Genomic DNA, 276,786 nt, shown 5'->3' on the forward strand with positions numbered 1-276,786 from the left:
TCCTACGCCCTCTTATCAGTGACTTTTTTTACAGCTGGATTATTTGCCTACAGAATATTAATTTAACCTCAAAGTAATTCATTGTAATTGCTTTGAGGTTTTGTTGTTCAGACGCAAGGCATTGAATAAGTACGAATCGTATTTTGCAATACAATTGGGAGCAGTAGTTACTGATGTCTCTCAGTAATGGCAGCAGTCGAGTTAATATTCAGTAATTTGAAAAGCTTGAAGTGCTGTAAACACGATTATATAGCCACCTGAAATTTGAGACTTGCAGAAATGTCTGTAATCAAACTTGTGGAACAAGACTATTTCAAATAACCCATTTCCTTGCTTTGAAAGGGAATCGTCCACTTATCTCTTAGATTGTGAGATGTATGAAACATGTCTCTCCAACCAGAGTGACATCAGTGGTGTCAAATAAGGATTTGGCTGTTGTGGTGTGTAAAGACGTACTGCAAGTGACCATAACTAACACATGAATGCTTTTATTTTGGGTAATGTTGCTCATTAGCTAACACTCTGCCCACAATTCATGGCTTCCCTTTTCCAACTTGTGACACTAGCTCACTTGAAAACTTTCTGCCTGCTTTCAGGTTGAATGTTATTTATTTTTAACTGTAATCGGTTTGTTTCCTAGCTTGCTGTATCTGATGTAAGCCTCTGAGGAAGTATCCACATGAGTTAAGAGCAGTGGTCTTAAATGAGAGTCTTAACATTTTCTCCAGTGAGATGGTGATGTGATTAATCTCAAGAGGAAGAATGAGGAGAGGTGACTGCCTGGTTAGGCCTCTGTCATTATGTTCAGTTCAGCTCACCACACCTCAAAGATTGTCAGAGGTTTAGCATTAAGTGCAGAGAAATTTGTTGCAACTGCATTGGAAATGAGGAACTTCAGTTATGTTGGAAAGTTGCTCACCTTGGAGTAGAGGGTTAAGAGGAAGATTTGATAGAGGTATTCAGATCATCAACATTTTTGCTAGAGTAAATAAGGAGGAATTGTTTTTAGTGGCAGAATGGTTGATAACCAAAGGAGACAAATTTAAGGTAATTGGCAAAAGAACCTGAGGCAACATGTAGAAACTATTCTTTACACAGTGAGTTGTATGATCAGGAATGCAGTGCCTGAAGGGCTAATGTGTGCAAATTAAGCAAAACTTTTAAATGAGAATTGGGTAAGTACTTGAAGAAAAACATTTGCAGGGAGGGGGTGGGGGGGTGGGCGGGGGTAGGGATGGAGTGGGACAGTGACACTTGTTGAAGAGCACTACCAAAGTGCTAACATTGGCCCAAATGACCACCTTTACTCATTATTGTATGATTCAATAGAAGAACATTTGATTTGGAAGCTAAAGTTCTAAAGACATTTTGATGTGGATAAATTGATGTGAATTTATAAACTTAGGTTTTCTCTCTAGCAAGCCCAGAGTTGCAATCCATTGATTGTTCTTTATTTTTAATTATAATTATTTCCTTACCTGCTGTATTTGATGCTAAGCCTCTGTAAGGATATATCTAGAATTAATTAAGAACAGTGGTTTAAAATTAGAATTTTGAAACATTTTTTCCAGTGAGGTGGTGATGTGATTAATCTCTGGAGGAACATTTCCAGGCATGTTATCCAATTATCATTTGTCACTCAACCCTGAAGAAACTCGAATTATAGCACAACAGTTTTCTTGTCTCTCAACAAGAATGTGAGGGAGGGTGGGAGAGAGGGGAGGAAAGGAAGTGAGAGGGAAAGGAGAACAGGTACAACACCTAAAAAAAAATCTTCTCTTGATTGTTGTATTAAAACAACTTTCTTTTTAAGTTGTTTTTTCCACCCCAATTTGATACACAAGTAACAATCCAACTGCCAGCTTCAAAACCAAGCATGAAAAGATTACTGGGCTTTTCACTTGAGTAGATGGGTATAATGTCAAAACGCGAACTAGGCATTGATAATGTGCCAAATCATACAGCACAGATACCTCGGTGCTTCACATACAATGAATAACTGAAATAATTGGCCAGTCTGTCTGTTTAGAAAATTGACTTAGCACTATTCAATTCAGAGTGTACGTATGTTTTGCATATTACAGATCAGCGTGCTAATGTGCAACTTGTGCTGGGTTAATGTGTCATGGAGCATCAGGGGAATTGTATACTGCATGGTGCAGTGGAACTCACTACCGTAGGCTAAGCAGATAATATAGATGTACTTAAGGGAAAGTTTGGCAAACGTATGAGGGAGAAAGGAATTAAGGGCTGGGATGATAGGTTTAGGTGGGGAAAGATGGGAGGAGGCTGAGTAGAGCATAAACTCCAGCATGGACTGGTTGGACGAAATGGCCTGTTTAGTGCTGCGTGCTATATATCCAACTTAATTCTATGGATTCCATTGTATATTGTTTAGTAATAAATAGTTCTAAGTCACCTCATGATTTAAATATTGTTTTAGTGGTAAATTGGGGATGTTTGGAAAGTGATTGTAGGTGGTACAGTGTGAACTTGCAGTTACCTATTCCTAGCCATACTGGATATTACAGCCTTAGCTTGTGATGTGCAGTGTTGAAGCTGTGGAACTGTTGTGTTCTCAAGCTATGAGGTTTGCTTCCTCATGCATCAACTTGGAACAATTTTGTTGGGTGAGTCAGTTCCTGACTTGAATTAACCTGACTGGTTCCCTGTGTTTGTATCCATACATACCAGAACACCATGGCCCATCTTTTTCAGGATAAATTACTGATGAAATTATAAGAGTAGTTTTAGATAGTCACTATTCGAAGGAATCTTGGCCAAAGAAATGTTTGATTGTTTGCGAGAGTCAGCAAAATAGCTGTGTTTGTTTCTGGACTAGTAATTTTAATTTCTGGTAGAAATGTGTATTTTTGGATGTGGAAATGTGGTCAGATATTAAAACTCATAATAATTCGATGTCTAAAATGCACCTGGCAGTATCATCCACGTGAAATTGAGTTGTTTAATTTTGGTCAGACATCATAACCTGTCTGTTCACTTGAGCATTCTGATTATCTGAATTTCTCTGGAAAAGTTGAATTAATTCAATCTTTAAGAACTCAAGCGACTGGATGTTGCTACTGAAAATGTTTGGATGAGCATCAGAATGGTGGCTTTGAATGTAATATCCTTACAATGCAGACGTGATACAGTTGTCTGGATATTTAGAGCAATAATTCATGAATCTCAGCAAAAATGTATCCCAATAAGGAGGAAAGACTCAGGGGAAGAAGAGTCTACTGTAAAAAGACAAGGAAGTTAAGGAAAGTATTATGATGAAAGCAGAAACATATAATTTGGCAAAGGTCACTAGTACACCAGAAATGTGGGCTAGGTTCAGATTGTAGCAAAGATGGACTAAAAAAAAATCAGGAAGGAGAAAATAAACTGAGGGCAAACTAGTAAGAAATAAGAGACAATAAGAGCTTTTTTAAGTACTTTAAAAGGAAGAGAAGTGAAAGAAAGAATTGGCCTCTTAGAAAGCGAAACTGGGGAAGCAGTTATTGGGAACAAGGGAATGGCAGTGGAGTTATAGATACTTTGCATCAGTCTTTACTGTATTGGACACTATAAGGATTGCAGAAAAAGTAAAATAAATACAGGAGACGAATTAAATCACCAGATAATTAGTTTTAGGCAAGTTAATGGGGTTAAAAGATAAGTCTCCTGGACGTGATGGTTTGCACTGCAGCGTCTTAAAGGAGGTAGCTAGAGATCATGGATGCATTGATGGTCATTTTCCAAAAATCCTTGGATTCTGGAATTATGCCGAAGGATTAGAAAACTGCCAATATGGTATTCTTGTTCAAAAAGGGAAGGAAGCAAAATGCAGGAAACTACAGGACAGATAGTCAAACTTCAGTTTTTGGAAAAATATTAGGTTTGATTATTAAGGAGAGAGTAGCAGTACATTGGGAAAGTCATAATCTGATCAAGTAGAGCTAGCATGGTGTCATGAAGGAGAAATCATATCTGTCAAATTTACTGTTCTTTGAGGTGTTGTCAGCCAGAATAGATAGAGGAGAATCAGCTGATGTTGTATTTTTGGACTTCAAAAGGCATTTAATAAGGCTTCACACCAAAGGTTACTACACAAGATAGGAATTCATGATATGGAGGAAATCTGGCATGGGTAGAGGATTGGTTAAGTAACAGGAAGCAGCGAGTAGCGATAGGGGAGCAGTAACTGGTGGAGTGCAACAGGGATCAGTGTTGGGACTGCAGCTCTTCACGGTATAGATTAACGATTTGGAGGAAGGAATAGTGTACCGTGGCCAAATTTGCAGATGATACAAAGGTGGGAGGGAAGACAGGATGTAAAGAGGATAGATATAGTTTACAGCAAGATGTTGACAGGTTGAGTGAGTGGGCAGAAAATTGACAAATAGAATTCAATGTAGAAAAATGTGAAATTGTTCATTTTGAAAGAATGAATGAGAAGGTGGATTGTTACATAAATGTAGAGAGACTGTAGAATGTGTATGGGTACAGAAGATAATAGGGAAGGCAAATGGAACACTGGCTTCTATTTCAAGGGGATGGTGTATAAAACTAAAGAGGTATTGCTGCAACTGTATGAGCTATTAGTGAGGCCACATTTACAATATTGTACAGGTTTGGCCCCCTTAAGGCAAAATAGAAGTGATTTACTAGGATGATCTTGGTATAGACACATGAGGAAAGATTAAACAGGCTGGGTCTGAACTCCTTGAAGTCCAGAAGAGTGAGAGGTGACACGATTGAAACATAAGATTCTTAGGGAGTTAAATAAGGTAAATGTTGGGAGGATATGTCCGCTTATTGGAAAGCTTAGGACCGGAGGACATAGTCAAAGAATAAAGGAGATGCTCATTTAAGACGGATTTGACAAAGAATTTCCTTGAGTACTGAATCTTTGGAATCCTTTCCTGGCAAGTGTATTCCACTGATCTCGGGATAGGATCAGCAGCAACCTGACACATCTACCTGTTCTCTGTCACTCTGGCCATGTCAGCCTTGATGGTGTAGCTTTGCAGAGTTCCTTTTCAATAACACCCAGGTCACAATCTGGTTCTCTGAAGCAAGCTCTCAGCTCTTTTGTATGCCTGAGTTATTCACAACATTTTTTAGGAAATGAGTCCCTTTTAGCTTGCTCATACATTGCTTTCCCAAAAGCTTCTGGAATTCTATTTTCCTCCTTACTGCCAAACAGAAAACTGACTTTTTCATACAGCTTTCCTAGCTTCTGTCATGAATTCTGTGTTACTCTTGTGGTCTCTTTCTCTTTGTGGCTGCATCTGTGTGCTGATTGCAACTGCCTCCAATTTGTGTAGTTCCCCCTTGTCTGTTGGGCCACACACCTTCTGTCTTAATCTCCTTCCTGTTGACTTCCAAGTCGAGGGTTACCAAGTCACATGGACCAGTAATTCTTATCCAGGAAAATTACAATTGATCCCTTTACAATTGATTGAAACCCTTAAAAACCATTTTGAATATGGACATTTTAAAAACTTCCTTGCTGTACTGCTTCTGGATCAAAGGTCCCTCAAAGTGCTCTGAGGTGCCTTGCCAAGGCAAATTTATGGCCCCTTGTTTATTGGAAACAGTATTTTAATAAATTTGCTGTGTCTTTTCTCAATCAATTTCCCTTGCACAGTATTACAATCTGGCACCAAATATTGGTCATAGCTGATGAATATTGAAGGTTGGTTAGTTGAGAGATATTTTCAACTTCAACGTTGCAGGTGAGCATGGTTTTGGATCTGTTGGTGATGTGGTGTATTAGTATCTGTAGATAGTAAGAGCCTGTCACTTTCTATTGTGTTGTGCGTGAGCTTGACCCTGTAGACAGCATCGTTCTCTGATCGAAAGATTGAGTTCAAGTCCCACTCCGAGATGTTGATGCAAAAGTCCAGACTAACACTCAACTGTTGAGGGAGTGTCAGCACAATCCCAGAGGTGCCAACTTTTGAAGGAAACATCAAACTAAGGTTGCCCTCTCAGTAGACATAAGATCTCATAGCACCATGTCAATAAGAAGGTGAATAATCTTCTGTGTCCTGTATTCTCATAGTCAAAAATGAAATCTGTTATCCTTAATATCCCTGCACAGGAAATCTGAATGCAGCCCTTCAAGCAGCACTGAAAAATCCCCCAATTAATACAAAGAACCAAGCTGTTAAGGTAAGGCTGAGGGAGGTGAGTTATTGAGGGCGAGGTGGTGAGGAAGGAAGCAGAGTAAGGCCCTGTTGAAAGTATTCCATATAACTTTTCACTTTACTGATTTGCTTAGGTTTACTAAATCTAGGGATAACTTAGTTTGTCAATCAGTACAAGCTATTTTGTGCAGTGGTAGTGACTTGATGCCCCTGCTCAATTCTTGTCCAAACCAAAGAAATACAAGTGTTATTCAGTTGATAACCATTGTAAATATAATATTACCACTGATGAAGTTTATTTTTCTTTTTAACAGGATCGGGCAGAAACTACTGTTGTTAAAGTTTTGACTTCATTTAAAAGTAATGATATTGAAAAGGCTGTTCAATCTCTTGACAAAAATAGCATTGACCTCCTGATGAAGTACATCTACAAAGGTTTTGAAAAGCCATCAGAAAATAGCAGTGCAATTTTACTACAGTGGCATGAAAAGGTTGGTGGAGCACATACTTAATCAATGTACGAATAATACCATTGCATTTTCTACACCAGAGTATAGCCTAACTTGGAACGTTCTGGGGAAACTGGCTGCAACATTATACGATGGCAGTTCCTGGGTAGGGAGTTGGGTTTGCATGGGAGAAAGCTGGCAGTTAATAAGCAGCTTTATTCAACTGATTTATTTTGCTTTCAGCGTTTTGTGTCTCTAAGTTGTGCAGTGGCTGTGAAGCACATTGTCATGTCTCTGTATTTAAAACGAACATGTACAAACAGAAATTGAAGGGGTTCAGGGTGAATGATGAGAAACCGTATTTGGCAGGAGTCTTTAGCTAAATCCAGAGGGCATTGAAAGACATCAAAAACATCTCAGCAGGCAGGAACCAGAACAACCTATCTCTACCTCAAAGAATGAACAGCACACAATGAAATGATAAGAAGCAAAAGTTCAAGAAATTATAATTCGCCAAGAGTGTGATCATGGATGTTTGACAAACTAAGAAGTTTCCATTTGAATGATGCCGCAAAATATATTGATCAGTATTGCTTCCATGTCTTCTCCATATATATCAGCATCTAAGTGTTAAGTTATTCTTCCCCTTGTTTCATACTGAATGTTGGTATATGATGAGACCCTCTGGGTGCCTATGTAGTGAGTTGATGTGGATTAAAAGATTGTTCAGTGCATGTGGATGGGTGGGGTGACCCTGCTGGTAAGAGCAGACTCCAGGATTTTGTTTCTTGTGTTTTTCACTAGGTGAATCTTTGCACCATGAACAGCAATGTGTAAGTGGCTAGTCTGGTGCTAGGCGCTCAATTTTCATCATCCTCTCTTTTCCTCTGCCATGTTTCCCTCATCTATAAATGGGTAATGAGCTCATTCATCTTTCTCTGCCTTCAGTCCTTCTGTCCCAGAAGGATCCAGGGGCAGGAAAAAATTGAAGGTGGTAGTCATTATTTATAAGTACTTGTAATGTGTAACTACCATGTCCAGCAGGGTGCATGTCTTCCTCCAGGAAACTGAAGATATCTGCCATCACCTAATGTGACGATTACAGCCTATGGAAGTGCTTCTGTTTTGAAAGGTCAAGGAAATGGAGCCTCTCTTTGTAAAAGGTGTGATATGAGTCATGCCTCCTGCAGCCTTTCCTGTGCCTGTGTTGATCACCACTGTAGATTGTGGCTGTCATGAATGATTGCTTTCCTCTAATGTGCTGTCAAATACATCCAACCTGCCTCCTGTTCCATCATTACACCCCACGGGGGAATTTATTGATTTGAAGAGGGTTCATTACCAGTTCTATTCCCCGCACCTCCGTCCCATGACCAGTTTCCTCATTCCCTCATCCAACTCCACAAAAGCTTAAAGTCTAAAATTCAGAGCAAAATTATTGTAGAAACAGCCATTACCGCTTTGTATATCTTGTTCCTTAGGTGTTAGCAGCTGGAGGAGTGGGATCTGTAGTGCGAGTTCTAACAGCACGGAAAACTGTTTGAGTGATGGAACCAAGAGCAGCTGTCTGGTACAGAGGAATTGCTGGTGCCGAGACCAAAAGAACCAGTTTGTGCAACACTGGAGTCATATAATCTCCTTTCATTAAAAAAAATTGGCTTGCTTTTTATGACCAGTCTGTATATGTAATTATCTCTGTTCATGTGTCTGTTAACCAGAATCAAAGATACGATTTTAATTTGGTTTTATAAACTCAGTATTTAGTACATTTTTGTATCCAAACAAGAACATCTCTGAAGCTGTTTTATTTAAAAAAAATACTTGCCAGAAAATTGGAGATTTTTCTTTGCAGAAAACAATCCTTTTTTACTTTAAATGTTTAATTGAATAAAGGTACAGTATATGAATGTGTGATGTGTTGACTAAAATTTGATGCATTCAGATGCACTTGGCCACACACACAGCTAGCTGTTCATGAACATTTTGAATTTGAAGCTGGGATGTATAACTGAGTGATAATAGCTGAAGCATATAAATTCACCCAGAATATTTCTGTTTGAAATCATGTCTTGCTGACAATGGCAGTAGAAAATATTGAAGTTTCAATATATTGGAGATTAATTAATGTACTGCTACTCTAACTGGCATGAGAAGTGTGATATAAACAGACCTTGGAGATGATTGCTTTCTGTTAACCCATAAGGAAAATATTAAACCTTTCAATTTTTTTAAGATGGATTTTAAGTTTTAAAAAAAATTGCCTGAGAAGTACAGAGCGAACAAAAATTGTATCTGTTATTGCATTAACATGCCAGGAGTTTGCAGTGCAGTGGTCAGTCTCAGTTTTTCTGTCAGATCAGCAATGATCTCACCTAGGTATTGCAGACTTGTCTGGCACAATGTCAATGCAGAATATCTAAATAATGCTTCAAATTATTATGTTAAGAATGAAACTTAAATGCAGTGCTTTTACTGATTTTAAAATATTCAGTGGAAAATTGGATTTTCAGTCCACTAACTCCTGCAATTATTTCAAAATAATGTATCAAACTGATGGTGAATTTTAATGTTTAATTGAAAGTAAATCACTACTTTAAAAAAAAGTTGGTTTCACAGTGAAAATGCAAATTGGATCAGCTGTTTTGTGCATCCCTTAGGCTCAGGCCTTTCGTTAGGAGGTAGTTTTCCACTCCCGTGCCCAGCACCACAAACAACCCCATCCCTCCCTCCTTATTCCTGAACCTTGTTAACCCCAAGGTTCAACATCTAGTTATTCCCAATTACAACAGACTCACTAAGGAGCACAGTTTAGTGTTATATTTAAACATTATTGTCACTACCATTTTGTTTCAGAATTTAAGTGATTTAGAATCTGACCATTGTGATGATGTCTATTGTAGCACAGTGAACAGGCGCTAAGCAGAAGTTAAAATATAAACTCTGGTTCAGGGATATCTGAAAAATCATTGAATTATGAGGCACCCTATTATTGGTCATGAAATGTGTGTTTTGATAGATCCAAACAAAATGCGGGAACCAATATCTTAAAATTGTAATTACTATTACAGTTGGAATTTTAATCAAATTGCCACAGATGAAATATTAAGATACTGGTGCAATTTCTTATTACATGGTCAAGTTCTTTTTCATAGGGGCAGTGTCAGGAACAAACTGGGCTTGATTTAAAGTCTTTATCAGTGCAGGGTGTCACTCAATACTTTAATTTCTTCCTCCTTGTGGGAAGAGTGACATTGTTTGGCCTTCCGTCATCCCAACCTGTCTCAAATTTTTGTAGGTGGCATCAAGCAACCCACCCATCGTTGTGCCTATTGAGGCCCTTCAGTAGCCAATTAAGGGCTTCTTCCTGCTCTCTACTATTTTATCAACAGCAAGTGGAGATGCAGGCAAGGTGGAAAAAATGGCTGCTTGAACTGCAATGGAATGTTGTTGGGCAGAGGGTTATTTCCTTTATGGATCCACTCAGCCTATCAGAGGCTCACCAACCACCCCACTGCTCCCCCAAAAACCCTGATGAGAAATTTGTGCTTTTTGATGGAATTCTGACTTTGTTTGTGGAACTCATTTCTGACCTCTGCTGCCCTCTCTGCAGTCCATTGCTTCACTCAATGCACATGTTATTCTGCTGGTGTCCAATCCTGACAATTGTCACTGCTAATTGGGCAGGGAATTATAGGCTGGTTAGTTTAATGTCTGTTGCAGGTAAAATGTTAGAATCCGTGATCAAGGAGAAAATAGCGAGGCATCTTGAGGAGAATTGTTTGATAGAGCAGACGCAGCACGGTTTCGTTAAGGGGAAGTCGTGTCTGACGAATTTATTGGAGTTCCATGAGGATGTGTCTAGGGCTGTGGATAGAGGAGAGCCGGTGGATGTGGTGTGTGTTGATTTTCAGAAGGCGTTTGATAAGGTGCCGCATAAGAGGTTATTACAGAAGGTTAGGGGGCATGGAGTTGGGGGTAGGGTGTTAGCGTGGATAGGGGATTGGCTGTCAAATAGGAGGCAGAGAGTGGGGTTAAATGGGTGCTATTCGGATTGGCGGTTGGTGACTAGTGGAGTGCCCCAGGGGTCGGTGCTGGGGCCTCAGCTATTTACCATTTATATAGATGATCTGGAGGAGGGAACCGAGTGTATGGTGTCAAAATTTGCTGATGACACCAAGATTGGTGGAACAGCAAATTGTGCGGAGGGTGTGGAGAGTCTGCAGAAGGATCTAGATAGGCTGGGCGAATGGGCCAGGAACTGGCAAATGGAATTTAATGTTGGCAAGTGTGAAGTTGTCCACTTTGGTAGGAATAATGGTAGGAAGGACTATTACTTACGTGGCGAAAAACTGCAGCATGCGACGGTGCAGAGGGACCTCGGGGTCCTTGTGCATGAGTTGCAAAAACCCAGCCAGCAGGTGGTCAAGAAGGCGAATGGGATGCTGGCCTTCATAGCGAGGGGGATTGAATATAAAAGTAGGGAGGTCTTGCTGCAAATGTACAGGGCACTGGTGAGGCCGCAGATGGAGTACTGTGTGCAGTTTTGGTCGCCGCACTTACACAAGGATATTTTGGCCTTGGAGGGAGTGCAGAGGAGGTTTACTCGGCTGATACCGGAGTTGAGGGGGTTGAACTATGAGGAGAGGCTGAATAAACTGGGCTTGTACTCGTTAGAGTTTAGAAGAATGAGGGGAGATGTCATTGAGACATATAAGATGATGAATGGGATGGATAGGATAGAGGTGGAGAGGCTCTTCTCGATCAGAAAGGACAGTAGGACTAGAGGGCACAGCCTCAAGATAAAGGGGGGGGTGGTTTCGAACAGAGTTGAGGAGGAACTTCTTCACTCAAAGGGTGGTGAATCTCTGGAATTCTCTGCCCGTTGAAGTGGTGGAGGCTACCTCGCTAAATATATTTAAGATGCGGGTTGATAGGTTTTTGATAGGCAAGGGGATTAAGGGTTATGGGGAGAGGGCGGGAAAGTGGAACTGAGCCACGACAGATCAGCCATGATCTTATTGAATGGCGGGGCAGGATCGAAGGGCTAGATGGCCTACTCCTGCTCCTATTTCTTATGTTCTTATGTTTTTAATTGGTGGCCTTAAATGTTTCTGTTAACAAATGTTTTTTTAAAAAATAATATACTGCAGATATTCAAAATCCAAGCAAAGTGTTGGATAAACTCTTTGGCAGCATCTACAGGGTGAGAAACAGTTAACCTTTTGAATTCGATGAGACTCTTAAGAACTTCAAATTCCTCTGAAGAAGTTTAATATTGGACTAAAAAGAAAAGCTCATCTCTCCACAGATGCTGCCAGACCTGAGTGTATCCAGTGATTTGTTTTTGTAATAGCAATCATTGGTTGAGTAAAAGGTGTTAGATTTCCCCAGTCTGTACTTTCTTGTCTTGTGTGAGTTCTGTTTGGACATTTGTAGTGGGTTACGTTGTTGGGGAGGCAGAGGATGCAGCAGGTACTTTCTTCAGACCTGTTGCACAAGGTAAACAAGATAAGGGATGGCATAGTGGTTAGCACTGCTGCCTCATGCCACCAAGAACCTGCATTTGATTCTGGCCTTGGGTCATGTATGGAGTTTGCACATTTTCCCCGTGTCTGCATGGATTGGGTGCTCCAGTTTCTTCCCATAGTCCAAAGATGTGTAAGTGTTGTCCAGGGTATTTCTAATATCCTGCGGACTCAGTCAATCAGCACTGTGTGTAACGAATTTTACTCAAACACCTCTGCATGTATCAAGCAAAAGGACTATGCACACAAATAAATAAATAGCCAAGTCGCAACATTATTCCAAACAGTAAAAGTTTTACAACTTTAACAATTCTCTCTGATCATTTAGAAATTTGTATACTACCCCAGATTCTCATGGTCCCATTGTATGTTGAACTCTCAAGTCTCTCCCCCTCTTTCTGGTCTGGAGGTGAGCTGCCATGTCTGGATGCGCTTCTGGAATGACTGGAGAGGTGGTTTCTCTCAAACGCTGCTAGCGTAGATTTCTTATACCTGTCTACCTTCTGGAATCTTCTGAGGATTTGGCCTATCAGGTGCTTGGGTCTGATTAGTTTCACTTTATTGTTAATGAGTCTCAACAGTGGACCATTGTGTTTATGTGCTGCATATCTAGATGTCTAGTTTCAGCTTCTAATATGCATCGAGTCTTTTTCACTGATGCATATCTGATCCATGTATAAAGTGGTGATTTGTTTTTTCAGGAAATGTATAACTGTCCTTTTACACGTGCTAATATGTCCTGATGCATCTTCGGTTTTCAATTGTCTAAGCTCAAATCTTGCAAAGGACCTGTCTCCAGGCAGACTGCTTTTGGACTAAGGTATTTCCAGCATATCTTGCTTTTAGGGCAATTTCTATGTCAGTTTGTGTCATCTTGCTGTGCTTGTATTTCAGGCCTGATGTTTGTCTGCAGGTGGTTTCCTTTTGATTATTGTATTTTACACAGGCAGCTCCGTAGGTTAGATGGATTAGCCATGGTAACTGTGTGGGGTTATGGGGATTGGGGGCCTGGGAAAGATGCTATTTGGCAAATTGGTGCAAACTCAAAGGGCTGAATGGTCTCCTACACCAGGGATTCTGTGGATTTTACAGGTAAAGCCTCTGCATTAAGTTACTGGTCAGAAGAACTGACCATTTTAAATAACTTCCAGTTCAGAAGCTCTCGAGCATGGGCTTTAAGAAGCTGCAGAAGTAAAATACCACCATTGTACTGAGATATTGTATGGATACAGCATGAAAATTAGCCCATAGAGCTAGACAGGAGCATCAGAGTCCACTAGAATTTAGCCTCCACATACTTGCACCATCTTTCCAGCAATGGATGAACAGGTCAGTTTCATGATCAGTTAATTCTTCCCACCCTCCTGAGACTTGGTGCAAAGGACTAACGCATCCGTGTAACATGTCAAACTGGATGCGGTTCAGAGGAGATTTACTAGACTGATACCTTGAATGAGCAGGTTGTCCTATGAGGATAGGTTAGACAGGCTGGGCTTCTTGCAATTGGAGTTTAGAATATTGAGTGATTTGGTGGAAGTATACCATAGGAGCATCAGTCTTGACAAGATGAATGCTGAAAGGATGTTTCCTGTTGTGAGTCCAGAGTTAGGGGGCAAAATTTCAAAATTGGGGATCACCCTTATAGGACGGAGATTAAGAAAATTACTTTTTGCCAGAGGGTTGTATGACTTTGCAACTCCCTGCCTCTCTGGAGGCAGGTCATTTAATATTTTTAAGGTGGAGGTACATAGATTGTTGTTAGGTCAGATAACTTATTTGGTGGTGGGGGGGGGTGGTAGTGGGGGGGTAAATGGAAATGTGGAATTCAATATAAACCACTCAGTCATGATCTTATTGAGCAGACTCGAGGGACCCAATGTCTATTCCGATTTTGTACGTTTGTATAAAACCTCTGGAATCAGCCTCTGCGCAAGTTAAAAATTAGGGACCTCTTAAGCCAGGTGGCTCAGTTAGATATTGCCAATATTAGCTAGGCTATCTGAGGATGGTTATGTTGTACTGTGCTACAGTCCACAATTATCAAATCATTGCCTTACCGAATGTACAGGCATAAAGTTTTCTTGCTGTTGATTTAGCCCAGAAGCTCCCAAGTGGTGGGCGGTTGTTGAACTGTTAGCAGGAGGTAGTTTGCACTATGATCTGTTCAATATTCTACTCTTTTTAATATTGAAACAGTGCTGATTTTAATTACCAGTTTGTGCAGCCTAATTGATAGTTGAATATCCAGTCTGTGTGGATCCATATGAGAAGCTAATTAAATTGTCAATCAACCCCAATTGTGCCCTCCTCTTTTTCCCCAATCCCAAACTCATGAGTGGGTTTGAATAAAAGATCTCAGCCCACACTGAACACCAAACTGCTGAACTGGAAAGGACCCACTGCATTCCATGGTCCTGAGTGAGTCACATGATGTCCTGAAACAAATGTTTGTTTATTGTGGCTGTCACATAAATGAGGCAAAACCCATTCTCATCACCTGGGTAGGACTGATACTTTTGAATTCATGTTCTGTTTATTATAATGAGGTAACTGGAAAGGCAGCATCTTGACCCAAGCAGATTTAAAGTCCAAAAATGAGTCCAAATGCATTCATCTCATGGTAATTCTTGGTCTGTCAGATGATATTCAAAGCTTTGATCCAAAGATTACATTTTACATAATTAATGGACAAATAATTCTCAGTAGTCATTAAATAGTTGCTACCAGTACAGAGCGCAGACCACCCAGTTACCCTTCCACAGAATGTGGTCAGATATGAATATTTCTCATGACTCTGTTGATTTCTGTTTAGAACTGAAATTGTTTGTAAAATGCTTTATCCTATGCATCATATTGTTTATGTGTTCGGTCATTTTGCTGTTTTGATACAAGTACGTTAGTCCACTGACTTGACAGTAATAGATGGTAAAGTGAACTATTTATGTCTACTCAAAATCTAATAACTCCACTTTTTTAAAGTGGCCTAGAAGTATTTGCATTCACTATAGATTATAAGAAATGTTATAATGGCATGATTCCTTGTCACAAAAACATACTTTTTTTTTATCTTCAGCCATTTTCATTCTTACTCCCCCCTTTACCCTCCTTTCACTGGACCTGCGAGCATGGACCTAGTGATAACCTGGACTTTAAGACCAGATTCCTCTTTGTTAGGAATGCCAGCAGCCCTAGTGATGGCCACCAATCCTTCCAGCCATCACTTAGTCGGTGGGCTCATTGACTTCTTAGTGGCTTGAGCCCACTGCACCCAGTAAAATCCAATCATCAGTGGGAGTATTGAAACTATATTCCACCTCTCCTGGCATAAGAAGACAGCAACAAGAGTAGGCCTATCTGGGATTCATTTCATTCATGACTGAACTGGTCTGTACCTCAACAATCCAATTCACTGAGTTACGCATTATTGAGTATGTCCTACTGAGGTTAAATTTATTTCACAACAAAACACAATTGGTGATCATAATATGTTTTTAAACATAGGTTGCCTGGACATTTAGACTTCATTATTCTTTACATACAAACATAAAGTAAGCACATGAAGTAAGGTTGCTCCTTTAATTTTGGCATATTGTGAAATGGAGCAGCTTCTTTTGCACAATTGTTGTTATCTGTTACTGCATTTCTTGTTGATGCTTGACATACCTGTAATAATTTCTCCTCTACAAACAACTAAATAGCCACTTAGCTGGTAGAGCTAATACAGCTGTGCATGTTTACCCACAATACTCAGTCATTATGAAGAGCAAATCCCAGGTTGAGAACATTTTGAGCAAAGTTGTGGGATTTCAAAGACTTCTGAAAAGTAAGCGAGATAACCCATTTATTTTCAGATCTGAATGATGGAGTTTTGAATGTGGGCAATCTCAACTGAGACCCACCATTATGATGGGAAATGCTAGGGCTAGTTGAACTTGTACTTGTTAAAATATAAGTTGTTGATGTTGGTGACATATTCCTCATGTCTAATATTTATAGGCATGAATATCAAACTGCTTCTAAAAGTCAAACTAGAAATGAGAAACCGAATCTGACTTGTTTATTTAATGCAACATCTAGATCAAGACCCCACAGAATCAGATCATTAATGAGTCAGTCCCATTTCCTTGCAGAAAGCACTCAGTCACACTGTGTGTAAAGGAGTTTCCTTTGTGTATCCTCAAACATTCACACAAATGTAAATGTGATAATCATTGATTGATTATCTAATTCAGTTAAAGAGCTACCGAGGCCTTAATCTCTGGAATTTTCTTTCCAAACCCCTCATTCCTCCTTCAAGACAACTCTTCTGAAAAAATCTGTTTGACTCAAGATTTTAAGTAATGGGTGCCAGCCTTCCCATAGTGGCCTCAAAGCACTTGCATTTTGAAGTGCTTCAATACAATTTGATACATGTAATAGTCACTGAGAGTCATACTGCTCAAGGGGTTCGAAACAATTTCCAGCCCTCAATGAACTATGGCTGAAAGCACAGTGACATTTCTCCATTGTGTCTCTGTGGTGGCTGCCCCAGGTATTAGTCCATCTCTCAGCACATAGTCCTGGACTTTGTAATATGCCAGTCTGCAACACTTGGTCAGGGGCAACTCTTTGCACTGGAAGACAAATATGTTTCTGACAGACCAAAGAACATCTTTCATTGAACTGATGATCCTCCAGTTTGTCTCAGTGTGTGTCTCTGGGAACAGCCCATAGAGAACTGAGTCTTGCATCATAGCAATGCTTGGGATGAACCTTGACAAAAATCTCATCTCTCTCCAGACCTGCTTTGCAAAAGCACATTCCGCAAGGAAGTAGACAAGAGTTTCTTCCCCACCACAGTTGCCTCATAGGTACTGTGCAGATGGGGTGAGATTCTGGGCATATATGAAGGATCTGACTGGGAGGGCCTTTCTCACCACCAGCTAAGCTAGGTCGTGGCGCTTGTTTGAAAGTTCTGGTGATAAGGCATTCTGACAATATGCTCAGGGAACCATCCGACAGGATTCACCAAACCCATCCCTGCAGGGCCTCTAGGACATTATGTGCAGACCACTGCCTGATGGATTTGTTGTCAAAGGTTTTTCTCTGCATATGTTTTTCCATGAGGGTCAGGTGGTACAACACTGTCCAACTACCTAGAGCTTTCCACAGTAGTGTGGCCAGACCAATCTTTCACAACACTGGGGCAGATAGAGCACAGTGACACTTGGATCCACACGCAGTTTGATGCAGCCACAAACAAGCGTGGCCGATAGGATTAGGGTGATGTTGGGTTCATTCTTTCCTCCTTCATCCAGAAGTTTGTACATCATGTCCCTGTGAATGTGGTCCATTGTTGACTTCCAGATAAAACAGAAGATGGCTTATGTGATTGCCACAGTGTAGGAGTGAGAAACAGGCCAGGCCTGTGCCACGTACAGCAACACTGAAAATGCCTCATACCTGATGACCATGTTTTTATGCACAATGGAGAGGTGTCATCGCTCCTACATTCCCAGTTTTTGCTCAACCATAGCTACATAGTCCTTCCAATGTCTAGCTCATGCCCTGGTCCCTCCAAACTATATCCCCAGCACCTTCAGGCAATCCGACCCAATGGCATAGGGGACGAAAGGTTGGTTAGCCCTGTTCCCAAAGAATATGGATTCACTCTTGCCACGATTTACCTTGGCTCCTGAGGCTAGTTTAAAACTGGTTGCAGAGATTCATCAGTATGCACACCAACAGTGGAACTGAGCAGAAGACTGCGACATCATCCACGATGGCACGGTGGTTAGCACTGCTGCCTCATAGCGACAGTAAACCATGCTTGATTCCTGGGCTTGGGTAAGTGTGTGGAGTTTGCACATTCTCCCCACATCTGCTCCGGTTTCCTCCCACACTCCAAAGATGTGCGTGTTTGGTGGATTGGCTATGCTGAATTGCCCATAGTTTCAGGGGGACTAGCTTGGGTAAATGCATGGGGTTATGGGGATAGGGCCTGGGTGAGATTATTGTTGGTGCAGACTCAATGGGCTGAATGGCCTCCTTCTGCACTGTATGATAGCTTACCAAATATTAAAGATAGAGGGATGGTAGGAGATGAGGTCCTTAATACAATTACTGTCACTAGAGAGGTAGTGCTTGGTAGACTAACGGGACTGAAGGTAGACAAGACCCCGGGACCGGATGGAATGCATCCCAAGGTTCTGAAAGAAATGGCAGAAGTGACAGTAGCTGCCTTGGTAATTATTTATCAAAATTCGCTGGACTCTGGGAAAGTAAAAAGTCTGACAACACCAGGTTTTAGTCCAACCTATTTATTTGATAATATACTCACAAGCTTTCGGGGTTAGCCCCTTCGTCAGGTGAATGGAGAGTTCTGGCCTCAGACAGAGCATATAAAGTACAGACAGTTTAGAGATTACTGATTAGAATGCGAATCCTTACACCTAACCTGCTATTCAAGACCTGAAGTGAAAGTGCCAGAGGATTGGAAAACAGCTAATATTATGCTGCTGTTTAAAAAAGGTAGCAGACAAAAGGCAGGGGATTATAGGCCAGTTAGCTTAACATCCGTAGTGGAAAAATGCTAGAATCCATCATCAAAGAAGAAATAGCAGGACACCTAGAAGAGGACGGTTTGATCAAGCAGACACAGCATGGATTTGTGAAGGGGAAATCGTGTTTAACGAATTTATTGGCTTTCTATGCGGATGTGACTAGTGTGGTAGACAGAGGGGAATCGGTGGATGTGGTGTTTTTAGATTTCCAGAAGGCATTTGATAAGGTGCCTCACAAAAGGTTGCAGCAGAAGGTTAGAGTGCATGGAGTTGGGGATAAAGTGTTAGCGTGGATTGAGGATTGGTTATCTAACAGGAAGCAGAAAGTTGGAATCAATGGGTGCTTTTCTGGTTGGCAGTTGGTGACTAGTGGAGTGCCGCAGGGATCGGTGCTGGGGCCTCAGCTGTTTACCATTTACATAGACGATCTGAATGTAGGGTAACAAAATTTGCTGATGACACAAAGATGAGTGGAAAAGTGAATTGCGTGGAGGGCGCGAAAAGTCTGCAGAGAGATCTGGATAGGCTGAATGAGTGGGCGAGGACCTGGCAGATGGAATATAACGTTAGCAAAGGTGAGGTTATTCAGTTTGGTAGAAATAATAGTAGGAGGGATCATTATTTAAAGGGTGAAAAGCTATAGCATGCTACAGTGCAAAGGGACCTGGGGGTCCTTGTGCACGAATCGCAAAAATTCAGTCTGCAGGTGCAGCAGGTGATCAAGAAGGGGAATGGAATGTGGGCCTTTATAGCGAGGGGGATAGAATATAAAAGCAGGGAGGTCTTGCTGCAAATGTACAAGGCACTGGTGAGGCCACAACTGGAGTACTGTGTGCAGTTTTGGTCCCTTTATTTGCAGAAGGATATATAGGCCTTGGAGGGAGTACAGAGAAGGTTCACCAGGCTGATACCAGAGATGAGGGAGTTAGCTTATGAAGAGAGATTGAATATAAGAACATAAGAACATAAGAAATAGGAGCAGGAGTAGGCCATCTGGCCCTTCGAGCCTGCCCCGCCATTCAATAAGATCATGGCTGATCTGTCGTGGCTCAGTTCCACTTTCCCGCCCTCTCCCCATAACCCTTAATCCCCTCTCTTATCAAAAACCCATCAACCCGCTTCTTAAAAATATTTAGCGAGGCAGCCTCCACCACTTCAACGGGCAGAGAATTCCAGAGATTCACCACCCTTTGAGTGAAGAAGTTCCTCCTCAACTCCGTTCTGAACTGCCCCCCCTTTATCTTGAGGCTGTGCCCCCTAGTCCTACTGTCTTTTTTGAGCGGGAAGAGTCTTTCCACCTCTATCCTATCCATCCCATTCATCATCTTATACGTCTCAATGAGATCTCCCCTCATTCTTCTAAACTCTAACGAGTACAAGCCTAGTTTATTCAGCCTCTCCTCATAGCTCAACCCCCTCAACTCCGGTATCAGCCTAGTAAACCTCCTCTGCACTCCCTCCAAGGCCAAAATATCCTTGTGCAGGTGCGGCGCCCAAAACTGCACACAGTACTCCAGCTGCGGCCTCACCAATGCCCTATACAGCTGCAGCAAGACCTCCCTACTTTTATATTCAATCCCCCTCGCTATGAAGGCCAGCATCCCATTCGCCTTCCTGACCACCTGCTGCACCTGCAGGCTGGGTTTTTGCGACTCATGCACAAGGACCCCGAGGTCCCTCTGCACCGTCGCCTGCTGCAGTTTTTCGCCACGTAAGTAATAGTCCTTCCTACCATTCTTCCTACCAAAGTGGACCACCTCACACTTGCCAACATTAAATTCCATTTGCCATTTCCTGGCCCATTCGCCCAGCCTATCTAGATCCTTCTGCAGACTCTCCACACCCTCCGCACAATTTGCCTTTCCCCCAATCTTGGTGTCATCAGCAAATTTCGACACCCTACACTCGGTTCCCTCCTCCAGATCATCTATATAAATGGTAAATAGCTGAGGCCCCAGCACCGACCCCTGGGGCACCCCACTAGTCACCAACCGCCAATCCGAATAGCACCCATTGACCCCCACTCTCTGCCTCCTATTTGACAACCAATCCTCTATCCACGCTAACACCCTACCCCCAACTCCATGTCCTCTGACCTTCTGCAGTAACCTCTTGTGAGGTACCTTATCAAACGCCTTCTGAAAATCCAGAAAGACCACATCCACCGGCTCTCCTCTATCCACCGCCCTAGACACATCCTCATAGAACTCCAGTAAATTGGTCAGACACGACTTCCCTTTAATGAAACCGTGTTGCGTCTGCCCTATCAAGCAATTGCCTTCAAGATGCCTCGCAATTTCCTCCTTAATGACGGATTCTAACATTTTACCTACCACAGACGTTAAACTAACCGGCCTGTAATTCCCCGCCTTTTGCCTGGCACCCTTCTTAAACAACGGCGTAACATTAGCCGTTTTCCAATCCTCCGGCACTTCCCCGGAATCCAGCGACGTCTGGAAAATAACCACCAAGGCATCCACTATCACCTCCGCCATTTCTTTCAGAACCCTCGGATGCATTCCATCCGGTCCTGGGGACTTGTCCACAATCAGCCCCTCCAGTCTGTCGCGCACCACCTCTCTAGTAACAGTAATGTCATTAAGACCCTCCAGTCCTACCACCTTTCCATCGCTAACACCCGGCAAATTATTCACGTCCTCCTCCGTGAAGACAGAAACAAAAAAGTTATTCAAGACCTTAGCCATATCCCCATCCCCTACCACTAGGTCCCCTTTCTCATCCTCTAAGGGACCAACGTTCACCCTAGCCAGCCTCTTCCTTTTTATATATTTATAAAAACTCTTGCTATCCTTTTTTATATTAAGTGCTAGCCCAGCTTCATAGCTTCTTCTACCCTCCTTTATCAACTTTTTTGTCAATCTTTGTTGACATTTAAACCTTTCCCAATCCTCTTCTCGCCCACTGCTCTTAGCTACTCTAAATTCCTCCGCTTTTAATTTAACACTTTCCTTCACCTCCTTCGTTATCCACGGCTTATTACCTCTCTTCCTACTGTCCTTTTTAACCATCGGAATAAATTTCTGCTGAGCACCAAGAAAGATCTCCTTAAAGATCCTCCACTGCTCCTCAGCAGACCTACCTTCCAACGCGCTCCCCCAGTCCACATTCGCCAATTCTTCTCTCATCCTACCATACTCCCCTCTATTCAAACAAAGGACACGTGTCCGGGAACCCACTTTCTCCTCCTCCATCTGCAACAGAAACTCCACCATACAATGATCACTCTCTCCAAGAGGATCCTTCACCTCAAGGTCCCTAATTCTACCCGCCTCATTACATAGCACCAGATCCAAGATAGCTCGCTCCCTCGTCGGCTCCAACACACACTGTTCCAGGAAACTATCCCGGCAGCATTCCAAGAACTCCTCCTCGAGCCCACCTCGTCCAACATGGGTCGACCAATCAATATGCAGATTGAAATCCCCCATAACTACTGCCGTCCCATTCCTGCACGCCGCACTTATTTGCGCGTTAACAGCCCGCCCCACCTCCAGATCATTATTCGGGGGCCTATAGACGACACCCACCAGCGTCTTCCTCCCTTTGCTGTTCCTAATCTCCACCCACAACGATTCCACTTTCTGCTCTTTGGCTCCGATATCATCCCTTGCTACCACCTTGATGCTGTCCTTAATCAGCAGAGCTACGCCACCCCCTCTTTCCTCCTGCCTATCCTTCCTAAACACTTGATAGCCCTGTACATTCATCTCCCAGTCCCTGTCACCTTGCAGCCACGTCTCTGTAATGGCCACCAGATCGTATCCATTTGTGTCGATCTGCGCCACCAGCTCATCCACTTTATTCCGAATGCTTCGTGCATTCAGATAAAGCGCTTTCATCCCAGCCTTCTTCTGGACCCTATTTGCCATAACGCCACCACTTGGGACATCCTCAGCCTCTTCCCTTACCTGTACCCTATCCTTAACTGTAGACCTCCTAACATCACCTACCCTCGCACCCTCCCCCCCCCTAATTAGTTTAAAGCCCTGTCTACAGTTCTCTTTACTCGATTCGCCAGCACTCTGGTCCCAGCACGATTCAGACCAACCCCATCCCGCCCGAACAAGTCCCACCTACCCCAATACTGGTGCCAATGCCCCATAAATTCGATCCCATTCCTCCCACACCAATCTCTGAGCCACCCATTCACTTCCTTTATCCTGTCAACCCTACGCCCGTCTGCACTCGGTTCAGGCAGTAGCCCAGAGAAGACCACCTTGTCGGTTCTACTTTTTAATTCCATTCCCAGCTTCTCATACTCCCTCCCCAGATCCTCAGTCCGCACTTTGCCTACGTCGCTGGCACCCACGTGTACCACCACAACTGGGTTCTCACCCTCCCACTCCAGATTCCTCTGCAGCCCAGCTGCGACATCCTGTACCCGAGCACCAGGCAGACAACACACCCTTCTGTGCACTTTGTCATTGTGACAAAGGACAGTGTCAATACCCTTCACCCCACTATCTCCAATCACTACTACGTTCCTTTTCCCCTTCTCTTTGCCTATGTCCTGCTGCATCACTGTACCGTGTGCAGTTTGCTCACCAACCTCACCTGCCTCGTCCTCTTCCAGACTGGAAGCAAGAACCTCAAACCTGTTATGCAGATTAAGAGGCTGAGGCCTCCGCTCCTCACCCCCCTTCCTCCTCCCAGCAGCCCCCTTTTGTTCCTGACCCTTAGATTTAGACAGTCTAGGGGGGGTGGATGTCACTTGCACCCCATTGACAATGACACCCTCTCTCCCCCTGATGAGCCTCAGTGTCTGTAGACACGGCCTGTACTCGTTAGAGTTTAGAGGGCTGAGTGGAGGATCTTATAGAGACATATAAGATAATGAAGGGACTAGATAGGGTAGAGGTAGAGAGATTCTTCCCGCTTAGAAAGGAAAACACAGAACTAGAGGGCCAGTCTCAAAATAAGGGGGGGGGGAATGCACTTTAGAGCGGAGTTGAGGAGGAACTTCTTCACTCAAAGGGTGGTGAATCTCTGGAATTCTCTACCCATTGAAGTGGTGGAGGCTACCTTGTTGAATATATTTAAGTCACGGGTAGATGGATTTCTGATAGACAAGGGAATTAAGGGTTATGGGGAGAAAGCGGGAAAGTGGAACTGATCCACTTCAGATCAGCCATGATCTTATAGAATGGTGGGGCAGGCTCGAAGGGCTAGATGGCCAACTCCTGCTCCTATTTCTTATATTCTTATGTTCTTATTATGATTCCGTGTACAGGGAAGCTTTTCCCTGAAAGTGTGTCCACTGCCTGGGATCATCACTACTCTTTTCCCTGCCGTTTTCTCTCAAGGTTAAATATGACTAACTTACAGTGAGACTGCTGAATGTGACAGCAATCAGTCCTTCTATATGGTAAAGCTTCAAATAAAAACTTTAGTCAACAATTCTGACTTAAGTGTGGAGTAAGACTCCAATAATATGTAATTAAAAAATGCCTCACTAATTGCTCTCCTGTTTTCTCACGCCTGCTTTTTCGTCAAAGTAACCTGAGGAAAAGATCATGCAAAGCTTTATTTCAAATGTGGTTTTTTGATGACCATATATGGCTACACACTGGTGCTTTCAGCACCAACTGCCTTATAGAGGAGGTTCCACTTATAATAATGCTGTGTTTTTATTTTAAGAGGAACTGCGTTCATCATTGACAGATCAGGAACAACACTGGACAAAGTTTACAAATGGGAGGCAGTGTTCTTAATATTTGGTTGTGTGATCTTGCAGTATTGTCCCACTGATTCCATGTTCATTACAGCATTAAACAAATGAGACCACAGGAGTAAAGTGGAAGGAATAGCAACATTGTGAGCATTAATTAAGTAACAAGCAGAATTTCCGCAGAGCTGAGCAAAGGCAGGATGTGGTCAAAGTAACCTGGCAGAAAATGAGTAAACTTGAAATCATTTACAAAATCTAGTGTTCATTTCAAGGTCTGCCTTTGCTATAAAGGAGCTGCTGATTCTTGTGATGTGTCTGTGATTCTGCCATCAGGATAACCAAGGAGGTTTTGGTTATATAAATGTGATAAGCTACACCCCTCATTTTGTATTTCTGTGGGCTGTGTTAAATTAGCAACAAACAGAGCAGGAGCCATTCAGTTCAGCACAGACAGCAACGTTCTGCAGCTGATGTGGTGTCAGCACATGTACAAAATCAGCATTTAAACCTGCAATTGTGTCAGCACATGTGTAAAATCAATGTTTAAACCTGCATTTGAATCATAGAATCTCTACAGTGGAGAAGGAGGCCAATCAGCCCATCGAGTCTGCACCGACCAAAACCCCACCCTGGCCCTATTCCCGTAACCCCACATATTTACCCTGCTAATCCCCTGACACAAGGGGGTAATTTAACATAGCCAATCCACCTAACCAGCATGTCTTTGGCCTGTGGGAGGAAACTGGAGAACCCGGAGAAACCCAAGCAGACATGGGGAGAATTTTGAAACTCCACCAGATAGTCACCCAAGGCCAGAATGGAACTCAGATCCCTGGCACTGTGAGACAGCAGTCATAACCATTGTCAGTTGTGTTGGCACATGTTCCAAATCAGCATTTAAAGCTGCATTTGGAAAAGAAGAGTGGTTCCACTGAAGTTGGTATCCAAAAAAATGTGCACCACTTGTAATCGAATAGTATAAAATAATCCTCAAACTTTCATTTTATTGAGCAGCATTCTATATAACATCCATGTTCTTTGAAAGGTGATTCTCCCAAAATAGTAGTCATGTTGTAAAGGTTGGGTGGCCCAGGACAGAGACAGGATATCTAAGCTTTTCAACTATAGGTTAGCTGGTAACATCGTTATTGCAAGGCAGGTTAACCTGTACAGGTCAACAAAGGAGCTTGTTTGGAGTGAGATCTTATGCTAAATTTAACATGGGACTACCCTGGTCTGCTTACAAGGTTTTTTCCTGATTAACAATATTTTCTGTGATGCTGAAATTTTAATGCATTTATTTCCAATCTGTTTATATTGTGGAAATAGATGTTGGTTTCTGAACCAAAGGAAAAGTTTCAATTAAATGCCGGTCACTTACGCCCTGTCAAAATTAAGAAGGAATAACAGATTGAGAAGAACGACATTCCTGGTCTGTAATAAGTTAATTAGTCATTGGCTTCTGTGTCACTCTGGAAATGAGAGGAATTCATTCAGGTACCCATACCTATTCTCTGTCCAGTTGCTGGAACAAGTGGGGTGTGGACACTAAGAAGAGAATTATATCCCTTATGTAATCAGATAACTGACTGACAGTATTCAGGCTGTCTGTCTAATCCCTTTACAACCTACCGACCTACCTAGCCACCTATCAACAATCTGCTGACAGTATCCGGTCTATCTACCTATCTACAGTCAGTATCCGGTCTATCTATCTATCTACAATCTACTGACAGTATCCAATCTATTTACAATCTACTGACAGTATCCAGTCTATCAATCTATTTACAATCTACTGTCAGTATCCGGTCTATCTATTTACAATCTACCTACAGTATCCAGTCCTCCTATTTATCTACAATCTACTGACAGTATCTGGTCTACCTATTTATCTACAATCTACTGTCAGTATCCGGTCTATCTATCTATTTACAATCTACTGACAGTATCCGGTCTATCTACCTATCTACAATCCACTGACAGTATCCGGTCTATCTACCTATCTACAATCTACTGACAGTATCCGGCCTATCTACCCATCTACAATCTACTGACTGTATCCAGGTTATCTCTCTATCTATAGTTTCCTAATGTATCCGGATTATCTATCTATCTACAACCTAGTGACAGTATCCGGTCTATCTACCTACCTACAATCTACTAATTGTAGCTAGATAACCTGGATATAATCAGTAGATTGTGGATAGGTAGATAGACTGGATACTGTTGTTAGATTGTAGATAAATAGATAGACAGGATACTGTCAGTAGATTGTAGATAGATAGATATTCTGGGTACTGTCAGTAGATTATAGCTAGATAACCCGATACAATCTACTGACAGTACCCAGATTATCTATCTATCTACAATCTACTGACAGTATCCAGTACCGGGCGAGGTGGGGTGGGGGGGGAGGCAGTTTCCACCCTATTTTCAGCAGGCAGGAGATGTGGAGACTCCAGCAGGAATCCCAAAACAGCTTTTACCCGCAATCAATGTCCCCATTTAATTGACCCTGTCTCCTGGCCAATGACATAATGGGATTCCCAACTTTTAAAGTTGAAATCTCCATTTACTTCTTGAATTTGCAGATCAGACTGTTCCCCAACTTTGGAATATCCATTCATACTGGCAAGCCCTCACATCAACATGAATCATGACAGATCCCCCACAAATAGGGCCAATCGGACCCGCTGGGGGCACTGAGTACGGCCCCCAGGGAGGGCAGGGGGGAGGGGGAGGTGCAGATTGGACACTGCCCACTACCAAGAGGCAATGTCAGGAGCAGCTCCAGGGGGAGTGCCAGATGTGTTCAGTTCCATTTCCATGGGCTTGACAATGGATTTCTTGGTGCTAGGGGGGGAATTCTGTGATACAGTGGGGGTTGGTTCCATGTGGGGGTTCCGAGCTTGGGGGATGGGGGGATTTCTTTTATTCTCAGATGCCTCAATCTTTCAGGAAGCGAAGTTGCTGGTGAGGGGTAATCAATCATAGTTCACCCCGATTCCGTGGAAATCACCTCTTTTTTTTGAGCCAAGTGTCGAAAGATATAGCAGGAAAAGCTGTCAGTACAGCTGGCAGGTTGCACCCCACCTTTCCCACTCGAACTGACACCCCATGTTTGTAAGGCCCCAAAGACAAACTCCTATGTGGTTAAGATTGTGTGTCTGTTAGGGATAGAGAAAGGGGGGGCCAGCCAAACTTTGCTGCCTTTAATACTGTAGTTCTGATATAATAATTCAATTATATTAGTGATCTTTCATGAGGCCTGCAGCAGACTAGCTAGGCTACCTCCTCTGAGCTTCCTTTAAAATCCTTCCCAGGTTTGGAATACTGACAGTTGGAAAATGATGCTGTTTTGGCCAGCATCCATCGAGCAAATGAGAGTTCCATTGAAATTATAGCATCTATAAAGTTAATAGAAGTGTTATGATCTGGTCAGAAACTCCAAAGTGTTTTACGGATTCCATCTGGATCATAAGTTTTGCATCTTGAATTTGGCTTGGATAAGCATGAGATGTTTCATTTTAGATATGATTCGAGTGACCCACTAGGGAGTTTTTAATCAAACAAAGTTTATTTTAGAATATAGTTAACATGTATAGTAAGAAAATTAGCACAGATTTTTTGTTACAAACAATCATAGTAATATATAACGGTTAATAAAGATTTCTACAGTGTTCCATTCAAACCAATCCCATTGACAAAAAAGACCCTTGTTGCAGGTTTAACACAGCACAGACTAATGCTCACGAGAAATTAAGTCCCTTGGTTGGAGAATTGAAAACTCTCAGTCTTCATACACTCAGAACAGCGTCCCAGAACATCAGTGACTTTAGGCAAACTACTAACAACAGATTTTCACCCTTCAGAAAAGCAAGATTTTACTTTCAGTTATCCAACAGAATTTCCAAAGAAAGAAAAAGAGAGGGGCTTGATGCTGCTAACACTCCAACTTCCAAAACCGAAACTAAAAATGAACTACTGTCATCTGACCTGTCCACAGTTTTTTCTCCTCCTATCAATGACATCACCTAAGGCTGTGAGCATGAATTTAAAAAAAACTCTTAAAGGTACACTAACATCACAGAAGTAATCTTCCTATAATTTTCTTCATCTTGTTTCTAGGAATTCCTTGGTTTCCATTTGGCAACCATTCACAGTGACACTACTGAAATTAGGAACAGAGTGTTTGGGGAGTTCTGGTTACAGCCTGCATTCAATGATCTAGCAAGTTAGTGCATTCACTTTGCTTAAGATACTGCTCAACAACAATGAGCACTTAATACTGGTTTAAGAACCCATGGAATAAACAACAATCTTCATACTCACTCCCAACCATTGAGGATTCTACATCTTAATAATATAAGAGCATAGGCAACCAGAGCAGCAGTGGACCATTTGGCACTCCAGCCTGCTCTGCCATTCAATAAGATCATGGCTGACCGGATGGTGGCCACTTTCCTGCCTAGCCCCTATCATCTTTGACTCCCCTTCTTTATAGATCAAAAATCTGTCGCCCTCAGCCTTGAATATATTCAATGATCCAGCCTCCACTGCTCTCTAGTGCAGAGATTAATGACCCTTTGAAAGAAACAACCCCCTTATCTCCAACCTGAATGAGAAAGCTTTTATTCTGAAACTGGGCCCCTTAGTTCTGGATCATCTGTCAAATACAGTACATTCCAAATGTACCAATGCAATGTTTCTTTTCAGAAGTGTTGCATTTCTGAGAGAAATACACAATATTAACACTAACAAAGTCACATGAAGTGCTCTTTTCCACCAGAAATGACAGTTTCCTCCTGTACAGTAGCAATGAGGGATTTGTGTTTAAAACATTGAAGAAAGAGCGCTGTGAATTGAAGTGTAGGATAGTGGTAGTGTTAAATGCAGCTTCCAGGCTATATATCATCAACAAGTAGGATAAAGGTTTAAATTTAGGGGGAAAAAGAAATATCATCTTGATTCACTCTCAAATAAATTCTAGTACTAATCACAAGGCAGTGTCTTGTGATTTTGATGATTGATGACATCAATCTTGTGATTGATGACATCAATTTCCACATATTCACTTCCAACAACTTATCAACACATGGAACATTAGAGAGAGGAGGAAATAATTTTAAAAATTTACAGGAACAAAATTATACAATAATCCAGGAGATTGAAAATGGTGTGGCATCATGAAATAGAAACACCTAAAACATATTTATGCACCAAAATCAGACAATACAAGCAATGTGCAGGAAATGAAGTGTCTCCAGCTGAAACATTGGTTTTTAGAATACTGATTGGCCTGCGCATTTCCAATCTGTCTTTTTCCATTCATTCTATTACATGGTGATAGACAATTCTGTACTAAGTCAGGAGGATGAACATCTTATTTTGGAAAGTAAGGTTTCCAGATGCTGGGAAAGTGCAATGAGTACGTGCATTAACTTATGCTACACAAGTAGGATAGGTTAGGCATGCCAGTATGCCCACTTGATCAGCTATTCCTGCTCTACAGAGTGAGACACTCAAAGAGGAAGGCAGTGCACCAAAGGAAAGTGAACACAAATCTGATATGAATTGACCTGTCCCAGTTCTATCCTCTTGCATCAGTGCAACATTGCCAGAAGTTGGGAGAGTCCAGCTGCACGGGCTCACAGTCTGAGGTTTCCTTGTGTTTATGTTGCAGGATGACCAACACCATTATTGTAAGCTAACTTTAATAATAACAGTCCATGAACACAGAGCTGCAAGGCATCTGCAGTCTGGTTAAAATCCCCTCTTATTTGTGCCATCTGATCTTTGACCTCTAGGTCAGGTGACCCCATGAAGTAATACATTATATCTAATACTGGAGTCTACTACCACAATCACCCTGCTATCAGGACACAGGTGTGCACATGGTATGAGTAAAACATAGAGCAGTACAACACAGTACTTGGTCCTCAATCTTGTGTTGAGCTATGTCCAAACCCACGATCAAGCTATCCTACTCCCTAACATTCTGGTGTGCTCCATGTGCCTATCCAATAACTGCTTGAAAGTTCCTAAAGTGTCCGACGCCACTATCACAGCAGGCAGTGTATTCCACACCCCAACCACTCTCTGAGTAAAGAATCTATCTCGGACATCCCTCCTATATCTTCCATCATGATCCTTATAGTTATGCCCCTTAGTAACAGCTACATCCACCCAAGAAAACAGTCTCTGCGCGTCCACTCTATCTGTCCCCCTCATCATCTTATAAACCTCTATTAAGTCGCTTCTCATCCTCCTCCGATCTAAAGAGAAAAGCCCCAGCTCCCTCAACCTTTCCTCATAAGACCTACCCTCCAAACCAGGCAACATCCTAGTAAATCTCCTCTGCACTCTCTCCAATGTTTCCACATCCTTCTTATAGTGAGGTGACCAGAACTGAACACAATATTCCAAATGTGGTCTCACCAAGGTCCTGTACAGTCACAGCATAACCCCACAGCTCTTAAACTCAAACCCCCTGTTAATAACCACTAACACACTATAAGCCTTCTTCATGGCTCTATCCACTTGTGTGGCAACCTTCAGAGATCTATGGATGTGAACCCCAAGATCTTCCTGTTCCTCCACATTCCTGCCATTGACCCTGTAATCCACATTCAAGTTTGTCCTACCAAAATGAATCACTTCGCACTTATCAGGGTTAAACTCCATCTGCCACTTTTCAGCCCAGCTCTGCAGCCTATCAATGTCTCTTTGCAGTTTGCAACAGCCCTCCACCTCATCCACTACTCCACCAATCTTGGTGTCATTAGCAAATTTACTAACCCACCCTTCAGCCCTGTCTTCCAAGTCATTGATAAAAATCACAAATAGCAGAGGACCCAGCACTGATCCCTGTGATACACCACTGGTAATTGGCCTCCAGTCTGAAAATTTTCCTTCCACCACAACCCTCTGTCTTCTATGAGAAAGCCAGTTACTTATCCAATCGGCCAAATTTTCTTCTATCCCACACCTCCTCCATGAGCGTAACATGGGAAACCTTATCAAACACCTTAGTAAAATCTATGTATATGACATCAACTGCTCTATCTTCGTCTACACACTTAGTTACCTCCTCAAAGAATGAGTTCATCAAAGTTCAAATGAACCTACAAACATTGAATAGAAACTTCAGTTTCAAAACAGGAAGTGACATTCCAACTGCCCATCATCATGATGCAGGGGAATTACTGGAAAATTAAATATATATTGTCAATGTTCATCAACTTACTGGGGAAATAGTGCTGATAAACAAATACTCGTTAACTGGTTAATTGTTAATGGTTAAAACTAACTTAAATTAACTTTTCTTAGTGGCTGAAAATTAAAGCAGTTTTATATTTGTTACAGTATACTTCCCATTTCTATCAATTACTAATGACTTTCTCAGTAATGTGTGACTTCACCAACTATGCGGCTGAGGTTTGATTCTCACATCCACAAAATAACCAGCAGCTGTGCTGCAGTCATGAATATGAAGATTAACTCATTAATGTGTGGAAATTTAATTTGCCTTACTGGATCACTGGGGGCAACGTGTGGAACAAATGTGCTGTTGTATGGTTAAGGGGACCACAGTTTGATCTGGCCTGGTGCTGGGTTCTCAATATTAATTCTGAAACCACGAAATGGGAGGAGATTGTGGAGGCGTGTCACTTCCAGACAACGGCACTGGCAAAGGCCTTGTAAGCAAATTGCCTTAGCAAATAAGCCTCAGGTAAAGTTTAACCCAGTGAAAGGAAATTTATACACACAAACCCAAAAGTATAAATGTTAATTTGGAGTACCACCTTTAGCTAAACAAAGTTAGTGGTGTATTCTCCAATGACCTCCCCGTCTAATCTCTTCACCTTTCTATAAAAGATTTAGAAACAGGTATTTCTCGCCACCTATACATCTTCAAATGGCCATCAATGCTATCTGTTAATTATCCAAAGCAGTCCTGAGTAAGGTGCTGTTAGCTGAAACCCATTGTTGGAATTGTTGTAACTCCGGATACAGTTCCAGAGTCAAAGCGCAGTTCATTTTCTGTCCACCTCGCTTCCAAAATTCAAACATATTCCCGAGGTCCTGAGCTCCTGGCCCTCCAAAACGCTCCACAAACTCTCGGACTGAAATCTGTCACAAAGAAAACATAAATGGGAAAGTGTCATAGAACACAGAACAGTACAGCACAGGAACAGGCCCTTTGGTCCACACTCTTGTGTCTGAACAAGATGCCAAATTAAACTAATCCCTTCTGCCTGCCCTTGGACCCTATCCCTCTATTTCTTGCATATTCATGTACTTATCTGAAAGCCCTTTTAAATGCTCCTATCATATCTACCTCTACCACCATTCCTGGCAACATATTCCAGACACCTACCACTCTCTGTGTAAAAAACTTACCGCTCACATCTCCTTTGAACTTTCTCCACTCACTTTAAGTGCATGCCTTTAGTTTTAGACATTTCAACTCTGTCATTCAGATTATTTTGGAGACTATATAAAATATCCTGAGGGTCAGAGTGGGGTGTTCTGTTCATAATTTCTTCCTCAGACAGATTTGGTTTAGAATATATAACAGCTGCAACTGTGATCAAGAGGGTTTGTATAGGGTTATGAACAGGAGGAATTGTCTCTGCACTTGGGCGGCATGGGGATACAGTGATTAGCACTGCTGCTGCACAGGGATCTGGGTTTGATCCCCAGCTTGTATCACTGTCTGCGTGGAAACTGCACGTTCTTACCATGTCTGCGTGAGTTTCCGCTGGGTGCTCAGGTTTGCTCCCACATTCCCTAAGATGTGCTGATTAGATGCATTGACCATGCTAAATTCTCCCTCTGTGTACCCAAACAGACGCCGGAATGTGGCAGTTAGGGGGTTTTCACAGTAACTTCATTGCCTACTTGTGACACTAATAAACTTTAAACTCATCCCAGGTACATGCCACATAGCATTAGATGACATTCCAAGGATTGTAAAAGAGCAGATGATGAGCTGAATAAAGAGATTATATTGGTGATGCCAGGTCTAGGCTTTAAAAGGAAGAAGGAAATCTGGAAGGAAATGAGAGGTTTACCAGCTTTGAGCCCCAGTCTTGGGGTGATGTGTTGAGTCTTGTTTTAAACAGAGTGAGGGTACAGAGGAATAACTGGAGCTTAGAAAGATCAAGGGAGAATGTTTTCAAAGCACAATGACCGTGAGAAGAGATTAGGCAAGAGAAAGTTGAGGAAAGAACCACACATCAAGCAATAAACTTTTCTTATTCAGTATAGGAGAACACAACAGGTGCTAGAAAAGTCTTAGAGATGGGAACAGTGTTCAAAAATTGGACAGAGTGGCAATGTCTGCTTTGCGCAGACACTTCTTACAATGGCACTCACAATTTTTATTTTCTCAGAACTGCAAGAGCAACTGTCTTTCATCTTTTGTTATATCCATTCGTAGGATATGGGAGTTGCTCAGTGTGACTTTATATAGCATATTTCACATCTTAAAACATCCCCAAGCACTCCTGTTTTAGGGGATGTTCTGTGCCAAAGATTTAATCCAGAACAAATTGGTTGGTGATTGTCTAAATTCATTTCACTTTGGATCTTTATAGCCCATATGGAGGACACATTCATCTGTGTTGTCTACATTTCCCTTCAAAGTCCCCGAAATGAAAAGACAGCATGCTGACCCGTCGCAGCATGCTTGCTCAACAGAAACTGTTTCATTTTCACTGGCAAGATGCTTATGAGAATCATGTAATTTAACAGCAGTCATACCCGGGAATCTTTAAACTGTTTGGGATATAGGTGATGCGTGAGGATTTGTGCATATTCCTGGATCCTTAGACTGCCTGCTGACAGAAAGCAGCTCTTTCCTACCCAGCGCTGTGGGTTTTTAAACAGGGCTGTTACGATCGGACCGATCTGTTTGATACTTATTCCATCCATGGCTGCTTCTCCCATAGGAATGGCTGAAAGCAACAACACAAAAGTTCTGAAAAAGAAACGACAATATCTGGAATATTTCCACCCACTAAAAGTATTGCACACTCATTATCCAGTTCATAAAGTTTATGTATTATTTATAGTGAGCCAACATATTGTTTAGACTTTAACATTTATCTTTCCTTCAACCCTGTACCAAGAAAAGGAAGGAACAACTTGACTTTATAGAGCATATGTCATGTCTTAAAACATTCCCAAGCACTCCTGTCAAGTAATTATTTCTGAAGCATAGTCATATAGGCGAATGCAACAGCCAATTTGCTAATGGCAAGAGCCAAGCACCTACAAATTACAACGGACCAGTTAATCTGTTTTGTTGGTTGAGGAATGAATGCTGGCCAGGACACTGGTAGAACATCACCCTTCTTCATCAACTCCTGTATCTCCTGAAGGGTCTCATTATAAACTGCCTTCCAAAAGATTACACTGTTAGTAATGCAAAATTCCCTCAGTACTAAATGATCAGCTTCAGATTGTACATTGAAGTCCTGGAATGGAACTTGTCCTCTCTACCTTTTGTCCTTTTGATCAACAGTTGGTGTCAGAGGTGGCAATGTCACTACCAATCAAACTGAATCACAGAACTGTTACAACACATGAGGCCATTCAGCCCATTGTGTCTGCACCAGCTCTTATGAGCAATTCGCTCAATGCCATTCACCTGCCTTCTCCCAGTATCCCTGCACATTCTTTCTTTTCAACAGTCTAATTCCCTTTTGAATGCTTCAAATGAACTGCCCTCATCACATTCTTGTGCAGTGAATTCCGAACCATAACCGCAAATTATAAGGTTCCCTCATGTCACTTTTACTTCTTTTATCAATAACTTTCAACCCTCTCATTCTTGATCCTTTCATTCCTTATCTACTCTGTCCAGACCCCTCATAATTTAAATATCTCTGTCAAATCTCCTCTCAGCATTCTTTTCTCCAAGAAAAACAGTCTTAACTTCTCCAATCTATCTTCATAACTGAAATTCCTCATCCCTGGAACTATCCTCAAAAATCTTTTCTGCACCCTGTCTAATGCCTCCACATCCTTCCTAAAGTGCAGTGCCAGAACTGGACTCAATACTTCAGCTAAGACAGAACTAACAAAACATCCTTGCTCTTGTGCTCTCTGTCTCTATTAATAAAGCTGAGGATATTATTGGAGATCCATAGAGTCATATAGCACAGAAACAGACCCTTCTGTACTGACAATCAAATACCAGTATATACTAATCCCATCTGCCAGCTTTTGGACCATGGCCTACTGTGTCTTGGAAATTAAAATGCTCGTCCAGATACTTCTTAAATGTTGTGAGAGGGCCTGCCTCCATCACCCTCTCAGGCAGCATATTTCCACTACACCCTGGGTGAAAAATATTTGCCTCAGATCCCCTAAAATGACTTACTCCTCACTTTAAACCTATGCTCTCTGGTCTTAAACATCTCTGTCATGATGTGGAGATGCCGGCGGTGGACTGGGGTAAACACAGTTAGATGTCTCACAACGCCAGGTTAAAGTCCAACAGGTTTATTTGGTAGGAAAAGCCACTAGCTTTTGGGCCTCTGACCCTTCGTCAGGTGAGTGGAGAGTTCACAATTGGCGTTGTGAGACTTCTTACTATGCTTAAACATCTCTGCCATGGAGAAAAGATTCTTACAATCTAACCTGCCTGTGCCTCTCATAATTTTGTATACCTCCATCGTATCACCCCCACCCCCTCCTCCTCAGCCTCCTCTGCTCTAGGAAAACAAGTCCAGCCTATCCAGTCTCTCCTTATAGCTGAAACTTTCCATGCCAGGCAACATTCTGGTGAATCTCCTCTGCACCCTCTCCAGTGCAATCATATTCTACCAATAGTGTGGCAACCAAAACTGAGCTCAATACTCCATCTGTAGTCTAACCAGTGTTTTATAAAGTTGTATCAAAGCCACCCTTCTCCTATATTTTATGTCCAGCTGATGAAGGCAAGCATTCTGTATGCCTCCTTCAACACCCTATCTACCTTGTTGCTACCTGCAGGGATCTATGGACTTGTACATCAAGGTCCCCTTGTTTCTCAATATTCCCTAGAGACCTACTGTTCATTGTGTATATCCTACCCTTATTAGACCTCCCAAAATGCATCACCTCACACTTATCAGGACTAAATTCCATCTGCCATCCTCTGCCCAATTTCCAAACTGATCAATATCAGTCTGTAGCCTCAGACTATCATCCTCAATATCAACAACACCACCAACTTTTGTGTCATCTGCAAACTTACTAATTATACCTTCTACATTCACGTTTAAGTCGTTAATGTATATTACAAACAGTAAAGGTCCCAGCACCGATTCCTGTGGCACACCACTGGTCACAGTTTTACAGTAAAAAGTCTGACAACACCAGGTTTTAGTCCAACCGATTTATTTGATAATATACTCGCAAGCTTTCGGGGTTAGCCCCTTCGTCAGGTGAATGGAGAGTTCTGGCCTCAGACAGAGCATAAAAAGCACAGACAGTTTAGAGATTACTGATTAGAATGCGAATCCTTACACCTAACCTGCTGTTCAAGACCTGAAGTGGCTGATAATGTGAGTGGAAGGAGCACTGATCACAGTTTAAAGAGATGTGTATTGTCTCCAGACAGTACAGTAAGTGAGGTTTTGCAAACCCAGGCAAGTCACGGGGGTTACAGATAGTGTGACATGAACCCAAGATCCCTGTTGAGACCGTCCTCATGTGTGCGGAACTTGGCTATCAGTCTCTGTTCAGCGACTCTGCGCTGTCGTGTGTCGTGAAGGCCGCCATGGAGAATGCTTACCCGAAGGTCAGAGGCTGAATGCCCGTGACCACTGAAGTGTTCGCCAACAGGAAGGGAACAGTCTTGCCTGGTGACTGTCGAGCGATGTTCATTCATCCGTTGTCGTAGCGTCTGCATGGTCTCCCCAATGTACCATGCTTCGGGACATCCTTTCTTGCAACGGATGTCCCGAAGCATGGTACATTGGGGAGACCATGCAGACGCTACGACAACGGATGAATGAACATCGCTCGACAGTCACCAGGCAAGACTGTTCCCTTCCTGTTGGCGAACACGTCAGTGGTCACGGGCATTCAGCCTCTGACCTTCGGGTAAGCATTCTCCAAGGCGGCCTTCACGACACACGACAGCGCAGAGTCGCTGAACAGAGACTGATAGCCAAGTTCCGCACACATGAGGACGGTCTCAACAGGGATCTTGGGTTCATGTCACACTATCTGTAACCCCCGTGACTTGCCTGGGTTTGCAAAACCTCACTTACTGTACTGTCTGGAGACAATACACATCTCTTTAAACTGTGATCAGTGCTCCTTCCACTCACATTATCAGCCACTTCAGGTCTTGAATAGCAGGTTAGGTGTAAGGATTCGCATTCTAATCAGTAATCTCTAAACTGTCTGTGCTTTATATGCTCTGTCTGAGGCCAGAACTCTCCATTCACCTGACGAAGGGGCTAACCCCGAAAGCTTGCGAGTATATTATCAAATAAATCGGTTGGACTAAAACCTGGTGTTGTCAGACTTTTTACTGTGTTTACGCCAGTCCAACGCCGGCATACCCACATCACAGTTTTACAATCAGAAAAGCAACCCTCCACCATCACCCTTTGCCTCCTATTAACAAGATCACTTTGGATCCAATTTGCCAACTTGCCCTGAATCCCATTGGCTCTAACTTTTTGGATCAGCCATGATCCATGTGGGACCTTGTCAAAAATCTTCCTGAATCACATCAACTGCGCTACCCTCATTAATATATTTAGTTACCATTTCAAACAACTTAATTAAATTAATTAAACAGGATCCCCCACCAACAAATCAGTACTGAATATCCCTGATCAATCCCTTCCTTTCCAGGTGTTGACTAATCCTGACCTTTAGAATTTTTTCCAATAACTTCTCAACCACTGACGCACAGACTAACTAGCCTGTTATTACCTATCTTATTCCTGCTGCCCTTTTTGAATAAAGGTACGCTTTATTAACCATTTTCTGGACCTCTCCTACTACCTTCAACAGCTTATGCAGATATATACCCAGGTCCCCCTAAAGGTTTACAGATTATAAAGTTTATATACTCTTTACAGAGAGCCAAAAACTAGAGAAACAAAATGGGGACTACTGCCTCCTTTGCAAACACAATGTATCTAAACAGCAAGAGTTCTAATTGAATTCAATTATTGAATGTGCAAACCAATCTCATCCCATCTTTCCTCTGCTCGCCATCAAAGTGTGGGGCAATATTTTGATGCCCAAGCAGTTGGTAATGTAATTGGATGACCATGAATGAAAAGTACCAATAAGCAGAATCATTCTAAAATCACTTTTTTAAATGGCTGTTAGGGACATTTTCAGGAAGCCCGCTAATCCCTGTGGCATGCAGGTCCCAGGTTTCCAATCATAAAAGCAACCCTCCACTCTCCAAGTCTCTTTGCCTCCTATTCTTCATCTCCCATACACCAGGCACTCAGACTGGGTCCACAGAGTATGTAACTGTGAGCCAGTCAAGCCCCTATGGCTTTAGTCTTTTCAATGGCAATTTTTTTTAAAAATCACTCATGGGACATGAGTGTCGCTGGCTGGCTATCATTTATTGCCCATCCCTAGTTGCCTGAGGACAGTTGAGAGTCAACCACATTGCTGTGGCTCTTGAGTCATATGTAAGCCAAAGTGGGTAAGAACAGCAGATTTCTTTCCCTAACGGGCACTAGTGAGCCAAATGGATTTTTCTGACAACCAACAATGGTTTCATGGTCATCAATAGATTCTTAATTACAGGTAATTTTTTTTATTTAAGTCAAATTCCACCATCTGTTGTGGTGGGATTCGAGTTCAGGTCCCCAGAACATGAGCTAAATTTCTGGATTAATAGTCTAATGATAATACCACTAGGCCATTGCCTGCCCCTATGAATGCAAGAATTCTCAGCATAGTTGATTTGTGAACAATTGTCTAAGCACCATTCCACACCCAGCCATTCAGTGCGGCTTCAACTCACTCAAGCACTGTTGTTAATGATCTTTGGGGATACATTGCAGTGGATTGTTTGCAACATTTGCCCTTCAAATGATAGTAAATAGAATGTATATTTGTAATTCAGCAAAATTGAAATGCAATCCTTACCAATTTTGTAAATATTATTTCCAGCTGGGCTTGGTTTGAATGTTGTCAGAAAACTTTCAAAGTAAAATGGAACTATAATCTCAGTCTTGGGCAAAGCTATTTCATTCATATAATCATTGATGCAGGCCTTTGCATCCATGTGCCTTGCTGGGAGGCTGTATTTCCTGTGGACATGATGAGCTCCACTTAGAACGACCTGTCTGATATTGTGCTGTTTACATAAGTCAGCTATCTTGTACCCCTGCTGAATTTCAGCCTGGAAAAGATGCAAATGTGTTTGGTCAGAAAAGGCAACTGTTTCTAAATGGTAACACCTCATGTAATCGACATATTTCTTTCAGCAGTTTAGTATCTCATCAACTGCACTGGGCTAGCTGTTATACTCCTGACACAGCCTGTGTCCAAATGGTGTTGATGGTTCTTGTTCAAGTATAAATACTAAGAGGCAGCATGGTGGCACAGTGGTTAGCACCACTGTCTCATAGCTCCAGGGACCTGGGTTCGATTCCTAGCTTGACTTTCCGTGCAGAGTCTGCACATTCTCCCCGTGTCTGCATGAGTTTCCTGCAGGTGCTCAGGCTCCCTCCCACAGTCCAAAAGATGTGCTGGTTAGGTGGATTGGCCATGTTAAATTGTCCCTCAGTGCACTTGAACAGGCACTGGAATGTGATGACCAGGGGATTTTCACAGTAATTTCATTGCAGTGTTAAGCCAAGCCTATTTATGACACTAATAATTAAACTTGAAAACTAAAACAAAACTGGTAGAAATTATGCTATTATGCTCATTGCATTCCTAGACTTTCATGATACTTGGCTATTGTAAACTGTCCATTATTTTCTTTCTTGAAAATACAGGAAATATAACCTTTGAACATACTCTATTCAAAATTAATTGGATGGCAAATGTTTCTTCTATCACCAATTGGTCAATTTGGGAAAATTCACTGCCAAGTCACTGTTCCTGGCAGTGCAGGACCCCTAACTGACCTCACATTAGCGTCTCAACCCAAAACACGAACCCCTCCCCTGGAGTTTAGCCTCAGTTCTATTCCCTGCACTGTCTGTGAGTCAGTGATGCTATATCCCATTCAGCTTTTGTCAAAGAGTACTTCCATTACCAGCTAAAATACTAATACATCATTTCCTTTTCTGTCTATGTACTTTGGAGCATCAGTACCTGGCTGTGGGAGCATCTATAGCAAAAGCTTCTCCTACATTTAGGTGTTTGTAAATTGCGATGTGACTGACCCTCAGAGGATCCTTGTTGTTGAAGTCTGTGTGGGTGATGACAAAGCACTTGTGAGCACCACACAGAGCAGAGTCGATGCTTGCAGGGTTGTTATAGTCTACCAGCATGATGTGTGCTCCGTCTGTCTGTAGCTGCTGAGTACTGGGAGAGGTTAACTCTTGCACTACAGCACGCACTGTGAAATGACCATCCTGGAGCAAGGCTGTGGCTACTGCATTCCCTTGACACTTCTCAGCACCAAAAACAGTCACCGTCTCAGACATTCTCTGGAAATGAAAGGATTATTGAGGATTAACAGGGAATATTGAGAGTCAAGTCCCTCCTGTTAACAGGTTCAGAAAGAAAGAAATGCTGTTTTGAAATTATTCAAATGTTTTCACTGGAATGATCCACATGGTGAATTTCCTCATTAGTCAGGGGATGGGAAATTGAGCTCATACCCCTTTGTAATTAGCAACAAATCTGCTAGTTGATGTTTGGCTGCTTTAGATGTGAGCAGGCTTTTGGGCTTCAACTGGTGTTGACAGAACTGAAGGACGTGGGGATAAAATGAGCAAATTTGATCACAGCTGGTGAGCAGGAGGAAGCCTCTTTCCTTCAGAAACTCAGATGTTCCATCAGTGAAGGAACTGAATCAATCTTTTGGATTAGAGTTAGAGGAATAGGAGACTGAGATGTATTCTGCATGGGGGATACTATCTTGTGGGTTGGAGGGTTGCAAGTCAGCAACAAGTAATGAATATGGGAAAATGATTTGGTGCCTTTTAATTACATTGGGGAATTTGTACTAATTTCAAATCAGTTGAACAGGATAGGGGATAGGTGATCGTCATCTAGCCTTTCTTTCCGTGTATTTATATAGGTCACAAAAAGATGTAAAATATATCAACAGAAGATTAGACTGCAGTGGCAATGGAGCAGAGATTGAGACCAGGATCTACAGTGTGAACAAAGATTGAGACCAAGACCTACAGTGTGAGCAGAGATTGAGACCACGGATCTCCAGTGTGAGCAGAAATTGAGACCAGGGATCTCGAGTGTGAGCAGAGATTGAGACCAGAATCTCCAGTGTGAGCAGAGATTGAGACCAGAATCTCCAGTGTGAGCAGAGATTGAGACCAGAATCTCCAGTGTGAGCAGAGATTGAGACCAGAATCTCCAGTGTGAGCAGAGATTGAGACCAGAATCTCCAGTGTGAGCAGAGATTGAGACCAGAATCTCCAGTGTGAGCAGAGATTGAGACCAGAATCTCCAGTGTGAGCAGAGATTGAGACCAGAATCTCCAGTGTGAGCAGAGATTGAGACCAGAATCTCCAGTGTGAGCAGAGATTGAGACCAGAATCTCCAGTGTGAGCAGAGACTGAGACCAGGATCCAGAGTGTGAGCAGAGATTGAGACCAGAATCTCCAGTGTGAGCAGAGATTGAGACCAGAATCTCCAGTGTGAGCAGAGATTGAGACCAGGGATCTCCAGTGTGAGCAGAGATTAAGACCAGGATCTAGAGTGTGAGCAGAAATTGAGACCAGATTCTAGCATGTAAGCAGAGATTGAGATCAGGACCTGTAGTGTGAGCAGAGAGAAGAGATCAAGATCAGGATCTCGGGTGTGACCAGAGATTGAGATCAGGATCTACAGTGTGAGAACTTGCACAGAACTTGATCAGAAACAGTGAAAGTCATTGAGTGTTATCTTTGGATATGTAACACACTCTACAATGGAGCAGTAGAATGTGCTTGTGTGCTCTTTTCCACTGGAAAGTTTATTTAGCTTCAGCTGAAGTTGCTGACTTGATTTCCTCTGTCCATTACAGCATGATGGACAGTATCAGTAATTTTGGGGAGAATCAGAATCCTTTGAGGTGCCTTGGGGTGAAACAAGATTGTTTTCTGACACAGTCATTCTCTCTTTGCTGTTGTCAGATGTTCATGTTATCCAAAGGGGCATCTAGTTACACATCATGACTGACAGAAAGCTAGTGAAAGCTAACTCACCTGAAATCCAAGATGAAGTTATGACAAGTTCTCGTCAGAGAGTTACTCAACACTAATGATGCACTGGATACTGAGGAACGCCTTCAGCAGCAAATGGACTGGCTCTTTCACACCTGTAAATGGTTTGGTTTGACCATTAGAATCAAGAAGATAGATATCAGGCTGTTGCCAGATGACTATTTAACAGCATTGTGGTAGTGGAGGCTATTGATAGCATGATGTCCATAACTGTCAGCAATCTGTCAGTTGAAACCAACACTGAAATCTACACACATACTAAAAGTTACAGCTGTTAAGTCCAAGCTGAACAACAGTGTGGGACAACAGCAACCTGACTGAGAATACCAAACTGCAAATCTATCTAAATCTGCTTTCTCTGCACACTCCCCCATGATGGTGAGACCTGGATAATATATGCTAGGCACGAGAAAAGGCTGAACTGTTCCCACCTTCATTATTTCAGATGTATCATTAGCACCTCTTAGCAGGACAAGGAAATCATCCCAGAGACCCTAAAGAGGGCTAAATCTGTCAGCATATACTAATTTCCCAGCCAGCAACTTCTTCACTGGCTGGGCCACATTCATCAAAGAAATGATATCTATACAACTAAAAACCTTCTGAAGGTGAACTGGCCACTGGGCCATGACCTCCTAGGCATCCATACTTCCACTATAAGGACACCTATAAGTGAGGTAGGAAGAAGATGTGGACATTGACACTGTCAGCCCAGAACCTCTGGCTGCAGGCTGACTGTCTGGAAGGATATAGGAAGAGGTGAGGCGAAAAGGAAAGCTCAGTTGTCCGAGAAGAAAGTCAAGAGATTACAGAGGTCAGCAAATCGTGCATATTCTCGGCTCATTGTGTCACCTGCAGCAAATACGGCAGAGATGGCCTGGAGCTCCTGATATGCAACTGGCAATGTTAAACTCAAGAGTTACCCACTGCAGCACAAACAATTGTCTCCTGTGATAAAGACGGCCAAAGATTATTGGGAGATAAAGTAGAGAATAATACAAACAAAATGTAATCCTTAACCGTTTTGGAAAAGAACAATCCCCTGTCTAGTGGGCAGTACGATAGCACAGTGATTAGCATTGCTGCCTCATAGCTCCAGGGACCTGGATTCGATTCCTGGGTTTGATCACTGTCAGTGTGGAGTTTGCATATTCTCCTCATGTCTGTGTGGGTTTCCTCCAGGTGCTCCAGTTTCTTCCCCCAGTCCAAAGATGTGTGGGTTAAATGTACTGGCCATGCTAAATTGCCCCTTAGCATCCCGGGAAGCATAGATTAGAGGGATTAGCAGGGTAAATGTGTGGGGTTATGGGGATAGGCCCCAGGTAGGATTGTTGTTAGTGTAGGCTTGATAGGCCGAATGGCCTCCTTCTGCATTGTAGCGATTCTATACTGCAATACCTGCTAGCTGAGTGGTAATGAAATGGAATATCTTAATACATTTGAATCAATTACCTGGTGCTAAACATCATTCCTAATGCATTGACCTAAAATGAAATTGAATTCACAAAATTACTCACCAAATGTTGGTGTTTTTTGCCTTTTTTTTCTTAATTTGGAAAAGATAGTCCTTCAGCAGTTTGTTGGCCTCTGGAGGTGGATGGCCGAACTGTTGTTTGTTGATCATTCCCTTGTTGCCAAAGAAACATCAAGGCGGAGCTGTTTCAGTAAGGCAACAGCTGGACTGTTGATGCCCACAGCTTGATCCTTTATTACATTTAGTGAATTAATTCCAGCATCAGATGTACTTGATTCGTAAGTTTGCAACAGAAAATGAAAAGACAAAATATACATAAGTGTTTGCAGGGGGGTGGAATTAGGTAAATAAAATACTTTGCACCATACTTTTCTAATCCTTCTTAATACCATCAATTTAAGGATCAGATTTTTCAGTCTGTTTGCATTTCTCAGCTCAGCAAGTGAATCAAATGGCACTCACTGTCACTGCATTAACTTCCTGTGAAACTGGCCCAGTCAGAGCTGAGTTTAGTCACTTGGGTCACATTTCCTGAAGTATTTTAGTAGTGTACTCAGTCAGTGGAGGAAGCAGATGGTAAAAGAGGTAGCTTCTGGAATGTAATTAATAGTTTACTAGGTGAACCAGTGCACAGGGCACACAACATTTCACACTTTACAGCCTGTGTGTAAGCACACACACCAAACGTCAGGACCCGGCATGTCTTTGACAGATACTATAAGACAGTGGGATGAAGGAATCAGTGCAGCAGACCGACAAGAATGGGGAACTGCACTGGACTGCTTCACTGCTATTCTAGAGCCCACCTCCAAAATCTGCTTCAACATTGGCTGCCTGCATCTCTTACTGGAAGAATTAAACCAGGCTGAAACGGTAAGTGATGAGTAACTCAATTCCACCTTTGGAAGGAGTAGACAGATATTCCTGTGTCCATTCCAGGACAGATTAAAAGAACAATTATAATGAACAGATTAACATTGTACACCCTTGAACAGATTTTTAAAATAATAGATATATCATTAGAGGAAGTTCAGTTCATTAAGAACTGTAGGAAATGTAGGTTGTTTTGTAGTTTATATTAAGGGAAGCAGTGGATTTTTTAAATAGATGCCAGTAATTTAATAAAAAAGTGGAAATGAAACTGCTCATGACACAACTGTAAATTGGTTTCAAAATGTACTGGATATTAATCTAATTGGTGAGTGCTAAAGTGGTGCAGTTGTGGAGTTCAGTTCTAACATTCAACAAAACAAAGGCTACTAAAAATTCTTTTGGGCTAACAAGCAGCAGGTATCATTCATGTGTAAGGCAATGATTGGCAACACCAAATAGCTCAAGTACCTCCCCCTAATTCTCAACATCAACACCCTAGAAGATAAGTCACACTCTAATTTGACTTTCAGCATTGCCATTTGTTCAATATCCTACAATTTCCCACCCAATTCTATCATAGGAGCATCATCATCTCAACAATTTCTGCCCCATAATGAGGCTTGGCTGAGAGCCCAGATATCTATTAGCCTGTTGAAACTCCTGTGTCCAAGACAAACCATTGCTTGATTGACAGCTTTTTCTGCACTCCAATTTCCATTTTTTGTCAACATTGAAGTGAAGTACTTGTTAAGTATCCCCATTAATTTCTACTTATCCTCTACTATCTCACTACCTTATCCTCTCAGGTCCCACTTCACATTTAACAACTGCCATTATGGAGATTTGTACAATCCTGTACAAGCAGCGGCATGCTGACATAGTGGGCAGCACTTCTGCCTCACAGCACCAAAGACCTGGGTTTAATTCCGGCCTTGAGTGACTGTGTGGAGTTTGCATGTTCTCCCTGTGTCTACATGGGTTTCCTCCGGGTGTTCTGGATTCCTCCCACAGTCCAAAGATGTGCAGCTTAAGTGAATTGGCCATGCTAAATTGCCCCTTAGCATTAGGGGATTAGAAGGATAAATATGTGGAGTTGCGGGGAAAGGATTGAACATAGAACATAGCACATAGAACACTACAGCACAAACAGGCCCTTTGACCCACAAGTTGCACCGATCACATCTATACCTACTAAGCCATGGACCTATCAATAACCCCCAATCCCATTAAACCCCATATACTCATCCAGAAGTCTTTTAAAAGACCCCAGCGAGTTCGCCTCCACCACCACTGACGGCAGCCGATTCCATTCACTCACCACCCTCTGAGTGAAAAACTTACCCCTAACATCACTTCTGTACTTATTTCCCTGCACCTTAAATCTGTGTCCTCTCGTAGCGACCATTTCAGCCTGGGGAAATAGGGTGGATTCTCAGAGGCTGTCTATTCCTCTCAACATCTTATAAACCTCTATCAGGTCGCCTCTCAACCTTCGTCTCTCCAGGGAGAAGAGTCCCAGCTCCCTCAACCTATCTTCATAAGGCATGCCTCCCAATCCAGGCAACATCCTTGTAAATCTCCTCTGCACCCTTTCAATAGCTTCCACGTCTTTCCTATAGTGAGGCGACCAGAACTGCGCACAGTACTCCAAGTGGGGTCTGACAAGGGTCTTATAAAGTTGCAGCATTACCTCCCTACTCCTAAACTCAATCCCTCGATTAATGAAGGCCAGTACACCATACGCCTTCTTGACCACATCCTCCACCTGCGAGGCTGATTTAAGAGTCCTATGGACTCAGACCCCAAGATCCTTCTGCTCTTCGACACAGCTAAGACTCCTACCCTTGATATTGTATTCCTTCATCCTATTGGTCCTGCCAAAATGGACCACTACACATTTATCTGCGTTGAAGTCCATCTGCCACTTCTCTGCCCAGTCTTGCATCCTATCTATGTCCCGCTGCAACTTCTGACATCCCTCCAGACCATCCACAACACCACGAACCTTCGTATCGTCAGCGAACTTACTAATCCATCCCTCCACTTCCTCATCCAGGTCATTTATGAAAATGACAAACAGCAAGGGTCCTAGAATAGATCCCTGGGGCACTGCACTGGTGACCGACCTCCATGCAGAAAAAGACCCAACCACAACTACTCTCTGCCTTCTGCAGGCAAGCCAGTTCTGGATCCACAAGGCCAAAGCCCCCTGGATCCGATGCCCTCTCACCTTCTCAAGAAGTCTTGCATGGGAGACCTTATCAAACGCCTTGCTGAAGTCCATGTAAACCACGTCTACCGCTCTTCCTTCGTCAATGTGTTCAGTCACATTCTCAAAAACCTGCCCTTGACAAAACCATGTTGACTATTTCTGATCATTCTAAACTTCTCCAAATGCTCATAAATCTTGTCCCTCAGAAGCCTCTCCATCAGCTTACCAACCACTGAGGTCAGACTCACCGGTTGGTAATTTCCTAGGCTATCCCTGTTCCCTTTCTTGAAAATAGGAACCACATCCGCAATCCTCCAATCCTCCGGAACCTCTCCCGTCTCCATCGACGACGCAAAGATCATCGTCGGGGCTCTGCAATCCCTTCCCTCACCTCCCACAGTAACCTGGGGTACATCCCATCTGGTCCCAGCGACTTGTCTATCTTGATAGAGTTTAAAAGTTCTAACACATCCTCTTCCTTAACATCCACATACTCAATCTTTTCAGACTGCTGCAAACCTGTAGTACAACCTCCCAGATCACTTTCCACCGTGAATACCGAGGCAAAGTACTCATTAAGCACCTCTGCCATTTCTTCCAGTTCCACACAGACCTTTCCCCCTTCACCTTTTATAGGTCCTATCCCTTCTCTTCTCATCCTTTTACTCTTCACATATTTGTAGAAGGCCTTGGGATTCTCCTTAATCTTACCTGCCAAGGCCTTCTCATGACCCCGTCTGGCTCTCCTAATTTCCTTCTTAAGCTCCTTTCTACAAGCTTTATACTCCTCTAGATCCTTAACATCTCCTAGCTCTCTGAATCTTTTATACACCTTTTCTTTTCTTCCTGACTAGGTTCACCACAACCTTCGTGCACCATGGTTCCTGCACCCTACCAAAACCTCCTTGTCTCATCAGAACGTTATCGTGCAGAGCTCCAGTCAAACATTCCTTGAATATCCGCCACTTTCCTTCTGTACTTTTTCCCAAGAATGCCTCCTTCCAGTTTACTCGTCCAATTTTCTGCCTGTGTCTTCATATTTCCCCTTACTCCAGATAGACACCTTTCTAGCCTGCCTGATCCTATCTCTTTCCAATGCTATCGTGAAGGAGAGAATTATGATCGCCATCCCCAAGATGCTCTCCCACCGAGAGATCCGACACCTGTCCTGGTTCATTAGCCAGCACCAGGTCAAGTACAGCCTCTCCTGACGTCCTGTGTCAGGAAACCCTCCTGAACACACCTAACAAACTCCTCCCCATCCAAACCCCTTACCCTAGGGATATTCCAGTCGATGTTTTGGAAATTAAAATCTGTTATTTCTACATTGTGGTTGGTGCAGACTCAAATGGCCGAATGGCCTCCTTCTGCACTGTAGGGATTCAATGACTCTGTTCTTTTTAATATTTTATGAGCTTCCCTCCTCATTTTTCCTCCTTTATCAGTCTTGCAAATGCTGCCTTACAGCAGCAGGGACCCGGTCTGTGTGGAGACTGCATGTTCTCCCCATGTCTGCATGAGTTTACTCCGGGTACTCCAGTTTCCTTCTACAGTCCAATAGAGGTGCTGGTTTGGTGCATTGGCCATGCTAAATTCTCCCTCATTGTGCCCAAATAGGCGCCAGAGTGTGGCGACTTGAGGATTTTCACAGTAACTTCATTGCAGTGTTAATGAAAGCCTGCTTGTGACCAATAAATAAACTTTTAACTTTTGCCCCTTATTTTCTGGTATAGATCAGTATTGACCCCATATGCCCTTTTTAATTTTGGTTTGTTTCTAACGTCTTTGTTCATTCACAGTACCCAGAAACTCGAGGTAGCTTCCATTTTTAATGGTATATGTTTACCCTGTTAACTTTTGTAAAAATAATCATGGAACAATCAGACAAAAGGATAGACCCAGGAGCAGAGTAATAGTGCCATATGACTTTTGGTGTGAATTGAAAAGGAGTGAAGCAAAAAATTGCAAAGTAACAATGTGGATCAAAGAGTGAGTATACCGGTAAGTTTTTATTTTAATTTAAATGAATCAACTATAATGTAAGAAAAGATCAATTAATTGATATGAGAACTAAAGTCAGATTGTTAATTTATCATATAATTACAATCAGTGTTCAATTAATTCATCAGATCTAGGGTAGAAAGTAAAGGTTAAAGGAAAGTAACACGAAAGGGTTCCAAATCTTACAACAAATTACAATCGGTGATGTATAGGTAATAAACATTTAAGTTGAGCTCCCCATAAAATGAAATGACAGCAAGACAAAGGAAACAGCTGATTAGTGACCTAGCTGGTAATTCTTCAGTTTTAAGTCTATTTCTGTCAAGTGAGTTAAGAGTCTAATTATTGGAGACATGACAGGGCATCACAGTCATGCTGAAGTCGTATCCTATAATCGCTGGGAACTCCAAGATGCTTCTTGTGTTATGCCAGTGCCCACAACCCCCGCTTAGCGTTTTGGAGTTTAAGCAGCAGTTGGCATCACTGCAGTGCATCTGTGAGATTGAGAGTTTGTGGATGGCATGCTTCTGGACGTGAACAGCCTGCAGCAGAAGGATATGAAGATAGAGAGAGAATGGGTGATGACCAAGCAGTTAGTGCAGGAATCCCCCAACTGCATCACACCCTCCAACCAGTATTCAATTCTGAATGCTAGTGAGAGTGATCATCCCTCTGGTGTTGTTCGTCCATCGTCAACGAGGACCTTGACACCATTAGTCATTTTGAGGCTGGATGCAGTGTGTTTGAAGATGACTGATCAGGCCAATTCGGGCACGGAATGTCCTGGCACATATTGGACAGACTTGTGTAGGCACTGTAGTTATTGCGCTGGTGGCTCTGGACCTGCGCAGCTTGCGCTTAAGTTGTGCTTCAGCAATGCACCTTGCTTTGTAAGCTGTCGAATGAGGCAGCGCCAGGTAGGGCGGTTTTGTGCCAGTGTTTCCCAGGTGGTTGTGTCAATGTCAAGTGACTTCAGGGGGGCCTTGAGTGTGTCTTTGTAACGTTTCTTCTGCCCTCCATGCGAGCATCATCCAGCAGAGAGTTCCCCAAAAAGGAACTGTTTGGGTATGCGCTCGTCTGACATATGGATAACATGATCTGCCCACTGGGTCTGCGCTCTCATCAGCAGTGTGTGGACTGATGGTAGACTTGCTCTAGAGAGAACTTCAGTGTCTGGTACTTTGTCTTACCAACAGATGCGTAATATTCTGCGAGGACAAGTCATGTGGAAACGATTGAGTTGTCTTCCATGCCTTTGATACACAGTCCACGTTTCACAGGCATACAGGAGGATAGTGAGTACCGCGGTGCTGTAGACCTTCAGTTTTGTTGCTGGGCTGATTCCTCGACGTTCCCATACAGTGGAGTGCAGTCTACCAAAAGCAGAACTTGCCTTTACTATTCTGCAGTTAACTTCTGCATCAATAGTCACTGCTTGGGAGAGGGTGCTGCCAAGATAAGTGAACTGGTCCACTGCCTGTAGTTTCTGCCCTTTGATTGTGATTATGGGTTCTGTGTACGGTGCATGAGGAGCAGGCTGGTGCGTGACTTCGGTCTTTTTAATGTTGATGGTGAGTCCAAAGTTGTCACATGCTGTGGAAAATTTGTCCATACTGACTTGCATCTCTGGCTCTGAGCCAGTAAAAAGTCTGACAACACCAGGTTTTAGTCCAACCGATTTATTTGATAATACTCACAAGCTTTCGAGGGGACTGCCTCTTCATCAGGTGAATGGAGAGTTCTGGCCTCAGACAGAGCATATAAAGCACAGACAGTTTAGAGATTACTGATTAAAATGCGAATCCTTACACCTAACCTGCTGTTCAAGACCTGAAGTGGCTGACAATGTGAGTGGAAGGAGCACTGATCACAGGTTACAGAGATGTGTATTGTCTCCGGACAGTACAGTAAGTGAGGTTTTGCAAACCCAGGCAAGTCACGGGGGTTACAGATAGTGCGACATGAACCCAATGTGAGTATTATCAAATAAATCGGTTGGACTAAAACCTGGTGTTGTCAGACTTTTTACTGTGTTTACGCCAGTCCAACGCCGGCATTCCCACATTCTGAGCCAGTATACAGGGCGCAGTCATCGGCAAAGAGGAAATCTCTCAGAACAGTCTCCTTCACTTTGGTAATAGCTTGAAGTCTTTACAGGTTGAAGAGCTTCCCATCCACTCTGTACTTGAGGCTGATTCCAGTAACACTATCCTGGAAGGCATCATTCAGCATGGCAGTAAACATCATGCTGAACAGTGTGGGTGCGAGCACACAGCCATGTTTGATGCCATTGGTGACTGGGAATGCCTCAGAGGATTCTCCGCCACCCAGTGCTCTGGCCATCTTGGAACTGGCGTATCATCTGAATGAATTTGGGAGGGCAGCCGAACTTTGACATGATCCTCCACAGGCCTTTTTGGCTTACAGTGTTGAAGGCTTTCGTGAGGTCAACAAAGGTTGTGTAGAGCTCACGATTCTGCTCCTGACACTTCTCCTGAAGTTGGTGCGCAGCAAAAATCATGTCAGTAGTCCCACGACCTTTGCAGAAGCCACACTGTGACTCTGGAAGCAGGCCCAGCTCCAGATGAGTTAGCAGGATCCTTGCAAGGGCTTTTCCTGTGATGGAGAGCAAAGAGATTCCTCGGTGATTGTCACATACTTGCCAATTGCCCTTCCTCTTGTAGAGGTGTACAATGGAAGCATCTTTAAGTTCCTGAGGAAGGATTCTTGCTTCCAAAAGGACTGGAACAACTCGGTGAGCTTCTCGATAAGTGCAGGACCAGCAGCTTTATTGATCTCTGCGGGTACGGCATCTGCCCCTGAGGATTTGCCTCTGGATAGCTGGCTGACAGCTTTCGTGACTTCTGCTACTACCGGTGGATCATCCATGGTGCTGTTGATATCAGCCTGGGGAATCCTGTCTATTGCCTCATCATTAATAGATGACAGTCGGTTGAGGACGGCTTCAAAGTATTCAGCCCATCTCTGCAGGATCTGAGCCTTCTCTGTAATGAGAATTGTACCATCTGTACTCAGGAGGGGGGAACTCCCGAGAGACTAAGGTCCATAGAGAGTGTTGAGGGCTTCATAGAACCATTCCAAGTCGTTTCTGTCAGCGTATCCCTGTATTTCATCTGCCTTGGCGCTCAGCCAGGCACCCTGCATTTTATGCAGTTTATTCTGGACTGTCCTGTGAGCACTGGTAAAAGCATTTTTCTTGGCAGCTGAAGATGGGTCGTTCGGACAGGCCCGAGGAAGACGATGCTTTTCAACAAGTAGAGCCTGTATCTCCTCATCATTCTCATCAAACCAATCATGCTGCTTGCTGGTAGAAGGCCCAAGCATCTTCAGCGCAGATGTATGGATAGCATCCCTGAAGCATTCCCAGTCGTTCTCAGAGCTGCCTGCAAGGTGTAAGTTAACAAGCTTGATTTCTAAGTCTTCAGCCAGTGCTGAAGCTATGCTGGAGTTCTTTAGCTTGGCTGCATTGATTCTTTTCATAACCTTGCTTCCTTGTGTTCACCTCTTGGGTCTGATGCAGAGCCTCATTATTAGAGACAATGAGCCTGTGATCTGTCCAGCAGTCAGCACCACACATGGCCTTGGTCACTCTGACATCCTGCCTGTCTTTTCTCCTGACAATGACATAGTCGATAAGATGCCAATGCTTAGAGTGGGGGTGCATCCAGGAGATCATGTTACAGGTAGGCAGACGGAAGGTTGTGTTGGAGATGAGGGGGTCGTGTGCTGCACAGGTCTTCAGTAAGAGTAGGCAGTTACTGTTACACTTGCCCACTCCACGCCTCCCAATGACTCCCTGCCAAATTGCAGAGTTACACCCTACTCTTGCATTGAAATCGCCAAGTAAGATCAGCTTACCGGTACTACTCACTGCTGATATTAGGGCATCTAGTTCTTCGTAGAACTTGTCTTTCAGGTCGACTGGGTTGTCCATTGTGGGGGCATAAGCACTGATCAGGGTGGCTTGACTTCTGTTCTGTAGTGGAAGCTGTAATGTTATAAGCTGGTCGTTCACACCCTTGGGTAGACTACGAACAAGGTGACTCCTGATGGCGAATCCAACTCCAGCATCACGATGTTCATCCCTGTTGCGAACACTCCTGAAAAAAGTGTATCCACCTCCAGTTTCAGTCAACTGACCTACGTTGGCAAGACAAGTTTCGCTCAGGGTTGCAATGTCAATGTTGTATCTTGCAAGCTCTCTGGCAACTAAGGCTGTTCTTCTCCCTGGTCTGTCTGCTGTAGGGTTGAACAAAAGTGTGCACACGTTCCAAGTGCCAATGGTAAGCAGTGTCACCTTGTGTTTTATTTTGTGTGTTCGACTGCCAGATGGGATCCCTGCTAGCCGCAATAAATTGGCCAGGGTGAGGTGAAGCAGGCAATGTTCAGGGCACCTTTTCTAGCCCCTTCCTCATTCTATGGAGGTGAGCAGTGCGTTCCTGGAGAAGACTGCTCAGTTGCCCAGGTAGACACCGAGTTTCACTGCTGTTTCGGTCAGTGAAAACGATCATTAGACCTGAGCCTGTGCGCAGGTCCATGACTACAGCTCTCGGTGTATCCACATCTGCTGCTTCGTTGCTCGCCCATCGCCACAGGATTTCAAGGATTGAACATGACATTGATGATGATGATGATGATGATGATGATGGTTTTGAGAATAGTGCTTGATTTGGATTAAAGTGAGGGAGAGTTGTGCAGTGTCAGCCTCACTCTCTCTTCCCAATTCCCATCTAGATCCAGTGGCAAGACAAGAATCAAGACGGCTAGAGGTGGGACTAGGCGCAGTGGATGACCAGGACGTCCTCTGTGTCTTGTCCTGCTCTTCGCGTTCCACGACGCTTGCAGAGACTGCCTTCTTGACCGTTGGACTTTCCATTGGTCTCGTCCGCTCAATCCACCAGACTCTGTCTTCACATGCTGGGATAGACAACTCTCTGTCTCACTGAGGGTTGAGACCCATCGGCTACCCTCGCCTGGTTTAGCGGGCTTGTTGAGGCCGTTGCCTGGGGTGTGGCTGCTGTCGCATGCAAACAGCTACAGGGAGCCACAGGTAAGAGCTGAGTGCCAGGTGGAGACAAAAGATGGACAAACCGCCCTGAAAGGATGCGACATGTTCCCCCACCAAAGGTATTATCCCTCCCTGACAGCCCCTACATACCCCAGCCAGAAGCAAGTCATATGGCACCATGGCTGGCTTAGCTGTACAGGGAGTCACAGGGAGATTGAGAAAGCAATTTATGGCTCCTTTCTTAATATGTTGTTTGAAGAAGGAGCCATACCTTAGAAGTTCCATTCCTTTCCTTGTGTAAACTTCACTCATTTCCCAGGCCCCACTTAATGAGCGGGTAATTTTAAATCTCCCAGAACAATAATTTTGTTATTCCCTACTCATTTTGCTGTTCTATCTACATGTGACTTGCATTCATATTTCTCTAATTTCCACAATTACAAGCTCTTTGGTACAATCCACTATTATAACAATCCCTGTTTGATGTCTGTCTCTTTCCTCATTATGTACTTGTTGATATTTATACACACACTAAGCATTTACAGAAATGTGAACTGTAGCAATAGCTGTCTAAGATAACAATTTTCGTGATCCAGTTCTGTCACTGAGTCAGTTTTTCTTATCTGCAAAGCGCCCTCATATTCCACAGGGTATTTAACCAGCTCTGCCTGGAATGGAATTCCTGAGTGTGGCTCCTTCCTATCTTTAGGAGGGTCAGGGCATTGCTAATTGTAGTTACGTACATCAAAGTATTTGAATTAAATATAGGTGAACACCTCAGGAGCAGTACCATTACATGATTTGTACTAACTCTTCCCCCATAGATGGGTGGTGAGATTAAGTAGCAGACCCCTTGTAGATCAATAAGTAGATTTTTCTTTTTAAAAAGTTGGATTGGAAAATTTTGAATATGTACATGGAATGGTTACAGTACAGGATTCTAGCTGGAGTCTGCGATCTCCAATCCTGATCAGAACTATTTGGGTGGCACAGTGGTTAGCACTGCTGCCTCACAGCTCCAGGGACTGGGGTTCAATTACTGGCTTGGGTCAATGCCTGTATGGCGTTTGCACATTCTCCCTGCATCTGTGTGGGTTTTCACAGGGTGCTTCAGTTTCCTCCCACAGTCCAAAGATGTGCGGGTTAGGTGGATTGGCAGTGCTGAATTGTCCCTTAGTGTCAGGGGGATTACCTAGGGTAAATGCATGAGGTTATGGAGATTGGGCCTGGATAGGATTGTGGTTGGTGCAGATCCGATGGGCCAAATGGCCTTTTTCTGCACTGTAGCATTATATATATATATGATATTTTCCTCTGATCTTTAAAACAAGGCGATTGAACATGTAATTGAAATTAAACAAATTATTCATGATGAGACTCTATTGTTCATACCAACTATCATGTGATGGGATATCTTTTTATCTCTGGTTTAGTTTGAAGTTTATTAATTTTGAATTCATGTCCTCTTTTTCTGTTTAAATGGAAGATCTGCATTGTGTAAAAACACATTCATATTTAGAGCTTACGCATTTTAGATTATAGAAGATTAACTTTCCTCCAAGAGCCTCTGCATTACACATTGGTGGATCGACAATGCTGCTTTCATGTTTAGGAAGCTGCATACGGCAACGTAACAATGAGACACCCAGCATTAAGGCACTGCGCTCCCAGGATTCAAATTCCACATGGTAATTGGACAAACCTGTGAAGAGGAAAGAAAGAATGTGTAATTGTACAACACCTTTTCACAATCTCAGCACATCCCAAATTGGTTCACAGTGAATGAAATGTTCTCACTCTCATAACAACCAAACACAGCAACTGATATGCACACAACAAAATCCCACTAACAACATACAATAAATGAGAACTGTTTTAGTGGTGTCTTTTAGGAGATGAGTGTTAGCTGCGCACTAAGTGAACTCTCCTTTTCATTGAGTAGGATCATGAGATCTTTGCTCGCCACCTGAAAAAAGCAGATCTAATATCTCGACTGGAAGACGTCACCTCAAACTTTACAGCATTCCCTCAGTACTGCACTGAGGCATCAGAGATTATGTTTCTTGGAGCCAAGGCTGACTCTGAAGGGACTTCTCAAACCCAAATGCACCAATTCCAGTCAGAGTATCTGGCAGTGTTTGCCTGTGGATAAGATGCTCCTTTTATTTTGGCTAAGATCAAGTGTCAGATCGGGCCCAAGGTGGGGGTGCAGTGCCTTATCTTGTCAGATTAGATCTTGTTTGTCTTGTGGTGACCATGAATTGGATTCAGTTGGATTCTGAATTTGGATTTTTGGAGCACACAAGGAATGAACTTGGGTTGATCAGTCCCCTCTGAGCACTGGCTTTGTAACTTTAAGGATGGAGTAAAAATTCTGAGCAGGAGAAGTATTTTTTTAAAAAAACTTCAGTGTTTGTGCTCCACGTTTTTTACAACACTTTCAGACATCACTTATCTTGTTCCCATAATTTTGCTAGTAAGTTGAAAACAAAAATTCTCTTGCTATGTGGTGAAAGATGAATATTGCACCTCTCAGCTGTTATTATTACACGAGATAAATAGAAACAAATTAGGTTGATAACAAATCATTGTAAAATGCTAAAGTAACTGGAAGTAGATATGAGCTGTGGTAGGTTTTTTTTATTCATATTCATTCATACGGGATGTGGGCTTTGCTGATTAGGACATTATTTATTGTCCACCTCTGGTTACCTTTCAGAAGGTGGTGCTGAGCTGCCTTCTTGAAGCTTGGGGGCGTGGGTACATGCACAGTGTAACCTGGTGTTGAGACTTCTCACTGTGTGGGTACATGCACAGTACTGTTAAAGATTTTGACCCAGTGACAGCAAAAGAATAGCAATTTATTTCCAAGTCAGGACGGTGAGTGACTTGGAGGCGAACCTCCAGCTGGTGCTGTTCGCAGGTATTTGCTGCTGTTGGTGGGTATTTGCTGCTGTTATAATTCTAGATGATAGTGGTTGTGGGTTTGGAAGGTGCTGCCTAAGGGACCTTGGTGAGTTGCTGGAGTGCATCCTGTAGGTGGTACACAAGCTGTCACTGTTTCATTGGCGGTGGAGGGAATGTTTATGGAAGGGGTAGCAATCAAGTTGGCTGCTTTGTCCTGGATGGTGTCAAGCTTCTCAAGTGTTTTTGGAGTAGCATTCATCCAGGCAAGCAAACAGTGTTCCATCACACTTGTGCTTGTAGATGGCAAGTAGACTTAGGGGAGTTTAATTGCAAAAAAAATTAATGTGTCTTTGTTCTCTAGGCATTTGATAAAAGCATCTGCAGGGATGAGCACTTGGCAGTCGCTTTCTTTCAACGCGGAATAACTTTGTACAAAAATAAAAAGTGAGTTACTTTAAGAAGCAGTTTTGGAGTAAAACACGAACACTTCCAATTGAGATCAATGACTGCCTATAAGTTCCAGTGGCAGAGCAAAGCACACTATTTGGAAAAGCATGATTTTATTCTTTAGTTTCAATGATGATCTAGAATTACATTTTTGAAACTTTTTAAAAGCACTGTTGATGTGAAAATGACGACTGACAGGTATTATTGAGTTTGTAGAACATAGAACACTACAGCACAAACAGGCCCTTTGGCCCACAAGTTGCACTGATCATATCCATACCTACCAGACCATAGAACTGTCTATAACTCCCAATCCCATTAAATCCCATGTATCATCCAGAAGTCTTTTAAAAAGACCCCAGCGAGTTTGCCTCTACCACCACCGACAGCAGCCAATTCCCCTCACTCACCACCCTGTGCGAAAAACTTACCCCTAACATCTCCTCTGTATCTGCTCCCTAGCACCTTAAACCTGTGTCCTCTCGGAGCGACCATTTCAGCCCTGGGAAATAGCCTCTGAGAATCCACCCTATCTATACCTCTCAACATTTTATAAACCTCTATCAGGTCGCCTCTCAGCCTTCATCTCTCCAGGGAGAAGAGACCTCACTCCCTCAACCTAAAGCATGCCTCCCAATCCAGGCAACGTCCTTGTAAATCTCCTCTGCACCTTCTCAATAGCTTCCATATCCTTCCTGTAGTGAGGCGACCAGAACTGTGCACAGTACTCCAAGTGGGGTCTGACAAGGGTCTTATAAAGTTGCAGCATTACCTCCCGACTCCTAAACTCAATCCCTCAATTAATGAAGGCCAGTACACCATACGCCTTCTTGACCACATCCTCCACCTGCGAGGCCGATTTAAGAGTCCTATGGACCCGGACCCCAAGGTCCTTCTGCTCCTCACTGCTAAGACTCCTACCCTTGATATTGTACTCCTTCATCCCTTTGGACCTGCCAAAATGGAACACTACACATTTATCCGCATTGAAGTCCATCTACCACTTCTCTGCCCAGTGTTGCATCCTATCTATGTCACGCTGCAACTTCTGACATCCCTCCAGACTATCCACAATACCGCCAATCTTCATGTCATCGGCGAACTTGCTAACCCATCCCTCCATTTCCTCATCCAGGTCATTTATGAAAATAACAAACAGCAAGGGTCCTAGAACAGATCCCTGGGAAAAAGACCCATCCACAACCACTCTCTGCCTTCTGCAGGCAAGCCAGTTCTGTCTCTGAACTCAGTCCTGTATACGTGCTGGAACTTGCAATTCAAAAATTCTTGTTTGAAATATTCAAAGTTAAACGTAGCTTGTGTGATGTATTTTTGGAATTGAGTTTTATTTCATGATGTTGATCCAAATTCCTTGTTCAGGTATGAAGAAGCCTTGAGGGATTTCATTGAAGCCTTTAACCGTATGAGAGGGAATCAGTTGATTGACTACAACCAGTTGGGCCTGAGGTACAAGCTGAGCACATGCCAAGTAAGTGCATTTTAAAAGATGATACGGGGTGAGGGGAGTGGGGGTGGGGGCCTCACCACCAAAAATGCAGTCGTGATGGTAACAGAGATGTAGATCAAGCATTCACAGTACTGCAGTAGGAACAAGTGTTGTGAAGATGCTGGTGTTGGACTGGGATTGGATGAGCTTGCACAGCGCTGCTCCTTCATCAGAGGAGTGATAAAGCAGCAGCGATCTGAAAGCTTGTTGCACCAAATAAACCTGTTGGACTTTAACCTGGTGTAGTGAGAGTTCTTACTGTAGAAAGAAGTAGGATTCACTGCTGATCTTATTGGGAGAGGTGGCTCAGAGGAAGGTGACCCTCTGAAGATGAGCAATATCCTTCAGTAACTGTGGAATAAAGTTGAGTTGTGAAAAGCTGTAACTTCTGGATTGTACAGAATTTTGTGCACGTTCTTTCATTGATGGTGGATTTGAGTTGTTATTGTCATGTGTATCAGTATACAGTGAAAAGTATTGTTTCTTGTGCACTATACAGACAAAGCAAACCATTCATAAAGAAAGAAATGAGAGAGCGCAGAACGTAGTGTTACAGTCACAGCTAGGTTGTCGAGAAAGATCAACTTAATGCAAAGTAGATCCATTCAAAAGTCTGATGGCAGCAAGGAAAAAGCTGTTCTTGAGTCAGTTGGTACTTGACCTCAGACTTTTATATCTTTTTCCCCAAAGAAGAAGGTGGAAGAGAGAATGAGTGGGGTATGTGAGGTTCTTAACTATGCTGGCTGCTTTGCCGAGGCAGTGGGAAGTGTAGACAGAGTCAATGAATGGTTTGTGTGATGGATTGGGCTACATTCACAACCTTTTGTAGTTCCTTACAGTCTTGGGCAGAGCCATACCAAGCTGTGATACAACCAGAAGGATTGCTTTCTATGGTGCATCTGTAAAAGTTGTTGAGAATCATAGCTGGCATGCCAAATTTCCTTTGTCTGCAAGAAAGTAGAAGCATTTGTGCGCTTTCTTAACTACAGTGTCAGCACGGAGGGGGAGGCGTGGAAGGAAGACCAGGACAGATTAGTGATCTAGACACCTAAAAAAACTTGAAGCTCTCGATCCTTTCTACTTCATCCCCATTAATGTAGACAGGAGCACGCTCTCAACACTTCCTGCAGTTGATAACAATCTCCTTCGTTTTGGTGACGTTAAGGGAGAGATTATTGTCGCTGCATCAGTTCACCAGATTCTCTATCTCATTCCTGTACTTTGTCTCATATTGTTTGAGATCTGTCCCATGACAGAGGTGTTGTCAGCAAACTTGAAAATCGAACTGGAGAGGAATTTGCCTACACAGTCATGGTTGTATAAGGAGTATAGTAGGAGGCTGAGGACATAGCCTTATGGGGCACTGGTGGTGAGAATGATCACGGATGAGGCGTTGTTGCCAATCCCTACAGACTGTAGTCTGAGTTAGGAAGTTCAGGATCCAGTCTCACAGGGAGGAGCTGAGGCCCAGGCCTCAGGGTTTGGAGATGAGTTGAGGGAATAATGGTTTTGAAGGCTGAGCTGTAGTCAATAAATAGAAGTCGAACATAGGCCAGAGAGAGTATAGGGGGTGTAGAAGGTCAGAGTATACTGGGTGTAGGAGTAGAGTTAAGAGAGAAATCAGGAGGGAAAAAGGGGACACAAGATTGTTTTGGCAGATAAGGTAAAGGAGAATCCAAAGAGCTTCTACAAGTACACAAAGGCCAAAAGAGTAACTAGGGAGAGAGTAGGGCCTCTTAAGGATCAACAAGGTCATCTATGTGCAGATCCACAGAGATGTGTGAGATACTAAATGAATATTTCTCATCAGTATTTACTGTTGAAAAAAGTGTGAATGTTAGGGAACTTGGGGAAATAAATAATGATGTCTTGAGGAGTGTGCATATTACAGAGGAGGTGATGAAAGTCTTAAAGTGCATCAAGGTAGATAAATCCCCAGACCTGATGAAGTGTATCCCAGGACATTGTGGAAGGCTAGGGAGGAAATTGCGTTACCCCTAGCAGAGATATTGGAATCATCAATAGTCACAGGTGAGGTGCCTGAAGATTGGAGAGTGGCAAATGTTGTGCCGTTGTTTAAAAAGGGCTGCAGGGAAAAGCCTGGCAACTACAGGCCAGTGAGCCTCACATTTGTGGTGGGTAAGTTGTTGGAAGGTATTTTGAGAGACAGGATCTACAGGCATTTAGAGATGCAAGGACTGATTAGGGACAGTCAGCATGGCTTTGTGAGTAGAAAATCATGTCTCACAAATTTGACTGAGTTTTTTGAAGGGTAGACAAGGTCAGTGCAGTTGATGTTGTCTATGGACTTTAGCAAGGCATTTGACAAGGTACCACATGGTAGGTTGTTGCACAAGGTTAAATCTCATGGAATCCAGGATGAGGTAGCTAAATGGATAAAAAATTGGCTTGATGACAAAAGCCAGAGTGGTTGTAGGGGGTTGTTTTTCAAACTGGAGACCTGTGACCAGTGGTATGCCTCAGGAATTGGTGCTAGGTCCGCTGTTATTTGTTATTTATATTAATGATTTGGATAAGTTTGGAGGCAAGTTTGCAGGTGACACCAAGATTGGTGGCATAGTGGACAGTGAAGAAGGTTATCTCAGATTGCAAAGGGGTCTTGATCAATTGGACCAGTGGGCTGACAAATGGCAGATGGAGTTTAATTTAGATAAATGCGAGGTGATGCCCTTTGGTAGATTGAACAAGGGAAGAACTTACTCAGTTAATGGTAGGGCATGGGGAGAGTTACAGAACAAAGAGATCTGGGAATACAGGTTCATAGCTCCTTGAAAGTGGAGTCACAAGTGGGCAGTGTGGTGAAGAAGGCATTCAGCATGCTTGGTTTCATGGATCAGAACACTGAATACAGGACTTGGGATGTCTTGTTGAAGTTGTACAAGTCACTGGTAAGGCCACACTTGGAATACTGTGTGCAATTTTGGTCACCCTATTATAGAAAGGATATTATTAAACTAGAAAGAGTGCAGAAAAGATTTACTAGGATGCTACTGGGATTTGATGGTTTGAGTTATAAGAAGAGGCTGGATAGACTGATACTTTTCTCTCTGGAGCACAGGAGGCTGAGAGGTGATCTCAGAGGTCGATAAAATAATGAGGGGGATAGACAAGGTAGATAGTCACTATCTTTTCCCAAAGGTAGGGAAGTCTAAAACTAGAGGGCATAGGTTTAAAGTGAGAAGGGAGAGGTACAAAAGGGTTCAGAGGGGCAATTTTTTCACAAAGGGTGGTGAGCGTCTGAAACAAGGTGCCAGGGTTGGTGGCTTTTAAAAAGTGTTTAGACAGTTACTTGGGTAAGATGGGCATAGAGGGATACGGGCCAAATGCAGGCAATTGGGACTAGCTTTGGGCTAAAGGGCCTGTTTCTGTGCTGTAAACCTCAATGACTCTATAATAGACACAAACAAATACCTAGATGTTCAAATGCCCAGATGTTCCTATGCTTTCCAGATGATTTCATGTCTGATTGGCAGCTGTGTTAGTGGAGGATAATATTGTTCATCTAAATTCCATTTAGCCAGTGTTTCACTTCCTCTACCAAATGTGAAATCACCTAGTGCCACACATCATTGTTGTTTCCTGGATAATGTGCATGGGGATTTCCTATAGTGGAGACAGCCTGAATATAAATGGACTGAAAAAACTTTTCTTTGCATCAAGGTGGTTAACATAAAGAACGTTCTCTAAACATCATTAGATAAGTACAAGTGCGACTTTTTATAGATGAGAGCAACATTTACCTGGCAAATGATGCATATCTGGTCAAACTCATGCCTCTATCTACAGAGAAAATGAACTCGTTCCCCTCTCCAAATTAATATTCATCACTTGCTTACAGAGCTGTGGACAGTGGATTGCCTGCCCTGATGTGGCAGATGTTCCTTGGAATGGGTTGGGAGGATGCCAATACTAAAGCAGCCTGTTCCACACAGTGAAGGTGGTAGGCAGGTGTTCTCCGAGTTGTCTCAGAACAACCCTTGCACTGGGAATAGAGGCACTACATAGAGGCAAAAATTTGGAAAGGCATCATGTTTCAGTACATACTTGGTGGGCTGAAGGGCCGGTTCCTGCATTGTCTTTGTTCGTGATGGTCATGGTCAGAATATCTGTCATCTCAATTAAGTGTTGAGAACCATTTCAGGAATCTGATCTATTGTAAAGTGCCAAAACTAGCAGAATGCAAGAATGGTGAGAAAAAGTAATCTTGGATTTAAAAAACAACTTCAACAGCAGAGACCTTGAAGGAAAAGCAAATACCACAAGGAACTGAGAGCACATGAACATGTAAATTCACAGCCCCAAAAACATTTTTTTTTTTTAAAAAATGACCTTCTCCTTTAAGGGGGTGACCTGAGCTCCCAAACATTCCAGTGCACCTAAATGTTTTGGATAAGACTGCCATTGCAGTGGAGTTTAAAACAAACTCTAACATGTAAACTTCAGACTGCTGATGTAAGGAGGTAACAGAACATAGGTATACTAGTAGCTTCACCAGCTTGACTTTACCAAAACATTGGCTACAAGATCAGGCATGGTGGAAATTGGGCACATGAAGACTCCATGCCCAATTCCAGAATTCCAAGGTTAGTAATGTAATGGTTCAATAATTGTTATTAACAATGATGTTTTAAATATCATTACTCTGTACTAAAACTTTGATTGACCCTTCTAGGTACTTCACAACGTAGCACTAGTACATGCCACGATAAAGGAATGGGATCAAGCTGAAGAGGCTTTGAAGAAAGCCTTAACTTTTAAAACCGAGGCCAAGCCCAACTTTGTGGATCAAGCCCTGAAAGCTGTCATGGTACAGACATTATTCAAATGTTCACAGATCTCCTCACACTGTACCATTCCATTCTCTCTCTTTTTCCCCCTGAGAATGCTTCTGTAGCTCTGTCCAGATTGAGAGCTAGGCCATGGTTCTCCTGAATTGGGACTAAGCGCCCACACTAGTGGGATTCTCTCATCTGAAAGATGCTAATTTATTCAGATCAGGCAACCTGCCTGCCAGCCCTGCTGTTCCAAGACCAGGTCACCATTCTTGAATGGCCACCGATCTCCATCCCTGTAGACAGGTCCCCATTCCCTTAAAAACATAAATGGTGCCACCAATACTGATTAGGGGAGCACCACCAACCCCTCACAAAAGAGAGGCAGCCTTCCCTCCCCACCAAATAATGTGTAACCCCCTCCCTTCACACCATGCAGGCATGAGGGTGACCTGACCCCACCCACTTTCCCCCACCAAGGCCTCCTTTCACCCTCAGGGTCCCCCACTCAGTCCCCTCCCTCCTCAGACCCCTACTCATCCCCCCTTCAGTCCAAGCACCTTGGCAGTGCCAAGTGCAGTGCACCCTGGCACTGACACCCTGGCCTGGCACTTTCAGCCCAGTGGCAATTAGCCCCTCTGCTGCTGCCAGGCTGCAGAGGAAGGGACCCTCAAGGGTCCTGGGAGTTGATTGAGCTTGGGCAGGGGGTAAAGTGTTAACCGCCACTCTTCATTTGGTTGGAGGTATCGTGGCTGGACTGACCGCTGCTCGCCCTGGCAATCACCCCTAGCATGGTGATTTCAGGCAGTTCTGTGATGTCAGCTGTGCAAATTCTGAAGTGGCCAGGTCACTTTAACCTCCATGCAATGCACACCCCGCTCCCCCTCTCCCAACCTGGTCACAAGACAGGATTTTAAAATCATTGTAGCACTGCATTCTGCAACAGAGATTCTTCTTTCTTTTTGTTTGAAGCTGCAGGTGAGAGCAGACCCTTTTGAAGTAGTTGACTTGGTTTGCAAAGAGGAAGTGAAACCATAGGCTGTCAATCAGGATTAAACTCTGTCTACACTGTGGTCAGGATTAATGGGATACTTAAGGTGCAGTCAACATTGAAGGGAAATTCAAATAAACGCAGAGGATGGAGGATGATGTACATCCATTGATCTGATAGCTGAATCTTTTACAAGGCACTACAGGTTGAACTTGTTATAGGTCAAAGGCTCTAAGTGCAATGGAGAGAGTGTTTCAATGATTTTAGTTTGCTGAGGTGTCTCAGCAACTTCAAATCTGTATTCATACATTGGGGCTGAGTGCATAGTTGGGCAGACAGGAACTTCCTCTCTCTCTCTCCAGGTGAAATTGGCATCTCTGCTCTGTCAGAGGACTTCAAAAGGGTCTGCTCTCATCTGCAGTCTGACAGGGAGAAATGAAAACCTCTGCTGCAGAATGGAGTGCTGCAATGATTTAAAATTCTGCCAGGTGACTGGGGGGCATGGAGGTTCAAGAGACCTGGACAGTTCAGGATTTACACTGCTGACAAGCTGGAATGTAGAGATCGCCATGCCAAGGATGAATATAAAGAATACAAGAACTAGGAGCAGGAGTATGTCATCTGGTTCCTCAAGCTGCTTCACCATTGAATAAGAACATAGAACAAAGAAAAACTACAGCACAAACAGGTTCTTCGGCCCACAAGTTGAGCCAAACATATCTCTACCTACTAGGTTTACCTATAAACCTCAATCCTACTAAGTCCCATGTACTCATCCAGAAGTCTCTTAAAAGACCCTATCAAATCTGCCTCTACCACCATCGCCAGCAGCCGATTCCACACACCCACCACCGTCTGAGTGAAAAACTTACCCCTGACATCACCTCTGTACCTACTCACCAGCACCCTAAACCTGTGTCCTCTTGTGGCAGCCATTTCAGCCCTAGGAAAAAGCCTTTGAGAATCCACCCAATCAATACCTCTCAACATCTTATACACCTCTACCAGGTCACCTCTCATCCTTCATCTCTTCAAGGAGAAAAGACTGAGCTCTCTCAACCTACCCTCATAAGGCATGCCACCCAATCCTCCTTGTAAATCTCCTCTGCACCCTTTCAATGGCTTCCACATCCTTCCTGTAATGAGGGGACCAGAACTGAGCACAGTACTCCAAGACAGGTCTGACCAGGGTCTTATAAAGCTGCAGCATTATCTCTCAACTCCTAAACTCAATTCCTCGATTGACAAAGGCCAGTACACCGTACGCCTTCTTAACCACATCCTCTACCTGCAAAGCTGATTTGAGAGTCCTATGAAACTGGACTCCAAGATCCTTCTGATCTTCCACACTGCTAAGAGTCTTACCCTTAATATTATATTCCTTCATCCCATTTGACCTGCCAAAATGAACCACCACGCGCTTATCCAGGTTGAAGTCCATCTGCCACTTCTCTGCCCAGTCTTGCATCCTGTCTATGTCTTGCTGAAACTTCTAACATCCCTCCAGACTATCCACAACACCTCCAACCTTCGTGTCATTGACAAAAGATCATGGCTGATCTTTTGATGGACTCAGTCCACTTACCTGCCTGCTCACCATAACCCTTAATTCCTTTACTGTTCAAAAATGTATCTATCTTTGCCTTAAAAACATTCAACAAGATAGCCTCAATTGCTTTACTGGACAGGGAATTCCACAGATTCAGAACCCTTTGTGTTAAGAAGTTCCTTCTCAACTCAGTCCTAAATCTGCTCTCCCTTGCTTTGAAGCCATGCCCCCTAGTTCCAGTTTCACCTGCCAGTGGAAACACGTCCTTACTTCTATCTTATCTATTCCCTTCATAGTCATATATGTTTCTATAGGATCTTTCCTCATTCTTCTGAATTCTAATGAGTATAGCCCCAGTCAACTCAGTCTCTCCTCATAAGCCAACCCTCTCAACTCCAGAATCAACCTAGTGTATCTCCTCTGCACCCCCTCCAGTGCCAGTGTATCCTTTCTCAAGTAAGGAGACTAAAACAGTACACAGTACTCCAGGTGTGGCTTCACTAGCACCTTACATAGCTGCAACACAACCTCGCTGTTTTTAAACGCCATCCCTCTAGCAACAAAAGACAAAATTCCATTTGCCTTCTTAATTACCTGCAAACCAACATTTTGCAATTCACGCACAAGACAGAGGGACAGCATGTTGCTGCACAGCAACATGCTGCAATTTTTTAACCATTTAAGTAATAGTCCATTTTGCTGTTATTCCTACCAAAATGGATGACCTCATATTTACCAATATTGTTGTCCATTTGTCACACTTAGACTGTCAATATCCTTTGCAGACTTTCTGCATCCTCTACACACTTTACTCTGCCACTCATAATAAGAACATAATAAGAAATAGGAGCAGGAGTAGGCCATCTAGCCCTTCGAGCCTGCCCCGCCATTCAATAAGATCATGGCTGATCTGTCGTGGCTCAGTTCCACATTCCCGCCCTCTCCCCATAACCCTTAATCCCCTCTCTTATCAAAAACCCATCAACCCGCGTCTTAAAAATATTTAGCGAGGCAGCCTCCACCACTTCAATGGGCAGAGAATTCCAGAGATTCACCACCCTTTGAGTGAAGAAGTTCCTCCTCAACTCCGTTCTAAACCGCCCCCCCTTTATCTTGAGGCTGTGCCCCCTAGTCCTACTGTCCTTTCTGAGTGGGAAGAGTCTCTCCACCTCTATCCTATCCATCCCATTCATCATCTTATACGTCTCAATGAGATCTCCCCTCATTCTTCTAAACTCTAACGAGTACAAGCCTAGTTTATTCAGCCTCTCCTCATAGCTCAACCCCCTCAACTCCGGTATCAGCCTAGTAAACCTCCTCTGCACTCCCTCCAAGGCCAAAATATCCTTGCGTAAGTACGGCGCCCAAAACTGCACACAGTACTCCAGCTGCGGCCTCACATTTTGACACACTACATTTGGTCCCCAACTTCAAATCATCTATGTAAATTGTAAACAATTGCAGTCCCAACACTGATCCCTGAGGCAACCACTAGTCACTGATCGCCAACCAGTAAAACATCCATTTACCTCCACTTTTTGCTTTCTATTAGTTAACCAATCCTCTACCCATGTTAATACATTACCCGTAACATTGTGCATCTTTATTTTATGCAGCAGTCTTGTGCAGCACCTTGTCAAATGCCTTCTGAAAATCCAGATGCACAATGCATCCACTGATTTCCCTGTGGTCTACTGTGCTTGTAATGTCCTCAAATAATTCCAGTAAATAAGCTGAATATCACCTGCCTTTCATGAGCCTTTGCTGTGTCTTCAGGCCTGCCAAGGATGGAGGTGGAAGTGAAGTCTCGATAACCCCGTCATGGCAGAGAGTGGTGAGATCAACCCCTTGCTTCCAGCCCTCCAAATCCCTAGGACCACTGAGGGACTCTTCCTCTGCAGCCTGACAGCAGCAGAGGGGCAAATGGCCACTGGACCTACCTCCTCGGGCCCACAAGATGCTTGGCCTGAGGCAGCCTGAGCGGGGGAGTCTGAAGGCGGAGGGAGCCTGAGTGGGGGGCTTGGGTCGGATAGTTCTCATGCCTACATAGAATATGGGGTGAGATGAGGGGTGGAGAGTGGGGGGGAAAATACCCCTCACTGCTGTGGGCTTGGTGGTGCTTCCTTGACCCTTGGGGTCCAACATGCCAGGCCTTCGCTTATAAGGACCTGTATGAAAGCTCATCTGGTGCAAATCCCCCTGGGGAGGTGGGTGAATAGCGACAGCTATTTGACTCCAGGCTGCAAACCCGCCAGTTATACTGAAGTGTCTGATTTGAATATGCACAGGGCTCTCGCCCACTATGGGCAGAAGCCCAATCCTGAGAGGGTCCCAGTGGGTTTGGCGACTGGCACGAAGTTAGCTTTCCCGTTGACTCCTGAGTCTCTGAGCCATCGTGATTCGCGATCGGGGTAAACAAGCTCAGAGAATTTCCCCTTGTCCCCCCCAGCTATCTGCTTAAGTATCATTAATTGTCTGACCCTGATGATGTGCATGATTAGAATCAACTAGAACTGGCACAGGGAATAATCCAGCTCAGCACAGTTTTACTCGGCAAACACAATGTGCAACTGATCTCTGCTTCACCTGATGCAGTTACTGCTACTTGCCTAGTCTCGATTGATATTAATTAGGGCGTTATCACAGGTCTCATTAACATGCAGGAATGTTCAGTGGAGACATTCACTCGTTGGGCTCGGAACTGATCTCAGTTAAACATCATTCAGGGATTTCATATCTTGTGATGAATCAGAACAAATTTGATGGTGGAACTATCGTGAAAATAAACTACGAGCCGAAAACAATTCCTTCGATATTAAAAGTGCTCTTTTCTAAATTAATTGCAGTAGGGTTGGGAGGTATGTTGTGTTTTCGTCATGTGTTGACTTGACCTAACCCCTGATTCCTCTGCACAGAAGCAAGAATTGTTTCAGCTCCTACAGCTGCCTACAGGAGAACTCTTCCGACCCAAGAGAAAGATAGTGGCTCAGCTGGAGAAGCAGGACTTCCTGGGAGAGGCTAAGGTACCCACTCATTCCCAAAACATTCCCATTTCACCATATAATATAGAATGATTTTGAACTTCGGATGTCCACAAACTCAATTATCAAGTGACTTGTTCAGTAGTGTTTCAGACCTCTGTGGTATGGATTGTATGGATGGCTGCTGAACAAAGGGCTGCAGATACAAACATACCTATGAGCAGAACTCTACCACTTTGCCTGCCACAGAATAGGAGCGGGCAAGAGTCTGACAATGGAGATCTCCGTTGACCTCGAGTGGGAATTTCTGGTCTCGCTCAAACAAAGCTGTAAAATCCTGTCATAAACTCTATTATTTGAAAAAAAATGTTCTTGTCTATCAAATAAGTAAGACATGAGACCCCTTTCCAAAGTTTCTAACTAGGGATAAGATCTTGTACCAAGTTCAAAATCAAACCCGAGTTTGGGATTGAAAGGGTAAGTGGTTGGCATCATTATTTCACTTTTGAGGCTTCCTCTGCTGGTTTGATGCAATCCATATAATTTAATAGTCAATGCATTCACATCAGATACAAAAGGAAATGCAAAACATTGACATTAATTAGAACAAGTAGATTTTGTTTTTGTTTAGAGTTTACATATTTCTGGATCGCTGCTGAAAACCTGGAGGAATGGCAACACAAAATTGGTGGTGGTAATATTAGGGCAGTAGAAACTGCGAGATAATCTCTTCAGTGTGATTTTCTTTCAATCTTTTCATGATAATGAGAGTCAAGCATTTAGAACTGCTGTGTTTGTAATTCATGCACCAGTTGTCCTGTAGAGAGTGAGGTAATTGCCTTGCTTTTAGTCCTCTGTCAATGATGTTTATGTACAGGCTGACAGGAGTCAAAGAATCACCCAGAGTGGCTTTCTCTGAGAGAGGCCATTGCAGTCTTAAAGGGAAAAGTGGAGCACCATTTTGGAGCAATAGGTGGCACAGTGGCTAGCACTGCTGCCTTTCAATGCCAGGGACCCAGGTTCGATTCCCAGCTTGGGTGACTGTGTTTGTGTGGGATTTATACGTTCTCCTTGTGTCTGCATAGATTTCCTCCATGTGTTCTGGTTTCCTCCCACACTCCAAAGATGTGCGTGTTAGGTTGATTGGCCATGTTAAAGTTCCTCTTAGTATCAGGGGAATCAATAGGGTAAATACATGGGGCTACAGGGATAGGGGTTGGGTGGGATTGTTGTCGGTGCAGGCTCAATGGGCCAAACGGCCGCCTCCTGCATTGTAGGATTCTATTTGAAGCAGAGGCAGATAGAGGGCTGTTAAGGGTGGTGGGATTCATTTTGGATTGCAAGTGACCGATGACCTGTTTTTGCTGCAGTGGTTCCACTGGACTCTTATGGAGCCTGAGATTGGAAACTTGCTGTTAGTAACTTTGTCTTTGCATAAGAGTGTCAAACAAGTGATAGTGACTCAGCCACCTGTTTTACATCACTGGGGTTGGTTAGCTCAGTTAGCTGGATGCATGATGCAGAATGACACCAATAGTGTGGGTTCAACTCCTATACCAGTTGAGGTTACTCATGAAGGTCCTGCCTGCTCAGCTTTGCCCCCTGCCTGAAGAATGGTGATCCTCTGGTTAAATCACCACCATGTAGCTCACTGCTATGAACATTGTACAGTCATCTGGTGACTTTACGTAACTATTTTAATTTCTGGTTCAATAAGAAATCCAGAGAGCTGTAAAACAAGCTTCTGAATCACTCTTCCATTCAGTTAAAATTAACCCTGTGTGGAGCTTGCACAGGAGGAGATGATGGTGTAGTGATATTGTCACCAGTAATCCAGAGACCCAGGGTCTGGGGACCTGGGTTCAAATCCCACCATGGGAAATAGTGAAATTTGAATTCAATAAAAAGTTTAATGATTGCTATAAAAACCAATCTGGCCCATTAAAGGGAGTCTGCCATCCTTTCCTAGTCTGGCCTACATGTGATGGCTTCAGATCCTCAGCAAAGTGGTTAACTCATAACTGCCCTCTGAACAGGCCTAGTAGACCATTCAGTTCCAGGGCAATTAATGATGGGGAATAACTGCTGGCCCAGCCAGTAATGCCCACATCCCATATGAGTTTAAAAAAACTATGGTGACCAAGTCCTTCATGAGTGAAATAAAAACAGAAAATTCTGGAGATATACAGCATGTCTGGCAGCATCTGTTGTGAGAAAAATAAAGTTAACAGGTAGAATTTAATCCAGGCAACACAGCCAGCTACAGGATCAGAGAGATCACCTCCTTTGGTACCATGTCAAGTATCAGACACTGATATGGCCAGAGGTGGGTCTTCATTGGGGCTGAGAAATCCCACAGAGCTGCTGACCAGTCAAATGGCAGCAGTTTGTCATTGCTGTCAGCACCAATGGGAGAGCAGTGGTAGCTGCTGGGAATGCACCCACCAAAGGCTCAGGATCACTGATGGACCCCAGTCACAGTGGGTGAGAGGGTGGGATAGGGATCGGGGGAGAGGGAAGGCAGTAAAAACGAAGAGAAAAACCAAAACACATGAAGAGAAAGGAAACAAAGTGGGGTGCAGAAGTTAGGTTAGAGTTCAGAAGGCTGTAACATGCTAAATGAAAGGTAAGATGTTGTTCCTCATGCTTGCATTGAACATTATTGGAACATTGCAGCTGCTGTCAGAATGAGAGCAAGGTGGAGGTTTAAAATGACAAATGACTGAAAGCTCAGAGTCACATTCATGGATTTCATGAATGAACTTGTGTTTGTTGTGTGTTTTGGTATAAATGGTCTATATTAAAAATGTGTGTGTTGTTAATAACTATGTCAGCATAATGCAGACTGCTGACCAGACAGAACATTCACCAGTGTTCAGAGATTATGGACTAACTCCAGCTGCTCTTTTCTAGGTGGTAGCGTCAATCATTGACAAAGATGCATTCTCTGGCTTTGCTCCCCTGCAGCCTCAGGTACATTTTACTTCATAACATTGATTAAACATAAAGCAATGAACATATGGCTGAGACCACAGGTATTTATTATATTCATCAATCTGGTTTCTATGCTGCACATTGGATGCAAAAGTTACTTTATTCAGAAATAAGAGACCTTTAGTTTGGTATAGTATAGGTCTGTATAGCTAGGGAATGAATTAGGAGCTGAACCTCGTTGCCTTGCGAATCCACCCCATTTTGCCTTTGTCAGAAATTCTCTTAGGCATGGGGCTGCATAAGATGGCAAAAGAAAATTAGCCAGAAATGAAAACAAAACTTTTTTTTTGCATTTTTAACATTTCCACTAATTAATGCCCATTGTGATAAGGTGAACAGTTAGAAGCTTTTTCCCAGGGTAGAAATGACAATCACAAGGGGGCACAAGTTCAAGGTAAGGGGGGAAAGTTCAGTAGAGACGGGAGGGGGGAGCTTTTTACACAAAGTGATGGGGCCCTGGAATGCACTGCCAAATGAGGTATTTGAGGCAGACACATTATTAACATTTAAGACTTATCTGGATAGACGTATGAATAGGCGGGGAATAGAGGGATATAGGCTGTTGGCCTAGATAGGACAATGTGATCGGCACAGTCTTGTTGAGCTGAAGGGCCTGTTCCTGTGCCATACTATTCTTTGAACACCATTAAAAGGATACTTAATCTGGAATGGCAAGACTTAACCTTATGTGGTGAGGTTAGTTATGGACTGTGTCATTCCATGGTGAATAGACAGCAAGATGTTGTTTCTGCAAAGTTAATGGCAAAGCAGCACAATACAATTTTTGGATTTAACTGTGCCGTTGCTGCACATCTGAAGCTGCCGTACCACTTGCACATAAACAGCCATAGAATTGCAGAAAAGTTACAGCACAGAGAAGCTATTCAGCCCATTGTGCCTGCACCAAGCAAAAAAAAAGAAAAACAAAAAGACAGAAGAAAAAACTGAGTCACTCATTTTAATCCCACCTTCCAGCAGATGATTAGAGCAGGCACAGATCCAGGCACCTTTTTATATGAGACAAAACAGAATTTTTAAAAATATTCAATTTATTGCAATCAAAGTCCAATTCAAAGTCTCAGCAAGTGAGACATTTCCAATCCAAGCTGACAAGACAGGCTTCCCACTTCCTGTTTTGGGCTTGGTGAACATGATCCAAGCTGATTGGAACAGGCATTGCACCTTCTCCAAGGCTTGATCTCATTTGCATCTTAGCCAAAAGGCTGAGATACCGCTTTTAAAAAATTGCTTCAAATGAAGTCTCAGTGTGACCTCATGACTTCAACCAGTGCAGGAAGCCAAAACTACACTTGATCTTAGCCAAAAGGCTGCAGAAACTCAACAGGTCTGACAGCAGAGCCAACATTTTGTCAGAGCTCAAGAGAAGGAAAATTGGGCAAGAATTAACTGAGGGTGGAGGGTTGCAGTATTGGACAAAGGAAATGTAAATGCTGATGATAAAGGTTGAGAAAGATGCTAAGAGCATCCATTAAGTGAATGGAATGTGTGAATGTCAGAACAAAGGTACAGATTGTTAGAGGATTTTGGCGATTATTTTCCAAACGTCGCTGGATTCTGGGGAAGTGCCAGAAGATTGGAAAACGGCTAATGTTACGCCATTGTTTAAGAAGGGTGGCAGGCGAAAGGCGGGGAATTAAAGGCCGGTTAGTTTAATGTCTGTTGTAGGAAAAATGTTAGAATCCGTGATCAAGGAGAAAATAGCGAGGCATCTTGAGGAGAGGAGAATTGTTTGATAGAGCAGACGCAGCACGGTTTCGTTAAGGGGAAGTCGTGTCTGACAAACTTATTGGAGTTCTATGAGGATGTGTCTAGGGCGGTGGATAGAGGAGAGCCGGTGGATGTGGTCTGTCTTGATTTTCAGAAGGCGTTTGACAAGGTGCCTCACAAGAGGTTATTGCAGAAGGTCAGGGGGCATGGAGTTGGGGATAGGGTGTTAGCGTGGATAGAGGATTGCCTGTCAAATAGGAGGCAGAGAGTGGGGGTTAATGGGTGCTATTCGGATTGGCGGTTGGTGACTAGTGGAGTGCCCCAGGGGTCGGTGCTGGGGCCTCAGCTTTTTACCATTTATATAGATGATCTGGAGGAGGGAACCAAGTGTAGGGTGTCGAAATTTGCTGATGACACCAAGATTGGAGGAAAGGCAAATTGTGCGGAGGGTGTGGAGAGTCTACAGAAGGATCTAGATAGGCTGGGTGAATGGGCCAGGAAATGGCAAATGGAATTTAATGTTGGCAAGTGTGAGGTGGTCCACTTTGGTAGGAAGGATTATTACTTGCGTGGCGAAAAACTGCAGCATGTGACAGTGCAGAGGGACCTCGGGGTCCTTGTGCATGAGTCGCAAAAACCCAACTTGCAGGTGCAGCAGGTGGTCAGGAAGGCAAATGGGATGCTGGCCTTCATAGCGAGGGGGATTGAATATAAAAGTAGGGAGGTCTTGCCGCAGCTGGAGTACTGTGTGCAGTTTTGGTTGCCGCACTTACGCAAGGATATTTTGGCCTTGGAGGGAGTGCAGAGGAGGTTTACTAGGCTGATTCCGGAGTTGAGGGGATTGAGCTATGAGGAGAGGCTGAATAAACTAGGCTTGTACTCGTTAGAGTTTAGAAGAATGAGGGGAGATCTCATTGAGACGTATAAGATGTTGAATGGGATGGATAGGATAGAGGTGGAGAGGCTCTTCCTGCTCAAAGGACAGTAGGACTGGAGGGCACAGCCTCAGGATAAAGCGGGGGGGGTCGGTTTAGAACGGAGTTGAGGAGGAACTTCTTCACTCAAAGGGTGCTGAATCTCTGGAATTCTCTGCCCGTTGAAGTGGTGGAGGCTGCCTCACTCAATATTTTTAAGACGCGGGTTGATAGGTTTTTGATAGGCAAGGGGATTAAGGGTTATGGGGAGAGGGCAGGAATGTGGAACTGAGCCACTTCAGATCAGCCATGATCTTATTGAATGGCGGGGCAGGCTCGAAGGGCTAGGTGGCCTACTCCTGCTCCTATTATGAATGTAGCAGCAGGCCCAGAAGGATGGGGTGGTTTAGAGACCAGATGGATCGTGAATTTTTATAAGTGAAAAAATTAATAAGAGTAAAAATGGATGAATAAGACAAAAAGAAATGAAATAAAATAATTGGAAATGGAGTGAAGGTGGAGGGGCGAGTTCATACTCTGAACTTGTTGAACTCAATGTTCAGTCTTTTGTAAATGCGTTGAATATTTCAGCCTCAACTAATAACTTAGGCAGTGAATTCCAAATGCCCACCACCCTCTGGGCAAAAAAGTTTTTTCTTTATGTCTATTTTAATCCTTCTACCAATTACCTTAACTGGAAACAAATCTTTCCCATCTACCCTATCTAGGCCCCTCATAATTTTGCACACCACAATTAAGTCACCTCTCAGCTGCCAGTGTTCTAAGAAAAACAACCCAAGCTTATCCAATCTATCATAGCTGCAATTTTGAAGTCCAGTCAACAATTTCTCCCCTGCACACTCTCCAGGGTAATTATGTCCTTCCTGTAACGTGGCAGCCAAACCTGTGCTCAACATTCCAGCTGTGGCCAAACCAGCATTATATACAATTCCACCATTACATTCCTGCTTTTGTATTCAATACCTTTCCAATAAAGGAAAGCATTCTACGTGCTTGCTTTACCATCTGTCCTTTCACCTTCAGAGATATGTGAATATGCAGTTCAAGATCTCTCACTTCCTCAACCCCTCTCAATACCCTCCTGTTTGAGCTTTGTTTGCACTCCTGAAATATATTACTTCGCACCTTTTCTGGATTGAATTCCATTTCTCATTTTTCCACCAACTACGTCATGCCATTGGTATTATGGAGTTGACAGCAATCCATGTCAGTCAGTATTTTGCCATCAGCAAATTTCCCAATCATGTCTCTCAGATTTAAGTCCAAATGCCCCCTCCATGAGAAAAATTGAGCTGATGACTACAGAAAGTGCTGACATTTAAATATTCACTGTTTCCATTCAGTTTAGGCTATATTGTCATTTGAAAGTTCTTTTGTTCTACACATCCGAAGTTTATTTATAAGTCACAAGTAAGGCTTACATTAACACTGCAATGAAGTTACTGTGAAATTCCCCTATCCATTTTGTAACTGCATTAAGTAGAAAGTGGATTTCTAACACTTCCCCTTTCCTGCTCTGGTTATTCTATGTTGATTATTCACTTTCATTTTCTCGCTATTTTTCTTTTTCTCTACTTTATCGTCTGGGTGAAAAACCAGTCGTTTGTCTACTGATATTTGCTGATTTCTGATTTATGTTTTGAATTTCTCCCTCACAGCTCATTTCATTCCTGTTGAATATTGGGCATGTTCAGGGACACAAAACCCAAACAAACTGCACCCACAGATCATACATTGTCTAACCTTTTAAAATGATACGAGCAAGCTATCTGGTTTCAGATCATGAGGAGCAGCAGGGGTTGGTGAAAACACGCAAATGTTATTCCCCTCCTTTCCCTTTCTGCTCCTGATGGTAACAGTGGTGATCATTCTTTCTTTGAGTGTGGCTCGTGAGAGCTAGTGGTCAGTTTACCCCTGGATTCAGGGCAGCTAAACCTAATCAAACAGTCACGTGGACTTTTCATTAATACTCAATCAATAGTAATCATAACTGGAGACCCTAATGATTATTTGTTCCCTCTCTAGCTTTGGTCCAGTGATGCCACTCCATTCTGCTGTAGGTGTGAACATTTAGCCCAGTTATGTTATTGATGCTCATACCTTCTTAGTCTGGCTCAGTCAGTACTCCACAATAAAGTGCAACAAACTATTGAAACCTTGGAAGTTAAAAGTGCTCCTGTGAGTTACACAGGCCATGTAAATTGTTCTGGATCATGTTCTGTATTTAAGGCACATCCTTTGCATCTTTCTATAATGGAACTGTGTCATTTGTTTTATTCAGTGCACTGTTTGGTGTTTTTTTTAAACACTTTAATGGGATACTCTAATTTAATAGGCACCTGAACCTGCCCCTCAAAAGAAAGCTCCAGAAAAATTCAAGTAAGTGGATCCTAATCACTGTTTTGTTCTACTTTCAGTTCTGGCCAGCACTTAGGCTTGCATGCTGGTTAGCACACAGTAGTTGAGTGGTGAGTGAATACCTGTGTGTATTTATCTGGAACCATTCATGCTATTCCTGATAACAATGCATACTATAAGAATGAAGATCCACTGAATGGCCAGTTCTTGTTGTGTGACTGCAGAGACTAAATTGCAGGCTTTGGGTGACTTAGTCTGTTCTACTCCAGCACTGTCAGTGCCACAGAATCCCCTTGTGGGACAGGCTAGAACGGGGGGACACAGTTTAAAAATAAGGGGTCTCCTATTTAAGATGGATGTGAGGCGAGAAGTTTTTCTCTGATAAAGCCTATGGAACTCTTCACCAGAGAGCAGTGGAGGCAGGGTTATTGAATATTTTTAAAGTTGAATTAGATAGATTTTTGATTGACAAAGAAGTTAAAGAGTATAGGGATAGGAAGAAAAGTGGAGTTGAGGTCCCAGTCAGATCAGCCTTAATCTTACAGAAAGGTGACGTGGGCTGAATGGCCTGCTCCTACTCTTAATTCATATGTTTACAAGAATCGGGGCTAATTGCTTTAAAAGGAATGTGTCTACATAAAGACTCCAGAATTGATCAGAAAATAGATTATTATTGTGATATTCTACATTGAAAAAGAACATGAAGGGGTTCAACTTCAGATTTTATGAAAGTGTTCTTCCTTGCAGGACGCTGGAGGGTACACCCTACCGGGTGCTGTTTAACTTCATCCCAAATAATGAATGGGAGCTGGATGTTCAGTCTGGAAATATAGTCTTCCTGCTGAAGAAAGGACAGGACAACTGGGCCACGGTCACATTTAACAATGAGGCAAGTTCCAACTGAGGAATGTGCAACCTCCAGAGCTAACTGATGAGTGACTAAGTAAGACCATAGATTGCAAGTGACTGGCCAACAGTCCCAGAATTATATTCCAGATTCTCTTATTGCAATAAGAGGCAACATGGTGGCACAGTGGATAGCACTGCTGTCTCAGTGCCTGGGGCCAGGTTTCAATTCTGGCCTCTGAGTGTCTGTGCAAGTTTGCCTGTAGTTGCTTAGGTTTCCTCGAGGTGCTCCGGTTTCCTCCCACAGTCCGAAGACATGTGGGTTAGGTGGATTGGCCATGCTAAATTGTCCCTCATGTCAGGGGATTGACAGGGTAAATGTATCAGGTTGCGGGAATAGGGCCCCAGTGGGATTGTGGTTGGTGCAGGCTCAATGGGCTGAATGGCCTCCTTCTGTACTGTAGGAATTCTATGATATAATATTTCCTTTGTTTGAGGATGGAATCATGGACAGAGAACTGACAACATCTGGTAAAATGTTTTTATAATATTGGAGTAAATCAGAAGTTGAACTAAAATGCTCATCACTTTTTGGTATTCTGCTGATGGGAAATAGAAATCTCTGAGCCTAGCATTAACAACGATACCTTACCCATCCACTCAGAGCTGATCATTTAATCCACAAGGTGAGAAATAGTCAGATGAGATCAAAATGAAATCAGCAAGTGGGTCCTTTCAGTGCCCAACATTGGCAAGATACAAATAGTAAACACCAGAGACAGACCAGAATTCAGATTAAAGGAAATTAAAATAGCTTTAAAAAAAACACAAATGCTACATTGGGGCCTAGCTCCTCATGGCTACATTAATAAGAAATCTCAACACCAGGTTAAAGTCCAACAGGTTTATTTGGGATCACGAGCTTTCAGAGCACTACTCTGAAGGTACTACTCATCAGGAGCGACTCACCCTGATGAAGGAGCAGTGCTCTGAAAGCTCATGATTCCAAATAAATCTGTTGGACTTTAACCTGGAGTTGAGATTTCTTACTGTGCCCACTCCAGTCCAACACCAGTATCTCATGGCTATATTAATGAGCAAGTGACCAGAAGTTTCTCCTAAATTCAACAATCTAAATGGTCTCCTTCCCCACCCCGCCCCCCCCCCCAATCTTCATTGTGTTTTTGAGTTAAAGACTAGCTCAGTGACAGTGTCAGCAGAGTTAGTGAGCCACTATAGAGGAGGCTGGAGCATTTGGAAGAGTTGTCAGCATTCAAATTCTCAGTTGTTGGAAAAAGTCAACAAGAGTCACTGATGTGAAATTGCATGCAACAAAAATACTGAAATGCAGGAGATAAACCTTTTAAGTGCAGTAACAAAGTAGATGTCATGTGAACACGTGATTAAATATTGCAGGTCCAGTATGTGAGAGATGCAGCTCACAGTCAAACAATTTTAGTCGAGTCAAGTTCCGAAGGAGCAAGATATTTTATTTAACGTTCTTGCAAGACCGGGTGTCCAAAAAATAGGCACACCTTGCATCGATTTGCAGCACATTTTTATACTTTTTCTACAAGCATTGTAATGGCTTTGCAATGTGTTGTTCTCCCCAATTGGTGGTCCCTGTCCCATCTATGTGTTGTCATTCCCCTATTGGCTCAAGGTGCCCCAAGTTCCCATCCCCTCTACTCCCCATCTAACAATGTCCCCTGTTATCACAAGAGTGCATTAGTAAACTTATCTGTCTTATCTAACACTGTTACATGTCCAGTTCAGGTCGGCGGTGATCAATCTTTTGCCAACTTAAATCACTGCTGTCCCGACTATCTCACTGACCTTTTTCCCCTTTAGGGAGTATGCTCAGTTGTAGAAACAACACATCTTGCATACCATTTGTTGTTACAACCTGGACCCTATACATTCCTACAGAATGTGATATATGTGCCTCACTGCACACAGCATATCTGGTGTTATTCTTGCACCACAAGTAGTCTCTTTATTGTCCCTGACTATTGCTCTGTTCAGCATCAGTGAATTTTATGTCCTGTGTTTGTGACTAAAATCACAGTTGTTCCCATAATGTGGGTTATCAATGTGCCTGACTATATCCAGTCTACCTGACTTTAGGCTATTTTTCTATGGTGTACAGGTATGTGTTAACAGCATCTTTACCTGTTGCTCACAAGTATCACTGTGGTCAGCACATCACACATTGAAATATCTAATGTCTTCATACAGAGTTAGCAACTATACCTGTCCTTTGACAGTCAAATCTCCTGTAAGTGGAAAGGGCAAGGGACTATTTTCACTAGGCCTCCAATGTGGAGCTTTACAGGAAGACAAAGCCTCTTGTTTATCTGCATAGTTGCTGCATTTTCTGTTCCTCCTCTTGGTCTCTGTACCCTGCTCCATCTAGTGGCCTCACTGTGAACTACTGGAATTCATCAAAATTAAGGCAAGCTTTGCTGCAATCACTTTACCATCAGTCTCATTTTGGGTCTGCCATAAGATGGCGCCCCTATTTTGGATCTCGGGCATTGAGAAGTTGGCATCTGAGGTCTATTGAACTGTTAATCTTAATAAGAGCATAAGAACTAGGAGCAGCAATAGCCATTTGGACCCTCAAGCCTGCTCTGCCATTCAATAAGATCATAGCTGATCTTTTTGTGGACTCAGCTCCAATTACCTGCCCACTCACCATAACCCTTAATTCCTTTACTGTTCAAAAATTTAGCTATCCTTGGTCCCACTCACCTGATAAAGGAGCAGCATTCCAAAAGCTTGTGCTACCAAATAAACCTGTTGTTCTTTAACCTCATGTTGTGAGACTTCTTACTGATGTACATTGGTTATAGACATCTCCTAACTATGTTTTCCTTTGTTTGTTAGACTGGGTTAGTTCCTTACAACTATCTGGAGCCACTGGAACTGGAAAAGGTAAAGCTGTGAGTAGTGGGTCTAGAAGGGAAAGGTCCTATTCTGCACAATTCAGAAAATAATCTGATTTTTGTTTGATCTCGAGAAGCAATCCAACAGGCCATATTCAATCCCAGCCTCCTGTTGATTAGAGCTCAGCTAGTGGTAGAGGCTCTACAAGTGGATTAATTGTACTTGGGTTGGGTAAAGGAAACATTGGTCAGGATGGTGGCACATTGGTTTGCATTGTTGCCTCACAGCACCAGGGATCCAGGTTCATTTCCGGCCCCATGTCCCTGTTTGTGTGGAGTTTGCATGTGTTTGTTCCGGGTGCTCCAGATTCCTCCAACAGTCCAAAGATGTGTGGGTTAGCTTGCTTGGTCATGGTCAGAGGGACTAGCAGGGTGGATACGTGGAGTTATAGGAATAGGGCCTAGGTGGGATTGTGATCTGTGCAGACTCGATGGGACAAGTGGCCTCTTGCATTGTGGGGTTTCTATGATTACAATCCCTGTTGCTATCCAGTGACCCTTGTTAGCTGTGTGTGGGCATTGCTGTGCTGCCATTCTGATCCTCCTCCTTCTTGGGTCGAACAGCCTATTGGCACGCAAGAAAGGTACAGATTGTGCCTTGAATACCAATGGTGATGGAGACTAACTGGCAAGCAAGAAATACAGTTCAAACAGCATTTAATTTTTTTTACTTCCAAGGATTGAATCATTGTTTGTAGGTGTAGACAAAATGCATTGTGTTATTCCTTCTTGTAATTTATTTCAGCTCATCTATAAATAATTGACATGAACTCCTGAAGAGATGATGTGTTCTATGCCTTTCTTAATTAGGGTGAAAGATCTCCCCCTTCCGATATCCCAGCACCACCCAGGACAACAGCTCCTGAAAGACCAGCCAGTGTGAAAGGTGAGGAGAGTTAGAATCTCGCCAAACAATGAGACAGTAACTGCATCAGCTAGTAAGTTAGAGACAGTGGCTTGTATCTTTTGCTCAAGGGGCATGGACACTGGCAAATGACCTTGGAGGGTGGTTTCACATTGACTGACTAACCAATTAACGGGCAGCCAGTGTAGGGGAAGGAGGGGAAAAAGGATGGTGCGGTCTGGTGCTCCTAATAGGCTCCCTTAGGGGGACAGCTATTGTGGCGCTGTCTCAGGGAGCTGAAGATCTCTTTCTAAAAAAAAAATCTAAATAAATTGCAGTGGAGAAATGCTGCAAAGCGTGTTCGGGCAGCACTTTGAAGCACAAACCTCCAGGCACCTTTTAAAATACGATTTCAGTCCAGACATTTCATCCTGGATCAAGCTTGCAACTAAAACATAAAGGCTACTTTGTATAAAAGCAGACAGGCCATATAATTTCATTCAGTTGTCCCCTTAATGGGCTACATTGCCTGCTTGGATATCAGCAGGCATGCCTCCACCTCTTGCGTGTGCTCACCAACCAAAATATTGCTCAACTGCATGCTGATGTAGGGAAAACGCTTCAGGATCAGGGGAGTGCTTGCCTGAAGAATGTAAAGTTCTGGCCATTACAAATTAAACATACAAAAACTAAAATGGCCAAAAGACCTTTTTGAAGAATTAAAACTGACGTTCAGTGCATTCTACCAATGGTAGTATGGGACTGCAGGTTTTAGCTTCACTATTGTGGAAACGTGTTGAATGTATTCCAAGCCAATTGTCATGAATAGGAGCAGGAAAATTTAAGTAACTTTCAAAAAGTAACTGGATAAATACTTGAATCAAAACCATTTGTGGAGCTTTGGGAAAAGAGCAGGGTGAGTGGGACTAATTGGGTGGTTCTACCAATGAGATAGTACAGTCACAATGGGTCAAATAACCGCTTTCTGTGTTATATCATTCTATGATTCTTTTGCATTCAATTCTTTGTAACCTAAGCTCCTACATTATAAATGAAGTCTTTCTACTGTCTGGTTTGTGGGAGATGCGTGGGCTGAATGTCCATGGGGAAACTGAAGAAAAGTAGTTTTTCCAACTATTTTATGATGCTTTCCCTCATTGAAGGGCTCCTGCACTCTCGTGCTTAGCATTGACAGCATTCTGGATTGAAAATTTCAATTTGTTTTGGAAGCAACGACAAATTTGTCGTTGCATGAATTAAGTTTGGGGTTTGGAACATCCTCTGAGTTGTTGCATTTCTGCTTTTGTAGTGGAAATGGATTGGATCTAGGGAAATGCTTGGCTGCTGTTCAATTATTTGATGAAACAGAATTGAAGGGTGAGGCTTGAGTGTGCCCTAAAGTTTTAATGATATGGCAATGAGTGGTCAAAGTAGGAAAAAATACAAAATTTAACAAAAATCTAATGCACAGAGTTAAATTGACAAATGTATTTGTTCATCTTTCAGGTGAGAATTTACTCACCAACACAAGCGAACAGGTGATAGAACCTTCAAAGAAGATTCTGGTAAGGGATCTTATCTTAACTAAGAAGGAAACAGAAAGTAAACTGTGCATTTAAAGCAAGCTGCATCTCATCCTGTAATGCGTACAGAAATTGATCCTTAACTTCACTGTGGTCAGACAATGTGGTACATATCTCACACTTCTAAAGAGCAGGAGCAGGCTTATGCATCATTACTATTTCTTTGAGAAGATGATGTATTAGAAAAGGGTTTTCTGCTGAAATGAAAAATGGTTTGCTTTTGACTTGAATTAATTTATTGACCTGGGTATGGCTAGTAAGGACAGCAGTACTGTCCATTCTTAATTTCCCTTGCAAAGGTAATGGTGAGATACTTTCTTGAAGCACTGCTGTCCCAGCTGTAAAGGTGCTGTTGGGTAAGGAGTTCCAGGATTTTGAACCAGCGATGAGAAACACAAAAGCACAATACCACGTATCTTGGAAATCTGTAATAGAAGAAAAAATGCTAGAAAATATTCAGCAAGTCAGATAACATCAAATGGAGAGAAGTAGAGAATGTTTCAAGTCAGTGATTTTTCATCAGAACTTTTGACAAACACTGTGCATGACTTTTGTTTCCATTAATTTAATTGGCTCCATCCAAGACTGCAAGAAACTATATAAAGGGTCATGAACGAGCCCAGTCCATCACTCAAAGCAGCCTCCCATCCATTGACTCCATCTTCACTTCCAGCTGCCTTGGAAAAGCAGCCAGTATAATCAAGGACCCCATGCACTCCAGATGTACTTTTTCCATCAGGAAAGTTACAGAGGTCCGAGATCATGTACCGACCAACTCGAACAGCTTCTTTCCTGCTGCCCTTTTGAATGGGCTTACCTCACATTAAGTTGATCTTTCTCTACTCCGTAGCTATAATTGTAACACTATATTCTGCACACTCTCCTTTCCTTCCCTATGCATGGTATGCTGTGTGTAGAGCACAAGAAGAATACTTTTGACTATATTAATGTGACAATAAAATCAAATCAAATTTCATCAATATTAATTTATTTGAATTGCTTGTGGGTTAGCTCTCCCAATTTTGTCCCCAGCTGTTGGCGAGGAAGACTTTGCAAACTTGACTGGCTAGAATGTGCATGTCATTTTCAGTGCCAAGGTCAATACCATACTTTTTTTATACCTCACTTTTCTGTGGCAGTTTGATATAACTGAGTGACTTGCTAGGCCATTTCAGAGGACTGGTAAGAGCCAACCATATTGAGGTGAGTCTGGAGTCACATGTAGGCCAGTATGGTTAAAGATGTCTTTGTGGCACACCTTACCTTTATCTCTATGGTGCAATATGTTAAAGTCCAAGACCAGAAACCCCAAGATATATTATGAATTCAGACTAGACCCCAGCCACTTGCTATTTTGGCATTAATAAGGCAAAAATATTTTGCTCCAAGTGTGATTCTACGACAATCTTCGAAGTTTTCATCAACACAAACATTATTTAACAATACAACTTCACTATAACAAATGAACTAACAACATTTAAACACTGGTTCCTATCCCTATGAGTTCCAATTCAAGCAATATACTGCTTATTGACTTAAAACTCCTCTTCAAGATCAGTTAGCAAACATAGGCTTAGTTGCTTGTAATTAGATTGCCAGTCCTAGAGCTCTGAGCGCTTCTGGTGAGCAAGAGTGAGACTCGTCTGCTTGTTTCACAACCAGGAAGAAACTGTTTTAAACACTGTCTCCCCTGCAAACTTAGTTCTGTCCATTAACACATTACTCTATCAACCTAACAAAAATCTTACTCCGAAACCCCAAGTAAACATAAATGTGTCAACTGTTTAGACAAGCACACCATCAGCTAAAATCAGTCATTATCTTGCATTCTGAACATGAAGCTGTATGTTTTCCCAGACAATTCAACATCTTGTAAAACAGAGCTGAATTTTAAACATACCCCTTACAAGAAACATACATTTCTTAATGGTATAATAACAAATAGCGCCAAATGTAGAAAAAATACAATTTGTAGGAGAGCAAGGACTTAGCACTTCTACTTCCTGAAATAAACCAATTACTTGACCAATGTAATCCATTAGTTCCTGATTGCAGATTGGTGACATTTAATATTATGCAATTTTCTTCCTTGTGGAAAGAGCCAAGATTATCCTATGCCTGTACCTACCATTGTTAAAGTGCACTTCAAGTACACAGTAGCTATACGTGTAAAACCAGGGCTGTCACATGGCGAACTGTTGGCTGTCATCGGTAAGAAGCTTCAACTTCCTGAAAAAAGACTTGGGTTGAGGTATGAGCGAAACTTTTAAAATATATTTAACAGTCACAAAAATGTTTTTTTTTCATATTTACTTTTCATCGTGGTTTTGCTCTCATCAGACGAATTAGATATTAGATGAATTAGATAATCAGATATTTAGAGTTGTCATTAGTTATTTGGATCAACCATAGCACAACTTAGAATGCAAAATTAACTTTCTCTACTCTGTCTTTACTCTGATATTTTACTGCACTATCATCACTAAGCCACACAAATAGCCTGGGCAGCCCTGTCAATTTACTTCCAAATTGGGACCTTGTTGCACTATGGCTGCTATAGCTGTATGATATTGAGTTAAGCATGTCCGAATCCATTTCAATCGAGCCATTATGGTTAACGGAGAAAGAATGGTTTGAATTCAAACAGATGAAAGGACAATATACCCACTCACTGCATCACCTAAGCCTACAAATGAATTTCCCATTAACCTAAACTTATTAAAAATAAGTTAAATGTTCTCCACTACAAAGACACATCTATCCATTCAGTACTTCCATGAACCAGATTTTTTTTATCCAAGATGGTGCTGGAGCGTGGCACCTCCTTGCCAGCTGTGTCCAGCATACCTCTGATTCTATTTCTTACTCCCATTCTATGCTTTGAAAACTCCGTTCCAACTCTTTTAAACTCTTCCCTTCCGCCATCAAAATTCTGAACGGACCACCTCATTAAGTAGTGTGGCTGTAACACTACTGGTTGGATTGGCGGGTACTGAGGAGCAGTGCCTGGCAATGCAACAGGACATAGACAGGATGGTAGATTGGGCAGATAGATGGCAAATGGAATTTAATCCGGAGAAATGCGAGGTGATGCACTTTGGCCGGAATAATGTGGAGGGGAGTTATACGATAAAAGGTAGAACTATCCAGAGTATAGATACGCAGAGAGACCTGGGGGTGCAAGTGCACAAGTCCCTGAAGGTGTCGGTGCAGGTGCAGAATGTGATGAGGAAAGCGTATGGTATGTTAGCCTTCATAGGAAGAGGTATAGAATATAAGAGTAGGAGTCTGATGTTGCAGTTGTATAGAACGTTGGTTAGGCCTCACTTGGAGTACTGCGTCCAGTTCTGGTTGCCGTACTACCGGAAGGATGTAGAGATCCTGGAGAGAGTGCAGAGGAGATTTACCAGGATGCTGCCTGGTATGGAAGGGCTGTCTTACAAGGAAAGATTGAACGAACTTGGGCTGTTTTCCCTTGAGAGACGTCGGCTGAGGGGGGATCTAATAGAGGTTTATAAGATTATGAAGGGGATAGATAGAGTAAATGGTAGTAAGCTTTTTCCGCTATTAGAAATGGATAGAACGAGGGGTCACGGGCTTAGGGTGAGGGGGGCTAGGTATAAGACAAATATTAGAGGGCAGTTTTTCACGCAAAGGGTAGTGGGGGTGTGGAATGCACTGCCGAGTAAGGTGGTGGAAGCAGGCACGCTAGGGTTGTTTAAGAGTCACTTAGGCAGCCACATGAGCGGGCTACATATAGGGGGATATAGTAGGCCTTACTAAACATTGTAGGCTTGGGAATACGTTTGGCCTCAGGGATGTTACAGTCTTTGCCTGTTTAATAATGAATTTTTTTTGTCTCCACAGGCATTTAAGTCCAGCAAGGGGCATGCATGCGGCAGGTTGTAGTGGGCTGCTCTTGGACGTTGCTTCGGGAGTTGCCTATTGCTTCATGTCGTTAGTGTGCTTAAACTGGACCATCTCGAGGGCAACATGACAGCTCAGAGACTATCTCTGTTGTTGTGCGGACACATGGATTTGGGCCTGTGTCTGTGGGAGTTTGCACGTTCTCCCCGTGGTTGCGTGGGTTTCCTCCGGGTGCTCCGGTTTCCTCCCACACCCCAAAGATGTGCTTTTAGGCTGATTGGGTACTAAATTGTCCCTAAATTGGACCTCCCTGATCCTCGCACATTAGGCGTAGACTAAAATCATGAATAGGACACTGACAGTGGGACGGCGGCGTGGGCTCGTTGGGCCGAAGGGCCTGTTTCCCGTGCTGTGTTGTTCATTGTTCTTTGTTCTTTGTACATTCTGCACAAAATAAAAGCATAATACTGCGGATATATATTAAATACTGCTAGAATCTGAAACAAAGAGAAAACGCTGGGAAATAGCAGGTCTGGCAGCATCTATAAGGAAAGATCAGAGTTGCCATTTTGAGTCCAGATGACCGTTTGTCAAAGCTGTCAAAATTGAGACCATCTCAATTTTTCTGCCCCCCTTACCCATTTCAACCTCTCTCCTTTCAAACTTCCTACCCTTCGCTCCCTCAGTTCTAACCCTGACAATGTCATCAAACCTGCCGACAAAGGGGGTGCTGTTGTCATCTGATGTACTAACCTCAACTTGCAGAGGCTGAAGGCCAACTCTCAGATACTTCCTCCTACCTCCCACTGGTATGATCACATCACTGAACATTATCTCCAACATCGTCACTGACTTCATTTCCTCTAGATGTCTCCCCCTGCCGCCCCACAAGTTCTCCCAACCCCGGGCAGCCCACTTCCACTTACTTCTCAAAACCCACAAAAAAGATTGTCCTAGTAGGTTCATTGTGTCAGTATGCTCCTGTCCCACTGAACTTATTTCCTCTTACCTTAACTCCATCCTCATTCCCCTGGTCCATTACCTCCCCACCTACATCCGGGATTCCTTTGATGCGCGCGTCATATTGACAGCTTCCAGTTCGTAGGCTCTAACTGCCTCCTATTCACCATGGATGTGCAATCTCTCTACACCAGGACGGCCTGAGAGCACGTCGCTTCTTTCTTGAAAAGAAGCTGGAACAATTCCCATCCACCACCACTTTCCTCTGCCTGGCTAAACTTGTTCTCTCCTACTCAACAACTTGTCCTTTACCTCATTCCACTTTCTCCAAATCAATGGAATAGCAATGGGTACCTGCATGGGTCCTAGCTACGCTCGTCTCTTTCTGGAGTACGTGGAGCATTTCTTGTTCCAACCCTACCCAAGTCCTCTCCCACAACTCCTTTTACCAGTATAGCGATGACTATTTTGGTGCCACTTCATGTTCTCATCCAGACCTTGAAAAATTCATCAACTTAGTTTTCCACACCTCCATTGTCTTCATCTGGTCCATCTCAACACTTCCCTTCCTTGACCTTTGTTTCCATTTCCAGCAATAGACCATCAATATCCATTACAAGCCCACTGACTCCCACGGTTATCTGGACTACAGCTCTTCACACCTCACATCCTTTAAGGACTCCATCCATTTCTCTCAGCTCAGTTCATCTTTGACAAAGGGTCATCTGCACTCGAAACGTCAGCTCTTTTCTCTCCTTCCAGATGCTGCCAGACCTGCTGAGATTTGCCAGCGTTTTCTCTTTTGGTGTGATATACGGTATGCTTTGTGGAGTGCCCAAGAAACAATACTTTTCACTGTATACTAATACATGGGACAATAATAAATCAAAAGATCTAAAATTGTTTGGATCCAGAGGTGAATTATCATGAGTTTCTATTTTTTTCACAAACATTGTGAAATTGAGTCATTTGCTGATAAATTTTCTGTGGGCTGCTCCTGTTCCACTACTGCTATTTCACAAAGTGTGACTGAAGGACCAACCACTGATCTAAATGGGATTTCTAATCATGCTGGTGGAGTGCAGGCAACTTGGAGGAAAATTCCAGCTTTTGTTAATGACAGTATTGTTAAAACTTTAGTGAAAGGATCTGGATTGTTTTTATCCAGAGTGTAAGTGTGATGAATAGAGCAAAGAGTTTGAGCAGTCCCACTGGTTTTTGAATTTTCACTTTGTTTCTAGACTCTTTACAATGATCAATCTCATTGCCAACTTAACCATGCCACAAGAAAAAAAAAGGTGGTGTCCTTTTGTGGATAGTTCTGTATTTTGAGAAGAGGATTAATGAAATACATGGAGCTTTAGGTTGTACGAAGTAGAAATTCAAGATGTTGTGTTAACTCTATATGAACAGAAATTATTGGGAATGTTTAGCAGGTCAGGCAGCATGTATAGAAAGTGTTAATATTGCACTAATTGTTATTGCTGAAGATTGTAAAATAATAATCTATCATAGAAGACAAGCTTCACAAATGGAATGGTCTATTATTCCTGACTAAATGTTAGAATTTACAAAACATAAGTATCAAAATAACTGATTCAGATCTTTCTTGCTCATATTCAGCACCCAAAATTTACTTTTCTGCTCAGTTAAACAAAGATCATTTTTGATGGGCATTTTCACTGCTATTTTAGCTATTTCTATAATTCCATATGAAATACAAAAATCAACTAAAAATTAAAGTCACTTTGTGATTTTGACAATGATTGTATTCTGCTACTGCCTCTAATTTTGGTTTTTTAGTAACTTGGGTGATTTAGATTGAACATTTCCAGCAGGTATTAAAGTAAATCATTTGAGATTTTTAAATGCTATTCATAAATTTGTGAACGTATCAGTAATTTGCAGATCATTCTCCCATACCACTGAGATCAGTCTATACATGTTGTTCACCTCTTGGTCCTATTTTTCTAATACTATTGCTTACTTCTATTATTTTTAGCCTTTGACATAAAAATTTCCAATACAAGTCTAAAAACCACTAATGTTGGGATTAGGCTCTCTATATCCTTTACTTAGGGGAAGAGACATACTAAAAGCAATTTAAGTATATCTGTAGATGCTGGAAACAGCCAAATTGAGGGGCATAGGACAATAAAAGTCCACAAATGATCTACTTGCCATCTCCTTTGATTTTTGTTTTCTTTCAGTTATAAGTCACAAGAGAATGGTGAGCTCATTCCCATTACCAGTGAAACCAAAATGAAGAATGCGTGGACTGAGGTCAGAAATCAGCGTTTGACTATTTGGTGCAAGTTTCTGGAGGTAAGAAGTATTTATTCATATGGTAAATATTCAGACTTCTAATATTTACTGATATTTTTCTCAAGCCTGAGAGCCTTAAATAACCCAAGATTTTTAAATTAATTCATCTTTCAATACCAGGTAGTAGCACTGTTTGATTATGAGGTCTCTGTCCCTGCTGATCTGGGCTTTTGCGAAGGAGATATCATCCAAGTCTTGGCACAAGGTGAGAACCATAAGGTGTCACTGTGAATTAATTAAATATTTATCATGACTTTGGTGATTTGCCAACGCAATTTTTTGGGCTAGGCATTTTGTTAGTAGTTTGTAAAAGTAGCACCTGATATACCTGAAGTGGCACTTCTGTATTTTTGCATTGTTCAACTTCACAAAATCTATAGACTTTACTGTTTATGCTAGAAAAAAGAAAATGAAAATTTATTAATTTAATTAAAAAGGTTGTTCACATTAATACACAAACATAAATAAACTGCAACACAGAAACAGGCCATTATATTGCCATTTACCCTATGTCAACAAATAGTTCAACTCATATTTACTCAACCTGAAATCATTATCTCTTTCCATTTCTTACCATTAATTCCTCACTCACCTATTCAATCTAACTTCAAATATTGCCTTGGCTGCTAACTCTGGAAGTGAAAATAGTGAAGTTAACACAGATTCTGAAAGAGGTCACGCTTAATCAACATTATTGAATTTTCTGATGTAATAACCAAAAGATTTGGATCTTCCAAAAGCCTTTGAAATAGGCAGCACCAAGGACAGTCATGACCAGAGTCAGGGAACAGAATGGATATAGCAAGCTGGCTATCAAATAGCAAAGTGTGTTGAGAGTTAAGGATAGCTACCCAGGCTGACAAGACATGGGTAAACAAATCAGGCACTGGAGTTCATTTCTGGAAGGAGAGAATTGAAAAGTAGAGAAGTTTTTAAAAAATCTGTTCATTGGAAATGGATGGCTCTGGCAAGGCCCTTGATTGCTCAAGGTGGTGGTAGTGAGCTTCCATCTTGAACTATGGCATACCCAATTGTGTAGGTGCACCCATAATCCTGTTTGAAAGGGAGCTCTATGATTGTGACCCAGCAACAGTAATAGTTCCATGTCAGGATATGTATGTGTATGTGTGTGTGGAGGGGAAGGAACCTGAGAATGAGATGATTGGCCTCTAACAACCACAATACACTTCCTTTATGCCAGGTATGACTCCAGCCAGTATTCCCCAATTGCTATTGACTTCAATTTTGCCAGCGTAGCTTGATAGCTGACTTGGTCAAATTCAGCCTTAAATGTCAAGGCCAGTCACACTCGCCTCGAGAGTTCAGTCCTTTTATCAATATTTGGACCAAAGCTGTAATGAGGCCAGCATCTGAGTAGTCCTAACAGAATCCAAACAGTGCATTAATAAGCAGATTATTGCTGTCTAAATGTCACTTGATAGCACTGTCAATAATGCTTACCATGACTTAGCTGAGGTTTGGGAGTAGACTAAAGTGGCTGGGTTGGATGTCTTTTTTTTTTGTTGTGGAAAGGATGTACTTGGGCAACTTACACATCGTCAGGTAGATGCCTGTGTTGTAGCTGTACTGGAGCATAAGTCTTCAGTATTATTACCGGGCTGAATTGAATTGGCTAAAGTTTGGTATCTGAGATACTGGGGACCTTGGACAGAGGCAGAGATAAATTATCCACAAGCACTACTAGCTGAAAATGGTTGCAAGTGCCTCAACACTATCTTTTGCACTAACGTGTTGCCTCCTTCCAGACCCATAATTGAGGATGGAGATATTTGTGAAACCTCCTTATTTGTCATCTGCCACTATTCCTGACTCCATGTGACAGGACTGCATAACACATTTGATCTCATGGTTGTGGCATCACTTTGCTGTAACACTGTTTGGCATGCATGTAATCAGATTGACATAATTGGTGGTGCTGCACTCAGTCAGAGTTGCTCTTTTGGTTTGATTGGTATTGGCCACGCAACATAGTGGTATATGCAGCATGAAGAGCAGACTTATCTTCACAGGGCCTGTGGGGTTATGTTAAACTTTCATCAAACCTTAGTTGGATCGCATTTCAGAGAAGTGAACAGTGACCTCCCTTTAATGAAAAGGCACTGAAGAAAGTAGAGAGAGATTCACAGATACCAGTACAGAGAATGTACTTAAGGGACAGACTACATTTCTTTACCTTAGTCAAAGACTGATTTAATAAGTGATGACAGAGTTTGATCGAGAGAAAATGTTTCTACGGGAGATGAAGTCTCAAATAAATCCAATAGAAAATTCAGGAGAAATGTCTTTACCCATAAAACATGGAAGGTGTTTATCTGTTGCCCCTTAATTGCATCTATTTATTATACTACCATCTTGTAGCAAGTTCCAATTTCTCATCATTGACTACATGAAGAGGTTCCTTCTGAATTCCATGTTGATGTTTTGCTGATCAAAGTTCCTTCATCTCTTTTGGAGCGTACAGGAACTTAAGTGCCCAGCTCTATAAAGGAGTTAACTTGTGTGGGCCTGTTTTGGGACTCATGGCTGAGCAGCTCATGAGGAACATTGCTCTCTAGTTTTGTTTGTTCCTTAAGTGGAAAGATACTGTTTTTTACTCTTTCTTTCAAAGCTTTTCATTACTTTAAGGTCCTCTATTAGGTCACCACCCCTCAATCTCCTCCTTTAGAAAGAGGACAGACCCTCCTGTCAATCTCTTCCTGCTGGATACATCATAAATCTTGCACCATTCTTGTAAGTCTTTTTTTGCACCCTCTCCAATCCCTGTGTCTTTTATATTATAGAGTCAGAGGTTTACAGCATGGAAATTGGCCCTTCTGCCCAACTGTGCCTTTTTAACCACAGAAAAGTTCCAATTGCCTACATTTGGCCCATATTCCTCTATACCCATCTTACTTATGTAACTGTCTAAATGCTTTTTAAAAGGCAAATTGTATCTGCCTCTACCACCACCTCTGGCAGATTATTCTGGACACTCACCACCCCGTGTGGAAAAAATTGTCCCTCTGGACCCTTTTGTCCCTCTCCCCTCACCTTAAAACTATGCCCCCTAGCTTTAGGCTTCCCTACCTTTGGAAAAAGATGTTGACTATCTACCTTATCTATGCCTCTTAGTAGTTTGTAGACCTCTATAAGATCAACTCTAAGTCTTCTATGCTCCAGGGAAAGAAGTCCTGGTCTATCATCCTCTTCTTATAACTCAAAGAAACAATCAACTCCCGGTAGCATCCTGGTAAATCTTTTCTGCACTCTTTCTAGTTTAATAATATCTTTTCTATAATAGGGTGTAGAACTATACAGTATTCAAGTGTGACCGTACCAATGTCTTGTACAACTTTAATATGTCCCAACTCCTGTATTCTGACAAAGCATGCTGGATGCTGCCTTCACCATTGTCCACCTGTGACTCCACTTTCAAAGAGCTATGAACCTGTATTCCCAGATCTCTCTGTTCTATAACTCTCTCCAATACCTGATCATTAAATAAGTCCTGCCCAGGGTCGATCTACCAAAATGCATCACCTCACATTTATCTAAATTAAACTTCATCTGCCAATCAGCCCATTGGCCCAATTGATTAAGATCCCATTGCAATCCTAGATAAACCTTCTTCGCTGTCCACTATGCCACCAATCTTGGTGTTATCTGCAAACTTACTACCCATGCCTCCTTAATTCTCATTCAAATCACTAAAAAATAAACAACAGTGGACCTAGCTTTGACTCCTGAGGCACACCGCTGGTCACACGTCTCCAGTTTGAAAAACAATGCTCTACATCTTCAGTCATCAAGTCAATTTTGTATCCATTTAGCTACTTCACCCTGGATCCAGAGAAATTTAACCTTGTGCAACAACTTACCTTGTCAAAGACCTTGCTAAAGTCCATGTGGACAAGAACAACTGCACTGCCCTCATCTACCTTCTTGGTTACCCTTCAAAAAATTCAAATTTGTGAGGCATGATTTTCTACTCACAAAGCCATACTGACTCTCCCTAAATCAGTCCTTGCCTGCCTAACATAGGGCCTGTACTGCGCTGTAATGTTCTTTGACCCTCGATGTTCCGCTGACCAATGGAACCAATCTAATGACCTCTAACCTAAACTATTCCAATATTATCTATGTCTATCCAATGACCATTTGAATGCCCTTAAAGTTGGCAAGTCCACTCCTACTGCAGGCAGGGCATTCCACACCCTCACTACCCACTGAGTAAAGAACCTACTTCTGACATCTGTCCTATATCTATCACCTCATTTTAAAGCTATGGCCCTTTGTGTTAGCCATCACCATCCAAGGAAAAAAGCTCTCACTGTCCACCCTATCTAATCCTCTGATCTTGTATGCCTCAATTAAGTCATCTCTTAATCTTTTTCTCTCTAATGAAAACAACCTCAAGTCCCTCAGCCTTTCCTCATAAGACCTTCCCATCATACCAGGCAATATCCTGGTAAACCACCTCTGCACCCTTTCCAATGCTTCCACATCTTTCCTAATAATGCAACAACCAGAACTGTACACAATACTCCAAGTGTGGCCGCACCAGAGTTTTGTACAGCTGCAACATGATCTCATGGCTCCGAAACTCAATCCCTCTACCAATAAGGTATGCCTTCTTAACAACCCTATCAACCTGGGTGCCAACTTTCAGGGATCTATGCACATGGACACCGAGATCTCTCTGCTCATCCACACTACCAAGTCTTTCCATTAGCCCAGTATTCCGTAATCCTGTTACTCCTTCCAAAGTGAATCACCTCAACTTTTCTGCATTAAACTCCATTTGCCACCTCTCAGCCCAGCTCTGCAGCTTATCTATGTCTCTGTAAACTGCAACATCCATCTGCACTGTCCACAACTCCTCCTACTTTAGTGTCATTCGCAAATGTACTAACCCATCCTTCTACACCCTCATCTAGGTCACTTATAAAAATGAGAAACAGCAGTGGCCCCAAAACAGATGTCTGCAGTACACCACCTAGTAACTGAACTCCAGGTTGAACATTTCCCATCAACCACCACTGTCGTCTTTCAGCTAGCCAATTCCTGATCCAAACCGCTAAATCACCCTCAATCCCATGCATCTGTATTTTCTGCAGTAGCTTACCATGGGGAACCTTATCAGATGCTTTACTGAAATCCATATACACCACGTCAACTGCTTTACCCTCATGTAACCCTCTGGTTACTTTTTCAAAGAACTCAAGGTTTGTGAGGCGTGACCTACCCTTCACAAAACCGTGTTGACTGTCCCTAATCAAATTATTTCTCTCTAGATGATTATAAATCCTCTCTCTCATAATCCTTTCCAAAACTTTGCCTACAACAGAAGTAAGGCTCACTGGTCTATAATTTCCAGGATGGTCTCTACTCCCCTTCTTGAACAAGGGGGCAACATGTACTATCCTCCAGCCTTCTAGTACTATACCTGTAGACAATGATGACAAAGATCAAAGCCAAAGGCTTTGCAATCTCCTCCCTAGCCTCCCAGAGAATCCTAGGGTAAATCTCATCCCAATAGATAAGGGGACTTATCTATTTTCACACTTTCTAGAATTGCTAACACCGCCTCCTTATGAATCTCAATCCCATCTAGTCCAAGAGCCTGTATCTCAATATTCTCCTCAACTACATTGACATTTTCCTGCATCAATACCAAGAAAAAAATATTTAGTGCCTTTCCTCTTTCTTCAGACTCCACGCACAACTTCCCACTACTGTCCTTGACTGGCCCTAATCTTGCCAGAATCATTCTTTTACTTGTGACATACCTATAGAAAGCTTTAGGGTTTTCCTTGATCCTATCTGCCAAAGACTTCTCGTGTCCTCTTCTGGCTCTTCTTAACTCTCTCTTTAGGCCCTTCCTGGCTAACTTGTAACTCTCCAGTGCCCTAATTGAGCCTTCACGTCTCATCTTTACATAAGTCTCCTTCTTCCTCTTCACAAGAGATTCAACTTCCTTAGTAAACTACGGTTCCCTCGCTCGACCACTTCCTCCCTGCCTGACAGGTACATATTTATCAAGGACACACAGCTGCTCCTTGAACAAGTTCCACATTTCAATTGTGCCCATCCCCTGCAGTTTCCTTCTCCAACCAATGTATCCTAAATCTTGCCTAATTACCTCAATTTCTTTCCCTCAGCTATAACTTTTGCCCTTTGGTATATACCTATCCCTTTCCATCACTAAGGTAAACATAACCGAATTGTGGTCACTATCACCAAAGTGCTCACCTACCAAGTCTCACACCTGATCTGGTTCATTACCCAGTACCAAATCCAATGTGGCCTCGCCTCTTGTTGGCCTATCTATATACTGTGTCAGGAAACCTTCCTGCACACATTGGATTAAAACTGACTCCTCTAAAGTACTCGAACTATAGCTTTTCCAGTTAATATTTGTAAAGTTAAAGTCCCCCATAACAACTATCCTGTTACTTTCACTCCTATCCAGAATCACATTTGCAATCCTTTCCTCTACATCACTGGAACTTTGAGGCCTATATAAAAAAAAATTCCCAGCAGGGTGACCTCCTTTCCTGTTCCTAATCTCAGCCCATACTACCTCAGTAGACAAGTCCTCATCAAATGTCCTTTCTGCCACCATAATACTGTCCTTGACTAACAATGCCACATTTCCCCCCCTTTTTTTTTTAACCACCTTCCCTGCTCTTACTGAAACATCTAAACCCTGGAACCTGCAACAACCATTCCTGTCCCTGCTCTATCCATGTCTCTGAAATGGCTGCAACATCAAAGTCCCAGGTACCAACCCAGGCTGCAAGTTCACCCACCTTATTCCATATGCTCCTAGCGTTAAGGTATACACACTTCAAACCACCCACCTGCCTGCCAGTACACTCCTGTGACCTAGAAACTTTATCCATGACCTCCCTACTCTCAACCTCCTGTACACTGGAGCTACAATTCAGGTTCCCATCCCCCTTCTGAATCAGTTTAAACTGTCCCAAAGAGCATTGGTGTAATTCCTCTCCACCACCCCCCACCCCCAAGATATTGGTACCCCTCTGGTTCAGGTGTAGACCATCCCTTTTGTTGGAGGTTCCACCTACCCCAGAATGACTCAAATTGTCGTCCAGATATCTGAAACCCTCCCTCCTGCATCATCCCTTTTAGCCATGTGTTCAAACGCTCTCTCTCTCTATTCTTCTCCTCACTATCATGTGGCACAGGTAACAAAGCAGAGATAACAACTCTGTTTGTTCTAGCCCTAAGCTTTCACTCTAACTCCCTGAATTTGTCTTACATCCCTATCCCTTTTCCTACCTATGTCATTGGTGCTTATGTGAACCATGACTTTGGGGCTGGTTCCCCTCCCCCTTAAGGATCCAAAGAACTCTAAAATGCCGGTAGATCTTGTCTCAGAATACCTTCTAACAACTTACCCACCACAGATGTTAGTCTCATAGGCCTGTAGTTCCCAGGCTTTTCCCTACAGCCCTTCTTAAACAAAGGCACAAACTTGTCACTCTCCAATCTTCAGGCACCTCACCTGTGGCTGTCGATGATTCAAATATCTCTGCTAGGGGACCTGCAGTTTCCTCCCACAATGTCCTGAGATGCACTTAATCAGGGCCTAGGGGGTTTGTCTACCTTGATGCACTTTAAGACTTTCATCACCTTTTTCCTCAATGTTGATATTTAACCAAAGTTCCATATAGGGTCAACATAAAATTCTGTTTTTATCTTTAAAAATATATTATTGCTTCTTTTGTTTTTGTTATGCTGTATTGACTTGCATCGCTACTTTTGTGATTTGTATTCTCAGAAGCTGTTGCTCCTCAACACTACTTGGATTCTTTCCAAATAACAGTACTGCACATTAGTGTTTAAATTAATTTGCCAATTAGATGCCCATTTCACAAGTTTGTCATCTTATTTGTTGCAGTTCATTGAGATTGTTTCTACTTCCTAATATAAATTGTAGACAGTAGCACTGATGAAAGTGCATGAAAGATGAATGCCAGTGCCTTAGTTTCTATTATATTTAATCTTCTATGATCTCATGGACTACCAGAAGCTGTCTGTTTCAATCCTCTATAATTTTAAATACCCATGCCATTTTAAAAAGGATGTGATTTTGCATGCTTTTCATATTTATTTCTTGTAACAGGCAACAATCTAGTTAATTGAATTAAACCTTCAAATATCCTTTCTATACTGCAAAAGGACTTGCATTTATAAAGCACTTTGAAATGCCAATGGTCATGAAGTGTTTTGCATCCAAGGAGGTACTTTTTTGAAGTATAGTCACGACTGTAATTAATACAAGAAACATGGCAGCTAATTTAACACACAGCAAGTTTCCATATAGTGGTAATTTGATCATTTAAGTTCATTTTATTAGTGTCAAAAGTAAGCTGACAACACAAGGAAATTACTGTGAAAATCCATAGTCACCATCATCACACTTTGGCACCTGTTCAGGTACACTGAGGGAGAATTTTAGCATGGCCAATGCACATCTTTCACAGTGGAAAGAAACAGGAGGAAACCTGTGCAGACACTGATCCAAGCTAGGACTCGAACCCAGGTCCTTTGCACTGAGAGGCAGTGTTAAACATTGTGCTACGGCCATCTATTCTTTATAAATGTTCATTGAAGGATAAATATTGGCCAGATTAGATTCACTTCCCTGCTCCTCTTCAAAATAGGGCCATGTGATCTCTCATACCCACCTCAGCACAAAAAGAAAATTACATCAGAGGAACAGGCCCTTCAGCCCTCCAAGCCTGCATTGACAATGCTGCCTGACTGATCTAAAACCAACTTCCCTTCCAGGGGCCATATCCCTCATTCCCATCCTATTCATGTAGTTATCCAGCCACCCTTAAAAGTCACTATCATATCTGCTTCCACACAGAAGATCTAAGTTTAACATCTCAATTGAAAGGTGTTAAGCTCCAAGCATAATAATCCTTCAGTATTGCAGTGGAACATTGGGATTTTCACACTTAATCCTTGGAAGGGGACCTAAACCCAGAATCTTATAATTCACAGTCGAGACACACTACAAATGTAGTGGCTCCTTGCATCAAATTAGCTACTTTTTAATTATAACCTTAGTGACTAGAGCTGCTATTTCACAGCACTGAGTCATTTTATAAAAATGCATAATTTAAAACTTACTGACATTGAATTCCATCTGTCATCTTTATTCATTCCCCCACACATCTTAACATTCCTTTGAAGGTTCGGGTTTGGCCTTGGACAAATGCCACAGGTACATCTGCTAATTTCAACACCCTCTAACTGCCCCTAACTGCTGGTTTATTCTTCTCCTTCATGGTTCCAAGATGTCAGACCATGCCACATTATTTTCCTTTAGCTTAACTAAAATATCCATCATAATAACCTTCTTTCTACACTCACCTCACTCAGCCACTTCCAAGTTCACCTCTTGAAAATAATTGGACTGAGGCAAAGTCTTTCTTAAATACCACTGTCATTTACTGTATTTTCAAATGGACAACTTTCTCCACTTTAGGTTCCTCACTTTTATTTTTATTTACTAATATACTTGACTGTTCCTTTTGATTCCCCATACATTAATATTTTATCTTTGGAAGCCTAATATTAGCACTGGCATTTTGAAGAGGAACACAGACATTTGTTGATGTATAGATGTTCACTTTTGTGAAAGTTAGGAGAACTGAAGGCTTGTTCTGCAATTATGAATCAATGAAGATATATATTCATCATACATTGATAGTCACAAATGTACGTTTCTTTGAAGTCAAACTTCATATCTAATTTCAAACCTGTGTTTTAACATACTTTCACAACTTTTGCTTTCTTCCACAGTAAACAATAATTGGCTGGAAGGACAATGCAAAGGAAACACTGGTATCTTCCCAGCATCATTTGTCAAAGAATTAAGCATGGCTGAAATTATGATTTCAGGAATGTAAAGCACATGTAAATGTGTGCAGGTTTCAAAGTGGTTCCTTTCTCCTCAGGTTATAGGAGAATGATTATCCACAGATAAGGTTATTTAGTGGATTGAATTTTTTTAATTTAATTGTGTGTTTTGATAAGAGTTTGGATTTGCTTGTGAATGTTGCCAAAGGATAGAGAAAATGCTGAGTTTCCTTTGTTTATTGTATTGCAAGGCAACGTAGTACAACTAGTTTGCACCACTCAAATTGTATTGTGCAAGTCAGAACGTGTAGTTAAGTACAACTACACTGCAGACCTCCTGGATTACATCTAACTGCTCAAAACATCTCCTGTTCACAAAAATGTTTGTCTTGAAAGCCCTTAGTTAGTCTTAACTATGAACAAGAATGCAAAGTCGAATTGTTTGGCTGTTGCATAGATTCTGTTCTCGAATGACAAAACAAAATTCTAAATTTTTACTTCAGAGGAATCAAGGATTCCAAAACATAGACATTATTTCAGCAGTAACAAAATATAAATGAACCCATAATGGATTAGATTAGTTTTCTTTCATGCATCAGTTGTTGCTTGCTTGCTTACTTGGTAATGGAGTATTTTTCTCACTGAAGCTAAATGAATATGTTTACAGCATCACCTGTCTTCAATGACTGGGATTACATTGGCCATCTTCCCTAATCAACCAAGTGACTGAAATGTATTTGAACAATCAGATTACATTTTTTTTACATAAGAACATAAGAAATAGGAGCAGGAGTAGGCCATCTAGCCCTTCGAGCCTGCCCTGCCATTCAATAAGATCATGGCCGATCTGTTGTGGCTCAGTTCCACAGTCCCACCCTCTCCCCCATAACCCTCTCGCTTATCAAAAACCCATCAACCCATGTCTTAAAAATATTGAGCGAGGCAGCCTCCACCACTTCAACGGGCAGAGACTTCGAGATTCACCACCCTTTGAGTGAAGAAGTTCCTCCTCAACTCTGTTCTAAATCCACCCCCCCCCCCCCCCCCCACCCCTTTATCTTGAGGCTGTGCCCCTGAGTGGGAAGAGTCTCTCCACCTCTATCCTTCTATGAGAGTTTAATAATACATTTAGGTTTTGCAAAGAGAGTAAACTATAGTTCCTTGCATGGATGGCATTCTCTATGTTGACAAAGTCCAGGATATTCAAATTTACTGACTAAGTTTCTTTGACCCAGGAACCTAAGAAAACTTGTTCTGAAATTCAGGGCTGTTGCTAAAGTACTAACGTGGTTGTTTCAAGGACAGCAACAGTTTTTACAAACAATCTAATTTAATGTCTTTCCTTTGTGTGGTTACAGATACAATGCTTTCTTTCTCCCCAAAGTCATGTCTATAAAAAGTACAATAAATTATTACACATCCATTTTTCAGCTTCATCTGAACTTCATCCTTCACCTCATCAACTATGAGGTTGAACCACTGTTCACAACCATATTGGGCCCCAGGATGAGCTTCCAACCTTATATCCACACCATTACCAAAATCATCTATTTCCACCTCCCTAACATCATCTGCCTCAATTCATCTGCTGCTGAAATTCCCATCCATGCCTTGGTTACCTATAGACTTGACTATTCAAGACAATCCTGATCAGCCTCCCATCTTCCATCCTCAGAGCTATGTTATTCAAAACTCTCCTGCCTATGTCCTAACTTACATCAAGTTCCCATCCACTGATGCACAACAGATCAATTTTGAAATTCTCATTGTGGTTTTCAAACATCTGTAATTGTATACCTCACTCTCCCTTTTGTCATTCATCTTAAATTGATATCCTTGTATTCTTGTTCTTTCCATCAATGGAAATTTCTCACTATATTCTGACTCAATCTCTCACATTTTAGAGCACCTCTTTATCAAAAGCTCTCTCAACCTCCCCAGCTACTTCAATCTATTCCCCTAACTAAAGTCCATTCATCCCTGAAACCATTCTACAGTGAGATTTAGCATTTCACATCCTTCCTAAAGTGTGGTGCTCAGAATCAGAAACAAAACTCCAGTTGAGACCAAACCATCCATAAAGGTTCTTCATAACCTCATTTTTTGTATTTTATGGCTCTATTTACAAAGCCTGTGATTTTTTTTTTAAACTGCTTTTGCAACCTGCTTTGTCACCTTAGATGATTTGTGCTCATATATTCCTTGGTTCCTCTACTCCTGAACTCCTTTTAAAATTGTATACATGGTTTATATTGCCTCAATAAGTAACATGGGAGGGGTCATTTGGCACTAATAAATACAATCTGTTGTGAAATTGCCAATTGTCCTTACCATTTTGTTTTTCCCATAGCTTTATTGCACAAATAAATGAAGATTCTAACAGATTCTGCAGTCTGCAGCATGTTTTCTGCCGGCATTTTTTCAATAAATGTTAACACCATCAGTCAAAGCAACGTTAAAACTGAGAATCACTAAGGAGGTTGTACAACATCTAATTCGCTTCACCACTTAACAGCTCTCCAGGGAGCACTCAAGTTTGCAAAAACGTGTAAACTTAAAAGAATGGGCTCAACAAGCAACATTATTCACTCTTCTGTGATTAAGTATATTAAGTTTCAACACATTTGGTTATTCAAATCATTGAACATCAAGTCTCATGAGAATTTTTGGAAGGCTATTTTCTTTTTTGCTGGCAAAAGAGAGCAGGTGGAATTTTACTGGATTGACCCACCCACTGATTTCTCAGCTCTCACAATTTTACAAGAGCTGGATTTCTGGTGAGACACTGAATAACTTATTTAAATATACTGAAATACTTACTTGCATGTTCTTACTGAGCCCAGCACTCAATCATCCAGGCTCACTAGTTTTATGGCCTTGTCAAGATGTTCCCACCAGCAAGAAAAACACCTGCTCCCCATGAATGGATAACAATCGTATTGCCCTCACTGGTGGAACCAGAGGGCATTGAGGAAACCCCCCCAGGGAGGCAGAGGATGAGGGGGTGCCCCTTGCAGTGCCAGCCTGACACCTTGGCACTGCCCACCAGGTAGTGCCAGGGGTGGGGACCTGTAGGTGGGGGCATGAAGCAGGCAGCCTGATCCAGGGTGGGGGGAGCATGGGGTGCTGCCACCCTGTACCGTTATTGGATTTTGCAGGGTGGTGGTGGGGAGGAGGTAGGTCACAGGCCTCTGCAATTACCCCAGAGCAAACCCACACACATGGAGAATGTGTGAACGCCAAATAGTGACCCGAAGCCAGAACTGAACCCAGGACTCCGGTGTTGAGACAGCAATGCTAACTGATAAACAGCATCTTTGACAATCCACCAGTACTGTACCAGAGAATCTTAGAGACTTTTGTGCTCAGGTTCTGGAGTGGGACTTAAACACAACCTTCTGACTCAGATAGGAGTGCTTCCAACTGAGTCACAGCTGAAATGCTGTTCATGGGCAGCAAGTCATAATGAGGTCACATGACACCAGGTTACAATCCAACAAGCTTTTGGAGCACTGCTCCTTTGAAGGAACAGCATTCGGAACACTTGTGATTTCAAATAAACTGTTGGACTATAACCTGGCGTCATGTGACCTCTCACCTTGTCCACCCCAGTCCAACACTGGCCTCTCCACATCATGGACTTTATATACAAGCACAGGGTGTTCCGCTATGCTATTCAATGCTGGAGACATCAGACACAAGCCCAATTCTCAATCATTCTTAGAAAGGCTCACTACATAGCAGCCTGGAATCCTGCTGATGTCCACTCTACATAACTTAAAAGAAAATGTAGACAATTATGAAAATTGAAGTAGCACACAACACAACATATCTTGCATGTTTAACAGTATTTAATGTAAGTTTAGCACCACACCAATGTTTGTAGATTTTTCCTTCAAAGATCATTCTTAAAGGAAAACACTGTGCACAGAAGAACAAGTGATTAAACATAAACAGTTTTATTTAGAACATGGTTTCATTTATTGAAGGCAAAGCTGATTCCAGCAATTGCTGCACAAGTTCTTACACAAAAAAGACATGAACACAAAAGCTTAGAACAGAAACCATTTTTTTTTCAAGGGCCCTATAATCTTTCTTGCAGTGCTCCTGTTCCCCAGAAATATAATTATTCCGAACAGCATACATGCATGCAGGATGTGAATTCATGCCCTGGTACTTTTGCTAACCGCCTGGGACTTATCAGCTCAGTGAATAGGCCTGGGGGAGACGTGGTGATTCAGTACCAGAGTAGTTTTAGGGTTAGGTGACCAAAACGGTGGAATGTTTCAGTGGGTTGGCTGTGGAGCTGCGCTTCTAACCGTGGTGCAGAGCACTGTTTGACTTAAAAAAAAATACTCAGTGGGAGTTGTCTTGGTTGTTTTCTATCAGTCTTCACTACTGTGCAGAGGTTGTTATACACCATTTCCCTAAAAAAAATTCCTTTTCTCCACTTCTTCCTAGTGTTGCACTTCATTCCAACCTGGCCTGAATTGTCCTAGCACCCACCTGAGTTCCATACTTTCCCCACAAGCATGAGACATTGGTTTTGAACAGTTCAGTTACTCAGACATGTAACTCTTCCATCCCTAAATAAGAACAGAAAGAAATGTATTCCTACACAGTTACATCAGCTTTTGCCATTAGAAATTCAACTGAAATCGAGTTTTGACTGAAAATATTTTCATTACTGCGACTTAAAGAATGGCTTTAACAGGCATTTTCCATGTGAGTCTGCAAACGATACATTCAGATCTTTCCACAAAGCTCAAAAAGGACAGAAATGTTTGTTACATTCAAGAGCCTGAAATTTTACTGATATGATGACCACAGTGTATGACCCATGCTTTTCATATATTTTCTTAAATCGTAAATGGGAGTAGCAGGTGGCCACAAGCATCAACACACACCCACAAGTACAAGTGGCCCACATACTCACTCACACACACCTGCTTTGTGTCCCGTTTTGCTGAACCAGCAGCATTGCTGGACCCTTTTTCCACTTTGAAAGACACTGCCAAATTGGGAATAAAAATTACCATCAGACAGAAGCCGACAAAAGCTGTTCTTATCTAGTAATTAAAAGAAGCCTGAACTAGAACTAAATAGATAAATTAACCCCTTTCAAGGTTGGTATGCTATAGTAAAATTTATAGCTACTGTTATAATCAAAAACCACTAATTTAAAATCCTTAGCAATTACTGCTTTTTTGTTTTAAGCAGAGCTCTCTGCTGCACGTCTTATCACCATTTTAGCTAGGACTGCTACAGAACAGTATCACAAGTATTTAATATTGTAATTACTACTGCAGCTATAGACATTAACGACTAGTTTTTCCTTTAAAAAATCTATTAGCTAAAGGTGCAGTGATGTGAAGCTGTTTTCAAACACACAAAACCCTTGCCTGTCTGAAAAGTTGCCTTCATATAAATTCACTAACAGAATGCCTCCACACATCCTTATGTAATAGGTTTGAGGAAAGCTGACAAATGGGCCAGTGTCACTACATTTAGAGATTACAAGCACACCTGTTCCTTAACAGAGCAGAAAATGATCACTCTCAAAAACCAAGATGATAGAGGATTTAAAAAACGTAACCACGTCCTCACTAGCAGAGCATTCATTAGTTGATTCTCCTCGTTTTTTTTTTACAATGCAACACTACTTCAGCCCACTTGATTTTTCCTTCCCCATCTCATCTCCCTCCATTGCCCAACCATATTAGAGATGTATAAAATGGAGAGGAACATAGGAGATCTTTGAGCAGAATCAAGTGTTTAGGAGATAACTGAGTGAGACAGGTGATGGACCTTCCTCTGGAAGTGACAGGAAGCATGTAATGTTCTTTTTTTGTTTTTTTCCTCAGCAGCAGCTTTGTGCACACGCAGCACTGGTGGAGTGCTTACGCCCTCTCATCAGCAAGAAAACAGAGGGGAGAGGGCTGCCACCTGCAGGGGACCGTGGGTTGTAATGCAAACCCAACATGCCTTGAGTTGTGTAACCTGGATTCACCGGTCATGCCATTGTGCCTCAGTGTGGTGGGTTCAGTGTGCCGAGTCCTCGCTGTTGCTTCTGTTTCTGCTGCATTAGCAACTGCTCCAGTGCAGAGGGTCCAGGATGCATCATTGAACTTGACCAGATTGACTGAAAAGGGAAAGGGAGGGTGGTGGTAGGTAGGGGGGAAAGGGGGAAAGAGAGAGAGAAGGAGAAGAAAAGAGAAAAATAAAGAAAACTGTTTATTACGGAAATTCAACAGCCTATAAAAAGGAAAATATTTGAGTAAAGTAGTATGGACATTGAGCCCCAGTTGGGAGAATAAGCTTTCTTCCCTGAGACCCAATTCCTGCCAAGTGAATAAATGCTGTTCAACTAATGTCACATCTGCTGACTTAGTCCAAAATTAGTTATTTACTTCTCGGATGCTGGATATCGTTACTAAAATATTGCAAGAAACTTTGCATTCTAGAAAATATCAAAAGTGAAATGTATTAAACCATTGTTATATTCAGCTTGCCCTTAGTGCGACTATATATTTTTAAAATGTATTTTTGGCATGAGGGAGTAAATTGAGGCTGGAAATTTAGTGCCCGAATTTGACAAAGCTTAGGTGATTTGCTAGATTACTTTGGAAATCAACTCAGTCAACCATTTTGGTGTATGACAAGACTTACACATACGTCAGACCATCCATGAACATTTCCTTCCGTAAATAACATGAACGAACCACTGGGCTTTTAGGGCAAACCAACAGTTTCATGGTTTCCTTTAAAACCTGGTTTTATTTCCAAATTTTATTAAATCTCATTAGAAATCCTCAAACTGTCACTGAGATTTGAACACTCAATCTTTGGATTATTAATCCAGGCCTCTAGATCATCAGTTCAGTAAAATAACTGCAAAGCTGCCATTCCCACTATATGTTTTAGGCTATCTTGAAATATAATAACTACTCTCAAAAGATTACTTTTATCAGCAATATTATTCCAGAAGGAATGAACGAATTAGTATGTATAAACCACCTTTCACATTCTGATGACATGTTACACAGCTAATAAGGTACTTTTTAATCTTCTGGTCAATGTTGCAGAAAAATGAAGCAGCCTATTTACACCCAGAAACAGCAATAAGATAAATCAGATAATATTTTCTGAGGCTGAGACTGTCGGTTGAGGGAAAGTCTTAACTACCTAAACTTACTTGCAACTCTATTTGCTTCTCCACTCATCCTTGGAAAAAATTAGTAATAGTTCCAAGGATTTAGTAAAGAGGTAGTGCTGAGTAGGCTAATGGGACTAAAGGTAGACAAGTCCCCTGGTCCGGATGGAATGCATCCCAGGGTACTAAAAGAAACAGCAGAAGTAATAGCAAATGCATTAGTTGTAATTTATCAAAATTCGCTGGACTCTGGAGAGATGCCAGCTGATTGGAAAACAGCTAATGTAACGTCACTGTTTAAAAAGGAGGTAGACAAAAGGCAGGTAACTACAGGCTGGTTAACTTAATATCTATAGTTGGGAAAATGCTGGAATCTATCAAGGAAGAAATAGCAGGACACCTGGAAAAGAATGGTTCGATCAAGCAGACACAGCATGGATTCATGAAGGGAAAGTCACATTTGACTAATTTACTGGAATTTTGAGGGCATAACGAGTGCAGTTGACAGGGGTGAACTAGTAGATGTGGTGTATTTAGATTTTCAGAAGGCATTCAATAAGGTGCCTCACAAAAGGTTGCTGCATAAGATAAAGGTGCACGGAGTTGGGGGTAAAGCTAAGTGGACTGATGACTGGTTATCTAACAGAAAGCAGAGTGTCGGAATGGGTGCTTTTCTGGTTGGCAGTGATTAGTGGTGTGCCGCAGGAATCAGTGTTGGGGCCTCAATTATTTACCATATACATAGATGATCTGGAGGAGGGAGCGAGTGTAGGGTAACAGTTTGTGGATGACAGATCAGTGGGAAAGCAAATTGCGTGGAGGACACAGTCTGTAGTGAGATTTGGATAGGCTGAGTGGGCAAGGATTTGGCAGATGGAGTATAACGTTGGTAAGTGTGAGGTTATCCACTTTGGAAGGAATAATAGTAAAATGGACTATTATTTAAATGGTGAAAAATTACAACATGCAGGGGGTCCTTGTGCATGAATTACAAAAACTCAGTTTGCAGGTGCAGCAAGTAATCAAGGCAGCAAATGGAATGTTGGCCTTTATCGTGAGAGGAATGGAGTATAAAAGCGGGGAGGTCGTGCTGCAACTGTACAAGGCACTGGTGAGGCCATCCCTAGAGTACTTCTTGCAATTTTGGTCCCCTTATTTAAGAAAGGATATATTAGCTTTGGAGGGGGTACAGAGAAGGTTCACCAGGTTGATTCCGGAGATGAGGAGAGATTGAGTAGACTGGGCCTGTACTCACTGGAGTTTAGAAGGTTGAGGGGAGATCTTATAGAGACATAAAATAATGAAGGGGCTAGACAGGGTAGAAGCAGCGAGGTTATTTCCACTTACAATGGAAACAAGAACTAGGGGGCATAGCCTCAAAATACAGGAGAGTGAATTTAGAACTTCTCCCAGAGGGTAGTGAATCTTCAGAATTCTCTGCCCAATGAAGCAGCAGAGGCTACATCGTTAAATGTGTTTAAGTCACAGATAGATTTTTGACCAATAAGGGAATTAAGGGTTATGGGGAGTGGGCAGGTAAGTGGAACTGAACCCACTATCAGATCAGCCATGAACTTGTTGAATGGCGGAGCAGGCTCGAGGGGCTGGATGGCCTACTCCTGCTTCTATTTCTTTTGTTCTTAAAAATCCTCCAAGTCATTTACAACCATATTTTCAAACCTTCCGTTCACAATTACGCTTCCATAGTTGTCATTGTTAATGGCCTGACCTCAGCAAAACATTTATTCTTCCCAATCCTAGGCGTTCTTTGGGCTATGGCCCCCACTTTTGTTTCAAGACACAGTGTAGTCGGTACAATTGGTTTGGCCATCCATCACCACATCTAGTTGTGCCACATCAGGTGTCAGCTGGTCACACTCTCCTTTGCTAAATCTAACCTACACTTCAAGATCATCCTGGAGAGGAAAAACAACTCTAGGCTTCTCCATTACTGGTAGCCTCTAAACCACAGCCCCTTCCACTCTCAGCAACCAATGTGAGGTCATGAACTTCTTTGGCATTAAGCCTGAGACCATCCATTTAAATGCCTCTGCTGCTCTCCCACCTTTACATTTTGCACCAAGCTAAATCTCATCAGACATCCTCTTGCAATAGCCCTCTGGTTTCTTTCGCATTGTCCCTTGTTTCCTTTGGTTTATCCCATCATTCTCTCTCCTTGCACACTACATTCCCAATTCAAATTTCTGCTTCCAAAGTAATTGAATAGCCTTTGAAATTTGTTCCCATCTTTCATGCAACTTCCTGTCTGAACTTCCACAATTCAAGCTTTTAACCCTGTTGTATGTTCACAATGGCTCTAATTAAAGTCAAAAAAGTGACTGCTTTTGGGGCTGTGGTACATTAAACCTCAATTGCTCTGCGATCTTTGACATGGTCAACTACACCATTCTCCTTTAATGTCTCCAATCTGTTACCCAACTCAGTGGCACTTCCCTCACTTGGTTCCACTTTTAACTGTGCAATCGTAGCTAAAGCATCTTTAACGAGGGCCTCTCTTCCCATTCCTTAAGCGGAGAAGTCTCCAAGATCTTTTCTTGCCCCTTTGTACCTCATCCACATGCTACCCCTGGGCAACTAAACTGACATGGGGCAAGCTTCCAAGAATATGCTGATGAAACCCACATTATCCCTCTAGCATGTTTGATGACCTCTCCACGTCCTCTGTTGTCACACTGGGATAAAATAATGCCCTTTAGCTAACTATCTAGACTGAAGCCATAATATACACTATATCCTTGCTATCAATTTAATTCCCCACCCCAGGTTCTGCCTCAGGTGAGTCAGACTAATTACAATCTCGGATTGTCTTCAATCTCGAGTTCAATTTTCAATTCGGCATCCTCTCCTTCACAGACGATTTACTTTCACTTATTTAAAGCTACCAACTTCTGCCTCAGCCCATTTGCAGCTGAAACTCTCATCAATGCCTTTGTCACTTTCAGACTTGATTAATACAAGTCTTGGGCAGTAGTATAAGGCGTTCAAAAGCCAGCCTGTGGCCATTTTATAGCTCATTTTTTTAATGTTGAATTTTAATGCCTTTCTCTGCTGGATTCACTGAACTGAGCCACGACAGATCAGCCATGATCTGACTGAATGGCGGGGTAGGCTCGAAGGGCTAGATGGCCTACTCCTGCTCCTATTTCTTATGTTCTTATGTTCTCAAAATGGGCTGCTATAACTGACATCAGCATCTCTGTATCAGGGACAATAGAAAAAAGAACTTAGAGCCAGGCCCCTTTTCCTGGTTGCTATCCAGAATACAAAGGAGCAGAAGTCATGCTTTGGCTATACAAAGCATTGGTCAGACCACACCTTAGGATGGACATATTGGTCTTGAAGTACAGCATAAGTTTACTAGAAAGATACCTGGATTCCAAGGGTTAAATTACCAGGACAGATTATACAAGCTAGGACTGCAGTCCTGGAATTGAGATCAAGGGATAATTTGATTGTACCTTTTAAGATAAAGGGAAACAGAGAAACTAATTCCACTGGTTGGAGTCTAGAGCTAGGGGCACAGACTAAAAATTGGAGCTGGACCATTCAGGATTAAAGTCAAGAAATACACATACACACACACACAAAACGGCAGCAGAAATTCCACAAATGACAACGGAAGCTCAATGAAATTTTAATATTAAGACTGAAATTGATGGATTTGTGTTAACCAAATGTATTAAGGGATATATGAGATATATAGAGTTAGGTGGCAGAGCAGCCATGATCTCACTGAATGGCATGAGGGATTAAATTGCTTACTCCTGTTCCTACATTCTGGTGACCATTCTAGAACTATTTGGTCAGGATCAGACCTGTCTGTTGCAGTCCCAGGATTAAACAAGATCACTAACACACACTATAAAATATTAAGTACATATTCTTGAAATATGAAGAAAGTAGGGTGGTGCTGCTGTTGGGGGTGAGCGGATGCTATTTCCACCTGTGGAATCATATCCCAGGAATCTGGTAGGAGGAAGGGAAGAGGAAGGCATTTACTGAGACATCATACCTTGAAACTATCCATGAGCAACGTGGATGAATCATCCAGTGTGGTGTCTGGAGCAGCCCATGTGTTGCTAGGAGTACCACCCTGATGCCAGGTATTGTCTGAGGAGGAAGATGCAGCAGGCAGATAGTCCAGGCCAAATCCACTCATTACTGTGTTTTTGTCAAAGAATAAAACGAAGGTCAAGACTAAATACTGTATCTTAAGCAACAATTTTAATACACATTTAAAGGAAGATTAGAAGTACCAATTGTGGTAGACTATTCTGACAATTGGAAATATTTAATTTTTAAGAAAGGAGTAGTCATTGAAGTTGAAACACTATGACAAAGAAATGCTATAAGTGAAAACAGCATTTCAACCATTGCTCAAGTATAATTGTTCCTTTATAGATTTCCCTCATTGATCTTTGGTGCTTTTACGACAGTAATTACATTAACTGATGTATCTGAAAGGAAGACATTATTTATGTTGCACCTATGTCTCAAAGCCCTTCATGCAATAGGTTAACTTTGGAACCATAATGACAATGATGTTTAAGCTAGCATGGCAGCCATTCTGCACCAGTTGCATTGCATAAACAGATACCAGATTAACGACTAAATAATCTGGAGCTTTCTGGTGACTGCAGAAGAATGCCATTCAGGACATTACAGCAATTCTTTATTCTTTTTCAAAATAGTGTTTCGTGATGTTTAACAACCATATCAGCAGGCAGATGGTGATTCAAAATAATCTCACATTACAAATGTTCAAGCTTATATTAGGGTGGTGGAAAGAATGGTTCACTTTTTAACCAATGTCAAGGAAAATAGATGACTTTGGTTTTAAGAACACAGTTTCATCGATAATTTGTGTAACCATAAGAATTTTGTTATATGTTTTACATCTTCTACTCGTTGATGTAAAAGTATCTTAAAACTTAGGGCATATGTTTGGAAGGAAATACTGAGTATGACAAGGAATCCAAGAACCATTCTCCTACTTGAACTGTTTCACCATTTCAACTATACATATACAAGCAGCATCAGGCTGAATTAGTAACTCATGCAGGACAGTTCTGTCTTCAGAGTGGACAATTTTGAAAACAAACATGCACAAGTTACAGGCAATGGAATTTGTTCAGCAAGTTTAGACGTTTAAAAGGAATTCATTCTAAATAAAGAACCATTTTCTGTATATAACTGAACCACCTAGTAAAAGGCAAAGGAGATGCCAATATTTGAGGAAGCTGGGTACTTACCTGGCTTATCTGTACGTTTCATGTTCCAGCGATCAGTTAGCCTCCTCTCACTGTTGTCAGGTGTTCCAATCGGTCCAAAGCCAGAGAACGAATTCTGGTTGTGGGTTGGAGGAGAACTTGGTAAACTGCTGGGGTTAGAGGAGTGCGGAGACTGGCTTGCTGGTGTTGAGTGATCTATTATTTGAAGCAGCATGTGAAGAAAGAACAAAAAAGTGACATTTCTTGCATGCGGATGTGTAATGGCTCAGCCAAAGTTGCAAAATGGGCTGGCCCAACAGCTATCCAAACAGTTGGATTTGAACCTTGGTCCCACTCACTTGGAATTCACAATGTCATCCAGTTACCAAGGTTCTTCCTGATATATTGGGAGATATAAAAGTGGTGATATTGCTATTTTTATGAAAAATAGTAATCAGAGCCCCATAATTATTTTCTGATAATGTCATCACCTGAGCCATTATTACTGGGGCAAACAAAAAAAAGCAAAATTTTCTCTCCATTGTTAAGAGTCCAACTTGCAATTTGTTGTACAAAATATTTTCATATAAAACTTTGCATTTTCTTGATCAAAACATTTATAAAGTTGCTTAGAAGATGCTAATAAAGTTGAGGTAGATTGGCATCTCTTCACACTGAAAAAAGATGCCAAAAACAGGACTTCATAAAAAGCTACTCAATCTGAAAGGAACATTTTCCATGGCAAAAAGGATTCTTAGTAAATAAAAGCTACATTTAAAAGCACTAACCTGAGCTGGCAGGAAGAGATGGGGACCAAGGGTTTCCATCAAATAGTGAATAACAAGAGGCCTCATGGAATGCATGTGGTGGTGCATTCTCTGATTTCCCACTCGGTGCTAGATTCTTGCCATAAACTTCACTGAAAATGCTGTTATTCTGAGTGTTCTCCTGAAAGCAACAACATGGATGTAATAAGACAGTTAGAAATGGCATGCTGATAAAGTATCAAGTTAAAAAAAAAACAGTCCAATGGCATGTTTTGTAACTATCATAAAATCTGACTATTTCAATAAAGTAAAACAGACATGTTAGTAAACGGCTGCTGCAGACTGATATAACCATTCACAACTAGATTTTGGAGAGAGCTAAATTGCAGCATTACAATTTTATCCATGGTGGGTTCCAGACATTTTACTAGGTGTTTCCCCAAGGTGGGGGAAAAGGAATTAAAGGGAACAACAGCCACCTGTTTTGACAGCCATTTCATTCAAAGTGGTCACTTGACTTTGACTTCTACAAAAAAAGAAAATCTACTAGTTCCTATCCATAAATATAACTAAAATTTGGATTTCCTCCCAACACTTTCAACTTATAGTAATGAAGTTGCTGCTTTGAATAAGCACAAGTCAAAGTTAGCATTTTTGTGTTATATGAATCAGTTATTTTTTTAAAAACGGCAGCATAACAAATTCTGAAGGTCATTTGGCAGAATGCCTCATCACCAAAACTTGCAAACAAACGCTAAGACCTAGCCTGGATGGTGACCAGATCCCAGTCAGTTCCTTCCTACAAGTCTGGTGTCTCACCCCACCTGCATATTGCCCATGAGGTGACCATGGTGGGGAAGGACCTTGTCCACCTCTTTGTGGATTGTATCTTTGTAAAAAAGATCTGGAGAGACACAAGGTGGTTTTTAATCGAGGTTCATTCCGAGTAGCTCCTTGATGCAGGACTTTGTGCTCAATGGGCTTTTCCCAGGGACGAACAGAGACAAACATAAGCTGTTGCTGGAGGATCACTGACTTGGTGAAAGACACTCTGGTTCGCTTGAAACTTGGTCTTCCAGTGCAAAGAGTGGTCTCTGACTGAGTTGCAGATTGATGCATTCCTAAGGCCCAAGTGTGCTGAGAGATATCCTAAAGTTTGGGGTAACCGCCGCAGAGATGCGATGTGGAAAGGTAACTGTCTAAGACCTTTCAGCCATAATGAAATGAGGGAGGGAAAACCTCAGTTTTATGACTACACAATGTAGAATGAATATTACATGCATCGCAATTGTGTTGAAGCACTTCAGGGTGCAACTTGGTTTGTGTTGACAACTTAAATACCTTTATACTATTTGCAATGACCGTTTTGAAATGTTTAATGGTTTTTTGAAGCACCTCAAGAGTGTGACAAGATGCACATAGAAAACTTGAACATTATTGCACTGTGATGACCATTTTAAACAGCTCTTCAATATTTTACAAATGAAGTATATTTTTGCAACAGAAAAATCCAAATTCTGAATGTGCAAATATTTAAAACAACAAAAAATGCAGCTTAATAGTTTGTCATTCTGTCACTTCACTCCTTGGTATTGTCCAAGGTATTTCACAACCAATGAAATACTTTTAAACATGGCCGCTTGTTTTGTAATTAAATTCAGCAGTCAACGCGAACAGCAAAGTCTCAAATACAGCAAGGAAGAAAATGACTAACTAAGCTTTTTGATGGTGTTGACAGGATACTTCCCATCCTTTTGAAAAATAATGCTACATAAGAACATAAGAAATAGGAGCAGGAGTAGGCCATCTGGCCCTTCGAGCCTGCCCCGCCATTCAATAAGATCATGGCTGATCTGTCTTGGCTCAGTTCCACATTCCCGCCCTCTCCCCATAACCCTTAATCCCCTCTCTTATCAAAAACCCATCAACCCGCGTCTTAAAAATATTTAGTGGGGTAGCCTCCACCACTTCAACAGGCAGAGAATTTCAGAGATTCACCACCCTTTGAGTGAAGAAGTTCCTCCTCAACTCCGTTCTAAACCGCCCCCCCTTTATCTTGAGGCTGTGCCCCCTAGTCCTACTGTCCTTTGAGCGGCAAGAGTCTCTCCACCTCTATCCTATCCATCCCATTCATCATCTTATACGTCTCAATGAGATCTCCCCTCATTCTTCTAAACTTTAACGAGTACAAGCCTAGTTTATTCAGCCTCTCCTCATAGCTCAACCCCCTCGGCTCCGGTATCAGCCTAGTAAACCTCCTCTGCACTCCCTCCAAGGCCAAAATATCCTTGCGTAAGTACGGTGCCCAAAACTGCACACAGTACTCCAGCTGCGGCCTCACCAATGCCCTATACAGCCACAGCAAGACCTCCCTACTTTTATATTCAATCCCCCTTGCTATGAAGGCCAGCATCCCATTAGCCTTCCTGACCACCTGCTGCACCTGCAAGCTGGGTTTTTGCGACTCATGCACAAGGACCCCGAGGTCCCTCTGCACCGTCGCCTGCTGCAGTTTTTCTCCACGTAAGTAATAATCCTTCCTACCATTATTCCTACCAAAGTGGACCACCTCGCACTTGCCAACATTAAATTCCATTTGCCAGTTCCTGGCCCATTTGCCCAGCCTATCTAGGTCCTTCTGCAGACTCTCCACACCCTCCGCACAATTTGCCGTTCCACCAATCTTGGTGTCATCAGCAAATTTCGACACCATACACTCCGTTCCCTCCTCCAGATCGTCTATATAAATGGTAAATAGCTGAGGCCCCAGCACCGACCCCTGGAGGCACTCCACTAGTCACCAACCGCCAATCCGAATAGCACCCATTGACCCCCACTCTCTGCCTCCTATTTGACAACCAATCCTCTATCCACGCTAACACCCTACCCCCAACTCCATGCCCCCTTACCTTCTGCAATAACCTCTTGAGGTACCTTGTCAAACGCCTTCTGAAAATCAAGACAGACCACATCCACTGGCTCTCCTCTATCCACCGCCCTAGACACATCCTCATAGAACTCCAGTAAATTCGTCAGACACGACTTCCCCTTAACGAAACCGTGCTGCGTCTGCTCTATCAAGCAATTCCCCTCAAGATGCCTCGCTATTTCCTCCTTGATGACGGATTTTGACATTTTACCTACAACAGACGTTAAACTAACCGGCCTATAATTCCCCACCTTTTGCCTGGCACCCTTCTTAAACAACAGCGTAACATTAGCCGTTTTCCAATCTTCCAGCACTTCCCTGGAATCCAGCGACGTCTGGAAAATAACCACCAAGGCATCCACTATCACCTCCGCCATTTCTTTCAGAATCCTCGGATGCATTCCATCCGGTCCTGGGGACTTGTCCACAATCAGCCCCTCCAGTCTGTCGAGCACCGCCTCTCTAGTAACAGTAATGTCATCGAGACCCTCCAGTCCTACCACCTTTCCATCTCTAACACCCGGCAAATTATTCATGTCCTCCTCCGTGAAGACTGAAACAAAAAAGTTATTCAAGACCTCAGCCATTTCCCCATCCCCTACCACTAAGTCCCCCCTCTCATCCTCTAAGGGTCCAACGTTCACCCTAGCCAGCCTCTTCCTTTTTATATATTTATAAAAACTCTTGCTATCCTTTTTTATATTAAGCGCGAGCCCAGCTTCAGTTTCTCCTACCCTTCTTTATCAATTTCTTTGTCAATCTTTGTTGACATTTAAACCTCTCCCAATCCTCTTCTCGCCCACTACTCTTAGCTACTCTAAACGCCTCCGCTTTTAATTTAACACTTTCCTTCACCTCCTTCGTTATCCACGGCTTATTACCTCTCTCCTACGGTCCTTTTTGACCATTGGAATAAATTTCTGTTGAGCACCAAGAAAGATCTCCTTAAAGATCCTCCACTGCTCCTCAGCAGACCTACCTTCCAACGCGCTCCCCCACTCCACACTCGCCAATTCCTCTCTCATCCTACCGTACTCCCCTCTGTTCAAACAAAGGACACGTGTCTGGGAACCCACTTTCTCCTCCTCCATCTGCACCAGAAACTCCACCATACAATGATCACTCTCCCCAAGAGGATCCTTCACCACAAGGTCCCTGATTCTACCCGCCTCATTACATAGCACCAGATCCAAGATAGCTCGCTCCCTCGTCGGCTCCAACACACTGTTCAAGGAAACTATCCCGGCAGCATTCCAAGAACTCCTCCTTGGGCCCACCGCGTCCAACATGGGTCGACCAATCAATATGCAGATTGAAATCCCCCATAACTACAGCCGTCCCATTCCTGCACGCTGCACTTATTTGCGCGTTAACAGCCCGCCCCACCTCCAGATCATTATTCGGGGGCCAATAGACGACACCCACCAGCGTCTTCCTCCCTTTGCTGTTCCTAATCTCTACCCACAACAATTCCACTTTCTGCTCTTTGGCTCCAATATCATCCCTTGCTACCACCCTGATGCTATCCTTAATCAGCAGAGCTACGCCCCTCCCCTTTTCCCTCCCGCCTATCCTTCCTAAACACTTGATACCCCTGGACATTCAGCTCCCAGTCCCTGTCACCTTGCAGCCACGTCTCTGTAATGGCCACCAGATCACATCCATTTGTGCTGATCTGCGCCACCAGCTCATCCACTTTATTCCGAATGCTTCGTGCATTCAGATAAAGTGCCTTCATCCCAGCCTTCACCTGGACCCTATTTGCTGGAACGCCACCAACCATACTCACGCCCCCCACTCCCTTTATTATTGGGACATCCTCAGCCTCTACCCTTACCTGTACCCTCTCCTTAACTTTAGGCCTCTTAATGTCACCTACCCTCGCACCCTCCCCCCCTCTAATTAGTTTAAAGCCCTGTCTACAGTCCTCTTTACACGATTCGCCAGGACTCTGGTCCCAGCACAGTTCAGACCAACCCCATCCCGCCCGAACAGGTCCCACCTACCCCAATACTGATGCCAATGCCCCATAAATTCAAACCCATTCCTCCCACACCAATCCCTGAGCCACCCATTCACTTCCTTAATCCTGTCAACCCTATGCCCGTCTGCACTCGGTTCAGGCAGTAGCCCGGAGATAACCACCTTGTCGGTTCTACTTTTTAATTCCATTCCCAGCTTTTCATACTCCCTCCCCAGATCCTCAGTTTGCATTTTGCCTATGTTGTTGGCACCCACACGTACCACAACGACCGGATTCTCACCCTCCCACTCCAGGTTCCTCCGCAGCCCAGCTGTGACATCCCGGACCTGAGCACCAGGCAGAGAACACACCCTTCTGTGCACTTTGTCATTGTGACAAAGGACAGTGTCAATACCCTTCACTCCACTATCCCCAATTACAACTACGTTCCTTTTCACCTTCTCCTTGCCTATGCCCTGCTGCATCACTGTACCGTGTGCAGTTTGCTCACCGACCTCACCTCCCTCGTTCTCGTCCAGACTGGAAGCAAGAACCTCAAACCTGTTATGCAGATTGAGAGGCTGAGGCCTCCTCTCTCCACCCCCCTTCCTCCTCTCCCCACCCCCTTTCCTCCTCTCAGCAGCCCCCTCTTGTTCCTGACCCTTAGAGTTAGCCAGTCCAGGGGGGATGGATGTCACTTGCTCCCCATTGACAATGGCACCCTCCCTCCCCCTGATGAGCCTCAGTGTCTGTAGCTCAGAGGCCAGCTCATCTACCTTGAGCTGGAGCTCCTCCAGCAACCTGCACTTACTGCAGACATGGTCACTGGGAAGTACCCTTGGGTCCACCAGTTCCCACATCATACAGAAACAACATGATCTTTACAAACACTAAATTGGGCATTGGTTTGACATTTAAATTTAAAAAGCACAACATAACAACAGTAATCCCTGAATTACCAGTCTTGATTACATATTTAAACTTTGGGAGTACTGCTTGAACTTTCAGACCCAGAAGCAAGCATGCTAGCAACAGAGCTGAGCAGTCGTTTTAAAGCAATTAAAATAAAAGCAAGCTAAAAAAGGGGATAAAATATTGTAAAAACACTTTCTCTGTGAAAAAATTTAATAGGCTTACAACATTTGCCCTTGGATGTCTATTTATGTCTGTTTATAGAAACCAAGTGCCAATAGCATAAATGAAAGCAAAAAACCGAACAGAGGAAAGATTACAGTATACATCGGACAAAAATCACCCAAATAAAGAACTGCCAAATTAAAACAGTCTTCATTTCATGAAAGCACTGCTGGAACATAGAAAACAAAAGAAAAAGGGGCAGAGAATTGGCCTTAGTTCAGATTTTTAATTTTGGATTCATAGGATAACCTGGTGACATTATGCAGTGACATGCAGAACCTAACCACAATTTCTGAAAGATTACTTCATTAGCATGTCATAATAAATAAAACAATTAAATGTGCTCCTGTTTTCTATGCATAAGTCATTAGAATTCATCAGTAGGATTATAAATGTAACCACAAAACAGAACTTAAAAAGGTATAATCAATTTCTAGAAATGGATTATAATTTTGCTAAAATGTACCTGGTTGAGTGAAAAAGGTGGCAAGGACAGTAAGGAAGAAGAGGTAATTAGCTCAGAAGGTCTCTCGAGTCGAGATCTGTTTGGCATCTGTGAAACAAAACAGAAAAGAAATGTGTTACAAATTAAATGCAGTTAGTCTGCCATATCTACTTACCCATATTAATTTAGTACAGTACAATTTATAATACAACATTAATATAATAGAATTAACATAGTCACATCAGACCTCTAATATTTAGAAATATTAGGACAGCCCCTGTCCTTCTAGATAATCATGGTCATGGGTTGGAAGGTGCTGTCTAAGAAGGCTTGGTGAGTTCCTGCAGTGCATCTTGCAGATGCTATGCATTGCTGCCAATGTGGAGGGAGTGAATGCTTGTGGATGGGATGCCAATCAAGCAGGCTGCTCTGTTCTGCATGGTGTCAGGCCTCTCAGGTGTTACTGGAGCTGCACTCTTCCAGACAAGGGGAGAGTATTCCATTACACTTCTGACTTTAGCCTTGTAGATGCTCAGGGATTTTTTTTGGAGGGGGGACATTGAATATCAAAGGGCAATGGTGAGATTCTCTCTTGCTGGAGATGGTCATTGCCTGACATTTGTGTAAGACAAATGTTCATTTTCTACTTGTTAGCTTAAGCCTGGACAGTTGCCAGGTCTTGCTGCATTTGGGCATGGCTACTTCAGTATCTGAGGAGTTAATCAATGAACACCTCTACTTCTGACCTTTTGAAGGAGTGAAGGTCACTGATGAAGCAGCTAGAGATGGTTGGACCCAGGACACTACCCCGAGGGACGCCTACAGTGATGTCAGACAGTTGAGACGATTTACCTCCCACAACCACAACAATTTTCCTTTGTGCTTGGTATGACTCCCAACAAATGCAGGAATCAGACCAGCATACTTTAAGTAGTACTATATATGAAAACAGTCCTCAAAAATTCTCCCAATTCCTACAGGTGTCGCACTAAAAGATGCAATAAAAATAATGTTAAAATGTGAAGTGATATTTGAGAAAACAACTACCATAATAACAGCCAACTGTAAGTAATGCATTGTTACCGTCTGGAGCCCAAAAATTAAATTTACTTCCTTTGTTCAAAATGTAAATGCTTCACAATTTTCCATTTAAATACACACAAGTTTGCATGTACAAGCAATTAAGCCCTTACATATTATTAATGATGCTGAGTTTTCACATCATGCTCCTGGATTTAGGGAGGATTACAAGTTTAAAAACAGCAGTATTTGACAAGTTAATACTATACTGAATTCAGGGCAGACGATGCACCAATTCTTCCTCACACTATGATAGGACTGGTAAAGGAGAGAATTGTGCTTTCACCTAACAACTCATTTCATAAGTGAACAAGATTAGAGAGATAGGGACAGTGAATTCTCTGTTGACATGGACACACAGGTGCCATCTAAGGAATTTGGCATTAAAGAAATCCTAGGCTGTACTGATTACTCTTCTTATGCTCGTCTGTCTCCCCCACTGAATCATCCACAGGGATCTGAACTCTCTGCCACCTTCATCAAAGGTCTTGGCTCCATTGTTGCATAATGTGCAGCATACAGTAAACAACAAGCATTCTGAAGGCTGTGGTTGGCCCACACTGAAGGGAGCCTGCTGATTTGTCCAGGCACCTAAATCACACCTTTACTGTGCTAACAGCCTGTTAAATGTCACATTGCCATCAGATATGCAATTTATTGCAGTATTATAGGGGTTTAGCGGTCAGGTTTGTAGTTAGTATCCCTTAAGTTTGCTTCCAGGCATGAAGAGATCAGGAAGGTTGAGCTGCCGCAGGACGAAAGCATTTTGATAGTTGTCTGGGAACTTTGTGCATAGCTGCGCAAGATTTTTTTTGCAGTTGAACACTAGCTACACAATGAAATGGAAGACCTTGCAGTTGACAAATAATTGGATTTTGTGAGGATAATCAATGGCATCCTGCACCTGTAGGAAGCAAGCCATATCTGGAAAGCCAAGTGCCTGCTCATTCTGATTGAGAGAGCAAAGTTACCGCAATTGCCAGACTTAGCAGTAGGCAGGTGATGTCAACATCTGAGCTCCAATGTAAAGCATAAGCAGCAGCAACCATTCTGATATGAGTGAATTTCCAGTGTTGAAGGTTGCCTCCAAACTGTACAAAATAGCACTTCAGTGCGTAAACCCTTCCCCACCAACTGGTATGATAACATTTGAGGACTGAATATTTATCAGTATCTTTGTCCAGAATTGGCTCAGCCCCCTAAATTGCTGGTGTATTTGTCTTGCTTTCATAGAGAAGTTTCAAGAAGTCCAGGAGACCCACTGAAAATAGTGAGTAAATTTTTTTGAATTAAGCAGCTTAATACACTCCAGTCAGTCAATGTGGAAGTTGGGAGATCTGAGCCATTACCATTAATTCAGCCAGTTTTAAGTCCCCAAAATTTCATCTAATCCCACATGCTCTTCAAACTTAAAATTCAAAGAGCCGAGCATCAATAACCAACATTAATAATTTAAACCAGATCAAATACAACATAACAATATTATGTCTTTAGGGCTGCAATATAAACATATGGGCAGAGCTGCATGAACTGTAACAACTTGTTTCCATTTTCCATTATCTAAATGACCAACAATGTTGGTTAACTATCACATCACTGAACTGAAGATAAGACAGATTGGAGGAAGTATGAGTTCAATGCTTCAAGATTGTAAATGAAATAAAAACAGCACTTTTAAGAACTCAAAGTATGAATTCTATATTTAAAAGACACTGGGAAAGGGATCGACAAAACTTCACATTTAATTTCAGGCAGTGTCAGATAAATGCAAAGTGTTTCTGATGTGTTATAGGGAGTTGTAAAAGTATCTTAAAACTGAAAGCAGTCCAACGCCAACTGCTCAGAAACACCTGCCTGGAGTCCAACATTGCTGTCCAAAGACAGCATTTTCATTGCTATGTCTGCACATCCAGGATATATACATAACTTTCAGTTTTGTAACTAGGAAATGCTATGTGGATAATGCTTCGATTAAGATAACAGGAATTATAATGACCAAAACCATACTTTTGCATGAGAACAAAATAATCAATTCTATCTGATATGGATTCTTTCACCTAAAAATTTCATGAAATCTGTCCCAATTCCACAAATGGTATAAATTTGGTTGCTCAGTCCTTATCAGTGATTACTTTACATTACATGTTCAACAATTGCTTAGATAGCTAGCAAGTCTCCCATGGTACGTTACAAAATTCTGTAGATTTTATGAAAGGGCATTAGCCATGTGGGGATAACACCAGATCACTGATCCATAGTAACTGAGGTCACAGGGGTTCTGTTTGTTTTAAGTTCAGATCAAATTGTGTAAAGATATTGTCAATATAATTTCAGGAGTTTGCACAACATTTATAATTGAACAGAAACAAAGGTTATAACAGCTGTGTACTCAGTTAAGTGTTATTCCCCTCTCATTGAAAAGTTCAAGATAAATATTACCTGAACAACTTTTGAAATACATCTTCTAGCTTTTCTTCAAATAATTTTGAAAAACAAACAAATGGAATTTGTTGGAGGCAGAGAGAAACAGTCTACTGAGGCATCCAGGGAATATTGCAGTGTATATGTTCACACTAGGTAGAAGGGAGGGCAGGGAGAGAGAGACACAAGAGAGATGAGGGAAGAGGACAGTAGGGAAATAAAAAGAGGGAAAGCTGGAGAGATGGATGCAATGTAGAGGCAGAACTGAGTGGAGAGGATAACAATCAGTGACACTGATGACAAAAGTAAACAAATATCTTTGCTTGCAAATTATTGCCACTGACTTCCCCTCAAATGTCAGCAATCACATTTTTAAAATGTCATATAATGAGCACTTTTTAACGATATTGATTCAATTGAACAAGCCTTCAAGAGATGGAGGACATAGTGGCACATGTGCATTGAAGCTCAATTTGACAATGAAAGTAGCCACGTAGCATCTGAGTGGCAACGTACAGCAGGGTTGCAAAGTAGCATGTCAAGGAAGAGACATTTAAGAGGATAGACGGAAAAACAAGTCTCAAGAGGGATGATGCAATGCAATGAAATAACAGGAAGAAAGGAGGCTGTGAACTAGACTAATTTTATAAAAAAGTGTGTTTGAAGGGGCAACATAGGGGAACGTTTCAAACAGAATAAAAATTAAATCCTGAAGGAAGAAAATATTAAAAGCTTTAAAAATTAAACCACAATGTCTCAGTAAGACAGAAATTGGAAGGAAAGATGGTGAAGAAACACTGACACTGGGGCAGTGAGGACTGGTCATAAATTTAAATAAGTCATCTGGAGCCGACTAAATCAGAAATTCACTCCTTGTGTCATCTAGTGGCCAAAGAGTGCAAATACACTGACAAAATTACATAGGTATAATCTTTCATAAATGTGGGCACAGGCATTTATAATGGAAAAAGTTTATGCCCAAAACACAATGAAAATATCAACTGGAAGCTGGATTTTGCAGACCGGTCATACAAATTTCTTAGTATTATTTGTGTCAAGACTCTTGCTGTTTTAATGTTTGTAATCCTAACATTTCAGATCCTTACAATTACCTCAACTATGGCAAGCAAATAAGTTATATTTTCTTGGCTTTTTGTTGTCTCCCTTTCCACACTTGTACCTTTATCACCTCAGCATTCACTTCTGTAATACTAATCAATGATGTTCCCCTCAATCATTCTACTCTATGCAAACTTCCCATCTGCCCCCAATTGTTTCTCCCATTACCATCTTTATGATGGTGATTGTTTCTTCCATTTTGTTTTTTTCTTTCAATACCCTCATTGCGTTTTTTCACTACCACAAAATTTGAAACTCCAAAAATCTTCTAGGCAGCTCTCACTACTTTGTTGCTAGCAACAACATGAAAATGCTGCCAAGTTAATGACTAATCTCAGCTCCCTGATCAACAGTCCAGTTTTAACCAATGCTTTTAGCAGATTTAGTGTTAAAACAAATCCTTCCAAATGTTAATCCTAAAAGATGTGAAGTTGCAATAAAATTAGTTAGTTTGTAGTGTTGACTTGTATCAAAATAACCAGAATGCTTTGATTTATACCCGTGTATAAAGAAAACACAAAAGATGAGTTAATCTTCAATAACTTGTCTAGAACATTATTTTTAAGTGAAGAACACAATGGAGCAAGCAAGCAGATATTTACTGACATTGCTGCTTGAATAGCTACTATACAGAAAACTGTGTTTTGTTTTTTTTGCATTCATCAAGAATGGAAATGCAAGACAGAAAAAAGATGATCAAAGTAGTAGGTACATACAAAGAAACCTCGCCCCGAAGTGCTGCAAAGAGGGCTAGTCAAGGCCTGGTAGAAATCATGGGGTTTGGAAAAAGCCAGCTCTTCCTCCTCCTCAAAGTCAGCAATACTTTTTAACAGATCAGGAGGCAACAGAGGTGAGCTCTTGGCATCCTACAGACAGAAAAGGAACAGAGGAAGAAAGCATACTCAGAGGAAAAATAAACAAAGTCTTAAGAGTTGGATTCAGAACCAGAAATACTGAAAATTCTTGCCAAAATATAATTTATCCTATGGCTGGAAATTTACGTGAAGAAATGGGAATTGTTTAGAAGCAATGAAGTTGAGTTAACAAGTGAATATCAGGCATGACTTTAAATGATTTAAAGTACTGTATTAAAAAATGATCCATTGGAGAAAATGAAATAATTCTTATTGTATAGTATACACTGGAAAATATCAATAGAAAATATTTTCACTTCAGTGCATTATTTACACAATGTGAATTCAGGTTTATGAGGAACACAATATATTTTTAAAACTCACCCATCCTTATATTTACAAATACACAACTACAAACTACCTTATCTCATTACATGTTTAAATAGTTCTACTTTTACAATTAAACAATATAAAAGGGCACTGAAATATTTTGAACAGTATTGTTGCAAAGATGTCATCCAAGCTGCTGAATGGGTCTAATTAATATATTTAACTATGTTAGTGAATAATAGCTAATATAAAGAATTGCAATTTAATGTGATTTAGAAGCTGTTGAAATATCAAAAATGATCTGAAATTGCACAAACATAGCAGCTAGAGATGGGTGGACACAATGAGATGCAAAAAAAAAATGAGGATGCTGCTTGAAGCATGACATATTAAGAACAGTCATGAGAATCAGTGATGAGTCAGTACAAACTAACTGGCAGGTATTTACAAACAATGAACACAATGTTATTTTTATAAACCTAAAAACTGAAAAACAGTAAAACAGAGCAAAACAAAAATATATCAAACTGCCAAATCAATGTCATGTCAAGTACTAGTTTAGATACAAGAGGGCATGTGAATTAAAGTGGAATGTATTATGAATTGAGTTTTCATTTTAATTCTCATGCCTTCTTTAATTTTACAAGCAAAGGTCTCTCAAAATCCATTATTTAAGTGGGTAGGTTAATCAGAAACAAAGTTTACTTCCTTATGTTCAAGGCCAAACTAGCAACAAGGAGGATTAAAAATGCTGAAATAAAATGTTGAGCTGAATTTAAATATTTTGGGTAACACAATGCTAAAAATTCCTTGGCATAAATGAGAATTAGCTCCTCCAGGCTGAAATACAAGCTTAACTAATATATGTGCACATTATACTAAATGATGCTTATTTGTTTTCACTCATACCTTACCTCATAAGACTGCATTCTAGGCATGTTATCCTGATCCGTTCGGAATACCCCTGGCTGTCGTTTCACCAAACGGTCATTACTCAGTTGATGCCCCATTATATGCCGCATATCTGACAGAAAAATATAAATACTTTGTGACAAAAAGTCCATTGGCTTTAATATGCCTGTCCCATTTCATAAATCATCTCATTCATTTCTTTCCAGAAATGGAATTCTAATATATCCATTTTCAAAAATCCTTCATGTCATTTATTTCATAGTGTTTCAGCTGAATTCTCATTTTACAAAGTTCCAAGTTGTTAAGCACGTGCTTAACAATTTGAATGTTTCGTAATGGAAGATAAGTCACTTGAATCAATATTGATTTTCTTCGTAAGGCTGAAAGCCTTAATTTCATTCAGTTTTGTGATCAAACAATATCATATGTTCTTTGATATCGTATGCAAGGTAGAATAGAGTCAGAAAGCTTCAAGGATGCTGTGGTCTTATGATTACAGACGTAAGTGCACTTTCAGAAAACAGGAAATAAGCTTAACTAACTCAACTGGAACACAACAGTTTGGGAAGTCTAGTGTAGCAAAGTGTGTAATATTAAAAATGATGTTAATTGATGCTACAACGAAATTTCAACCTGACCAAATCAAACCAGATTAAAAGGACGATAAAGAACAAATCTGGTCATTGTAGGAATGCAAATAATAAGAAGTTAAACAAAGGTTTTTGGAACATTCAAAGGATATGGCAGTACAAAAGTAAGGATGGAGTAAAAGATCTTGTACGGAAAATAATGGATGTAAGATCAGTGACAACTTTCCAAGTAACTTTTTTCCCCCAAATACATTCGCAGTAAAAAAAAAGTGTAAAATATATATAGGCTACTAAAAAAATGACAAATGGTAGCTGGCTTCAGGGATAAACAAGATCCATAATCTCAACGCTATACAAAATGGTTCATTTATTACAAAAAGCACAACATATTCACTCAATGCTTCTCAGATCATGTCCAATCCATTAAATGCTGTAGACTGTCTACCAGTCAGCTGGCCCCACTCCACATGCATTTTATTTTTTACTCCCTGAAGGCAAGTTGCCACTTTATCAATGTTAAACAGCTGCTCATACTTAGAGGTCAAGGTGGAATTACAGCAAGTCCAGTCTTATTCTTTCCCAGCTTCTACATGTATGCACTTTAAAGGTGGGTTATCAAATGGTAATCACAGCAGGAACCCAGTCCCTGTTGGTGAGAACTCAATTTCAAACAGTACAGGGCATTCATCATGAGTTATCAAATCTGCTCAACGTACCATAGTCCCATGCAAAGTCCTGCAATTTCTGCACATCTGAAGGGTTCTGGGTAAATGGCTCCATAACAAATGCTTTCAGGTTCTTTTCCATCTGGACTTGCTGTGATTGTTGAAGTGACTTTTCAAACAGCTTTAATGGGTCCTGATGCATGTAATAGGGTTGCTGCTTCAAAGACATCGGGATAGATGCCTTTTGATGCTGAGAGGGGACCGCATGATGTTGATTCCAAAGCTGGTTAGTCTGATCAGCCTGCAGATACTCAGAGGAAAATATGGCATTTTAATTGTAATCAAAGATCGATTATCTAGGCTGGACAAGGTCTTTCTTTCTTTAATTATAAAAGTTATCCTCCATACACTACTTGATGGAAAATCACAAACATATTTAAGCTAATTTACTTTACAACCCTGGAAGCACAATGTTTTCCATCTGTTGCTCAATGTAAAATATCCACCTCTTAACACCTTGTTTTTCCACCTGACTAACTGAAAGCTTTGCAACTTATGTTAACCTCAAAAGACAAAATGGTCATTATTGAGAGGATCACATTCAAAAGAATGAGGACACTATAGTTACCATACTCACAGTTCTTCCACAAAAACAAGTTTATAACAGAAGTGTGCTTAAAAATGGAGACAGTGTTTAAAGCAGACTGGCAAAACAACATTAGTGCAGAAATCTATTTTTAAAATTTTGGCTGGACGTTACAAATAAGCATTATTCTTTGCAAATATCATTTGAAACTTGACTGATACAGCAAAATTTATAACACCTGTTTTATATTGCAAAATCTAATCTTGTACATGCGGAATTCTTAAAAGTAACTGGCAGAGACACCATAGGGTAATAGAATAAACCCTTAATTAAGTTACACACAGCCTTAAGTCATTATCAGGAATATTTGTATTATGACAATCTGCTGACATTAGTCCATAATCCACCCAGACTGAAGAGACGTACAGCTTTCAATGTAAAAATAGATCTTATCATTAAAAGGAAACTTTTGTGCAATAACTTAGCTTATTTGCAGCACTCCCAACATTCTGGAATGTGTCACACTCGTCTTACCTGCTGAGGTCCGAGATGGTGTTGATTCTTTCCCAGTTGCTGTGCTGCCTTAGTGGGTGACTGTTGGTTCACAACCGGAACCTGAAGTTGCGATTGGGACTGGGCAATCTGCTGATGTTGCTGAGGTTGTTGCTGTTGGGGTCCTTGATTTATTGGCCCTTGCCCTGATGGCCGTTGCTGACTATAAGGGACATGGGATTGCTTCCCACCTGGCACCTGGTTTCCTGATTGGGGGTGACCAGTGGCTTGGAGGAAAGGTCCTGGTATGGAAACTCCAGGTGGAAATGTGTAGCCAGGAGTCATCTGGAAAGTAACTGGTGGAGACACAAGATAGGGAGGTGGAGGGAACCCTGCAATAAAAAGACACTATTAAAGATCACTAGCAGGCATACCAGTACTATGATTCAGCATGCATGCCAATCCACAATCTGTATTAACAGAGAAATACATGCTGTTTACTAGAATTAAGGAGGTAGACAGTCTTTCATGGCACAAGAGGCAGCTATTTGGCTTCTATACTGGCACCCTGCAGTACAATCAAATCAATCCCAGTCATGAAGGGTCTGGACAGAGTAGAGAGAGAAACTATTCTCACTTTTGAAAGGATCGCGAGGGGGGGGAACCACAGGAGGTGGGGGGCACAGATTTAAGGTAACTATCAAAAAGAGCAATGGAAACATGAGAAACTTCTTCATGCAGCGGCCTGGAATGCAGCGAAGGGTGCACTGGAGACCAGTTCAATTGAGGCACTCAAAGGGAATGAGACTTAACTGAAAAGGAAAAATGCACAGGGTTACAAGGAAAAGGCAGGTGAATGTCTCATTTGAAGAGCCAGTGCAGACACAATGGCCGACTGGCCTCCTTCTGCATTGTAATAAAGTGATTCTGAGAAAGGCCACTGTCCTTTCCATCATCTCCTTCCCAATTTGTCAGTGTTTGACTACTCTATCGTTTACCAAAAGATTTGCTTCCGTCTTCACATCTGTTGCACGAACACTGGTTTTGCAAGAAATTGTTGTTACCCAAACAACTTCTACAAAAGCTAAAACGTTGATTAATAAGAACTATTTAATTAATTGTTTTATTAATTGGTGCATTGCATTTAAGAGATTTCCACCCAAGTATGTGGGGGATGCTCATGTGATTTACTATGCTACTGACTCAAGAGTGTCTACAGCCATACTGGAACAATACCATACTTGGAAATAAATTAACTCTACAAATTCAGTTACGATCAACACTGCATAATAACGTGAGAGTTCATTAAACAGCACCTATTGGCACCCATGTGAAAAACTTCCTAAATATTTATCAATGGAAACGGATTTGAGGGATCAATTTAAAACAAAAACAGAAACAAAATGCAATGCCTTATATAGTTAACACTGCAAGGCTTAAATGATCATTGTTTGCAAGTAATGTTTCCAAATTTAAATACATAAACTCACTGACCTGGTCGGCTAGGAAGTGGAGGAAATGCTCCTGGATGGTGGATGGGGATGAACTGAGAGTTGCTGGTTTGGTTTTGTGACTGAGTCACTGGTGTTTTCCTTGCCTCTGAAACAGGTGTCTTTCTCAAATCTGACTGAGTTTTTACCTGAAACGTAAATTATAAATTGTAATTCAGATTACCAAGCCAAGTATTCTATTTCCCAGTCTATTCAAATAAATCATGACTAATTTCTGATAAGGTGTTGTCAAATTCTATTTTTCCCCTAGATTTATTAAACACAAGACTATGTAAACCTCAAAAGGAATTCATCTGCCTTAATGGCCACAAATAGCACTAAAGCAAGATAAAAAGATCAAATCTTAACCATTCATTTTGTATTTCATTTGGGAACTCCAACCCATAAGCACCTTCAAATGCTTTGAAGCATGCCCCTGAGTTCCAAGAAGGAGCTTGTGGTCAATCTGATTAAAATTTTGTTTGAAGATAGAAATGTCAGCGGATACTAGAATATAGATTCAAGTGCCCCAGCTGACAATCCAAAGCTTGAACCATTGCACTGACTGGACTGGTCATCTTGAGGCTTGCGAAGTTTTTAAAAACTTGAAGTTCTCTTTTATTAACAGCAACATCAAGTACACAGATTCCTACAGTACAGCAGATGGCCATTTGGCCCATCAAATCTGTACTGACCACAATGCCACACCCAGGTCCTAATCCCATAACCCAACACATTTACCCTGCTAATTCTCCTGATGCTAAGGTCAATTTAGAATGGCCAACCTAACTCGCACATCTTTGGATTGTGGGAGGAAACCGGATCACCCGGAGGAAACCCACACAGACACAGGGAGAAAGTGGAAACTCCACACAGACAGTGACCAAAGCCAGAATTGAACCTGGGTCCCTGGTGCTATGAGGCAGCAGTGCTAACCACTGTGCCATGCTTTGCAGCATAACACTTTGCTCTGCACAAGTCGTAGCACAAAATAAAAGGTACAATTACACCACATTCTTATGCAATCATACACACCATACTGAAGTGCACGAAAACGCAAGATCCAAGAGCTTGGCTTTTGCTAATTATTCCCATACGGTCAAAGCAAAAACAAGGGACCTCCTTTTCACTGCTGAAATCATTCTGATGCCTCTATTACTCAGACAGGGAGAGGAATACTGCTTTGTAATGCATCACACTCGTGAACAACTAGTCAATCTTATACATACTTGGCCCTTCTGAGATAGGATTTTCTGACTACAAACATTGAGTATTGTGATTCCAAGTTTATGGAACAGACACTATTAAACAATACAAGGTACACAACTACAAATTGTGATCATTTAGAATAAAGCCCTTAATATAATAAAACAATGAGTGGTTGAGTGGCTATCTTGGGAAATTACACTAATAGATTTAGTTGGGGAAAGATGCTCGCGTGGTGCATAAAAACCAGCATGGACTACTTAAGCCAAATGCCCTACTTTTAGGCCCTATATCCTATATAATCCTTTATATGTAAACATCCCAAATTGCTTCACACAAACATTATAAAGCAAAATTAGGTAGCTAGCCCTCTAAGGTGATATACTGCCAAATGGCTAAGTGCCTGGTTGAACAGGAAAAATTTAAGGGCTTTCTGAAAGGAAAAGAGAGGGGTATAAAATAGGATAGGTTGCCTAGGCAGCTGAAGACCAATGGTGGAACAATCTAATTCCAAGATGCTCAAGAGACCTGAATTATGTAAGTGCATGTATCTCATGATTGTGGGAATGGAGAAGATTACAGAGAAAGAGAGGGCTGAGGCCATGAGACACCTGAAAACAAAGGATGAAAATCTTAAGATCTAGGCATTATTTGACCAGTGATCTGAGAGCACAGGAGTGATAGCCAAACGGGAGGACTTGGTCAATATTTTTCATTCAAACATTACAGTAGATATTCCATTTAACATGAAGGGTTTCTAGGCATCTTCAGTGGATAGGTACTATATACAAAAGCATGTGCTGCTTCTTCTTCTTACCCCATTTTTGTATTTCCAATGACAGCCAGAAATGATCAATTTCTTATTGTCAGCAAACGTGTGCGATTCTTCAGCACAAAAGTTTACTTTTGTGTGATGACTCAATAGTTTATCTTGCATTTTCTCAATTTCTAGTACTGAATATCAAGTATTTAGCACTGTAACTAGTTTTGAAAACACTCAGCTTGGGAATTAATGCACTGTTCAATGTTTCCTTCGCACCATTAACCCATTTTGAGCCTTATTTACATCCAAATGAGTAAAATTACTGTAAGAAATGAAATGTTGATAATCGGCAATATTTCTTACCTGTGTGCCTGTGCATAGTGACTGGCACTGAGAAAGGGCAACTGGGCAGCAGTCCTCATATCATTACCAAATAGTCAAATCCCAATGTAGAGTCTACACATCTAAGACAACCACCTAGGATGGAAGAAGGGTGCACAAGAGGTGGACTTTGTGGAACAGTGTTCAGGGGAGTAGTACGTGTGTCAGTAGAGCAAGTGCAGAGATGGGCAAAGATCAGAATTTGAAATTTAAGATGTGGAAATAGGAGTCAATGCAGGTCATTGTTGCGAGTGGCAAGTGGGCAGTTTGGATATAGACAGCGGAGTTCAGATGAGGTGAAGTTTATAAAGTATGGGAAATTAGTTACATCTGGTGATGTCAAAGGCACGAATGAGGTTTTTCAGACATCAAGGACAAAGGAGAACAACATTAACAATGTTAGAGTTGGAGTACACAGCCTCTGAACTAAGTTTTCAACCTAGGGCGACACAGTGGCAAAATGGTGGCACTGCTGCCTCTCAGCATCAGGGGTCTGTATCTGATTCCAGCCTCAGTTGGCTGTGTGGAGTTTGCATGACCCCCCTGTGTCTCTGTGGGTTTTCTCCAGGTGCTCTGGTTTCCTCCCACACTCCATAGATGTGCGAGTTAGGTTGATTGGCCATGATAAATTGCTCCTTAGTGTCGAGGGACTAAAAGAGTAAATATGCGGGGACACAGATTGAGTAGGATTGTTGTTAGTGCAGGCTCGACGTGGGCCAAAAAGGTCACCTTCTGTACTATAGATTCTATGATTCTAATATCTTTGCAGGGAGTGTTGAACAGGTTAACATCTGGTTCAACCTGAGGCAGTGGTTGTGGAAGGGGACACGAGCACAGAAGTGGTGAATGCTGGAAATAATGGTTTCTGGAATTGCAGTTTTTGCAAGATTGGATACCAGAAAAGCAGTCACACAATAGGATGCAGTAGAGACGTGGTAGAATAAGTTACAGGAGATTGTCTTTGATACTCAAAGAACCACAGAATGTCCAGTGCAGAGGGAGGCCATTCAGCCCACAGTCTGCGCTGATTCTCTGAAAGAACATCTCTCCCACACCTACCCCTCCGCCCTACCCCCGCAACCCCCATACATTTACCATGGCTGATCCACATAACCTATACATTTGGGACACTAAGATGCAATTCAGCACAGCCAATCCACCCAATATATTTTTGGATTGTGGGAGGAAACCGGGACACTCAAAAGGAAATCCACGTAGGAGTGTGTGTGTGCGCGAGCGAGAGAGCGCGAGCGAGATGCAAACTGCACACAGTCACCCAAGGCTGGAACTGAACCAGAGTCCCTGGCGCTCTGAGGCAGCAGTGCAAACCACTCTGCCATTATGTATGCCATTAAATTTCTTGGGTGGGCATGCACCCAACCTGGAAATCCTATTAGCACTCTTTGTTATATGGCTAGATGCAGCACGTGGACAAAGAGAAAGGGGCCAATAGCTAACCTTTGGTGAGCTCAAAATGTAATGCTGCAAAAGTAGGAGAACCATTACAAAAGATGGTCTGGCAACAGATAATTAAGAAAAGGAAATCCCATCAAGATGGGTGATGGAGGCAAGGCATTAAAAGGAGGATGGTGAAGACAACCACATCAAGGATCACAAAGCAACCAAGTATAACAATAGTGTACTTTTCAGAAAGGACTTTTTTGTACAATTATCTCTGCAGCTCTCACAGCTTCAGTGTTTCTCAGCTCACAGCCTTAGTTTGTTTTTCTCATTTGTAGACAGCCTGGCAACAGTTTTTTTTACTGCCACTTAAACTGGGATGTTTATGATTGCAATGTTAGGGTAAAAACTGGTTGACAGGTCAAGTGATAGTTTTTTTTCACTTTCAGTTTGCAGCAGCAGTTTGAGTTTCAGTTTTAGAAGGGGCATCAAGGTGAAAAGTAGTCTCTCTCTGGTTTTGGAAATTCTGTCGGTCATCTGAAAGCAAGGTCTTGCTTTCCTGGAGGGGAGTCTGTTGCTGGTGGCATAACTAGAGTCCCTGGTGTTTTGGGAAGCTGTTCTGAGTCTAGCCAGAGAACTGCAGACTTCATCCAAATGTTTCAAGTCCAGTATCACATGAGCATTAGCCTTTGTTGAGTTAAATCTGTTTAAAGGGTCTTCTGTCTACGAGGCTGATTTGGTTGGAACACGTTAGATATATTTTGTTAAGGTTTATACATTATAGTGGTTGTTCTGTTTCTTGTTTATAATTGAAAGAAGTTCTTGCTAATATTCTTATATACATATTAACTATATTCTTAAATAAACTTCATTTGATAAAAGCTCCCTAGTGGATCATTTGAAATCATATCTGAAGTGAAACACATCATGCTTATCCTAGCCACATTAAAGATGCAAAACTTATGATCCAGGCAGATTCCATAAAACACTTGGAGTTTGACATGAACCATAACATCAAGAAGGATGAATGGATCGCAGATCTGGATATAAACTTTGAGGCAGTACGGTGGAGGGTTGCTGCTTTGAGATTAGAAACCTGTTGGAATAGATTCTCCATTAGGACCTGCTGAATTTAACAGGAGGAATTGATAAGTATACATTATCCCTTTTTCCTGGCTGTAGCCACTTAGATTGTATAGTTGATTAATCGTCAGGTGAATAGGTCTTCAGTACCATATCAAATCAGGAAGAAACAGAGAAGGAGAAAGGGATCAGAAAGGCTGGGAATGTAGGGATGTGTAACTATATCGGAGGCCAGTTGGAAGTGGGGGGTGGGATTGGATACCAGAGAAGGTACTGGTGGGAATTGGAGAACAGAGGCATTAGGAGATGGAATTACGGAGGCAAGAGCTTGAAGACCCCAGGGAATATCAAAAGAGATTGCAGGCTTTATGGAGATCATCAGATTTGTCGACGAAGTTGAAAAGTTTTGGGAAGCATCTGATTGCTGGGGTTGTTGGTAGGGAGGTGATAAACTGGATCCAACAGGTAGGTGAAAAGTCACTTAACTCCTGGATCCAATGGTCTTCCACTCCTTTTATCCACCTGATTCCTTAAGACCTGTAAGACTCAGCCAGTCAAAATTAGAAATAAGGCCCCTGTCCCTTTATGGCACCCAAATAAATATTTTAATTGTTATGCCACTGCTAAAATTAGCACCAGAATTATTGTGATTCAGACAGCTCCAATTTTAAACTGCTACCTATTATTTTCAATGGCTAAAATTCAACATCCAATAGTCATGAGGCCAGAATCTTTCACCTGCCAGGCGCATAAACTCGAAGAAGTGGATGTGAAATGCCTTATGGCCAGAGTTGGTCTCGGGTTGCAATTTCATGCTGACTGACCAATTAACAGACAGCCAGCATGAAACATGATTTGTGAAAGGCCGGAGCGCTGCAAAAAGGAAGCGTGCAGGCTAGTGTGTCCAAAGTACTCTCTCAGGGAGATAGTCACTACGGAGTTATCCCAGGGTGCTGCTGACCTGTGGAAAATAAATTGAGGCGGAATAGCTATGCAAAGAATGTTTAGGCAGCACATTCAAACACAACCCTCAGTACCCAAAGACCTTTCTTTAAATTTTATTTCAACCCAGACAATTCATCCCATCCTGGGTCAAACTTGAATCTAAAGTTGCCTGGCCAATTGGCTGGTAACCACTTGTAAAAGCAGATGGACCATATAAAATTTAATTCAATTTGCCCCTTAATAGGTTAAATTGCCTGCTTGATGCTAGTAAGCACACTTACACTCTTGCACATACCCACCGACTAAAATTTTGCAAGTGCGCACAGTGATATCAGGACACTAGACCTCTTTTCTTACAATTTCATGCACTGCCAGGTCAGATGCATGCCCACCCAAACAATGTAAAATTCTAGCCAAAGACCGTCTTTGAATAGAGCCAATTTGACCCACAGCAGAAATGTGAAGAAATTCAGGCGGTAACAGGAAAGAACAGAACTACTAGTCTCAGTCTTGATGACAATGAAATCCACCAGTTCTCTGCACCTAATGGATGGAAGAGGCAGGATTAAAAAAAAGTGTTTTCGAAGACAGGTGAGTAGGTTCGAAAATTAAGATAGTTTCCTTTGCCCTCAAGTTAGAGTAGAGGAGATATTGGCAAAATTCTAAGTTCACTGCTTCAAGACAGTTTCTGAAAATAGTTTCATAAACTGTTCTTTTAGACTTGCACTGGAAGTGATACTATCAGCAAAAGTACAAAGTTCAACATAGTTTTCATATATCATATGGTAACCATAAAATTATGAAATGGTGTCAGCATATCCTACTACCTCTACATATATACACTGCAATACACCTGCCTATACACTAGCACAGCACAGCCTAAAGGCAGCAACAAGTTATAGCACAGGGAGCTTGCAAAAACAGAAAATCAAGAACAGTTTAAAAAGCACATTCTATTCAGACATTTTAAAAAGCAACATGTGCGCAAATATAAACTGGAGTGCCAAAACAGAGGAGTTCATAACATTTTAGAAAGTATATTCTACTCAAATGACCAAACTTAAAAAGTTAGTGTTTGTCACTTATGTTTCTTAACTCTTTAAAAGACTTGAACTTCATAAAAATTTTCCTCTTCATTAAGTTCTGCTGCTAAAGTTTCAGCATTAAATCTAAAACTTTAAGAATTGAAAAGTGCATTTAAAAAAGCTACCTACGCACAATCACAAAAGCTAGCAAAACAATGTTCTCAAAATCTAGTATCTTAAACAAAACCAGTATTTGGCACAAATATTTTACACCCCTGTATAATCAAGATCCATTTCTCAAAGTAATTACAATTTTAAAAAGTATCTTGAGAAACATACAAACATCAGCACATTCACCTTGCAGACAGAAGGCTAGAGATTAAAGCCTGGCTTGAGCACATAATCTAGTTTGACACTTCAGTACTGAATGAAGGGAGTGTTGCACTGCCAGAGGTGCCATCTTTTGGATGAGAGGATAAGCCAAAGTCCTAGCTGCTTAAGTGGACTTAAAAGATCCAAATCACTATAGCCTGGGCCAATTATCCATTCGCCCCAAAAAACAGCTGATCTGCTTACTTCTCATTTGCTATTTACAGGACCAGGCTGTGCACACACTGGCAGCTCTATTTGTCTACACAACGATGCTTGGACTTCAAAAATAATTCATTGGCTACAAAGTACCACGAGACATTTGATTCAAGAGAAGCATTGTATAAATGCAAGTTTTTAAAAATCCTATGTTTCTCTAAAATCACTGTTTAAAATCACTATGTTTCTCTTTCAAAACAGTTAAAAGATCACCCACGTTGATCAATTTAATACTGGTTTTGGTTTACACCCCCATTCCTCACCCACTGCATCCAAACTTTCAAAGTACATTTAAGGGAAACCTTTTTGCAAACTGAAGATATGACATCTGTTACAAGAGACAAAGATTTCAAATTCAAGAAATGATTCCCTACCTGCACTGCCACATTCTGTTTCCGTGCATGTTCCAGGTTCTTCTCTTGATTGTTTTTCTTTGGTTCAGTCTTTCTCTTATTGCTGTCTCTTTTTACATCCATTTTGTTTGCAATGTCATTTCCTTTGTTATAGTCCCATCTTTCCTTCATACCTTCTTTCAGATGATGATTCCGATTTTGTTCCCGTGGTTTAATATTCTCCTTGAAGGTAACCAGTTTTTCGCCACTTTCTGAGCTGTTACTCTGAGTCTTGCCTGAAGACAATACAGACTTTAGACCTTGACCAACCTCAATGCTGCTAGATTCTGAAAAGGGAGGTTCCAGCAAGATCAGGTTATCCTTTGTTTCACAAGAATCCTCATTAACCAGTTCTGGGATGTCAGTTATAAACAGTAGTTTTCCTTCATCATTCTTGCTCTGGATAAGTCTGAAAAAACAATATACATTGTGAACAAATACTTGCACAGAACCTGCTTGAGGAATGTTAAAAGAGTTAAATCATGAGGACAAATTGTATAGACTAAGTTTTTATTCCCCTGAGTATAGAAGATTGAGAGATTTAATAGTGCATAAAATGAGTAAGATAATTTGAAGGGGTAAACAGAATTATTTCCTGTGAGGGAAGAGTCCAAGGGGACACAATCTTAAAATTGCAGATAGGTATTCAGGGGTGATGCGAGTAATCACATTTTCACAAAGGGTAGTGAAAATCTGGAATCCTCTCCCCAAAAAGACTGAAGACAGATCAACTGAAAATTTCAAAAATATTGATGGATTTTTCTCCAATGGCATGTGTGTGTCTGTGTTGTGGAAACATTCAAGTCGATGGAGATATGAGCTTGTCACACCTATGCCAGACAGTATAAAAAAAACTGAAATGTGACCTTTTGCAGTAGTGCACCATACCTTCAACTGTATATTTTCCTGCTTTCTCAACCCTCCTGCAGGCACCATTACCTTGCTGGTGAACAATTCTATCACCCTTTAAATTTCTGGCCCAGTGTGAGCCTTGCCGGAGAACACTAGAAGCTTTACGACTGGGGCAAGCTCAATGTTCTCCTTGATCGCTGTTACAGGCATAGAATTTCAGCAAGGGTAGCTAGATACTGATCAGGATTAGCAAACTGACACCCAGGAACAGAGGCTAACTGTAGACTCCTCAACGAGATCAGAATGCATTGCAAAGAGGAGATCAAACTAAAGACTTTTCTGGTCTGTAAGGCTCAGACACCATTGGATAAACTTGCTGAGTCATCAGGGAGCAGCCATTGTTTTGCTTTTGAAATTACAAAAAATAAATTAAAAAGTTAAAATGCAATTGATTCCAATCTTCTTTACCATTGCCAGCCAATCCAAGTGGAGGACATTTAATTTATTCATGTACAATGAATTTTATACCTTCACACTGGTTACAGAATACCTGGAATGATTTTCTGCTATCCACTTTCCCAAAGCAAGCAATCGCTGATGGCGTGTCCTTAGTTGCTGCCCTTCCTTGTCTCCCACTATTCCTTGGTGCCCGCTCGAGAAATCCAGATTTCTTTACAAGAATGAAATACATCAACGTATAGAGCATCTTGAACAGATTCATTACACAAAACAATGGAAGTAAAAAAAAATTCTCAGTAACACAAGCAATAAATGAAAACTGAAATACAGTAATCAAATAACTTCAGCAAATGGAAAAATTGGGAAAGAAAATAATCTCAAAGCCGTGCAAAGAACCAAGATGTGTGTCATCTATCTTTGGGATCTTATTTCTTTCCCTTTTTCTTGAAAGGATTGAATTTTTAAGGCCTCACTGTCACTCATCCTCTACAGTCAGAAAAACATTAGATCACAGTCAAGTCCAAAAGAGTGAGGTACATAGGTAGATATGCAGATATATGTATGACTGACGGTCAACAAGATAATAGGAACCCCTCTGTGGTTCTGTCCAGTAAATGTGACATACCTGTTGCACACAGAAATAAGGAAGAGCACAGAGAGGATGGGCAGATTCCTAACCAAAACACTAGGGAACAGAGACAGCAGGTACTCTAAAAGGGGTGGATGGGAGTTGGGAGACACAGATAGCAGAGAATAGAGAGAACAAAAAAATGTTGTAGGTATTCAGAAGGTCTAACAGTATCTGTGCACAACAAAAGGATTGTCAACCTGAAACTCAACGCTTATTTTCTTTCCACAGATGGTGCCAGACCTGAGTATTTCAGCACTTCTCTTTTTATTTCAGATTTCAAACATTTGCAATAACTCACTCATGAATAAAAAAGCTCCAGTTATTGTAGATATAAGTGAGTGATTTGTAGTGTGTGCTACCCACTATGGTAAAGGATGCCTTAAATCAGCTGGATAAAAAAAGTGTTATGATCCTTGATCAGACCTTTAAGTTTTTGGCAAGATCTGGTTAGGGACCAAAAATTTTTTGTTTAAAGTGAACAAAGTTTGAGATCCAAGACATTTTCTAAGAGAATGCTACAAACTTTCACAGGTTTTGAACAAACAAAAATAAACTACTGTACAAGGTTAGGAAGATAAAGCAATCTACAATATCTATCTTACTATTACACTCAATATTCAAGGTTAAGTATACATGAATTAACAAAGAAAAAACACACTGTATAATAAATGACAGATGTGACCAAGACAGATTTCCTCGACAAGTTATTCAGACATCAGTAAATGCTGAGAGTCAACCAATCTCACTAAAATTCTCACTCACTAAGGATATCAGACTTCACCATTGAAGAGCTCACCTTGGATTTCTCTCCAAAAGTTGTTCCAATTCGGATAGCCTCAATACAAGTTCACCTTGTGGATTTCGATGCTGTCTGCCAAGAATCCATTCCACTGGATTCCCTAGTCTGCATTCTAATAGCACGTCAAGCACAACTTCAACATTTCAGCCACACTGAGCAGAATACCAAAGCTTCAAAAGGGTACTCTTGTTCCCAACAGCCTGTAGCACAGAATCACCACACTTCTGTTGTCTCCTTCAATCTGAGCTTCTTCTGAGTTCTCTTCATTTAAGGTGCACCAACTGCAGCCCTTTTTCTTTATGGAGCTCATATCTTTGCTCCTCCTCAACTGGGACCTCACCCTGTATCCTCCTCCTTTTCCCTGTCTGGGACTCTCATGACTATGCATTCTGCTCCTGGGTATTATCTGTTTTTTTCCCCCCCTTTCTGTAAAGGTGCCCTGGGCCTGTCCTCAGCTCGAAGATTATAAAACATCAGACAGCCCACGGACACACAAAACTCCCAAGGTCAGGACCTGGAGTCCTCAACCCCAGAAGAATATAATTTGATCTCATAATAATAGAAAAGGAGGAGACAAATCAGTTACAATCCATATTGGAATCAATGACGTAAGAGTATAAAGGAGGTCTTGCTGAGAGTGTATCAGGAGTATCAACTTGGTGTTAAATTGAATACAAGAATATTAGGTGGCAATCTCAAGACAGCAACCTAAACCACATGCTGGTCGGCAAAAGGATAAATAGATCAGGAAAGTAAATATGAAAAATCAAAAAGAAATACACATTGCAAATAGGTTGGGGAGTTACCCAAATAAACTCTAGACAAAAATGCACATAGCATAAAAAACAAAAGTAGTTAGAAGACCAAATCAAACTCAAATTATATGAACTGGCAGCCATTAGAGGCTTAGGTGCAAGTTAGACATGATTTGGAACTAAATATCATAGGATCTTCAGAAAGAACAAGGAAATTGGGAAGCATGGAGGGGTAACAATATTGATAAATGCCAAAATTAAAGCATTGGAAAGAAAAAATATATCAATAAGGTTGAACAAGCAGTGGAAACACTGGAGAATAAAGGAACAAACAGTAAAAGATACAAAAAAGCTTGGTGAGAGACATTTACCCACCTGCAGACAGTGATGATGTAGTAGAGGATTGTATAAGATAAGGGAAACAGGAAACAACAGGGTTTGAAAATAATGGGGAGGTTTCAATGGTCTGCTAGAATGGGAAAAGCAAAATAGTTGAAATCATAATGCTAAGGTGTTTTCAAACCAACAGCTAAGCACATACCAAATTATGAGTAATAAGGCAGAATTGGTTAATAATTTAATTGTGCGTCAGCATTTTGCACAGCGACCATAAGATGATTAAATTTGATGTTAAAGTTGAGAAACAGAAGCAAGTCACAAATCAAGGTTTTAAATTTAAGTAAATCAAAAAGGTAAGGAAATAAAATTACCACAGTAAATCAGACTTCACCGTTAAGAGGTAAACCTACAAACAATGGGAAGTGCACAACTATTTGGTAAAAGGTCAGTAAGACCCTTAATGGCAAAAGCTTTACTTGTGCATTTAAACAAATAATGAGCTGTCACCCTGTGAAGCTGCTAAACACCGATCCAACAACCAATGAACAAGATCTAAAGCTCTGCAGTCCTGCTACATCCAGTCATGATGGACAATTAAACAACTGGAGGAGGCAGCTTTGCAAGTATTTCTAATCCTCAATGATGGGGCGGCCCAGTACATCAGTGCAAAAGAAAGGCTGAAGCATTTGCAACCATCTTCTGTCAGAAGTGCCAAGTGGATGATCAATTTTAGCTTTTTCAAAGGTCCTACAACATCTCATGTCAGTCTGCAGCCAATTCAATTCTTTGTGCCATATCAAGAAACAACTGAAGGCACTGGTACCCACAAAGGCTATGGGCTATCACAATATTGGCAACAATACTGAAGATGTGTGCTCCAGAACAATTCCCTGCCCACTAAAAGTAGGACAAATCAAACTAGGCCCTGCCCTTGACAGCAAGGTAGCAGTTAACTGAGTGTAGCATCAAGGATTTAGCAAATTTGAATCAAGGGGAAAAAAATGCCACTGGTTGGAGTCACTCAGCACAAGGAATGTGGCTGTAGTTGTTGGTTAACCATCTCAGTGTCAGGATATGACTGCAGGAATTTCTTAGGGTAGTGTCCTTGGCTCAATCATCCTCAACTACTTCAATGACTATCCCTCCATCATAAGGTCAGAAGTACAAATATTCGTTGATGATTGCACACTCAGTGCCATTCGCATTTCCCCAGACACTGAAGCAGTCTGTATTCATGTGCAGAAAGGCGAATAAATAATATTCACACCAAGTACCAAACAACGATCATCTCCAACAACAGCCTAACCATTTTCCCACAGCATCACCAAATCCCCCACCATCACCCTAGGGGTTACCATCGACCCAAAATGGAGCTGGACCCAGCCAGATAAAGAGACTGTGGTTACAGCACAGCTCAGATGCTGGAAATTCTGTAGCAAGTTTTTTCTCTCTTGTGGGGACAATTCAATTGGATTGTGAATTTGGCTTTTGGAGCACACAAGGAATGGACTTGGGTTTGCCCAATCCATTCTGCATATTGGCTTTATACCTTTAAGGATGGAGTAGAAGATTAAAAACTTCTCTCTCAACTCCCAAAGGCTGTCCACTATCTACAAGGTACAGTTAGGTGTGAGATGCAGTATTCTCCAATTACCTGGATCAGTGCAGCCTCAACAACACAAGCGTAAAGTTACAAAGGAACATAAACAGATTGACCATATGGGCAAGGCTGTAATAGATGGAGTTCAACGTGTGAGAATATTAAATTATTCACATTGGGTATAAGACAGATAATTCAGAATATTTTCTAAATGGCGAGGTACTAGAAATTGTAGGAGCGCAGAGAATTGGATGTCCAGGTATATAAATCATAATGCTAGAGCAGAGGCTCAAAAAGTAATTAACAAAGCCAAAGTTTCAAGGAGGCTGCAATACAAAGGGAAGTTATGCTTCAATTATAAGGAAACCTGGTCAGACTGCACCTGGAGTATTCAGTTTAGATGTCCCTTTGAAACTTTGTGTTCCCAGCTGCACAACATACAGTTCCTCATAACTTGGCATCATCTGCAAACTTGTTTATCTAACTATTCCTTCAGCCAAGGCATGGTGGCACAGTGGTTAGCACTGTTGCCTCTCAGCGTCAGGGACCTGGATTCAATTCCTGGCTTGGATCACTATCTGTGTGGAGTTTACACGTTCTCCCTGTGTCTGCATAGGTTTTCTCCAGGTGCTCTGGTTGCTCTCAGTCTGAAAGACAAGCGGTTAGGTGCATTGACCCAAACTGGCGCTGAAATGTATGGTGACTAGGGGAACTTCACGGCAACTTAATTGCAGTGTTAATGCAAGTCTTACTCATGACTAACTTTAAGTCATTGATGTGTATGGTACAGGTCCCTGAGAACACCACCTATCATATCCTGACAAGAGCATACTCGCCTTATCACTACTATGGCTCTGACCCCTCAAACAATCAATCACTGTGTCCTCAGGTCACCTTCAATTCCACATGCTCATTTTTGATGAGGTTTTGCATGGAATTTTACCAAATGCCTTCTTCCCTTCTACCTCAAAATAGTGGAGTGATATTTACAACTTTTCAATTCTGAATCTAAACAGCTATGGAAAATTATGACAGACTCAGCTGTAAATTTGTCAATTTTTAATATCTGAAGCTGGAACCCATCAGATTCTGGGAACATGCTAGTGTTAGAATGGGTACAGTGCAGATTTATGAAAATTCCATTGATTTAAAGGGTTAAATTATGAGGAGAGATTGCATAAAATGAGGAATGCGACTCACATTTATGATCACTAGTGCTCAAACTTCTGAAACGATTTGACAGAGTAGGTGCAGACTATATTTCCTCTAGTGGGGAAAACGAGAAAAGGGGACAGACTTACAACTAGAGCAAGGCTGCACTGGAATCAAAAAAGAGGAAGCACTTAACCTCACTAAAAGGTAGTGGAAAAGAACTGGATACTGGGTCAGTCAAAATTTGTGACTGAGGATCATAATTTATTAGTCAGAATATATGAAACAAAGGTAGGTAAATGGAATCAAAGTACAGATTATACTTGATTTAATTAAATAGCAAACAGACTTTAAGGATTAGGGGTTCTCATGTTCTGATGAGGAAGCTAAATTACTTTGTGCATAACCCAAAATGACCCAAATTTAAGTCCATCTCCACACGCGATAACCTACTCTTAAATTAAATAATTCTGTCAAACAAGCTTCTACTGATGCTGTTAAAATCATAACCATTTTATTTTATGATATCAAGAACCAAGTTTTCAAAGTGCAACTAGAAAGGTTAATATTAATCTTTTGGATAGCAACTTACTTTTAGTGTCTCTAGCACTTGTGTGCATACGAAATGTTTATAAACCCAGCATTGGTCCATCTGAACCTTAATCTATCAGCCACAAATTAACAAAAGCGTATTCTGGAATCAAATGGATGACATGCAAAAAGGTCTCAATCACACATCATCTTCTTTCACAACTCTTGTATTTAATCGTAGCAAGTTACTTTTCCTATTTTAGACCATAGTTTTATGGTTAAAACTGATACCAGACAAGACAGGACAGACAAGATGTAAAACAGGACCAAACAACTATTTTTTTAGTTTCGACATCACTCACCTATTGAGTTTCTCTAGTAACTTAATAATTATGGGAATGAAAGCAAGTGGTTTAAGAAAGACACTAAAAAGACTTGTAGGTTCGCAAACAATGCTGTAGTGCTCACTTAAGGAATTTTAGTCACTTTTAAGTTGTTCGTAAAAGACATCAAAATCAAAGCACTGCCTTTCCTGACTACACAATTAGAAAACAACTGATCCACTGATTAACTACAGAGATATTATTTTTTTAAACAAATCTGGGTAATTCTGAAACATCCCAATTAGTTCCAGTGACTGGTTATTGATTAATGTAACCAGGCATGCCTTTTGCTTGTCCCCATGCCAATGTTAGTAGCCAAATTTGCTAAAATCCCAAACCTCTTATGCCATCACTAAGGTATAGAATCCTTTAATATGAAGCTACCTTCCTGGCAGCAGACTCTAAGCCAAGCAAGGTATCTATAGTACTTTACAAACATCAATAACATGCTCAGAAGGGAAGTAATCAAAGAAACTGATTTCACTGTTAAGATACAAGATGATATTAAAGCATTCTTTTTGGGAAGAACAATTCATATGATTACAAAATTGCCATTCAGATCAGTTGTTTAGAGGCCTACCCCAATTGTACATCACAACAACTTGCATTAATGTATTAGCATGGATGGTGGATTGGTTAACTAACAGAAAGCAAAAGAGTGGGGGTAAATGGGTGTTTTTCTGATTGGCAATCAGGGACTAGTGGTGTGCCTCAGGGATCAGTTTTGGGACCGCAGCTGTTTACAATTTACATAGATGATTTGGAGTTGGGGACCAAGTGTCGTTATGTCAAAATTCGCAGATGACGTTAAGATGGGTGGCAGAGCAAAGTGTGCAGAGGACGCTGAAAGTCTGCAAAAGGATACAGATAGTCTGAGTTAGTGGGCAAGGGTCTGGCAGATGAAGTACATGTTGATAAATGTGAGGTCATCCATTTTGGTAAGAATAACAGCAAAATAGACTATTATTTAAATGATAAAAAATTGCAACATGCTGCTGGGCAGAAGGACCTGGGTGTCCTTGTGCAGGAATTTCAAGGAGTTGGTTTGCAGGTTCAGCAGGTAATTAAGACAGCAGATGGAATTTTGTTCTTCATTGCTAGAGGGATGGAGTTTAAAAACAACAAGGTTCTGTTGCAGCTGTATAAGGTGCTGGTGAGGCCACACCTGGAGTATTGTGGACAGTTTTGGTCTCCTTCCTTGAGAAAGGATATACTTGCACTGGAGGGGGCATAGAGGAGATTCATTAAGATGATTCCAGAGTTGAGAGGGTTGGCTTATGAGGAGAGACTGAGTAGACAGGCTATACTCATTGGAATTCAGAAGAATGAGGGAAGATCTTATAGAAACATAAGATTATGAAGGAAATAGATAAGATAGAAGCAGGGAAGTTGTTTCCAGTGGCGGGTGAAACTAGAACTAGGGGACATAGTTCTAAATCTGCTTCCCCTTATTTTCAGGCTGAGTTGAGGAGGAACTTCTTCACACAAAAGGTTGTGAATCTGTTGAATTCCCCGCCCAGTGAAGCAGTTGAGGCTGCCTCATTGAATGTTTTTAAGGCAAGGATTGATAAATTTTTGAACAGTAAAGAAATTAAGGGTTATGGTGAGCAGGCAGGCAAGTCGAGCTGAGTCCACAAAAAGATCAGCCACGATCTTATTGAATGGCAGAGCAGACTCGAGGGGCCAGATGGCTTACTCCTGTTCTTAGTTATGTTCTTAATATAATGTCTCTTATGTAGAAAGATTTCCAAGGTTTCAGAGATCCAAGGAAAAAAGGATGCCTAGTTAATGAAAAAGATATCAGGACCAGTTATCAAAAAACCTGACCAAGAGATTAAAAGAGTTTTAAAGGAAGTCTAAAGAGGTAGAGATAGGAAAACAGGAAGTGGTGAGAATTAAAGAAACAGAGCTGGTGAGGTGGGTTATGCCACCAGAGGAGCTTCAAAATATAAGGACTGCCAAGGTCATGAATAGATTTAAACAAAGATGGGAATTTTGAATTTAAGATGCTGGAGAACTATAAGCCAATGTAGATCAGAATAGAGGTGACAGATATGCAGGACCTGGCGTGCAATAGGATTATGGGCAACAGAGCTATAGATATGCTGAAGTTAGAAGATGGAGAATGTACGCTAGCCATGAAAACACTGGAGATGACAAAGATATGACGAAGGTTTCAGCGACAGGCAAATTAAAGTATGGACAGAGGCAGGTAATGTTACAGAGATAGAAATAGGCATTCAAGATGGAGATTTTTGGGGTCAGAGCTAGGTCAAATATGACTCTTGTATTTTGAGCAGATTAAAAATCAGACAGGCAATTCTGCCGTTGGAAAATATTTTGTTAATTAGTTCACCAGAATGTGAGGAACTTTATATTATGAATACAAGGTTAAAGTATCTAATAATAGTTTAAAATAATTAGTTCCTGTTAGATGGTTAACTGTTGTCTAAGAATTATTACTTGAGGCAATTGTACATTGGAAGTAATAAAAATAATGCAATTTTGTTATTTTGCAATGCTAAAATAAAATTGGACAAATTAATTTGGATTCTTGCTGTTTCATTCAATTTAGTGAATGAATTCTTCCATAAAACACAGGAGCAGAATTAGGCCAGTCGGCCCATCGAGTCTGCTCCGCCATTCAACCATGGCTGATATTTCTCTCGTCCCTATTACTCCTGACCTCCTTATCAAGAATCTATTGATTTCTACCTTAAAGACACTCAATGACCTGGCCTCCACAGCCTTCTGCAGCAAAGAATTCCATAGATTCACCACTCTCTGGATAAAGAAATTTCTCCTCATTTATGTTTTAAAGGCGATTAAAGTTCCACCAACAAAATACACTGAACTCAGTGTTAAAAATCAGCATGATTCAAACTGTACTCGCAAATTACAAGGTTTACAGCTTTGTCAGACTTCTACTGAAGAAGAAAATGTTGAGAAAGTAGTACATTAAACTTCATAAAGTAGGTAAGATGGGTAGACTTCTAAAATGCACAGAAAAAAACTCCACTAGTCTTAAAACAAAGTTATTCTAATCTCCAAGTGCAAAGGGTTACTAGAAATTTCTGGCAGTAAAAGCAATGGCAAAAGAATCCATACAAAAAACAAAAATATGGCAAATGTTGAAAATCTGAAATAACAGAAAACGCTGGAACTACTTTGCAAATCTGACAGCATCTGATGAGAGAGAAATTCACAGGCTTGAAATGTTAACCCTTTTTCTCTCTCAGCAGATGGGGCCAGAATTGCTAAACTTTTAAAGTATCTTCTGCTTCAATGGGAACAAATTTCATAACAGCTTTTTAAAAAAGGGAAGTGAAAAGATATGGAGAAAAGGCAGGGAAATGAAATTCTGAAAACTATTTTAAAAAGCCATGCAGGTGCAACAAACGGAATGGTCCTTCTGTACTGTAAAACTTTACAATTCAAATATAAAACCGGCCTTGAGGATGTTCTGTACTCAAATATTACACATAATGAGGGATATGGTCCCCGGAAGGGTAGGGGATTTTAGTTAAGTCAGACAGCATGGGTCGGTGAAGGCTTGGCGGAGGGAGAAGGGCCTGTTCCTATGCTGTAATTTTCTTTGTTCTTTAATTCACTGAGATGGCAGCAGATTCAAATTGTGGAAGATAAGACATTCAAATTGTAGTTTTATTTTAGGCTAATTGAGTTCGCACACGAGAGACAAAAAAAGTCTTGATGGGCCCAAAGGTTCTCTCATCCTTTTCCTGCACATTCTTACGAAACAAATCACAATGAAGTAGGCTCTCTTTAAAAAGAGACCATGACAATCATGTGCATGTTATATTACACACATTAAAAAAAAAACAACAATGTTTTTACCTTAATGAAGGTCTGAGTGCTAGGAACCCCTGCAGTTCAAATTCTTCAGGAAGAGGAGTTGCTATAAAAGGGTGGAGAGACAAAGGGAAATAATAGTATTAGGCAAAACATTTACTGAAATTCTTCATTTAATTTTGGTTTTGGACAGTTGTAGAAATCTCTCATTCCAATTATACAAATCAACTAGAAACTGTTAAGAATTTCAAACATGTTTAAGAATTGCACCCAGTAATTATGCAAATATGTTTATCTAACAGTAGAGAATGGATAATCATGCCAAACTCCTACTTAATTTCCTGTTGGATGACAGGACGCAGATGCAACTAATGACAATGTTGCCAAAACCAACTGTACAATAGGAACCTCTAACAGTTTGAGACATGATTTAAGGATGAGGGGGGAGAGATATAAATTGGATATGAGAGGAAGGTTCTTTACGTAGAGAGTTGTGGGGGTATGGAACGCGCTACCGAGTAGGGTGGTGGAGGCGGGAACATTGGACTCGTTTAAGGTTCAGTTAGATAGGCACATGAGTGAAACGAGGATGGAGGGTTATGGTAGGGGTATTAAATAAGGGTTAGAACCTCGGGAGAGAGCGGAAAGGCAGGCTTGTGATTAACGTTTTTGTCTTTTATTCCGCAGGTGGAGGTCCACCTCGTTGTCAAACGAGGGGCATGCACATGGTGGGTCGTGCGTGGGCTACTCTTGGAGGTTCCAGGAGTGGCCTAGTACTTCGTGTCGGTGTGTGCGCGCTTGATCCTGGACCGGTAGAAGGGCGCCGCAACAGCTCAGTGACTAGCACTGCTAGCTGTGCAGATACATGGATTTGGGCCTGTGTCTGTGGGAGTTTGTGCATTCTCCCTGTGGATGCGTGGGTTTCCTCCGGGCGCTCCGGTTTTCTCCCACACCCCAAAGATGTGCTCTTAGGCTGATTGGTTTTACCAAATTGACACTATTCTCCCCTGAATCTGGCGAAGTCAGGGGTTCTATTCGTAGACACGCAGGGTAGAATAGGTGTAGGGTGATGCGGCGGCGCGGGCTTGTTGGGCCGAAGGGCCTGTTTCCCGTGCTGGGTTGTTCTTTGTTCTAGAAAGACACTTCCGTATGGTTTTCTTAGTTCTAGAGCATCCACATGCTTACAACATCTAAAACACTCATGTTGATCAAACTACCCTTTAACTTTGTACCTGACAATCAAGGAAACAGGTTTTATTTAAACACTAACAGGGATAGAGCGAGATGGTTTAGTATTATTAAACATGTTAGAAGCATGCATCTTCCCTCCATAAGTATTTTTGTCAGAATTGATTTTCTTCAGTTACTCCCTAAATTGAGGGGGAAAAAGACAGAGGGTGTCACTTCTCCTATCTCTTTTTCAAAGTAGTTACAATCTGGAAGGAAAATGGCTCAATGCATCAGAGTTGCAAAGTTTGAGGGGGAAAGCTGCCACTGAACAGTTTTTGGGCACTTCCAATCAATCAGATCAAGAGCATATTTGGCAACCAGTTCTCTCAAAAGCTTTGGGTCTAGGCAACAAAAGTTTTAAAGAAAAAAATACAACGTGGAGTAAAACAGTATTTGAAAAAAGTTAGATCATTCATATCTAAAAGATTAAACACAAAATTATCGCAGTAGTTTCTCATGGATAAGTGTCTGACTGAACCAAGTCACTAAAACGCAGTACAGCCATGCGTTTCCACATATGTGGAAAAAATGCTGAAAGAAATTACCTCATCTTTCAATGAAAGTTCTTTATGCTCTACACAATGTATCCATTTTTTCCCCCTTAATGTTTAGGATTAATTGTTTATAGTTTCAAGATCAGCAAATCTTACCATTAAAGCCAGAAAGATCATCTTCCTGTGGATGAAAGCTGTTCAGCAATGATACCATCCAGGGCCAAATGCTGAAGGAAAAAAGAAATTCTTATGGTAAAATATTGAAATTCTGAGTGTTGCACATCCTGTAGTCCAGACTGGCAAGTGTATGCTGAGAAAGGCTGGGGGAAAGTGGAATGAAGGAAGAGAAAAGCTGGTTATCGTGTTAAGTGGCACAATACCAATGTTGGATAGATGTTTGGCCTCCCAGTTTAAAGTGGTATATAAAGACTCAGTAGTAGACAACACTATGGCATTTCAATAATGCTCTGCTTTCAGAGTGGTAGAATTCCTCCAGTTCAGAAAGAGGCCATTCAGCCCACTGAGGCTGCATCAACTCTCCAACATCTTAACCAGGCCCACTATATTCCCATATTCCCACACATTTACCCTGCTAATCCCCCTACCCTCCAAATCTTGGGACACTAAGAGGCAACTCAGCATGACCAATCCACCCAAGCTACACATCTTTGGGAGGAAACTGGGGCACCTGGAGAAAACCCATGCAGACATGGGGAGAATATACAAATGCCAGTCAGTCAAGGCTGGAATTGAACCCGGTCCCTGGTACTGTGAGGTAGCAGCTAATCACCATGCCATCCTTTTAATCTAATCTACTCAACTTCTCATAGGATGTGCATCCCAAGAACCAATCTAGTAAACTTTTTCTTCCGAAGTATATTCTTACTTGGGTAAGGAGGCCAAAACTGTGCAAAGTACTTCAGCTGCAATTTCAGAAAAGTCATGACTTCCTTTCCCTTGTAAACCAACTTTTTGCCATAAAGGCTAACATGCCATTTGCCTTCCTAACAGCTTGCTGTGCATGTTCACTTTGTGATTCACATCCAAGGATATGCAGATCTATCTGTACAATTGAATTCTGTAGTTTGTTTTTAATTCATTCGTAGGACATGGGTGTTACTGGCTGGCCAGCATTTATTGTAAAAAGTCTGACAACACCAGGTTTAAGTCCAACCAATTTATTTGATAGTACGCTCACTAAGTTAGTGAGCGTACTATCAAATAAATCGGTTGGACTTAAACCTGGTGTTGTCAGACTTTTTACTGCGTTTACCCCAGTCCAACGCCGGCACATCCACATCAGCATTTATTGCCCATCCCTAGTTGTCTTTGAGAAGGTGATGGTGAGCCGCCTTCTTGAATTGCTGCAGTCCACATGCTGGGTGGGAATTCCAGGGCTTTGACCCAGCAACTGAGAAGGAATGGTGATATATTTCCAAGTCAAAATGGTGAGTGGCTTGGAGGGGAAACTTGCAGTTCCCATGTATCTGCTGCCTTTCTCCTTCTAGATTGAAGTGGTCATGAGTTTAGAAGGTGCTGTCTAAGAATCTTTGGTGAGTTGCTGCAGTGCATCTTGTAGATAGTACACTCTACCAGGACTTGATGGTTTGAGTTTACAGGAAAGGTTTACAGGATGTTGCCTGGTATGGAGGGTCTTAGCTACGAGGAGAGATTGGGGAAACTGGGGTTGTTCTCCCTGGAAAGGAGGATGAAGGGCGACTTAAAAGAAGTGTATAAAATTATGAAGGGCATAGATAGGGTGAACAGCGGGAAGCTTTTTCCCCAGGTCGGAGGTGACGAATACAAGGAGGCACAAGTCCAAGGTGAGGGGGGCAAGGTTCAACACAGGGGAACGTATTTTACACAGGGTGGTGGGGGCCTGGAATGCACTGCCAAGCAAGGTGGTTGAGGCAGACACGCTGGGATCGTTTAAGACTTACCTAGATAGCCACATGAACAGACTGGGAATAGAGGGATACAAACGAATGGTCTACTCGGGCTCTAGTGCAGGCTTGGAGGGCCAAAAGGTCTGTTCCTGTGCTGTATTGTTTTTTGTTCTTCGAGTTACAGGGAGAGGCTGGATAGACTGGGACTTCTCCCCCTGGAGCACAGGAGGCTTAGGGGTGATCTTATAAAATCACCTATAAAACAGCCTATAAAATAATGAGTAGCATAGATCAGCTAGATAGTTAATATATTCTCCCAAAAGTAGGGGAGTCTAAAACTAAAGGGCATATGTTTAAGGTGAGAGGAGGGGAAAGACAAAAAAAGGGTCCAGAGAGGCAATTTTTTCACAGAGGGCAGAGAGTGTCTGGAACAAGCTGCCAGAGAAAGTAGAGGCAGGTACAATTTTGTCTTTTTAAAAGTGTTTAGACAGTTAGTTACATAAATAAAGATGGGTACAGAGGGATACAGACCAAACATGGGCAATTCGGACCTACAGGGTTAAAAACGGGGCGACATGGACAATTTGGGCAGAGGGGCCTGTTTCTATACTGTAAACCTTCATGACTCTGACTTTTGCCACTGAGTATCATGGTGAAGGCAATGGATGTTTGTAGATGTGGTGCTAATCAAGCAAGCTGCTTTTTCTTGGATGGTGTCAAGCTTCTTGAGTGTTGTTGGAGCTGCACCCATCCAGGCAAATGGGGAGTATTCTTTCACATTCCTGACTTGCACCTTGTAGATGGAGCACAGGCTTTGGAGAGTCAGGAGGTGAGTTACTCGCTGCAGTATTCCTAGCCTCTGACCTGCTCTTGTAGCGACTGTGTTTATGTGGTGAGTCCAGCTGAGTTTCTGGTCAATGGTAATCCCAAGAATGTTGACAGTGGGGGATTCACTGATGGTCACACCACTGAATATCAAAAGGGCAGTGGTTAGAGTGTCTCTAACTGGTGATAGGTCATTGCTTGGCATTTGTGTGACACAAATGTTACTTGCCACTTGTCAGCCCAAGCTTGGATATTTCCAGATCTTATTGCATTTGAACATGGACTGTTTCAGCACCTGAGGAGTCACGAATGGTGCTGAACATTGAGTGAACATCCCCACTTCTAACCTTATGATGGAGGGAAGGTCATTGATGAAGCAGCTGCAGATGGTTGGGCCGAGGATACTAGCCAGAGGGACTCCTGCCGAGATGTCCTGGAGTTGAGATGACTGACCCTCCACAACCATCTATGTACTAGGTATGACTCCAACCAGGGGAGATCTGTCCAGGCCCCCTGATACCCATTGATTTCAGTTTCATTAAGGGTTCTTGTTGCCACACTCGGTGAAATGTAGCCTCGATGTCAAGGGCTGTCATTCTCACCTCATCTCTGGAATTTAGTTCTTTGTTCATGTTTGAGTGTAATGAGGTCAGGAGCTGAGTGACCATTGCAAAACCCAAATTGGGCATCACTAAGTTAGTTACTGCTGAGCAGGTACCGCTTGCTGGCACTGCTTATAACCCCTTCTATCACTTTACTGATGATTGAGAGTAGACTGATTGGGCGGTAATTGGCTGAATTGGACTTGTCCTGCTTTTCACATACAGAACATACCTGGGCAATTTTCCATATTGTTCAGTCAACGCCAATGTTGTAACTGTACTGGAAGAGCTTGGCTAAGGGAGCGTCAAGTTCTGGAGCACAAGTCTTCAGTACTATTGCCGGAATGTTATCAGAGTCCATTGCCTTTGCTGTATCCAACCATTTCTTGATATCATGTGGACGGAATCGAATTGGCTGGAGACGGGCAGCTGAGATACTGGGGACCACTGAAGGCGGCCAAGATGGATCATCCACTCAGCACTTCTGGCTGAAGATTGCTGCAAATGCTTCAACTTTCTCTTTTCCACTGATGTGTTGGGCTCCTTCATCATTGAGGATGGGAATATTTGTGGAGCCTCCTCCCTCAGTGAGCTGTTTAAATGTCCACCACCATTCATGAATGGATGTGGCAGGACTGCAGAGCTTAGATCTGATCCATTGGTTGTGGGATTCTTAGCTCTATCACTTGCTGTTTGGCATGCTAGTCATTCTGTTTGGTAGCTTCACCAGGTTGACGCTGCATTTTTAGGTATGGCTGGTGCTGCTCCTGACATGCCCTGCTGCACTCTCCAAGGGGACCAAATTCACACCTCAATATGCCAACATCTTCATGCACAGGTTCGAACAAGACCTCTTCTTCACACACGGCCTTCAACCGACGCTATATACTAGATACAATGACATTTTCTTCCTTTAGATCATGGCAAACAGTGAAACAACTATATGACATCAACAAGTTCCATTCCCCCAACAGACTCACCATGGACTACTCTCCAGAGTTGGTTGCATTCTTGGACACATTCTTCTCTATCAAGGACAGTCACCTCAACGCTTCACTGTACTGCAAGCCCATGGATAACCTCACAATGCTCCACTTCTCCAGCTTCCGCCGTAAACACATTAAAGAAGCCATCCCCTGCGGACAAGCCCTCCATATACACAAGATCTGCTCAGATGAGGATCGCAACATTCACCTACAGATGCTGAAAGGTGCCCTCATAAGAGCAGGATATGGCGCACGATTCATCGATCAACAGTTCCAACGTGCCACAGCAAAAAACCGCATCAATCTCCTCAGAAGACAAACATGGGATATGGCGGACAGAGTACCCTTTGTCGTCCAGTACTCCTCCAGAGCGGAGAAAATACATCTTCTCCGGAGCCCTCAACACGCCATCGAAGACGACAAGCACCTCGCCAAGGCCATCCCCACAACCCCACTTCTTGCCTTCAAACAACCGCACAACCTCAAACAGGCCAGCTTTCAGGAGAACAGTGACCACGACACCACCCAATCCTGCCAAAGCAACCTCTGCAAGACATGCTGGATCATTGATACGGGTACCATCATCTCACATGAGAACACCATCCACCAGGTACACAATACATACTCCTGCGACTCAGCCAATGTTGTCTACCTGATATGGTGCAGGAAAGGATGCCCCGAGGCATGATACATCGGCAAGACCATGCAAACGCTATGACAACAGATGAAACAGTGCTTGACAATCACCAGGCAGGGGTGTTCCCTTCCTGTTGGGGAACATTTCGGCAGTCACAGTATTCAGCCTTTGATCTTCGGGTAAGTGTTCTCCAAGGGGGCCTTCATGACACGACAACGCAGAATCGCTGAGCGAAAACTAATAACCAAGTTCCACTCACAAGGATGGTCTCAACCGGGATTTTGGGTTCATGTCACACTATCTGTAACCCCCGTGACTTGCCTAGGCTTGCAAAATCTCACTAACTGTCCTAGCTAGAGACAATTCACAACTCTTTAACCTGTGCTTAAGCCTCTCTCCACTCATTGTCTGTACCTGTAAAGACTCGCATTCCAACCATCTTGTAAATTGAGTCTGTGTCTGCGTATGCCTCGTTTGTGAGCAACTCTTTCACTCACCTGAAGGAGCAAGACTCCAAAAGCTTGTGCTACCTAATAAACCTGTTGGACTTTAACCTAGTGTTGAGACTTGATGGTAACGATTGTGTGGGGAATATGTCAGGCCACAAAATTGCAGATTATGCTGGAGTACAGTTCTGCTGCTGTTGATGGCCCTCAAAGCGTCATGGATGCCCAGTCTTGAGTTGCTACATCTGTTTGAAGATTGGCATGGTGGCATTGTGGTTAGCACTGCTGCCTCACAGCACCAGGGTTTGATTCCCAACTTGGATCATTGTGTGGAGTTTGCACATTCTCCGTGTTTGCGTGGGTTTCTTCTGGGCGCTCCAGTCTCCTCCCACAGTCCAAAGATGCGTGTGTGAGGTGGATCGGCCATGCTAAATTGCCCCTTACTCAGCTATGGCAAATAGATAGGGTTATGGAGACAGGGACTAGGTGGAATTGTGGTTGGTGCGGAGTCGATGGGCCAAAAGGCTTCCTTCTGCACTGTAGGATTCTAATCGGAGAGGTTTGTGGGGACCCAGAATGCACGCCAAGTGAGCTGGTTGAGGCAGACACGTTAACGACATTTAAGCCTTATCTGGATAGATACATGAACGGGGGATTAGAGGGATACAGGCGGTTGGTCTTGATAGAACAACGTGATTGGCACAGGCTTGGTGGGCCAAAGGGCCTGTTCCTGTGCTATACTGTTATTTGTAAGCCAAATTGTCAGATCAATTATGGCTGGCATTAAATTCAGTCCTGCCAACGCTACACATGCCAGGAATAGAAACAAATTCCCAAAAACTGCACCTGTTCAAAAAGCCAGTTCCATACTGCACCTGTGGAATTTTATTTCTCACAGACATGCTTACAAATATTCAGAGCTCACTTTAACACCAACATGTACAAGAGCTTGACTATCAGTAATTTATAGCAAAATATGAACAGTTTTGAAGTGTTGCTATTGGGAACAGGGTTGTAACTATCAAAACTCTTCTCATTGGATCTTTACAGCCAGCGGACAGAGGATACTACTCAAAGTATCAGTTACCTTTGCATTATTTGCAATTGCTATTTAGTCAAAGTAAGTAACAATAGTCAGTGCAGGAACATATTGCTTCTAGTTAACAGTTTTAACCACTACTGTTAACTACCAATTTTTTTTTGCATGATAAAACTTCCAATAGATTCATAAACTAACCTGTAAATGCAAAAGCAAAAATATGCACTAAACTATTTCTCCATGACCACAATGAGTCTGCACTTAAAGCATGCTCAATGCCAAACAAAGGAAGTGAGCAGGGGCTGGTGGTGAGAATAAGAGGGTGTTTTCCTGTCTTCAGATCACTTAAAAGGTTTACTATTGAACGTAATAAACTTGACTAGTTCTTAAAATTGAATACGTACTACTGTCTTTCTTCTAATGCACTTTCCTGAAAGACATTGGGTCTGAGCTTCAGCCAATCCAACGAAACTTTAACAGCGGGTAGTGGGCATTCACCCAGGGTTTCTTTAAGGTTTTCGTCCTGTAACGCACACTTGCACATAACTCCAAGAAAAGACACTAGAAAATTGAATTTCAAAAAATTAGAAAATACATTTATCTTCCATTTTATTCTGATTTCAACTGAATAATTTAAATTAACCAACTATTAAACAAACTACTCTTCATAAGGTGATGAAATAAAATGCTCCAAGTGGGACTAAATCCAGACATTCCCCAAATCATAAATCTCAAGAGCAACAGAACAACAAATGGCACATATTTTCTCTATTTCCCAAACTATTTATAACTATATGTGCTGAGAAAATTAATTGCAGATTTCAAGCAAGTCAGCTTTCCAGGAAATCTGGCTTCACGTGCAGTCTTAAATATTGACAAGAAGAAATTTGAATACACTAGGTATGAACAGACTCCAGGCTGATTTTATGATTTTGATTTGCAGGTCAAAATCATTTTAGTTAACTTTATTATCTTGTAGGCAGCCTCATCATTAGGGCTCAGTCCAAAGATCATGGAGTTAAAGCCTCATTGCAAAATATGAACATAAAACCTAGATTTACACTTCAATGTTGAGGGAGTTCAGTTACAAATTGAGCTTTCTTTCAGGTCAGATGTTAAACTGAAGTCCCACCTGTCTTCTCACATGGATGCAAAATATCCTACGACACTACATAAATAAGTACAAGTGGGCTGTCCTGATGAATGGGCTAATATGCTTCAACCAGAATACCTAAAAAGATTATCTATTCATTTACCTCATTGCTGTTTATGTATTTACATACATTATATAGTCATTGCACTTCATAACTATATTGATTTTCAAGTGCATGGGTAGCCCTACAGGGAAAATCATTAGCCCTTTAAATGAGCAAGTTGGCTTTTAAGGTCATTTCTAGAGCTTTCAGATCAACAGATGCTACTGAAATCTCCATTTATAGGTAATATCTGCAGTTGGAAAATTGCAAGTTGCATGTAGTTTCTTCTTTAATAGTTTTCATTTATCAATTATTTCTCCCCACACCCCCAAACTCCAAGCCAAAACTTGCAAGATAATTTGAATCCCTGCAATTATTGTGACCTGCAAAAAGGGAGAGAAAAACATTCAGTGGACTATTTGTTGAAATGTGAAATCATAATAAAATTTCTTGGGAATTTATAACTGGTTTAGCAACACCAACTTCCACATACAAAGTTTGCCCAAATATAAAAAGTTATTTCATGTCCACATTTCTGATTTAAGCATATTGCCTTGACGCAAGTACCAATTAAAACACAAAGCTAGAAAGAGGTTTTCCTATAGTTTTGCACCCACAAAAATCACCAATAATGGGTGCCTGAATGGTTTTCCCTCTCCAGTGCAATCCAACTACAATAAAAATATCAAGAATAGATGGACACGTGTATAACTAGTCTTTAAATCATACTTAGTTGATAAATGGCACTGTAGTAAGACAGTCAAAGTTAACTTTGATTTAGCATTCTGACAACAGATTGCATTGAAGTTGTGTGTCTACTTCTCACATGGAGGAAAACACAGATTTAAGTTTAAGTAGGATCTAATAGCATAACAAATTACACCAAACACTGAAGTTCTGGTTTCAATGGTTTGGTAGGTATTGCCCAACTACTTACCTTTCTTAAAATAAAATTAACTGTTTGAATCAAATTGCTAATTTGAAAATTATGTTGCAGTGTTGAAAGTTGATGGGGTAAAGGGTGCAGAAATACGGCCTGAAAAAAAATCACCTAGCAACGTCACTTAAAGTAGTGTAGAATTACGACAAAGCCAGCAAGCATTAAATGCTAACTGAAATGCATTTGCACTCAGCAGGCTTTTGGCTGCAGTTAATGAGATTTGGCAATAATTTTGATCGCCAATCTATGATAAAGAGACACCAACTTGCCTGATCATAAGATGTCTTCAAAATTACAGATTTAAGTTAATTGATTTTTGAGTAACTGCTTTCATCATAAACCAACTGCTTTCACTGCCAAAAGATTCATTTTCCAAAAATGTAATTACTTTATAGTGCCCCAATTGGCACTTAATATGATTTAGAAAATGTTTTAAATTCTATTTCAGACTCTGATGGAACTAACCAGGTTGTAAAAACATTTCATACTTCTGATCATCTCACCACGTGTAACATGTTCCAAACATGACTATTTTACTAAAACAGCAATTTTTAAAGAAAGCAATACTTACTGAAAAGACCAAGGAGCTGTGTCCAACATAGCAGTTCTTCTTGACTATAATTATGGTCATCGGATTCAGTACTGAAATCTCGGAGATGGTGCAATTCAAACAGGTTAATGACTGTGAGGTGCACAAGTTGTTGAGAACTAAATGCCTTCTGAGGAAGAAGTTTCTGAAAACAATCAAATTTAAATCAGCGTTATGTTTTATTTTCTGGAGTTGAATCTCGCAGAGTGAAGGAACTGAAAGTTACAAGATGGAAAAAAATCTATCAATAATTGGGAACCAATATCTTAGCATATACAAGAATGCACCTTGTATAAATTGAATTAGCTAGTAATGTGAATTAAGCAATAGAAAACCAGAGAAACGTAGCAATTTAATGTTTCAAAAATTAATTACCATTAAAATATCTTTTTCAAATTTTATTAAAAGTATGCTGTACATATACAACTACATGAGACGAAGCAAATTGTTGAATTTATCTCTCAAAAACCTGGGTGTGTAGTAAAATGTATACATCTCAAAGTGATTGTTTTTACAAGACATAGGTAGAATCTCTTAATTTAAAAGTATCTCGGGGGGGACGGGACATTTTTTGCTTCTAATCTTCAACAATACATTAAAACATAAATTGATGTATTAAATAATCCAGTATACAAATATGATTTTTGGATGACTTAACTGCTTTCTGTTGGTAAAATGATGATTTCCATTGGAGGAACATCCCAAATTCCGATTAGTAGAGAATTCAATTTCACAGAGTACAAAGAACAGTACAGCACAGGAACAGGCCCTTTGGCCCACCAAGCTTGTGCTTATCACATTGTCCTACCCAGATCAACTGCCTGAATCCCTTTATAAACCCTTCCTGTTCACATGCCAATCCAGATAAGTCTTAAACATTGCTAACATATTTGCCTCAACCACCTCATTTGGAGTGCATTCCAGATTCCCACCACCCTCTGTAAAAAAAACTTCCCCTGTACATCTCTGCTGAACAGTCCCAGTTTATTTAATCTCTCTTCATAGCTAATACCCTCCATACCAGGCAACATCCTCTTAAACCTTTTCTGTACTCCCTCCAAAGCCACCATGTCCTTTTGGTAGCATGGCGACCAGAATTGGACACAATATTCCAAATGTGGCCTAACCAACGTTTTATACAACTGTAACATAATTTGGCAACATTTATATTCAATGCCCCAGCCATTGAAGGCAAGCATGCCATATGCTTTCTTCACCCCCTTTTCCACCTGCGCTGCCATTTTTAAATGATCTGTGGACCAGTATTCCCCAATCTCCGTGTCTATGCTATTGATGGCTCCGACTTGTGATTTTAAAGCTCCCACCTGAATTGGATCTACCAAATGCATCACCTCATTTGTCTGGATTAAATTCCATCTGCCATTTCTCTGCCCAATTTTCCACCCCACCTATATCTTGCTGTATTCTGACAATCTTCATCACAATCCATAACTCCAGCAATCTTAGTATCATCCACAAACTTGCTAAAATCAGACCAGTTACATTATATATCACACACGGCAGAGGTTCCAGCACTGATCTCTGCCGTAATCACTAGTTACAGACCTCCATTCAGAAAAACACTCTTCCACCGCTACCCTCTGTCTATGGCCAAGCCAGTTCTGAATCCATCTAGCTTGATCCTGTGTCATTTAACCTTTTGTACCAACCCTACCGTGAGGGACCTTGTCAAATGCTTTATTAAAGTCCATGTAAATAACATCCACAGCCCTTCCCTCAACAAGGATTTTTGTCACTTCCTCAAAGAACTCAATCAAATTAGAGATATTACCTCCCTCGTACTAAACTATGCTGTCACTAATAAGATCATTCAGTTCTAAATGTGAATAGATCCTATCCCTTAGAATTTTCTCCAAGTTTACTATCACTGACTTCAAGCTCACTGGCTTATAACTACCCAGGTTACCCTTGCTACCCTTCTTAAATAATGGGACAACTTTGGCCACAGATGAGGTCCCAGAGGATTGGAGGATAGCCAATGAGGAAACAAAGGTTTATGTTAGAGGCTCAACAACTTCCCTTCTTGTCTCCTTCAGTAATCTGGGATGGATGCCATCTGGCCCTGGGGATTTGTCTACCTTAATGTTTTTTAATACACCTAACGCTTCCTCCCTGGTAATGACAACTTGAAGAGGATTTACATTCCCCTCAGACATTAATAAATGTGTCCCTCTCCTTTATGAATACTGATCCAAAGTATTGGATAACAAAGTTTACTTTACCTGCAGTTAAATTGTTAGCGTTTCTCAACCACAAAGTTCCTCCCAAATTCAATTCAATTTTTATTCCCCTTAAATAATCTATCAAATTCAGTAAATTTCTCAATTTACTTCCACATTTGTTTTCAAAAGTGGTGACAATAAAGCAATGAAATTCATGAACAATCTATTTTCTATTGCAGTGGGAATTGAACATGAAACTAGTACCCATTGCTAATATGGATCTTTCCTTACCTTGAACTGATCTTCCAGCTTTTCTCTCAAATTACACAATTTCTCTAAACTTTTGGCCAAATATACATGACCGTGGAACTTAATAAAAGCTTTTATGAAATCAGAAACATTCCACTTGGTCTTCATATCATCACGGCTAAAAAATAACAAACCATAAACAGCATTAATGTAATATGACTGAAAGATTGCTTTTGCCAAATAGCTAATTAAAATATTACATTTCCAAGTAAAAATTCATAGTTATACAGATGTTGTTCTGTACATTCATTATTTTTAACCATCAAAAAGCCTTCAGTTTAATTTTGATGAAGATTAGAAGAGTAAATTATCAGATATTTTAGAATAGTTATGGAAAGCAACTATCAAGATATAGATTGGAGGAACAGGAGATGTTTATCTGGAGATTTATATAAATGCATCCATAGTATATTTAACCAGATAAATTGGAAGGAAACTGTAGACCAGAAAAAACAGAGGCGTAAGACAGTTAGAAATATTTAAGATTAGAATATTTCTAGTTTCCCATACCAAAGAGAGGGAAAAAAGCAGAGATCTTAAAAGACTTCACCATAAGTTTGTGGCAAATAATACTCACTCATAATTAAAATGATAATCACTTCAATATAAAAGTGCATGGCAGAAAGCTATTAGAATTATGTAAAAATATCTCCAAAAAAAGGAGCAACAAGGATGAATGGCCTATGTGCTAGAATGCTTACATTTTTTATAATCACAGGAATTGTTTTTGTCAAAATTTAAAAGCAAATAAAGTATTCTAAGCACTAGTGGTCAATAAACAAGCACAATGGAATTATTTTGTGACAAACAAATTGAAACAAAAAATTGCAATACCTTCATCAAAATGCAGAAAAGCCTAGAATGTGGATATATAGTTTGAATAACCTTTGTAACATTGGAGAAAAATAGGTATATTGTGGATTACTTATGTTTTACTAGGATTTCTGTTATGTCTGCATAATTTACTGCAAGAATAATGAGACACCAATCAGATAGCAACTTCCACTAAGTGCAGATGTTCAGTTACAACACAAAATGAGAGGTTGCCAAGAACTTCATTATCAATTCAAATGCCATCATGTTCCTGTATATGCACCTTGGGTATAGACTAAACTCACCACAGGAATCTAGGGCTTACTCATTTGAACCCAATGCCATTGTTAATGGCATAATAAATCTCTAAATTGTAGCCAAACAACTTCACTGGTACGAAAATTTGCTTTTATTAGGTGGTTAGTCTTATTCTTTCCAATTTTAATTGGAAGACTTTTTTTTAAAAAAAATCACGCTTTTTTTCTTAATTTTTTTCCTATTTGCTTTCTATCCCTGATGTGATATTTGAATATTTAAACCTTCCTGGTTCCGACAACATTAAAAGATACACAGTTGCTTGCCATGTTCATACGGATTCTAGCTGCCTTTTAGAGAGCTCTGCATTTTGATTTTCAACTTCCAGTATAAAACGTTATAGAAATTAAATGGGCTCAGACAGGTCTTGCAATTAATCGACATTCAGTAAATTGTAGTTTATGTTGCTTTTGGTGCATTTCTTTGCTCACCTTTCCAGAGCTTTAGAAAGCGCTTTCTGTAAATTAGTAGAAGCAGCTGGGAAAGGAAATTTGACAGCAATACTTCTGCAATAGTAGAAAATGGTTGTAAGGTGATCGCCTTTAGAGGAAGCCAGAATGGCCAGCTGATTGTATGGTTGACCTGAAATAGAAAAAGTGACATGTAATAATTCAAAATATAGCATTTTGCTACAAAACTTTGCACTTGGGCTATGATCCTTATTGCAACTCCCTATCAAATTCCCACTTCTAATGCAGCTACAATCTTCCAGTTGTAAGGACTCACGACAAGAAACTAGTCAGAAAATTTCAGAGGTGGCATTACAACACACATTTCTTTAGAATTATTCCAATAGACCTCATTGGTGCATTTAAATTACCAGTTTTCAGGTGTTGACTTTGGTAGTTAATTGAAGCTATTTTGACAACTTGTCAGTTGCAATACCTATACCTGAAATATGAGCCAGCTGTCTTCAAACATGCTAACTATCCTGCATTTTTAGCATTTCCTGTCTTTGCTCTTGATTTTAAAAAAGTACCATATGTTTAATACATTCCATCAACATAAGGCACACGGATCCTCTAAATAGAATGAATTTTCTGATATTCTATCTATATTCAGAAATCTGAGCATAAAATGGGAAAATTTGAGTGTGCATCGTAATCAAAATGCATTTTGCTAAAGACTAAGACCCCAACTTGCTGGCTGTGATAAGTAAGAGACTGAAGTTCGATTAGGCACCTTGTGCGTAAGAAAATTAAAGTTAGCTCCTGGAAAAGGGGTTGTGAAGCATGCATATGTAAAATCTGCTCAATTGAAAACATGGGAGTTGTTGTAGTATTGGACCTTTTAGTGAAATGAGGAGGAATGGAGCTTCTATACTGAGCATTTTGACTATCTTGCGCAGGCAAATTAAAGAACTGACGTTATTATGGTGTCCATTTTCCTGAGCAATCTACCTCAAAAATATTTAATGATCCAGCATTCACCAATCCCCAGGAAAGAGTTCCAGATTCATGATCTTAAGAAAATATTTCCCCTTCTCCGCCTTGAATGGAAAACCCCTTAACACAAGTTGGCTGCAAAGCTGGCCTCCAGCTCATGCACATGCAGAAAACCTATGACATTGCACCAGTCTACGGCTTTTTATTTATGCCCATTGCGCAGGAAGTAGGAGGTAGTACTAATTTATTGTATATTTTTAAAAATTTGCATATTCTGTACCAGGATGATCAAAGCTCTACTTTGCCACATATGAATAGAAAGCAGCCTAGTTCTCAAACCACCTCATATTTCCTTCAAGAAAAAAATCTCAACGCAAATGAATATGTAGCACAATGAGAGCACAGTAGTGCCATACAAACCTCACAGCGTGTTTAACAATCTAATATTGCCAGAGCTTTATTAGTTTCTGGAATGATCACAAGGTTTGGGCAACTATACAACCCTACGTCATCAACTTTATTTTCTGTTTAACAAGAAAATTAAGTATTTGGAGTGTGCAAGGGAAAATAACCCTACATTCTGTCTTTGCTTTTTACTTATCAGCTTCTTGCTATATGTAAGAGGGCAACTTATTACTGCATTGCTGTAGGGAGTCAGATGAAAATTAGAATTGCATAAGGAAATTGTATGAACTTTTGAACCAAGATTAGATAACTTAAATTTGAATGGTTGCAAGTACAATAGATCCCTTCACTGAAAGTAGTGAAATCAGGGGGTAGTGCATACAGACATCACCAGCAAATGGAATTAGTCATTTGTAATGACACCACATTGGTAGGAAACATAGCCTATTTTTAAACTCTAGTCTTAGTTTTTCTCACTGGGGAGACACCCTTTTCGCATCCACCCTGTCAATATAACAATCTCTCATTCTCCTGAACTCCAACGATACACATCCAACCTTTCCTCGTAACATGTTCATCCTAGGAATTAGTTGAGGGAACACTGTTGCTTCTAACTCAATTATATCAATTAAACAAGACCACCAAAACTGTGCACAGTTCAAGATATGGTCTCACCAACACCCTGTAGAACTGTAACAAAACCTTCATGACTTTTACATTCCAATCCCCTTGCAATAAACACCAATATTCAATCTCCTTTCCTAATCACTTGCTGTACCTGCATGCTGACTAATAGCAACTCTTGAAAAAGGACACCCGATCCCACCAAGTTCTGATGCCGATATGCTGTTTTTCTATTCTTCCTGCCAAAAGTACACAAGATCACTTTTCGATATTAGACTCCATCTACCAAACTTTTACCCCTCAAAACCGTTGCCCCTTAACCCCTCTATCCCTTTGCAAACTCCTTAGCTCTTCTGCACAACCAATTTTGCTACCTTTGTCATGAGCAACTTTTCTTTTGAAAATATGACTAAACACACCGAAGGAACAGCGGTAGATGTGGTTTATATGGGCTTCAGCAAGACGTTCGATAAGGTCCCCCATGCAAGGCTTATTGAGAAAGTGAGGGGGCATGGGATCCAAGGGGACATTGCTTTGTGGATCCAGAACTGGCTTGCCCACAGAAGGCAGAAAGTCATTGCAGATGGGTCTTTTACTGCATGGAGGTCAATCACCAGTGGAGTGCCCCAGGGATCTGTTCTGGGACCCTTGCTGTTTGTGATTTTTATAAATGACCTGGATGAGGAAGTGGAGGAATGGGTTGGTAAGTTTGCCGATGACACCAAGGTTAGAAGCGTTGTGGATAGTTTGGAGGGATGTCACAAGTTGCAGCGAGACAGACAGGATACAAGACTGGGCGGAGAAGTGGCAGATGGACTTCAATCCAGATAAGTATGTGGTGGTTCATTTTGGCAGGTCAAATGGGACGAAGGAATATAATATCAAGACTCTTCGCAATGTGGAAGATCAGAGAATCTTAGGGTCTGGGTTCATAGGACTCTCAAATCGGATTTGCAGGTAGAGGATGTGGTTAAGGCGGTGTATCAATCGAGGAATTGAGTTTAAGTTGGGAAATAATGCTGCAGCTGTATAAGACCCTGGTCAGACCCCATTTGGAGTACTGTGCTCAGTTCTGGTCACCTCATTACAGGAAGGATGTGGAAGCCATAGAAAGGGTGCAGAGGAGACTTACAAGGATGTTGCCTGGACTGGGTGGCATGCCTCATGAGGATAGATTGAGAGCGCTCAGTCTTTTCTCCTTGGAAAGACGAAGGATGAGAGATGACCTGATAGAGGTTGAGAGGTATTGATCGGGTGGATTCTCAGAGGCTTTTTCTCCAGGGCTGAAATGGCTGCCACAAGAGGACAGGTTTAAGGTGTGGGGAGTAGGTACAGAGGAGATGTCAGGGGTAAGTTTTTCACTCAGAGGGTGGTGGGTGCGTGGAATCAGCTGCCGGTGGTGGTGGTGAAGGTGGATTCAATAGAGTCTTAAGAGCCTTCTGGATGAGTACATGGGACTTAGTAGGATTGAGGGTTATAGGTAAGCCTAGTAGGTAGAGATATGTTTGGCACAACTTGTAGGCCAAACAGCCTGTTTGTGCTGTAGTTTTTCTACGTTCTAACTATACATTTGGTCCTTTATCATTGACATAGATAATCAAGGCCTCAGCTTGGGTATCTGTGGCCACATGTTATATTTTACCAATTAGAAAATAACATTTATGCCTATTTTCTGCTTCATGCCCTCTCACCCTCTATCCATACTAACATGTTATCCCCTACATCATGGGCTCTTATTTTATGCCTTCAATGGTGATATTTTTATGTGACTTGTCAAACACCATGCACAGGATCATTGTTACTTCCTCAACTAATAAATCAGTGAAACACACTTTCCCTTTCACAGAACCTGATTGCATCAAGATCTTGCTGCTCTGCTAATAACACCCTCTTTAATAGATTCCAGCATTTTCCTGATAACTAACATTAAGCTAACTAGCCTGTAGTTTCCTGCTTCTGTCTTCCTCTTTAGTGAAGGAGTTACATTTGCTATTTTATAATCTGATGGGATCTTTCTAGAATAAAGCAAGATTTGAAAATTTATCAATGCATCTATCATGTCAGCAGCTCCTTCTTTTAAGACCCTGGGATGAAGTCCATCAGCACCTAGGGATTTGCCAGCTTTCAGTTTTAATCATTTTCTCAGTTGATGTTTTATGTTTCTCCCATTCTTCAACTTTTGGTTCACAATAACTTCTGGGATGTTATGTCTGTTTTGTACAGTAAAGTCAGATGCAAAATGTCTGTTCAATTCATCTAGCATTTCCTTATTTTTCATTATTAATTCCCCAAACTGCCTTGAGGACCGACTCTCACTTTGTTTAATCTTTTCCTTTTTTAAATACCTGTAGAACTTTTGTTTTCGTATTTATAGCTGTCTTTCTTTTAATTTCTTCATTATTATTTTAGTCTAAAATATATTCTTCAATCTTGCAACCAACCACTACTCTTCATGGAATGGTACACTTTCTTTCAATTTGATTCATCGACTTCAGGAAGCCTTGTGGACATGCCCTTGTCTGAAGTGGAAATGGTTGAAAACTTCAGGTTTTTAGGTGTCCAGATCATCCTGTCCTGGTCCCCCCCATGTCGACACTATAGTTCAGAAAGCCCAGCAATGCCTCTTCTTTCTCAGGAGGCTAAGAAAATTTGGCACATCCGTTGCAGCTCTCACCAACTTTTACAGATGCACAATAGAAAGCATCCTTTCTGGTTGTATCACAACAGGACAGGCTCCTCCTCTGTCCAAACCGCAAGAAACTACAAGGGTTGCGAATGAAGCCCAGTCCATCATGCAAACCAATCTCCCATCCACTGACTCTGTCTACACTTCCTGTTGTCTTGAAAAAGCAGCCAGCATAATTAAGGACCCCACGCTTTTTCACCTATTGCGTCAGGAAAATGAAACAAAAGCCTGAGGTCACGTACCAATGACTGAAGAATAACTTCTTTCCTGCTGCCAAACTTTTGAACGGACCTACATTAAGTTGATCTTTCTCTACGCCTATATATGACTGTATCACTACATTCTGCACCCTCCCCTTTCCTTCTCTATATATGGTATGCAAGAATATTTTTCACTGTATACTAGTATGTGACAATAAGAATTGAAATTTAGGTAACTACAAATAATGGGCCCCTCTCCTACAGTCTTTCTTGCTCACTGTAATGCATCTCGTCTGCCACTGCACCTCTACTGACTTATTCCTTAATCTAATTTCCCATTTGTCTTCATATGCTCACAATTGCCCTTATTTAAGTTTAAAACAATAGACTTAGACCCACTCCTCTCAAATTGACTGTGAAACTTAATCATGTGATGGTCACTGCTACCCTCAGGATATCTTTGAGGCCACTGATTAATCCTGTCTCATTGCATATTACCAGACCTGAATCATGCAAACATATGGCATCTCATATTGAATATCTCAAGAATCATATTCTATATATTCCACCACCACAATACTAGTGCAAAAAACTACATATCCACTTGGATGGCCAGAGATAAAAGACTAAAACCATCCATGTTGCATTCATCAGCTGCCTTCCATCTCAGTGCTCCACATGAAGCACCCTTCCTGAACAAGGCCTCCAGCAGATATCCTTTGGATCAAGAAATTGGAAACAGAGGAAGTCACCAAAAAGTTCTGTGACAAACCCAGAAATGTCGAATGTAGGCTTTGGACTAACAAGAGCGGTGGGTTCAGGACAGGCGAGGACCTCTATGCAGCTGAACTCAACCACTGGAGCCTCAGTACCAGACGCTTATGCACATGTGGAAGCAAACAAACAATACTGCACATTACTAAGGAGTGGCTCCTCTTGGTAATCACCTCAAACTCTCAGAAAAGGAGGCTATTGCTTGACTTTGAAAATTTACATTCACCAAATTAAAGCAGATCTAGAATAGCCTGCTCTAAGAAACTGTCCCGAGGACATCATGGCAGGGATAGTTTGAAAGAGGAGTTCAATCTGATTTGTACAATGTGTAGGTTAAATTCACACAACTGGCGTAGCTTTCTCACAAATCCCAATCATTTCTTCCTGAATATTGCATCCTACAATGTAGTCACTGTTCGGGGGCCTATAAACTACTTCCATAAGTGACTTTCTACCATAATTATTTCTTGTCTCGACCCAAACTGATTCTACATCTTTACCTTCATCACCAAGATCATCTCTGTTGTACTAATATCATCCCAAATTACTGGCATTACCCTTCTACATTTTCCTAGCTTCCTTATTTCTAAAATGTCACATCCCAGTCATGTCTGAAATGGCTAATATCATTTTTATTTCTATTTACGACGTCAATCCACCATTTTGTTACAAATGCTACGTGCAGATACAGAGCCTTTAGCTCTGTCTTTTGTTATTTTTGCAACCTCTAGCCTCATCTGCTGGCACATTCTAAGTGTGTACACTCTGTCCCTTTCTGCCATGCTCGGAGAATTATTTCTCTTATTGCTACCTTGCGCTCTTGCCTTGTCCTCTATGATTTATCATATCTTTCCTCACTTGATCCCATAATTTAGTTTACAACTCTCTGCTGACCTAGTTTTATTCACCAGAACACTGATCCCAGCACACTTCAGGTGAAGACTGTTCCATTGGTACAGCTCCCACTTTCCCTAGTACTGATGCCTATCCTCTACAAATTGAAACCTATTATTCCCACACCACTGAGCTACACATTTAATTCCTAATTTTGTTCATCCTATCACAATTTGTTCACGGCTCAAATAATAATAATTCAAGATTACCACCTTTGAAGTTCGCTTTTTAAATTAGCCCCTTGCTGCTCATACTCAAGCAGCATAGCATCTCCAAAAATTTATTTCTCATCACCCATGGTAAGGAAACAGAGAAGTCACCAAAACATTTGATAATGCTGGCTTCTTTTGATGATTTCTCTCTATTGTCTATACTGATAACATGGGCATTATTAATGTCCAATCTCTTGGAAAGCATACCAGTTTCATAAACTGAAGCTAACACCTCAACTCAACACAAGATGCAATATTTTATCAAGTCAGCCAATAGTTCCCAGCAATATCAAGTGAAATGGAGTTTTGAAGGGATGACAGTTGTTAAGAAATGAAGTTAGTTTTAATTACATTATCTTTTTATTATGGGCTTTAGGAATAAGTTATGGCTTTAAGTTTAAGCTTAAAATGTTAACTGTTTCAGTTTAATTTTAAAATGTGCCTACATTTTAATGAGGTTTTACAACGCTAAAGCAGAAACAGAATAAAAAACGCTGGGTTGTTGCCTCACAACAAAGAGGCCACATGAGGAACAGGGAGCAGTTTGAGATTCAGTTAGTGATTATGCTTTTAAGTCCAGGGAGCAGTTTAAATCTCTCTCTAGCAGGACATGAAGGGAGACTGCGGAGAGCAATCTCCAAATTAAATAACAGAAAGGTCCCAAAACCTGGAAGAGGGACAGAAGGAAGTTTACGAAAATCTTCTTGTCAAAGCGAAAGGAGGAAGAATCTGGAAACAGTCTGCTTAAAAGTGAGAAGCAGAGCTCCAAGTTAAAAGGAAGAGCTGCAAGGCACAGACCTGGGATAAAGCTGGCTTACAAGGAGCTAGAGATCCAAGGAGACCCAAAAATTGATTAATTCCTTACTACAGCTTGTGAAGCAGTGGTATTCTGTTGGTCCCTTTCTTCTTAAACAGGGGTGTTTCATTTGCCTTTTTCTAGTCCTTTGGGACTTTCCCTAACTCCAGTGATTCCTGACAGATCACCAACAATGCCTCCAATCTCCTCAGCTATCTCTGCATGAAAGGTAAAGCTTGAATGCACATGATGCTCCAGGCAGAAGAACACTGGAAGGAGAGTTGAAATCCTGGAGATAGATCTTTGAAGCTGATATGAGAAAGCGCTGTTTGGGAGAAGATACCAAGATGTGTTCTTCAAGGGCAGAAATTATAAACACTCAATGGAACTGCATTTTGTACGAACCCAGTGTGATAAGCATCTGGAGGAGTTGGATGGCATCTGCCACGTGGTTTCAGAGAGTGGGGTGTCAGACCACAGTTTGCCCATTGACTTTTATGGATTCTGCACGTTGTGCAGATACTTTCATTATTTGTATAAATCTTTATATATCTATATACGTATCATTGGGGTGAAGGAGTACAGTATTACAGTAAATTTTATTTATTGTTTTATTCTTTTGTTTAAAATACACCAGCAGGTTCCCATGACTGTTCAGGAGCCACCCTCCACAAATTTAAATAAAAAATTAAAGTTAGGATCTATCAAGCCAAGATCCAACCTGGGATCAGACATGTCCAGTAATATCAGCTGGGATTGAACATAAGAAACAGGAGCAGGAGTAGGCCATCTAGCCCTTTGAGCCTGCCCCGCCATTCAATAAGATCATGGCTGATCTGTCGTGGCTCAGTTCCACATTCCCGCCCTCTCCCCATAACTCTTAATGCCCTCGCTTATCAAAAACCCATCAACCCGCTTCTTAAAAACATTTAGCGAGGTAGCCTCCACCACTTCAACGGGCAGAGAATTCCAGAGATTCACCACCCTTTGAGTGAAGAAATTCTTCCTCAACTCCGTTCTAAACCACTCCCCCCCCCCTTTATCTTGAGGCTGTGCCCCCTAGTCCTACTGTCCTTTCTGAGCGGGAAGAGTCTCTCCACCTCTATCCTATCCATCCCATTCATCATCTTATACGTCTCAATGAGATCTCCCCTCATTCTTCTAAACTCTAACGAGTACAAGCCTAGTTTATTCAGCCTCTCCTCATAGCTCAACCCTGGCATCAGCCTAGTAAACCTCCTCTGCACTCCCTCCAAGGCCAAAATATCCTTGCGTAAGTACGGCGCCCAAAACTGCACACACTACTCCAGCTGCGGCCTCACCAATGCCCTATACAGCCGCAGCAAGACCTCCCTACTTTTATATTCAATCCCCCTCACTATGAAGGCCAGCATCCCATTCGCCTTCCTGATCACCTGCTGCACCTGCAAGCTGGGTTTTTGCGACTCATGCACAAGGACCCCGAGGTCCCTCTGCACCGTCACCTGCTGCAGTTTTTCTCCATGTAAGTAATAATCCTTCCTACCATTATTCCTACCAAAGTGGATCACCTCGCACTTGCCAACATTAAATTCCATTTGCCAGTTCTTGGCCCATTCGCCCAGCCTATCTAGATCCTTCTGCAGACTCTCCACACCCTCCGCACAATTTGACGTTCCACCAATCTTGGTGTCATCAGCAAATTTCGACACCATACACTCGGTTCCCTCCTCCAGATCATCTATATAAAATGGTAAATAGCTGAGGCCCCAGCACCGACCCCTGGGGCACTCCACTAGTCACCAACCGCCAATCCGAATAGCACCCATTAACCCCCACTCTCTGCCTCCTATTTGACAACCAATCCTCTATCCACACTAACACCCTACCCCCAACTCCATGTCCCCTGACCTTTTGCAATAACCTCTTGTGAGGTACCTTGTCAAATGCCTTCTGAAAATCCAGAAAGACCACATCCACCGGCTCTCCTCTATCCACCGCCCTAGAGGCATCCTCATAGAACTCCAGTAAGTTTGTCAGACACGACTTCCCTTTAACGAAACCGTGCTGCGTCTGCTCTATCAAGCAATTCCCCTCAAGACGCCTCGCTATTTCCTCCTTGATGACGGATTCTAACATTTTACCTACAACAGACATTAAACTAACCGGCCTATAATTCCCTGCCTTTTGCCTGGCACCCTTCTTAAACAACGGCGTAACATTAGCCGTTTTCTAATCATCCGACACTTCCCCGGAATCCAGCGACGTCTGGAAAATAACCAAAGCATCCACTATCACCTCCGCCATTTCTTTCAGGACCCTCGGATGCATTCCATCCGGTCCTGGGGACTTGTCCACAATCAGCCCCTCCAGTCTGTCGAGCACCACCTCTCTAGTAACAGTAATGTCATCGAGACCCTCCAGTCCTACCACCTTTCCATCTCTAACATCTGGCAAATTATCCACGTCCTCCTCCGTGAAGACTGAAACAAAAAAGTTATTCAAGACCTCAGCCATTTCCCCATCCCCTACCACTAAGTCCCCCTTCTCATCCTCTAAAGGACTAACGTTCACCCTAGCCAGCCTCTTCCTTTTTATATATTTATAAAAACTCTTGCTATCCTTTTTTATATTAAGCGCTAGCCCAGCTTCATAGTTTCTCCTACCCTTCTTTATCAACTTCTTTGTTGACATTTAAACCTCTCCCAATCCTCTTCTCGCCCACTACTCTTAGCTACTCTAAACGCCTCCGCTTTTAATTTAACACTTTCCTTCACCTCCTTCGTTATCCACGGCTTATTACCTCTCCTCCTACGGTCCTTTTTGACCATCGGAATAAATTTCTGCTGAGCACCAAGAAAGATCTCCTTAAAGATCCTCCACTGCTCCTCAGCAGACCTACCTTCCAACGCGCTCCCCCACTCCACATTCGCCAATTCTTCTCTCATCCTACCGTACTCCCCTCTGTTCAAACAAAGGACGCGTGTCCGGGAACCCACTTTCTCCTTCATCTGCACTAGAAACTCCACCATACAATGATCACTCTCCCCAAGAGGATCCTTCACCACAAGGTCCCTAATTCTACCCGCCTCATTACATAGCACCAGATCCAAGATAGCTCGCTCCCTTGTCGGCTCCAACACACACTGTTCCAGGAAACTATCCCAGCAGCATTCCAAGAACTCCTCGAGCCCACCGCGTCCAACATGGGTCGACCAATCAATATGCAGATTGAAATCCCCCATAATTACGGCCGTCCCATTCTTGCACGCCGCACTTATTTGCGTGTTAACAGCCTGCCCCACCTCCAGATCATTATTCGGAGGCCTATAGACGACACCCACCAGCGTCTTCCTCCCTTTGCTGTTCCTAATCTCCACCCACAACAATTCCACGTTCTGTTCTTTGGTTCCTATATCATCCCTTGCTACCACCCTGATGCTATCCTTAATTAGCAGAGCTACGCCCCCCCACCTTTTTCCTCCCGCCTATCCTTCCTAAACACTTGATACCCCTGGACATTCAGCTCCCAGTCCCTATCACCTTGCAGCCACGTCTCTGTAATGGCCACCAGATCATATCCATTTGTGCTGATCTGCGCCACCAGCTCATCCACTTTATTCCGAATGCTTCGCGCATTCGGATAAAGTGCCTTCATCCCAGCCTTCAAAACAGTAATGTAATGGGCGTCATGCGCTCATGTTGAGCAAGCAAAAGGATTAAGCAAAATTAGTGAGAAACCTAGTGGTGAGACTCAAAGCCAAAATATTTTAGTTAGCTTCTATTACTGCTTTTCATCCTGAGCCCAAGAAAATGCCTTTTTCTAGGATGCTGTTTTGCAGATAGTGTCAGTATCTTTCACTTACGCATGGCACACAACTGAAACAAGAAAAATCCTTCTGGTAGCTCAATCCTCGTCAGCAAATAATGTACGATACATTCAACTATCCACTGATGAGCTTAGTTCCCATACAAAACAGTTGTCTTGTTGGCTCTGTCCCTACTAAAACTGTTTGCAAAAGTGATATGTTATATATCAAAGTTGCATGGATTTATTATGAAATCTAATTTCTGCAAAACAAATTTGGATGCTATCTCTTGAAAGGAGGTTCTGATCAGCAAGTGGATAAAGAAGCCAGCCAGAACTTCAGGTCAAGAGCTACTCCTTTTATAGACACACTGGGTAAAGTAAATTCAAAGTGAAACACTTTAAATTGGTGGTAAATACATGCTGCAAATTGTTGATGTTTTCCTGCAGCTTTCCAAACCCAAAGTCAGTTGCTTGAGTTGTCATGGGCAGAAAGAGCAACAACAAATTCACAATCAAAAATGTCTGTCTTGGTAATTCAAAATATAACTTGCAGTCATAACTTAACACCCAAAAATGACAGAATAAAGCAAAGAAATAGAACATAAGAACATAAGAAATAGGAGGAGTAGGCCATCTAGCCCTTCGAGCCTGCCCCGCCATTCAATAAGATCATGGCTGATCTGTCGTGGCTCAGTTCCACTTTCCCGCCCTCTCCCCATAACCCTTAATCCCCTCTCTTATCAAAAATAGCTTGATTATAGCTTCGCTGGATCACTAACTGTTCCATTATGTCATGTGGTTTGAGAATGTTTAGTTTCAACATTTCCAAATACATTTTCAAAAGGAAACTATTCAGTAATAATATGAATTCAAATGCACAAAATACGAAAAAATATTTTGTGGAAATGGCATCATGTGGAAAGTAAAAACACATGATTCCATAACAAATCTTCAGGTTACAGAGGTTTTGACTATTAAAAGCCATGTGAAAACATATTTTCAAACCATTTAGTGAAGCCACTCAATATTAATAATAAAACTGTATGATGCATCAGTCTTTAGGACATTCCATTTAAACATGTTTTATTACATTTTTCTAACAGAAATGAATTTACTTTCAAGATAAAGGCAAAATACTGCAAATGCTGGAATCTGAAACAAAAACAGAAAATGCTAGAAAATCTCAGTTGTCCAGGCTCAAAACATTGGCTCCATTCTCTCTCCACAGGTGCTGTCAGACCTGCTGAGATTTTTCAGCATTTTGTGTTATTTATTCTCAATGTTTTTATATCTTCCTGGTAAACATGTTTGATTTTTAAACTTAAATATCACCTTTATGGTATTTGAACTAGCTCAAAATCATAAGCAATGTGTTTAACCCTATCATGACTGATGATGATTACAAATTAAAATGGAAAGTAAACAACATCACACCATAGGCACATACAACTAATAATGTCAATACTTTTTCGGAACATGAGTTACTGATCAATGGATAAAAAAAATAGATCTTACCATTTGAAGGAACAAGTTGAGCTGCATGCCTGTAATAGGACTCAGCCTGGCTAGTTTGATTTCTGTATCGAGCTGCAGGCCAAAGCACAGATACATTAGAGACAGACATCTTTAAGAATCAAATATCCGTTAAAAAATGTTACCCATAATAACAGCTCACTTTTTTTTCACACAACATAATGACCGAACAGTCAAGAATGTATTCACCATCAGAAGTGTGACTGTCTTATACATATGCATAGCAAATCGACTGCAGAAGCGTTCAATATAAATAAGAGGATATGCTTCTCTATTATGGATAAATAATTAGTTTGCTGGTTGAGTAAAACAGATCACAGAATCAGAAATTAGTATTTACACCTGATCAGTCTTGGAGTTAATTTTAGTAGCCCACGATCTACTCCTAACATAATCATGATGGGTAATTTGCAGCTATATGTTAATAATTGTCCCTATTTGGTTCTGCCTGTAACCACAAAAAGATGGGTAGGATATAAACTGATTTTTGTAAAACAAAGCTGATGATGCACAATTTTTTGGAATCCAAGATAAGGGAAATCAAGACAAGAAAGTAATGTTTCCCACTTTTGGCCACCGAATGCAGGATCAAGTAATCCCTAATCAAGCAAAGCGTTATGTACTGAGCCTGCTATTGTTTTCACCTTTGGCAGGAGACAAGGTACCTAAGACATAGAGACTCTTGCTGTGATGTGTAAGACATTGCACATGCGTAAACAGCCTAAATGGACCAGTTCTGCACTCCCTATGAGATTTTCTTATGTTTGTTATAACATCATGAGCATTATCCTAGTCTATTAATAACTAATTTGATTTCTTTCATTGCTCATATTAATCATCAGTGGCCTCTGACAGAGCACATCAACTTAGTGCAGACTAATGGGTGTTTTGTCGTGCAGATTACTGCAGAAACCAGTTAAATTAGTTTCACTTGGCAGAGGTCTTTATCCCGTTTTGGATTCAAAACTACAGTTAAGAAGCACATTTTAATCAACTTGTTGGCTCCAAGTTTCCCAACTCTTACTTCACACTAAGCCATAATTTGCGATGGTAGCACCTCACAGCATTGGCTGTTAGCAAATCTAAGTTGCTGAAAACTACACTAATGTTGCAGCAAGGAAAACCAGACAGCTGAAACCCGAGTGAAGGCGACTAGCAACTGTACATCTTAACCAGATTGAAGGATTGTGAAATTCACACTGCAAAGACTGAGAAGGACACATAAATTAGACTGGTAAAGTTGATGTCAATTCAGGAACACAGGACAGTGGGAAAGAAAAAGGGCAAAAATAAAAGGAAGTACTTTAGTATTTTACAGAACTTCAACAATGAAAGATAGAAAGAATAAGACTAAGACTTCACACCATATAATATCAAAAGAGTACAGGAGAAGACAGTTTTCTGTGACCAGTTTAGTTCATTGCGCCCTGCAAATACAAAACCTTTGTGCCATTTAATGCAAAAGAGAGACACGTAGCAGGATACAGCTTCTGCAGAGCTAACAATAGAGCAGAGAAACCTGGACAACAACTTTCAGATTTGAGTTTAACTGCCTATCTACCCCTTGCCTGAAATTGGTGTACCATTTTGAAGACTCACATTTAGAGTGGCTTTCACAGCAACAGAGCATCCAAAAGACTTTACAGCCAATTAAGTACTTTGTGAAGTGGAGACAACAGCATTAGATAGGTAATGTATTTACTTGCACATAAATAATGTGCAGCGTTATTAGTATCACCATCTTTTTGGCAAGAAAAACAGACCCTATATTAAAAAGGAAGGCTGAAGAGACAACAGGGAAAGTGGGGAATGTCCCCATCTGCAATATTTACTAAGTATGATACCTCCTTTTAGGCACGCAAATACAAATGAGCATGTGCTGAAGGCAATTAATTTTTTTCTCCTCCCAACAACATTTAACCAGCTTGTCTGCTTTGACGATCAGATGTCAGCCTTTGTTGCAAGATTGGTCAACCCTGGAATAGGCCACCAGTCAACATACTACCCAAAAGGAACAATTTCATGGACTTTAGCAGCATCAACACAAACATTTGAAAGCTAGCTCCAGATAGGTTATTGTCCTGGATTGCACTCCCCCAGCTCAGAAAACAGTGCTGAAGGAAGTTGCAAGGTAAAAAATATTAAAATATTCTACTGTATTTATAGCACTGACTTCCCCTCATACACTATAAAATTACTCTGCACTAAAAATGGTATTTAAGATTTGGCTGTACAGTTACAATAAATAAGGGTTTGGGTAAGTTATAAGGATTCTTATTGGTGGCTAAAAGGAATTTAAACCAAAACTAAATTAGAGAAACAAATGTGGGAAACTTGTGAGCAGATATTGAGTTGTCCAATAGTTATACATAAGCTTTAAGAAGATGGAGCTTTCATATGTAATGTTGCTTGCACATAGTTTATGTTAATAGTTGGTCCAAAGCCAGAACTATGAGATGGATGCTTCAGAAAGGACATCCAGAACCACGGATAAACAATGTGTTTGAAATATACATGAATTCAAACAGTATTGAACAAATAAATCATTTGACTGAACCAGCTTTGGCCAAATGATTTTTATTAAATCTTTAAATGATGTACCTATGTCTCCAAGATGGACAAGGCAGTGCTGGCAGATATAAGAGCAAGAGCTGGGTTGAGGCTTCACAATTCCACTGGTGCTGCATTGCTTATTGCTGATGATTCCTAGCTGTGAAGATTTAACACGGCAAGGAAGGTCCACATTGAAGACTGTGCACAACTCCTGCAGCAACTGAAATGAAAAACATTAAATTTCCAAAACACACTTGAAAGAGTAAATTAATTGGAAGTTTTTCCAAGATGTAGAAATCTAGTTATGAAAGTTTTTTTTTAATAAACAAAGTCACTATTATTGTTGCCACGAAGAACTCAGCTGGATTTCTTTGTCCCTCTATCACACTGCTCCTGAGAAGTTACAGGTAGAAAACATTTTCCCACACCACTGATCACACACACATAAAAACAGGGAGGGAGCCAAATTTTAAAATTCCCTGAAGAGAACACTCAATTCAGAAGCTAAAATTGTTTTTTCAGGGTTCCACAGTCACATTCAAATTTATTCCCAAATGTCAAGAAGCCATCAGCCCAAATATAGGTTACTAATATTATACCAGCCAACTAAGTTGACTGGTCTACTAAAGACCAGATTAATCATTTCAGTTTCCAGTGAAACCCCATCTTTTCTTGTGGACTCACCTGTGTGTAGAAGCCACTAGCTGCCTCTAGGAAGAGTGAAAGGTTTGCTTGGACTTCACTGCGATTAGGGTTGGCTCGGTTCTTGGCCTGACCCTGTAGTGTTGTTATTTGATTTTTGAAGGCGTGATTCCAGCTACAGTAAACAAAACAGTAACCATGAAAATGAATCAACTACAAAAAACTATTACTTAAGTACAGCAAGAAAACAATTTAATTTCCTTCAATAATTTGTAGAACCTTCATAACATTGAGGAAATGAGAATTTTAACATAGTTGGCTCTTTCATATTGCATGGATACAGAACATACTTCAAAAATTTATTTTATATAGATATCTGTATATTACATATTTTAAAATGTGGAAAGCAGCTAATACCAGTCAATCAAGAATTCAACTAAAGTAAAATAGAGTTCAGCTAATTTCCTATACAAGAACTATTTTTCTGTCAGCACATGGTGAGGGCAGACATTTGCTGAGCTGTTAGTAGAGAGGCTGTAGATTGTTTTAGACCAATGTAAGGGGCTTTCCCCATTCGCATCAACCTCAAGATCCCAAACTACATAGTGTAAACTAATAATCTATTCCTCACCCCATCATACCAACCTGACAGGAAAAGCTTCAATGTCGATCCTAATTTAGTACTGAAGAGAAACAAATCATTTTTCACAGGATATCAATCATGATTTTAAAACGCATTGTAAGAACCACGCACGATCAATAGAACATAAGAAATAGGAGCAGGAGTAGGCCATCTAGCCCTTCGAGCCTGCCCCGCCATTCAATAAGATCATGGCTGATCTGTCGTGGCTCAGTTCCACATTCCCGCCCTCTCCCCATAACCCTTAATCCCCTCTCTTATCAAAAACCCATCAACCCGCGTCTTAAAAATATTTAGCGAGGTAGCCTCCACCACTTCAACGGGCAGAGAATTCCAGAGATTCACCACCCTTTGAGTGAAGAAATTCTTCCTCAACTCCGTTCTAAACCACCCCCCCCCTTTATCTCGAGGCTGTGCCCCCTAGTCCTACTGTCCTTTGAGCAGGAAGAGTCTCTCCACCTCTATCCTATCCATCCCATTCATCATCTTATATGTCTCAATGAGATATCCCCTCATTCTTCTAAACTCTAACGAGTACAAGCCTAGTTTATTCAGCCTCTCCTCATAGCTCAACCCCCTCAACTCCGGCATCAGTCTAGTAAACCTCCTCTGCACTCCCTCCAAGGCCAAAATATCCTTGCGTAAGTACGGTGCCCAAAACTGCACACAGTACTCCAGCTGCGGCCTCACCAATGCCCTATATAGCTGCAGCAAGACCTCCCTACTTTTATATTCAATCCCCCTCGCTATGAAGGCCAGCATCCCATTCGCCTTCCTGACCACCTGCTGCACCTGCAAGCTGGGTTTTTGCGACTCATGCACAAGGACCCCGAGGTCCCTCTGCACCGTCACCTGCTGCAGTTTTTCTCCACGCAAGTAATAATCCTTCCTACCATTATTCCTACCAAAGTGGACCACCTTGCACTTGCCAACATTAAATTCCATTTGCCAGTTCCTGGCCCATTCGCCCAGCCTATCTAGATCCTTCTGTAGACTCTCCGCACAATTTGCCGTTCCACCAATCTTGGTGTCATCAGCAAATTTCGACACCATACACTCCGTTCCCTCCTCCAGATCATCTATATAAATGGTAAATAGCTGAGGCCCCAGCACTGACCCCTGGGGCACTCCACTAGTCACCAACCGCCAATCCGAATAGCACCCATTGACCCCCACTCTCTGCCTCCTATTTGACAACCAGTCCTCTATCCACGCTAACACCCTACCCCCAACTCCATGTCCCCTGACCTTCTGCAATAACCTCTTGTGAGGTACCTTGTCAAACACCTTCTGAAAATCAAGAAAGACCACATCCACCGGCTCTCCTCTATCCACATCCTCATAGAACTCCAGTAAATTTGTCAGACACGACTTCCCCTTAACGAAACCGTGCTGCGTCTGCTCTATCAAGCAATTCCCCTCAAGATGCCTCGCTATTTCCTCCTTGATGACAGATTCAAGCATTTTACCTACAACAGAGTTTAAACTAACCGGCCTATAATTCCCCGCCTTTTGCCTGGCACCCTTCTTGAACAACGGCGTAACATTAGCCGCTTTCCAATCTTCCGGCACTTCCCCGGAATCCAGCGACATCTGGAAAATAACCACCAAGGCATCCACTATCACCTCCGCCATTTCTTTCAGAACCCTCGGATGCATTCCATCCGGTCCTGGGGACTTGTCCACAATCAGCCCCTCCAGTCTGTCGAGCACCGCCTCTCTAGTAACAATAATGTTATTGAGACCCTCCAGTCCTACCACCTTTCCATCGCTAACACCCGGCAAATTATTCACATCCTCCTCTGTGAAGGCCGAAACAAAAAAGTTATTCAAGACCTCAGCCATTTCCCCATCCCCTACCACTAAGCCCCCCTTCTCATCCTCTAAGGGTCCAACGTTCACCCTAGCCAGCCTCTTCCTTTTTATTTATAAAAATAGGTTTGATTCAGCACTATAACCCAATAATTATTTAAATTAGGTCAGCCAGACCTCTGTTAACACTGTTTTTGCTCAAACTATATGGCAAGTGATATGAAAAAACTATATGCCCAGGGCATGAAAACATTTACTACAGTGCTTACAAATATTAGAAGCCGATGAAATTTAAATCTACGAATTAAAAATAAAATTGTATTTTCCCAGAAGAATAATCCATTAAGAATAATCTTTTGATATTAGGCATGCCTTTTTCAAAGGCAATTCCCTGTGATACGATAATCCTCAAATCCACTTGCCCATCATATCTCCATAACTCCTGATTCCCTTACTGATTAAAAATTTATTCTATCTCAGCCTCGAACAAACTTAGTGACTGAGCCTCACTTCTCAGAAGAAATTCCACCTCATCTCAGTCTTAAATAGGTGACCCTTACTTTAAGGTTATGCCCTCTTATCCTAAACTCTCCCACAAGGGAAACAATCTTTCAGCATTGATCCTATCAAACCCTGAGAGTCATGTGTCTCAATAAGCTTGCCTCTTCTGCTTTCAAGCTACAATGAGTACAGTCCCAATACATTCAACCTCTCCATATGTGGGATCAACCTTGTAAACCTTCTCTGGGCTGCCTCCAATGTCAGTATATCGTTCCTTCGAATAAGAGGATCAAAATTGTTCACAATACCTCAGGTGTTGTCTAACTGGTGGCTTGTACAGTTTTAACAAGACTTTCCTATTTTTATACTACATTCCCTTGGAAATGCAAACTAACATTACATTTGCCTTCCCTATTACTTGCTGAACTTCCTTGCTAGTTTTGTGTGATTTATGCACAGGGATCCCAATCCCTGTTCTGCAGTTTTCTCCATTTAAATAATATCCTGTTCCTTTATTCTTCCTACCAAAGTGTATAACTTCACATTTCCCTACATTATATTCCATCTGCCAAGTTTTTGCACACTTACTGTAACTGTCTATATTCCTCCATAGACTCTGATTCATACTTACCACTCGTCTTCCCACTAATTTTTGGTGTCATCAGCAAACTTGGCAACAAGACTTTCACTTCCCTCATCTAAGTCGTTAATATATGTAGTAAATAATTATGGCTCCATGACTGATCTCTGTTGCAATCCACTAGTTGTTGGTTGCTACTCTGAAAATGTTCCTCTTATCCCAACACCATGGATGTTTATCTTATTAAAAGTAGCCTTAGCAAACATTTTTGAAAACCCAAGTATGTTACATCAACTAGTTCCCCATATTGCATGTCACCACCTCAAACAATTCTAAGAAATTTGTCAGGCATGACATCCGCATCATGAAGCCATGTTGATCCTGCTTGATTATACTAAGCATTTCTAAATGCTCTTTTATTATGTCTTTTAGATTAGACTCTTAACGTTTTCCCAATGACAGATGTTAAACTAACCGGTCTTTAGTTAACTGTTTTCTTTTTTGTCTCCCTCCCTTTTTGAATAAAGGGTGTTACATCAAGTTTTCCAATTCTCTGGGACTTTTCCAGAATTTAAGATTCTTTTGTATCCATTATTTCTGTAGCTACTTCCTTTAACATCCTATGCAACCCATCAGGTCCAGGATATTTACTGGCCTTTAAACCCATTAGCTTCTCTAGTACTTCTTTATCCAGTGATATATAGTTCCTGCACCATCTCTCACACATGCGTACCCCGCCCCCCTCACCCTCCATTTTTGGTCCTTTGAAGACTGAGGCATTAACTCCTTTGCCATTTCCGAGTTCCTCATTATTTTACCAGTCTCATTTACCAGTGTTCACTTTGGCCTCTTTCTTCCTCTTTAAAAAAGCCCTAGGTCAATTTTTATACTTCTTGTTAGTTTACCCTGAACATATCTCCTCTAAATTATTATTTGTCATCTTTTGTTGATTTCTGACACTTTGAATTCTCTGGTTTACCAGTAATCTTTGCCATGGCGTGTTTTTTTCTTTCAGTTTAATGCAATTCTTAACTTCCTTGGTTGATAAGATAAATGTTTGGACAATCTGTTTTGGTAATATTGGTTCCTCTGCACCAGACTGAACTGGCAGTTCTTATCTCAGAAGCAGGCTTGATATTTCAATGACAAAACTGATCACTTCAAAGCTAATGGAAAAATGGATGGTACGGGAGCACTGACAGGAAGAGGGTAGAGCACAAGTCATCACGACTGCAATTTCCCACACCTCTATCGCCAAAATCAACCTGCAGCCAATGGCAGCTTCTTTGCCAACCATATTATGTCTCCCACTGCAAAATAAAAAAAAACAGATGCAGAAGACGAGGGACAAGTGCATGTGAAAGGGAGAGAAAGGAGATTCAAAGAGGAAGGGCAACACAAAGATATAAAAGAATAACTATATTTTTCAATTTGCTGTGCACATTTTCTATAGGTGGTCAACTAGTAACAGGAATTTTCTTTTGCATGCTAATAATAAACAGATTCCCCAGACTGTCATTGTTTATGCAAGTGAAACAAATTTAATATTTGCCTGGGTAAAATGTAGTAAGAGGCAGATTAATGTACATTAGTGCTAACTTTGACCTGTCCTTCACAAGATCATTTCACAAATATTAAGACAAATTTTGATACTAACAATCTTGATTTGGCCCACTGTAATTTTGCTTTAACACTTCAACACAATGCCCATTTCAAGAATCAGAAAACTGTCAAAGTCTAGTTTCCAGAATACCGTCATATTCAATGCAGTTTTTCTGAAGTGACTAATACCACAGCACAAATCAATATATAAAATATCAACAGATAAGCTGCAAATATCAAATAGCAACCAAGCCAAAATAAACATGAAATTTTAGCCCCTGCCCACAATATTTTTTTTCTGTTTCCTCCTTTTACAGGTGAGTAGCCTGATTTATATCCTAAAGCAACTATGGTCAACCAAAGGTAAAACTGGAAATGTGACAGAAATACATTTGAGTGACAATGCTGAAACTTATTGCATACTTACAGATCCTGCTCCACCTTCTTATCCAGTGCATACTCCAAATCTGTGACTAACATCTTCTGGTAGAGGTCCTGTAGCGCTTGTCTGGAAGTCCAGACTTCAGCTGGACCCAGCTTTGAATCTGTCCGCAGACACAGAATGTAATTGCATTTTAATCTGAGGAGATGCATGCCTTTCCAGTCAAAAGCCTGCTTTCCCTCCTAACATTATAGCAGTAATGTTAGGAAAAAAAAGTTTTAACATGCAGAACCCTTTTTCAAACTGAAACATTCTAAAAAAAAAGGGACATCTGCTAACTAACACCAGATCACATACAAATTAAAGCTATCCAACCAGTGGCAAGACTATGCTTACTGGGTAGAAAATGAAGGCAGCACTGATGTTGTTCTAAATGTGATTAAATAGTACGTATAGATTTAATGAAGCCACAATGAGTATCCAATAGTATGTTCATGTCTGTCTTTTGAGATGACCATGCTAACTAATAAGATCACCGCCTCATCCAATGAGAACTTATTATTCCAGACTCATTTAGAATCCCTTTGTCATGAGCTGAATTTCATGGAAATCAACTAGCTCACAATTAGATCTTGGTGACAAAACCAGGTCATAATAATATATAATAGAGGAGAAAAGAAGACTAGATATGGCAAAGGAATGGAGAAAGTTGAAAGAAAATCAATGTGAATAATCAGCTATAGGTATAATTCAATAGCAATGTTTGCAGTTTTACATAATTTATTAAAAATTCACCCGATGTTAGCTGGAGGTAATTACAAAAAAGTATGGATTTATTATTGCCCCACTCAGTACTGTAAAAAAAATTCATAATTCCAAGGTAAAACTTAATCCCTATGCTACACTATATGATACAGGGCTTCCAGTTACACAAATAGTATTCTACCACATAAGAAATAGGAGCAGGAATAGGCCATCTAGCCCTTCGAGCCTGCCCCACCATTCAATAAGATCATGGCTGATCTGAAGTGGCTCAGTTCCACTTTCCCGCTTTCTCCTCATAACCCTTAATCCCCTTGCCTACCAAAAACCTATCTACCCGCGTCTTGAATATATTTAGCGAGGTAGCCGCCACCACTTCAACGGGCAGAGAATTCCAGACATTCACTACCCTTTGAGTGAAGAAGTTCCTCCTCAACTCCGTTCTAAACTGCACCCCCACCCCCCACCAACTTATCTTGAGGCTGTGCCCTCTAGTCCTGCTGTCCTTTGAGTGGGAAAAACCTCTCTACCTCTACCCTATCCATCCCCTTCATCATGTTATACGTCTCCATAAGATCCCTCCTCATCCTTCTAAACTCCAACGAGTACAAGCCCAGTCTATTCAGCCTCTTCATAGTTCATCACCACCATCCTCTGTCTCTTACCACTAAGCTAGTTTTGGATCCAACTTGCCAATACCTTGTATATGTCCCAACTTTCCCAAAAATAGTCCCAATGACTCAGGAATCTAAAACCTTTCCTCCTGTACCAACTCTTAAGCCATGCAGTCATCTGCCTTATTCTCCCATTTCTGTACCCATTACCCATGGCACCAGGAATAATCCAGAGAATACAACTGTGAGTGTCCTGCTTTGTAATCTGCTACCTAGCTCCCTGAATTCTTCATTCACAATCTTATCCTTCATTCTACCTATACTGGTGGTACCAATGTGTATCACAACCTCTGACTTATCCTCTCTCCCTTTAGGATGTTCTGCAGCTGTTCAGTGACATCAGTCTGTGTCCAGGGAGGCAACACCATTCTGGGACACATCTACAGCTGCAGAAACACCTGTCTGTTCCCCTAGCACATTCTATTGGTGTTTTGTCCTGGGTGTAATAGAGTAAGAGCTTTCACAATGCATCTTAAACACTGTGGCCACGATAAAGGCATAAGCAAGATGTTTTAATGCTGGTTGCAATGCATGAAGCTGATCCCTAGTGTCAAAAGCTAGAGTTACGAGAAAGACTAAAGAAATTTTGATATTTCACTTTGAAGAAGGTGCCAGTAGGCTGATATTATGAAGATACATAACTGGTGAGAAATACTAAAAAAGGTATTGAAAAGGTCATTTTCAAAAACTTTTAAACCTGTAGGCATAATAGGAAGGCACAAATAGTAAAAGGCAAGTTTGGAAATGACAGTAGAAATTTTTTTTTTTAAAACTGATCAATATATGGAGAAGAAAGAGAGGGGAAGATATATTGCCTAGGGGCAAAAGAAAATCCTAAAAGGTACCTCTTGAATTATCCTAGATCAAATAGCATTACATTTTATGCTGCAGTTCAGTCTATTAAAACTAACCTGCCTAGATTATCCAGAATAAAATATTTTCTATTTTAATACTAACTTGATATACACTTAACATTTTGGTTACCATTGTGACAGTTAACAGTCATTGGATCTTGGTGTTATTCATAATCCTAAAAGTTAAGGCACTGAATCAGTTTTGTAGAAATGGTACTTGATTCAGAAATAAAAAGTCAATCTTACCTGTCATGTCAGCCTTTAGGGCCTCTGCTTGCCTAAGAGGGAAGAAAAAATATACATAAATACAAAAATAAATCAGTCTGACAGAATATTTCAAATTTAGTGCAAACCAATTAGAGTTTGCTTCATTACAATAATTATTCAGTATTAATAATATCTACATTCATATCAGGAAATTTTTATGCAGCACCAGGTAACCTGACAGGCAAATAATTGGAATAGTGCAGTTTACAATCACCCAGCTGGGTGGTCCAATGAAAGATGCAGCAAGTTGTGAAGGTCCATTTACTTTCAAGATGTAAAGGTGGATTGGAGGGGCTGATTGTGGACAAGTCCCCAGGACCGGCTGGAATGCATCCGAGGGTTCTGAAAGAAATGGCGGAGGTGATAGTGGATGCCTTGGTGGTTATTTTCCAGACGTCGCTGGATTCCGGGGAAGTGCCGGAAGATTGGAAAACGGCTAATGTTACACCGTTGTTTAAGAAGGGTGCCAGGCAAAAGGCGGGGAATTATAGGCCGGTTAGTTTAACGTCTGTGGTAGGTAAAATGTTAGAATCCGTCATTAAGGAGGAAATTGCGAGGCATGTTGAAGGGAATTGCTTGATAGAGCAGATGCAGCATGGTTTCGTTAAAGGGAAGTCGTGTCTGACAAATTTACTGGAGTTCTACGAGGATGTGTCTAGGGCAGTGGATAGAGGAGAGCCGGTGGATGTGGTCTTTCTGGATTTTCAGAAGGCGTTTGACAAAGTACCTCACAAGAGGTTACTGCAGAAGGTCGAGGGACATGGAGTTGGGGGTAGGGTGTTAGCGTGGATAGAGGATTGGTTGTCAAATAGGAGGCAGAGAGTGGGAGTCAACGGGTGCTATTCGGATTGGCGGATGGTGACTAGTGGAGTGCCCCAGGGGTCGGTGCTGGGGCCTCAGGTTTTTACCACTTATTAGATGATCTGGAGGAGGGAACCGAGTGTAGGGTGTCGAAATTTGCTGATGACACCAAGATTGGTGGAACGGCAAATTGTGCGGAGGGTGTGGAGAGCCTGCAGAAGGATCTAGATAGGCTGGGCGAATGGGCCAGGAAATGACAAATGGAATTTAATGTTGGCAAGTGTGAGGTGGTCCACTTTGGTAGGAAGGACTATTACTTACGTGGCGAAAAACTGCAGCAGGCGACGGTGCAGAGGGACCTCGGGGTCCTTGTGCATGAGTCGCAAAAACCCAGCTTGCAGGTGCAGCAGGTGGTCAGGAAGGCAAATGGGATGCTGGCCTTCATAGCGAGGGGGATTGAATATAAAAGTAGGGAGGTCTTGCTGCAGCTGTATAGGGCATTGGTGAGGCCGCAGCTGGAGTACTGTGTGCAGTTTTGGGCGCCGCACCTGCACAAAGATATTTTGGCCTGGGGAGGGAGTGCAGAGGAGGTTTACTAGGCTGATACTGGAGTTGAGGGGGTTGAGCTATGAGGAGAGGCTGAATAAACTAGGCTTGTACTCGTTAGAGTTTAGAAGAATGAGGGGAGATCTCATTGAGACGTATAAGATGATGAATGGGATGGATAAGATAGAGATGTAGAGACTCTTCCTGCTCAAAAAAGACAGTAGGACTAGGGGGCACAGCCTCAAGATAAAAGGGGGGGCGGTTTAGAACGGAGTTGAGGAGGAACTTCTTCACTCAAAGGGTGGTGAATCTCTGGAATTCTCTGCCCGTTGAAGTGGTGGAGGCTGCCTTGCTAAATATTTTTAAGACGCGGGTTGATGGGTTTTTGATAAGAGAGGGGATTAAGGGTTATGGGGAGAGGGCGGGAAAGTGGAACTGAGCCACGACAGACCAGCCATGATCTTATTCAATGGCAGGGCAGGCTCGAAGGGCTAGATGGCCTACTCCTGCTCCTATTTCTTATGTTCTTATTAAAAAGCTGAATGCAAATACAAATTTCAAATGTCTACAGCAGATAGACAGCTTTGTGGACCACAAAAGCATTGGTTGCAGTGAATACACAGACTTGGATAATAGTCTCCATGAATACAAAATACCAAAAATGAAAGCAAAAAGGTTGGCTTAAAGTTTTCCCCAGGAACATGTGGTTTTAAACTAGAATATAGCAACTAAACTGGATTTTTACATAACTTCAAAAATGATTATGCCAACAGGCCTTAATTCTATCCAAGAAACGTAGATGCCCAAGTGAGAGCTAAATAGGGTTGTTCTCGTCATCCTTCCTTGCACAAAGTTTGGTTCAAGCAAACAATTTTGTTACTTTCACCTGCCAAATAGTTAGAGCCCAGTTGACCTCATCCTCACAAATCCACATAACAGTTCATCTACATAGTAATGATTATCCATGCACAGACCCTGTGAAGACAAAGCTTCCTCTCTAGCAAGGGCTTCTATCATCCAAGTACAATAATATTGATGTGCTAAGTGATACAGATGAGCAGACAACATAGCAGCCCAAAACCAGGCTCCATGAAGCCAACAGCAATAACAGATTTGAAGGACAGATTTGAATCTGTAATTTCATGCCTCAGCACTTCCCTTGTTCTTTCATTCCCATCAAATGAAGAGATCAATCTGTGTTCAATAGGAGTATAAAAGGGTATGCCAGGAATAGCCCCAAGCATGCCTTGAGGTCAGGTACCATCAGCAAATTGCATTTCTTGAGCACCTTCAATGTAATAAAACATAAGATGCTGTACATGACAATTATAAAATAAGATATGACAGCAGACCACAGGAGATACTGGGGCAGGACCAAAAGATTTGAAGGGTGAAATCAAAGCACCGACTTCTTAATCAAGAGCTAATATAGGTCAGCCGACAATGGATGAAAAGACTTGGTATGAGTTAGGACACAGTCAATAAGGTTTTGGGCAACTCCAAGCTTTCAGAAAGTAGAATGTGGGAGGCTTAACAGAAGTCCACTAGAATCATTAATTTATGACACAAAGGCACAAATTAGGGTTTCAACAGATGAACTGAGGCAGGGTGAAGTTGGGTGATATTACATAGGTGGAAATAACTAGTCGTGACATAAATTTTTGGTCAGATGCTCATTCCAGCTCAAATATGACACTAAGGTTACATTGTCTCATTCAAACTCAAACAGTTGTCGGGGACAGGGACAGGGACGGGGTCAACAGCACAGTTTGTGGCAGAAACTGAAGTAAATGCTTTGAATTTCTCAATATTTACTTGGAAGAAATCTTTGCTCATGCACGACTGGACAGTGATGACAGGAAGGCTATGGCAGGTGAGAACCTAGAAATGATCACTACAAAAGAGGTAGTGTTGGGCAAATTAATGAGGCTAAAGCTAGACAAGTCTCCTGGTCTTGATGGAATGCATCCCAGGGTACTAAAAGAGAAGGCAGGAGAAATAGCAAATGTACTAGTGGCAATTTACCAAAATTCACTGGACTCTGAGGTGGTTCCCACAGGTTGGAAAACAGCAAATGTGACACCACTGTTTAAAAAAGGAGGTAGACAAAAGACAGGTAACTATAGGCCAGTTAGCTTAGATTCAAGCATTTTCCCCACTACAGAAGTTATCAAGGAAGAAACAGCAAGACATTTGGATACAAATTATTCCATTGGTAAGACGCATCATGGGTTCATGAAAGGAAGGTCATGTTTGACTAATTTGGTGGAATTCTTTGTCCACTGCACGTGTAATGTTCTCAATGAGGAGCCTGTGGATGTGGTATACTGGGTTTCCAGACAACATGTGACAAGATGCCACACCAAAGATTGTTACATAACATAAAGGTGCATGGTGTTATGGGTAATTAGCATGGCTGGAAGATTGGTTAACTAATAGAAAGCAGACAGTGGGGGTAAATGAGTGTTTTTCTAGTTGGCAAATCAGTGACTAGTGGTGTGCCTCAGGGATCAATGTTGGGATCACAATTGTTTATGATATTCATAGGTGATTTGGAGTTGAGGACCAAGTGTAGTGTGTCAAATTCACAGATGTCACTAAGACGGGTGGAAGAGCAAAGCGTGCAGAGGACGCTGAAAGTCTGCAAAAGGATATAGATAGTTTAAGTGAGTGGGCGAGGCTCTGGCAGACGGAGTACAATGTTGGTAAATGTGAGGTCATCCGTTTTGGTAGGAACAGCAGCAAAAATGGATTATTTAAATGCTAAAACATTGCAGCATGCTGCTGTGCAGAGGTGTTCTTGTGCAGCAGGTAATTAAGGCGGCAAATGGAATTTTGTCTTTCATTGCTAGAAGGACAGAGTTTAAAAACAGCAGGGTTATGTTGCAGTTGTACAAGATGCTGGTGAGGCCACACTGAGTTCTGCGTGCAGTTTTGGTCTCCTTACTTGAGAAATGGTATACTGGCACTGGGAGAGGGTGCAGAGGAGATTCACTAGGAGGATTCCTGAGTTGAGAGGGTTGGCTTATGGAGGCGTGACTACGATGAGATCTTAGGGACATAAAAGATTATGAAGGGAATAGATGAGATAGAAGCAGGGAAGTTGTTTCCACTGGCAGGTGAAACTAGAACTAGGGGGCATAGCCTCAAAATAAGGGGAAGCAGATTTAGGACTGAGCTGAGGAGGGCACTGACATTTTGGGGAGATTTAACAGATGGTCCAAGCTCCCCTCAGCCCATCCATCTTGGCCGGTCCAACTTACTGTCCAATCTTGCATGGCCTCCTAGATAGCTTTCCCTGTCCTTTTGCTCAGCATGCTCTGAGCAGGGGCCACTCCAGGAGAGTGTGGTAGGGACCACCCCCACTCTGCCCATGGCCCACTGATTTTGCTTTGCCTCCTGCCATTTTGCCAATGATCATGAGCTTACTCATTTCCTCCAGCCTGGAACACTATTTCTTGGTCCACGTATCAAGCTGTCTCGCTGTTTGATCTATTGGAGTTCTTACATGGATTGCTTTTTATCTTACTTCATCCTTAAGTGGACAAACAAAAGCAGCAAAGGGTTCCCAGCTGAGCTGCAAGTTGCAACTCTTCTCCATTTTAATTCATCATTGGTTGGGTAAAAAAGAATCAGCCGAGGTTCATCTGAAGTTGCTGTTTTTAAATGATTTAGGAGTTCTTCTCTGGCCTGCCCCCACACCGCCCCCCACCGCCCCTAAATTCACACTTGACTGAATGAAAAAACTATAAGACAGTTCCAGGCTGAACTGCAAGTCCCAACATGCCTCTCAGTGCATGATAAAGTAGGACTGAGTTAGCACAGCTTTGTCAAGGGGAAGTCACGTCTGACAAATCTGTTAGAGTTCTTTGAGGAGGTAACAAGGAAGTTAGACAAAGGAGAAACTGGCTCTGGCAAAGGGTCATCTACACCAGCGGTCTCCAAATTCCGAACCTGCAGGCCGGATGTGGCCCTGATCTAGGCTCAAAATGTTGGCTCTATTCTCTTCCCATAGATGCCGTCAAAACTGTTGAGATTTTCCAGCATTTTCTGTTTTTGTTTGATTCCAGCATCCACAGTATTTTGCTTTTCGCTTAGCTTTTTCAGTTAGTCAATTTCCTCACTACACTTTCACATCTGGGGAAGATGCCAGACAGCTAGCAGTTGAGTGGCTTCAACCTAAATCCAAATGGCATCGCTACAGCGGTATGTATTGATTGTGTTGCAAAAACTGCACTGCAATTTTAAAATTTACAACACTTCACGTTACATACACAAACATGTTCTGCACTAAATTATAGTATGGAACATCATTTCATTATTATCGCCAAGAAACTGAAGCCTAAGTAGGAAACGGAAATGGCTGAAAACACGAAGAAGTTCGAGTTCTCTGTGTTGACATCCTAAAATTATTTTTATGGGGAGGAGTGACTCAGTACAACCTGTAAAAATGATCAACTTTTACTCCAACATGATAATACAATTTATGCCAATCTCTAAAAGAAAACTTAATTTTCTTAAGAGGTTTCAGTCGTGTTTTCAAAGAGGAAGTAGCTCTGGTGCAGCATGATGAATCGATTAATAAAACAATGCACACAGATTGGTGATGCTGTTTGGTCATTTCAGACTGTCCTGCCCACGAGACTCCAGCTGCTGTCATGAAAGCTGCATTCACATCCTGAGACATGCCACAACGTCACTTAGCTATGTCGACAAGCTCAGGGAAATGACAAATGATAAACAAAATGAAAATTCAACATTGATCTTATTTAGCATAAAGAATAATAAAGATTTGCATTTATATAATGTCTTTCATAACCATTGGATATCTCAAAGTGCTTTATTAGCAATAAAGTACTTGAAGTGAGTTACTGTTGTAATATTTCAAGTACATAAGAAATAGAAATAGGTGAAGACTATACATTCAAGCCTGTGCTACTATTCAATGATGCCTGATCTCGGATTTAAACTCCACTCTGTCCTGCCCTCCATACCCCTCAATTTCCTGAGGCACCAAAAATCTATCTCAGCCTTAAATATATTCAATGGTATATCCAATACACTTGTGGGAGAGAACTCTCAAGATTCACAATCCTCAAGAAATTTCTCATCGCAGCACTAAATGATCAGCCCTCTAACAGAGTCTGTGCCCCTTAATCTAGATTCCCCTTTACCATCATGCCACTTCATAACCTTAATATTTCAATGAGATCACCTCCCATTCTTCTAAATTCCAGGGAATATAGATTCAATTTAATCATAGGACAACCTGTTTATTCTAAAGACCAATGGAGTGTATTTTCCCTGTACAAACTCCATGCAGGTACATCCTTCCTTAAATACGAATGCAAAGTGCTTTAACAAAATCAAAATGCAAATTTTACTGATGCTCAGTTTCTCCCATTTTAAAATAGCCTAATAGAATTCTGGACCACTTATTTTTCCCATACAAACCACGATCAATAATAAATCAAATGCAAAGATTGTACACATTTGCATAACAGACTTCCAAAAGCCTGGACAGGTTTCCATCACTTTGATTTTCAATTATTAAAAACTTGTTCTGAAGGGCTATGGTTGGAAGCAGCAGAATGACCAGATGCAGTAGCATTCAGAGAAAAACAGGAGAGTTGATTGGCTCAACTACCCAGCATCAGATCTTTCTGGCATATGTTTAGGTGAAACTCAAAAGTAAGAAAATGGAAAGTTACTCTATCAAACATTTTTGACATTCATCCTCCTCAGAGTGAAAACGTTCAGAGAGTTCTTGCTTTCTCAGAGGAAATTGAAAGAGACAGATTCCTCCAATCTTGTGTTTCAGCCTGCAAAGAATTTAAGACATGTAGATATGTAAGTGCACACCTGTGTGTTTATAATTTTCATGGTAGCTTTTACATAGCAAAGCTACCATAGGCCATTGGCCCTTCAAGCTGACTCGCAATTCATAATTATGGCTGATCATCAAATTCAAAACCCAGATCCTGTTTTTCGTCTAATTCTTGATCCCTTTAGCTCCAAAAATTATATATAATTGCTTCTCAAAAGCACACAACATTTTGGCCTCAACTCTGTGGTAATGAATTCCACAGATTCGCAATTCTGGGTGAAGAAATTTCTCCTCACCTCAGTCTGAAAAGGTTTACTCTTTGTACTAACACTATAATCCCTAGTTCTCAACTCCCCCAATATCAGGAACATTCTTTCTGAATCTACCCTGACTAATCCTGTTTGAATTTTCTAAGTTTCTACAAGATCCCCTTTCACTCTTCTAAATTCCAATTAATATAATTCCTAACCAATTTAGTCTTTCCTTCTATGATGGGCCTGCCATCCCAAAAATAAGCCCAGTAAACCTTTGCTGCTCTCCCTCTATAGCAAGGGCATCATTCTTCAGGTAAAACTACACAAACTCCAGATATGACCATACCAATGCCCTGTACAATTGCAGTAAAACATCCCTATTCGTATACTCAAATCCTCTTGCCATTTGCCTTTATTGCCCACTGTATCTTTTGACCAGATGCTATTAGTTATCATAGAAAGGTTACTTCTTTTCTGATAATGACCAAGTCACTTTTGAAAGCCTCAAATGATTCTGCCTGTCTCCAACACACTTGCAGGCAGTGCATTCCAGATCTTAACCACTCTGTGCATATCAAATTTTCATGTTATCATATCCTCTTTTGCCAACTACATTAAATCGGAGCCCTCTGGTTCTTCACCCTTTCACCAGTTTCTCCCCATCTACTTATCCAGACCTTTTATTATACCTCTATCAAATCTCCTCACAACCCTTTCTCCTCCGCGGAAAAAAAAAAGTCCGAATTCTCCAATCTTTCTACATAACTGGACTTCCTCCTTCCCAAAACCATTGTTGTGAATATTTTCTGCACCCTCTCTAATGCCCTCAAATGCTTCCTGAACTGTGTGCCCAGAATCTGAAGCAATATTCCACAGACCAATTCTATGTTTTAAACTCACTTAACATAACTTTCTCACTCCTAAGATAAAGTTCAGGATGTCCCACTCTATGAATCATGCTCACAACTTGCCATATGACCTTCAATGATTTATACACATATGCACTATGATGGAATTGGGGGGGGGGGGGGGGGGTGTCAGTTTCTTAAGGAAGCCAAAACTTCAGGGGAGACTGAAATGATATAAAAACGACAAAGCCAGAATTCAGATGATGATCTCAGTGGTGCAGTAGAGGTAGGGCGAAGATGACCAAAACTAGATCAGGAGCTCAGAATAGGCAAACATACGGTTGCTGCAACTATGAGTTAGTTACTTGAAGCTAACGTTTGTGGATTTACATCATCCAGATTGTGCCCAGAGAACTAGGGAAGTATGCATCTAGCCCCTTTAAAATTATTGTTAAGCTACAGGTACCTCCCTTTTTCACAGTAGCTGTTCAACATGATTACTACAAAGTTCCTGTCTTACACCACAACCAATGTTGCTTATAAATTCTTGTCATTCTCTTCAGTCCACTGTTGCTGTCTGCATATGTTTATATCAGTAACATCTCATGACATCATGCTTTTGATTTAATTTGTCACATTTTTAAAGATGCACCATAGAAAGCATTCTTTCTGGTCGTAATTAAGGAAAGTATTGTTTCTGGCATGTTATACAGTCAAAACATACTGTTCATAGAGAAGGAAACGAGAGATTGCAGAATGTAGTGTTACAGTCACAGCTAGGGTGTAGAAAAAGATCAACTTAATGCAAAGCAAGTCCATTCAAAAGTCTGACAGCAGCAGGGAAGAAACTGGTCGAGTCGGTTGGTACGCGATCTCAGGCTTGTATCTTTTTCCCGAAGGAAGAAGGTGGAAGAGGGAAATGTCTGTGCTGCATGGGATCCTTAATAATGCTGTCTGCTCTGCTGAGGTAGCATGAAGTGTAGACAGAGTCAATGGATGGGAGGCTGGTTTGCGTGATGGATTAGACTACATTCACAACCTTTTGTAGTTCCTTGGGCAGAGCAGAAGCCATACCAAGCTGTGATACAACCAGAAAGAATGCTTTCTATGGTGCATCTGTAAAAATTGCTGAGAGAGTCATATCTGACATGCCAAATTTCAAGACACAATCTAAGTTCAAATCGAGGCTGCATTATTTGCTAATATAGGAAAAACAACAAGAGCAGTAGACCATTTAGCCCCTCAAGCCTGTTCTGCCACTCAGATCATAACTGATCTGCAACGAAGCTCACTTTTATCCCATAATAGCTATAGTTCAAAGTCTATAAATGTCAGAATTAAAAGCAATAATTACTCAAGCAACAATTAATTTATCAATTACCACCTGCAGGATAGTGCCCCAAACAACTTCTGCTCTTTTTTTAGTTTCCTAATTTTACACCTAAATGGGCAGGCTCTAATTTTTAGACTATGCCCTTAGTCCTTGACTTTCCCATCAACATCTATCCCATTTTTTCCTTAGAACACCCTAAAGTTCAATCAAATCACCATTTAACCTTCTAAATTTTATGGAATGCAACATTAGATTTTGCAATCATTCCTCATAATTTAAAGCTAGGAATCCTGGCAGAATTCTGATCAATGCTGTCCTCCTTCAAGGCCAATATATTTATCCCTCAGTGGTGCTCAGGGCTATTCACACTGCTTTGGGTGTGATCTAACCAGGGCTTTGTGCAGCTCTGATACAATTTCTGTCCCCCCAAATTTTAGCCCTCTAGGTAGAAAGCTGACTCTCCAATAGCCTTGTTGTTCATTCTCTGTATCTGTTTATGTAATTTTAATGATCTATGTACCTGGACTCTAAATAACTTTGAACTGGACTTGTGGTGGTTGCAGTTTTTGACCATTCAGAAAGTATTCTGTTCAATGCTCCAATACAGATCCTTGAAGAAGCACTGCCACACTCAACCAAAGTATTACCCATTATCCTTAGTGTCTCCTGCTACTCAGCCAATTTCCTAACTAGGTCAATAATTTGCCTTCAATCCCATGAACTTCAACAGCCACTTTTCAGGGAAGTAATGTAATAAACAGATTTTCCAAACATGGTTAAGACTGTTAAAAAATGCTAGGATTTATATAAGGTAGAGGAGATAGAAGTGATAACAATTAACCTATACGAAATCTTACAATTTCAGGTAAGAATAAAGTTTTGGGCTCTATACTATTGACCAATGGAGATTATGGCATGTTAGAATAGCAGTATTTATAATTATGAAAACATAATCCAGGCAATATAGACAATAATTCCCATTATTTGAGGGATGTAGAAATATAGAAAATAGGAGCAGGAGACCATTTGGCCCATCGAGCCTGCTCCGCCATTCATCATGTTCAAAGAATCATAGGCCAAGAATACAAGGTGAAGTATAGGAGATCAAGAGAAACCACGGAAGATCTTCACACATGTTAGGAAGCTGTGAAAATCACTTCCAGGGTTAGTAGTTTGGACAGAAACTGCAATGTTCGAGAGTAGATGAGTGGATGAAGAATATGGGAACAAGATAGTCATCTGCTCTGACGGACTAGTTGGACCAAATTACTTGCTTCAGTTTTGGCCTGTTATGTACAAGTGAAAGATTATAGGACACCCAATTTTTTTTTGAATTAAGTCTGCCACCTGTCACAATATTACTCTAACATAAGATCATAGAATCCTGACAATGCAGGAGGAGATAATTCGGCCCATCAAATCTGCACCGATAACAATCCCTCCCAAGCCCTATCCCCATAACCCCATGTATTTACCCTGCTAATCTCCCTGAAACTAATGGTCAATTTAGCATGGCCAATCAATTTAAACAAAAACTTAATTCTCACCAGCTTTTCCTCTTCAATCAAATCTCCTTTTAGATAATTAATAAATTCAAACTGAAGTCAATACATTAATAGGAATAAAATATTATAACAAGATTCATGTCCACATTCTGAAGGATATCCAAAATGAGATTTTTCTGCTTACTCCCTGAAGGCAAGCCAAAGTGCCTCCTAAATAGGCCTTCTAAATTAATGTGCAACCCACCAAGGCCCTTGCCTCAGTGGGCACTCCTTAATTAAACTCACAGCAGTGATTTATATTGTCGGAGGATGTATTTGGGGTCATCACGATGGTTTAGAAAAACACAACGGAAGAGCTGAACAAGACAGGGATATGGAGGGACATGGAGGGAATAGAAAAATTAACACCCCTCCCCACCCCGCAACACTAACAAGCTGCCCACTGTGACATTAGCCATATACATATTTTCCATCCGTGCACTGACAACACTTGAGCTCTACCTCTCCGATACCTCAATTCCTCCATTATATCTGTGCTGTCAGGCTGCTGTTATTCAGTCTTGAATGAAGCACAAACCTCCAGTTAAATACAGGAAAGACCAAGCCAGTACCTTTGGCGTCTCCCTCCCCGCCCACCTCTACACAATCTTCTACTGTAACCACTGACTCAATCTCCCTCTCCATTCCCAGCTCAGGTTGAAGCTGAATGTTTGAATTCTCAGCACGTGGATTCTCCCAGGAGCAGCTTGAGCTCATATCTCCATCACGAGGACCACCTACCTTCACCATTGGAACATTACCCACCTCTTCATCTGCTATTCAAATCCCTATTAATAGCTCAGTTATCTCTAAAATTGAGTATCCCCGTGCTCGACTGGCTGACCTCCCTGCTCTGTAAACTTCAGTTCATCCAAAACTCTACTTGCATTTCTATCCCATACCAAGTCTTGCTCACCCATCATTTCTCCTTTTGCAGACCTACATTTACTAATTGGTTATCCAATTCACGGCTTGTCCCCAAATGTATATATAAATCAGTAAGCTCCATTAGCCAAACAATCCCACCCAAACTCTTCAGTCCTTTGAATTGGACTTCTTAAGCATCACCTGCCCCTTCACCCCAACACCAGCAACTGGGCCTTTCAGTCAAATAGGTTGCATGTCCTAGGATACCTTCTCCAAGCCATGTGGATCTCCACCTTTCCACTTACTTTGGCTCCAAGCTTTGAGAACTCATCTCATTGGCCAAGCTTTTGGACATCTCCCCTAAAAGCTACAACTTTGGGTTGGTATCCATTTGTCTCAAATATTCCCAGAAAATGTCCTGAGGTGTTTATATGTTAAGACACTATATAAATACAATTTATCATCAAATCAAAAAAGCACCATTTCAAAGCAAAGTGCACTGCAGAAGCAAGTAGGAAACCAATGTATGGAAAGTTCTGGGTTGAGTTTGTGAAGCACTTTCCTGAAATGCAGTCCTGGTTGGAAAAAAGCAAATAAGAATTGGAATTATTCAGTCCCCCAATGAACAGATCCATGGATTTCGAGGGAAGGGTGAATAAGGCAGGATGAGTTAACGAGCTGAATAACTTTTTTCCTCTTGTATGCAAGTTTGTGACAATTCCCAACAGCTAATAAATTCATATATGCTTCGCCTCCAGCTTACATCTAAAGTTAATACCAAGACGACTAATGCACAACAACAAATGTACCACTGTCATAAAATAAACTAGACAAAAACAAGCCTCCAAGGGCACATTACTCAACTACTTTCCCAGCTCACATTACTCTACTGTCTAGAGCCAAAATAGCTGGTAAGATCCAAAGTTCCTTAACTTAGAATACAGCCACTCAGGATGGCTTCAGAGCATAAGCACTCTTTTGCTACTACTTCTATGGAAACCATTTCACATGGCATATATTTCCGCACTAGCTGGTTCATACCTGTCTATCTAGAAGTAGTTCACAAGATTCTAATATTAATGATTCAATTCACGTGTGTTGTGGAATAGATCAAGGTGGTTCTTTGGAATGTATTTTTAGCTTATTTATATCTTTGCTAAGATTTAATAGAAAACTAATCACACTTTCACACACTGTACTATTTTTAAATCGATTTCTTCTTCCGCACAATATTACCCTCTCTCCTGCTACAGAGTGCATCAAGGATGGCCATCACCCAGTAGAATCTTGCATACTAGAAGCGGCTGTGATTCATACATGATTAACTACAATAGTTGTCAGCTGGTTACTCAACTGTAAGCTTTCATCTTATAATACACACTAACTCAAATTACTGAATAATTATCATGGGCAGGAATTGATTTATCATTCCACAGTCAATGGATTCCTAATCTATTAGCTTCAAAATACAAGTCTGCTTCAACATGAAGGCTTACCACCTCAATCATTATATGCAACTGACCTATACAGACAAGTGGTCAAGTTAAATCGTAGTTAGGATTGAATTAGTCAATCTTGATGGAGTAGGCAGTAGGAAGAAGGAAAACAAAAATCACTGCTCAGCTGCCTCTACTGAAGCACACACATCATTAGGATTGAATATGGTGCCCAACTAATCAGCTAATACTTGAAACAAGAACATCCATGGAATATCCAATCAGCCTATTATAAAACTGATGGCAGCAGGGAATAAAAATCTCAAACTGGAAGTCAAGCTAAATTCAAGATTGAGAAATGTGATTAAAAGAATAAAAGAACAGTACAGCACTGGAAATGGGCCCTTCGGCCCTCCAAGCCTGCGCCGCTCACTGGTCCAAGTAAACCTTTCATTTGTATCCCTCCATTCCCAGTCTGCTCATGTGACTATCCAGTTAAGTCTTAATGAGCCCAGCAAGTCCACCTCCACCACCCTACTTGGCAGTGCATTCCAGGCCCCCACCACCCTCAAAAAAAGTCCCTCTGATATCCGAGTTAAACCTCGCCCCTCTCACCTTGAGCCTATGACCCCTCGTGATTGTCACCTCCGACCTGGAAAAAACCTTCCCATTGTTCACCCTATCTATACCCTTCATAATTTTGTACACTTCTATTAGGTCTCCCCTCATTCTCTGTCTTTCCAGGGAGAACAACCCCAGTTTACCCAATCTCTCCTCATAGCTAAGACCCTCCATACCAGGCAACATCCTGGTAAACCTCCTCTGCACTCTTTCCAAAGCCTCCACGTCTTTCTGGTAGTGTGGCTACCAGAACTGGGCACAGTACTCCAAATGTGGCCTAACCAACGTTCTATACAGCTGCAACACCAGATTCCAGTTTTTATAATCTATACCACATCCTATAAAGGCAAGCATACCATATGCCTTCACCACCTTCAAGGATTTGTGGACTTGCACACCTAGGTCCCTCTGTTTCTATACTCCTGATGGTTCTGCCATTTATTGTACAACTCCCCTCTACATTAGTTCTACCGAAATGCATCACTTCATTTATCTGGATTAAATTCCATCTGCCATTTCTCTGCCCAATTTTCCAGCCTATATCCTGTATTGTCCAACAATGTTCATCGCTAGCAACAAGTCCAGCCATCTTTGTCTCATCTGCAAACTTACTGATCACACCAGTTACATCTTCTTCCAAATCATTTATGCATATCACAAAGAGCAGAGGTCCCAGTACAGAGCCCTGTGGAACACCACTGGTCACAGACCTCCAGCTGGAAAAAGACCTTTTGACTGATACCCTCTGTCTCCTGTGGCCAAGCCAGTTCTCTACCCATCTAGCCACCTTTCCTTGTATCCCATGAGCCTTAACCTTTGACACCAACCTGCTATGAGGGACTTCGTCAAACGCCTTACCGAAATCCATATAGACGACATCCATGGCCTTTCCTTCGTCAACTGTTTGTCATCTCCTCAAAAAACCCCAAGTTTGTAAGGCTCCCTCTTACAAAACCATGCTGTCTGTCACTAATGAGATTGTTCCATTCTAAAACATGCATACATCCTAAGAATCTTCTCCAACAACTTCCCTGCCACAGACGTCAAGCTCACCGGCCTACAATTACCTGGGTTATCCCTGCTACCCTTCTTAAATAACGGTACCATATTCGCTATCCTCCAATCCTCTGGAACCTCACCTGTGTCCAGTGAAGAGACAAAGATTTCTGTCAGAGGCCTAGCAATTTCATCTCTTGTCTCCCTGAGCAGTCTAGGATAGATGCCATCAGGCCCTGGGGATTTGTCAGTTTTAAATGTTCCCTAAAAAAAACTAACACTTCTTCCCTTGTAATGGAGATTTTCTTTAACGGGTCAACACCTCCCCTCTGAGGCACTCCCAGTCAACACGTCCCTCTCCTTTGGTGAATACTGATGCAAAGTATTCATTTAGGATCTCCCTAGTTCCCTTGGATTCTGGGCATAATTCACCTTTGTCCTCGAGAGGTCCAATTTTCTGACAACTCTTTTGTTCCTAATGTATGAATAAAATGCCTTAGGATTCTCCTTAACCCTGTCTGCCAAGAACATTTCGTGACCTCTTTTTGCCCTTCTAACTCCCTGTTTGAGTCTCTCCTACTTTCTCTGTATTCCTCCAGCGCTCCATCTGTTTTCATTCGCCTGGACCTAACGTACGCCTCTTTTCTTTTTGAGGAGATCCTCAATTTCCCTGGTTATCCACAGCTCTCAAATCCTACCTTTCCTATCCTTCCTTTTTACAGGCACATGCCTGTCCTGCAGCCTTATCAACTGTTCCTTAAAAGACTCCCTCATGCCAGATGTGGACTTACCCTCAGACAGCCTCTCCCAATCAACTGCCACAAATTCCTGCCTAATTTGGCTATAGTTAGCCTTTCCCCAATTTAGCACCCCACCCGTAGGGCAACACTCATCCTTGTCCATTACTATCCTAAAGTTAACAGAACTGTGGTCACTATTTGCCACATGTTCCCCTACTGAAACTCTGACGACCTGACCAGGCTCATCTCCCAGTACTAGGTCCAGTATAGCCTCCTCTTTAGTTGGGCTATCTACATATTGTTCCAAAGAACCTTCTTGTACGCATTTTACAAATTCCTCCCCATCCAGATCCCCAGCCCTAAGCATTTTCCAGTCTATATCAGGGAAATTAAAGTCTCCCACTACAACAACCTTATTTTTTCTGCACCTGTCCAGAATCTCCTTACATATCCGTTCTTCCACTTCCCGTGGGCTGTTGGGTGGCCTGTAGTATACCCCCAGCATTGTGATTGCACCCTTCCTGTTTAAGCTCTACCTACAGCAACTGTTTGAGCTCCACCCATGACCCCTCTAAATTGTCCACCCTCTGACCGCTGTAATATGCTCCCTAACTGATATTGCTACTCCCCCATCTCTTGTAGCCCCTCCTGTCTCACCAAAAACACTTATACCCCAGAATATTCAGCTGCCAGTCCTGTCCTTCTTTTAACCAAGTCTCTGTCACCGCAACCATATCCAAATTCTGCTTAAGCATTAAGGCCCTAAGTTCATCTGTCTTACCGGTTACACTCCTCACATTGAAGCAGATGCACTCCAGACCTCCAGGCTCACTTAGGTCATCCTCCTCCACAATGCTCTTCTTAGTTAGCCTTGCCCTGGCCCCCAGCTCGTCCCCAGCCTCAGTGCTTACTGACCTACTGTTTTGATTGCCACTCCCTTGCCACATTAGTTTAAACCCCACCAAAACACTGTAGCAAAACTCCCAGCCAGGATATTTATGCCCTTTCAGTTAAGGTGTAACCCTTCCTCTCTGTACAGGTGCTATCCTCTCTTGAAGACTTCCCAATGATCTACAAATTTGAAACCCTCCCTCCTGCACCAGTCCTTTAGCCATGCATTCAATTGGACAATCTCCCTGTTCCTAGCCTCACTAGCACTAGGAACAGTCCAGAGATTGCTACTCTAGAGGCCCTACTTTTTAGTCTAGCACCCATCTCCCTGAATTGCTCTCATATGAACCCCCTCCACCCACCGCTCTTTCTACCTATGTCATTTTCACCAATGTGTACAATGACATCTGTTTGATTACCTTCCCTTTTTAATATGCTTCCTACCCACTCAGACATCCAGTACCCCAGCACCAGGGAGGCAAACTACCATCCTGGAGTCTCGTTCGCGCCCACAGAACCGCCTGTCTGTGCCTCTAACCATTGCATCCCCCAATCCCCTTCTTTCCCTTCTGGGCCACAGAGCCTGTCTCCATGCTGGCGATCTGGTCATCATGGCTTACCCCTGGAGGGTCATCCCCCTCCACAGAATCCAAAACAACATACCTATTTTGGAGGACGACAACCATAGGGGATCTCTCCACTGACTGCTCACTCCCCTCCTGTCTCCCAGCCCTTGCTATTACGGGAGACTGCCACTGGAGTACTCTCTGGTACAACACCCTTCTGACTTTTACCCTCCCTGTGACCCACGTGCCTTCCTCCGGTGTGACTACCTGCCTATAACTGTTCTCTATTATTTCTCATTTTCTCTGACTAAACTAAGGTCAGAGCCGCAGCTCCAGCTCCCTAACATGGTCCCTCAAGAGATGCACTCCCACGCACCTGGCACAGATGATATGATGTCCAGAAACATTTGATTAACATTTTTCTTTTGATTTTCAGAACTCAACAGGAATCATACATATTCACATGTTCTGCATCACCGACTTACAGACTGTGGTGTGGAAATAACGTGTAGGGATTTTCTTTTACTGTGTAGCATTAACAAACTGATCAAGCATTAAAAGCACAATAGATCTATGGAACAAAAAGTCTTAAAATTTAAGTACCGCGTTCAATCATCCAGTAGTATGACTGTAGCACATATAAGCAATGTTCATTATCGGACTTTAGCAGGTATTAACTGTTCCAAGACTTAAAGTTTGTAATTAAAACCCTATGGACTGATCTCTGAAAGGCATTCAAAATAAAAAAAAAATCAGACAAGACAATGAAAAGCACACTGCTTTTATTTTTGGGTAGGCATTTGAATGGATAAGTTGAAACAATAAGAATTGGATCTACCTGAAGTGTATACAATTTGGATAATCAGACTTATCCTATTTATCTTTTTTACTGGTCAAGTGCAGTAAGGAATGTGACCTTTCGGTCAAGCTACTTTGCTCACCTAGAGGTCGGGCAGATGAGCGGATGACTGGACAATGTAGTAAAAGTCAGGCTAGATATGACAAATTTATGTTTTTGAATAAACTGCTGGTGTAATTTGAGCTACAAGTCAGGTTTTTTTGTGTCACAAGTAGACTTACATTAACCCTGCAAATGAAGCTACTGTGAAAATCCCCTACTCGCCAAACTCCAGTGCCCTTTTGGGTACACGGAGGGAGAATTTAGCATGGTCAATGTACCTAACCAGCACGTCTTTCTGACTGTGGAAGGAAATGGGAGCACCTGGGAGGAATCCCATACAGACGTTAGGAGAACGTGCAGACTCCACACAGACAATGATCCAAGCCAGGAAACGAACCCAGGTCCCTGGTGCTGTGATGCCAAACACTGTGCCACCCAATGACCATCTGTAATTATAGGCATTAAAAACTAGGCATGGAAGAGCAATGCGAGTCAATTATAAAGTATTGTGAGGATGTCATAAATATATATGGGAGAAATGGTATAACTTTATAGCTTCAGAACATTTTGAAGGTGTTATCTCCATTATGTATACTTGTTTTGAATAAACTATTGCTTGATTCACCTACAGCTGACTCTGTTGGAAATTTTTATATACTCCATACCATACAATTGGAAACGAGGAAGACGAAGATAATTTTTTAGATTTGAACGGCATATGGAAAGAAAGTGGCCACGTGGCATTGAGATAGAGAATGTACCATGACCATACTGAATGGTGAAGCAGGCTCAGGGCTGAAAGCCTACTCAGGGCAGCACAGAGGTTAGTACTGCTGCCTCAGCGCCAGGGATCCCAGGTTCAATTCCCGGCTTCGGTCACTGTCTATGTGGAGTTTGCACATTTCCCCTATGTCTGCGTGGGTTTCCTCCAGGTGTTCCAGTTTTCTCCCACAGTCCAAAAGATGCGCAGTTTGGTGAATTAGCCATATGAAATTCTCCCTCAGTGTACCCCAACAGGCACTGCAGTGTGGCGACTTGGAGATTTTCACAGTAACTTCACTGCAATGTGAATGCAAGCCTATTGTGACTAATAAATAAATTTTACTTTCTTTTTCCTGCTTCTAGTTATGTTTCAACTGAATTCTAATAACATCACTGCAATATGAGCGCTTCACTCACGAGGACACAAATGAGGACACAAAGAGTTTGCCGGATATTAAAGATAGAAGGTTGGTAGGAGATGAGGGCCTTAATGCGATTTCTGTCACTAGAGAGGTAGTGCTTGACAGACTAACAGGACTGAAGGTAGAGAAGTCCCTGGGACCAGATGGAATGCATCGCAGGGTTCTGAAAGAAATGGCAGAGGTGATAGCAGATGCCTTAGTAATTATTTATCAAAATTCACTGGACTCAGGGGAACTGCCAGAAGACTGGAAAATGGCTAATGTAATGCCGCTGTTTAAAAAAGGTAGCAGACAAAAGGCAGGGAATTATAGGCCGGTTAGTTTAACGTCTGTAGTTGGAAAAATGCTAGAATCCGTAATCAAAGAAGAAATAGCGAGGCACCTAGCAAAGAATGGTTTGATCAAGCAGACGCAGTACGGATTTGTTATGGGGAAGTCGTGTTTAACGAATTTATGGGATTACTATGAGGATGTGACTAGTGCAGTAGACAGAGGGGAACCGGTGGATGTGGTGTTTTTAGATTTCCAAAAAGTTTGATAAGGTACCTCACAAAAAGTTGCTGCAAAAAGTTAGGGTGCACGGAGTTGGGGGTAAGGTATTAGTGTGGATAGAGGATTGGTTGTCTAATAGGAAGCAGAGAGTTGGAATCAATGGGTGCTATTCTGGTTGGCAGTTGGTGACTAGTGGAGTGCCGCAGAGATTGGTGCTGGGGCCTCAACTGTTTACCATTTACATAGATGATCTGGAGGAGGGGGCTGAGTGTAGGGTAACGAAATTTGCTGATGACACGAAGATGAGTGGAAAAGCAAATTACGAGGAGGGTGTGGAAAGTCTGCAGAGAGATCTGGACAGGCTGAGAAAGGGCCGGGCAGATGGAGTATAATGTTTAACAAGTGTGAGGTTATCCACTTTGGTAGAAATAATAGTAGGAGGGATTATTATTTAAAGGTCGAAAAGCTGCAGCATGCTACACTGCAGAGGGACCTGGGGGTCCTTGTGCATGAGTTGCAAAAACCCAATCTGCAGGTGCAGCAGGTGATCAAGAAGGCGAATGGAATGTTGGTCTTTATAGCGAGGGGGATAGAATATAAAAGCAGGGAGGTCTTGCTGCAACTGTACAGGGTACTGGTGAGGCCGCAGCTGGAGTAGTTTTGGTCACCACACTTATGGAAGGATATATTGGCCTTGGAGGGAGTGCAGAGAAGGTTCACTAGGCTGATACTGGAGATGAGGGGGTTAGCCTACGAAGAGACACTAAATAGGCTGGGTCTGTACTTGGAGTTTAGAAGGCTGAGGGGGGATCTTATAGAGACGTAAGATAATGAAGGGGATAGATAGGGTACAGGTAGAGAGATTCTTAGAAAGGATAGCAGGACTAGAGAGCGCAGCCTCAAGATAAGGGGTGGGGGGCAGTTTAGATCAGAGTTGAGGAGGAACTTCTTCACTCAAAGGATGGTGAATCTCTGGAAATCTCTTTCCGTTGAAGTGATGGAGGCTACCTCACTGAATATATTTAAGTCACGGGTAGATAGGTTTCTGATAGACAAGGGAATTAAGGGTTATGGGGAGAAAGTGGGAAAGTGCAACTGATCCACTTCAGATCAGCCATCATCTTATTGAATGGCGGGGCAGGCTCGAAGGGCTAGATGGCCTACTCCAGCTCCTATTTCTTATGTTCTTATGCTTCACCACAAAAGAAAACCCCACTGCATTTCAAAAATTTCCACATAGATCTCAACTGGTAAAAATATGGCACCGCAGTATAATGAAAGCCAAGTTATTTATATGTTGTCACAGCACTTCCAGAGTCTGGACCAGAGTGTTCAAACGTTCTTACATGCTAGGTACATTACTCACCTGGGATTTATACTAAAGAATACTTTTGCTTGAGCAAAAGTTCAATAGATGATATGCATGCCAGTTTGATGGAAATGGACAGAAAGCCCTTCTGGCAAGACAAGAAGTTGAGAAGACTAGGAGATTGAGGATCTTTGATGATTTCAGCCACAAGAATCAGATCATTGAATGGAGAGATTCAACCAAAGCCCAAGTGAATCTGTTGATTCATTAAAATTTTTTTTAAAAATCAACTGACCAGTAGTCACAGCCATGCAGCTTTAAAGCATCGTTTCATTTAGTGCGACATGGAACATGCCAACTAACGGATCTTTTTGCAAACCTAAGAGGATTTAATATGAGGGAAAGCAGAAACATTTAAAACGTAAGCAGCGCTATGACAAGAGAACTGGAGTATACTTCAGGGAGATGTCTTTCCAGTCTGCAGGCCTAAAGTTGAGCCCCACCCACTGAAAAGTCCACCAAAACAGAGGGAGTGTGAAGAACCTCTCATTTTAAAAATGTTTTGGACACTGCGCCAACAATCATTGTCACAAGGATGGCCCAGGAGAGGGATGTGACTGCTTTCTCTGTTGCAAAAGCAAGCATTTTAAACAATTTTGCATATCTAAAATTCAATTTTGAGGATGAAAGCTAGAACAAGCTTTTAACCTTTTGAAGTCCAGGGCATTTCAGCCCAATGACTTCAAAGATATCAAAGATCCCAATAAGCAGTTCTGGTCTGCAGAGGTGAAAGTCCAAGGATACAGAACATAATTTAAACTGGACACTGGGGCTGGGGCTACAGTCTGGGTGGCATGGTGGCTAACAGTGGTTAACACTGCTACTCAGTGCCAGGGACTCGGGCTCAATTCTGGCCTGGGGTGACTGTGTGGAGTTTGAACATTCTCCTCCATATGTGTGGGTTTCCTGCAGGTGCTCCAGTTTCTTCCCACAGTCCAAAGATGTGAGGGTTATGTTGATTGGCTGTGCTAAATTGCCCCATGGACAGGGGATCAGCACAGTAAATGTGGGATTACGGGGATAGAACCTGGATAAAATACTCTCTGGCAGAGAGTCAGTGCAGACCTAAATGGAGCCATGTGGTCTCGTTCTGCATTGTAGAGTTTTATGATTCTTTGAAATTGGACTGATTTGAGAACTGATTTACAAGGGAGTAGAAATTAAAATAAAAGTAACAGGGAGCAGGGCACACAGAACAAGTGAAGGGTCAATTTTACTAGTCTTAAGTCATGCATATAAAGAAATTTAAGAAAATGTATGTTTTATGAAAGCAAATTTCTCTGCTTAGCAGGGCAGCATCTTTAGTATCTCGGGTCTTCTTAAAAGGCTGAAGATGTAGCAATAGAGGTCAGCAGAGCAGTAGTAGGGGAAGAATTTCCAAAATTGACCCAAGGACCAGGCAAGCTCAAACCTGCAGCAGAAATTGACGTCAACTCATTAGATAGCAGGCCAGTCTTTATTGCAGAAACACCCTCCATTAAACCACGAGGAGAGTACATATCTCTCACTTCTCTGAAGACAGGCTAGGAAGCAGAAAGGATGCACAAACAAAGACAGTCACCATCCCCTGGAGGAGGAGGTTCTAGACCTTGGTTGACTCTTGAGACAGTTCAAGCAAATGATGCCTCCTTAGAGTGATCTGTTGGAAGAGGTCCTCAATTTTACAATATTCTGATTCTACTGACTAAACAAGTCTTTGGTGAATCATCTTTTGTTGAAAGACATAATAAAGAGATGCATTTGTCTAATTAATCCATTGAGCCCACTGAAGACATGAGATAGAGTCACAGAACAATAAACATAAGAACATAAGAACATAAGAAATAGGAGCAGGAGTAGGCCATCTAGCCCTTCGAGCCTGCCCCGCCATTCAATAAGATCATGGCTGATCTGTTGTGGCTCAGTTCCACTTTCCCGCCCTCTCCCCATAACCCTTAATCCCCTCTCTTATCAAGAACCCATCAACCCGCTTCTTAAAAATATTTAGCGAGGCAGCCTCCACCACTTCAACGGGCAGAGAATTCCAGAGATTCACCACCCTTTGAGTGAAGAAGTTCCTCCTCAACTCCGTTCTAAACCACCTCCCCTTTATCTTGAGGCTGTGCCCCCTAGTCCTACTGTCTTTTTTAGCGGGAAGAGTCTCTCCACCTCTATCCTATCCATCCCATTCATCATCTTATACGTCTCAATGAGATCTCCCCTCATTCTTCTAAACTCCAACGAGTACAAGCCTAGTTTATTCAGCCTCTCCTCATAGCTCAATCCCCTCAACTCCGGTATCAGCCTAGTAAACCTCCTCTGCACTCCCTCCAGGGCCAAAATATCCTTGCGCAGGTGCGGCGCCCAAAACTGCACACAGTACATGAAAATAGGCCCTCTGTTCCACAATAATTGCAAACAGCCAACAGAAAACTTTCCAGGAAGAATGAAATGCTTAGCTCCAAGTTGGCAAAGCAACAAAGGAAGTTCAGAGTTTGTTAATTTGTACAAACATATACTGCAGCTCAAACCTGGATCTCACCAGCAAGTTGCAGATGCACACAAATCTTCTTTCAGTAAAGAAACAGAAGTCTAAACTACAAAGCTTCTATGGTACTATGCAGGAACTTCATGTAGATTAAGATCTGGAGATTCATTCCATTGTTGATGATGCAATCCCAATTTCTCATGCTGGCCCTGTGATCCCATGAACTGCAGCAGGGCCACTTTATGCTGAAGCATGGAAATGATTACCTACAGAACACAAATTCCATACCTTGAAAGCTGTTGAGAACGCTTCCTTTCCTGCTATCCTACAGATCCTCACGATGTTCTTTGTTCTTCTTTTTCATAGAATCCCTAATTCCCCAGTGCAGAAGAAGCCATTCAGCCTATCAGTTCTGCACGAAAGTATCTCACCCAGGCCTTCTTACCCACCCTATCCTAATAACCCTACATGTTTGCCAAGGCAAATTCCTCAAACCTATACATCTTGAAACACTAAGGGACAATTTACCACAGCCACTCCACCTAACTTGCACATCTTTGGACTGTGGAAAAAACCAGAGCACCTGGAGGAAAATCCACGCAGACATGGGGTGAGATGTGCAAACTCCACACAGGCAGTTACCCAAGCTCTGGAGTTTGAGACAGGAGTGCTAACCCACTGTGTCACCCGTCTATCAGATTCATTCATTTCTCAGGTACTGAATACTCATCATTACTACAACAATGAATGAAACAACTGCAAAGTTCTTCACAGGCGATGACATTGCTTCATTTTCTCAAGCTGGTGCTTTTACCAAAGTGTACATTGCAAAAGATTACAGAAAGCATTTCAGCTTGTTCTCTTTCTTTTCAAGCAACTGTGATCATTTGAGTTCTGAAGGACTTGAATCAACTTTTCCTTAATTGGTTTTCACTACCTTTATGCTTAGGTTATTGTAAGTGGCAAAACCCAAGAGCCAGCAGTTGTGAGAATCTGCTATCCTTTTCCCCCCAATGCATCTGCCTTTCAAGGATAAGATAACAGAATACACGGGTTCTAAACATCCTCTGAAAGAACACTGTTGGGGATTGACACCTTGATGGAGGTAGGACTTGGACAGATACTGTAAACAGGACATCAGATCAGAGGGTGGGAATATATAACAAGTAGTTTTAAAAAATGGATGAATACATTGAATGAATACATGAATAAATGGATGAACTGTACACAACTCTGGTGCGGCCGCACTTGGAGTACTGTGTGCAGTTCTGGTCCCCACATTACAGGAAGGATGTGGAGGCTTTGGAGAGGGTGCAGAGGAGGTTTACCAGGATGTTGCCTGGTATGGAGGGGAGGTCCTATGAGGAGAGACTGAGGGATTTGGGGTTGTTTTCGCTGGAAAGAAGGCGGCTAAGAGGGGATCTTATTGAAACATATAAGATGATTAGAGGTTTAGATAGGGTGGACAGTGATAGCCTTTTTCCTCGGATGGAGAAAGCTAGCACAAGGGGGCATGGCTTTAAATTAAGGGGGGGTAGTTATAGGACGGATGTCAGGGGTAGGTTCTTTACCCAGAGGGTGGTGAGGGATTGGAATGCCCTGCCTGCTGCGGTTGTAAATGCGCCTAGTTTGGGGGCGTTTAAGAGATCCGTGGATAGGTTTATGGACGAAAAGGGATTGGTTTAGGTTAGAGGGTCATTGTTTTTTTTAACTGGTCGGCGCAACATCGTGGGCCGAAGGGCCTGTTCTGCGCTGTAATGTTCTATGTACATGGGACTTAATAGGATTGAGGGTTATAGATAAGCCTAGTAGGTCGAGATAAGATCGGTGCAACTTGTGGGCCAAAGGGCCTGTTTGAGCTGCAGTTTTTCTATGTTTCTAAATAACGTAAGCATGACATCAGGGTGACAAGAGACTCCAAGAGCGAAAGACCAGAGAACAAAATACTTACCATGAAATCTTCAAAACTATTTATTTGCACTATTTACAAGAAAAACTATACACTGGCTACCATCTAATTATTCAAGTAAGTGAAACCTCGTCAAAATAGAACTCATGACTAGAACTTTCAGGATTACCCACATATACCAACAGTGGGCACTACATTCCAAAAAAGATGTGAAACGGTTTGAGGTATTCAAGAGTTAAATTATGATTATGCAGTAATAGATATGTTCCCCACACAAACATTGAGAGTAAACTTCAAGTACAGCAACAGAAAATAAAATAAATTCTTTTAAGTAATTATATACACAATATTTACTTCACACAATGAAAATTAATTTTAGAAATTTTCTACTTTCCTGAGGAATATATGCTATACCCTTGTAGTTACTTTATCCAAGAAGGGAGGTAGAATCAAATATGAATCAAATCATAAAACATTGGTTCCAACTGTCAGTACATTAGATAGGGAGTGGGGAAGAGAGTGGCTGGTAATTCTGAAGTAGTGATGAACTCTACTGTTGTGGGAAATCATCCCTTCGTTTGATCATTATCCTGCACAAGATCTGCATTTTAGCTGACCTTTGATTTCAGTTCCTCTAGAGAAGGAAGGTCAAAACACATGGTTAATATGACATTATTCCCCTTCCAAGGCCAAAAGATAATATGAAAGACTAATAAGCTCAAAGAATAAATTATTTTGTAAAGCAGAATATTATGGATGATGGAAATCTGAAATAATAGGCAGCATCAGTGGAGATGCTCTGTTTCTCTCTCTACAGCTACTGCCAGACCTGCCAAGTATTTCCAGCATTTCCTGTTTGAGAAGGATTGAATCCCTTGGCAGGAACAGGGAGCGAACGCTCACCGATGGGCATAGTGCAGGATGCCAAATTCTTAGACTAAAACAGTTTAAAAGATTGCCCAGAATTAACATTCCATATTAGGAGGGGCAGAACTCCATGCAATATAGTTTGCTGTAATCTATTCAGCACCTCATACAAGTCTATCGTTGCCTTGCTTTTGTTTTATCAATCTGACCATGACAGCAACAAACATTATATATAGTCACTCCTACCAATTGAATCTATGATATATATTTAGCAATATAAATTTCATAGATATTGCTTTCCAGTTACTATTTCATCAATAGGTTTGCTTAGCATATTGATACCAAGGCACCAAAAAATTGATCTCATGCCAAAGTACTTCAATACTAATGCTCCTCTTATATAAATTAGAAACCTTGCAGTGAACGTTCTGTAGAAACAAACGTCCTATTATTGCTATTAAAAGTGATTCCAATGTTAAGTACTAGTTCACGTGTCTCTGGAAAGGCAGGCCACCATCTTGCAAAGTTGCATTGTTCCCTGCCCTGCAAATAAAGCTATTGACGCAATCAATGAAGCGAGATTGTACTTACGGTCAATTTTATCTTCCTGCCCCGTGGGGCTGAATTTAAGCTGAGGCCTGAGATGGGAAAAACATCAACTTTCCTGCCAGGATAAAGTTATTGGACCAAAAGATGTCCAGCTAAGTGCTCATTTAAAAAAAGAACAGGTTTCCATGAACCAGAAGTGCTATGTTGCCCCGACCCTTACCAAAGTTGACTGCTCTCTTCATTTTAGTTTTTATAAAAATGTCAATTTTCTGTCTCATTGGAAGATCAATTCTGTGCTTTTGTCTTTTAATTTTACTGATTGCCTGCTTGCATCTACATTAGCTATTTTTAAAAATATTTCTAATTTCTAGATCTGTTTCTCTCATTTATTTTTTCCCGAAGAAAAGTAGTAACCCCAAACACCCAGCATTTTATATTGAATTCCAGAGTAATCCTTATTGCTCTGAACTTTTTCTGGCACAAAGTCCTTTTGAAAGTAAGCAAACAGTATATAGCAAAGTAGTTGAAATAATCTGTACCAATCTGCAATCAGACATGCACACTTTAAAATCTGATCAAAATGCATAAACATACTCCAAACATCCACTTTGTTGACAGTGACCCTGTATTTGACACATTTCAAATCTTCTATATCAATAGACAATATATGTTCCTAAATAAAATGCAAAATGTCAAAACTCATTTACTTAATTTATACAGATACTTTTAAACACCATCATCTGTTTATACGGCATGACAGAAACAGTGGCAGCTTTCTTCAAAAAGATAATCTTAACAAGGCCAAACTTCGGTGGAATTCCACAAGAGGACCTGCCCCACACTCATGAGAGAATGAATTTGGCCCAGATAAAATGGAGTCAAAAATTGGCAAGCAAAGCTTTAATGGATCAATAACCTTTAAAGAGGGGACAGTCAAGGTACATTCTCACAAGGAGGGGGGGAAGAAAAGGGGAGGACAAAACACTGCCACAGCTTCCAGAGTTACAGCTAGATTTCAGACTGTAATCAGCTTGGTTTTCAGTTGTATAATCAAAAAAGTTCAAAGTGAAAATGAAAAAAGAAAGTAAAGAGAGGATGAGAAGAGACTGGCAGCTAAGATAAAAGAAAATCCTAAAGTCTGATACAGGGCTACAAATAGTAAAAAAGGTGGTGAAATTGAGTGAATTAGGTGACAAAAATGAGGTGTGTGTGGCGGCTGAGGGCATCCAAGACAATCCATTTTATATATTCTTTTACCAAATAAGGAGATGCTTCTAAAAAGTCACAGTTTAGAAGACAGTAGTTGAGAATGGTCTAACGGGGTCATAAGAACATAAGAAATAGGAGCAGGAGTAGGCCATCTAGCCCTTCAAGCCTGCCCTGCCATTCAATAAGATCATGGCTGATCTGTCGTGGCTCAGTTCCACTTTCCCGCCCTCTCCCCATAACCCTTAATCCCCTTGCCTATCAAAAACCTATCAACCCGTGTCTTAAATATATTTAGCGAGGCAGCCTCCACCACTTCAACGGGCAGAGAATTCCAGAGATTCACCACCCTTTGAGTGAAGAAATTCCTCAACTCCATTCTAAACCACCCCCTCTTTATCTTGAGGCTGTGCCCTCTAGTCCTACTGTCCTTTCTGAGCAGGAAGAGCCTCTCCACCTCTATCCTATCCATCCCATTCATCATCTTATATGTCTCAATGAGATCTCCCCTCATTCTTCTAAACTCTAACGAGTACAAGCCTAGTTTATTCAGCCTCTCCTCATAGTTCAACCCCCTCAACTCCGCTATCAGCCTAGTAAACTCCTCTGCACTCCCTCCAAGGCCAAAATATCCAGAGGTTTCAGAAAAGCAAGTTGCACTTAAGCTGACACCAACAGGATCAGATCAGTTGCATCGGACGATACAAAAAGCCGAAACTGTAGAAACACTGACCATAATTCTCAAATCCTTCCTAGCTACAGGGGTGCTGCTAGAGGACAGGGAAGTTAGAAACAATAGATCATTAAGTAAAAATGCTAGTCAGTTAAATCCCTGTAGTGAAAACATTTTAGAAAGGATAATCCAGGATAAAATTAACAGATATGTGGATTAGTGAAGGAAAGCTGGGAGAATTAATGGCAAATTATGTTTAACCAAATTGATTTGAGCATTTTTGATGAAGTAACAGAGGGTTGATGAAGGTAATGTAGTGCTGTTAATGTAATGTACATGGATTTCCAAAAAGATATTTGAAAGAATTTAGTATAACAAGCAAGTCAGCAAAGTTAGGAGTCCATGGAATAAGAGACCATGGCAGCATGAATGTAAGGTTGATTTAATAACAAGCAGCTGTACTGGTGAATTGTTCCATCTCAGATTGGAGAAAAATGTATAGCCAGGTTCCAGGAATTGGGATAAGAATCACTGTGTTGCTTGATCTAAAGGCACACAATTTAAATGTAGAAGACACAAAGCTACAAAGTACTGTGAACTGAGAAGAGGATATGGATAGACTTCAAGACAGCACAGATTGGTGAAATGGGCATATATGTTGAAGAAAGTTAATGCAAGTATGAATTTTTACATCAACGGAGGAACAGTGAAGAGAGGCAATAGAAAATCAAGTGTACCAAGTACATTTCACTAGCAGAGAGCCGTACAAACATAGTGAGCTCAGTGGTCTACTTCCATGCTGTAACCAGTCAATGGTTCCACGGCTTTGTCATTAGTTCTGTAACAACTGCCAGTTTTCAATCTAGCATTGTAATGTTATTAATTTGGGACAGCCATAGTATTGGAGAGTTGGATGAAGAGAAATTTGTGTATTCAGGAGGAATTTCTCATTCAGTATGAGGGCCCAACTGGAGAGGGGGCAAAACTTGACCTCCTCTTGGGAAATAAGGAAGGGCAGGTGACAAAAGTATTAGCAAGGGATCACTTTGGGACCAGTGGCCATAATTCTATTGGTTTTAAGATAGCTATGGAGAATGATAGGTCTAGTCCAAAAGTTAATATTTAAATTGGGGCAAAGCCAATTTTGATAATATCAGGCAGGAACTTTCATAAGTTAACTGGGGGAGCCTGGGGGAGGGCAAAGGGATATCTGGTAAGTGGGAGACTTTCAAAAGTGTGTTAACCAGGGTTCAGGGTAAGCACATTCCTCTGAGAGTGAAGTGCAAGGCTGGTAAAAGTAGGGAACCCTTGATTCATGACATTGAGGCCCTGATCAAGAAGGAGGCAGCACATGACATGCATAGGCAGCTGGAATCAAGTGAATCCCTTGAAGAGTAAAGATGGTGTTGGAGTAAAGAGAGAAATCAGGAGGGCAAAAAGGAAACATGAGCTTGGATTCTCTTTTGCCTTTTCTGCCGAAACAAAAAGCTTCTACAAATACATAAAGGCCAAAAGGGGAGGCCTCTTAAAAGATCAACAAGGTCATCTATTGTAGATCCATGATGGGTGAAATCCTATATGAATATTTTTCATCAGTATTTACTGTTGGAAAAAAAAGCATGGATGTTAGGGAACTTAGGGGAAAAAAAAATGCTGTCTTGAGGAGTGTACATATTACAGAGGTAGTGCTGAAAGTCTTCAGCACATCAAGATAGACAAATCCCTGGGACCTGATGAAGTGCAGCCCAGGACACTGTGGGAGGCTAGGGAGGAAATTGCAGATTCTCTAACAGAGGTATCTGAATCATCAATAGTCACAGGAGAGATGCCTGAAGATTGGAGTATGGCAAATATTGTGCCTTTGTTTAAAAAAGGCTGCAAAAAAGGTTGTTTAAAAAAGGCCAATGAGCCTCACATCCTGTGATGGGTAAGTTGTTGGAAGGTATTTTGAGAGACAGGATCTACAAGCATTTAGAAATGCAAGGACTGATTAGGGAGAGTCAGCATGGCTTTGTGAGTGGAAAATCATGTCTCACAAATTTGATTGCATTTTTTGAAGGGGTAACCAAGGCAGAAGATGAGGGCAGTGCAGCTGATGTTGTCTACATGTACTTTAGCAAGGCATTTGACAAGATACTGCATGGTGTGTTTTTGCACAAGGTTAAATCTCACAGAACCCAAGGCGTGGTAGCTAAAGGGATACAAAATTGTCTTGATGACAAAAGGCAGAGGGTAGTTGTAGAGGGCTGTTTTTTAAACCAGAGACCTGTGACTAGCGGTGTGCCTCAGGGATCAATGCTAGGTCCACTCTTATTTGTCATTTATACTAATGATTTGGATGAGAATATAGGAGGCATGGTTAGTAAGTTTGAAAATGACACCAAGATGGGTGGCATAGTAGACGGTGAAGAAGGTTATTTCAGATTGCAACAGAATCTTGATCAATTGGGCCAGTGGCTTGAAGAATGGCAGATAAGTTTAATTTAGACAAAATGTGAGGTGATGCATTTTGGTAGATTGAACTAGGGCAGATCTTAGTTAATGGTAGGGTGTTGGGGAGAGTTACAGAACAAAGATCTAGAGATACAGGCACCTAGCTCCTTGAAAGTGGAGTCACAGGCTGACAGGGTGGTGAAGGCGGCATTCAGCATGCTTGATTTCATTATTCAGAATATTGAATATAGGAGTTGGGACACCTTGAAATTGTACAAGACATTGGTACAGCCACACTTGGAATACTGTGTACAGTTCTGTTATTATAGAAAGGATGTTATTAAACTAGAAAGAGTGCAGGAGAGATTTAGTAGGATGCTACCAGGACTTGATGGCTTGAATTATAAAGGTAAGGCAGAACAGACTGACCTTTTTCCCCTCTGGAGCGTAGAAGGTTGAGGGGTGATCTTATAGAGGTCTATTAAATAATGGAGGGGCATAGATCAGCTAGATCATCGATACCTTTTCCCAAAGGTAGGGAAGTCTAAAACTAGAGGACATAGGTTTAAGGTGAAAGGGGAGAGATACAAAAAAAAAGTGTCCAGAGAGGCAATTTGTTCAGAGGGTGGTGAGTGGCTAGAATAATCTGTCAGAGGCAGTAGTAGAGACAGGTACAATTTCATCTTTTAAAAAGCATTTAGATATGTATGGGAGGACATGGGCCAAATGCGGGCAGCATGGACAAGTTGGGCCGAAGGGCCTGTTTCCATTGTGACTATGCTTTCTAACAGCTAACTTTTCTTTCTAAATCCTTCACTCAAAATGCCAGAAAATACTAATTAGCATCTTTCAGCTGATCCATTCCATAATCAAAGAACCAGGAAGATGATACTTCAGTATTCTATCTCCTTAGATTATTTTGAGGTACCTAAATATCCCATAACACTTGCAATACCATGTGTTCCAACCATGGTTCAGTTGGTAACCCACACATCAACTCAAAAAGGTTATTGGTTCAAATCCAACTCCAGTGAAGAGTTCAAAATCAAGGGGGAATCCTGCAGTATCAGAGATCCCATTTCTCAGATGAGGCATTAAACAAAGGCTGCTCTTTCAGTTGTATGCAACTTTTCATGGAGGAATGAGTGATTATCTTGTGTGTCCTGGTCAATATTATCTCTTAAAATCAACAATATGAAAAACAGACTCTGGTGAATATCACATTGCTGTTTGGGAAGCTTGCTGTGAGCAAATTGTCTGCTTCATTTCCTACATTGCAACAATGACAACATTCCAAAAAAAAAACATCATTAGCTGAAAAGTGCTTTGCATATCCCTAGGTCCTGAAAGGTGCCACCTAAATGCAAGTATCTCTTTTTCATCTTCCTCTTTACCAAGATAAATAATTAATACTTCCTTGATTGTGTGAACATTTTAATTCAGGGACTGCAGAATTCAAGTATTCATGCACAATCTGACATCCAAAGAAATAGAAACCAAATAGCTCAATTTTTGCCTGATATCTTATGCCAAATCTTTGAAGATTCTGATTCAAATTTCAGAAGTTTGAGTTTCTTCATAATATGCACTACAACCATTGCTACAAGTGTCAGCTTTGGCTTAGGACTTTTGCCTCAAAATCAGAAGGTCATAGGTTCAAGTTTCTTTCCTGACACTTCAATACAGTTCAGAGGGAGAGATATAGTATTTTGGACTACCTGAAGAGCAAGGATCTTTTGGCCCAATATGTGTCAGTCAATATCATTAAGAAAAAGATTTAGTCACTTAGGATGTATTAACAAACATGGGAATAATGCATTTCTCTACATTACACATCAATGCCTAGATTTGAAAAGGGAGCTAATGGGATTACAAAGCACTTGGAACAGCTTACACTTGAGAAAGGGGCTGTAAATACATGTTCTTACACCATGCATTTAATATATATTAATTTATATTTAAAGAGAACAAATTGACATTCAGCTGCAGAGTAGTTTGATTTAATTTTGTAAAACACAATGCCCCACAATTTGGCTACTGATGTACAGGGAGAACAGACAGTAGTATCGTTTCTCATCAGTATTCAAAGGCTTTAATAAAACTGTTCTATCCCACAGCAAGAATGTTTTATAAGTACCTTTGTTAGAGCTTACAAATATATATACACACACACTTTTTCAAATAGAAAGGTATGTATTTGCAAATCGAAATTTGCAATTCCAGCCCACCTTCTTGTATGTTACATTCATCAAGAAACCAGTCTCAGGTAGCCATTTTAATGCAAGGTGCTAGCACTGCAAATATTTTTCAGAGCATTTTGGAAATTTAATCGCTGGTGACAGCGATTCCACTAGTCAATACTACTGGAAGTACTAACATCCACTTTTTGAACTCAGGATTGATAATATATGAAGTAATTTTTACGCAGATTTTTAGGATGGAAACCATGACAAATTTCACAACACAAAAATATGATTGAGGTCAATTCCAAGCAATATACAGGATCAAATATTTCAATGTAATTAATTTGATGCCGCAATCAAAATTGAATCCTCACCTAGGTGGGTGTTGGCTGACAAACAGTTTAAAAATGTAGTTTTTTCCCCAATCATTGTAAATGTGCAGCAATCCTGAACGTAGAACAATTCACATTCAAATGCACGCATGGCGCAGTCAAGGGCACACAACGAGCAGACGAAACTCCATAGTTGCAGTCTCAAAATTTCAACAAAATCAGGCAAGTACAAGTCTTGTCCCTGCATAAATTTGCCTTGATTTACTTTCAATGCAAAATTTGGTACTTGAAAAAGTCTCAGTATGTAAAATGCTTTCAAATCACTACATTTAATTCAGCAGCATGCATGGTCCATGGACTGGTCCAAAATGAAAGCCACAATGCCACATCTGGGGCCATGTGAGAACAGAGGCCAGAATTCTTAACACCATCACTCACCAGTTATGCAATCAGACAGGGCTTGGCATGTCATATGCATGGGCAACAGCAATGTAGTTTTACAAGTCAGATTTATGTTGTTGCGAACTTTAAATTGATTAACAGATGAAAGATATTCATGCTTATGAGATGGAATAAATACCTAAAGTTTTGTTTCTGAATTAATAAATTTAATGGACTAGTGTGACCAAAGCTTAAAATTTGTACAATGGCCAGATAGGTAGCTCAGATTCTTTTGTCCACTTACATAGCCCTTGGGCAAACTGATCATTGAACCACTGCTCTAACTGGTAACAGCCAATTTTAGCAGAATGCAGCACAACTGAATACCTCAATTATCTTCTATCTAGTGGAGCCTAGAAAATCTTACACTCTACATGGTCCATTTCTTACTTATGCATCTTCATGATTAGAGAACATGCAGAAGAGCAAGTTCAGTATAAACACTGATTTATGAACCAAGCCCTAGCACATTAGAGTTCTGAAATCAATATCATATAAACAAATGCAAACATATTTGGCAGAATTTAATGCTCAACAACTAAAGGGATCATATACACAGGCTGCAGTTTGCCAAGTTGATTCCTTCTTGATTTGTGCAACAAAAAAACTTAGAGCAAATCCAATTCTATCCCTTTGGATGGTTATTTTTGACTTTATCAAAATAGAAAACGTTACTGCACAATACCGAATGAAAGTGTAAATTAGATAATTTTCACTTCCCTTTTGACCTCAAAAGTTGCTAAAATAATATTTGGACACAAGATTTAAACTTTGCGCAAGCTCCCAGTGGTCCTCATATTACAAATCTATCTGCATCCATGGGAAGATTCTGAGACGACAGGATAAACACAGAAACTGTTTCCTTTGACTAGAAATCTAAATCCCAGTAGCAGTCTCAGGACATTTGAATTCATGACATCTGGGTACCAGTTAGGTTCCATGACCATTAGGTTTCTTGTCCTCTTAATGTACAAGAACTGCACACTATAAATTTTGACAGTTGAATATGCAAAGTAATTGAATAAGTTCCATTGTATCTACATTCATATCTGAATGAAGTAGACATACATCTTAATTGTTTTTGCCCCAGAATAAACTTAGAACTGAGATGAAGAGAAATTTCTTTACCCAAAGGGTCATGAACCTTTGGAATGTTGTACCCCAGAAGGTTGTGGAGACTTCACCACAGAATATACTTCAGGTTGAAACCTACAGATTTTTAGCCTCTCAGGGAATCAAGGCATAAGACGAGTAAGTGGAAAAGAAAAGTTGAGGTTGATGATCAGCCACAGTAGCACTGAAAAGCCAAGCAGGCTCACCATAGGGTCTATTCCTTCTTCTGTTATGTTCTTATAATTGCCAATTTTATAAGCTCATACAAGAAACTACTGGATAAACAACTAACCAAAATCAATGCTAACTTATTTTGGGGCAAAAACAATTAAGATATATGGCCACTTCATTCAGATATGAATGTAGATATAATGGAACTTATTCAATTACTTTGTATATTCAACTGTCAAAATTTATAGCACACAATTGTTGTACATTAAGAGGACAAGAAACCTAACAGTTATGGAACCTAACTGGCATCCAGATGTCATGAATTCAAATTCCCCCAATGGAAACTTATAAATTGAATTTAAAGGTTTGGTAATATGATCAAGCATTGGAGAAAAAAAAATCACACATCCTCAGTAAAAATCTACCTGGTTCACTAGTGTAGTTAAAAAAAAATGAGAGCTGGTTACATGCAATATCAATTCCATACTATGTAAATGACTTCGATGCAATCAGACCACATGTGATGTGCAATAAATATTGGTTGATTAGTGTTGCCCAGAACAAAATCAACTCAAAGACATGGGCAAGTAAAACTAAAATAAAAATCCTGATAGCTCTGCAATTTAAAAGCAGAAAAGCTCAATTAGTCTCTGATCCAGCCCCAGTTAGGAGATCCTACAATAAAAAGTTTACCTTCAATTTTTAATTGTTGAAACAAAAAAAAAGTGAGTCTCATTTTAGCAAATAATTTTTTGCAAATTTAAATAACACATTTTAAAAAATATACACAACTGCCTTCTTCTAACCCATGTGAATGATTGTAGAGAATAAATACATGAATTTTGTACAGGAAAGGTAAGATGCAAAGGTTTAACTTTCTATTCATTCACCTAGGATTTAAGAATCTACTAGAATCATCTAGGAGGTGATTCTACTAAATCTTAGAGTAGAATTTAAGACTATCAATTGTTGCAGGTTAATACACAATTAAAGTGGGTAAGCAGGATTTGTGGTGGATTTGGAAAGTACAGGGTGTGAACTGTATATAGCTGAAGTTGTCAGACAACCAGTTCTGAATTTAAATGAAACAAAGGGTAGATGAGTTCATGTGAGTTATCTTTCAAATTTTCCTAGCAATGGTAGATAAGGCTGAAAATATTGCACCTGAAAATTGTTCAACTGGCTAACTAATTGATGATAGAATTTATTCAAAAAAAAACTGCAAGCCCATCCTAGCTCATTTATTTTGTTCTCCATTACAGCATCCAACTGTCTCTTCAATGAATGAGGATGTTGTTTCCATTACTGCTAACACTAACCCAGTATAATCATTCTTCACAAAGAACTTCCTGATATTCGTAGTAATTTGGTAACAAAAATACTATCAGGTGCAATGATCGATTCCAGAATCAAGTCGAAGACAACCACAATTATTCCACACCACTGTTACAGAAAGTGAAAATCTGAGTCAACAACAACCATTTAAAAGTTAAGCTGGCAATACTGATAAATTTGGTCAGAATTTGAGTTTAACCAACAAAGCTGCCACATGGCAGTGTGAAAGATCTAGATTATCTGGGAATTATAAGTGAGCATCCCATGTGGAGGCTCCTGTATAGTACCATCTTGTAAAAGGGGAAGGGAAACATTTGGTGGGGAAAAAAATCCACTTGTGTAGTTTACAGCCCTTGCTGTTGAGAGGATAGAACAGCAAGGCATCTACTCTTGCAAAAACAGGGAAACAACCCACTCTACAGCCAGAACTCTATCATCTTGCCAGCCACTGAATCAGTGCAGGCGAGGGTCCAACAACAGAAATCTCCATTGACCTCGGGCAGGAATTTCATGTATCGCCTGAGCAAGGCTGTAAAATCCCACCCCACGTGACAGAAGTGTTTGGAGGCAGGCATGTTAATGAGGAATAATTTACAAGAAATAAGTTTTAAAAACAGAACTGAAGGAAGTGTTTGACCAAAAATTGGCTTGGTTCAATTGTAAACACATTTCCTTCCTGGGTCAGAAGATCATGAATTTAATTTCAACTTCAATACTGAAAAAATGCTATCTTATGGGTGAAACAATCAATATCATGTCTGCATTCTCCTGCAATTCAGGTGGGCACTAAAGTTGCACTGCACTGATAAGAATACAGAGTTCTCCCAAAAATCTGCTAATACAAATCAATCCCAAAGTAAATGAACTGGTCATTCATCCCAATCATAATACTTCAAGTAATAGGAGATGTTTTCAGGTGTTTTATAAACACAAGGCTCTGGCTTGGAATCAGAATCATGCAGTGTTGAAACCAAATCCTGGACTGTACGTAATCAGTAGTTTGTTAGAAAATAGTACAACAATCTAATTAAATATCCAGTCAGCATGTTGCAGAACAAAAGCTTCAGGTGTTGCAATTTTCTTTCCCAGTATCATACTGGATTTCATACTTGGTTGGAATAACTCATTATACCCTTCTTCAGTTGACTAATATTATAATGCTAAACCAATGTCTGCATACTAAGATATTTCATCAGACTGGTGAGGCTATAGGAACTTTAGTTCCTATTTCAAAAAGGAGTAGGGGAGTTATCTTGCACCCCAGCCAAAATTTAACTCCTCAGTTAATATAAAAACAGATTATCTAGTCTTTATTACATTGCTGTTTGTGGGAGCTGCTACTGCTGAATGGTTGCTGCCTTTCCTGCAGTACGGTGACCACACTTCACAATACTTCATTGGTTCCGAGGTGCTTTGAGTGTCCTAACATCACAAAACGTAGTCTATAAATGTTACTATTCCTCTTACAGGAATTGATGTGCCTCAAAAGGGTGTAACACTTGTAAGAAAGGCTGACTAGGTAAGTTAAAAATATATTGCAATGTGCTATGGCTAACTCCAACCACTAAGATATTACATACAATCCCTATAGTGCAATAGAGCCCATTCAGCCCATCAAGTTTGCACCGACCAGAATCCCACTCAGGCCCGAAGTCCATAACCCCACATATTCATTCTGCTACTCCTCTAATGCTAAGGGCCAAGCAACCTAACCTGCACATCTTTGGGCTGGAGGAGGAAACTGGAGCACTTGCAAAAAAAAACCAAGCAGACAAGGGGAGAATGTGCAAACTCCACAGACAGACAGTGACCCAAGCCAGGAATCTAACCTGGGTCCCTGGCACTGTGATGCAGCAGTGCTAAAAAACTATGAATTCAAATTTCACCATTTGCCATGGTGGGTCGCCAGAGCATTATCCTGGGGTCTCTGGATTACTAGTTGTGCCACTGCCTCCCCATTTTTGTATACAATGTATTTTATCAGTAATACATTTAACATATTTTCAAATATGCATTTACACCTTCAGAATTTTCCCATCACTAACAATGCTACAATAGTATACATTCTAAAAAAGCTGCAGACATGGAAAATCCCTTTCTGCCTCTGGTCAGCTGTTCTCATCTCAAATGACTCAAATCGATCTATTCTCCACATGACTAGATATCAACAGCCTATCAATACACAATAATGAGGACATTACAAGTTCTATCCTCTTCTGACATACAAACTTGCAGAACAGAAAGAAACAATTGATAACAAGCAGCAGCAGAGAGCCTAGTTGATTTTACTGATAGAAAACTTAAGATTAATTAAAGCCAATCCCAATGTCACCGCAGTTATTCTGGTCACGATCAGAGCAGCTCATCACAAACCAGGAATTGAATCAAGATACTTCTTAGTTTATAAACTTAGTTTAGTTCTGCTTACACAAGGAACAAACTTGCATTCATGACATCAGGATACCCCAAAGCACTTTACATCTATGAAAGATATTCAAGTATAGTCACCATTTCAAAAAAACAGCAGTAAAATTGCAGACAAGCTCCATGAGCACAGCAATTTGTTTACAGCGTTAGTTGACGGAGAAATAATGGCAGAATATCAGGAGAGCTTTCCTGCCATTTTTGAATGGTGCTAGGAGTTATTTCACACCCTGATGTAGAGATGGCAGCATTGGACTGGGGTAAACACAGTAAGAAGTCTCACAACACCAGGTTAGAGTCCAACCAGATTATTTGATAGTAATCTCACAAGCTTTCGGAAACGGCGTTCCTTTGTCAGATGTGTGGAAGGTTCTGATCAGAGAAGGGCATATAAAGTCACACACAGGTTACAGAATGCTGATTAGAATGCAAGTCTTTACAGCTAACCTGCTATTCAAGTCTTAAAGATGCAGACAATGTGAGGGGAGATAGCATTAGCATAGGTTAAAGGCATGTGTATTGTCTCCAGACAGGGCAGTAAGTGAGATTTTGCAAGGCCAGACAAGTCACGGGGGTTACAGATCCTGGTTGACATAAACCCAAGATCCCGGTTGAGGCCATGCTCACGTGCAGAACTTGGCTATCAGTCTCTGCTCAGCGACTGAGCTGTCGTGTGTCGTGAAGGCTGCCTTGGAGAACGCTTACCTGAAGATCAGAGACCGAATCCCCACGACCGCTGAAGTCCACTCACATTGTCTGCATCTTTAAGACTTGAATAGCAGGTTAGCTGTAAAGACTTGCATTCTAATCAGCATTCTGTAAACTGTGACTTTATATACCCTTCTCTGATCAGAACCTTCCAGACACCTGACGAAGGAACACCGTTTCTGAAAGCTTGGAGATTGCTATCAAATAAACAGGTTGGACTCTAATGTGGTGTTGAGACTACTTACTTATTTTATATCCACCAGAGAAGGCAGACAGTTCCTCGATTTAGCTGAAAAGCTGCGCATCTGACAGTACAGCACTCCCTCAGCACTGCACTGTTGAATCAGCCTAGTGTTCAAGTCCCTGCAGTGGAACTAAAATCCACAACCTGATTCAGAGGCAAAGAGCATGACCATGGAGTAAAGACATCAATGCCTTTAGCAAGATGTTGTAGGACGATTAGCTAAGGCATCAGGCAAACATCGAGTTCTTCAAAAAGTACCAACAGGGCCTTATATATGCATCTGAATATGCAGACCGGCTCCTAAAAAAGAGACGCCTGAGTTCTAAATTACCCAAGGTAAAGTGAGACTTGACAGCATTTCAGGATCTTACATAACTCATGAATCAGTTTAAAGTGTCAATCACCAACATTGTTGAACAGCTGATTAATTCTCTGGCAGTGCTAGGTTTGGAATAAGGTCTAACCTAAACAGTAGTGAGATTGCAACCTTCTGATCTAGATCTCCATGCACTGTATGTAATACAATCAATACTGAGAGCACAGAACAAATTGGTAAGTACAACCAAACAGGCATTAATCACTGCATGAGGTGCTCCTTCAGTAAAACTTTAAGAGGTATTAAATTTTAATTATTTTATAGGATGTGGTGTGCTGCTTTTTTCTAAAAAACTGCTGCAGTCCCTCAAGTGTAGGCACATGCACAGGGGTTTTTGACTCAGCAGTGAGACAGTTTCAAGTCAGGATGGTGTGGGGCTTCGAGGAAACTTGCAGGCAGTAACATCCCCATGCATCTATTACCCTTGATCTTTTGGGTGGTAGAGGTAACAATTTTGTCATAGGAAGTCTGGCGAGTTGTGGCTATTGCACTTTAGCGGATGCAGTCTTATAGGGAAATGCTACGCAAAAGCCAACTCCAAATACAAGAACTGCCCACTGATTTCCATGATATAATGCTCATCTTCACAAAAGCAGTATTTCAGGAAATATCCTTGCGTCTTGACTTACAACCAAGAATGTCTCAGTCTAGGTACGATTGAAAGAATCCCACATTTTTTGACTGCACCTGGAATAAAAGGATCATTCTAGAAGTGTCAGGATAAGTTGCTTGGGAATCATTCTAGACAAGTTACTTCGATAGATCTGTCCACAACAATGAGAGAGGAGTGTTCTTCCAGGTGTTGAAGATCTTCTGCTGCTACAATAATTTGCCTGAAATTTAAACACTTGTACCCTTGCCCTCAGAAACAGATTTGGCCTCTGGAACAAATTCCATTGTAACAGAATTTGGTGAAAATGCAATAGACTTTTTCAGAATTCCTACTGCAGTTAATGACTGTCCATTCTTGAACATCATGCTTTGTGTCCCCTCATCAGCTTCAAAAATGGAACCAGTTGGTACATTGGTGAGGATGAGAGCAAAGAAAAACTGTCCTTAATACCCCAGTATATGTAAAAAAAAGTTTTGCAAAGTTAATGCAACACTGAACGGAAATACAGGGGATGTGGAACATTCAGATCAATCTCTAAAATGGGACAAGTCCACATTTATGATTGAAGGTCATAAGTAGATATAGTACTAGTTTGCACTGTCAAGTACTTACCAATTTTATAAATAATACACTACAAATAAAACATGGGTAAGGAAAGCTAATTAAGTCACTGCTGCTTAGGTCACCAAATGTTCTCAGAAAGTTGAGTGGAGAAACACAAGTTTTTATTTTTGGTAATGTGTACACCAACATACAATACAAATACAATTTACAAGGTAAATTTTGGAGCACATATTTTAAAAAATCTAATTCATTACAAACCACAGGGTTTGACTCAAACTGCAGATTTCTCTACCTTCACCATTCCTGATTATTCACTTTATATCACAGGAATAGACTGCAAAAAGTTTTTTTTTAAATCAGCACTTTCAAATGTCAAAATATTGAAAGACAAGATATCAATTTAAAAGTGGAAAAGCACCCCAAGATGGTTCAGAGAAGCGCAAAGTTGACAGTTAACTGCTGTCATTGCCGGCAAAATTCCATCTACATATGTTGAATGCGTAACAAATCCATTGGGCATGGGGTAGATTCGTAACATCAATTCAAACAAGGAGATAAAGGAGTTTTGTCAAACAGAGGGAGCTTTAGGCCAGGAACTCCAAAAAAAGAGGTTTAATGACAGATTGCACAGCCATTAAAATCATGGAAGAGCATGGAGACAAGAGTTTCAGGTAAGTGTACAGCTGGAGGAGGTTGCAAGAATAGGGGAAGCAAGATCAGAGAGAACACCATGCTGAGAAATTTAAAATCAGCCTTCACTGAGGTGCTCACTGGTGAAGATATGAGCTCAGTAGCTCAGGATCAGAGATGACACCAATGATGCAAATAGTATGATTCAGACAAACACTGGAGAGGGTGGAAATCAATGGCAGAGGAAGTGAAAAACATGCAGAGAACGGCTTCAGTCTTCCCAACTGGAGAAAAACTGATTCATATCCGGGATTAGATTTTAGACAAACAGGCTGACAGCAGAGAGACGAGGGGGGGGATGCTGGTGAGTTGGAGATGGGAGTCATCAGCATGCATGCGGTACCTAATGTGATAAATGGTGTCATCAAGGCTGCAGGAATGAAACTGAGCTAGGGATAAATGTATAACATTAGATTTGACTGGAGCGGGTTTATGGGAAGGCAATGGCCTAATGATATTATCACCAAACTATTAATCCAGAAACTCAGCTAATGTTCATTTCCTGTTATGGTAGACAGTGGAATTTGAATTCAACAAAAAAAATCTGAATTAAGAATCTACTGATGACCACAAAACCACTGCTGATTGTCAGAAAAACCCATCTGCTTCACTACTGCCTTTTCAGGAAGGAAATCTGCCATCCTTACCTGATCTGGTCTACAGGAGACTCCAGAGTCACAGCAATGTGGTTAACTCTGAACTGCCCTTCGAGGGCAACTAGGGATGGGCAATAAATCTGGCCAGCCAGCAATGCCCACGTCCCACAAAAGAATTTTTAAAAGGCAGCCTAATGGTGCATGAAATTAACAGAGTTCAACTTTGTGTTTGTGTTTGAGTAGGAGAAACATGAAAGAACTGAAAGATTCTAGGTTTAGGTATGGCCAAATAGGATATAACAAAAACTATCCACAGTACACCAAGCAAATCTGTTAATGAGTGTGTCAGAAGATCAGTGGGAGTTCAAAAAAGAAATTTAGTGCAATACAGAACTAGTTCATACCACTAAGGAACAAGAGCTCGGAGTGCCATAAAATCCAACCAAGGAAAACGAAAGAGGAAGCGTGAAACGAAATCAGACCGAAATGCAAAATTAAAAAGCACAAGCTCTGACAAACAGAAAAAAAACAAGGAACATTCAGGGATATAAACAGATATAACTGGGAATAAGGATATCAAAATCAGACAGTCAAGAACAATGTGGCCTCCTGAAAATCGACAACAGCAGTGAAAATAAGGAAATGGCAGACAAAATGACAGCAAGCCAAACATCCCAAGGAAACTAATATATAATGAGGAACTGAAACTCACCAAAATAAACAAAAGCAACATAACAGCAATGAACAAAATTACAAGAAAGAGTGACAGGCCCCCATGCTCAGGTGGTTTCTAGCCCAGAGATTTGAAGGACATTAATACCTTAAATGTAACCTTCTGAAGTTCTCCAATTTGGGAATCGCTCCTTTGTGAAATCACATGTTGCTTTGCTATTTAAGAAAAGTGGAAGAGGAAAATTCTAGACTATTTAGCCTAACATGACAGGAAATTGCTGGAGCATATCAAGTATAGGATGATTGAATACAAAATTTTCTACTCCTCAGAGAACACCAAAATGGATCAAGTGACTATGTAATAGACATAGGAATGTTAACATATGTTGTATGGACTTCCAGAAGGCATTTGGTAAAGTTTCTCATGAGACATTGTTAGCTAAAGATAAAGCACATGAGATTGGTCAAATGAAAATTAGTTGAGCAACAGGAAACAGATAGCAAGGATAGAAGGGAAAACTCCAACTGGCAGGATGTTACAAGTAGTGCCTGCAAAGACCTGTGTTGGTGATTCAAGAACTTAAACGTTGGAATAGAAAGTTACATATCCAAATTTGCTGATGGCAGCAATGTATGCAGTGCAGATGAAAGTGAAAAATTAAGAAGATTTTGATAGATCAAGTATATATGTAAACCATAGTGCAAGTGCATTTCAATATAGACAAACATGAGGCCATTCAATTGTGGACTTAAATAGCAAACAGTAAAAGATTAGATACAGTAGGTACTTGGAGGTCCATGTACATAAATTAAAATATCATCAACTGGCACAGAAAATCAAGTGAGTGGAATACTGACCTTTGTTTTTAAAGGATTAAAATACAAGAGATTAAATGATGCTTCAGTTATACAAAATTCTGAATGGATGATATCTACACTGCCTTGAGCAGTACCGTGTACCGTGTATCTATCCTTAGGAAGGATAAATTGGTCTTAGAGGGAATGCATCACACACTTACTGGAATGAACATCAAGGGTTAAATTTGAGGAAAAATTAAACTAACTGGGGTTGCTGTCACTCAGTGGGTAGTACTCTCATCCGAGTAACAGGTTTGTGGATTCAAGTCCCCTTTCAGAACTTAAGCACAAAACAAAGAATGACACACTACTGCAGTCCTGAGTAGCTGTTGCATTATTGGAGGTGCAATCTTTAAAATCATTAAACTGAGACCCCACTTGCACTCAAGATGGATATATCACCAGAGTTGTCCCGTGTTCATTCACTATTTATCCCTCAAACATCACAAAACAAAAACTGGTCATCATACTACTGTTTTTGCAATCACTTTTAAGGAAATCAAGTGCTGCGTTTTCTACATTATAACAGAAATTACACTTCAAAATAGTATTTATTGGGGTTGTAAAGTAATTTTAGAATATCCTTGTGAAAGGTGCAACATAGATGCAAGTTGTTCTTTCCTCTACCTTTAAAGTGGTGAATTTAAGGCATTAAGAGGAACCCATCCTATTTCCACTGGTTGCCGAATCTATGAATAGGGGGGTAGCTGAAATTCAGAGCCAGTCCTCTGAGTGAAATTAGGATACACAGCTTCATAGAAAGGGACGCAAAAGCTTATCACTCTGTTTAGGCTTGTACACACCATGCAAGTTGATCTCCCATTTTTCAATAAATACATGTTTAGGGCTGTACACACCTCATCAGTCAGCACATGGGATCAAGCAGGTGATATAGGCCATGTTGCCAGCAAGATATGAAGGAGTTTAAGACGTGCCCACAAAGTAGAAAGCATATGGTAACCAAACAGAAATGGGTCCTCAAATATCAACATTAGTGGGTTCACATTTTATACTCGGTTTTGAAGTCAACCGCTGGGTTCAATTCCAGCTCATGTTTTTATGTTACTCCAATAGCTTCACAGTTAACGGCACAGAAATGGGAACAGAAACCATGGGATAAGGTTCTCCGGCTAAGATAGTAATTGCACAACTGGATCCAAACGGGGACAACACAGAATAGGGACAATCTCAGCATGGATTCAAAATCAACTAAATGGCAGAAAGTAGCTGGCTGATAGTAAGCTGTTGTTTTCCAGACTGGAAAGAACTGTATGTGGTGCTCTGCATGAATCAATATTAGGACCCCTGTTCTTTTTGATAAACACTAATTGCCTGGATTGAGTACATATGCCATAATTTCAAAGTTTGGAGAGATAGCAAGACATTCAAAATTAAGCAAATAATAGCAGACTTCAGAATGACATTGGCACTATTAAATTAGTAGACAAATAGATAAAGTATGAAGACCTTTTGGCAGAAACAATGAGGAGAAGAGAGAGATATCTGGATCTATGTCCACAAAAACGGTTGGACAAACTGAGCATAATAGAATTTGGAGATGCCATTTGGCCAATCGAGTCTGTATCTGAAAACACACTCTACCTAATCCCACTCCCATGCCTCATCTCTGTAATCTTGCACATTCTCCCTTTTCAGATATAATTTTTTTGAGTACCACCAATCCTACCCACAACACTTAAAAGTTTGTAACAGACTCCAACCACCCTCTGGGGGGGAAATTTTATTTTCTTGCATCATATTTACTCCTTTTGCCGATTTTTAATCTCTGCCCTCTAGTTCTTGATGCTCGAATGGGAAGAGAATCATTAAAAAAAGCAACATTACTGCCATATTAAGAGACAGAGCACAGTAGCAGGGATGTTATAAACAGGCCAGGCTTCAATTTGTTGCTAGCATGACATTAAATTAAACAAATAATGATATCTGTGAGACTAGAGTCCAGTATATAAGACAGTCACTGGGGAATTTTATAAAACTTCTTTACTGAGAGAGCAGCCAGAAATTCACTACCACAGGGAGTACAATAAAATTTTCTTATTCGGCATTCCACCAACTGGAATTCTCTATTATCCAGAATTCTGGCAGATCTGCTTTTTGACTGGAGATGTCAAACTCACTAGTAATAGTTATTGACTGTTTCTCAGCCTCTCGTGGTGCTGCAGCACCATCTTCCCTCAGTCACTCACTCGACCGTCCTGCACCTCTCATTTCATCTAAATACCAACATGATCATCCTAGAGCAATTTATACAGCAATGTGGAAAAACTGGCCAAGTAGACCTGCCTACAAAAATCTAATCAAAGTTCTGCTCTAAAGGGCTCTACTTTATCAGAAATGGAAAAAGTTTATAGCATCATTAGATGATGTCCATTTCCCGCAGCTTGCATGCCAACACGTGAACCACTTACAGCAGCTTGCTCTGGACATGCAGGTCTACTTGGGCAGTTTCTTCACATTACTGTGTAGATACTTTAATCAAGGCTAACTAAGAAAGCCACAGTTTTCCACCTTATAATTACTGTTTACAGGTTGCGCCTTCATTACTTGTTTTAGCAGGAAATGACAGCAATTTCTGTATCAAGTCAATTGATAGATTATCTTTACTAAAAAAAAAGTTGTGGATGATGGAAACCTGAGAATATAAAAAACATGTTGGAAATACTAAAGCAGGTCTAACAGCTTATGTGGCTAGAGAATCACAGTTAAAATTTAAGATTGAACACCTGCATGTCAGTTGAATGCCAGAAGAAATATTAAAGTAGATGTCTTCCATATCATGGTAGGATTTCACCAAGTAAGGCCCCCAGGAGCAAAGGGAGTCAACGTGAATACAAGCCAGTTACTGCAGTCATAAGAGGAAGATGGTTATCATCAAGCCATTCATTCCAGCCAGAGTTTCCCAGAGTAGTGTGTTGACTCAAAGATCCTCAGTTGTTTTATCTGCCACTTATCACAAGGTCAGGAACAGCACTGCTCACCCACAATACTATTGTATTCATTCCATCCACAATAAATAGGCAGCCCCGACCTTCAGTGGGATGAGGACAAAAGCTAGACAGACAGACAAGCAGATTAAATTTACACCATTTAAGTGCCAGGAAACAACCATTTTTCAACAAATGAAGGTCTAACCACTTATTTCAACTCCCAGCCATGTGAACTTTAGCCAAGGGCAAAGAGCACCAACATCAGGGAAACATCTATCATCCCTAGTCATTGATATTGCTGATTTGGACCATACACAGCTTCTTCTTTCTTCACTTCTGAATTATAACTGAGTCCAAATCCTGGAAATCTCCATCTAACACCATCATGGAAGCTCCATCATGACATGAGCCACAGGACTTCAAGGAGTAAGCCTAGTATCACCTTTAGAGGTGAAACAGAGATTAACATTAGTTGAAGCCTTGGAAGAAAACTGCTTTAAACAAATTGAAAAGCAGTCACACCTATCTTTTTTCACTTTGCAGAACAAAGTAACATTTGAAGTTGAAAAATTTCCCAAATCTAAAATTATAAACTTTCCAAATGGGTTCAGAGAAAGGAAAGGAAGAATTGGCCAGACCTATCAAAAAAAGGTTTTTCAATTCATTTAAAATGATCTAATGGGGTTAAGCACAACCCATAGAAGACAAGAAATAGGAGCAGGAGTAGGCCATCTAGCCCTTCAAGCCTGCCCCGCCATTCAATATGATGGCTGATCTGAAGTGGATCAGTTCTGCTTTCTCCCCATAACCCTTAATTCCCCTGTCTATCAAAAACCTATCTACCCATGACTTAAATATATTCAGCAAGGTAGCCTCCACCACTTCAATGGGCAGAGATTCACCACCCTTTGAGTGAAGAAATTCCTCCTCAACTCTGATCTAAACTGCACCCCCCGCCCCCCCCCCCCCCCCCCGACTTTTATAAGGCTGTGCCCTCTAGTCCTGCTATCCTTTCTGAGCAGGAAGAATCTCTCTACTTCTACCCTATCCAACCCCTTCATTATCTTATACGTCTCTATAAGATCCCCCTCATCCTTCTAAACTCCAACGAGTACGGACCCAGTCTATTTAGTCTCTCTTCATAGTCCAACCCACTCATCTCCGGTATCAGCCTAGTGAACTTCCTCTGCACACCCGCCAAGGCCAATATATCCTTCTGCAAGTGCAGCGACCAGAACTGCACACAGTACTCCAGCTGCGGCCTCACCAGTACCCTGTACAGTTGCAGCAAGACCTCCCTGCTTTTATATTCTATCCCCCTCACTATAAAAGGTCAACATTCCATTCGTCTTCTTGATCACCTGCTGCACCTGCATACTGGGTTTTTGCGACTTGTGCACAAGGACCCCCAGGTCCCTCTGCACCGTGGCATGCTGCAGCTTTTCACCTTTTAAATAATAATCCCAGTGCTCAATCCTGTCAAATACCTATCTAAAATGTAGTTTTTGCATTATGCCACTGACCTTTTGATGGTTATATGTAAACCAATCACTGGACTACCACCTTGAATAAGTGCAATGCTAATTTTGATTAAAGTATGTAACGTGTACTTCTGAACAAAGTATCCCAAGTCAGTGTATGTGTGTGGACACCACCGTAATACCAATTAGTAAACTTCATCTGCAGAACTGTGCTGCAGAAATCAATCCTCAACTTTATTTGTGCTTTCGGCAGAGGGAGGTGAAAGTAAAAAAGAGTAATTACCTAAGTTGAGCATTCAGAAATAAACAGTAACATTTCCACGCTAAAACAAATCCAAACTATTGCAATAATGCCATATCAAAAGGCTTTAAAAAATAAAAGATTGTTAAAGTTGAAACCCAATATTCACATTGGTTTTAAAAAATGCTGATAATTTCCAACAGATTTTTTCCTGGGTCCCATCAAAAAGTGGTTTGTTACAACCATCATAGACATAAGCATTATAAAGAATACTCATCGGTGCACAAATTTGTTACCTACTGGTCGTTAGCAACGCAAGATTTGACAATCATACAAAATTCAGAAAACACTGAAAAGTGGATACTTAATTTATCAAGCGAGATCTTTCCATAGCATTCAACGTCCCCTACAGATCTACGTGCCCCTAAAGAAAAGCTCTAGAAAAATAAACCAATTTTAAAATATGCCAAGGATATTCCAATATTTTCTTCTTTGCTATTCAAAGGCACGGTGGCACAGTGGTTAGCACTGCTGCCTCTCAGCACTGGGGAGCTAGGTTCAATTTCAGCCTAAAGTTTGCACATTCTCCCATGTCTGCATGGGTTTCCTCCAGTGTTCCAGTTTCACCCCACACTCCAAAGATGTGCAGGTTAGGTTGCCATGCTAAGTTGTCCCTTAGTGTCACGGGGATTAGTAGGATAAACATGTGGGGTTACAGGCATAGGGCCAGGGTGGGATTGTTATTGGTGCAAGCTTGATGGGCTGAATGGCCTCCTTTTGCAGGGTAGGAACTCTATGATTTGAGTGCCTGATTTCCACAAAGGCTATTGCTATGTGCAATGAAATTACTGATCTATCCTTAGTCCTGTAAATTTCACATTATAACCTATGAGCCCATCTAGTTCATTTCATCTGGTACAGCATTAATTACTTGCTAGAATGGAACTACACCTACCCACTGCTCAAAAATATTCTTATCCTCAGCATTGTTCAAAGATGGCTCATTCAGTTCTTTGCAGTCAAAGATTGTCAAGTTAAATAACCTACCCATATCTTTACCAATCATAACATTATTTTCAATACCTGAATTGCAGTGCATCAATTCTTCTGCCGTAAAAGTCCAGCAATTTCACTTAACTACCCCTCACAGTTAGTTTAGAATTTTGTCTTTATCAGTAAATCAAAAGGAATTTTTAATCATCGTACCCAAGTTAAGTGAATTTTGGAAGATAATTAATGCAGACAGGAACAAAAACTCCACTAAGATTCAACTGTGTTAATTCCATACATCATAAAATAGTATGATATAAAAGAACAAGAATTATGCCTAGCTTAAATTCTGGATTTTTAAGACATTTTCCCCACAGAATGTGACTGGAAGGAGGGTTATCTATAATGCTGAGGTTTTAAAAATAGTGCCTATTCAAATGAGTTTTTAAAAGTGTCAAATGCAAGGTGGTTAGTATGCTAATTGTAAATTGTTTCTCCAAGAGGCCAAATAAGCAATTTTAGCTTGGCTGTGTTGTTGGAAGGACAATTCTCAGCACTTTGGTCACTCGATGAAAGATACAAGCTTTTGCCACAATATAAGTTTTTAAGTGCAGAACACGTGCATGCACCAAAGGCAGCAATAAGATTTGAAGAGTTATCATACAAGCAGGCAGAAAAATACTGAAAAAGACAGGGAACTTCATGGAGAGTGGCCTTGTCATAGATACAGTGATTGTGTTTGAGTTAGATGATCAACTGAAGTGGGGGTAATGTCACATCCCCTTTATTTTGTCATAAAGCAAAGAAGTTGCATCAATTGAACTAATTGATTCTGATCCTACCCATTGTTCTTTACATTTCACCTCACTGCAGAATAAAAGCAGTTTACAATTTACATCATATTTTACTTCATTCAGCGTTGACAATTCTGGAGAGAGAGAGAGAGAGATCGAGAAAATATATGTGCAAGTGAGGTTCACACAGCAAGGCAATAATTGTTCTTTTTAGTTATTGTCACACCCTCAAATTATGCTACAGACAAATACACTGCAACACCCTTTAAAAGTATCATGCTCAGACCACTGACACCACAGAGCCCAAGTATCCACAATGTCTGGTAGTATTTTTTAAATATAGGTACGTATACTAGCAAGATATCTGAAAATTTACATGACTTCTGATAAACCTAACAATCCATTAAGATCTCAGCCTTTCATATTAAGCACACAAACCTCGGCACAAGAGTATCAACAGCTACTGGTTCACAGGAAGGCGACTGTCTTTTTGCACACAAAAGCTTTACTTACTGCACTTTCCACAAAAACAAGATGCCCTTAGTTTGACACAAACATAATTGCTTTGTGTCAATGAGCCAAAAAAGTATGAAAATTTGTCTTGGCACTGGAACACCTGGCATTACTCTACCTAGTGCTTCACATGCAGTGGCCTAAGAAAATGTCTTCTGTTAGCATTACATTTTATGGTGCAATTACTGTACATGTACAAAAAACATATTTTAGACATCTGAAGATTGAGTAAAATTCTATGAAATTCAATCCATGAGATGAATATTTTTGTCATAGTCTGTTAACTCATAACTGTAAGCATTACTCGAGTTCCAATAATCAAATACTATTACCCAAATACTGAAACAGAACATTCTACTAATAGTAAATTTTACTGCTGTTAACCTTGGATAGCATGTACACATATTAGGTGTGACTGGATTGCATTGTATTACTGACTAAAAACAGAGTCTTACAAGCATAAAGAGCTAATTATGAAGGTGGTGAGCTGCATACAAGGAATTACTACTGAAACAGGTATATTGACAATTAAAAATCATAATTATCATACGTTCTGATGCATTTTCCAGTTCAATTCTCAGCAACCTTATCTGAAGCCTCCAATAACAATTATCGAATTCCCTATTTCTAGCAGCACAGAAACATGGGAAGTTAGATAATCAAATCCACATCATAGTAGCTCATGGAGCAGTAAACACAAAGAATCGTTGTGCCACCCCCACCAACTTGTCAAAGCATTAAGTGAACTGATTTCCTGTAAAAAAAATCCGAATGAAACTGAAGCACGGATTTGTATTATTCAGATTAGAAAATAAAATCAGTATTACTTCCTCTGCAAACGATGTCAATGTACACTGGTCAAAATATAGGGATCAGACTGACCATTTCAAACAGCAAAAAAGATAGTTTTAAATCCACGTCGTCGACAATATCAAACCACTCTTCAAACAAGGAAATCACTAATCAGAGATTAGTTTCCTGTAGTAATTGAAGGCATATAAGGAACACCACCAGAAGACATTTGCTACTGATATCTGCGAGTTTATATTGTGTGTGTGTGTGTGAGAGAGAGAGATTGGTGGTGCTCTGATGTGTACACACGTGTAGAAAGCTGGAGGGGGTGAGGATTATAACCCAGGACAACAGTCAAACCTCACCTCCAAACTAAGGTGGGGGGGCGGGCGGGTGGAGAAGAGAAGTTCATTATCTGGCAAGGCACTGCGCGCATGTCCTGGCCTGATGCCGGATATAGTGGTTCATTATTTGGCCGGGGGGGGGGGGGTGGTGTGGGGAAAGAGAGGAGTGAGGAAGGAGACGGGGATACTAAGCAACCAAGCGGCTCCAAGACGCTACACGTTCACGCATTGCGGAAACCGACAGCCAGGCCCAGGGCTGGTGCTTACCCCCGAAGGAGATAAATAACAAACCTCGGGTGGCTCTCTCCCTCCTACCACCATGTCTTACCCCATACACACACACCTCCCAGTGCTCCAGGCCGCCATTAAGAGCAGGCCCAGGGCTCCACCAACCTCTCACCGTAAATACTGCGCGCAGAGCGGGTTCATTCTTCCTCGCTAAAGCCTAGCAGCAGCCGCCATGTAATCTCCCGAGTGCTGAACGATCCGGATGGCGTCGGCGAGGAGGAGGAGGAGGAGGTTAAACTCATAGCTCGGGCGCTTGGATAGAGGACGAAAAAAAAACCTTCAAGGGAAGGGAGGGAGGGGGGGAAGGTGAGGTGAGCGGCCGGCTGAGGGAGCAGGCGGTGCGGGGCCTGTGTTGTTTCTGTTGGGCCGTCGCTGCCTCCTCGGAGAGCGCGGCTATCCGCGCGCTGCTTCCCAGGCCACCGTCTGCTGCTCGGCGGAGGATTCACCTGTGTCACCGCCAATACCGTCCCCCCTCCTCCTCCTCCTTCTTCAACCTACTCCGCTCATACACTTCCGGCTGGACGGCCGATGCAACTCCTCTTACCCTTCGGCGGAAACACGCCATCGACCAAACGTTCCCACATCCCAATATTTACAGAACCAACAGCGAGGACAGAAAAGGGACCAAAAGCAGCAAAATGTGGCGTAATTTGTCAAAAGCGAACTCAAATCAAGCATTGCGAGGCCAGGGTACATTTTTTATGTGGGTTCTTAGTGGATCTTAGCGTTGATCTTCCTCAATTTCTAGCCGTAACGTGACAAATACTCTCAGGCTCACCCAGGGTAACATGCTCACTTCTGAGTTAAAAGGTCGTGGGTTCAAGTTTTACTCCAAAAACCGGAACACAAAGGTTGTCAAGTTTGACTCCTTGGTTTCGGCAGAACCATTGACAGTACAGAAGGAGGCCATTCGGCCTGTATTGCCCATGCTTACTCTTTGCAAGAGTAATTCATCTCGAGCCCCAACCCCGTCATTTCCTCGTAGCTCTGCATTTTTTTTCATTTTCAGGTAATGGTCCAGTTCCCTTTTCAGTGCCATAATTGAATTTTTCTCAGTTTCAGGCAATTTTAAATCCTAACCACTTGCTGCACAAAAAGGGATTTTCCTCATGTTGTCATTGATTTTTAAATTTCTGCCCTTTCGTTCTTCCACCAATGGGAGCAGTTTTGCCCCATCTGCTCTGCTCTATGTATTTTTTCATAATTTTTCAAATTTCCATCAAATTTCCCCTCTGCCTTTCCATCTCTAAGGAGAACAGCCCGAGCTTCTCCATTCTCTGCACAGAATTAAAATTACTCACCCCTGAAATCATTCTTGTGAATCCTTTCTACAGCCTCTCTAATGCATTCACATCAGTCCAAAAATGTGACTCCCAGAACTGGGTGCAAGACTTTGGTTGAATCTGAACCAGTGTTTTATATACATTTATTATGACTTGCTTTGTAATTGCTTCTCAGCCTTTCAGTCAAAGCCTTTTGGCTAAGATCAAGCATCAGATCAGGCTCAAGATAAGGCGCAATGCCTTATCTTGTCAGCTTGGATCTTGTTTGTCACTCTTATGAGGACCATGAATTGGATTTAATTGTGTTTTGAATTGGATTTTTGGAGCAACAAAAACAAAACAAAAAGAAAAAGAAACAGATTTGGGTTGCCTGGTCCACTCTGAGCATTGGCTTTGTAATTTTAAGGATGGAATTTTTAAAAAATACTTATCAGCCTTTTAACTAAGATCACAATGGCGTAGTGGTTAGCACTGCTGCCTCACAGTGCCAGGGACCTGGGTTCAATTCTAGCCTCAGGTCACTGTCTGTGTGGAGTTTGCACGTTCTCCCTGTGTCTGCATGGGTTTCCTCCGAGTGCTTCAGTTTCTTCCCACAGTCCAAAGATGTGCGGGTTAGGTTGATTGGCCGTGCATAATTAACCCTAGTGTCAGGGGGATTGGCAGGGTAAATATGTGGGGTTACAGGAATAGGACCTAGGTGGGATTATGGTCAGTGCAGACTCGATGGGCTGAATGGCCTCCTTCTGCACTAGGGATTCTATCAAAATCAATATCAGGTGCATGGCTTTTTCTTGTTAGCTTGGATCTTGTATGTGTCTTGTGGGGAATTCGATACAATTTCAATTTGAATTGGTTTTTGGAGCAAATAAAGGGATAGATTAAGGGTTTGCCCTGTCCACTCTGCTCATTGGTTTTGTAACTTAAAGAATGGAGTAAGATTTAAGTTAAGGGCAGGAGGCTTATAGGAGAAAGGCTTTTTCACCCAGCGGGTGGTGGGAATGTGGAATTCACTGCCTGAAAGAGTGATAAAGGTAGGAACCCTCACAACCTTTGAGAAGTATTTAAATGAGCACTTGAAATGCCATAGCACTAAAGGCTGGAAAATGGGATTAGAATACATAAGTGCTTGATGGCCAGCATGGACATGATGGGCCCAAGGGCCTCTTTCTGTACTGTAATACTCTATGAATCTCTGTTAAAAAAACTATTCTCATATTTATAAAACCCATTATCCCATAGGCTTTATTAATTGTTCTCTCAAACTGTTCTGTTACGTTCATTGATTTTTGCACATATATCCCAAGTCCCAGTACTCCCCTTTAAAATTGTACCCTTTATTTTATATCACCGCTTTATGCTCTTCCTACTAAACCGAATCATTTCACACTTCTCTGCATTAAATTGCATCCATCACTCATCTGCTCATTCCACTAAACTGTCCATGTCCTTTCAAACACTATCATCACGTAGTTCACACTCATTTTCAAGTATTGTATTGTAGTCAAATTTGAAATGGTGCCCTGACAATCAATATGGGAATATTAATATACATCAGGAAGAGCTTGGGTTCTTACAGTGATCACCTGAGGAACTCCAAAGATATTCATTAACCACGACTCTCTGGTTCCTGTTACTCAGCCAATTTTTATCCATGTTGCCACTGTCCCTTTTATTCCATAAGTCCTAACTTTGCTCTCAAGTCCGTTGTGCATCATTTTATCAAATGTCTTTTGAAAGTCTCTATACACTGCATCAACAGCATTCATCATAGAATTATAGAATCATAGAAACCCTACAGTGCAGAAAGAGGTCTTTCAGCATTATCCTTATCAACCTTCTCTTACCTCATCAAAAACTGTGAACATGATTCATCCTTAACAAATCAGTGCTGGCTTCCCTTATTTAACTGGCTTTTGCCCAAGTAACTGTTAATTTTATCCTGAATCAAGTTTCACTACCATTGAGGTAAAGGAGGTCTTGTTGCACAGTGAGTGGCATCCCTGCCTCTGAACCAGAAGGTCTGGCTTTGAATCCCACTGCAGGACTAGATGGCCAAGGAAAGTGTGTTCATCAAATGGTTAGACAAGTTGAATATCAATTTCAACAAAAATACAAAATGCTGGAAAATCTCAGCAGGCCTGACAGCATCTGTGGCGAGAGAATGGAGCCAATGTTTCAAGTCTGGATGACCCATCGTCAGAGCTGAATATTAACTTGCAAGTCCTTCCAAAATGCCAATGACAGACGGTAAGAGTGGGAGAGAGTCCTGGCTGGTCATTTTGTTGCAGAGTAGTGCCCCCTCAAGCTGTAAACCCTGGTGACATGCTAGCAACTGTTCCAGGAAAAGAAATCGTCATGGGAGCAGATGAAAGTCTGCCTTTTATATCACTAGTTGTGAGAAGTGAAACAACAACCACTGAGATTAAGTTGACTGGCCTGTGATTGCTGGGCATATTTTTACACATTTTTGAATAAGGATGCCATATTTGTAATTCTCCAATCCTCTGGCAGCACTCCTTGTAAGTTAGTGCCTGCACCAGTTCCACCTCATTTCCCTCTGTATTCTTGGACACATCCTTGGTCATGGTTCCTGGTGGCCTTTCTCTCATTTAAACTGACCGGTCCACTTTTCAGCTGCCCATCCACTGACCAGTATAGAAAGCCTTTTATTCCATTATACTAGGATTCAAATGGTTGAATCATTTAAAGACCCATGCACCAAAAACAATCTCACAAAATATAGCAATCTAAAAGTCAGTGCCAGTATCTGAGTTGATGGCTGTCTGTGTCAGATGGAATGACAACGCTCCATCAGGAAAAAAATACAAAAGTCTGAGGACACATACCAGCTAACTCAGGAACAGCTTATTCCCTGCTGCCATCAGACTTTTGAATGGATCTACCTCGCACTAAGTTGATCTTTCTCTACACCCTAGCAATGACCGTAACACTACATTCTGTACTCCTTTTCTTGTCTATGAATTGTATGCTTTGTATAGCATGCAAGAAATAATACTTTTCACTGTATACTAATACATGTGAAAATAATAAATGTTTTTATGGATTCTATTCAAAATACATTAATTGCATATATTGAACAGTTTTCATTTCAAGCTGCCTGTAACATCACAGTTCATGAACTCCAGTTGAGCTCAATATACAACTAACTGGACATGGGTTCATTTTTTGTTAAATTTTCTGGGAAGTCAAATATTGTCATATTTTTAAAAAGATTTGAAATGATTACTTTGAATTTTTAAAGACCAGACTTTTAACTTGGCATCTGCACTAATTAAGTAATCTATGCATCCATTATTTCTAATTGAAGGTGATACTTGGTGGAAAAACATCCTTGAAGATCACGATCAATCTCTTCTTTAGCCTTTTTTTAGTAAACATTAGTCCCACAAGCAGATGCTCAAATACACTTCTTTAATAATAGAATTTCAAGAAACCATTTGGTATCACTTTCCAACACCCTGGCATTTAGGTGGAAAGCAAGTCAAATTAATCACAATTACTACTGTAAATGCATATTTTGTTTTAATTAATATCTCTTACAGATGTCCACACAGTTTATTTTCACCAGCTTCCAAAGAGAAATGCATCTAAGATGGAGTTAAGTGTCAGTATTAATGTGCAGGATGATTCCCACTCTGAATGCTTTGAAGATGCACTTACTTGACACCAGCCCTCAACTCATATCTGCCAACTGTATAAGACTGTCATATCCAAATCTGAACAGAAGACAGAGGTAGGGAATGCAGCTCAGCGAAAAATAAAATAAAAATATAGTTTTATTGATAAAGTAATGAAAGGTATGGATGACGATTTCAGCAGAAGATGAGCTAAGGCAGGGATGGAGTCATCTGATGTTAAAAGCTGACATAGATTCTCTTAGTGATGGTGTGGGTATGCGGTCAGAAGCTCAATATGACAGCAAAGTAATGAACAGTCTGCTTCAATTTTAGATAGTTGCCAATCAGGGAACAATAAGTTAAATATAATGCATAATCCAGTAAAAGCACTGCAGATTTAAACATCAAACCATACAATTTCCCTTGATCGTGAATTCAGTTTTTCTACTTTCAGCTTGAATGATGTATGTCATTTACATTTCAAAGGTATTCTTTTGGTCAGCTGTATGCCGTACAATGTGGAACCATTGACAAATGCTATCAGGTATCAATTTCATTGAAAATGTATCAACATTCTTTTTGGCCTTAGTTGTAAAACCTTAGATTGCATTTTTTAGAATTTCCATGGGGTTTTCTCAAATGTTTGCTCTAAAGATCTGAAGATCAATGGAAACCTACTTATAACAACCTGGTCCACTGTCACCATTATGGTGGGAAACTGGAAGAACTCCCAGGGAAATTCCATAGCAGCAGATGGTAAACCATGAACAATTCATGCTTTAATAAGTAGTTTAATGTTGCTAGTCTTATATTTAGTTATTTTTGAAGAAGAAAGCCTGATCTAGAATATACACAACCATGAATGAGAGAAAATATTTAACCCATTGTACTTTCCATAGAACAGGTATTCCAAAACTGACAGGGGAGAACGAATGACAGGAAGGAGCAGAGACACATGGGAGAGAGAGCAGAATGACAGGGCGAGCAGAATGACAGGGAGAGCAGGGCGACAAGGAGAGCAGAGCGACAGGGCGGGCAGAGTGACAGGACAGTGGAGCGACAAGGAAAGCGAGTGAAGAAGAGCAGAGTGATGGGAGAGCAAAGTGACGGGAGAGGGGAGTGACGGGAGCGCAAAGCAACAGGGAGAGTAAGTGACGGAAAGTGGAGCAAGACTGGAAAGCAGAACGACAGGGAGAGTAAGCAACGGAAAGCAATTAACAGGGAGAGCGGGGCTAGAGGAGAAAGCAGAGCGACAGGGAGAGCAAATGACGGGAGAGCAGATTGACAGAGGAGAGTGAAGTTACAGGGAGCGTGGGCCAAAGGGGAGAGTGGTGCACCAGGGCGAACAGAAGAACAGGGAGCAGAGTGACAGGGAGAGTGGAGTGACTGAGGAGTGTAGAGAGATGGAGAATGAGTGACAGGGACAGCAAAGTGATGGGAGAGCGGAACGATAGGAGAAAGTGGAGTGATGGGAGAGCGAAGTGATGGGAGCGCAGAGCAACAGGGGAGAGCAGAGTGATGGGTAGAGAGGAAAGCAGAGCGACAGTGAGAGAGGACAGCGAAGCGACAGTGAGAGAGGACAGTGGTGCAACAGTGAGAGTGGACTGCGGAGTGACAGGGACAGATTACAGTGGAGCGACAAGGAGAGAGGACAACAGAGTAACGGGAAGAGGACAGCAGAGCGACAGGAAGAGGACAGCGGAGCAATGGGGTGAAAGACAATGGAGCAGTGGGGAGAGTGACAGCCAAATGATGAGGAGAGCGACAGTGAGGTGACAGAGACAACAGACAGCAGAGGGACAGAGAGAATGAACAATGGAGCGACAGACCAATGGAGAGAGTGGACGGCAGACTGATGGAGAGAGCAGACAGAGAGAGCTGATGGTGGAGCAATGGAGAGAGCAGACAGCGGAGCGACAGGGTAAGCAGTCAGCAGAGTGACAGGGAGAGTGGATAGCGGGTGAAGATAGGTAACTGCGGAGTGATGCACATAAATACATCATAAATCCTGCTGTTGATCACCATCAATTGATCCTAAACTGAAAATGTGTATGTTTAATATCATTCAAGAACAGGATCAGGATTGTCAGTGATGCACCACATTTTCAGCACCGGCACTGGCCATGTAAACCATAATGTTAATGATAAGATTTCAGTCTGCGTTTCATTTTTAACTTATTTGTCAAGTTCATACTTTTTAATAATCTCACAGGATGTGAATATCACTAGCTAGTTCAACATTTATTGCCCATCCCTAATTGACCTTGCGAAGGTGGTGGTAAGCAGCCTCTTGAAATGCTGCAGTCTGTAAGGTGTAGGTACAAATACAGTGTACGGGGTTGTGGGATAGGACAGAGGGGAGGGCCAGAGTGGGATGCTGTTTCAGAGAGTCAGTGCAGACTCAATGAGCTGGATGGTGTCCTTCAGCACAGTAGGGATTTGTATGGTTCACTGCAAGGGTTTACTTGTTATACTTGCAGCATCACGAGACCTCTGCTTACAATTGAGTGAATAGTAATGGCATTAATTGCCCACTTAATGGCCTCAGTTGGCAACAAGATGACAGATTTAAATTGGAGTGAGGCCAGGTCCCAATTCATCCCTCCCACCTGTTTAAGTGACCCCCAACCATTAAACTCACCATGGCAGGGGCTGGGGGAGCATTAAATTCCTCCCAGTATTTTCAGGAAGAAATTATCTACAGGAAGAAAATCATTATCTGCTGGACTGAAGCAACATTTCCAGACCTCCATTTTACTTGCTTTGTGAACAACTCTGTAATAGCTACGAGAAACTGATAACCAACAAAGCAGATAAATGAACAAGGGATTATTTTGAGGGAAAACAATAATAAGATGAGATAAATGTGCTCCTGAACCCCAACTGCCAGAAAATCCATGCTCCTGCATTTGATTCACGCATCTCGCTGTGATTGGCCCGTTGGGTCATGTGCTCCCTATAATTTGCCCCTTAAAGGGACGTACTACCACGTCCCTCCCCCTTTAAGACCTTAATTAATATGTTAAATAACATCAAAACTTTACAATGTTATACAGCAAAAGTGGGATACTTAATGCAGTTTCTCATAAAGTAAGTCTATCTGGAGACTTTCTAATTCTTTGAGAGTGCCGCTTTAGCAGGTGCTTCATCAATTGATTTTGTTTTGTCTTGAACAATAACAGGAAGACTTTCAATTTGCAAAGGTGCTTTCGGTTTGCAAAAGACCCTGATATATCTGCTCTCCTATGATGATGGCAGAGGCTTCTCTATCCACCTCTTGTTGATTGCAAACTGTTCACCATTAACACAATTACAACTGGGGCTGACTTGCTCACTTCAATATTGTTTAATCTGTAAACTTCAGACTCTCCTTTGGAGTCATTTTCTAAACTATACGCCAGCATCATAGTTTTTTTTTGCCCTTGGTAGCCTTTGCTTGGCTCTGCATTTAATCTTAATATGCCCTCTTCTGATACAGGCAAAGCACATTAAATCTTTAAATTTACATCTCTCCCAGCGCTCTCCAAACAACTGATATAATTCTTCTAAGTTCTTGGTCTGCAGACCTAACTTTCTGTATCTATGCCCTGTCTTGTTCCCTGCGCTTTGGCTTATGAATTTCAGCAACCTCATCCTTGGTGCTACAACTCCCAGCGTTTCCTGCAAAAGTTGGTTGACCTTGCCTAGCTGCACACTTTGCAACTCTAATACACCTTTTTTGGCACTTTCTGTAGCCTGAGTAACCTCTAATGCTCTAGCCAAGGTAATTTCTGTCTCTGCTGACAGTTTTTTTGTATGGTGAGGTTATTCAATCCACAAACTAACCTATCTCTTAGCACAATCCAAATTCACATTGCTCAGCTAATTACCTTAACTTTACCTGAACGCTGCTATCGTCTCCTGTGGATTTCTCATAAATTTATATCACTGCATCATCTCTGATGGTTTTGGTTGATAATATTCTTTGACCAATGCAACCAGCTGTTCAAATGTTTTGTACCTGAGGCCTCTGGAGAAGTCAAAGTATGAATCAGATTGTAAGTCTGAGTCCTCCAAGCTGTTAGAAGGAGTGCCTTCTGGACTTCCTCCTAATTTATTTGGCCCTAAATATAAATCAGAGATGCTACTGCATATTAGAGCCACTGCTCTGTTTCAGGGTCAAATGGTTCCCAAATGAGGGTATATTGGTGTTTTTCAAAAAGGTTGTGATTTGAGGCTGCTCTCCTGATTTGCAGCAAACAAAAAAAAACTCTGATTTATCTCATCGCCAAATATAATAGCTGTGAGGAACTGATAGCCAACAGAGCAGAGAAATGAACAACAGTTTATCTGGAAGAAAGTAACTATATACAAGACAGAGATAAGAATGCTTCAGAACTCCATGACTCCACAAAATTATAGTGGGCGGGATGGGATCATGCAGAGGTCTGTTGACCTTGGGTATGATTTTCCAGTCTTGGGCGAGCATGGCCAGAAAATCCCACCCCAACTGTCAGAAAGCCCACACTCCTGCTCTTGATTTTGTGCTTTGTCACAATTGGTCCAATAACTCGTCCCTTAAGGGAGCATGCTACCACAAACAGATATTCATGTATATATTTCCTTTATTTCTGTCCACACTTCCCACTGCCTCAGATAAGCAGCCAGCATAATCAAGGACTCCACATACCCCAGACATATTCCCTTCCACCTTCTTCTATTGGGAAAAAGATACAAAAGTCTGAGGTTATGTACCAACCGTCACAAAAACAGCCTTTTCCCTACTTGCTGGCAGATTTTTGAATGGATCTACCTTGTATTAAGTTGATCTTTCTCTATACCCTAGCTATTACTAGCTATGACACGAAGGCTGGAGGTATTGTGGATAGTTTGGAAGGATGTCAGAAGTTGCAGCGTACAATAGATAGGATGCAAGACTGGGCGGAGAAGTGGCAAATAGACTTCAACCCGGCTAAATGTGTAGTGGTACATTTTGGCAGGTCCAATGGGATGAAGGAATATAATATTAAGGGTAAGACTCTTAGCAGTGTGGAAGATCAGAAGGATCTTGGGGTCCAGGTTCGTAGGACTCTCAAATCGGCTTCGTAGGTAGAGGATGTGGTTAAGAAGGCGTATGGTGGACTGGCCTTAATCAATTGAGGAATTGAGTTTAGGAGTTGGGAGATGATGCTGCAGCTTTATAAGACCCCGGTCAGACCCCACTTGGAGTACTGTGCTCAGTTCTGGTCGCCCCACTACAGGAAGGATGTGGAAGCCATTGAAAGGGTGCAGAGGAGATTTACAAGGATGTTGCCTGGATTGGGTGGCGTGCCTTATGAGGATAGGTTGAGAGAGCTCGGTCTTTTCTCCTTGGAGAGATGAAGGATGAGAGGGAACCTGATAGAGGTGTATAAGATGTTGAGAGGTATTGATTGGGTGGATTTTCAGAGGCTTTTTCCCAGGGCTGAAATTGCTGCCAGAAGAGGACACAGGTTTAAGGTGCTGGGGAGTAAGTACAGAGGAGATGTCAGGGGTAAGTTTTTCACTCAAAGGGTGGTGGGTGAGTGGAATCGGCTGCCGTCAGTGGTAGTGGAGGCAAATTCAATAAGTCTTTTAAGAGACTTCTGGATGAGTACATGGGACTTAATAGGACTGAGGGTTTTAGGTAAGCCTAGTAGGTAGAGATATGATCGGCGCAACTTGTGGGCCGAAGGGTCTGTTTGTGTTGTAGTTTTTCTATGATTCTCACTACATTCTGCACTCTCCCCTTTCCTTCTCCATGTATGGTATGCTTTGCCTGTACAGCACACAAGAAAAATACTTTTCACTATAGTAATACATTTGACAATAAATCAAATCAAAGTGCAAAAGTATACAGTGGAGCAGTGGAGTACAAAATTTAATATTTTCAAAATTTTTCAAAATGGTAAAGGAAACAGATGCACCAGAGTGAAACTGGAGTAGTGATTGAACTCATAAGCATCATATCTGCAATGACTCCGAAGGGTGCTAGTTAGATTATGCCTACTTATAGTTCAGGGAGGAAGCACATAGCCATGCAATACCTAACTTGCTATAATTTGTTAATGGGATTCCAGGATACTACTTTTCATTTTTCTTGCCTGTCTCTCTAACCACAATGAGTGTGAGTGAATGAAGCAAAATGAAATGGAGAAGTAAACCAAAGGAACAGGAAAGAATAATCTTGGAAGATACCCTATGTGCAGATTATCCTTTTATTGTCTTTGAAACACAAGCTTTCACAATGCTTTAGATCACAAGCAAATTCTCAACATTCTCATATCTGTGAAGAGCACTCTTTAATGAAATAAATGTGTTACCATTTAATTTGTCTTGCTTGTCCTAGATCAAACTAAAGCCAATTGCAGGAAGGTGCCAAATAATGATGTTACTGCAACCACTGAAGTGGGTATATACTGGAACAAGTGATGTGCACTTGTGAATTACAATCAAACCAATAGAAAATCTTTTTGCTGACCAAGCTGATCCTGTCCCTGTGCCCATTTTCATGCTAATACTGGCCAACAGCAAAGAAAGTGAAAATCTCAGAAACTCTAAAATATATAGTTTTTTCCTTCAAGAATGAAAATGCAGTAGTGCTTATCATAGCATGCTATGGGTATATCCAACATTCAGCTTGAGCAAAATTGCAATGAATTTCTTCCAGTTCTTGTGGAGATGTTTTCAGCAATTGTGGATGATGGTAACCTTTCACTACCTGTTCTGTTGGAATTGAAGAATTGCTATAAAACAGAAAGAGGCCATTTGGTCCATCAAGTCTACACCAACAACAATCCCACCCAGGCCCTATCCCCATAACCCCATGTATTTACCTTGCCACTCTCCCTGACACTAAGGGGCAATTTTGCATGGCCAATCCACCCAACTGCACATCTTTGGACTGTGGGAGGAAATCAGAGCTGCTGGAAGAAACTCACACAGACATGGGAGAATATGTAGACTCAAGCCGGGAATCAAACCCGGGTACCTGGCCCTGTGAGGCAGCAATGCTAGCTATTGTGCTGCTGTGCCACCCTGTAACATGACCTTAATCAGAACTAGTGACATCTGAAAGGACATTATATTTGTTGTTATAGCAACCACCTGGTGAGAGTATCAAATCAAGCTAAATTCAGCTTTCTTCAGTGCCACAGAAAACTACACATAGCCCAACCACCTAAATATGCTAGCTTAAAATCAAAAGCATTTCTTGTTCAAAATACAAACATCCCAAATGTTATGTAAGAAACAGGGTTGATGCCCTGTTTCTTGAGGAAACACACCCACCAATTTCACAAAAAAGGATGTATTACAGGCTTTCACCTAATCCCTTGCAATAACCATCGTAAGTGTAATCTGGCACGCTACATCAAACAGGGCACTGAAGATCGCATGAAACTCAAGCAAAGCAGTATTGCTGGAGTTTCCATTATAGCAATAATCATAAGAGAGTTAATGACCTCCATTGTCGATAGATCACCACTCAAACAGTGGCCTGACCCAGTGCTTCCTCTGAGTCACCATTCATCTGTCTGCCTTCCAAAATTCTATAAATTCTGGAACCATTCCTGAAGATTGGAAGGTAGAAAATTTAACCTCACTATTTAAGAAAGGAAGGAGAGAGAAAACAGGGAACCTGTTAGCCTAACATCAATAGTAGGGAAAATTCTGGAATCCATTCTAAATGATGTGATAACTGGATACTTAGAAAATAATGCTAAGGTTGGGCAGAACCAGTGTAGATTTCATGAATGGGAAATCATATCTAATTTGTTGGAGTTCCTTGGGAATGTTACTAGCTGAAATAGATAAGGGAGAACTGGTAGATGTATATTTGGATTTTGAGAAGGATTTCACTAAGATCTCATCCAGGAGGTTAGTAAGCAAAATTAGTGCTCATGGAATTGAGGGGAATATCCTGGCATGGATTGAGAGTTGTTTAAAGGACAGAAAACAGAAAGTAGGGATAAACAGGCCATTTTCAGATTGGCAACTTGCTGCAAGTGTAGTACTGCAAAGATTAGTGCTTGCCGCTGCCGCCGCCACCCCCCTTCCCCCAGTGGACGTAGGAAGTGAAATAACTCCTCAGAGGCCAGTGTCCCTTCACCAGATTTCCTTTATTTAAAACTCTGTTTCATTCATAAAGTGCTTCTGGTACAATCTCAGAATCCAGAGTGCCAGAAGATCTGACATGCTCAGTTTTATACACACATGAGACTCCCTGATTGGGCAAGCAATTATGATCTCAATAGTTCAGGCCAACCTCCAGTGCCTCACTGAAGTCATTACAGGAACCAAATGTAATATTTCCAAGTTTGCAGATGACACAAATTTTTGTGAGAATGTGAGTTGTGAGGGTGCAAAGAGGCTTCAAGGAGATTTACACAGACTGAGTGGGCAAGAACAAGGCAGGTTGAATATAATGAGGAACAATTGTTTGCTGGAGCAGATGAGTGAAGGAGCAGAGAGACAGATAAGAAATTACCTGTTAAAAACCTTTTTAAATAAGTTTAAAGCACTTTTGTAGTAAGAACTTACCTTGTAGAACTGTTTAAATCATTTAAAAGCATTTTTGCGGGCTTTTTGTATCTACCGCTTTAAGAATTCTAAAGGAGTGGATAGCAGGGAGTTGTGGGGGAGCAGGCTTTAAAACAGCGCCAGGTTTAAAAGGAGGCCTGGTGTAGACAGCAGGCAGCGTCGGAGCGGGCAACGGAGTGAGTGGGAAGCAGAGTGAGCTACTAGGGCTTAGGAGCAAAAGGGCTGGGGAGAAAAAGGGCCAGGTAAGTTCGTGTTGAATTTTTCAATATTACTACAGTGAATAATGGAGGGGCATGTGATGTGTTGTTTCTGTATGATGTGGGAGCTGGTGGACCCCAGGGTCCTTCCCAGTGACCATGTCTGCAGTAAGTGCAGGTTGCTGGAGGAGCTCCAGCTCAAGGTAGATGAGCTGGCCTCTGAGCTACAGACACTGAGGCTCATCGGGGGAGAGAGGGTGCCATTGTCAATGGGGTGCAAGTGACATCCACCCCCCCTAGACTGGCTAACTCTAAGGGTCAGGAACAAGAAGGGGCTGCTGAGAGCAGGAAGGAGGGTGGGGAGCGGAGGAAGGAGGGTGGGGAACGGAGGAAGGGGGGTGGGGAGCGGAGGAACGAGGGTGGGGAACGGAGGAACGAGGGTGGGGAGCGGAGGAAGGAGGGTGGGGAGCGGATGCCTCAGCCTCTCAATCTGCATAACAGGTTTGAGGTTCTTGCTTCCAATCTGGACGAGAACGAGGGAGGTGAGGTTGGTAAGCAAACTGCACACAGTACAGTGATGCAGCAGGACATAGGCAAAGAGAAGGTGAAAAGGAACGTAGTAGTAATTGGGGATAGTGGGGTTAAGGGTATTGACACTGTCCTTTGTCACAATGACAAAGTGCACAGAAGGGTGTGTTGTCTGCCTGGTGCTCGGGTCCGGGATGTCGCGTCTGGGCTGCAGAGGAACCTGGAGTGGGAGGGTGAGAATCCAGTCGTTGTGGTACATGTGGGTGCCAACGACGTAGGCAAAATGCGAACTGAGGATCTGGGGAGGGAGTATGAAAAGCTGGGAATGGAATTAAGAAGTAGAACCGACAAGGTGGTTATCTCTGGGCTACTGCCTGAACCGAGTGCAGACGGGCGTAAGGTTGATAAGATTAAGTAAGTGAATGGGTGGCTCAGGGATTGGTGTGGGAGGAATGGGTTTGAATTCATGGGGCATTGGCATCAGTATTGGGGTAGGTGGGACCTGTTCAGGTGGGATGGGGTTGGTCTGAACCGTGCTGGGACCAGAGTCCTGGCGAATCGTGTAAATAGGACTGTAGACAGGGCTTTAAACTAATTAGGGGAGGGGGTGGGTGCGAGGGTAGGTGAAATTACGGGGTCTAAAGTTAAGGAGACGGTACAGGTAAGGGAAGAGGCCGAGGATGTCCCAATAATAAAGGGAGTAGGGGTGTGAGTATGGTCGGTGGCGTTCTGGCAAATAGGGTCCAGGTGAAGGCTGGGATGAAGGCACTTTATCTGAATGCACGAAGCATTCGGAATAAAGTGGATGAGCTGGTGGCGCAGATCAGCACAAATGGATATGATCTGGTGGCCATTACAGAGACGTGGCTGCAAGGTGACAGGGACTGGGAGCTGAATGTCCAGGGGTATCAAGTGTTTAGGAAGGATAGGCGGGAGGAAAAAGGGGGGGGGCATAGCTCTGCTGATTAAGGATAACATCAGGGTGGTAGCAAGGGATGATATAGGAACCAAAGAGCAGAACGTGGAATCGTTGTGGGTGGAGATTAGGAACAGCAAAGGGAGGAAGACGCTGGTGGGTGTCGTCTATTGGCCCCCGAATATTGATCTGGAGGTGGGGCGGGCTGTTAACGTGCAAATAAGTGCAGCGTGCAGGAATGGAATGGCGATAATTATGGGGGATTTCAATCTACATATTGATTGGTCGACCCATGTTGGATGCGGTGGGCTCGAGGAGGAGTTCTTGGAATGCTGCCGGGATAGTTTCCTTGAACAGTGTGTGTTGGAGTCGACGAGGGAGCGAGCTATCTTGGATCTGGTGTTATGTAATGAGGCGGGTAGAATTAGGGACCTTGTGGTGAAGGATCCTCTTGGGGAGAGTGATCATTGTATGGTGGAGTTTCTGGTGCAGATGGAGGAGGAGAAAGTGGGTTCCCAGACGCGCGTCCTTTGTTTGAACAGAGGGGAGTACGGTAGGATGAGAGAAGAATTGGCAAATGTTGACTGGGGGAGCGCGTTGGAAGGTAGGTCTGCTGAGGAGCAGTGGAGGATCTTTAAGGAGCTCTTTCTTGGTGCTCAGCAGAAATTTATTCCGATGGTTAAAAAGGACCGTAGGAGGAGAGGTAATAAGCTGTGGATAATGAAGGAGGTGAAGGAAAGTGTTAAATTAAAAGTGGAGGCGTTTAGAATAGCTAAGAGTAGTGGGCAAGAAGAGAATTGGGAGAGGTTTAAATGTCAACAAAGATTGACAAAGAAGTTGATAAAGAAGGGTAGGAGAAACTATGAAGCTGGGCTAGCGCTTAATATAAAAAAGGATAGCAAGAGTTTTTATAAATATATAAAAAGGAAGAGGCTGGCTAGGGTGAACGTTGGACCCTTAGAGGATGAGAGGGGGGACTTAGTGGTAGGGGATGGGGAAGTGGCTGAGGTCTTGAATAACTTTTTTGTTTCGGTCTTCATGGAGGAGGACGTGAATAATTTGCCGGGTGTTAGCGATGGAAAGGTGGTAGGACTGGAGGGTCTCAATGACATTATTGTTACTAGAGAGGCGGTGCTCGACAGACTGGAGGGGCTGATTGTGGACAAGTCCCCAGGACCGGATGGAATGCATCCAAGGGTTCTGAAAGAAATGGCGGAGGTGATAGTGGATGCCTTGGTGGTTATTTTCCAAACGTCGCTGGATTCCGGGTAAGTGCCGGAAGATTGGAAAACGGCTAATGTTACGCCGTTGTTTAAGAAGGGTGGCAGGCAAAAGGCAGGGAATTATAGGCCGGTTAGTTTAACGTCTGTTGTAGGTAAAATGTTAGAATCCGTCATCAAGGAGGAAATAGTGAGGCATCTTGAGGGGAATTGCTTGATAGAGCAGACGCAGCACAGTTTCGTTAAGGGGAAGTCGTGTCTGACAAATTTATTTGAGTTCTATGAGGATGTGTCTAGGGCGGTGGATAAAGGAGAGCCGGTGGATGTGGTCTTTCTTGATTTTCAGAAGGCGTTTGACAAGGTACCTCACAAGAGGTTATTGCAGAAGGTAAGGGGGCATGGAGTTGGGGGTAGGGTGTTAGCGTGGATGGAGGATTGGTTGTCAAATAGGAGGCAGAGAGTGGGGGTTAATGGGTGCTATTCGGATTGGCGGTTGGTGACTAGTGGAGTGCCCCAGGGGTCGGTGCTGGGGCCTCAGCTATTTACCATTTATATAGATGATCTGGAGGAGGGAACCGAGTGTATGGTGTCGAAATTTGCTGATGACACCAAGATTGGTGGAACGGCAAATTGCACGGAGGGTGTGGAGAGTCTGCAGAAGGATCTAGATGGGCTGGGCGAATGGGCCAGGAACTGGCAAATGGAATTTAATGTTGGCAAGTGCGAGGTGGTCCACTTTGGTAGGAATAATGGTAGGAAGGACTATTACTTACGTGGCGAAAAACTGCAGCAGGCGACGGTGCAGAGGGACCTTGTGCATGAGTCGCAAAAACCCAGCTTGCAGGTGCAGCAGGTGGTCAGGAAGGCGAATGGGATGCTGGCCTTCATAGCGAGGGGGATTGAATATAAAAGTAGGGAGGTCTTGCTGCAGCTATATAGGGCATTGGTGAGGCCGCAGCTGGAGTACTGTGTGCAGTTTTGGGCGCCGTACTTACACAAGGATATTTTGGCCTTGGAGGGAGTGCAGAGGAGGTTTACTAGGCTGATGCCGGAGTTGAGGGGGTTGAGCTATGAGGAGAGGCTGAATAAACTAGGCTTGTACTCATTAGAGTTTAGAAGAATGAGGGGAGATCTCATTGAGACATATAAGATGATGAATGGGATGGATAGGATAGAGGTGGAGAGGCTCTTCCCGCTCAGAAAGGACAGTAGGACTAGGGGGCACAGCCTCAAGATAAAAGGGGGGCGGTTTAGAACGGAGTTGAGGAGGAACTTCTTCACTCAAAGGGTGGTGAATCTCTGGAATTCTCTGCCCGTTGAAGTGGTGGAGGCTGCCTCGCTAAATATTTTTAAGACGCGGGTTGATGGTTTTTTGATAAGCGAGGGGATTAAAGGTTATGGGGAGAGGGCGGGAATGTGGAACTGAGACACAACAGATCAGCCATGATCTTATTGAATGGCGGGGCAGGCTCGAAGGGCTAGATGGCCTACTCCTGCTCCTATCTCTTATGTTCTTATGTTAATGTGAAGTTATCCATTTTAGTATGAAAAACAGAAATGCGGAGTATTATTGAAAGAGGAGAGACTGGGAAGTGTTGATGTCCAAAGGGACCTGGGTATTCTTATTCATAAATCACTGAAAGCTAACGAGCGTTCTTTCACCTTATTCCGTCAGGAAAAAGATACAAAAGTTTGAGGTCACATCCCAACAGATACAAGAACAGCTTCTTCCCTGCTACCATGAGACTTTTGAATGGACCTACTTCACACCAAGGTGATTTCTCTTTACACCCTAGCTATGACTGTAACACTACATTCTACATCCTCTCCTTTTCTTCTCTATGAATGGTATGCTTTCTGTAACACACAAGAAGCTATACTTTTCACTATATACCGAAACACGTGACAATAAATCAAATCAAATATGCAGATACAACCAGCAATTAGGAAGGCAAATGTTATGTTAGGCTATATTGCAAGAGGATTTGGGTACAGGAGTAAGGAAGTCTTGTATAGAATGTTGGTGAGATTACACTTGGAGTATTATCTGCAGTTTTGGTCTCTACCCAAGGAAGAATATGATCATCCTAGAGGGAGTCCAACAAAGGATCTCCTGACTAATCCCTGGGATAGTAGGATTGTCCAATGAGGAGAGAGGGCAGGATTTTCTGGCACAGTCACCCCAAAATCAAAAAACATGGCCTGAGGCGAACGAATCTTTCCATAGGTGCAACAAGGTGGCACAATGGTTAGTACTGCTGCCTCACAGCGCCAGGGATCCGGGTTCAATTCTGGCCTCAGATCTCTGGCTGTGCGGAGTTTATACATTCTCCCCATGTCTGCATGGGTTTCCTCCTGGTGCTCTGATTTCCTCCCACAATCCAAAGATGTGTGGGTTAGGTTGATTGGCCATGCCAAATTGACCTTAATATCAGGGGATTAACAGAGTAAAGATGTAGAGTTCAGGGAATAGAGCCTGGCTGGAATTGTAGTCGGTGCAGAGTTGATGGGCCAAATGACGCCTTCTGCACTGTACGGATTCTATATTCTGCGCCCCCACCCACTATGACTCCTGTGGTGGGTCGGACAGGAAAATTCCTCCGAGTCTATATTCTCTAGAATTTAGCAAAATGAGAGATGATCTCATTGAATTGTAAAAACTCTTACAGGGCTCAACCAGGTTGATGTAGGACGATATTTCCCCAATGTCCGTGGTCTAGAACTAGGGGATACAGTCTCAGAATAAGAGGTAGACCTTTTAAGAACAAGATGAGGAGTAAATTCTTCATTCAAGAGAGTGAATCTTTGCAAATCTCTATCCCTAGGGGCTGAGCATATTCAGTTATTGAGTATTTTCAAAGCAGAGGATACATACAAATGACACCAGGACATGTGGGGATAGTGCAGGAAAATGCCATCAAGGTGGAAGTTCAGTTGGAATAACTTCTGTCATAGGGAAATACCTGGAATCTATTATCATAGAATCCCTACAGTGCAGTAGGAGACCATTCAGCCTATTGCGTCTGCACCAACCTTCCAATAGAGCATCCCACTCAGGCCCTATCCCACAGATTTATCCCGCTAATCCTCCTATCTGCACATCCAGGGACACTAAAGGGCAATTTAGCATGGCCAATGCACCTAACCTGCACACATTGGACATGATTTAGTTACATGGGGAGAAGGCTTGAGGGACTGAATGGCCTTTCCTATCTTGGAGACTTTAATAGCCATCACATAATGCATGTCTATGAAGGCATCAGTTATAGTAGAGAAACAATTGTATAAAGGACTTCACTAGAGAATAAATTCCATCTTTTTGCATGCCAAAATTGCATTCCATTTGTCAAGGTGACAGAAGGACTATAATCCATATCTATGTTTCCTTTATAAAAACAGCAAAAGAAAGCTAATCATCAACTCCAGGATTGTCTTGATGACTTCCCATATAGTCAACACAGGCATTGAAATTCCTATCATTACATTAACACCAGAACCATAATGGAATTTCAAATAAGCAGACTGGGAAGTCTTCCAAAAGTTAATCGATACAAACAGGTGGATTTTGCCAACTACCAATGCCTTGAACAGATTTATAAGAACAATTAAAATTGGCACAAAATACATACATTACAGAAATTTAGAAAGACATATATTCCTTGTTGGACAGAAGAGAGCAAGGCTCTCTATCAGGAGTATTTGCTGAACAAGAACCCAACCATACCCATCGCAATACTGCAGCCCTCAAACTTGGCAAAGCATGAAAAGTGGAAGAACCTTGTGTATAAGATAAGCTTCATTCACCTCAGCAAGAAAACATGAGCAGGTGTGGTTGGTGCAGTCTCGATGGCCAAATGGCCTCTTTCTGCACTGTAGGGTTTCTATGATTCTATGATGGGTCATGCTCCTTCAAGTGGATGGCACAAACCCCATTTGTAATTGCAGGTCAACCACCAGAGCTGAGACCATTGCATCGCACTTGATCCAAATGTAAGAAGCTCCAGTTAACAAAGAATTTCAATGCCAGGTATTGTCGTTGCTTTTGATGAATGTCAACTATGTCTGATTCCTTTAACCTGTCAACAACCAAATTAGAAAACACTGGTGACCTGAATGGTATTTTATGCAAATTTCTTAAAAGCACTGGGATCCAAAGAGAAGGGATAGCTGACCTCTTTGACATCCTGGCAACCAGAAAAATTCCAATTTTGTGAAGGAGGTTAAAATAATTGTCTTCATAAGACAGGGGACGAATGCTTTGAAGGACTTCAGCTAGTGGCCAAGTCCTTATTTTGCACTTATTACAAAGTGCTGGAGAGGTGTTAGGAAGTTGGGAAATTGAGGTTAACAGCTGAACTTGATATGAAAACAAAATAATGGGCAAGTTACAGAATTAGCAGGCATCCAAGGGAATAATGAGACGTGATTTGCCCAGTAACAAGTTTAGCAATATTTAAAAAAATTGAGATATGAATTGCCATATCAGAAAAATGTTTACCGAAGATCAGTGGGGCTATACAAATGATAACATCTAAAAGCAAGAAATCTGAGAGATGTAGATAACCAAATCTACACAGGGTGGAATATCAAAGAGACTGTACAACTGCTAGCACCCTCATTGAGGAAGGAGGCTAGTTTTTCATCCAACAGTCAGACAGGCTATCTCCATCTAATCTGTTAAGTGAACATCATCTGTTTCTGAACCTACTGCAAAAATAAAGGATTGACCTTGAAGCTTGGATTCTTTGTTGTGAAGACCTGATGATGCTCCTTACTGGGGAAAATGGCATTTCCATAACTCCCATTGTTGACCTCTCTCCAGGTCCTTGAGACAGTCAAACAAGTAGGCCAAGGACAAGGGACTGCTTACTAGGTATGGTCATCGTTAACGCTCTCCGGTGTGCCTCCTTCTATCACCAAAATTTTTAAAGCTGCTTTCAAATGTTTCTTTACTCTGAGCTCATTTGGTTACACCAATGTCTATTTTTATATTGATATCTCCACACTGTCACCATATTCTAAGTTTGGATCCTTCTTTCTTCGATTCTAGGCATGGAACTTGGGCTGTTAGACAGACTGTAGACATACTCTGATATCTGTTTAACACACCTGTTTATTAGTACAAATTTGAAATAGGTTTCAGAGTAGGTATGTGGCTTTTAGGTACGATTCCAACTTCTAATAGAGTCATGCGGCACAGAAACGGGCTTTTTGGCAAAACATGGCTATGCTGACCATCAAATGCCAATCTACACTAATCTCATTTACTAGCACATGGTCCATTGCCTACTTTGCCTAGGCAATTTATAAGTTTGTACTCTCTCTCATGAGTCTAACACGTAACCAACTGGTGTCAGTGGTACATCATCATCTATGCTATATATCAGCATATCCCATCTGTTAATCTTTTATAACTTTAGAAATGGCAACCTCCTTTTGTGCTATACTATTGTATGATTCTATAATAAGTGGATTCCTTTTGGAGGACTCCACACTGCAAGTTGAAGGATCTAATGTCCTCTGCAAACAGTCAACAACTATCAATGAGAACAGAACCAATCATGATAGTTGCCACCAGAAATGGGGAAGATTAAAGCATCCTGATAATGCAGCTGCAGAACCTAGAACCTGGATCACATTATTGAACACTACCCTCAGAAGAAATTCACAAGCTGATTATTCTATACCATCATACTGGAAGCTTTGATCTGGATGTATGACTTAAATATTACTATTTGGTTTTTTTTTACTATTACCACATGTAATAAGAATATGCTGTTACTCAGTAGGATGGTTATAAATAATTTATACATATGTCAGTTACAATGAAGTAGTCATCAGGCCCCCTCCCCAAGTGCAAACTGTGTGCCACCTAACACTGTGTTGTGCACCCCTCAAACGCAGCCATCTAGAAAAGATGAGCCCAGAACACCACTTCGTATCAAACAATGACATGTCAAATTTCCTTAGTCTTATAGTAAGACTGTCTGTATAGTACACAAGAATCAATACTTTTCACTGTATGCTAATACATGTGACAATAATAAATCAAATCAAATCAAATCAAAATCAATGACAGTCAAAAATAACTGAAGAATAGCAAATTCAAGACTGCAAACAAAAAGGAATCGAAATGTGCAATGGACTTTTGGGTAGGGCTATGAGGGCAAGGATTCTGAAATCATTCAATAGTTACATGCTGTAGTTCTTTCTGAATGGAAAAGGAAAAATGGATTGAAAGATCTCTCTCATCCAAAGGTATGCTCTACAAGATGCCAGAACAATTTGTCTTTGACCATTGAAATGTCATTGATCTGAAACGTTAACTCCTCTCTCCACAGAGACTAAAGTTTTAAAGTTTATTTATTAGTCACAAGTAAGGCTTACATTAACATTGCAGTGAAGTTATTGTGAAATTCCCCTAGTCGCCACACTCTGTCCAGGTCAATGCACCTAACCAGTATATCTTTCTGACTGTGGGAGAAATCTGTGCAAACACAGGGAGAACATGCAAATTCCACACAGACAGTGACACAAGCTGGGAATCGAACCTGGATCTCTGGTGCTGTAAGCATCAGTGCTAACCACTGTGCTACCATGCCACCATACTGCCTGACCCATTGAGTATTTCCAGCAGTTTCTGCCTTTATTTCACTTTCCAGCATCTGCAGTATTTTATGTTTATGACCATTTGACTTTATCTTGCTGCTTTACGTATCTTGTGCATTTGAGCCCTGACAATCAGCAGAGAGCTAGCAGCAGGAACATTATGAACTAACTAAAGCATAGACTGGTGAATGTGAAAGCAGCTCTAATCAGGTAGAGGAAGTTTCAGAAGAACTGATGAGTAGAAAAGAGGCTCATTAGAAGGGACCATAAGCTCATTAGAAGGAATCATAGGCTGAAATACCAACAAGATGAGCTCAAGTTGTTTCAAAATAATAAAAAGACTAAAACAAAGCAGGGACAATTTTGGATACTTCACAAATAGATCAATTGCAGCAGTATCGTGGATGATGTAGAATACATTGAGTATTGTACACAGAAGGCAAGATGAGGGCCTATGGTGGCACAGTGGCTAGCACTGCTGCCTCACAGCACCAGTGATCCAGGTTCAATTCCAGCCTTGGGTGACTGGAGTTTGCACGTTCTAACTGTGTCTGCTTGGGTTTCCTCTGAGTGCTGCAGTTTCCCTGCACAGTCCAAAGATGGTAAGAAGTCTCACAACACCAGGTTAAAGTCCAACACGTTTATTTGGTAGTAAATGCCACTAGATGTGCAAGTTAAGTGGATTGGCCATGCTAAATTGCTCCTTAGTGTCCAAAGGTGTGTAAGTTAGGTGGATTAGCTATGGTATATGTACGTGTTATGGGGTTCAGGCAGAGAGGAGGCCTTGGGTGGGATGCTGTTTCAGGGAGTCGTTGCAGACTCAATGGTCCTGATGGCCTCTTTCTTCATTGTAGGGATTGTATGATTTTATAGTTTTGGGAACAAATATCCTTGAAGCAGAAGCAACAGCCTAAAAATTGAGGAAAAAGTACAAAAAAATCAAGGTCTTCCAAGGCCAAAACCAGGAAAAAACAGTCGCTCTGAAAAACAAGATTGAGTTTAAGGCTTTGGGATTATGTTGCAACTTGTTCACTGTATTTTTCTTTTGTGAACTTAACTGGCTGCCTGCTTAGTAATTCTGGCTTTGGAACTCACAGCAGATGATTAAATTACTGCTATAAATGTGCTCCAAGAGGTTTTTAGTTGATGTAAAACAAGGCTGTTACTATACTGAAGCTCTGTTACTACAACTGATGTTTCATCAAGTGAAAGGTCTACTTTTTTCCCATTCTTCTGCCTGATATACATGAATGGCAAACTAACCTAATTTAGAAAAAATATCTACACTCTGTAATAATATATAGATGAATGTCCCAGTCATGAGTTTCCATTGGGCTCTCTTGGCTAGCCGAGCCCACTGTCTTTATCTGCAGCAAATGTCTAATCAGTGCAAGAGGAAACAGAGCAACCTGAGTTTATTCATTCCCTTCAATGTTTGTTTGAGGATGGTTCACTACTCTTCATTATAAACTATCTCCTATCAGCCAATTCAAGCTTACAAACTTACTGGGTAAAGCCAAGCTCAAATTTATCCTGTCACTCTTAATTTCTATGTTACATCAGTTCAGTTCGTCATGTCCCATCTATACTTTTACTTGCAATGCATCAACATTTAATAGAAAATCCATTAATTGACATAGATTAATTCACTCAGTTCACTGTGTAAGGTATTGGGCAGACTTTACTTGTAATGCCAAGCCATTAAAAATATAATGTGCATTATTTCACAATAAAGGCAAGATATACAAATTCACCTTTATTATGTAACTAATAAATATGAAAATATGTGGTCAGGTTTGGAACATTCCTGTTGAAGCAAAGGGAAATGAGATCTGGGTTGGACCAGAATGGCCACCTAGCCTATGTTGACAATCCTGACTGTGGCAGAAATCCCAGAATGGGCTATTTAAAGATCATATACAGGTCTTGGAGTCCTGGGGGCTTTTTCTGGTACAACTACCCAGCTGAAGTTTTATGTGGGTCAGGGAAGGTGGCTATTTCACCTTCCTATTATATAAACTCTGGAGAGAAGAAATGGTAGATTTCCTGGAGGGGGCAGCCTTACACTGCTTACATTTTAATGTCACTAGCATAGTATTAATTTTATTTTTCTGAGTTCTTAGGGAGTTTCTTTGACCTTCAAGACAGTTTTAAAATCTGCAGTTCATTTAAATTTTGACAGCAGATATTTTAACCATTGGGAAAGGCAATCCTCATAGGAATGTAAGCAGTCCTGTGTAGAACTGTCTCTTTGACAGCAGAATAGTAGTTCCAGCAACCTTTGAATCAATATTGCAGCTACCAGTCCCAACCCATAAAGGGAACATTATGTTAAGTCATGTTCTGTATTTTTCTTGACTTCATGTTTTCAGCCATTACCTTTCGGCACTCATAAGCTAAAATTGAAGTTCCAATTCTGCTAACAGAAGATTTAGATTCCCTAACTCCGTATCTCTACTCTGCCAGGAATCAAATTTAGCCATGCGCTGCCACTGCTAGTGGACAGATTGTCCCTCCACTCATAACACACATAGGAGCCTGCCAGCAGCAATGGGCACCTGTAGTTAACAACCAAACCCCCTTCCTTGTACACCTTCTCTCTGATCATCGAGATCTGTCTGTCTGGTGCTGGCTGTAGTGCTGCTGAGCTGTGCGGCCACTGCCTTCTGATTGGATGGGCAGTTCTTGTCTATCCTTAACTTGACAGCAACCCTGATGGTAGCCACTTAATTGGCCATTACGGGAATTTGCTTTCCCGGATCTTGTGGCCAGCTCCTACTTTCAGTCACAGCTGCAGGACTTCTGTTGAGGAAGAAAAATTGAGTCTCATGATTCCAAATAGTCAGATATCATCAATGCTAATAGTCAAGTTCTACCACTTGGGTTGTTCATCATGGACATTTCTCTCAATCTTTTTCACATGAATCACCAGATGAAAGTTTCCATAAACAGACCAGATGATCAACTAAAACTGCATTGACAACTCTTTAATGTCATTAATATGATTATTAACATATTGATGACAATAAATTGTTTACTGTATTTTGCATGGAAACAAACTATCAGATAGGAAACTAATGTAAAACAGCCCAACCTTAATAATCTGCAAAGTGTGATACATCATATTGCATGGAAATGCAAAATACTGAAAATACAACATTTATACATAAAGGACAAAAGAGTAACAAGGGAGAGAGCAGGGCCTCTTAAGGATCAACAAGGTCATCTACGTGCGAATCCACAAGAGATGGGTGCGATCCTAAATTAATATTTATCATCAGTATTTACTGTTGAGAAAAGCATGAATGTTAGGGAACTTGAGGAAATAAATAGTGATGTCTTGAGGAGTGCACATATTACAGAGAAGGAGGTGCTGGAAGTCTTAAAAACGCATCAAGGTAGATAAATCCCCAGGACCTGATGAAGTGTATCTCAGGACATTGTGGAGGTAGAGAGTAAATTGCGGGTCCCATAGCCGAGATATTTAAATCATCAATAGTCACAGGTGAGATATCTGAAAATTGGAGAGTGGCAAGTGTTGTGCCTCTGTTTAAAAAGGGCAGCAGGGAAAAGCCTGGGAACTACAGGCCAATGAGTGTCACATCTGTGGTGGGTAAATTGTCGGAAGATATTTTGAGAGACAGGATCTACAGCATTTAGAGCACAAGTTCTGATTAGGGACAGTCAGCATGGCTTTGAGAGTGAAAAATCATGTCTCACAAATTTGATTGCGTTTTTTGAAGGGGTAACCAAGAAGGTAGATGAGGGCAGTGCAGTTGATGTTGTCTACATGTACTTTAGCAAGGCCTTTGATAACATACCACATGGTAGGTTGTTGCATAAGGTTAAATCTTACAGGATCCAGGGTGAAGTATCCAAATGGACACAAAATTGGCTTCTTGACAGAAGCCAGAGGGTGGTTGTCAAGAATTGTTTTTCAAACTGGAGGCCTGTGACCAGCAGTGTGCCTCAGGATTCAGTGCTGGGTCCACTGTTATTTGTCATTTATATTAATGATTTGGATGAGAATATAGGAGGCATAGTTAGTAAGTTTGCAAATCACACTAAGATTGGTGGCACAGTGGACAGTGAAGAAAGTTATCTCCAATTGCAACGAGATCTTGATCAATTGGGCCAGTGGGCTGACAAATGGCAGATGGAGTTTAATTTAAACAAATGCAAGGTGATGCATTTTGGAAGATTGAACCAGGGCAGGACTTACTCAGTTAATGGTAGGGTGTTAGGGAAAGTTACGGAACAAAGAGATCTAGGGATACATGTTCATAACTCCTTGAAAGTGGAGTCACAGGTGGACAGAGTGGTGAAGAAGGCATTCAGCATGCTTTGTTTCTTCAGTCAGAACATTGAATACAGAAGTTGGAATGTCTTCTTGAAGTTGTACAAGACATTGGTAAGGCCACATTTGGAACACTATGTGCAATTTTGGTCACCCTATTATAGAAAGGATATTATTAAACTAGAAAGAGTGCAGAAAAACCTTACTAGGATGCTACCAGGACTTGATGGATTGAGTTATAAGGAGAGGCTGGAGAGACTGGGACTTTTTTATCTGGAGTGTAGGAGGCTGAAGGTTGATCTTATAGAGGTCTATTAAATAATGAGGGGTACAGATTAGCTAGATAGTCAATATCTTTTCCCAAAGGTAGGGGAGTCTAAAACTAGACAGCATAGGTTTGAGGTGAGAGGGGAGAGATACAAAAGTGTCCACAGGAGCAATATTTTCACACAGAGGATGGTAAGTGTCTGGAACAAGCTGTCAGAGATAGTAATAGAGAGAGGTACAGTTTGTCTTCTAAAAAGCATTTAGATAGTTATGTGGGTACGATGGGTATAGAGGAAATTGGACCAAATGCGGGCAGTTGGGATTATTTTACGGGTTTAAAAAAAGGGTGGCATGGACAAGTTGGGCCAAAGGGCCTGTTTCCATGCTGTAAACCTCTATGAATATATAACACTTTTTTCTTGGATTATAGACCAGTTTTCTGACTTATGTTCACTATTTTCCAATCTAATTGAACCTTTCCTGAATCTAGAGTATCTTGGATAATTAAAGCCAATGCATCAACTATCTCACTAGCCATCTCGTAAAAATTTGACCAAGAGAGGGAAATTCAGTAGGGCTATCAATGGTCACAGAGCAGCATGATGCAACCTACATGACACCAGACATTGGCGCAGTTATTTTCTCCAACAAATCTTACTAGTAATCACTGATTATATGATGAAATGGTTAGTGCATGCAATCACACAAACATGAATAAGAGTATTGTAATCTAAATGACTCAAGATTCTTTTTGTCTTTCTTTTCAAAGAATGCCACACAAAGAGGAAGGGAGGGGTCCAGCTGCCCATGCTTTTCTGTCTTTATTCTTTTATGTGATATGGGCATTGCCAGCTAGGCCATCATTTTTATCACAGAATCCCTACTATGCAGAAGAGGCCATTCAGCCCATTGAACCTGCACTGACAACAATCCCACCCAAGCCCTGTCCTCATAGGCCCATGTATTTACTCTGCTAATCCCCTGACACTAAAGGACAATTTAGCAATGCCAATCCATCTAACCTGCACATCTTTGGAATGTGGAAGGAAACCAGAGCACCCAGAGAACAAAGAACAAAGAACAACCCAGCACGGGAAACAGGCCCTTCGGCCCAACGAGACAGCGCTGCCATATCAACAAAGCATTTTCCTACACCTACCCTGCCCCGTGTGTATGTGAATGGTACCCCTAATGTAGCCAGATTCAGGGGAGAATAGTGTAGGGTCAATTTGGTACACCAATCAGCCTAAGAGCACATCTTTGGGGTGTGGGAGAAAACCGGAGCACCCGGAGGAAACCCACGCAACCTCAGGGAGAATGCACCAACTCACACAGACACAGGCCCAAATCCATGTATCTGCGCAGCTTGCAGTGATAGTCACTGAGCTGTTGTGGTGCCCGTCTGCTGGTCCAGGATTAAGCACACACAATGACACGCAGACAGGGGGAGAATGTGCAAACTCCTTACAGTCACCTGAGACCAGAACTGAACATAAGAACATAAGAAATAGGAGCAGGAGTAGGCCATCTAGCCCTTCGAGCCTGCCCTGCCATTCAATAAGATCATGGCTGATCTGTCGTGGCTCAGTTCCACATTCCCGCCCTCTCCCCATAACCTTTAATCCCCTTGCCTATCAAAAACCTATCAACCCGTGTCTTAAATATATTTAGCGAGGCAGCCTCCACCACTTCAACGGGCAGAGAATTCCAGAGATTCACCACCCTTTGAGTGAAGAAGTTCCTCCTCAACTCCATTCTAAACCGCCCCCCCTTTATCTTGAGGCTGTGCCCTCTAGTCCTACTGTCCTTTCTGAGCGGGAAGAGCCTCTCCACCTCTATCCTATCCATCCCATTCATCATCTTATATGTCTCAATGAGATCTCCCCTCATTCTTCTAAACTCTAACAAGTACAAGCCTAGTTTATTCAGCCTCTCCTCATAGTTCAACCCCCTCAAGTCCGGTATCAGCCTAGTAAACCTCCTCTGCACTCCCTCCAAGGCCAAAATATCCTTGCGTAAGTACGGCGACCAAAACTGCATACAGTACTCCAGCTGCGGCCTCACCAGTGCCCTGTACAGTTGCAGCAAGACCTCCCTACTTTTATATTCAATCCCCCTCGCTATGAAGCCCAGCATCCCATTAGCCTTCCTGACCACCTGCTGCACCTGCAGGCTGGGTTTTTGCAACTCATGCACAAGGACCCCGAGGTCCCTCTGCACCGTCGCATGCTGCAGTTTTTCGCCATGTAAGTAATAGTCCTTCCTACCATTATTCCTACCAAAGTGGACAATTTCACACTTGCCAACATTAAATTCCATCTGCCAGTTCCTGGCCCATTCGCCCAGCCTATCTAGATCCTTCTGCAGACTCTCCACACCCTCCGCGCAATTTGCCGTTCCACCAATCTTGGTGTCATCAGCAAATTTCGACACCATACACTCAGTTCCCTCCTCCAGATCATCTATATAAATGGTAAATAGCTGAGGCCCCAGCACTGACCCCTGGGGCACTCCAGTAGTCACCAACCGCCAATCCGAATAGCACCCTGGGTCCCTGGCGCTGTGAAGGCAGTAGTGCTAACCACTATGCCACTGTGCTGCCCACATGTTTTATTGCCCATTGTTAATTACCCTTAGGATGGTAGTGTTGAGCCACCTTCTTGAAACATGACAGTACATGTGTTGAAACTCACAGTGTTGTTAAAGAGAAAGTTCCAGGATTATGATCCAGCAACAGCTTGACCAGGACTTTCATGTTTTGGTGGAAGGTGTCAAGAAAAAGAGACTAGTCCTTCACTCTGCTGGCCATCAGATTGCCCCTGTAATGCCCCTGAAGCGACTGAGAAGGCCGGGATTCAAATTTTAGTTGTAGTAAGCACAGCAAGAAACCATCTGTGTTCACGGATTCAGTGCAGGATACAGGTCATTGACCTGCTGTATTCTGGCAAGGTGAATAGCTTGGACCATGCACACAAAACGGAGGAAAATGATTAAATTTGCATGCTGCAGCAATGGTGTGATGCATGAGACGTACTATTGCTTCAGCATTGAGGTTTATATGCATTTGCAGCTCATATAGATGTAAACAGAATATTTATGAATGAGAACTGCAAAGCATAGATGAAGTGAAGAGCAATATCCCTCTCTCACAAACATATAAAAGGCTGTGTGTATGACCACTTTTAGTTTATGTGTGATTCAATTTAAAAATAACTCAGCAGATAGGTTTCAGCCAATAAAGATTAGTTCATTAAGAAATTACTGCTGAAAGTTATGAATAAAAACTGATAAAGTTATTCACTAAAATATAGATATAAAGATTAAGATGCAGATTTAAAAAAATGTACTTTAAGATGAGATTTCAAATAAGTTCATGTAAAATCATGATGCGTCTGTTGCTTGCATTCCTTCTTTCTGAAGTGAAGGGGTTGAATGTTGAGATTCAGTTTGGCATCTGCAATAGCTTCTGCAGTTGACCAGTCAGTGTTCTTTTCTTTGGGTGGATTCTGGATTAGCAGGTTTTTGGGAGAGGGATTCATTCTTCCGTAATTCTGCAGTTATGGCACTGTCAGATTGCCTAGATTATTTTACCAGTTGCTTTCTTAATACCTTCCATGTTGCCCTCCCTCAGTCAGTGGTGGTGCCTCAATTGGTGATAAATTTTGAAGTCTCCTGGTAATCAGCAGAATGTTTCCATGCCCATGTTTGATCTGTGCCATGAGAGTCAATGTTGATTCCCAGGACTAATGCTTCCTCTCTGTATACCAATGCCTTGCTTCAAGTAGGTCTGCCTTGCTGGTGGGACAGGGCATAACCCAAGGATGGAAATGGTAGATGCACTATGATATTTAGTATTGAAGCAGAAAGCAAACTATCCGATAGGAAACCAATGTAAAACAATGTAAAACCTTAATAATCTGCAAAGTGTGATACATCATATTATCCCCTGACTTGAGAATCAGTGGGCAGACTGCGTAGTCTGAAATGGATCTGAAAGTTGCAAAAATTAGTGGAGCAATTAAAAATATTGATGTTAGCATCTGTGAAAATGGAACATTTCTATAAAATAATTCTTTAACAGAAGTTTTGCAGCACTGGAATCTGTGATTAGAAGGGAAGGAAAAAAGGGGAAGCGACATGAATCAATCTTTTCTCTTTCTATTAGTGTTTCCATCAATTACACCTCTGTGAGAATGATAAGTTAATTTATGTTGTAATTGACCGAACACCAAGGTTGCAGTGAGTGTTCCAGCATCTTTGACCATTCAGGCTTCCCATTCTGCCTGGTGTTTTTGGCCAATTACAGGCATACTGCAGTTTGGAGAGGTTTTGAAATATGGGCATGTAATCCAGATACTAGAAACTGCTCACCCTACTGGCCAAACTTTGCATGGGCAATGCAAAACCAATTGGAATATTAAGCAACAAATAAGAAATAGTTTCTTACTATTCTTTGATCCATCCACCTCAGGTAGATTTATTAATAATGATAATGAGAGCAAGTCAAAGTAAAAGGTAAGATAAAGCATTCACTAGTGGGATTTCCTCAGGCTGTGAAATTGCACTATTACGTCAGGCTTTTCCTTGCCCTCTTTATTCAAATCCAAAATAACAAAGCAGCTTCCAACAACTGCCCTTAACTCCTCTGTGTCTGAGTTGCTAGTACTGTCTCCACTGAGACAGATATTGATAATTATATATTTAATGCTTTAAGCCATATTCCAGGATGTCAGCATTTAATCTAAGCTGCAGACTACTTCATCAGAGCACAAGAGTGCTGCACTGCTTGAGTTGCCATATTTCACATTAAACCGAGACAGTCTATCAGTTCAGCCTTTAAGACATTCTTTAAAATTTCATTTCCATCAGAATAAGTCAGAGTAAGCCTCCAGCACTAATATTCACCCTTACTCCCATAGCCCCTTACTATGGTTTAAGTAGAAACTGCTAAAAAGCAAGTATTTACTGTTTAATATAAAATTTGTTCTCAAAAGGCAGTCCTGTTCACATCCAATTCCCTGATCATGATTTTATACTTTAACAGAAGAGCATGTCATTGCAACAGCCTAGCTCAATTCATAGGCAGATGAATCAGCGACTGGTAGGTTGATGGGGACAAGGTACTAAATATCCAGTCTGGCATATCCTTCATTTCTGGATAGCAATGGTGCTACCAAGCAGTCTTGGTGATGGACAATGAAGACCCAATTCTGTGCTTTTCTTATCTCAATGCTTCTTCCAAGAGGTGCTCAACATGGAGGAGTGCTGTTTCATCAGGTGAGGGAGAAACAGGGCCTAACCAAGGCTGGTGAAGGACAATTCTGGGACATTAGCTATAGAGTATGGTTCAGTGAGGATGACTGTCAGGATTTTGCTCAACAATAGGACAATTCTGCTAATTTTGGCACAAATTTGAGGAGGGCTTTGCGTGTGCCATTGTTATTTCTAGTGCCAAGGCTGATTCTAGAAAGTCTAGGACTGCAGTGACTATTTCTAACTACGAGATTATAGAGTTACACAGGTTTACAGCATGGAAATAGCCCTTTGTCCCAATTTGTCTATGCCGCTCCTTTTTTTTAAACCCCAAGCTACTCCCAGTTGCCCGCATTTGGTCCATATCCCTCCATAGCCATCTTACCCATTTAACTGAACGCTTTTTAAAAGACAAATTTGTACCCAGCTCTACCAGTACCGCTGGCAGCTTGTTCCTGACAATCGCCACCCTCTGTGTGAAACAAATTGTCTCTCTGGACACTTTTGTATCTCTTACCTTAAACTTGTGCCCTCTAGCTTTAGACTTTTCTACCTGTGGGAAAAGATATTGACTATCTAGCTGATCTGTGCCCCTCATTATTATATGGATCTCTCTATAAGATCACTCCTCAGCCTCCTACATTCCAGAGAAAAAAATCCCAGTCTATCCAGCCTTTCCTTATAACTCAAACCATCAAGTTCCAGTGGCACCTCAGTAAATCTTTTCTGCACTCTTTCAAGTTTAGTAATATCCTTTCTATAATAGGGTGACTAGAACTGTATACAGTATTCTAAGTGTGGCCTTACCAATGTCTTGTACAACTTCAACAAGATTCCTAACTCCTCTATTCAATGTTCTGACCAAATGAAACCAAGCATGCTGAATGCCTTCTTCACCACTCTGTTTATATAGTGGAATATAGTGTGAAATATAGTGACTAGTGGGTGACTAGTGGAGTGCCCCAGGGGTCGGTGCTGGGGCCTCAGCTATTTACCATTTATATAGATGATCTGGAGGAGGGAACCGAGTGTATGGTGTCGAAATTTGCTGATGACACCAAGATTGGTGGAACAGCAAATTGCGCGGAGGGTGTGGAGAGCCTGCAGAAGGATCTAGATAGGCTGGGCGAATGGGCCAGGAAATGGCAAATGGAATTTAATGTTGGCAAGTGCGAGGTGGTCCACTTTGGTAGGAATAATGGTAGGAAGGACTATTACTTACATGGCGAAAAACTGCAGCATGTGACGGTGCAGAGGGACCTCGGGGTCCTTGTGCATGAGTCGCAAAAACCCAGCCTGCAGGTGCAGCAGGTGGTCAGGAAGGCGAATGGGATGCTGGCCTTCATAGCGAAGGGGATTGAATATAAAAGTAGGGAGGTCTTGCTGCAGCTGTATAGGGCACTGGTGAGGCCGCAGCTGGGGTACTGTGTACAGTTTTGGTCGCCGTACTTACGCAAGGATATTTTGGCCTTGGAGGGAGTGCAGAGGAGGTTTACTAGGCTAATGCCGGAGTTGAGGGGGTTGAGCTATGAGGAGAGGCTGAATAAACTAGGCTTGTACTCGTCAGAGTTTAGAAGAATGAGGGGAGATCTCATTGAGACGTATAAAATGATGAATGGGATGGATAGGATTGAGGTGGAGAGGCTCTCCCCGCTCAGAAAGGACAGTAGGACTAGGGGGCACAGCCTCAAGATAAAGGGGGAGCGGTTTAGAACGGAGTTGAGGAGGAACTTCTTCACTCAAAGGGTGGTGAATCTCTGGAATTCTCTGCCCGTTGAGGTGGTGGAGGCTGCCTCGCTAACTATTTTTAAGACGCGGGTTGATGGGTTTTTGATAAGCGAGGGGATTAAGGGTTATGGGGAGAGGGCGGGAATGTGGAACTGAGACATGACAGATCAGCCAT

General features: G+C 41.5%; 4 protein-coding genes across 6 annotated transcripts in view; 2 read left to right on the forward strand and 2 right to left on the reverse strand.

The window, feature by feature from the left end:
- The window catches only part of LOC145347819 (actin-related protein 2/3 complex subunit 5-like), a 16,063-nt gene extending 7,567 nt beyond the window's left edge, over nt 1-8,496 (forward strand). Inside the window, exons 2-4 of the mRNA XM_080195706.1 lie at nt 6,093-6,165; nt 6,455-6,631; nt 8,071-8,496. Coding sequence (XP_080051832.1) covers nt 6,093-6,165; nt 6,455-6,631; nt 8,071-8,133 — 313 coding nt within the window. The 3' untranslated portion in view covers nt 8,134-8,496. The remainder of the gene's footprint in view (nt 1-6,092; nt 6,166-6,454; nt 6,632-8,070) is intronic.
- A 22,632-nt stretch (nt 8,497-31,128) lies between these two features.
- On the reverse strand, nt 31,129-44,330 carry LOC145348379 (nmrA-like family domain-containing protein 1). The gene is made up of 6 exons (XM_080196591.1): nt 44,255-44,330; nt 42,720-42,832; nt 40,728-40,994; nt 39,478-39,733; nt 34,114-34,307; nt 31,129-32,478 (listed from the first exon to the last, which is right to left on the reverse strand). The coding sequence occupies exons 3-6, from the start codon at nt 40,989-40,991 to the stop codon at nt 32,284-32,286; spliced, it is 909 nt and encodes a 302-aa protein (XP_080052717.1). The 5' UTR covers nt 40,992-40,994; nt 42,720-42,832; nt 44,255-44,330; the 3' UTR covers nt 31,129-32,283.
- Nucleotides 44,331-44,788: 458 nt separating this feature from the next.
- ncf2 (neutrophil cytosolic factor 2) lies at nt 44,789-101,454 on the forward strand. The gene is made up of 15 exons (XM_080195707.1): nt 44,789-45,084; nt 57,595-57,677; nt 59,061-59,169; nt 63,881-64,015; nt 69,436-69,543; nt 72,415-72,474; nt 77,494-77,537; nt 78,264-78,405; nt 81,252-81,299; nt 82,121-82,196; nt 83,661-83,719; nt 85,837-85,988; nt 90,775-90,889; nt 91,010-91,094; nt 100,733-101,454. Exons 1-15 carry the CDS (start codon nt 44,911-44,913, stop codon nt 100,837-100,839), a joined length of 1,497 nt encoding a protein of 498 aa, XP_080051833.1. The 5' UTR covers nt 44,789-44,910; the 3' UTR covers nt 100,840-101,454.
- Nucleotides 101,455-104,622: 3,168 nt separating this feature from the next.
- On the reverse strand, nt 104,623-242,611 carry smg7 (SMG7 nonsense mediated mRNA decay factor). 3 transcript variants are annotated; one of them, XM_080195709.1, is made up of 24 exons: nt 242,250-242,611; nt 189,086-189,117; nt 186,595-186,712; nt 181,075-181,207; nt 180,439-180,610; nt 177,820-177,891; nt 164,970-165,120; nt 163,393-163,528; nt 160,901-161,063; nt 158,598-158,754; nt 151,929-151,999; nt 150,094-150,154; nt 140,140-140,259; nt 138,720-139,146; nt 130,958-131,102; nt 129,506-129,855; nt 128,437-128,686; nt 127,133-127,242; nt 125,751-125,900; nt 120,436-120,522; nt 113,962-114,121; nt 113,216-113,389; nt 111,976-112,124; nt 104,623-106,931 (listed from the first exon to the last, which is right to left on the reverse strand). In XM_080195709.1, the coding sequence occupies exons 1-24, from the start codon at nt 242,276-242,278 to the stop codon at nt 106,818-106,820; spliced, it is 3,531 nt and encodes a 1,176-aa protein (XP_080051835.1). In that variant the 5' UTR covers nt 242,279-242,611; the 3' UTR covers nt 104,623-106,817. The 3 variants fall into 3 exon arrangements, with proteins under 3 accessions (XP_080051835.1, XP_080051834.1, XP_080051836.1); XM_080195708.1 differs by having other exon boundaries at nt 128,437-128,695; XM_080195710.1 differs by lacking the exon at nt 125,751-125,900 and having other exon boundaries at nt 128,437-128,695; nt 242,250-242,610.
- Between the last annotated feature and the right edge of the window lie 34,175 nt (nt 242,612-276,786).

Source organism: Carcharhinus amblyrhynchos, chromosome 9, assembly GCF_965287045.1.
Source record: "Carcharhinus amblyrhynchos chromosome 9, sCarAmb.v2.hapA, whole genome shotgun sequence".
Classification (NCBI taxonomy): Eukaryota; Metazoa; Chordata; class Chondrichthyes; order Carcharhiniformes; family Carcharhinidae; genus Carcharhinus; species Carcharhinus amblyrhynchos.

Bases quoted from the DNA above. Each gene is read 5' to 3' on its own strand.
- LOC145348379 (XM_080196591.1), bottom strand. From the start codon at position 40,991: ATGTCTGAGACGGTGACTGTTTTTGGTGCTGAGAAGTGTCAAGGGAAT. The intron at 39,734-40,727 runs GTCAGTCACATC...CATCTTTTCCAG, and splicing joins ACAACAAGGATCCTCTGAGG to GCTGAAATTCAGCAGGGGTA. The intron at 34,308-39,477 runs GTAAGGATTGCA...TGTTGCTTTCAG, and splicing joins AAATAATATTTACAAAATTG to CCATTCCTATGGGAGAAGCA.
- ncf2 (XM_080195707.1), top strand. From the start codon at position 44,911: ATGTCTTTGACAGATACTATAAGACAGTGGGATGAAGGAATCAGTGCA. The intron at 81,300-82,120 runs GTAAAGCTGTGA...TTTCTTAATTAG, and splicing joins AGCCACTGGAACTGGAAAAG to GGTGAAAGATCTCCCCCTTC. The intron at 90,890-91,009 runs GTAAGAAGTATT...TTTCAATACCAG, and splicing joins TTTGGTGCAAGTTTCTGGAG to GTAGTAGCACTGTTTGATTA.
- smg7 (XM_080195708.1), bottom strand. From the start codon at position 242,278: ATGAACCCGCTCTGCGCGCAGTATTTACG. The intron at 177,892-180,438 runs GTACATCATTTA...TTTGGCCTGCAG, and splicing joins TGTCCATCTTGGAGACATAG to CTCGATACAGAAATCAAACT. The intron at 158,755-160,900 runs GTAAGTATTGCT...TCAATTTTCTAG, and splicing joins ACAGCTCCTTGGTCTTTTCA to TGTCTTTTCTTGGAGTTATG.